This window comes from Mustela lutreola, chromosome 6 (genome assembly GCF_030435805.1).
Source record: "Mustela lutreola isolate mMusLut2 chromosome 6, mMusLut2.pri, whole genome shotgun sequence".
In the NCBI taxonomy this organism is placed as follows: domain Eukaryota; kingdom Metazoa; phylum Chordata; class Mammalia; order Carnivora; family Mustelidae; genus Mustela; species Mustela lutreola.
The window spans coordinates 12617562-12880723 of NC_081295.1; the positions used below are offsets into that span (position 1 = coordinate 12617562).

At 38.1% G+C, this 263162-nt stretch overlaps 1 protein-coding gene, 1 non-coding gene and 1 pseudogene across 12 annotated transcripts; all 3 read left to right on the forward strand.

The window, feature by feature from the left end:
* Nucleotides 1-5942: 5942 nt before the first annotated feature.
* On the forward strand, nucleotides 5943-211572 carry IPCEF1 (interaction protein for cytohesin exchange factors 1). 11 transcript variants are annotated; one of them, XM_059176708.1, is made up of 13 exons: nucleotides 5943-6080; nucleotides 28858-29018; nucleotides 68329-68372; nucleotides 107527-107579; nucleotides 134901-134940; nucleotides 135575-135744; nucleotides 159384-159457; nucleotides 160964-161035; nucleotides 166551-166609; nucleotides 167966-168054; nucleotides 180577-180934; nucleotides 197823-198016; nucleotides 206816-211572. In XM_059176708.1, the coding sequence occupies exons 4-13, from the start codon at nucleotides 107556-107558 to the stop codon at nucleotides 207020-207022; spliced, it is 1287 nt and encodes a 428-aa protein (XP_059032691.1). In that variant the 5' UTR covers nucleotides 5943-6080; nucleotides 28858-29018; nucleotides 68329-68372; nucleotides 107527-107555; the 3' UTR covers nucleotides 207023-211572. The 11 variants fall into 11 exon arrangements, with proteins under 11 accessions (XP_059032691.1, XP_059032693.1, XP_059032695.1 ...); XM_059176710.1 differs by having other exon boundaries at nucleotides 5944-6080; nucleotides 134904-134940; XM_059176712.1 differs by lacking the exon at nucleotides 134901-134940 and having other exon boundaries at nucleotides 5944-6080.
* Nucleotides 176879-176999, forward strand: LOC131834932 (U6 spliceosomal RNA; annotated as a pseudogene).
* Nucleotides 186946-187049, forward strand: LOC131834929 (U6 spliceosomal RNA). The gene has a single exon (XR_009355021.1). It is a non-coding gene; the product is annotated as a U6 spliceosomal RNA (small nuclear RNA).
* Nucleotides 211573-263162: the final 51590 nt, after the last annotated feature.

A 263162-nucleotide genomic window follows, 5' to 3' on the forward strand; every position in this document is an offset into this window, starting at 1 on the left:
ACCCTGGGACATGACCTGAGCCAAAGGCAGATGCTTAAACCACTGAGCCACCCAGGTGCCCCTCTACTCTCATTCTTAATTTATAATTTAGTTCAGAATCAGCCAACTCTTGCCTGTGGGCCAGATGTGTCTTGCTTCCTGTTTTTTGTGCAACCCGAAGTTATAGGATTGTCTTTTTACATTTTAAAATGGGTGAAGAAAAAAAATCAAAGGAAGAAGAATATTCTGGAACACAAGAAAATTATATGCAATTCAAATTCTAATAGTCCAAAATAAAATTTTATTGGAACATAGCCGTGTCCATTCATTTCTATATTGTATGAATGCTTTCACACTACAACAGCATAGTCGAATAGTTGGATTGTGACTATTTACTATTTAAATATTTACCCTCTGGCCCTTTTTGGAAAAAGTTTGCTGACTTCTGGTTTAGTTGGTTAGAATAAAAAACCCAAGTACTATGACCCCGTGTGACCTACCATAACTATGGATGATCTGGCTTCTTTTACATTTCTGACCCTTCTCTTCAGTTCCAGCTGGATATACCACCTTACTCTTCCTCTAGTGAGAAGAGTCTCTGGAGGCCTCAGGACATTTGCACTTGCCATTCCCTCTCCCTGTCATGTCTTTCCTCAGGCATCAGCTGGCTCACTCATTTCCTTCAGACCATTCCTCAGCGGTCATCTTCTCTGTTAGTCCTTCCCTGGCTACTTCATCTCATCGTTAGTGGAATTTCTTTCCTTGACTCTCTGTATTTATCTTCCTTTTTATTTTCTACCTAAGCACTTAACTATTGAACACATCGTCACTTATCTTGCTTAGAGATCCTCCATCCTGATTGGAGCAGGGCAGAGTTTTCCCTATTGTTCATTGGCTGCTATACCCCCAGGTCCAGAACAGTGCCCCAACGTGTGTGCTGCGTGGAAGTGATTTGTCTGTGTGTCTGTGGAAGTGATTTGTTTTCTGTACTGAAGGAGATGCTAGTATTTTCTCTTTGTCTTTGGAATGCGGGACTTTTACAATACTTTGAAATTCTTCATCCTGAGCATTCAGTGAGAACTTTTAATCCAAATATTCATGGACTTCTATTAGGGGAAATCTTACATTATTGCTTTGATGAGATCTGTGAATACTATTTCTTGAAAGACTTACTTGAATTTATCCCCTGAGCCTTCCATGATAATCCTTATTTGGCAATCATATTTATAATATCAAAATGTTCTTTCTTGTTCTCAGGCTTCTTATTTTTCTTAGCACCCTGTTCATTTTTATGGATACAAGATCTTCATGGCTTTCTAGGGAGACCCATTAGAAGGCCACTCCTCCCACTCTCCTACAACATTTCATGGTTACCCAACAGGGAGATGATGTCATACCCCAGCACATGCTGAGTGATGCTCTGGTAACCAGAATGTGGAGTTTCACTCTGGACTACTCATAGCCACATACCTTGTCAGTATTCTTTGCATAATTTCACTACTTTTAGAGATGAATCCTCCATGATATTGCTTGGGGTGGGGGGAAGTGACTGCCCACAGGCTGGTTTGTGTTTGCTCTGTGAAAGGGGGTGCTGATGGAGATGCTTGAAAGGAAAGTATGGGCCGGGGTGGAGCTAGGTTCATACACACTTTCAATCAGTCTTCCTTTTTGTCAGCCCCATCATTCATTCATTCATTCATTCATTCATTCATTTTATTTTATTTTACTTTTTAAAGATTTTATTTATTTATTTCACAAAGATTGCAAGTCAGACAGAGATCACAAGTAGGGAGGGAGGCAGGCAGAGAGAGAGAGAGGGATACAGAGAGCAGAGAGCTGAGCAGAGAGCCTGATGTGGGGCTCGATCCCAGGACACTGGGATCATGACCTGAGCCGAAGGCAGAGGCTTTAACCCACTGAGCCACCCAGGTGCCCCTCATTCATTTATTTAAAAAATATATATATTTATTTGATTGAGTGCATCACAAGCTGGTGGGGGTGGGCTAGGGAAGGGCAGAAGGAAAGGAAGAAGAAGACCCCCCTCTGAGCAAGGAGCCCTATGTGGGACTCAATCCCAAGATCCAAGACTCATCCTCAGGGATGGCCTGAGCCAGAAGCAGCCACCTGGGTGCCCAGCCCCAACACTTAGTTAGATTTTCAGAGTTGTCTTGGATTTCTGAGTTCTGATCCTTTTGGGGATCCTGCTGCACAGATGGCCAGTTTCTCTACCACTCTGTGGAGGCTCTAGTTTCCTGCCCTCCTACACTTCATACCCCTCCTCTGTTCCTTCGTCTTCCAGAAGTCAAGCTCTAATGCTCTTTCTCCAATTTTTCCATTGTTATTTGGGGCTTATATATATTTTATGCTCTTCCCATCCATTTAATGGAGTCTGGGGAGGGATGGAAAAGGGCAAGAAGCATCTGTGATCTTCTGCTCTTGAACTGGAAGTCCAGCCACCTTGAGGATTATTCCTCTTCTATCAATCAGGTGATCTGTGCTCGTGGAATTTAAGGGACTCCAATCCCAGCCCCATAGTTGTGAATGAGGTGCTCTTGGGGGGATGTCTTTGATGAGGACATCTAAAAGCCTGATAAGAAGCAAGTCCCTGCTACCGATGTCACTAAGTCCTTATCATACCATCTCCGGCTGCCAACCACAGCAGAGCCCAGCAGGGACAAGTCGGGGCAGGAAGGAGACGAGGCAGCGTTTCCCAGAAACAGAGGTTCATGTGAACAAGAAGCCACTTGAGGGAACTTTCATTTTACTCCCGGTCAGAGTGACAGCATCTTCTTGTCATCCTTTCACGCCTCCACAGATTCCATTTCATTTTTGTCTCCTTATGAAAGAAATATAAAGACATGGAGAGGAAGTCTGCAACCGGAGCCTGGAGTTGTTTATCAAAAGTTCTTTTGAAGAGTTTTCTTTTTTCAAACTATTTTCTATTCCCCAAAGGCCTTCACTTTCACCAAATAGTAACTTTATTATACGTCTTCACTTTCTCCGCTCCTCCAATGGCTCGCTCTTTCCTTCTTCCTTTCTGTTTCTTTTCTTTCTTTCTATTTCTTTCTTTCTTTGCTTCCTTCTTTCCTTCCTTCCTTTTCTTTTCTTAAAGATTTTATTTATCTATTTGTCAGAGAGAGAGAGAGCACAGCAGAGGGCACCGCAGGCGGAGAGAGAAGCAGGCTCCCTGCTGGGCAGGGATCCCAGTACAGGACTTGATCCCAGGACTCCAGGATCATGAACTGAGCTGAAGGCAGACACTTAACTGAGTCACCCAGGTGTCCTGGGATTATTTATTTTTAACATGGTTTTTAATTGACATTTGGTTTGTGAGGCACGGGGTATGTTGGGATGTAGGCTATGTTTAATCTGTAAATCCAAACACTTTGAAGAAGGAGAGACACAAAACATGACATACAAAGGATCTCAGTTGGCTTTTGAAAATGTTGCCAGTTAAACTGCAAATCTAGTGTTTCTGTCTGGAATGTCAGCTGTTATCTGTACATCATCAAATGAGGAAGATCTAGGGGCACCTGGGTGGCTCAGTGGGTTAAGCCACTGACTTCAGCTCAGGTCATGATCAGGGTCCTGGGATCGAGCCCTGCATCGGGCTCCTTGCTCAGCGGGGAGCCTGCTTCTCTCTCTGCCTCTGCCTGCTTGTGATCTCTGTCTCTCTCTCTCTGTCAAATAAATAAATAAAACCTTAAAAAAAAAAAACGAGGAAGATCTAAGGTCAATTGAATTATTTACTTCTCTATCCAGAATGACCTTTTCCTCCTTGCCTCCAGTGGTGGCAGGCCAGGAAATAGCCCTTCTAATTGCTTACAAGGGAAGATGGAAGAAATAGTATTCTTTTGTACCATGGGGGTTGTGGAGGCTGTAGCCAGCATTGAAGCCCTGCCTGGTCTTTCTTAGGAGGGATAAGATTATTTGAATGTCAAGAGAAGAGAAACAGGTGTTGAGAAGTTCGAATCTCATTGACATGGATGCTCAAGGAGAATATATAAACCCACTGAAAAATCCCTGGTTTTGCCTGGAGGCTTCTCATGCTTGTGGTTAGGTGAAGAATTATTTTTTAGATTGAAATTGCAGACTCTAGACTAGTTTTGTAGTTTATTATAGGGTTTGCATCTATGTTAATTACTCTTAGTAGTTTATTATAGGGTTTGCATCTATGTTAATTACTCTGTGTCTTGGAGAGAGTATGAATGAATGATTAGGGTCATTGGATTTTCAGGTCTGAGCAGTATGATCTTGGTAATGAATACAGTGGGCTGTAGGATATTATAATGCCTGGATGCAAGTCTCAGATTTTCTTGTAGCGGTGTAATGATATTTATGGTTTTATCTTTAGAAGGGCTTTCTCTTTTGTTAACATTTGGCTAGACAGGGGCAACTTGAATTTGGGTAAAATTTTACATACTGTATCTAAACCTTCAAGATGCCCCCCTGTGATCCTTGCCCTGGGAGTGCACCCTGTGTGACCCTCTCCTCTTCTCATAAACCCAATGTGGCAAAAGGGATGGTCTATTACTTCTGAGACTAGGTTACAAAAATTGTGACTTCTGTCTTGCTAACGCTGTTCCTGTCAGGAGCTCAACAGAGCTGGGCAGGGTAGAATTGATGAGAGACTGAATAAAAGAACCAGCCACAACTGAGAGACTTAAGGCTTTTATCAATTACTGTGAGGGCATAAGCAAGAGTCTAAAGCTGAAGGAAGCACCAACTACCCTCACCCCCTGCCCCACAACCATTCCATTTGCCACTGGGGAATGGCACACTGGTGGAGTCAAGTGGAGGTAGTCTCAGTGTTGAGGAAGTCCTGAGCAAAAGGCTCCAGTAGTGTTATGGACCCTAGCAGGTGTGCGGGTGTAGAGGGGGGAGGTGGCTAGGAAGTGCTGAGTAGTAGGAAAGGTATTTTCAAAGAGGCCTCAATAAAATCATCTGAAGAGGACCTTGTCCCAAGGTCTCAGATAATGCAGACTGATGTGGGAAATATGTTAGGGTTCAAAGCTGATGGCTTTGAAAGAATTCTTAAGACATCTTTGGTGCAAAAAGATGGTTTTACTAAATCATGGGGACAGGACCTGTGGGCAGAAGAGCTGCCCTGAGGTCATGAGAAGTGGCCCATTATATACTTTTAAGTTAAAAGGGGATTTGGGATAGCAAGTCTCTCGGGAATTTAGGAAGCAAGCTTTCCAGGACCTTGGAAGGTAGCTATTGTTGAGAAAAGGTCATTTAGAAAAGGTAGCTATTGTTGAGAAAAGGTCATTTATTACTGTCAAATAAAACCTTAGTCATGAGACCCTTCAGATGTATATTGGTGCGTCATATGTTTGGGGGACATTGCCAACATTTATCTTGGTGGGTTTAGAGATAAAGGAAGTTTCCAAATAATTTTTACACTTTAGTGTAGACCTACAGGATCCTGGGGGTTGGGCTAAGATTGCCTTTTGCTCCTAGCAAAGTATTAAGGCGGAGGCAGTTGAGTTCCTAGAAAGACATCACTCTGCCTGTGTCACGGATTTGTCAGTGGGCTGTAGGTGGTAAGAAATTAGATTTTTCTTTTGTCTTGTTTCCCACATCAGACATCTGGGGCTGAGAATATAAATATGAAAAGAGCATGATGGTCCAGGGGACCCCCAAGACCTTCACTGCAACTCCCCTCAGAGACTTCTGTGCACTTGCTGTCATGGAGTCCGGTATGGGGAGGGCAGCTTTCCCCACGAGGCCAGGCCGAGGGAAGCCTTTGTAAGCACCCATAGTCAGGCCTGAAGGGCCACATATAGGACTTTAACCAGGAATGAGAGCTGGGACGCGCGCGCTTTGTGTGCTCAGTGCCTTGGATTTGGGAATCGAGGAAGGGATCAATAACGATAAGAGGGAAGAACAAGAAAATTGAGGAAGTAGAGATGACACTTCCTCTTCTTTCAAAAGAGCCTGAGTCTCTGCTCAGCTTCTGATTGTGGTCCTGTGTAGACGGAGCCTCCAGAGCTGAGGCTGCGTTGGGTGGAATCCTAGCCTTTGCTTCAGTGGATTATGAGTTCTCTGCACTCAGGGATAACCAGCCAGCTCTTGGATTTACTCTCTTTTTCTTGCATGTAAGTAAAATCACTCCTTGGCTGAGGTATCAGATGTCGTTGCTTGGCTTATCAAGGTGGCAAAGCAACGGATACCCTAGCACTCTCTCTTTCAGAATAGTGATAAGTTTTAAAATGTGACTCTTGGGAGATGATACAATGTTGGCTCAGTTCTTCATGAACCTGCTTCTGGGAAGTCCAGTGTTAAAATTATTCTTTAATATCCTGGGAGAATGGTTGTGTACTCATTCTGCTTTTCCCCTTCCTGAACCGATGTTGTATTGACAGACACTTGGACTGCAGACCATGGGTTTGATTTAGAAAAGCTCAGTTTAACACTTGTTTGGGTCCTGAGGAATATGCCTGGAAACACTCTGTGGCCACCCTCTTTGGAGAAGCTGTGCTCTTTGTGGAAGGCAGGCAACTGGAGGGGATTTTACTCTTAGGGAAAAGTCACAGGCTTGAAATCACACCTGTACATAAATGAGAGGTTAGGTAATGTTGGTCCTGAGGTTTTTACCAAATGCATCTGAAGCATCTGGGTTTCTTCGTGTGCATGGGAAAGAAATGTAGTTGTAGGAGTCAGAGTTACGACCCGCCAAGGCATCTTTGACTGTAGCAGTGGATTTTCTTTTCTTCAGGGCCCATGTGTTCCTACCTACTGCCCTAGGCAGTGCACAGTCATATATAGAGTCTGATTCCTCTACCACTAATTATTTTACATAGAAAATAGGAACAGAAAGAATACGGGTTTCTTTCATGCAAGTGAGGAGGAAAGGGACTTCAGTGTATGTATTTGTCGAGGGACTCATTCTTTAATCGCTGTTCTAATTCTCTTCCTTTCTTTTCCTTGTATATCCAGTGTCTTTTCTGGGGAGGGTGTGTGTGTAAACTGTTGCAGGAAGCTGTATTAAGCAAATGCACATCAGCTAAGTCTGGAAATAGGAAGTTCTTTCCTGTGGTACTTTTCTGTGGCAATAAGAGATAAGAAATTACTTCATGACGATTGCCTGAGACTTTCCTTTTGACGCAGGTTTCCTTGAACAGCTCACTTCTGCTTTCCATCCAGCATGGAGGCTAGGCTATAGGAACTGGTAACGTCAACACAGGCTGACAATTTGCAAGTGTGTTTCACATGCAAACAGATGTGAAAATGAAGAAAATCCTAAACAACAAGCTCTCCGTGTTGAAAAAAATTCACAAAAGGGCGGGGGGTTCCTATACACTGAGCGTTCAAAATAGTGTCTGTCACATCGTATGCTCTCTGTCGGTTTTTAATCAAATGGATAAGTGATGGGGATTGTTCCTAAAGTGAGCGTGGTAAGATAGCCTTTGCTTTCTCTCTGTTACTCTGACACTTAAGGAAATGCTTGTTGGAAGTCGAAGTGAAAGAAGAGAAGAGGTGAATATAAAGAGGAGAAGAGAAGAAAGGGTACATAGACATGAGCTGGAAAGAAGTGGCAATGGAAGGAAAAGCCCTAAGGGTGGCAGTCTGGTCATGATGGACGTGGTGGAATAAAGTTGAAGCTGGTGGTGGAGGTGGTGGAGGTGATGGTGGAGGTTCTGGGGGGTATGGTGGCGGCGGTGGCGGTGATGGTGGTGATGGTGGTGGTAGACATGGCGGTAGAGTGGAGATGATTCTGGGAAAGCGATATAATATTTCTCCTGGCTAGGAGAAAACACAAACGTGGAGTCGGACCCATCTTTTCAAACTCTATGAGCTCTGGACCTGTAATATGGTAATTATAATACTGGGCTTTTGGGGTTGTGCGTGAAGGTCACATATCCGACTGCCCACGGTCTGCTCCTTTATGGGTCGTCACTAAATGGTGTTTGTCAATATATTTTCTTCACCTTTCAAATCATCACAGCCACTTTAAAAATTTAGCCACCAATTTATATTTTCTTCTTTATGCTTTTCAGTATTTTCTAAATTTCATAAATAAGCATGATTTTTTAAAAAAATTATGTATTAATAACAAATGTTATGAGCTTAGTTATCAGGATGGTTAAGCACATGACAGTAGATCTATATAAAGGAATACCATCAATCCACAGATGTTTATGGAAATATTGTCATTTACTAATGCTAAGTAAAAAACAGCAAAAGCACACCTGTTTCAACTATGTAAAAATGTAGAGAAGCAAGATTGAGGTAAATATGCTAAAATGTTACTGTATGATTAGTGGTTTTATAGCTGTTAGTTAAAGTTGTCTTTGTACTTTTCTATTTTTTTCCCCAAGTTTTCCATTAGTTGAGTATATCTGGGCTACCTCAAAAATCTGAATACAAAATAAATGTTGATTTAAAATAAATGAACAAAAATTTAACCCTCTTTTAATCTTTCACCAAAAATAAAACAAAAACAGCTTTTTAGCTGTAGCATGCTAATGTTTGTGGTTCATTAAAATCTAAGTCATGACACAGTTGATGTTATTTAATGTTGTATGGAGATTCCTTCTGAGATTAAGACCGGTATGGAGTCATGTGGTCGCTCTAAAGTGAAAATAAACAAATCAGATCCCATGGGGGCCTGACTGGTCTCATTAGTGGCTAGAATCACATTTTTAAAAATGGGTTATTTTCTCTGGATGATTTATAACAGTCTCTAAACATGTATTGAATGGCTTTCTAGCAAGTTCAATAGTCAATTCCATACCATAGTTCCATAGTTAATAGTTCTAAATTACACTTAGACTTGCCAGCATAAGAGTAATTACTGCTTTAGGGCATGTTGACTTATCTTTATCATCTTGGCATGCACAGGGAGAGATTGGAAAAACGTTTTTGTGAAGTCAAGAGATAATTCTTGTTGTTAGGATCCTGGCCATCTCATCTCACAGAGCCAGTGACAGCCTGTTACCCTGGAGGAGTCTCTGATCAGACTCTAGCCTGGAATCAGACACTCAGGCTCCTAGGTGTTGAGCAATTCTCCTTGGTCTCAAAAATGATCAGGTGAGAGATATTTGCCATAGAAAAAACTGAGGAACAAATGTGACCAAAGGACAGGCCTCCCAAACCAAATAGCCATTGAAATAGAAGTAGGGAAAAAGCAAAATTTAGCCAGTTTAAGCTCACCTCCAAATTACTAGACTGTGGGTAAGCCCTTGCAAAAATGTCTGAATATATTAGTGAGAGCGAGTTAAGATTAGAAGCAAAAGAATTAATCTAATAGACAAGAAACCTCCTGCCCAAACATCCCAGCATGGAATATAACTTGCACTAGAAATAGCACAGTAGCCTTTTGAATAGAGAGTCCGTAGCATTTTCGGGATACTGCATGTGAGGGGCACGGAATAAGGACTGGCGATATTACTGAACACCTGCTGTGTTCCAGGAACCATAAGCAGCACTTTTACTAGTACATGAAAAATTTCAGTCACTTCTTAAAACAATCCTGGGAAACAGGAGTTGTCCTCTCCATGAGCCCAAAGCCTAGAGAAGAAAAGTACCCTGTCTCACTCCCATGTGAGGCAAAGGCAGAGGCAGAGGCAAAGACAGGTTTCAAACCCAGATCTTGGAGTGTCTTCCCTGTGGCTTGGCCACTGTGTCACAGGGCCCTAGGCTATTTTCATTCACATTAGAGATTTTCTTACATCAGCCAGCCGTCGGAAGCCAAAATTGGGGGCAGAAGCTGGGTTTGAGTAGAGGCATGGTCTACTTTGAAATCTCTTTAAGTGAAATTCCTTTCCATTTCCTGACCGAGAAGGTAGTGGAAAGGGCGACTTCTTTCTTCTTCAGGGAACTTCCCGTGCCCCACAGGAAGGCAGGTATGGGTAGACTACTTTCTAGGCAGTCTGGTGCTACTATGTAAGGACTGCCACTCAACCAGAGGGGAAGAAAGAGGCCCGGGGGACAGTAGCATTCATGGCTCTCTGGACCATCCCTGGGTAGTCCGAAACCCCCATCAAGGCAAACGACAGTTTCATCACTGCAAGCGCCCTCCTTGTGGCCCCTTTATATAACTTCTATATAATCTGAAAACATCCAGTTTTCATTTTTAGTGTTGATGGACCCATATTGATGGTGTTTTATATTAGGCTCTGTGTATCCATGGGAACAGCATAGTTCCAGAGGTTAGGAGACCTGGGCTGCCCGTGACATATAACAGTTGGGTGCTACCAAGAAAGGCATTTAACTTCTTTACACATAAGTCTTCTCTTCTAAAAAAAAAAAAAAAATGTCTAACCAGTATGTTTTCTGGTGTGAAGGAAAGTAAAAACGTTATAAACCAACAGGGTCTTCTTTCTTCACTCCTGTTCCAGTTTCTTACCATGTAGAGACTCCTTTGGCATACAAGAGTTTTACTGACAGAAGAGGATTAAAGATAGTAGGGGATGTTATGGGCTGAATTGTGCCACCTTCTCCCCAAAAGACATGCTAAGCCCCAAACTCCAGTACTTCAGAATGTGACTTTACTTAAAAATAAAGTAGTTGTGGATGCCATTAGTTGAATTGGATTAAGGTGAGCTCTTTTTTTTTTTTTTTTTTAAAGATTTTATTTATTTATTTGACAGAGAGAAATCACAAGAGAGGCAGGCAGAGAGAGAGAGAGGGAAGCAGGCTTCCTGCCGAGCAGAGAGCCCGATGCGGGACTCGATCCCAGGACCCTGAGATCATGACCTGAGCCGAAGGCAGCGGCTTAACCCACTGAGCCACCCAGGCGCCCCAAGGTGAGCTCTTAATGGATAGGGCCCCTAATCCAGTATGACTGATGTCCTTATAGGAAGGCAGCCCTGTAGAGACACACAGACAGCTCAGGACAATAAAGACCGACATTGGTGTGTCATCGCTTCAAACCAATGATTGCCAAGGAACTGCCACCTGGCACCAGAAGTTTAGGAAAGGGCAAGGAAGGATTCTTCCTGAGGGTTTCAGAGGGAGCATGGCCCTGCCAACATCTTGATTTCCGACTTTTAATCTCCAGAACTGTGACAGCATAAATTCCTGTTGTTTTGAGCCACTCAGCTTATATTCTGTAGTATTTGCATTATGTATTATTTTGCTACGACCGCCCTAGGAAACATACAAGGGTAAAGAACAAAAGTCATTTTCAGTGCTAGTGATAAACTCATCCGCATTGTTGGCAAGCACTTCTAGGGACCAAATCCAGCATGACTCACTTCTCTGACTTTAACCTGTGGCATTGGGCCTCAAACAGTAGAGTCACTTCCTCTTTGGATGGGAATGAATAAAGACAGTACACAATGAAACACATTTACAAAATGAAAATCAGGCTATTGTAAAATTTATAAAAGGGCATCTTTTCATAAATTGAATCTAGCTAGAGATTCCAGATTATTGTACCAATGTGGTCATTTGCTAGATAGGGAACATTTGTGTCTACTTGGGAGGATATTTATTTCCTCAAGTTGTATGTTAGAGGAAAAATTTAAGTATTCTGACTTGGAAAATAATGCAGTGTGATGGTACTTTGGTCCAAATATGAAATCTAAAACTTAAAGCATATAGCAAATGGAAACTCCCCAATTAATAAGCCATCAGATCATTAATCAATCTAAAATGGTTTGATCTATAATTATTGAGACCTTTGATACATAAAATTAATTTGGTACCTGCCTACTTATTTTTATTGTCATAAATCCTTGTTGGCAAGGATTTCAAGCATATTCTTGGGTTTCTCTGCAACATAAGAATCTCTTAAATCCCTTTTTCAATAGAGTTTAAATTACCCTAATTCTTATTACCATAATTACCTCTAGCAGAGCAACATTCTTCTAGCAGGAAAACATCATTGTATGAGCTAGTCATTTAATCTACACAAAATTAAAAATATATTTTTGATTCCTCTTTTTTTTTTTTTTAAAGGTTTTATTTATTTGGGAGAGAGAGAATGAGCAAGCATCTGTGGCCAGGGAGGGGTAGAGGGAGAGGGAGAGAGAATCTCCATCAGACTCTGCACAGAACCCAGAGCCTGATGGGGGGGTTCGATCTCATAACCCTGAGATCATCACCTGAGTTGAAACCAAGAGTTGGAGGCTTAACTGACTGTGCCTCCCAGGTGCCCCAAGTTTTTTTGTTTGTTTGTTCTGCTTCCCCTTTTAATTGGCCTATATTCAATTTTATTTAGACGTGTTACTCAGTTTATATAATCTCTTTCAAAATGCATGACAGAAATTTGTGAAATTCTATTTTAAATTTGAGCAGGGCAGTTCTTTTTTTCCCTTATAGTGAAGGAAAATTCTTTCTTAGGAGTCTTATGCTCTGAGCTCTAATGTCAGAAAGAAATAGAACATTTAACCATTTATGGGCAAACGTATGTATTGATACTGAACCTTGGTTTAAAATAGGAAAATACAGACATCTCAGAAAGGAGAGCAATGAAGTTGATTAAAAATATTTCCTGGGAAACTCAATTTAACATTGTTCATTCCTATAGAATGTAGCTCAGTGTCGCACGTCACAACTCACTTGGCTGAACTTATACTAAGTCATGTTTTAAGAAGGAAACTTTAATCTTTCCAAAAATTGAACTATCACCATGAAAACCATACTTTTTAGGCCACTTGTTTATGATTATTCTGTTGGGATACCTCAGAGCATAGCATAGTATTGGGGAAGTTTGCAATAATTTTTATAGTCTGATGACCATATATAGTAAATTAATTTCTTGAACTTTTAAAAAAATATATTTTATTTATTTATTTGATAGACAGAGACCACAAGTAGGCAGAGAGACAGGAAGAGAGAGGAGGAAGCAGGCTCTCTGATGAGCAGAGAACCAGATGCGGGCTCAATCCCAGGATCAGAGCCGGCCGAAGGCAGAGGTTTTAACCCACTGAGCCACCCAGGTGCCCCTCTTGAACATTTTTGAAAATTCTGTTCTTTTAGCAAATTAATGGTTGCAACAAGAACATTTTACTAATTCACTTAAAGTGCAGGTCAGTTATAACAACCTTGTTTTTTCTACCTGTTGAACACTTGAAGCAAGTTTTGCTAAAAGCCTTGTTTTCTGGTTCTTTGTGGACCATAAACCCCAAACTCTCTTGCCATTTTCACAAAAAAGAGAAGGCACATAATTGGTCTCACTAGTGAGTATGAATGTTAATCATGTAATGTGATAGGAGACTCTTTTTGAATATTCAACATTCACCACATGCCTATCAAATAACTAATATTTTCCAGGTGTTTCATTGCAGAGAACGAACAAGATTACATTTTAAGTTCCCTTATATGAATTAACTATCTTTTCTTGGTTAGATTTAGGTACAGCCAGCTGTCAAAGAGAAGGATCTGAACTTGAACTCTCTTGGTCAAATGTGGCCCAAGTTTTCCAGCTAGAACTAGATTTCATGCTGGAATGCAAGCTACCAAGGTTTTCTGCAGCCGGATTTTCAGCTTGATTAATCAAGTAGAGCTGCTTTTGCGTAGGTAATGGGGACTTGAGAGGGAATTGTCAAGCAAGGTTTGAGCTAGGCACAAGAGCACCATTTAGTTTTATTTTGTGAACACTCGGAAACATTCCACAGTTATGTACAAATCGTTGCCTTGAGAGGAACGCCAGACCGCAAGCTATTCTGAGCCGGGAAGCCAGCAAGCTAGTATGAGGAAAGAGACACCAGAACATTTATCAAAGCTGAGTAAGTGAGCAGAGCAAGTAGGCCTTGGGGATTCCCTCTGAGGCGACTTTGCTTTCAAGTTTTGGTATTCTTCCTAACAGCAGGATTCTAGACATGGGATATGGTCATTTCTATTTTGCATTAAATACTTACTCCTGTGTGCTTTACGTCGGGAGCAAATTAGCAAGAGCTTCCCCTCTCAATCCTGGATGTGGTTGGGCATTAAGTATCTCTGTTTATACCTCATGGGCTCATGTTTCTTAACCATTGCTCTCTCCACTTGGGTCAAGTTTGGGGCGCTTCTCTGTACTCATCCTCCTGGATTCATCGTCTTTCAGGATTGGTAACATAGTCCAATTCTCACTTCTGTAGGGCTCAGGACTCAGGATTTTCTACCACTTCTACCTTAATGCCCTATCCTCTCTCTTTCTTTCTCTGATTTCTCCCTAAGTCTCTCTGTCAATCATAGCCTCTGATCTGATTTACTTTTTGGTTCTCTGTCTTGCTGTCTGTAGAGTTTCTCTCTTGGGAAGTTCCCTGACCTCAATTCTTGTACAACTGTTGTTTCACAGAATGATTGGAAAACCCATCTTCCCAGTTTTGATCTAACTGGTTTCCCATTCAGTTTCCTCTTGCTAGCAGGGTTGTGGATACACGCTGACATTGATGGTCATGCTTCAAACCGAATTATTACCCAGCATTCTCTGGATATTCTCCTTAGACTTTTCTGAGAATTCATGAAGAGTTGTTAAAAAAAAAAAAGAACTTGGTGAGGTATAGTTTTTTTTTTTTTTTTTTTTTTTTTTAAAAAGCCATTAGGTTCTCGTCTTCCCTCATTTAGGGGTTAATAGCATGTTTCTCCAGTCATACTGTATTATGCGTTGATATTGTGTGCTTGTGCCTGTCCCTGGGTCAAGTTAGGTTTGGTGTCTGATACTTCTCTTCCTGGCCAACTGGTCCCCCAAGTAAGAAAAACTTTCCTCTCTTTCCATGCCTGTTCTCCCCAATCAGTAGTCCCCAGGTAAACTTGGTTGTGGCCAAGTATCTTTTCTTCCTCTTGCCCAGTTTCTGTACTTTCTTTTCATGATTATTTAGGTACCTTGGACTAATTTCTCTTTTGAGCTCTACCCCTTGCTTGGCTCTTCAGCTTGTGCTGAGTCTCCTGGTGCAAAGGAGAAATTCTGTGATTCTTTGGCTTACATGAATGTTTTATATGCCATTTAGCTCTCTTTTTATTATGCAGATATTTCCATTGAAAATCTGCTCTATTCTCTTGAAGAGCCTAGAGAAATGTCACATATTGATATTTCGGGATCTGTATTTTAGGATTAGGCAAGTAGGAAGCTGCTTTCTCAAACATAGTTATCTAAATTTTGTGTTTGCTTTTGTTTTTGTTCTATTCTATCATAGGGAGACCTCCTACTAAATCCTAAATGCTTGTTCACATGGAAGCTCTGAGCTGTGACTGCTTCACAATCTACTGAGTGTGTGTGTTTATTTTCTTATATTGATACAAAGACTTTGTACTGTCTGTACGTGGGGCAGACAGTAACACATCCATTGAGGAAACTTAGGCTCAGAATGGTTCAGTGTTGTGTCTAAGCCATACTGTTAGTGAATGACTGAGCTGAGTCTTGAACTCCAGTTGGCTGTCTCTTACAGGAGGTTTTTTCCCTTTGGAGAATTCTATTGCGTAGCTTTTATCAGTAAGTTGTCTCTACTGATTTAACATCAAGGTGAAGTCTGAGTTCAAGCCTAATCATCTTCTGCCCCTCACTGTCTCCTAGCTGGGGTTATCCCATCAAGCATGTGTTCTCAGCCTTACACTTGCCTGGGTTGGGAGGCCCCTACTCACTTGTCTCATAAGCTTGATGTTAATGCTTACTGCATGGAATCAGACACCCAACACACTTTAGCTAGGAGGGAATTTAGACTCTATTTACTCTAACACTGCCACCTTATGGGTAGGAAACTGAGGCCCAAACAGATTCTGTGATTTCCCAAATGTGTACAGCCTTTTGGAAGTGAGGCTCGGTTCACTGCCTAGATTTCCGGAGTCCTAGATGTTCTTCACTGTGAAATCTGGGTTAACATGAACCCATTCTTGGAAGAGAAAGGTCTTTAAGTTGTTATGAGTTAGTAACACCAATGTGAGAATTAGCCATTCAGATTCTTCCAAGTGAGCACTAAGTCAGATTGCCAAACCACCTGCATGTGGAGCCTTGAGCTGATAAATCCTGATCCAGATCCCCTAAATATTAACGGCTGAATAGAAGGGCTGCATCATTTATTTTTTAAGGGTTTTTCAACTCTTCTCATTTAAAATGTCTTTTGGGTGCCTGGGTGGCTCAGTGAGTTAAGCTACTGCCTCCCGCTCAGGTCGTGATCTCAGGGTGCTGAGATCGAGTCCTGCATCAGACTCTCTGCTCAGCAGTGAGCCTGCTTCCCTCTGTCTCTCTTTGCCTGCCTCTCTGTCTACTTGTGGTCTCTCTCTGTCTAATAAATAAATAAAATCTTAAAAAAAATAAAATGTCTTTCTAGATAGTGAGATATTGTTCTTTGAGTAGGAAGATGGTAGATTTACTTTATTTCATCCTTCTACTCTTCTTAAAATCTTTCTTTGTCAAGGCTTTGCATGCACAAGTTGTCCAGGTTGAGGGCATGGTCTGTGACAGAGGAAAAATTGAAATGAATTGGCTGTGTGAGGATGTAGCCCATGACTTTAGTTTCAGCAACACTCTGAAGACCATCAGGAAATGAAGCCCATCTAGTTTTGCTGTCCTTGGATAAAATACAGACCTGTGTTTGCACAGGTAGGAGTTAATGCTGGCTTTTCCATTACAGCAAGTTTCTTCCAAGTCCCTAACCACCATCCCCTTGTCCCCATGAAGCCTGCTTCAGAGTCAGCTGAGTATCCAGAATTTGCATTTTGAAGGCTTCCCAATTACACATCTCTTTACTGACAGCTTTTCCAGATCCTGTAATGCACCCTTACAACAGAGAACCCTACTCAGGCTCCCTTTCTCTCTTGTATTGCCCTCATTGACAACTCCTTTTAGTCTCAGAAGGTATTTTTGATGACTTTCTATCTGGTAGTTTCTCTGTGATTTGGAGGTCTGCATAAGATGGAGGTGGAGAAGGACACTCTTAATTGGTGTAGCAGAGATGGGAATTCAAGCAGAACCTCTACAAAATGCTTGAGTCTTTGAAGGAGAGAATCTCTTCAAACTTTTTCAAGATATTTAAATCCGAAAATTTTCGTTTTTATTTACTTTTAAAGATTTCTTTACTTATTTGAGAGAGAGAGGGAGAGTGGGGTGGGGGTAGGGGCAGAGGGAGAGGGAGAATCTCAAGCAGACTCCCTACTGAATGAGGAGCCCCATGCAGGGTTAGATCTCACCACCCTGAAATCATGACCTGAGCCAAAATCAAGAGCTGGAGCTTAACTGACTGAGCCACCCAGGTTTCCCAGAAAGATTTTAAATACATATCCCAAACAACCAATTTTAGTTTCTTGATTTATTAAGTTCAGACTCTCAGGTAAGTATTTGTTATTCACAGGCTTTCATCAGAAGTTGCATTTGCTTCTAAAAGTTATCCATAGGCCAATGTCTTGCAGGGTATGTAGTAGGAAAATGTCATGGTCCCTGATTTCTTAGTTGCATTTGTCTAAATGTGAATTAACGAAATTGTAGCAGAATATTCTTGATGGGAACTGTGTCATTTCCATATGGAAATAAGATTCCTTTATTAAGGTTCATCTTTAGCTAATAGACTAGAAAATGCTGAGTCAAACTTTAGGACTAAGCAAGGCTGTTTTTGCCCCAGGAAGTATTGGAAGCAATGTGTAGTGATAAAAGTTAAGAAGTAATCATCACGTAGAAGAGGTAATCATCATGTAGAATTCTGGTTCCATGTCTGAACATACTCGTTAGGGGCCCTGTCAGAGAAAATTCTTGGGCTGGTTTTAGAGTCGCAACCAGTAGAACTTTCTTGGGCCAAAGGTTAGTTGAAGGAGAGACTATGCTTTTAAAAGTACTGTTGGTATTCTGTTAAAAGGAAGGTTGTTTCCCATCCTATTTTGTTTTGAGAGAGTGGTGTGAATTGGATCTCTTTTATCCCATACTTTAAAAAAAATGGATTCTGCCTTTGTTGTTATTGGTTATTGTTGTGTTGTATCAGGCAAGATTATCCCTATGAGGAAGTATTCTATTCTGGTAGGCAATATGGGATTTCAGTTATTCCCACCCCACACAGACTTAGTCTTTTCATTTTCTTCTTGCCCGGGGAACAAGAGCATGCTCCTTGCAACAGAGGTATGTTGTGCAGGTGGAGGTTTCGGGTTAGCTAGGAGCTAATAAATTTTAACAGCATGGAGTTCCAGATCGGGGCCAGAAAGTGCTCTGGAGTTTGCTGAGAGGAAAACAAGGATTGAAAACTGAAACTGGTCCTGATTTGACCTGAGACTATACGTTCCCCTGATGTCAAGAGATCTCTTAATTAACATAGAGTTGTCAAGAAATCTATAGTTTTCCTCATTTGCTTCCTCAGCCTTTGGAGACTTTGGACCATAACAAAAGCTGGTGTGGGACTGTTTAACGGTCAAATAGGTAGAGATTCAGGTAAGAAATACCCCATTTTCTTTTTTGCATGAGCAATCTAGGAAATCGTGTGAATAGTTAAAAATGTTATTCTTGGTCATTTTACAAGGAGGTAACTTCAAACTTTTTCCTATTTCCCAGAAAAATTAGAACGTAAACCAATACCTTTTTGCACAGTTTGGTATCGAAGATTGTTTCTTTTTGTAGTCTGCTAAGATTTATGCTTAGTAGCCTTGAAAAGAGATTTAAAATATTTTTCCTGGGTATTTATAATAAGCCAATCAGTGTTTTAGGCTGAATATCACTCCGTATCATGTTAGTCAATCATAAAGCATATTTTGGAATTCCCTAACCAGATTATTATTTACTTCACTGTGTTTTGAATCATTCAACAGCATTGAAGGCTTAAGTTGCTTCATTTTTCTAAGGTGAAATCAAGAATCTAGCATAGTAAAGTGGCATGGGAACCTCAGATATCATCTGGCATCAACTCATATTTTAGACAGAAGAACCTGAGATTGGACAACATGGGAGTCTTCAGTGAGGTCACAGTGCTAACTGGTGGCAGAGGGAAGAGAGGAAGAAAGAGAGGCTCCCAGGTTAGGCAAACTTCTTCACGAAGGATTTTGTGTAGGGCCACTGATAAGCTTGTTTCAAGAATTCTCTGCCTTTAGTGCCTGTAGTTCTTGGTCACGCTGCTTCAAAGAATGAAGAGGTGGACCGGATGAAGAGTGGTGGGCAGCAGAGGAAGGCTTATTGAGCAATAGCACAAAGCTCCCAGAGAGGGAGGGAGGCCCGAGAGGGTTGCCCCAGGAGTTTCCAAGTTCTAGGATTTTTATGAGTGCTTTTGCGGAACTATCTTAAGCAATCAGGGTGTGCTGAGTCGTGCCAATCAGGGCTCTGGTCACGTATCTGTCTACCTCTTTGGTTAATGTCTGCGTGCTGATGGTCTTTTTGGGCTGACATCTGGGGACTTCTGTCTTAATTGCCCCTTACTTGTGATAAGGATGAATACCTTGTGGTTAATTGTCTTATTTTAGAACGTTTTGCAGAAGTCACTTCTGGAAAGCCTGCAAAGCAGAATGTTGATGTGGTCTGTCAAAGCTGTAAAACAGGGTGTCAGTGCTGTTTGATCTTGACTATCTTGACTCCATACCTTCCTGTTGGGGACTCTGGCCTTGACTACCTGACTGTCCAACTCACTCATAAGATGCTGCCATGCCTTGTAAATCTCCAATGTAGAGAAAAATTTTAATTGTGGGTATTTTTTTTTTAAAGATTTACTATCCATTTTTAGAAAGAGAGAGAGAGAAAGAAAGAGTGAGTAGGGGGAGGGGCAGAGGGAGAGAATCTTTCAAGCAGACTCCTCACTGAGTGAGGAGCTCAAAATGGGTCTCAATCCCACCACCAGTGAGTTCATGACCTGAGCTGAAACCATGAGTTGGAGGCTTAACCACTGAACCACCCAGGCACCCATAATTGTAGGGGAATTTAATAATCAGCTTTCCCCAATTTATTGGGCAAGGAACACCTTCCTGGCAGAACTGAGCAAGCCTAGGGCTCATTAACCATACTTTAGAAATACTGTTTTTTACCTTACTCCACCCTTCAACCAAAATATGCTTTTTTTGTTTTTGTTTTTGTTTTGCAAGTTAAACAATCATAACAGCTGTAATTTCACACTTTGTTGGCCCCATTCTTCTATATCTAGGGGAAAAGATATGGGAATGCAATGGAAATGAGAACAGTAAGTGACTCTGGAATTGTTTTTGTTCTGAATCTTCAGGACTTGAATTAGATTTAAATCCTAAAAAATGAATTTACTGGTAAGAGAAGGAGAAGCTTCTTAATTCTCTCAATAGGTAAATCATAAAACAAAGGCAGAGAATCAGCAATGTTTTGTTGCAAGGAGAGCAAAATTATTAAATGATATGAATACATATGGAGGCATATAGGATGAACCTTGTCTTGCTTCTTCTAACTCAGCAAAGCCCATCCAAATTATGATTATGACAGCTGTGTCAGTTAGAAACTATAGCAACTACTTTATATGAAACTAAGTATATTCACTTAAATTAAGAAAAGGGAAGAAACATTCATGAAGTTTCAGTCAAAATTACGGAACAGAATTCATTAGAAACTTTTATTATCCTCTCCCCAGGAGCATGTTAGCGCTCTGAGGACAGAGAGTCACATTTGTTGCCCACTATCTGTATTCCCTGTGCTTAAAAGAGTGATTGGCACAGAGCCAATGTAGATATTTGTTGAATAAAATAGTTTATTTTATTAACTAGTCATTCTTTATTGATAAGGTAATGCAGACATTCATTTAAAAATTTAAACATTATGAAAGAACACAGGATAAAAAGTTATGTTTACTCTTCCAGACTATGTTTACTTCCAGACTCCCATCATAGAAGAAACCATGGTAACCCATTTGCATAATGTTTTTCTAGAATGTTCTATGCATATCTAAACATATATACATATATGTGTGTATATATACTCATATACATTTATATATATGGTTGTTTTTAAATAGGTAGAGGCACACTATATTGATTGTTTTAATGTTGATTTTATTCAATTAAATATCTAACTGACATAAATTTTAAGAATTGCTTCCAATAAATGAAAAATTATATAGCATTGACATTTTGTTTTTCATTTCTTCATGATTTCATATGTTATAAACGATTTGTGTTTCTTTTCTATGAATTGCTTCTAAGTTCTTTGTCAATTTTTCTATTGATTTAATGGTCTTTTATAACTGACTTGTAAGAGGTCTTTATATATGAAGGAAATGAGCTCATTGTTGTATTTGTTGAAATATTTTTCCCAGTTGATCATTTGTCTTTTGACTTTTTATGGTATTTTTTTTTTCTGTGCAGAAAAAAACCATTTTTTATGTAGTCATATTCACTAATCATTTTGGAATTTGGGTTTTGTGTATTGCTTAGGAAAGCTTTCTAATCTCCAAAAGGAAATAAATTCTCCCAATTTGCTTCTAATAGTTTTATTATTTTATATACTCAAATCTTTGACTCACCTCAAATTGAATTTGATAAAAGTTGGCTTTATTAGATGTTTTCCAAATGGCTCATCAGTTGATTAAGCCATATTGCTAAATTTTAATGTATTTAAGCATTCATTTAAAAAAATTAACTTTGTTATTAAGGAAAATTCCAAACTTATAAAAGTAAATAGTGAAGAGTGAGGAAGATGACCCGACAGGCAAGATTTTGACATTTTTGACTTTATCTGAAGACTGGAAACCTTCATTTCTTTCAGTTTAACAACTTCAGCTGTGTAGGTTGGAATAACAAGGGTGTGTTATTTAAAACTGACTCCTCACATCACTCCCAATAAGTAAAACAAACAACCATTTCCACAAAGGAAAACTTAAAAGTTTCTGTAATTTTTAAATGCTGTAACAGTGATGATCACAGGGAGCAAAATACCAAACAATATAATTCCATTTCCATCCTTATTATCTTTCTATTACTCTTCACTTCATGATCTTGGAGGTACCTCCAATTATATGGAAAAATCTGACTCATGAAGAACAACATCAACAGAATTCATTTTGTTAATTTCCTTAAAGTCTAAGTGGATTTATGAAGAACAGCCAATGCTTGGATGACAGTACATCTTGGTGTATTTCATTATTTTGTATTTCTGACACTATTTTTTATTTTTATCTTAAATATTTTTCAACATGTACCTAGTTAGGTTTGGTGAATGGAAGGCACAGCTAGTGTTAAAATGTGCTGCATTAAAATATAATCATTGCCAGAGAATGAGAAGATAAGCCACAGATTTGGAAAAATATTTGCAAAGGCATATCTGATAAAGGACTGCTATCCAAAATACACAAGGAATTCTTAAAACTCAACAAAAAAAGAAAACAAACAACATGATTAAAAAATGGGCAAAACAGAGGTGCCTGGGTGGCTCAAACCTTTGGCTTGGGTTGTGATCTCAGGGTCCTGGGATGGAGCCCCGCTTCAGGCTCTCTGCTCAGTGGGGAGCCTGCACCCCACCTCTCTCTGCCTGCCTCTCTGTCTACTCATGATAGATCTCTCTGTCTAAAAAATAAATAAAATCTTTAAAAAAATGGGCAAAATATTTGCACAGAGACCTCACCAAAGATACAGAACAAGTACACATATGAAAGATGCTCAACATCTCACCTTGTTAGTGAAATGCAAATTAGAACAACCTATTAGAATGGCCCAAATCTAGAACACTGACAGCACCGTATGCCAGAGGGGATGTAGGGCAACAGGAACTCCCATACATTGATGATGGGATTGAAAAAGAGCACAATTATTTTGAAAGACATTTCAGTGGTTTCTTACAGAACAAAATCTGTCCTTGCCATACTATCTTTCAATTGCACTCCCTTATAATTACCCAAAGGAGCTGAAAACTTATTAGCTGCACAATAGATGTTTGTAGATATTTGGCAGCATAGTTGCCAAAACTTGGAAGGAACAAAGATTTCCTTAAGAGAGGAATGGATAAACAAACTGGCACATCCAGACCATGGAATATTATGAGGTGTTAAACAGAAATGAGTTATAAACCCATGAAAAAACATGGAGGACATTTAATGAATCTTCTAAGTGAAAGAAGCCAATTTGAATGGCCTACAACTGTATCACATCCTGGAAAAAGAAAAATTATGGAGACAGTAAAACACACAGAGGTTGATGGATTGAGGGGAGGGAGAGGATATTTAGGGCACTGAAAATATTCTGTATGTTACTATTCTAGTAGATACACAACATTACTGATTTTTCAAAACCCATACAATGTACAATACCGAGAGTTACCTGTCATGTGAAATGTGGACTTTGGATGATAACGAGGTGTCAATGTAGGTTCATCAATGGTAACAAATGTATCACTGGTGGCAGGAAAGTCTCATGGTAAGGTGAGTTTTCTAATTTTTTCTGGCAGTTTTTTATTAGTTTTTGCTACATTTATTTTGAAATTCTGTTATTAGCTGTATAAACGTCTTGCATTTTTAGACCTTTTTAAAATTAACATATAAAGTATTATTTGCCCCAGGGGTGTAGGTCTGTGAATCATCAGGCTTACACATTTCACAGCACTCACCATAGCACATACCCTCCCCAATTTCCATAACCCAAGCACTCTCTCCCTACCTCTCTACCCCCTAGCAACCCTCAGTTTGTTTTGTGAGATTAAGAGTCTCTTATAGTTTGTCTTCCTCCCAATCCCATCTTGTTTTGTTTTTTCCACCCCTACCTGCCACGGCCCCCTGCCCTGCCTCTCAAATTCCTCATATCAGAGATGCCATATGTTAATTGTCTTTCTCTGATTAACTTATTTCGCTTAGTATTAATACCCTCTAGTTCCATCCATGTCACTAAAAATGGAAAGATTTAGGTTTGTTTTTTTTTTTTTTGGCTGCCTAGTATTCCATTGCATATATATATATACCACATCTTCTTTATCCATTCATCTGTTGATGGACATCTAGGTTCTTTCCATAGTTTGGCTATGTGGACATTGCTGCTGTAAACATTTAGGTACACATGCCCCTTCAGATCGCTACATTTGTATCTTTAGGGTAAATACACAGTAGTACAATTGCTGGGTTGTAGGGTAGCTCTATTTTCAACTCTTTGAGGAACCACCATACTGTTTTCCAGAGTGGCTGCACCAGCTTGCATTCCCACCAACAGCATAGGAGCATTCCCCTTTTTCTGCATCTTTGGCGAAATCTGTTGTTTCCTGACTTGCTAATTTTAACCATTCTGACTGGTATGAGGTGGTATATCACTGTGGTTTTGATTTGTGTTTCCGTGATGCCAAGTAATGTGGAGCACTTTCTCATGTGTCTGTTGGCCACTTGGATGTCTTCTTTACAGAAATGTCTGTTTGTGTCTTCTGCCTGTTTCTTGATTGGATTATTCTTTGGGTGTTGAGTTTGATAAGATTTTGGATACTAGCCCTTTATCTGATATGTCATTTGCCAATATATTCTCCCACTCTGTTAGTTGTCTTTTGGTTTTGTTGACTCTTTACTTTGCTGTGCAAAAGTTTTTGATCTTAATGAAGTCCCAATAGTTCATTTTTGCCCTGGCTTCCCTTGCCTTTGGCAACGTTTCCTGGAAGAGTTTGTTGTGACTGAGGTTGAAGAGGTTGCTGCCTGTGTTCTCCTCAAGGATTTTGATGGATTTATGTCTCACATTGAGGTCTTTCATCCATTTGGAGTCTATTTTTTGTGTGGTATAAGGAAATGTTCCAGTTTCATTCTTCTGCATGTGGCTGTCCAATTTTCCCAACACCATTTGTTGAAGAGACTGTCTTTTTTCTACTGGATGTTCTTTCCTGATTTGTCAAAGATTAGTTGACCAGAGAGTTGAGGGTCTATTTCTGGGCTCTCTATTCTGTTCCATTGATCTATGTGTCTGTTTTTCTGCCAGTACCATACTGTCTTGATGATTGCAGCTTTGTAATAGAGCTTGAAGTCTGGAATTGTGATGCTACCAACTTTTTTTTTTTTTTTGGAAGCATTCTTTCCATTTTTATTTTTTGGAACAGTTTTAGGAGAATAGATATTAATTCTTCTTTAAATGTTTGGTAGAATTCCCGTGGGAAGCTAGCTCACCCTGGGCTCTTGTTTTTTTGGGAGATTTTTGATGACTGCTTCAATCTCCTTACTGGTAATGGTCTGTTCAGCGTTTCTTTTTTTTTTTTTTTTTTAATTTTTTATTCCTGGTTCAGTTTTGGTAGTTTATATGTCTCTAGGAATGCATCCATTTCTTTCAGATTGTCAAATTTGCTGGTGTTGCTTATAATATGTTCTTATAATTGTTTGTATTTCTTTGGTTTTGGTTGTGATCTCTCCTCTTTCATTCATGATTTTATTAATTTGGTTTCTTTCTCTTTTCCTTTTGATAAGTCTGGCCAGGAGTTTATCAATCTTATTAATTCTTTTAAAGAACCAGCTCCTAGTTTCATTGATCTGGTCTACTGTTCTTTTGGTTCCTATTTCATTGATTTCTGCTCTGGTATTTATTATTTCTCTTCTCCTGCTGGGCTTAGGCTTTCTTTGCTGTTCTTTCTTTAGCTCCTTTAGGTGTAGGGTTACTTTGTGTGCTTGACACCTTTCTTTTTCTTGAGAAAGGCTTGTATTGCTATATACTTTCCTCTCAGGACCATCTTTGCTGAATCCCAAAGATTTTGAACAGTTGTGTTCTCATTTTCGTTTTCCTGAAATTTTAAAATTCTTCTTTAATTTCCTCATTGAACCATTCATTCTTTAGTAGGATGTTTTTAGCTTCCATGTATTCGGATTCTTTCCAACTTTTCTCTTGTGATTGAGTTCTAATTTCCGAGCATTGTGGTCTGAAAATATGCAGGGAATGATCCCAACCTTTTGGTACATTTGAGAACTGATCTGTGACCCAGGATGTGATCTATTCTGGAGAATGTTCCATGTGCACTAGAGAAGAATGTGTATTCTGTTGTTTTGGGATGGAATGTTCTGAATACACCTGTGATGTCCATTTAGTCCAGTCTGTCATTTAAAGCCTTTATTTCCTTATTGATCTTTTGCTTAGCTGATCTGACCATTTCAGTGAAGGGGGTGTTAAAGTTCCCTACTATTATTGTATTATTGTTGATGAGTTTCTTTGATTTTGTTATTAATTGGTTTGTATAATTGGTAACTCTGATTTTGGGGGCATAGATGTTTAAAATTATTAGATTTTCTTGTTGGACAGGCCCTTAAGTATAATATAGTGTCCTTGCTCATCTCTTATTATAGTCTTTGCTTGAAATCTAATTTATCTGATATAAGGATTACTACCCCATCTTTCTTTTTATGTCTGTTAGCATGGTAAATTTTTTTCCAACCCCTCACTTTAAATCTGGAGGTATCTTTGGGTCTAAAATTAGTTTCTTATAGACAGCATATTGATGGGTCTTGTTTTTTGTTTTTTGTTTTTTTCCCCATTTTGATACCCCATGTCTTTTAATTGGGGCATTTAGCTCATTTACAGTCAGGATAACTATTGAAAGATATGAATTTAGTGCCACTGTATTGCCTGTAAGGTGACTGTTACTTTCCAGTATGTTACTTTTAGGGTCTCTCTTTGCTTAGAGCACTTCTTTCAATATTTCCTGTAGGGCTGTTTTGATGTTTATAAATTCTTTTAGTTTTTGTTTGTCCCAGATGCTTTTTATCTCTCCTATTTTTAATGACAGTCTAGCTGGATAAAGAATTCTTGGCTGCATATTTTTTTCATTTAGTGCTCTGAATATGTCATGAAAGTCCTTTCTGGCCTGCCAGGTCTCTGTGGATAGGTCTGCTGCCAGTCTAATATTTCTACCATTTTATGTTAAAAACCTCTTTTCCAGAGCTGCTTTCAGGATTTTCTTTTTGTTGCTGAGACTCATAAGTTTTACTATTAGATGATGGAGTATGGCCCTGTTTTTATTGATTTTGAGGAGGGGTTCTCTATGCCTCCTGGATTTTGATGCTTGTTCCTTTTGGCAAATTAGGGAAATTGTCTGCTATAATTTACTCCAGTATACCTTCTTCCCCTTTCTCTCTTTCTTCTTCTTCTGGGATCCCAATTATTCTAATATTGTTTTGTCTTCTGATATCAGTTACCTTTCAGATTCTCCCCCGGTAGTCCCCTTGTTTATCTCTCTTTTGGTCACTTCTTTATTCTCCATCATTTGGTCTTCTTCTTCTTCTTTTAAGATTTTATTTTTATTTATTTGTCAGAGAGAGAGAGAGAACGAGAGTGCATAGGCAGGCAGAGTAGCAAGCAGAGGCAGAGGGAGAAGCAGGCTCCCTGATGAGCAAGGAGCCTGATGTGGGACTTGATCCAATGACACTGGGATCATGACCTGAGCTGAAGGCAGCTGCTAAACCGACTGAGCCACCCAGGCATTTCTCATTTGGTCTTCTTTATCACTAATTCTCTCTTCTGCTTCATTTATCCTAGCAGTAAGCGCCTCAATTTTTTAAAAGAGTTTATTTATTTATTTGACAGGCAGAGATCACAAGTAGGCAGAGAGTCAGGCAGAGAGAGAGGAAGGGAAGCAGGCTCCCTGCCGAGCAGAGAGCCTGATGTGGGGTTCGATCCCAGGACCCTGGGATCATGACCCAAGACGAAGGCAGAGGCCTTAATCCACTGAGCCACCCAGGTCCCTCAAGAGCCTCCATTTTTTATTGCACCTCATTAATAGCTTTTTTTTGTTGTTGTTTCAACTTGGTTAGATTTTAGTTCTTTTATTTCTCCAGAAAAGGATTCTCTATATCTTCCATGGTTTTTTTTTTGAGTTCAGCAAGCACCTTGATAATCATCATTCTGAACTCTAGTTCTGACATATTACTAATGTCTATATTGATTAGGTCTCTAGCCATTGGTACTGCCTCGTGTGTGTGTGTGTGTGTGTGTGTGTGTGTGTGTGTGTGTTTGTGGTGAGCTTTTCCACCTTGTCATTTTATCCAGATAATAATACATGAATGAGATAACAAAATACTAAAAAGGTAGCAATGACCCTAGAAAAATATACACTAACGAAATCAGAAGAGACCTGAAACTGGAGGAAGGAGAAAGGGAGAAAAAAAAAAATCTCTATATTAGACTGGTGAATAGAACAGAGCCACACACTTGATTTGGGGTGTAGTTTGGTCTGTTAGAAGAAACTACCTCCCAAAATTTTAAAGAAAGGAAAACTTACATATAGACAAAAATAAGGGTAAACATGATGACGGGATGGGATATGACTGTAAAGATGAAAATTAAAAAAGGTTCTAGAAAAGGAATTGATAAGGTAAGTTGGTTGAAAAAAGAAAAAAAAAAGAGGAAAGAATGTGTCAAGCTGGAGACTAGAAAAAAAGCCATGTGCTAGATTTAGTGTATATTTTGACCTATTAGAAGAAATTTTACCCCAAAATTTTAAAGGAGGAAAAAACCCCATACACACACACACACACACACACACACACACAAAATAAGGTTAAATGCAATGAACACATAAAACATGACTATAACAATGAAAATTTAAAAGGATTTTTAAAGACGTATTGATAAGATAAAATAGTCAAAAAACATTAAAGTAAGAAAGAGGAAAAAAAAACAGAATAAGAAAAATATAAAATAAAAAAATTAACTTTGATAAGTTAAAGGATCATGGGGAAAAAAGCCATGGATTCTGTGTTGCTTTCCCCTAGCTCTGGAATTCCTCAGTTCTCATTGATCGATGAATTTGGCGTTGGCTGGATATCTTGCTGATCTTCTGGGGGAGGGGCCTGTTGCAGTGATTCTCAAATGTCTTTGCCCGGGGTGGAATTGCGTCACCCTTGCCAGTGGCCATATTAAGTAATCTGCTTGGGTTTGCTCTTGGTAGCTTTTGTTCCCTAAGTGCTTTCTGTACCACTTTGGAAGACGGGAATGAAAATGGTGGTCTCCCAGTCTCCAGGACCATAGAAGCAGAGAGCTCAGGGCCCCACTCCTCAGTGTACCTTAAGAGAAGTGCCATCAATCACGCCTGTCTCCCTGGTCTTTGGTCACACACTCCATGCTCACCTGGCCTTGACTGAACATTTCTATCTCTAGGTACATGATCCCATTTGGAGTCTCCAAACCCAGCAGATTCCTGCATCACACTCCCACACTGCTCTTCCTTGAGGAGGAAGGGGAGTCTCCCCGGTTCTGCCACTTGTGGGGTCCCTGCTCGAAGAGCAGTGGCTAAACTGTGCCACAGATCACAGTTTAAGGTAAACTCAAGCTGAAATCCCCCTCCTTTGCTCTGTCTCTGCAGTTAGTTTTCCTGCTCTGATACCTAGGAGACCTGCTGCCCTCAGACTCCCCTGGTCTTTTTGTGACCCCATGGGTCCCGAGACCACACTGTCCCTGTGAGGGGTCCTCCCCTCGCTGAGCCTCTGGAGTGATGTCCCTTAGTGCAGCAGACTTCTAAAACTTCCATTTTGTGCTCCACTGCTGTACCACTCCGTGGGATATAGCCCCTCCCTCCATGGCCTCTCTTCCTGTAAATCACCTTGGATTCACTTCTCCACATGTCCTACCTTCTGGAAAGTGGTCAATTTGTATTCCTAGAATTTCTGCTCTTCTCTTCTATCTCCTGCTTAGTTTGCAGGTATTCAGAATGGCTTGATAACTACCTAGCTGAACTCCTAGGACCTGATGATATTTAGGTCTCCTACTCCTCTGCCATCTTGCTCCTCCCTCTTTAGATTTTCTTGATGAACTGACCCCTTTATGAAAGGCTGCTCTGTATCCAGCTAATACACTTTGCCCTAACTTTAATTTTTCTGATATTAATATAGCTTTCTTTTGATTTTGTTTTGGCTTATCTTTTTCTATTCTATCTCAGCATATTTGTGTACTTATTTTTGATGCATTTCTTGTATGACACATAGTTGGATATTGCTTTTTTATATTCAATTTGACAATCTCTTTTATTGAAGTGTCAGAGCATTTACCTACCATACTGCTATTTACTTTCTATTTGTCATGTTGACTTTTTGTTCCTTTTCCTCTTATTCTGTCTTCTTTGTGATTAGTTGAGTTTTTATTTTATTTTATTTTATCTCCTTGTTGGCTTACTAGCTTTTACTCCTTGTGAGTACTTAAAGGAGATCCTCAGCAATATCTGGAAGTCTTTTTCTATATAGCTCTTTTTTCTGTTCCTCTGTCCTGTGAACTCTGATTTCTTTGGTGTCCCCAGCAAAGAGGTCTTTCTGAGGTTTCTCAACTTTGAGTTCTCAACTTTCTGAGTTGAGAAAATCCAGAAAGATGTTTACATTCTGCCTAGGGTCCCCAACACTTCTTTGGGGACTGAAAGCTTTCTCAACGTACTAAACTCAAGTGATCAAGTGATGTTGAGACTTACTTTATTTGTTTCCTATCTCTCAGGGATCACTATTCTGCATTTCCTGACTTCTAATGCCAGGAGAGCCATTATTTCTATAGTTTATGCATTTTTGTAGGTTTTTTTTTTTTTTTTCCAGGAAAGAGGATAAATCCCGTATCTGTTATTGTATGTTGACAGGAAATACATGTACTTATGAGGGGTTTGGGCTACCTGTTCTCTCTACCTGTAGAACTCTTTCTCTTGGACTTCATATGACAGATTTTTTAGTCATTTAGGTGTTAGTTAAATGTCAGCTCTTTAGAGAAGTTTTCTCTGATCCTTAATCCAAAAGAGCCACCCAGATACTATCACATTTTTCTATCCCTTTGTCTCTGATACTATTTTCTGAAATCTCCCCCAGATGATTTAATTATTAGGCTTTTTATTTTTTATCTTTGTTTTTTCACTAGATTATAAACTTTAAGAGATCAGGGAGGTTGTAGATCATATTCATATCAATTCCTTATTGCCTGTAGCAATGCTCAATGCACAGTAAGAATTTGACATGAATTTATTGAATGAATAAATGAACGAATTCTTATTTCTGTTACTTTGCTAACTTTATAATTACTACTCAAAATGTGGTCTATAGATCAGTGCTAGTTCACAAACTTACTGGTCCACAATGAAATAAATTTGGAAATTGAGAGTAACTTTAGAAACTTTGTACCAATTCAGTATAAGAATTTTGTGTCTAGGGGAACCTGGGTGGCTCAGTGGGTTAAAGCATCTATCTTCAGTTCAGGTCATGATCTCAGGGTGCTGGGATTGAGCCCCACGTCAGGCTCTCTGCTCAGCAGGGGCCCTGTTTCCTCCTCTCTCTCTGCTTACTTGTGATCTCTGTCTGTCAAATAAATAAAATCTTTTAAAAAAATTAAAAAAAAGAATTTTGTGTCTATTACATCTAGTAGTATAAATTTGAGTTTTTGTAGTCTGTGTGTCTTTATAAAATTTTATTTTTCTGGTAATTAATTTTGTGTTTTATAGAAGTATCTTCTAGGATGGGTTAGAATTAAAAAGATAAACTGGACCTTTCAGGTTGTAGATAGTTAAATAACCTCTGGTTTATATGCTAATGGGAAGAGTATTGAATTTTTGAAAGGAATCAATTTTGGGAAAGTCATTTATTTTCCATTTAATTCTGACTCATTACACATGAATTTGAGTTTTCATATGCACAGTGAGGGTGACGGACCAGATCAGGAGTTACTACTTTTCTTTTTTCATACTCACTTCCTTGGAAACTAATTGTTTCACTTCCTGGAGGGGAAAGTATCTATGCATATTATTGGGAATTTTTCTGTCATAAGGACTTATCTCTTCTTTATTTATTATTCAGTCTTTTATTTATATCAGCAAGGACTCATGGATACTCTTTATATCTTTGGTTAGAAATCAATACTATATTATTTATTTTGTTGTTTAAATTGTTCTAGTTTTGGTAGATTGGCTTTTCGGATTGGCTAATGTACCCCCTGGACATGTCTCTATACTGTTGGTTTTTTGAGCAGTTCCTTATTAAGTGTACAATTTTAGATTTTAGGAATGGATATTCCCATATAACGACCATTCCACTCAGAAGTAGAGCTTTTCTAATATTCCAGATGTTTCCTGAGCCTCCTTCCTGTAAATTTCCATCCACTATAGGCAACCACTGCTCTGATTTTTTATCCCTATAGATTAGTTTTCCTCTGATCTTGAACTTCGTAGAGATGGAATCATATAGCAGGTACTCTTATGTGTTCCTAAGATGCTTCATGTTGTTTTGCGTGTCAGCACTTCATCCTTTTTTGTTGTTTGGATATATGATAATGTGTTTAACCATAATTTGCTTGATGAGTATTTGAGTTTTTCCAGATTTTTGTTATTATAGTTAAGTTTCAGTGAACAGCTTTGAGGACATTTAGTTTTTCTTTTTGAGTAATTACTTAGAGTGGAATTGGTAAGGTAGGTGTAGTAAAACATTTTCCAAAGTGTCTGTCTTTTCTTAAAATCCAGTAGCAATACTGAGTGTCATCATTGAGCGATATATTCTCCAATATTCAGTGTTGTTAGTTCTTTTGATTTTAGTTTTAAAAGTAAAATTTGTGTTTCCTTGTGAAATGTTGAACACATTCTCATGTGCTTATTAGTTATTTATACTTTTTTTTCTTGGTGAAGGTTTTGTTCAAGCTTTATTTTTTATTTTTAATTGGCTTTTTCACCTTTTTTAGCTATTTATTTGTTAGACTTTTTATATATTCTGGATGCAATCTTTTTGTTACATATATTCATTATGAATATTTTCTCCTGGCCTATCAATTGCTTTTTTATTTTAAGAAGTCTTGATGAACAGTTTTTTAAAATTTCATCTAGTTTATCAGATTATTTTATATTTTGTGCTGTTTGTGTCACATCTAAGAAATCTTTGCTTACTCTGAGGCTGTGAAGGATTATTCTATGTTTTCATCTGGAAACATTACTGTCATAGCTGTTACTTTGGATGTCTAAGGCATTTCAAATTAAGTCTTGCTTATAGAATGTAGAAGTTGATATTTACTTTTTCTCATATAAGTATCCAAATTCCCAGATCTGTTTGAGGGAAAAAAGGAAAAAGAAAAAACCACTTTCATTTTCCTTTGAATTACTTTGGTTTCTTTGTTGAAAATAAATTCATTGATGCACTAGTTTATTCTGGAGTCTCTATTTCATATCAGTGATCTATTTATCTTTTCTTGCACCAATGACACACTGTCTGGATTCTCTAGCTTTAGAGTAAGTTTTGAAATTAAGAAGTACTATGAATCCTCTACCTTTCTTTTCTTTTTCAAACTTTTTTTTTTTTTTTTTTAACATAGGCCCTTTGCATTTCCACAAAAATTTTAGAATCGGCTTATCAGTTTCTACAGAAATAGCTTGCTATGAATTGACCATACCAGCCAGTCTGGGGAGAATTGACATCTGAATAGTATTAAGTCTTCTTATCCATAATCATAGTCTATGATCTTCTCTCAGCAACTCATAGTAGTTTTCAGTTTAGAGATCTTACAGGCTTTTGTTAAAATTATCCCTAATTATTTTTTGATGATATTGTAAAGGGGACTGTATATATATATATATCTCAAAAAAAATATATATATATATTTTTAAGATTTTATTTTATTTATTTGACAGGCAGAGATCACAAATAGGCAGCAAGGCAGGCAGAGAGAGAGGGGGAAACAGGCTCCTTGCTGAGCAGAGAGCCCGATGTGGGGTTTGATCCCAGGACCCCAGGATCATGACCTGAGCCAAAGGCAGAGGCTTTAACCCACTGACCCACTCAGGTGCCCCGGGGACTGTTTTTAAAATGTTATTTCTCAATTTTTTGCTACTAGATAGAAATACAATAGAATTTCTTAGTTTAATCTTTTAAGCTGTGAGCATGCTAAATTTACTGATTACTTCTAAGATTTTTTTTTAAAGAAGATTTATTAGGATTTTCTACATGGATTGCTTAATATTTTCCAAACAATATTTAGATTTTCTTTAAGATTTTCTTTAGGAGGCAGTTACATCTTTTCCTTTCTAAGTCTTTAAGTCTTTTATTTTGTTTTCTTCTTTATTGCACTATCACTGTAGTGAGATGGTCTATCTTTTGCTTTGTTCCTAATGATAGGGAAGTACTTAGTATTTTACCACAAATATGATATTAACTCTAAGTATTTTTCATAGATGGCCTTTTATGAGATGAAGTTCCCTTCTATAACTTGCATGCTTGGAGGTCTTTTGTGTTTTAAATCACAAGTGGGTTTTGAATTTTGGCATATACATTTTCTGCATCTATTGAAATGATCATATGGTTTTCTCTCTTTATTCTGTTAATATGATGCTTTATAATGATTGATTTTCCAAATGTTCCCTCTGGGATCAACTCCCTATGGTTAGGATATAATATCCTTTCTATATATTCTGGGATTCAGTTTGCCAAGATTTTGCTACGAACTTTTACATCTATGTTCATGAAAAATGCCGGTCTACAATTTTCTTATAATAACCATGTCAGGTTTTGGTATCCAGGTCCTGCTGTCATCATAGAAAGTTTGGGAACTATTCAGTCTTTGGCTTTCTGAAAGGTTTTATAAGGTTCTTTGGGTTTTTTTGGATGCTCATTATGTTTTGCCTCTCTAGAAGCTGAGAAAGAAATTTAAATGTATATATTATCTACAATGTAAAGACAGTTAATGAGGAAAACATTTTTCCATTCCATCTGCACGGTGTCTTTATCCACATATTGTAATTACTTCCTTCCTTCTAAAACTAACATAGGTATTTGAAGTATCAGAACAGCAAACCAAAATTAGCACTTATTCATGTGTGTGCATGGTGTGTGTGTGTAGATATACCTTGTTTGAAAAAATATACAGTACCCTAGGAAGGATTTCTCTGAGTATACAGTGTGATAGCTGGATTTGAGCAACTTCTCATGTTATTTCATAAAACAGAATGTCTACAAAGTATGTCTAAAAATCTATTCTTACTTTTTAAAATCAGTGCGTCAGGAATTATTGAAGATTATTTAAATTCTTAGATGCATCAAAAGCTTTATCAGAGCCAAGCTTTCTAGGCTTCTTTAAAATAAAGCTTTTCCTTAGGGCTGTTGAGGCCAATTGCACTCATTTTAGTTTCATCTTGTTTTATGTTATCCAATCTCTTTCTTTCCAGAGTGTAATGAGCTGTGAAGTAGCAAAATATAATCAGGGTGGAGAAAAGGAAAAAAAAAATGAAGGTCTTGAATTAGACACAAATTGGAAAAATGGGTCTCAAAAGAATTGAAGACAATCCTTTTATTTTAGCTTCTTTAATACATATGAACTATGATTGGCTTCTAGGATTTTTAATTCACTCAGGAGTTTTTGTTGTTATTGTTTTCTGATAACAATATATGAATAGAAATGAGAAAACAGATTTGTGGATTAAAACCCAAAACAGCAGAATGACATTTATACAAGATTAATTTATTCTAAATTACTGTTCTGAGGAGAATACTCTAATAATTTAACTATGCTTTATATTTTTGGGAAAATATATGAATTCAAAATACAATTCGCTTTATTAAACAGATGGGACGAATTAGAACAGATTTGTGTTGTGATTTTAAAATTTTGGGGACTTAGAAATTATTACCTCCTGAAAGGCAAGAACTTTCTTTTCTTCTTCCTCTCCCTCTCCTCCTCCTCTTGTCCTCCCCCTCCTCCTTCTTCATTTTGTTTTGTATTTGGAAAGACCATGCTTGAAGTTGTGCATTGGGAACATGAAACCAACTTCAAGTTTTTTAATGTCAGTAGGGACTTTATTCAAATACAATCTTGCTAACCTTGGAGTCCCACACCCAAAGCCAATTGTTGCATTCGGTGGCTTTAAAAATTTTTTAAAATAAGTTATTTTCCCTTCATATCTCCATTTATGTTGTGTTTTTCACTCAGGGATAAAAATAAGACATGACCTGTATTTTGGTGAGGCTTGGAAAGTCATGATTGATAGCAGGAGAGGGTCCTGAAGCCAGAAGAAGGGAATTGAGAAGGAAATGGGGCCTGAGAAGAACCATCTTATCTTGTTTTCTTTACATAGAAATGTCTCAAGATCAGAGCAGAAACAATGTTTTGGACAACTATATTAAAAACTTGTTTAGTAGGCACATTTTCCAGTCATGTGATGATGAGAAACAGATGTAGATGCTGTTAAATCATGTCAGATATGAACTGCCTGTGTACCCCGTGAATATGTGTAAATATTTAACTAGAAAAACAGTCACATGCTCTGGAGTAATCTTGGAAGCAGGAAACCACAAATTATAGGTCTGAAATTTACCATGCATGGCTTATGGGTTCAGATAAGTAAAACCAAATGAAGAGACTCTGGAAGTTTTATAAATAGTTCATGATTTTTGGTAGGGGGAGGGAAGAGAAAGGATTAGGGAGAATTTTAATGTACTTCAAGTACAATCAGTACATTTAATTATAACCAGAAGACTAAGAATCATCTGATAGGAACTCATTTATGCCTTTGAATCTAGCATATAATACTTATCAACTTACATAGGAACAATTACTGTGAAACCATAGCTTACCCTAATTAGGTTCTAAAGTCAGCATGGAAGGTAAAAATCGTATATTTTCCGACTTCCCCTTGACATTCTCCCTGGAAGGCATCCTGCTGGAGACAGAAATACATAGTTCTACTAACACAGCTAGAGTTGGAGCTGATCCCCTATCTTCTGCAGGTTTTGGATGATGAGGATAGCTTTCGTTTATGGGCCAAATGGGAGGGGGGTAACTATTGACATCACGAGCACATTGCCTGGAAAATATGTATCTTTAAAACTAGAAGCACGCTGTGATTCTAGTTGATGCAAATGAAAACAGATTTGTGCCTTCCGTCTCCTCCACAGCCTGGAGCTTATACTCCTGGAGGGGAAGAGTGGAATGAAGTTGCCCTATTTTATTGCTTTATTTGTTTTCAAGTTTAATTTTTACTTCATCAAAATAAAATCATCTAATTACCCTCTCAACTTTAAATTATTTTATTGGGGTATCGTCTCCATATAGTGAAATGCACAGCTCATAAGTGTTTTAGTTCTGTGTTTTCGCAAATGCACATATTCATGCAACTCGCACTGTTACCAAGATACAGAATATTTCTATTCTTGCTCCGTTACTGTCAGTCCTGCCTCTCTCCTATCGCCGGCCACAAGCATCATTCTGATTTTGTTCTCCACAGATTTGTTTTGTCTGTTCCAGAACTTCATATCAATAGCATCACCTGCATGTGCTCATGGATCTGGTTTCTTTTGTTCAGCATGCTGTGTGTGCTGTTAATTTGTACCGTTGCATGTATCAGTAATCATTCATTTCTGCTTATTTTTGCCCGTGTATCATATAAATATATGACAATTTGTTTAATTCTTTTCCTGTTTTTGGATATTTGGGTTGTTTCTAGTTTGGGGCTATTATAAATAAAGTCACTATGAATATTCACATACAAGTCTTTGTGTGGATGTATGTTTTCCTTTCTCTTGGGTAAATACTGAAGAGTAGAACTGGTGGTCATAGGGTATGTTGTGTTTAACTTTACTAAGAAATTGACAAGCATTTAAAAAGAATGTTGTAGGGGCGCCTGGGTGGCCCAGTGGGTTAAGCCGCTGCCTTCGGCTCAGGTCATGATGTCAGGGTCCTGGAATGGAGCCCCGCATCAGGCTCTCTGCTCAGCAGGGAGCCTGCTTCCTCCTCTCTCTCTGACTGTCTCTCTGCCTGCTTGTGATCTCTCTCTGTCAAATAAATAAATAAAATCTTTAAAAAAAATAAAAAAAAAATAGAAAGAATGTTGTAGCTTTTTCCATGCTCACCAGTAATATCTGAGAGTTCTGGTTGTTAACCATCTGGCCAACATCTTTTTATCTTTTGTTATTATAGTAGTATCTCATTGCGGGTTTGTGGTGTTTTCCTAGGAGTTCACTATGTTAAGCATTATTTCATGTACTTCTTGGCCATTTGTAGATCTTTTGTGAAGTATCTGTTCAAATCATTTGCCCAGTGTTAATTGGGCTAGCTGTCATTTTATCATTGAGTTGGAGGAATTCTTTGTATAGGATGTGGGTCCTTTGCTTGGTATATACTTTGTGAATATTTTCTTCTATCTGTGGCTTGCTTATTCTATTAATGTCATTTTAAAGATTTATTTATTTATTTTACAGAGAGAGAGAGAGAGAGAGAGAGAGAATGAGAGTGAGCACAGTGGGGTGGGGCAGAGGAAGAGGGAAAGAGAATCTCAGGAAGACTCTGTACTGAGCATAGATTCTGAAATGGGTTGGATCTCACCACCCTGAGATCACAATCAGAGATCATGATCTGAGCCAAAACCAAGAGTCAGATGCTTAACTGATTGTTCCACCCAGGTGCCCTTATTAATGTCATTTTTAGTGAGAAAAATCTTTAATTTTTTCTTTTATACCTTCTGAAACCTGGGTGAGAAATCTTTATATACCTCAAGTGTTTGAAATATTCTTTTATATATTCTTCTGGAAGCTTTATAATGTTAACTTTCAAATTCAGGTTTATGAGGTCGGAATGGAAGTTAATTTTTTTTTTCATAAGGATATCCACTTGTTCCAGGAGTATTATCAAAATGTCTTTTCTTTCTACATTGATTTGCTCTGGTGCTTTTATTGAAAATAAATGGACTATAATAGTGTGTCTTTATTTCTCAACCCTCTCTTCTGTCCCATTGTCAGTTTGTACCTCCTAATACCAGTATCATGAGATACCAGTATCTCAATTGTCACAGCTTTACTATAGATCTCTTCTCATTTTTCCTAGTCATGTTTTGTAGTTTTTAGTGCAGAGGCTTTAGATATCTTTTGTGAAGTTTATCCATAATTTTTTTTGTTTTTTTTTTGATGCTATTATAAAGAATATTATATTTTTAAAAATATAAAATTACTATTATATAGAAATACTGTTATTTTTGTATGTGACTGTGTTTCCTGAGGACTTGCTAATTTAATTATTAGTTGTGGCATAGTTGTTTTGTAGATTTCTTTGGATTTTTCTGTGTATATAACCGTGCTGTATGTGAACAAAGAGAGTTTTATTCTTTCTTTCAAAAGTTTTTTGTTTTTTTTTTAAGATTTTATTTATTTATTTATTTGTCAGAGAGAGAGAGAGAGACAGACAGAGAGAGAGAGAGAGAGAGCACGCACAAGCAGGCAGACAAAGAGAGAGAAGCAGGCTCCCTGAGAGCAGGGAGCCTGATGTGGGACTCGATCCCTGCTCTGGGATCATGACCTGAGCCGAAGGCAGCAGCTCAACTGACTGAACCACCAAGGTGTCCCTTTTTCTTTCAAAAGTTTTATACTTTCTATTTATCCTTCCTGCATTATTACACTGACTAAACCTACCAGAACAATTTTAAATAGAAATGGTAAGGGTGAATATCCTGGTATTGTTTTTGATCTTAATTGTCAAGTGGTCAGCTTTTTACCATTAGGTATGACATCAGCTGCAGATTTTTTTTTACATGTCATCTTTCATATTGAAGAAATTCCTCTATTAATGATTGGCTGACAGTTCTTTATTTTTTTATGGAGTACTGAATTTTTTTCAAATGCTTTTTCTGAATCTACTAAGACATATGATCTTCTCTTTCAACATGTCAATGTGCAGAATTACACTGATTGACTTTTTAAGATTTATTTATTTATTTTAAAAAGAGAGAGAGAGAGATGGGGGGAAGGGGCAGAGGGAGAGGGATAGAGAGTTCTTTTTTTTTTTTTTTTTAAAGATTTTATTTATTTGTCAGAGAAAGCGAGTGAGAGCGAGCACAGGCAGACAGAGTGGAAGGCAGAGTCAGACGGAGAAGCAGGCTCCCTGTGGAGCAAGGAGCCCGATATGGGACTCAATCCCAGGACGCTGGGATCATGACCTGAGCTGAAGGCAGCTGCTTAACCAACTGAGCCACCCAGGCGTCCCGGGAAAGAGAGTTCTAAGCAGACTTGCCACTGAATGCAGGCAGAGCCCAACATGGAGCTTGATCTCAGAACCCTGAGATCACGACTGAATTGAAACCAAGAGTCAGAGGCTTACCCAACTGCACCACCAAGTGCCCCTATATTGACTGATTTTTAAAAGTGAAAACAAACTAGTATTTTTGGAATATATTTTGCTTTTCATATATTGCAATTGTTTTTAAAGGCATTTTGTGTTTGTGTTCATGTGGGATATTTGTTTATGATATTCTTTTCTCATAATTTCCTTCTTTGTTTTGGTAGCCTCATTAAAATAGTTTAGAAGTGTTTTCTCTACCCTTTTCCAGCAAATAGAATTAGTAACACTTTCTATATTATATAGCTGTTTTGAGAATTGAGGAAAAATTATATTAAAAATCTTTAAAACATATATGTGGTATACATAAATAGATAAAATATTATTTTATCTTTCTCTTAATATTACTTTAGTATACCACATAAACATCTATTAAATAAAATTCTATATTCTGACATTGCTAAGCTATGGCAACATCATTTATTTATCTGACATACTTAATTGGAAGACAATATATTTAGCTCCAGGGTAATAAAAAAGTAAATCAGATATGGTCTACTTTTAACTCACTGAGCCACCCAGGCACCCCAGATATGGTCTACTTTTTATAGAACTTCCTTACAATTATGAGGAGACACATCATGAAATACAAAGTTCATTCTGAAATATCAGATATATCTCCAATATACTTTTGTATTAATATTTAAATGTATTCTAGTTTCTGAGATTGAGGGTTCATGTATGGGGGAATTTACAGCAATTATCCACCAACACATTATTATACTCACTCATACTTCTCCCTTCCCTTGATCTTGTTGGCAAGTAGGATTTTTCCTAGTTGTATGGCTAAAATATGTGTATTTGATGATATACATGCCTTCTGAAAATATTCTGGGATCATACTTATTCTTTCAAGAAGATGATGCTTAAAGTAGAACTTTATTTGAAAGCCAATAAACCTACCAATTTTGAATGCAAGTCACCCTCATTTCTATAAAATAAACATTATTTTGTTAGAGATTGTGCAGTAAATTTCACAGTGTTATGGGAGTAATTTTCACAGAGTTATGGGAGGAGAGGCTGTGTTTGCACCTAAGCATCTGAAATGTACATATATATTTACTAATTTGAAGTTGTTTCTTTCTTTATCTAAAGACAATTTTGTGTCAGCCAATAATCTGGGTTTTTGTTTTGTTTCGTTTTTACTTCACTAAGGTTACAAGTCTTGTCCAAATGTGGGAATATCTGAAAAAGAAAGAAGGTACCTGGCAAAGAGCCAGTGGGTGGTTTTCCTTTTCCATGCGGAGAAGCCAATATCAGGGGAACTCAACCAATATTTTACCAAGTGCTACCTAAAGCAAAAGTTAAAAGTATATACATTTAATCTTGAGTCTATGTTTCTGTATCTTGATTTTTATTTCTTTCCAAATAAATTTTTTTGTTAAAAACTTTAAATCAACTCTGTCTTCCCTATCTGAAGACAGATAAGCGAATCAGTATCACATGGTCAAATATAGACGCACTAGTGGGCCAGCACTATTAGCTCCTGAGCTTGGAGTGGATCCACAGGACTGAGATCTAAAATATAAGACTTTTCTTTTTCTTTTCTTTTCTTTTTTAAAGATTTTTAATTACTTATTTGAGAGACAGAGAGAGAGAGAGTATGATCTGGGGGAGAGGCAGATGGAGAGGGAAAAGCAGATTCTCGCTGAACAGGGAGCCGGATGTGGGGCTCGATCTGGAGATCCTGGGATCATGACCTGAGCTGGAGGCAGAAGCTTCACCGACTGAGCTACCCGGGTGCCCCTAAAATATGAGACTTAAGGCACTGTCACCATCAGTGGTAGATAGCAGCCATTCCTATCAGCCATTCCTTGCCACAAAGGAGATTAACTAAAGCCTCTGACCCCTTTTCTTCACTTTTCCTAATACCCTATATTGTAACCATGTTTGAAGTAAAGATCTTCCCATTGATCTCCATACTGGGGATCTGGGCTACTCGTAGTTCAGTTTATTCATGTCAATAAAATAGCTGTTATTAGATAAAACCCTTGGCTTTGTGTTATTTTGAAGCTCTCCAGATGTCTAAGGACTCCTACTCTCCGTACTTTATCTCTATACCTTTCATGGGCCCTTTCTTTCCCTATAGAAATGTCACATATGGGAATGATTTGTCCCATGTCCCACAGAAGTGTCCTACAAATATTTACTGAATACCAAGACTATGGAGTGCTTAGGGCACAAGGCAAGCAAAAACATTCACTCTACCAGTTCTCCTGAGGCTTTCAGTCTGATGTGGAGACAGATGTTAATGAAATAGTCATGTAAAGTCATAACTACAAAGCAGATGGGATCCTGAAAGGAAAAAACCCACTCCTATGAGAACTTAACCTTGAGACTATTGGAGATAAACGGTCTTTTCAAGGACTTCTTCCACAGTCCTGATCTTATCTCAATTTATCTTACAAAACTGAGAACTTTTCAGAATATTGTATTTCTCATATCAAGTTTTGAGATCAACTGTTGAGATGGTCAAGTGTATGAGAATTCAGTGAGAACTGCAACAATCAATACATTTCTGAGCTTTCTTTCATTGTTAGAAGAGGTTAAAGAATTCTTAGGATACTAGACTAGAGAGGTAAGCAAGAGAGAAAGAACAGGTTTAAAAAAGTGAGAGGATGTGGAAATATTTTCCAGGCAGATAGATTTGATCTTTGACTGGTTTGTCCTTTGTATCTTAGTTGGTAATGTGCACAATATGTATATTTATATATCCCTTCATTTCTACTGCTTGTATCAGACTTATATATACACTAGTATCTCATTCATCTTTCTAGGCTGCTGGGCATTCTTTTGGAAGATCTCTTAGGCACAGGGTCATAATGTCTGATTTAATTTTTCTGCTGTCATAACCTGAAGCAGGTTCCCTTGACTATGCTCAGTTTCTACATCTCTAAAACAAACTGATCATACTCCAAGGGTTTGTTTTTATGATCAAAATGAAATCAGATTATCTGTAAAGAGTATATAAGTGTAAGTGATATGATTATAAGCCACGAAGGAGGGTGAATTTCCTTCTTAATGTCAGAGGAAATGTCAAGGTGACGTGGCAGTGGCCATCTGTGGTGCAGAGTCAGAAACAGGAACAGAAGAAGTTTTGGCTCCTTAGAGCTTTCTGCCCCTTCTATATGTGCATGCATCCAGTTACACATCATTTTGGAAAGCATTTATTTAAATAATAATTCAGAAAAGCCTTATTAATTGGAACAAAGCCTAACAGGGACCGGATTTAACACAAAATACCTTGGCCTAATTGATGCAATAGTAGAGACACATAACAAAGAAAAATGTTCCTAATATTCACCAGAATAGACTTCTCTAGCCCCTGACAACATTTTGGAGGCATAATTTATGTAGCATTAGTTTCAATTACTATCTGTTCCTTAGATTGTCTATTCTTTAAGTTCTCTAAGATTTGTGTGGTTTGTATTGATTTGTTGTCATAAAGAAAACAAAATATAACTTAAGGTAGTTTAAATAATCTTTGCAATATAGTTGAACAATGTTATTTGTACATTTAGAAGTTAATATAGTAATTAATTTATTGATAATCTGAAAATAAGGAACTAAGTAGGTAGAGTTTTGGGGGACAGGCTGAATGGGGAATGCCATTCATTGAGATGAGGATGAACAACACATTTTTTAGAAAAGATGGTAAACTCTTTTTTTTTTTTTTTTTTTTGCACATTTAGGATAAACTCTAGAACTTGGAAATGTGGGATGGCCTGTAGGTAATCTAAATGATATCTCTGGAGCTCAGAATGTAATTCTGGCTTGAAATATGGATTTGAGATCCATTGACATTGGTGACAGTTAAATAAAATGTAATATGAGAAAGTAAGCACATGCACAGGGCCTCAGGAAACACCAATATTTAAGAGACGAAAGGAGACCAGGCGGAGTCAGAAGTCTGAGGAGACACGACAGGGAGGTAGAAAGAAGACTGGGAGGAAGTCAAGTCCTGAAAACCAAGAGAGGGGAAATATTGAGACAACATCCTGTGCTGGGGGAGATCAGTAAAAAAGGGTTGAAAATACCCATTGAATTCAGCAAAAAAATATCTCAGTACAACTGTGTCTGAGGTTCACTTTCAGGGCTTTGAGAATCAAGTGCATGGTGAGAACTGGAGCAGTAAGAGGAAATTTCTCTTAAGAAGCTTGCCTGAGGGCTAAAAAACAAGCAGTGACTAAGTAGGGTTTTAGCGGAAGGGATTTTTTTTAGAGGTAGGTGGGATTTATACATTGTTATGCATTTAGAGGAAAGAAAGTAAAAAGTTTCTCTGAAGATACAAGAGAGATAGGGGATGATAAATGTGCATTTTTTTTTTTTTTTTGAAGAACTAGGAGGGGGTGGCTCTCAAAGATGGTGTAGGGATTGGTCTTCAATAAGATGAGAAAAACAGCAAGTATGTAAGAGTGGTCTCTGTGATTTCACTTACTTGTGGAGCATAAGGAATAAAGCAGAGGACATTGGGAGATGGAGAGAAGTGAGTTGGGGGAAATTGGAGGGGGGGACGAACCATGAGAGACTGTGGACTCTGAGAAACAACCTGAGGGTTTTGGAGGGGAGGGGGGTGGGGGGTTGGGGGAGCCTGGTGGTGGGTATTAAGGAGGGCACGTATTGCATGGAGCACTGGGTGTGGTGCATAAACAATGAATTCTGGAACACTGAAAAGAAATAAAATTTTAAAAAAAAGAGAATGGTCTCCAACTCCTTTGGGACACAAGAGTTGAGGTGGTTGAACGAGAGATGGAAGAAGGAAGGATGTATTGGTTGGGAAGGTAGAAATAACGGTTGTTTTCTTCTGTCAGTCAAGCAGTCATTAAGCACATGTCCTGAGCTCCTGTTACATTTTCAGCACCATAATAAGCAAAATAAATATGATCCCTGTCTCCATGGTGGGGGTGTAGGCAGAGATGAATCTTTTATTGTTTTTGTTTTGTATTTTTCCAAGAGAGGGTCTGTAGCTTCATAATATTTTCAAAAGCATCCAGGAAGACCCATCAGCTGGGTAGTACACGTTAAAATTAAAATTCTAAAAATGGTCTATTTTTTATCTTCACTTTAAAATATTGCTTTATAATTGACATAATATTTTATAGTTTCAGGTGTACAACTTAATGATTTGATATACATATGTATTGTAAAATGATTACCACACTGAGTCTGGCTAATATTTATCACCACACATAGTTACAAATTCTTTCTTTCTTGTGATGAGAACTTCTAAGATCTACCTTCTTAGCAATTTTCAAATATTCAGTACAGTATATTACTTATAGTCACCCTTCTAAACATTACATTCCCAGAACTGATTTATATCATAAATGGAAGTATCTTTTGACCATTTTCACCCATTTTGCTGCCTCTCCCCCTCACTTCTGGCAACCACCTATTAGTTCTTTCTTTATTTTTTTTAAATTAAATTAATTTAAAAATTTTTCAGTGTTTCAAGATTCATTGTTTATGCACCACACCCCACCTTTCTCCCCTCCAAAACTCTCAGTTTGTTTCTCAGAGTCCACAGTCTCTCATGGTACATCTCCCCCTCTGATTTCCCTCAACTCACTTCTCCTCTCCATCTCCTCATGTCCTCCATGTTATTCCTTATGCTCCACAAGTAAGTAAAACTATATGATAATTGGCTCTCTCTGCTTAACTTATTTCACTCTGCATAATCTCTTCCAATCCCATCCATGTTGATACAAAAGCTGGGTATTCGTCCCTTCTGATGAAGGCATAATACTCCATTGTATATATGGACCATATCTTCCTTAAATATTCATCTGTTGAAGGACATCTTGGTTCTTTCCACAGTTTGGTGACTGTGGCCATTGTTGCTATGAACACTGGGATACATATGGCCCTTCTTTTCACTACATCTGTATCATCTGTTCTTTATATCTGTGAGATTGTGTTTTTTGTTTTCGTTTTTGTTCCTTTTTAAAGATTCCCTGTATAAGTAAGATCATAATGTATTTGTCTTTCTCTGTCTGACTTATTTCACTTAGCAAAATGCCCTTGAAGTTTATTCTTATTGTCATATATGACAGGATTTCCTTCTTTTTTACAACTAATATTCTATTGTGTGTGTGTGTGTGTGTGTGTGCGTGTGCATGTGCATGTGCCACATTTTCATTATCTATTTATCAATGGACACTTAAATCTTGGCTATTGTTAAAAAGGCTGCAATGGACATAGGGGTGCAGAAAACTTTTCCAGTTAGTGTCACATTTCCTTCAGGTAAATACCCAGAGTAGAATTACTCAATCATATGATAGGTGTGTTTTTAATTTTTTTAGGAATCTCCATAACTGTTTTCCATAGAACAGACATTAATTTTAATCATACAAATATACATATTTGGTATTGATAAAAGCCCTGAACAAGAGGGTATTGGAATTCTGGGTATTTTGACTCAATCAGAGAGCTGAGGGAAGCTTACTTGACAGATTTTTGGAAAATAGGGAGAGAACACTAGAAACATAATATTTAATAAATGTTAGTTTTTCTTTTTCTTGTTAGAAATCGTATCATTTGGAAGAGATGGTATGTTTTAGCATATATTAATCTTCTTCCCCATATGTCCCTTTACAAAATTTCCCTCATCTAAGATCACTTGACATGCTTGTAAGGGAATTCCTTTTTTATTTCTTTTTAAGATTTATTTATTTATTTATTTATTTATTTGACAGACAGAGATCACAAGTAGGCAGAGAGGCAGGCAGAGAGAGAGGAGGAAGCAGGTTCCACACTGAGAGGAGAGCCCAAAGCGGGGCTCGATCCCAGGACCCCTGGACCATGACCCGAGCTGAAGGCAGAAGCTTTAACCCACTGACCCACCCAGGAACCCCCCCCCCTTTTTTTAAATAAATGTACATGTTTATACATCCAAAATGAGAACCACAAAGGACTGCATGACCCATTTTTAATGGGCTGTCCCTGGGTTCCTAGCTTGCGGATATCACAACCAACTTTAAGCTGAAAAATATTCTTATCTTGTAAGACTGACAACATATTAAATATGCAAAAATATTACCACATTATGGATAATGTACAAATTAAAAGTATATATCAACATCCCATGTATTGCAGTAACGGTTGGTGTATATATAATTCCTTTAGTGCCCTTTCTTAGGAAATCTGAAATTAATATGTAGTAGGAGGCTGACTTCTAGATAAGGGATAAGTTTTTTAAAAAATGAATTAAGTGGTAAAATTTTTAAATTTGGACATTCGTTAAGTATTTCAGGAAGGAACATAAGTGTATTTATTATACCTTGGTCTCTTCTCATCCTGTTCTTATTTCTTTCCATAATCACCATGCTTTCTTCTTTTTTTAAATTCAACTATAATTAATAAACAATTTTATATTAATTTCAGTGTGCAATATAGTGATTCAGTCATTCTATACATTATTTAGTGCTCATCATAGTAAGTGTACTCTTAATACCCTTTACCTATTTCACCTTCCCCCCAGCTATCTCTTCCCTGGCAAACAGTTTGTCTGTTCTCTCTACATTTTGGGGGTGGTACCTCTTTTTTTTTTTAAATTTTTTATTTTTTATAAACATATATTTTTATCCCCAGGGGTACAGGTCTGTGAATCACCAGGTTTACACACTTCACAGCATGGAGGCTTAAGTGGGTAGAAGAAGAATAAATGAAACAAGATGGTACCTCTTTTTTATTTCTTTCTTTGTTTTGTTTTTTAAATTCCACTGATGAGTAAAATCGTATGGTATTTGTCTTTTTCTGACTGACTTATTTTGCTTAGCATTATACTCTTTAGCTCTATACATGTCATTGCAAAATTTTATATATATATATTTTATATATAATATACATATAAAATTTATATATATATAATTTATATATATCATCACCTCTTTTTGTGTATACATATCATATATATATATATATACAATATATTCCTTATCACCTTTGATAAGGTGATATATAGGTCTATATATCTCACCAGTTCCTTATGTTGATGGGCACATAGTGAAATTGCTGGATCATAAGGTAGTTCTAATTTTAATTTTTTGAGGAACCTTCAGAGTGTTTTCCAGAGTGGTCACACCAGTTTTCCAGAGTGGTCGCACCAGTTTGCGTTCCCACCAACAGTGTAAGAGGGTTTCCTCCACATCCTTTCCAACACGTGTTGTTTCCTATGGTGTTGATTTTAACCATTCTGACAAGTGTGGAGTGAAATCTCATTGTATTTTTGAACTCCTTTAGTTCTTGTTTGTCTGGGAAACTCTTTATCTCTCCTATTATTCTGAATGATAGCCTTGCTGGATAGAGTATTCTTGCTACAGCTTTTTCCCATTTGGCATTTTGAATATATCATGCCACACCCTCTGTCTTGCCAAATTTATGTTGAGAAATCTCCAGCTAGCCTAATGGGTTTTCCCGTGAAACGTAAGGACTTCCTTTGTCTTTCTGCTTTTAAGAATTTTTCTTTAACACTATATTTTTCAAATTTAATTACAATATGTCTTGGTGTTGGTCTGCTTTTGTTGATTTTGGTTGTGGGAGTTCTCTGTGCCTCCTGAAACTGGATGTCTATTTCCTTTCCCAGATTAGGAACGTTTTATTTCTTGAAATAAATATTCCCCCGTTACTCTGTCTTCTTCTTCTGGGACTCCTATAATATAATTGTTATTGTGCTTGATGCAATCATTGTATTACCCTAGTCTATTCTTGTATTGTATAAGTCTTCTTCTTTCTTTTGTTCAGCTTCATTGTTTTCCATTATTTTCCTTCTACATCACTTATTTGTTTCTCTGCTTCTTCCAGCTTACTCTTCATTGCATCAAGCCTGTTTTCAAATCACTTTTATTGCATTCTTCATCTCAGAGTGATCCTTTTTTAACTCTTTTATTTCTGTGGTAAGGGTCTCACTGATGTCTTCTATTCTATTTTCAAGTCCAGTGAGTATCCCTATGATTGTTGTTTTAAATTCTCTATCAGGCATGTTACTTATATCTGTTTTTCTTAGATATCAGGCCATGGACTTATTTTGTTCTTTTATTTGGGATAAATTCCTCCATCTTGGCATTTTGTCTATGTTCCTGCCTTCTACTGTGTGTTAGAAAATCCAGTTATATCTACTGCTCCTAAAAGTAATGGCCTTATAAAGAAGAGGTCAAGTAATATCCAGGGCCTGGTGCTTCAGGGAGTTTCTCCCCTGTGTGCTGTGTGCACTCTGCTATTGTGTTCTTCCTGCTCTTTCAGACCAGTCATCTGCAGAGGCTCTCCTTGCCTGTTATGGGCAGTGTTTGGTCCTTGGCCAGATTGTGGTGAGTTTTCAATAGGTGAGCTTTGGTCTGCTTGTGAAATGACCACCAGAACTGAGGCCCTGCAGAACTCTCTGGTTTAAATACGTGATATGGGCAGAGGGTTGTGCTGGTTTTCTGGGGGACAATTGTACTGGGACTGAAGCAAACTTGACTGAGAAGGGCAGTCTCACCAGAATGCAGGGAGGTAGGGGTTAGTGTAAGCAAGTTAGGCCACCAGTGTTGGTGCTTTGTTCCTTCCTGTAGGTGGCTCTGTGTTCATGCTGAGGGGTGGGGAAGGGAAATGGTGTCAGCTATTTGTTCCCAGTATGGTTTCTCCACGAATGTTGTTTCTCAAAGACATACTCTGAGAAGACAAATATTCTCCCTTCTGTGTGCCCCAGGCCTTCCCCCAGATCACCGTTTCCACGCTGTCTACCACTGAGTTATCTGCCTATCCTCCTCTAGGAGCTGTGCAGTGTCCTCTGGGCTCTATTCCAGCCAAACCTTCTGACTTTTAAAACTCCAAGCTTTAAGCCTTACAAGAACTCACAAAATTCAGTTCTTGTTTTTCCAAGCCAGTGGCTTTGGGGAAATGTTCTCCTTGTGCATTCCCCGTGTGATCGTCTCTGTCTCTCACCCTTCTCCTCAACCATGGCTTCTTCCCCTCCATAGCAACTATGATCCTTTTCTCCCCTAAACCACATCTCTGCACTTCCTACCTTCTTCAATGTAGCCTCTTCTCTCCCATTAGGAGTGGAGTTTGGTCTGTTTGTCTACAGGTCAATTTCTGGGGTCTTTAGGATGAGGTCTGTTTGTCTGCAGGTCAATTTCTGGGGTCTTTAGGATGATTCGATAGTTATATAGTGTTCATGGGATGAAATAAGCCTAGGGTTTTCCTACTCTGCTGCCATCCTCTTCTGCTTACTCTTTGACCTTCCTGAGTTTTACATTTGTCTCTCATAAAATGGGTTCATTATGAGGGTAACATGAGCACATGTGAAACAACTTAAGAGTAGACCTAATGGGTGTTCCATAGTATTCATCCACCTACTTCTACCTTGCATGTAATTGCTTTCCTGAGAGGAGCTGATAAAGTTTGGTGTGTTGATCCGGAGAGTTTTCTGACAGCTGGATGCCACAAGAATCTCTGAGTCTTAGTTTCCTTACTGCAAAGAAGTGAGGGGATTGCCCTGCGTTGTTGGACTATAACTGAAGGTCATATATATATATTTTTTTACTCTAAAATATTAGGGTTTAAGAAATTGAAGGAAACAAGTTTGGATGAGAAGGTGAGGAAGGGGGCTCTCAGTAAAGGCGCAGTGTAGATTAAAATATCTAGGGAGAAGCACAAAGATGGGGGGCTTGGTGATTGTCATGGAAATGGAGAAATGCCTGGTGAGGAATGCACAATAGAAAAGTACCAAGGGGGTAAAGGAGATGGGAGTCCAAATAGTTGAAAGGCAAGTGTGATGAACCAGGCTATTTAGCTACAGCTTTTTTTTTTTTTTTTCTTCTTTCTAAGAAAGACACCCGACTGAATAAGCAATGACATGAAGAGAGTTGAGCAGACAGCCAGGGCACCAACCTTCTCACCTATTTTCCCATGATCTAAAATAGACTATTTTAGACATAGCAGACTGATTCTGTCTAGAAATGCAGATGAAGATTTGTTTCCTTTTCTGAATTGAAGGTACAGTTGGAAATTTCCCACGTTAATGTTATGAACCAGGTGTGGTGGTAAGAAGTCAGTAGAGAGCCAAGGGTAAATAATGTCTATGGATTTGGTCACCTTTGCCTCTTGTTTTTCAGAATCTCTTGCTTCTGATCAATTTAAAAAATTTTTATTTTATAATTAACTTTTAGTTAATTAATTTTTGAAGACTTTATTTGGCAGAGAGGAAGAAAGAGAGTGAGCACAAGCAGGGGGGAGTGTCAGGCAGAGGGAGAGGGAGAAGCAGGCTCCTTGCTGAGAAAAGAGTCCAAGTGGGGCTCAATCCCAGGGCTCTGGGATCATGACCTGGGCCAAAGGCAGATGCTTAGCTGGCTGGAGCCACCCAGGCAACCCCGATCCAAATTTTTATGATATCAGATTAGGAAACTCCTACTATATACAAACTTTTGTTTAAGATATCTAAATAGTGATTCATTCTTTTATTCATCTATTAAGCGTTTGCAAATGTCCTAGGCATTGGGTTAAGACTTGGGAATACAATAGTGTATGAGATGCCAACCCTCACCTCAAGATATTCTGAGTCTGAGGGATGACAAGTTTATACACGTACATGTTCCTAAGACACTGTGGGCAGTGCTGTCATACAACTGTATTCAAAATCTGAAGGGGACTTAAGAAGCATTTCTAAAGCTGTTAGCTGGTGCTCAACAATGCCTCAGTGAAGAAAATAACTATGCATTTTGAAGGTGATCTATGTATCTGGGTGCTGCAAAGTCAATAAACATGAAAATAAGTGTATAAGGGGAAAGATAGGACACAGATAATTCTTAAGCATCTGCTTAAGTGCCTGACACCTCTCGGGTAAATTTGTGGAAATTATGTCACCTCATTCTCACAAACACTCTGGGTCCCAAGTTACATTATATTTACTTTACAGGTGAAAATACTTTACAATCTTTTGAGAAAAAGTATTTCCCCAAGTTCCACAGCAAGTTGGAGGCAGAAGTAGGATATCAATATGCGTCCACAGTCCTTCTACCACATCGTGTGGTTACAACTCAATGAGACAAATAAAGGCTTGGGTGAAAGAGGAAGTGGGAACTCTTGGTTTTGCTGCCTCGGTGAAAATGAGTATGTGACTCAGAGATTTCAGACAGTGGGACCTAGTGGTCTGGGTTGTCAAGGTCTGTAAATATTTCGGTTACTGAATTCAGGATGCTAACTCAACAACAGAAGCTTGCTGCCAGCCAGAAACTAGAATAAACTGTTTTGCGTTTGTATATAGACATGCATATGGGAACAAGGAAGCCTCTCTGGTTGATTTTTACAGAAAACCAAGTACAGTTGAATCTCATTTATTTGGAAGTTACATTAGAAACTCACACATCTAGCACTCATCAAGGAATCGGTAAGCCAGTAAAACTCTGCGAATGCTCAAATGGATGTCATAAACAACAAATAATAAATCTCACACATTGTAGCTTTTATTCCAGTCAAGATGTCCTTAAGCCCTCAATCTATTCATGATTACATATCTGGTTTCAAATCTAGTTGGAGGATAAAAGTAATATCTGATAAGAAAGGAATAGACAAAAGTAGAAAAAGCAGATTCAGGGACCCAAAGATCTCTCAGCATCAGTTCTGATGAGGGTCAAAGGCCCCAAGTGAATCCTGGAAATTGCCCTTGTAATGTGCCCATGCAAGAAAACAGATGTTTTCAGTGTTGACCCAGCGTCATCAGTAAAAGATTAAACTAATTTCAGGTTATTTTTCTATGTATGTAGGGGATATATACTACGTTTGTAATATAGTCATCTAAGATAACTAACATGAAAAAGGTATCATTGCTTGAAATGAATTTATTTATTTATGAACTTATTTATTTATGAACTCCAACTTCCAACTCTACCTTTCACTGGGATGGGGCAGGAGGACCTGATATATGTCCTCCTGTTGGCCCAGAGGCGAGAGGGAAGAAACCCCACCATCCCAGGGATCCACTATGCTCACTCTGGTTTTGCTCTGGAGTTCAAGTGTTGTAGGGAGGGGGAATCTCTCTAATCAGTCCATATTCCCTCTCCTAATCTTAGATCCATGGACTTGGGAAGTGGGGACAAAGGCCTTTGCCCATGCCATTTGGAGGTGTTATACTCTTCCCCTCAACACACCCACACGGACACTCACACTTCTTTGTACCAGGTCCTCATTGTGAATGTCACAACAGTAACTAAAAATAATTTTGAAGTGTGTGTTAAGTAATCATACTGACAGCCTTTTGTTTTACTTCCTTATTCTTGCCCTATTTCAATTGTGCTAAAAGTGCCAAAGTGTCTGATAAAAATTCAAAAGAAACCTGACATGCAAGGGAGAAAAAAGAGTAAAAGGAAGGAGCTCAGATAATTTGCAAAATAGATAATGAGTCTTTACACGATTGAGTCAAATGTACTGCTTCTTAGTTGAGGTTTGAAATGTTAAATAGTTTTTTTTCCCTCTCTCTCCGTAAGAGAAATGCTGACCCCAAATTTCACAAAGCTGTTAAATGTTTTTTACAGAAGCTGTAAGTCCAAACCTAAGAAATAGGTTTGCTGCCTGTGGCCTGATTGTGACCTTATCTTGTCAATGGCATAGAAAGACTCATGTCACTTCTACTATTTCCTTTTATTGACAAGACGATGCTACTGTTGTCCAATCAAGAGAAACCAGCATTTCCTAATTATGGTACAGATCTCAGGAAGAAATTTGCAAACACTTGTAAAGATGCTACCCAAATACAGTTCAGTGTTCATCAGAGTTTTATGCCCTGTACATCCTTGGGAGCCTAAGGAAACCTGTGGATCCCTTTTCAGAATAATGTTTTTAAATGTATAAAACAGGATACATTGTTTGGAATTAGGCACAAATAAGTATTTGAAGAAATTTAATTTACCTCAACCATGCTCATAAGCCTGAGAAGATGACTTATATATGCTAGGGGTTCTTAACTCCCTTGTAGGGAGCCAAATATATAAAAATACAATTACAAAATGTGATGTAATAATAATATATGTTTTTTACATCAGTGCATTAATTAACATAATCTAGCAGCAGAAAGTGTAGTGACATTTGAAGGTGATGATGAGGGTAAGTGATATTTTTGGATAGCTGTAAGAACCCAAATGGGAGATGAGCGTACCTAGCATTTGTACGGGAAACAGATTCACAGATACTGCTAAATACTTCCGTGGTTTATTGCCAATATTTGTATTTGAAGGAAATGTTAAATTTCAGTTAGAGAGCAGCCAAAATGAAGATCAGTTTTCCCCCATCTAAGTGTACAGACTCCCTGAATTCTGTTCCCAGTTCTCCTGGAGGGTCTTTGAGCCCTAAGTTAAGAACCCCTAGCATATATAAGTCTTCTTCTCAGGCTTATGAGCATGGTTGAGGTAAATTAAATTTCTTCAAATACTTATTTGTGCCCAATTCCAAATGCAATAATGAAAATTTATAATTTTAATTCTCAAGTGGAAATGTCACCTTTCATTTGTTTATTCACATTCTTACTTAGAATCTGCCTTGTCTGTGAAAGAATTTGAGGGAAGTTGCATAAATGAGTACAGCAGAGTAGAATGAAATTTAAGTAAGTGGATGAGAAAGAAGGAACAGAAGAAAAGGTTAGTGTGAAAAGTGAGAGGTGTCTTTGAGTGACGTTAATACACAAAGTGTATGTGGGAAAGGCTCTAGGTCTTTACTAGAGTACAGTGACATATTGATGCTAAGTTTTATAATACGCAATGCACAGGGTAAGAAACTAGTTATAGATTCGTGGTCACATATCCTATAAAATCAAATGAGATTCCCAAATTTTTGTCTACTGGAACTGGAGAGACATTTCTTCCATAGATCTTGCCTCATAATGACTATCTTAGTCAACTCAAGCTGCTAAGGCAAAACACAATAGACTGGGTGTCTTAAACAACAAAAATTTATTTCTCACAGTTGAGGTTGGAAGTTCCAGATCAGGGTGTTGAGATGGTCAGGTTCTGATGAGACCTGTCTTTCCAGCTTTCATAGGCCATCTTCTTGCTGTGTCTTCACAGGGAGGAGAGAGTGCTCTCTTTTGTCTCTAACTTTCTAAGGGCACTAAATCCATAAGAGGTCTCCACCTGCTGGACCAATTACTTCTGTGAGGCCCATCTGGAAGTACCCTTATATTGGAGGGTTAGAGCCTTAACCTATGATTTTGGGGACAACCCAGTTCAGTCCATAGTAATGATATACTGTGATGAAATTAATAGTATGTTTAAAATCTTCCTTTGTTTCATTGGGCTATCTCTTAAATTTCTCAGTGTAATTAATGACATATGTGTCTGTTGGTACAGCTTATATAGAAATGGGTTCAAAATTATGTAGTATAATTTAAAAAATCTTTTTGAAGGTACAAAGTATTATTTTTTAAGTACCACCTTGTTGGAGGTACTTACTCTTGAAATGTAAACTAGTGATTATTAATTTTTAGATGTCATGGACCAATTTGAGACTCTGATGAAAGATATAAATGCAGATCAAATTAAATTATGTATACATTAAATTCTGTATACAATTTTAGGGAATCATGAACTTCTTAAAGTCTCAGCACTCTGAGTAGTAAATAGCTCTGGGATATAGAGTAATGGATATGCCTTTAAATATATTATATAAGTATTGCTTATTCTAACTGAGTGTTTGACATGGACTGAGAGCCAGCCAGTTAGATTTCGTGCTCCTGGCAAACATGGGAATATAGCTATTCTATGTTGGAAATTAAACAAATGCTTTACTAGCTTAGAGAACAGGAACCCTGCAGGCATACTTAACAACGTACAATGCTAGTATTTCAAAGTTGGAGGGATGCCTGGATCATACAGTTTCAAATCTTGTGCCTGCCATTCTCATGCTCTTTGGAGGACATCACAAATCCCTGACTGCCACTATTGCAAGGCCCCAGGAGATGACCAAACCAATGTGGGCACAGCATCTAGACATTACCCCCTCAACCACCACCCCGCCACCCCATCCTTTGCCATAGTCCAGCTAAGACCAAGCTGTCATGTGAGGAATCGGATAGCCAGGGTGGACCCAGACTTTGTGGGGCCTGAATCTTACACCATTTGGAGAGTCTTCTTAGGGAAAATAATACAAAATTACAAAGAGAGAGAGTCATAAGAAACTTAATATTTAAAAGTTATGACAGAAATGAGAATAAATTTCAAATTTTAAAAAGCTGACAAAATACCAAAAGAAGCACATTATCCAGAAAACAAGATAGTTTTAAATTAACTGCCTGACATATCTCTGAAATACATTCCCCTACATTTTTAGCTGTGTGATTTTTGGTTGCCTCTTTATATGACAATGATTTTGTAAAGTCATTTTGTCTGAAGAACATAGAAAGATAATACAGCCTCGTCTAGCACAAGTTGATTGGAATTTTGCTGTTGTTGTTGTTTTTATTGATTGTTTAGAAAAACTTCTTCTGGCTTCCCATTTGATGACTGGTATTGTAAATATTTAAGATTTTTCTCTCATGTTTCTTTCAACTGTGAGCTTTACATCTGGATGAATTCTTCACAAACTTCTTTCTGGTTCTGTGCTTTAGAAACCTTATTTTCCTCTACCATCCATTGACATAGGGAGATACTGGACTTGTTCATATTGCAGTATGAACTCTGACCCCATGCCAGCATGCCGTCAATGCCATGGGAATTGGCCAGTGGGAAATAGAGTGTTACTGGAAGTTATTACTATACTTGAATAGTTAGCAATATCTTAACTATATAAGGAAGACAGTGAGAGCAACATAAGTATATACCATTAAGTACAAAAATGATACATCCATTTCTAGAAATGTCTGCTATCAGAACTGGTAGGCCACAGCTCACCCTCATGCAATTTCTTTGCTTTCCTCTTTCTCAACACACTCCAAAGACTGTCTCCAAGAGGTGGCAGCCATCTTCATAGCACTTTCACAGAACCCTCTAGTAAATGTCCTTAGAATAAGGTGCCTGGGTGGCTCAGTTAGGTCAACATCTACCTTTGACTCAGGTCATGATCTTAGGGTCTTGGAATCTAGCCCTGAGTCAGGCTCCCTGCTTATCTGGTAGTCTGCTTCTTCTCCCCCTGTCTCTACCACTCCACCCCACACCAGCTTGCACACTCTGTCTCTCTCTCAAATAAATAAATAAAATCTTAAAAAAAAAAAGTTTCCTTAGAGTATAGGCTCAAGAGAGCAAGGCCAAGATAGAATGAAGAGGGAAATTTTTCTTACCATCTCAGAGTCCAAATCTTTCCAGGTTCTTTGACCCTGGGAATGTCTTCTTGACATTTCCGACTCTCTTCTGGAAAGACCCTGTTCCCAATTGCAAGGGTATGATCTTACCATAGGTTCCAATAAGACAAATATCTTAGAATATACTCGCCTAAGATCAGCATGAGAAAAGGCCACTGAGGATGGTTTCAAATCCATTTCCATTCATAGATACAAGGGTATATAAAGCCATAGGCACATGAACCACAATATGACTACAGTGATTTTATGTTGGAAAATTTAAACCCGATAGAACCATATGCTCATTTCGACTATGAAACTCAGTACAGCACACATGGAATATTTTAACTGATTAATGTAACTTTCTGGCAATTACCCCAAGATAACTGGCTGCAAAATATATACTTTGGAAAGTGACTGAGTTAACTTACTTTATAGATTTATTGATTACAAGCCAGTTAAGTGTGGAGCTAAGTCTAACAATGAGATTCACTTTGGGTTTAGAAAAGTTGGTCAACATCTCTTCTTTTCAGGCCTCAAGTATCAAGGCAATCTCTCCATTAAGGTCATTCCTACCTGGGAAAAATAAAAGTTATTGTTTTTGAATACAAGAATTCTAATTTTATTACCTATGGAAGGGGAGTGTTTACTGATTTCATCTAAAAGCAGAGTAAATTGCTAAGGCACATGAAATGTCTGCTTCTTCAAAGTTGATGGGAAGTATAATGTTTACTTATTTGAATATTTTTCGGATGGGCGGTATATACTTTGTTTGTTAAAGAAGAAAAAAATCCATTTCTCTTAATGTCTGCATTCAAATAAAAATAAAAATTTTCAAAGGCTCAGAATAAGTGAGAATACTCTTGGTATAATGGTTTAACCTAAAATTTCCTCTTTTTGGTCTTTATCCACAAAAAGGTTAACCCTGTCTTTTATTTTTAATGGAGATGGACAGAAGCTGTCCTTTCTTTCTGGGAGGAGATGTGAAACACATAGTAGTATGAAAAATTCCTCCTTTGTGCATGAAGTTTTAGAAAATGAACAGGAAGATGGTGGACTAGAAGTGGTAATATATCCACGTTAGCTCCAGTTGGCTCATAACGGTTCTAAAAATGGGTTTTCGTTGTCTGTGTACTAACCCAACGATGGATTTTATAGATTATTCAGGCATGGAATGTGTGAATTTTGGAAAAATAAATCAGAAGGGCATTGATTCGCAATTTCAAAAGAATTTTTTTTTCCTAAAGTCATAGCACCCTTTCTCTGAATGCAAGTATGCCCTGTGTCCAAGGTGAAACTGAAAGTGCAGACCCGCCCACCCCACCCAGGCACTTAGCACCCCTTCCCTAGGCTCTCCCTCTACCCAGGCAGAACTGACACATGGGTGGGCGTAGAACAGAACCTGACTTTGTGAAGCCCCTTGCTGGGAACTGACTGTTCAGGGTCTTAGGGGCTAACCCTTGACAACAGCATTTTAAGTCATGGATGATTCCCAACTCTTCTGTGAAGGAAATAGCAGTATTTTCTGAGAGATTCCCCAGCAGATAGAAATAGTGTCCTTTCTTCCTGTGATATCACGTGAGTGTGTGTGTGTGTGAGAGAGAGAGAGAGAGAGAGAGGATGGAGAGAAAGGGAAAGGCTGATTCTGGCCATCTAAATAGCAATGCTCATGCTCCACGGAAAGGAGAAGAGACCCTGAACAGTATTTCACTTTTTAAAAGATTTTATTTATTTATTTGAGAGAGAGAGAGAGAGAGAGGAAAAGAAAGAGGAGAGGCAGAGGGAGAGGGAGAAGCAGACCCCCCTGCTGAACAGGGAGCAGGAGGCAGGGCTCAATCCCAGAACCCTGAGTGGATGGCAGTCCCTTAAGGGACTGAGTCACTCGGGCACCCCCAGAATTTTGTTTTTTAAAGGAATTCTACTCTTCATTTCCTTTGCTTTCTTTTGAGTTTGTGTCATTTTTTTCAGTTGAGTTAACTGGGCATATTCCGAACAAATAAAAGTGTCGTCTTGATTTGAGATTCTAGAATTGATTATATAATAACTCATGAAGTGTTTGGGACGTAAAAGTTAAGCTGCTGGCTTAGATTTAGGCTGAGTTATTATGGAGAAGTTTTCTACAAACCAATTCTAAAAAGACATTTGGGGGACAATTTGAGAAACTGTTAAAGCGGTTTGTCTATGAAATAGCATTGTAATGTATTTTTCTAATATGTCCTTACATATTTTTAAGGAAATTATTTTATGGTTCTCCAAAATTGAGCCAGATGATCCTAAATCTTCTGTTTTCCTATTAGCAGTGAATTCGAGTTAAACAATCTTTGCATTCTGCTGTTCATGCAACTCTTTCCCTAAGAGAACATAGAAGTATTAAACAATGAAATATTTGAGATAGCCCTAATCATTGAGCCTTAAAACTGTTATTGGCCTTGTTCTCAAAAGCACTTCTGTGCTCTATGTACCGATTTTCAAATACTAAAAATGTACATGTGGACGTTCAGATTTTTGGGCACCCTAGGACCTCCGCCCAACAACTGAGATAAGAAGAGAATGTCTTCAGAACATTACAGCTCATTAGGGTGCTATCTAAAATCTCATACATGCTTGGTAAAGTTAGTGGAATATCAGGGCCTCTGCTGTGATTAAAGGATCAAAATGTGAGTTGTCAAACAGCTCAAATATTAGCTATAATCCACATCCATGCAGAGCTCTAAGAAGAGGTCTTCTAGACCCAAAGCTATATATATATCGAATACCCCTGATCACATTACAAGTTTTACAAATGAATGGAAGAAATTGAAGCAGGAAATATACATTAAGAATAGGTATCTCTGTACTTTGAGATGATGGACGATTTTTGTTTTACTAACTTTGCTCTTGCATTTTTAAGTTTATAACAATGTAACTTTTTTTTTTTTTTATGTCAAAAGCCTTACTTCTAAGAAGTGGAATAGATGCTATGGTTATTGGAAGAGCCAACTTTGGAGTAAGGACATGGTGAACACGGGTCCTGAATATAACTTGTCCCTTCCAGCACTCGATAGTAGGCACCATTGTCAGGTGTGTCTATCAAATTTGGGTTTAAAGCACATGCCCACGGTGGTGATCAGGAGGTTGCAAGAAGAACCAAACATCTAGAAATGTAGTGACTTAAGACCAACAGGGAAGAGAAAAGGAAAGATTCATGGTGGAACCAACATTCAGGGTCTGCGTGCTATCTAGTCCTGCCTCCCACCATTGAAAGTGGGGGATGGGTGGGTCCTGTCAGTCTCTTTCACTTTAATGTTTCTTTGCCCTTACCCCAAACCACAGATGCTAACATCCATGTAAACAGCATTTTATGTCAAATACTCATTTTGATCAGAGAAAGGTACAGAGGGAGAATTTTCTTACCTGGAGGAAGTTGACACAGATGAGTCTCCAGTCACTTGAGTGTCTAGGGAGGGTCGTGGAGCTTTGGAGTAGGCTGATGAGACTGAAAGATATGATTTTGGCCTCTGGGAGAAGCAGAGTAGGGAATGGCAAAACTGAGAAGTGAATTCTGTTCTTAGAACTTTCTCTTGCCTTCCTTAAGTCCCATTCTAGAGCAGCTCCCTTCGCTCTTCTCCGTGTGTGGCCTCTCTGGTGGTCAAGGTCCGGACAATAATGCACCCTTGGAATTCTTCAGCCTCAAGGCCTCCTTTCCTTCAGGTTACTCATCTTTCTTTTCTTTTTCTCAGTGCTTGCCTTCGTCCTCATCAAATGTCTACAGAGTTCACCTTATATTAAGGATCAAAACATGGAAAAGTCTGAGAGTCTCGCATTTTGCCTCCTTCACATAGCTAATAATTTGGAATAATTTGTAATTATTCAAATTATTCAAAATAATAGTATTTTGGGCCACGTCAGGGTGAGAGTCTGCCAACATGATCTGCAACGTTAAGCTGCAGCCAACCCACTGCTAACAAGCACCTGCGTGTCAAAGCGGGTTGCCTCCCCGCTGGCAGAGTCAGAGAGCAGTGAGTGAGTAGCTGAGCTGTTTCAGAAAGGACTTGGGCAGAATTCAGGTGCACAGCCGGGGGTCCCAGAATCCTGTGGAAGAGGGGCTAACCTTCTCTGCAATTACGGATTAGACAATACACACTTGACTCAAGTCCAAACCCCCGAAAGGAGCTGGACTGGACGGAGAGCCCTGGGAACCCTCGTTAAAGCCAAGATGAATGAGGAAGTCTGACAGCGTGGAAGGAGGCATTACTCCGGGCACAGACCTTCCCTGTTTTTACCCCTCTGTCGCCCTTCCTTCTTCTAGAGTGTCTGTAGGTTCCAACGAGAGAGAGCTGTGGTCAAAGAAGGCAGGTTTCACTGTGGAGTGTCCTCCTTAAAGTAATGGTCAGAAACAGGTGTGTGTGGGGGGGGTTCGGGCTGGTGCAGGTTGGAAGGCACACAGGATGCCCGCTAGAGCAGCAGATTTCATGGCCAAGGTCTTCAACTGTAAATGGAAGGAAAGACAGGACCTCCTTCATAGGGTTGCTGTGGAACGAAATGGTCAGAGTCTGTACAGCACTTAGCACGGGCTTGCACCAATCAAGTAATAATCAGAGCTCAATAAATGTTGGCTTATCTTCATCATTGTTTCTGTGATCTCTTCTACTTCTCATCTACTTGTTTACAAGTGATTATATAATTTGATTTTAGGTGATCCAATTAAATGAATTTTGGCTGTGTTTTTGTTTTTTAGCAGAGAAATTGCTTCTCAGGATGTCTTTGAAAAGGGTTAGATTAAACCGTAAGTGAACTGAACTCGAGCAAAGTCTTATTAAAAACACTTGTGACATCTCAAAGTTGAATTTTTACCAAATAAAAAAATTGGGCACTGATGTCATTTTTGCTCTAGGAAGATTGTGAGAATAACTAATAACACTTGGTGGAGGTTAATATAGTATTGAAAGTAGTAATTTTAACAATTTTGAACTCATTTTCAAAGATGTAATTGGAATAATTTTCAAAAGACATCAGTCTTTATTTTTCGGGGAAATTACAGTGATTAAATTAACTGCAGGCAGTCTCTCTTATTGTTATTTGATGATAATAGTCTGTTGTTGAGGACTGGTGGAAAAAAATGAATGATACGTGTTCTATAAAGACTTCACAGCTGAAAAATTTTTCATCACCCTGGCCTGTGACAATTTATATGCTCAAGGCAGAAGTATCAAATGCAGCTTCCTTTACTGTATTTGGCCTGAAAACGAATCCAGATACACAATGAGAATAATATATTTCCTGGGATTAAAATGTAGATTTTTCTTTTAAGGAAGTGAATAATATGCTAGTTCAAAAGAAAATGATATGCTTGCAGAACTCTCTGAGAGTTGAAAAAGGAGTTTTGTTCCTTCATTGGGTATTTTCAGGATTCTATCTGCTTCCTTATCACATTGAACACTGGACAAGGGCAGTAATATCATCCCCATGATTTAGGCATTTGAAATTACTCTTTACTTTGAAATGAGGTGTTCAAATCACTGAGTGCTGGAAAATTGTGCATGGATGAAAATGTAAGTGGATCTTGATCTGTCATCTGAGCTTGAGGCTCTCTGGGCAAAAATGGTTTTTATCAGTGGAAAATCTCACTCTATTTTTTCAAGATCTTTCTGAACTCAAAATGACAGACAGTATATCTGAGTGTGACTACCTGGACATGGGTGGTATTGTTTTGTTTTTTTTTTTAAGATTTTATTTTGTTTATTTGACAGAGAGAGACAGAGAGGTCACAAGTAGGCAGAGAGGCAGGCAGAGAGAGAGGGAGAAGCAGGCTCCCCACCAAGGAGAGAGCCCGATGTGGGGCTCGATCCCAGGACCCTGGGATCATGACCTGGGCCGAAGGCAGAGGCTTAACCCACTGAGCCACCCAGGCGCCCCTGGTATTGTTTTTTTAATTTCAGTATTACTGTAAAAATTGTCTGACTTTTTATCAGTACCCTTGACTCACAGATTCAAAAACCTGTTTATGCTCTTTCTGGCTGGAATGTCTACTTAAGAATCTATGCTATTGTTTGTGAATCAAGTTATGTACACCGAGAGCCAAACTTTCTTGATTTTACCCTAAACTAAACAATAGTGGGTTTGTGAGGCCCAAAGGTAAGAAGAAAATTAAAAAGTTATAAATCTAATATGCTAAGCTGTCCTTGTACAAATACTGTCGACTATGCTATGAAACAATGCTGTTTTCATGCTTTGGGAAGTAGGAGGAATTGACAAAAAAAATCTTCAGGGGAGAAAATAAGAGCTGGCGAATTACTGGTTGCAGCAAATGCAAAGACCTAAACATGAACAAAAGCCAATTACTTGGCATTCAATACAGCTAACACTCATCCACTTTTATTTTGTTTCTGCTTTGATTAGTGTAATTTCAAATCATTAAAGTTGGAAAATGTTTTGCTAAAGCATAGTATTTTACATTACCATATTATTTCACATACAACAAAAACTGTAAGGCACAAAGTTTGGACAATGGAGAGTTGCAGGTTGTGGAAGAGAAAAAAATGTCTAGGTTTATTTGACTTAAAAACACAGGGCTTCTCCTTTAGTGTGATATTTACACTGAAGTATTTACACAGAGGTATTTCTGTGCTTAAATTTTGGTCACAGATATAGTCTTCTTGGTTCTATATATGCGGATAAATTTGCATTCAACAAGAAAACATAATTACAAACACCCACCTTATGGGGTGCTTGTGCAAATTGAATAAATTAATCCATATCGGGGTGTTTTGTAAATTGCAAACTGTGACAATAAATTTACTTTATGGGAGGCAATCCCTAAGAGTTATTGATTGAAAGAAAATATTAGCCTGAACTATTTTTTTTCTAGTGTATAAAAAAAGAAAAGCATTCCCACATCACATGTGGGCATCTGCCAAAATTTTCACCTGAGTCTAATTGTGAGGGAACAATTAGATAAATTCAATTTGAGAGACATTATGCAAAAACCAAGTGGACTCTACAAAAATGTCAATTGTCCAAGACAAAAGGAACTATACGCATGTGACAATATATGCAGTGGTGACCTTGAGTGAGTCCTGTATTTAAAATAAAATATAATAAGTACTCAGGCTGAAAAGGACATTCTTAAGAGAACTAGGAAAATCTGAACTACACATTAGAGAATTATATCACTTCAAATTTCCTAAGTATGTTTATTATTATGTAATTATGGTGGGATATTTTGGTACATACTGAAGTTTTTTTTTTAAGTTTTTATTTAAATCCCAGTTAGTTAACACACAGTGTAATGTTCGTTTCAGGTGTGCAATATAGTGATTCAACACTTCCATACAACACCTGGTGCTTATCACAAGTGCCCTTCTTAGTCCCAATCATCTATTTATCCCATCCCCTCACCCTTCTCCTATCTAGTAACCATCAGGTTGTTCTCTGTAATCAAGAGTCTGTTTCTTGGTTTGCTTCTCTCTCTCTCTCTCTCTCTCTCTCTTTTATTTGCCCCCCCCCAAAATTCATTTGCTTTATTAAATTCCACATATGAGTGAAATCATATGGCATTTGTTTTTCTCTGACCTATTTTGCTTAGCATTATACTCTGGCTCCATCCATCTTCACAAATGGTAAGGTTTCTTTTTTTTTTTTATGGCTGAGTAATATCTCTTCATTATCCATTCATCAGTCTATGGGCACTTGGGCTATTTCCATAATTTGGCTATGGTAGATAATGCCGCTTTAACCATTGGAGTATATGTATCCCTTTGAATAAGTGCTTTTATATTCTTTAGATAAATTCTTAATGGTGTGATTGCTGGATCTTGGGGGTAATTCTATTTTTAACTTTTTGGGGAAATTCCATACTTTTTGCCAGAAAGGCGGCACCAGTTTGCATTCCCACCAACATTGCAAGAGGGTTCCTCTTTCTCCATATCCTTTCCAAAACCTGTTATTTCTTGTGTTGTTGATTTTAGCCATTCTGGCATGTGTGAGATGATGTCCATACTAAAGTTTTTAGGGATGAAACATCTTTAAAACTAATTCTCAAGTGGTTTTGTAAAATATTTATATGTATAGACAGATAAAGCAAATGTGGCAGAATGGTAATAATTTAGGAATCTAGCAAAGGCTATCCAGGTGTTCATTTTCAAATATTCCCACAGAACTTTCCTATAGTTATAAAAACTTTCAAAATGAAAACTTGGAGGAAAATTTTAAAAGTTAAAAAACCCCCAAATATTCAAAACAGATGAGTCATTAAAAAACAGATCTTCTTAAAATGTATCTGTCATTTATAGATCATGTTTTTCTGCCATCTCATTTTACTGTGAGATATAAATATATAGGCTTAAAAAAGAAGAAATTTGCAGCAAAAACAGTGATTGAAGGAAACTTATAGAATTGAATGCATATATTAGAAAAGAAGAAAAATCTAAAACCAATAATCTAAGTTTTCATCTTGGGAACTTAGAAAAAGAAGAACAAATTAAATCCAAAGTAAGAAGAAGAAGAAAAGAAATAAGAATTAGAGCAAAAATCAATGAAATGGAAAATAGGCAATCAATAGAGAAAATCAATGAAACCAAAAGCTGGTTCTTTAAAAAGACCAATAAAATCAGTAAATGTCTAGCCAGGTTAACTGAGAAAAAAAGAGAGAAAATACAAGTTACTAATATCAGAAATGAAAGAGGTGACATCACTACAGCTTCCACGGAAATTGAAAGAATAATAAAAAAATACTGGACATTGAAAAATAGACTTTAAAGTTTATATGGAGAGGGAAAAGACCCAGAATAGCCAAACAATATTGAAGGAGATAAACAAAGTTGGAGGACAGACACTACCCAATTTCAAGACTTACTATACAGTTTCAGGAATCAAGACAGTATCATATTGGTAAAAAGATAAACAAGTAGGTTAATGGAGCAGAAGAGAGAGCCCATAAATGGACCCTCATAAATGTTGCCAATTGATCTTTGACAAGGGAGCAAAGGCAATACAATGGAGCAAAGATAGTCTCTTCAACAAATGGTGCTGGAATAACTGGACATCTACAGGCCAAAAAGTGAAACTAGACACAGACCATACACTCCTCACAAAAATGATCATCTCTACTTAAGGAAGTGATGGAGAAAATTATGTTTTAAAAGGTACAATAGACCTATGTATAAAACACAGAGCTAGAAAATAGTGTAGGAGAAAGTCTAGATGAACTTGAGTATGGTGATACTGTTTTAGATATAGCATCAGAAAACGTGATCCATGAAAGAAAACATTAATATGTTGATTTCATTAAAATTAAAAACTTCTCTACAAAAGGCAATATAAAGCAATTAGAAGACAGGTTACAGACTGGGAGAAAGTACTTGCAAAAAACACATGTGATAAAGGACTGTTATCCAAAATACATAATGAACTCCTAAAATTCAACAAAGAGAAGATAACAACGTTATTAAAAATGGACTAAATACCTTGAGAGACACTTCATCAAAGATTTACGGGTGGCAAATAAGCATATGGAATAACCATGGAAAAATGCTCCATATGTCATCAAGGAAATTAAAGTAAAACAGAATTGTGATAACAAAGACCTATTAGAATGACCGAAATCTGAAATACTGACAACACCAAATGCCAGTGAGCATGTAGAGAAACAGGAATTCTCATACATTGCTAACGGGAAATGCAAAATGGAATAACCATTTTGGAAGAAAACAGTGGTTTCTTAAAAAATTAACTCAGGGGTGCCTGGGTGGCTCAGTGGTTAAAGCCTCTGCCTTTGGCTCGGGTCATGATCCCAGGGTCCTGGGATCGAGCCCCACATCGGGCTCTCTGCTCTACAGGGAGCCTGCTTTCTCCTCTCTCTCTCTGCCTGCCTCTCTGCTTAATGTGAACTCTGTCAAATAAATAAATAAAATCTTAAAAAACAAACAAACAAACAAAAAAACAAACTAAACTTAGTTTTACCACATAGCTAGCTCAGGAGTCATGCTTCTTGGTATTTAACTGAAGCAGTTGAAAACTTACCTACATACAAAAATCTGCACATGGATGTTTACAGCAGATTATTCATCATTGGTAAAACTTGAAAGCAACCAGATGTCCTTCAGTAGGTGAATGGATAAAGACATTGATACATCCAGACAATGAAATATTTAGTGTTAAAAAGAAATATGTTATCAAGCTATGACAGGACATAAAGGAAATTCTAATGCATATTACTAAGTGAAAGAAACCCATACATACTGTATGATTCCAGCTATATGACATTTTGGAAAAGGAAAAACTATGGAGATAATAAAAAGTTCAGTGGTTGCTTGGGGTGGGAGAAATGAATATGCAGAGCACTGAGGATGTTTAAAGCAATCAATATACTATGATATTATATCACATGATATAATGATAGATATATGTCATTGCACTTTTTTTTTCTATAAACATAGGATTTATGACACCAACAGTGAATTGTAAGGTATATTGTGGACTTTATCTAGTTATGATGTTTCAGTGTAAATTCATCCTTGGTAAAAAATATACCATTCTGGTGAGTGATGTTGATAATGGGGGAGGCTATGCACATGTTGGGGCGGGGGGTATAGAAGAATCTCTGTACCCTCCTCTCAGTTTTCTATAAACCTAAAACTTCTCTTAAAAAATGAAGTCCCGGGGCACCTGGTTGGCTCAGTGGGTTAAAACCTCTGCCTTCGGCTCAGGTCATGATCCCAGGATCCTGGGATCGAGCCCCGCATCGGGTTCTCTGCTCAGCGGGGAGCCTGCTTGCTCCTCTCTCTCTCTCTGCCTGTCTCTCTGCGTACTTGTGATCTCTGTCTGTCAAATAAATAAATAAAATCTTTAAAAAATAAAGTCTTAAAAAATCTGTATTTTTTAAACTTATGGCTTAGGCAATGAGTGGGATGATCATTACTAATATGAAACATTTTCCCATTGACAGAATTCCAGGAAAACAGATGGAAGTTCTAAATCCATGTGAACATCTTTCAAGATATTTAAAAGTAAAGTCAAAATATATCTTGAGTAGTGTTCAAAGGGATTTGAACATTATTTTCACACTATCTTTTAGAAAACATTCAATTCCAGGGGATCTCAGCTTAATGATTTCCTGCTAGTTTATACCTAGGTCTTCTTTGCTGTGAGATAGAACTTTCTCATTTTCCAAGAGACTCATTGGGTAGTTTTTATGATGAGCAAGTTATTATTTTGTTGCCTCTTCTTGGAGGGTGATGTGGTAAGATTCTGACTTCCTTCGAGATGGTTGGGTCCAGGCAGAAACCTTATGACCCCTTTCTTGTCTTTTTCTTGTACAGATCGGAGGCAGCAGAACCGGAACGAGGACACTCATAGCTTTTTGGTGTGTGATTGAAAGTGCTTTAAAACTGATTCTTTCTTTTAGTGATATTTATGACCTGAAGGACCTGTACTCCACTTTGTTATTCTAGTCTGTGAAAGAAACTGTAGTAGACTAGGTATATTTATCCATAGGCTGGGGTTAATGCAGAGGGAAGCTAATAGTCTTAATAAATAACACACTATGTTTATTCCTCTGTATATCCCTTGAAAATGGATTCTTGGTGGTAATTACTTTTCAGTGGGAGGGTTGTTTAATAAAACAATTTACATATAGAATGATCCTTCTTGACCTCCTTGGGGGTCAGGTATATTCCATAACGATCAAAGTACCATCGAAGTATAGTTATGTGAAGGATTTATTTGTAAGCAAGTATGTGTTTCGATGCCCAGATGCAGATTGAGTACTCTAGAAATGAGGCATTTACTGATCTAAATTTACTACTGATTCAAATAAAATATTTATATTTAATTATTATAATATGAAAGTAAAGCAATCTTAAGATGTTCTTGCCTTTAAAGTTCATCACTAATGATCTAGGCAAGACTGGAGTTCTTTGAATATGTGTGTAATTCTTCTCATTATTCCTTTGATTTTATACTTATAAAATAACTTTAAAAGAATCATTATATGTCTTAGTCCCTGACTGGGATATCTATCTCTTGTTTGGTTTAACTCTTTTTTAAGACAAAATACAATTCTAAACTTGTTAGGGAATGCAAGGGAAGCATTTCTTATTTTATTTTATTTTTTTAGAGAGACAGAGAGAGCAAGAGAGAGAGAGAGAAAGAGAGAGCCTGAGCAGAAATAGAGGGACAGAGGAGAGGGAGAGAGAGAGAATCTTAAGCAGGTTCCATGCTCAGTACATAGTCTGATGTAGGGCGTGATCTCAAGAGCCTAAAAAATTGGGCACTTAACAGACTGAGCCTCCCAGGTGCTCTAAGGGAAGCATTCTTTTCATAGCTATCTATCAAGAACACATTTTTTTCAGTGTGTGACTCTGGATATAACTGAAAATCTGGTAATTTTTCAGAAAATATTAGTATATTAAGTGCCATTATTTTTCTATGAGCCAAACCATAATAATAACAATCATTATTGCCTCTGATATGCACTTTTTACCACTCCCAGTTGTATTGCAATGTCTTTGAAACATTGCTACCTATGACCCAGTAGCTACCACCATTCTTTCTGGTGAGGATTGCCCTCTCTTTTTCCTTTCAAAGTTGTTAAAACCCATTGCTGTGGTTGTCCAAAATCTGACCAAAAAAAATTAGTTTTAGTCCATACATTTGCTGTTTAGATGTCTTCAAACACGTGAAGTCCTATTGTTTCAACATGGGTATACTTAAGATATGCATTTATTCATGAGACAGATTGTGTGACTCAGTCAATAATACTCTCACATTGTCTTCTATGGTAAAGAACCCTTTATTCACCATAACATTTGATGTTTCATTGAGGAATTTTAATTGATAACTTTTCATATTTACACTTTTTGTTGATGGTTTGCAAACTGGTTACTGAAAGATATTAACAAAAAATGGTGGATTTTGCCATCTCTAAAAGTTGTCAAGTACTTTTTCTAGTAAAACACTTCTGATCCTCAGATTAGGGGCCTCCTTGTTATCAAAGGTATCTAGAAAGAGCCTGGCTTGTTGTCTGAAAAAGTTGTGTAATTTTTAAAAAAATTTTTATTTTTTAAAGAAAAATGTATGTTATGAGGGAACCCTGCATTAGTGGAAAGACTAGGTAAGATGAACTCTATGGTCTCTTGTAATATAAAACTTGACAATTTTTATGGAAGATGACACAGCTAATGACCAAATTAGAAAATCTGAGTTTTGTTAAGCATTATAGAAATTCTTGCACTGAAAAAAATCAGAGACAGCATAGTGATGAAAATGACAGTCTCTGAACTCAGATGGTCTGGGTTTGATCTTGTCTCTGACACTTACTAGCTATGTGACCTTGGTCATGTCATCTAACATTTATGTGGCTCACTTTCCTCACTTGGTGAGTAGAGTTAGTACTAGTACCTCATAAAGCTGATGCAAGGATTTAATGAGTTAGGATGACCATAGCTCTTAGAACAATACTTAGTGTACATTTGGGCACTCAATCAATGTTAGTTATGAGAGATAGATGAATGACATTGTTATCAGCAAGAGCATCTGTGGCTCTTAGAGATTCTCAGACGTTTCTCACCCAAATTTATGACCTTTAAGAGTAGAGTGCATCTGGCAATGATTTCTATGAGTATTCGAACTGATCTCTTCAAGTATTTTGATGCTGTCTTGCTTCACCTTGAAACCAACATGAAGACAAATCTCAGACTCTTCACAGCTTTCTACTTACCCCAACATTGAGGGTGACACTTCTATCCTTCCATTTTCTGGGGTTGATTTTTCATCTTCCTCTCATGGCCTCACACATGCCTTTCTGCATATATTCAAACATTTCTGGATCTCAGATTTCACAACAAAGGGACTTATTATAGTATTTTTCTAACAAAGTTAGGTGTTTACCTAAGAGAAAGTCTTAAACCAGCTATTAAGATAATAAAACACCTTTCAACTTAATGCAGAAGTACATTAATAATTTTCATCTTTACCATTGTCGTCATTAAGCTATTAGTAAGGAGCTTTCTTTGCTTTAGAGTCACTCTGATACATTAAAGGCATGATTCTTGGCCTAAGTGTGTGTAATGAGAGCAGCCAGTCTGTATTTAGTTCTTATTTACAGGTGCCTACATTTCTGGTCCCATGATTATTTTGAGATCTTCACAGAATTTTTCTTCACTTTTTAAAATTGTGGTAAAATACCCATATCATAAAATTTACCATGTAAGCCATTTTTATGAAATATTAAGTACATTCACGTTCAGTGACATTAAATACATTCACGTTACTGTGCAACCATTCCCATAACTCTTTTTATTTTGTAGAGCTAAAACTTTACACCCGTTAAACAATCTCTCTCTATTCTCCCCTCCCCTCAGCCCCTGGTAACCACCACTATACCTTTGGTCTTCATAGTCTGAAGTACTAGGAAGTACTTCCTGTAAGTGGAATTTATAGTATTTTTCTTTTTGTGACTGGCTTATTTCACTTAGCATAATGCCCTCAAGGCGCATTCATGCTGTAGCACAGGTCAGAATTTCCTTCTTTTAAAAGGTTGAATAATATTCGATTGTATGTGTATATACCACATTTTGCTTAACCATCTATCTGTTGCTAGACACTTGTGTTGCTTCCGCATTTTGGCTCTCATGAATAATGTTGCTGTGAACATAGACGTATAAATGCTTTGTTGAGACCCTTCTTTCAGTACTTGTGGGTAAATACCTAGACGTGGAATTGATGGGTCATATGTAAATTCTATTTTAAATTTTTTCCACAACAGTTGTACCATTTTACATTCCCACCAACACTTCACAGAGTTTTTAAGTACAAAATGCTTGTCTAATCATTTTGACATATTCCTACTGGGCAATGAATATTGTGAAGTTTTAAGTGAATAAAATTAGAACACAAGGTTTTGTTTTTCCAATTCATTTTTTCCTGCTGTGCCTATGAGGGTTATGTTTTAAGACCTACCTCATGTTAATTTATGTTACCAGGTGATTCAGAGCGTCAATGGACTTTTTCCAGAACAGAAACATGTGGGGCCAAGTTTCATACATCTAATGGAAAAACAACTTGGACTCCAAGGATTTCTTGGCTTAGTTTAAAATAAACTCTAAGTTAAAATCCTGTGTGCTAGCAGTTAAGGAAAAGATGACCACATATGTTTTTTTCTGAAGGCTCATAATTTTTTTTTTTTTTTTTTGCACAAAATACACCAGTGTGAACAGGAATGGGAACAACTGGGTTACAAAGAGAAAAAATACTGAAAAAAACCCCCAAAACTTTATATTTAGGTTTGAAACAGAATCTGCAAGCTTTTCAAATATAAGAGAACAGGTTAACATTTGTGGTATTATTTTTTCTGGTTAAATAATATTTGTGTTTCCTTAAATTTTGGTTCAAAAATATAGATACAGCTTTCTAAGGGACATAATCAAATTCCAAAACTGAGAGGTTATTAACTGAAAATCTCAAAGTCTTTTGAGGTTATTTCCACAAATTAGGGGGCCAATTTCTCAGAAAATCTGCATTTATTGTTTATGGACAGATAGCAAAGGAGGAAGATTAACTCAGTCAGGGAGCAAAAGTATTCTGGTTGTCAGACACTTCATTTTTCCTTAGTTTTGTTATACTCCATAGAAATATAAAAACAATCTCAGGGTCTTGAAGGGGCGGAGGTGGGAGGTTGGGGAACCAGGTGGTGGGTATTGGAGAGGGCACAGATTGCATGGAGCACTGGGTGTGGTGCAAAAACAGTGAATGCTGTTATGCTGAAAAGAAATAAAAAATAATAAAAAAAGAAATATGTTTTTCCTAATAAAATCACTTTCCAAATAAAGTGTTCAAAAAGGCTCTAATGACTTTGGGTATGTCAGTTTATACAGGAAAAATTTCAACATAACTTAAGGAAATTTAGCAAAGACTTTTGCAAATGATACATGAGGCACATGGAGCTCTTAGCAGGGGGTAGCCTAGGTTATGCTGTGGTAGCAAATGAACCCTGAAACCGCAGTGGCTTCACATAAGGAGCTTTTATCTCTTGTTCACGCTGTATGCTCACTGCTGCTCACATGAAAAGGGGAAGCCCCCCTTCTCCACAAGGTCTCTCAGAGGTGCAGGCTGATGGCAGCTCATCTTCCTTGTGGAGCTACCATGGCAGCAGGTGGCTTCTGAGTTTGCCGTGACTGGGAAGAGAGAATATGGAGCACCCGTACTCTTCTCCAGACTGGACGTGACGCACGTCTCCTCCACCCAGAGCCGGGGCCAGAACTAGTCACATGGCCTCTCCCAACAACCTCGGGGCTGGTGGTCTTCGCGGGTGGACTTCCTGGGGCATGAAGGAGAGAGGACTAATAATTTCCTCTTTGATAAACTTCGCTGCAAAGTCTTGGATTAGGCATCTCTACAAAACAATTTTCCTATCTAAATCAGTCACATTCATAATTCCTTATGTTTTAATATATAGGTAAGAGATTTTCATGTTCTTAAATTAAGTTCACTTTTTTATGTGCTAATTTTAGGTAGGAATAAATAAAACAAGGATTTTTGAAAAGGAGTCAGTGAAGGCATAGGTATAATCAACCATGGGAAAAATGTCTATAGAAAAAATGGTCCTCATATGTCAATGTATCTATAGGCTTCATTTGTATTATTAGTCATATTTATTTAACTTTTTTTTAATGATTAAAAAAAATTTTCAATTTATTTATTTTCAGAAAAACAGTATTCATTATTTTTTCACCACACCCAGTGCTCCATGCAATCCGTGCCCTCTATAATACCCACACCTGGTACCCCAACCTCCCACCCAACCACCACTTCAAACCCCTCAGACTATTATTAGTCATATTTTATTATTTCTTTTTTTCTATAAGCCTGTAACTTGAAATTAAATGGAATTCCAGATGCAGTAAGACTGACTGCAAAATCAGTGCAAGGATATTGTACTGGAAATAAGAAACCATACTTTAGATCAATTTTATTTTTATTTATTTATTTATTATTATGTTATGTTAGTACATCATTAGTTTTTGATGTAGCGTTCGTGATTTATTATTTGCATGTAACACCCAATGATAGATTGTCCTTAATTTATTTTATATATTTTTTCCATTTTATGGCCATTTTTTCCTGAATCTTAATCTAATGATTTGTTTTGACGTTCTTATATCTCATATTTTTCTCCTTAAATTTCCTTTTCTATTTATTGAAATGTTTTATCAAGCACTGTTTTCATATTGGGTACATGGAGAATAAACGTGTCTGCGAGTGTCTTTATTTTGGCCTCATGACTGATTGTGTGCTTGGATGGGGAATTTTATGTACCCATTTATTTTGATTCAGAACTTTGGGACATTGCTTCAATACTCTCTAACATTCCACGTTGCCTGTAAGAGATCTGATGTTATTCTTATTTGTGTTCCTTTATATATAATACTATTTTATCTTGTCTGTGAACTTTTAGGAGTTTTAAAAAAGATTTTTATTTATTTATTTGTCAAGAGAGAGTGTAAGTAGGGGGAGTGGTAGGCAGGGGGAGCGGTAGGCAGAGGGAGAAGTAGGCTCCCTGCTCAGCAAGGAACCTGATGCTGGACCCTGGGGTCATGGCCTGAGCTGAAGCAGACAATCAACTCAACCACCCAGGCATCCCTAAACTTTAAGGATTCTTTGTATGCCTTTGACATTCTGAAATTCCACAAGTCATATTCAGCTCTTCATCTTCTTAAATATGTCTAGTTCAGCATTTTGTGGCACAGGAAGATTTCTTTTTTCTCCTCTCTCCCAAGGCTCTCTTCCCACTGTTTTGGTTTTGTTCTCTGTTCTCGCCACCGACTCACCAAGATGGCCTCTGCTAACTCCAGGCTTGTCCTGTGCTCATGGCTCAAGTCCCAGAAAAAATGCTTTAGGGAGAATTTCCCGGCTAGCCTTAGTTCATTTACTCTTGACTTAATTGGCCATTGCGGCCAAGGTGTTAAGTACTTTGGTCCATTTACTTCTTACCACCTCTACTCCCCTCACCGTGGTCCAGGGCGTTCTCCTATCTTCTCCGGCTTACTGCAGTAGCCTCTTAACTGGCCTCTGGGTTTATGTCTTTGCTTCCTTCAGTCTCTTCTCAGTGCTGGAGCCAGAGCTGTTAACATGTGTGTCAGATCAAACTCTATAAAGCTTGCCTGTTTCACGTCAAGAAAAGCCGAAGTCTTCAGCAATAGCTCAAAAGACCACCCACGATCCGCGTGAGCTGGCCTCGTGTAATCTCTCTGACCTCATTTCCTACCTCTCGCCCCCCATTGCACCGTCAGCCTCTGCCATGCTGGCCTCTTTGCTGTGCCTTACACATGCCAGACACACTTTCAATCCCAGTTCAGGGCTCTGCCTTGGCTGCTCTCTGACCCTGACAGCTCACTCTTGGATTTCTACTGATTGCTTGTTTACCTCTTCTTGGTCTTTACTCAAATGTCTCCTATTTAGTGAGACTGTTCCCATCCACACGTTTAAAATGAGAGCCCTCTGTAATACTCACCCCTATTTTATTTTTCTTCATTTATGTCCACCTCATATGCCACTTATTTTACTTATTTATCTTGTTAATTGTCTACTCATGAAATGTAAGCCCCATGAGGACAAGGAGATTTTATCTGTTCAGGGTTATGTTCTTCAGGCTCTAAGACTGCCTACTGCATGGTTAGTCAATAAATATTTGATAAATGAATGAATGGTTGACAAACCTAAGCCATACGCTTGCTCCTGTTTTGGGGATGTGGGGCCAGTTCAGTGGGGTGTGGGGAGAAGAAAAAGGAGCTGATCGGACAAAAATTAATAAATGCCCTCCAAAAGATCCTTCTGGTGAACATTGAGAAATGGGGTCTCTGCTAAAAGGGGATAGAATGAGTAGGTGGAATAAAGGAGACGATTCTGAAACAGGACAGTAATTTTCTAACTTGTTTGATTTTGAATTTTGAGTGCATATAATTGTTTTTATATGTTACAATAATCTTGAAATATTAGATAATTCTGCCTGCAAAAAACTTATGGGGAAAATAATTTTTTTTTTTTTTTTTTGCTTTTCTACACCATTTGTTTCCAATTGCAATTAGATTTTTACTCCCAGTGACCAATATATGAAAGAATAAGCTAGATTTGGGCAAAGAATATTATACTTCTTTCAGGAGAGCAGATTGCAAAATGGGTGATCAGGCAATCTTTCTATATTAGATTTCTTCTTAACTGTTTGCCTGCATCCAAATGAAATTTTTGAAGTTAATTTCAGGCTGAATAATTGGCAGGCTCAGAGCCATCAATCAGAAGTTTTTATTTGTATCTAACACTCCTTCCCCCTTAGTCAGCCTTGCTGGAGTTCTATTTTATTAATTTTTGTCCAAAGAACTAGTTTTATGCTTTATTAATCTTCCCTTATTTTCCTATTTCATTTATTTCTGCCTTTATTTTTCCTACTTCTTCGTCGGTTTGCTAGTTTGCTATTTTTCCAGTTTCATGTGTTGAGCTCTTAGCTTACTTGCTTTCATTCCCTCTTATATTCTAATAAATGTATTTAAGGTCTATATTTCCCTCCAAAACTCCTAACTCCAGGCTTGTCCTGTGCTCATGGCTCAAGTCCCAGAAAAAATGTTTTAGTTGCATCCCCTAAGATTTTGATGTGTAGTGTTTTCAATGGTGATAAATTCCAAATATTTTCCATTTGATTTCCTTCTGGACTCAATTTTTTTTTAGTAGTATGAGATTTTTGTTTCCAGACATATAGACATTTTAAATGTCTATTTTTTTTTTTTTTTTAAATTTTTTTTTTTTTTAAAGATTTTATTTATTTGTCAGAGAGAGCGAGCGAGAGCGAGCACAGGCAGACAGAGTGGAAGGCAGAGTCAGACGGAGAAGCAGGCTCCCTGCGGAGCAAGGAGCCCGATATGGGACTCGATCCCAGGACGCTGGGATCATGACCTGAGCCGAAGGCAGCTGCTTAACCAACTGAGCCACCCAGGCGTCCCAAATGTCTATTTTTTTGCTATTAATTTCCGCAATTAAAACATTATCGTCAAAGAACATAATCTGTGTTAAATCAATTCTGTGCAATTTATCAAGACTTCTGTTGTAATATAGTACTTTGTCAATTTTTGATATTGTATCATGTATGTTGGAAATGTGTGTATTTCTTAATTACAGAGTTCTGTGTATCTGAAATTTACTGATTTGTGTCATCTGCATTTCCATTTACTTTTAGTCTGCATTGTTTTTGAGAGATGGGTGCTATAATCCTCAACTGTAATTGCCAATTTATTTACTTCCTTTTCCAGTTTTATGAATTGTGGTTGCTTGATTTGAGGCTATATATATGTATATATATATATATATATTTGCGAAGGTTTTTCTGGCTTTGATTATTTTATTGACTTATAACATCTTTCTCTATTAAATGTATGTTTAACAATGCGCAGTAAATATACATATATATGTATAAATTTTATATTTTCATATATTAAAATTCTCAGCACAGCTTGCATTTCCTTTAGGTTTGCCTGGATATCTGTATCCATTTTTTTATTTTTAACCTTTCATATCCTTTTGTTTTTAGTTTTTTTTCTTTTTTTAAGATTTTATTTATTATTTGACGGAGAGAGACACAGTGAGAGAGGGAACACAAGCAGGGGGAGTGGGAGAGGGGGAAACAGGCTTCCCGCTGAGTAGGCAGCCCTATAGGATAGGATCCGGGGCTTGATCCCAGGACCCTGGGATCATGACCTGAGCCAAAGGCAGACGCTTAATGTCTGAGCCACCCAGGTGCCCCAGTTTTTCTTTTAGATACACGTTGTTAGATCTTTTTTTAAAAATAACTTTTATTTTGTAATATAAAATACATTATGTTAAAATATAAATAAAGAAGAATGTACAGACAAATTTGAATATCTCAGTGATTTATCATAAAGCATACATTCGAGACTACGGGAGTCAAGAAATAGAATACCGTTGGGGCTTCTGGGTGGCTCAGTTGGTTAAGTGTCTGACTTTGGCTCAGGTCAAGATCTCAGGGTCCTGGGATGGAGTCCTACATTGGACTCCTTGCTCAGTGGGGAGTCTGCTTCTCCCTCTCCTTCTGCCCCTCCTCCATACTTGTACTTTCTTTCCCTCTCTCTCGAATAAATAAATAAAACCTAAAAAAAAAAAAAAGAAATTTCTAATCTAAACTCAGGCATAACCAAATTTCTGTATTATGGGGTAAAGAAAAAATAGAAGATTCCTTGTTTTTTGTGATGGCAGACTTTTGAGGTAAGATTATGTTATCCAGGGTAGTGGAAGTGGGACAGGTGCACATGGGAATGGACTGTGAGGAGGTGGGTATAAAGCTGTGTAGGTGAGGTGTGAGTGAGAAAGGCAGTGTGAGGTAACAAGTCTGGGCGGGCCACAGGAAGCCAGGCGGACCACAGGAAGCTGGCTGGGAAAAAAAGTCTTTGGCTTTACTGAATTAAAAGCAAGAATAAAGCAACCCAAAGACAAATGGAAAATCTCACACACAAAGTCTAGAAAGGAATGGAAACAGAAAAATAATCACACATGTGTTCAGGAAAAGGTGAAATGAAGTCTCTGGCCAATTACAGTCTACTTTAATTTTTGGGTGACTTTTCAGGACTTTATGCAGTAAGATCGTCTAATTAAAAAACAAATAGAGGAGCAAACACTTCCTTTAGAAAGAAACACAAAATATTCTTTTGTAAAATTTAAATTTCTCCATTTAGAACTCTAGTAGTTAAAAAAAAAAAAAATGCCCTATCCAAATCAAAAGAATGCTAACATAGGGAGTCCAATAATGTTTCAGTGTTTGGTCTCTAGCTAAAATAGTGTACTTACATGTTAGGCCACTAGGTGTCTCTTTGCATACGTATTAGGATTCCAGCCGGAGAGCTAAGCACTTCTTAAATGAAATTGTCAACGTGAATTGTGTCAACAAATGTTTCAATTTGAGGGTATTTAGGGATGACTTTAACGATTCTTCAGAAAGGATAAATAGATGTGTCTTGGCTCTCGCTCTCTCTCTCTCACTCTTGCGTTAGATGTTTTGCAAACGTTAACCCAGGATTGTCAGCAGATGCAAAATTCTGGTACGTATATCAGGGTGGTTGGCAGGCTGATAGGATAGAAGAGCCTGCCCATTTAGGATGATGACCAAGAGGTTATTTCTGAATGAAGTCTTGGCAAGGATACTCAATTCCCAAATAAGCTGTGTTTGGCTCTCCAATGTTCCTTTCTAGGAGATCTAGTCCTTCCTGATCAGTTTCTTCAAAATTACCCAGTTAACAGCTCATCTGTGGTCTCCCATGGCCTTTTGAGTACAAGGTATCAATTTACTCTGAGTCACATAAGCCCCCTCTGAATTGTCCAGATTTGGTAAACAATTTACACACTCTCTTTCATCCTACAAGAATGTAATGAGATTGACTGTTTGCAGAAAAATCAAGCATGTTGTTTAGGAGAAGCTGAAAAATCAAAGATTATTATAAGAGTCAACACTACTAAAATTGAAAGGGCTCTGAGCCTGGGGTCTGAAGACGTGAGTTCAGATTCTGCCTGTATAACGTGCTAGCTGTGGAATGTAGGTGGTCTTCCTCCTCTGTATGTTAGTTTCTTTGTAAAAGAAAAGATGTTACTTTACAGACTTGACATGCAGACTAAAACCAATCTGCAATAATTGTGCCAAATATCATGGTAAGAGCCTCTAAGAGAAGTTACCCTATTCTTAAGAAATATTTTTTCCAGTTTTTTTTTCCTGAAAAATAAATGACAACATCACTGTATAAGTTCAAGGTATAGAGCATGGTGATTTTTGTTTTTTTAATGAAATATAGTTGATGTATAAAGTATTAGTTTCAGGTGTACCACATAATAATTTAATACTTATATACATGATGAAATGATCACCATGATGTCTAGTTACCGTCCGTCACCATACAATCTTATTACAGTATTATTGACTGTATTCTCCGACAGCATAACAGTTTGATTTACATATATTACAAAATGATTACTCAAGTTGCTTCAGTAAACATCCATCCTATATAAATTCAGTAAAAAAAAAATTAAAAAAAGGAAAAAAATTTCTCCTTGTGATGAGAACTATTAGAATTCATTTTTAACTACTTTCCGGTATGTCATACAACGGTGTTAGCTAGTCAGTACGGTGTACCTGATTTATCTTACAACAGGAACTTTGTACTTTTTGACCCCTGACCTCCAATTCCCCCTCCCCCAATCCCTGCTTCTGGTAACCACAGGTCTGAGCTCTTTTTCTATACGTTTGCCTGTTTTTTTTTTTTTTTTTTTTTTTAAGACTCACATGTAAATAAAATCTTGTCTTTCTGACTCTGACTTATTTTACTTTGTGTAACACTTTCAAGGTCCATCCATGTTGTTCCAAAAAGCAGGATTTACTTTTTTTTAAAAAATGGCTCAATAATGCTTCATTGCATATCTATATGCACCAAAACTTCTTTATCCATTCATCTATTTATGGACATTTAGGTTTTTTCTGTGTCTGGTTATTGTGAATAATACTATGAACATAGGTGTGCGAATATCTTTTCAAGTTAGGGTTTTGATTTTCTTCATATAAATACTCAGGAGTGGAATTGCTAGAACACATGGTAATTCTATTTTTAATTTTTTGAGGATCCTCCATACCATTTTCCTTAGTGGCTGCACCAATGTACATTCCTACCAACAGTGCACAAGCGTTCCCTTTTCTCGACATCCTCACCAACATTTGTCATCTCTTGTCTTTTGGATGATGGATGGCTATTCTAACTGACATGAAGTGATAGTTCATTGTGGGTTTTTTTTTCTTTAAGATTTTATTTATTTATTTGACAGACAGAGATCACAAGTAGGCAGAGAGGCAGGAAGAGAGAGAGAGAGGAGGAAGCAGGCTCCCTGCCAGGCAGAGAGCCCAGTGCGAGGCTCGATCCCAGGACCCTGGTATCATGACCTGAGCCGAAGGCAGAGGCTTTAACCCACTGAGGCACCCAGGTTCCCCAGCTCATTGTAGTTTTAATGGCTGATTTTCCTAATGACCAGTTGAGCATCTGTCTTTTCATATACACATTGACCTTTCATATATCTTCTTTGGAGACATATCTGTTGAGGTCCTTTGCCCATTTTTTGACTGGATTATTTGTTTTTTGCCCTGGAGTTGTAGAAGTTCTTTGTATGTTTTGGATATTAAGCCTTTATCAAATACGTAGTTTGGAAGTACTCTTTCCCATTCCATAGGTTTGTCTTTTTACTTTGTTGATGGGTTCTTTGTTGTACAAAAGATTCTTAGTTTGATTTGGTCCCACTTGCTTATTTTTGATTTTATTGTTTGTATTTTAGGTGTCATATCCAAGAAATCATTACTAAGACCCATGTCAGGACTTTGTTCCTTATATTTCCTTCTAGGAGTTTCATGGTTTTAGGTATTACGTCTAGGTCTCTAACCTATTTCAAGTTAATTCTGTGGGGGTGAAAGATAGGGAATAGCAGTGATGACAATACTGACTCCGTCATTGGCCCTCCTTGTTCATGTCTGCACCATGATCCCCTTAGGGCTGTGTGTTCCAGACCCCTTGGAGGTTAACATATGGCAGGAAGGCCTGTCTTGAACTTTTCTCTGGCACCACTTCAGATAACTACCCTTTGACCTCACCATAATGGCCCTCACTCTATAAAAGCTGTGGATCAATGTCCGCACTTTCTGGAGAATACCTGCATAGTGCCCAGGTCATCTATCTGCGAGTCAGTAAGCTACCCTGAAAAAAGTGTGCAAACGGTATGGAGTGGCTTACTTTGTTTTTTGGTCTCAAAGTTCCTTCTCAGTTTGGAAGATTCTTTACTATTCCTCTTCTACCTTCTAATGTATGGGCTCAGTTTCATTCTTTTACTTTTGAATATCCAATTATTGAGCAATATTTATTGAAGAGACTGTCTTTTCTCTCCTGAGTATCCTTGGCTCTCTGGTCAAATATTGGTTAGCCATATATGCTTGGGTTTATCTCTGGTCTCTCAGTTCAATTCTGGTGGTCTGTTTGTCTATTTTTGTGTCATCACTCTCCTGTTTTGATAAGTATAGCTTTATAGTACAGCTTGAAGTTAGGGAGTGTGATACCTCCTGCTTTGTTCCTTCTGAAGATTTCTTTGGCTTGTTGGGGTATTTTGTGTTTCCATATAAATTTTAGGGGTATTCTTTCTACTGTAAAAAAATGCCACTGGTAGCATGATGCCCCCAGTTTTGTTGTTGTAGAAGATATGAACAAACACTTCTCCAATGAAGACATACAAATGGCTATCAGACACATGAAAAAATGTTCATCATCACTAGCCATCAGGGAGATTCACATTAAAACCACATTGAGATACCACCTTACTTAAGTTAGAATGGTCAAAATTAGCAAGACAGGAAACAACATGTGTTGAAGGCGATGTGGAGAAAGGGGAACCCTCTTACACTGTTGGTGGGAATGCAAGTTGGTGCAGCCTCTTTGGAGAACAGTGTGGAGATTCCTCAAGAAATTAAAAATAAAGCTTCCCTATGACCCTGCAATTGCACTACTGGGTATTTACCCCAAAGATACAGATGTAGTGAAAAGAAGGGCCATTTGTACCCCAACGTTTATAGCAGCAATGGCCACAGTTGCCAAACTGTGGAAAGAACCAAGATGCCCTTCAACGGATGAATGGATAAGGAAGATGTGGTCCATATACACTATGGAGTATTATGCCTCCATCAGAAAGGACGAATACCCAACTTTTGTAGCAACATGGATGGGACTGGAAGAGATTATGCTGAGTGAAATAAGTCAAGCAGAGAGAGTCAATTATCATATGGTTTCACTTATTTGTGGAGCATAACAAATAGCATGGAGGACATGGGGAGTTAGAGAGGAGAAGGGAGTTGGGGGAAATTGGAAGGGGAGGTGAACCATGAGAGACTATGGACTCTGAAAACAATCTGAGGGTTTTGAAGGGGGGGCATGGGAGGTTGGGGTACCAGGTGGTGGGTATTGGAGAGGGCACAGATTGCAAGGAGCACTTGGTGTGGTGCAAAAATAATGAATACTGTTATGCTGAAAATAAATAAAAAATAAATTTTAAAAAATGCCACTGGAATTTTGATAGAGATTGCATTCAATCTATAAATGGTAGTACTGACATTTTAACAACATTAATTCTTCCTGGCTGTGAACACAGACTACCGTTCTGCTTATTTGTATCTTTAATTTCTTTTTTCAGTGTCTTGTAGTTTTCAGTTTAGATATCCTTCACCTTTTTAAATTTATTCCTAAGTATTTTATTGTAAATGGGATTAATTTATTCCTTTTCCAGAAACTTTGTTGTAGTATATAGAAACACTTCTGTTTTTTTTTGTTTTTTTGTTTGCATCAGTTTTATATCAGTTTTGTATCCTGCAGCTTTGCTAAATTCATTGATTAAATCTAACAGTTTTTGGGGGGTTGAGTCTTTAGGATTTTCTTTATACAAAAGTTTGTTGTCCACAAATAGAGACAGTTTTACTGTCTTTTCCAATTCGGATACATTTTTTTCCTTTTTATTTTCTTTCTGACTGATAGCTCTAGATGGAACTTCTAATACTATGTTGAATAGAAGTGGTGAGAGAGAGCACCCTTGTGTCATTCTTGATCTTAGAGGAAAAACTTTCATCTTTTCACCTTTGAGCATCATGTTAGCTGTGGGCTTGCCATATATGGCTTTTATTATATTGAATAATGTGACTTCTATGCATAATTTGTTGAATTTTTATTTTGAATGGATGCTGAATTTTGTTTTTCTGTGTGAATTGAGATGATTATATGATCCTTTTGTTAATGTGATGCTTTACATTGATTGGGACACTATTGATTCGAACTGTCCTTGCATCCTAGGGATAAATCTCACTTGATCATAGTGAAAGATCCTTTTAATGTGTTGCTAAATTTGTTTTGCGGTATCTTATCGAGAATTTTTGCATCTAAATTCATCAGGGATATTGGTTTGTAGTTTTCTTTCCTACTTGTGTCCTTTTCTGGCTTGGTATCAGGATAATCCTAGGTTTGTGAAATTATTTTGAGAGTATTCCTTCCTCTTCGAATTTTTGGAAGTTTGAGAAGGATTAGTGTTGATTCTTGAAGTATTTGGTGAAAGTCACAAGTGAAGCCCTCTGCTCCTGGGCTTTTCTTTGTTGGGACATTTCTTTTTTTATTACTGATTCAAATATCCTTACTGGTAACTAATTTTTCTATTTAGATTTTCTATTTATTCCTAATTCAGTCTTGGTAAGCAGTATTTAAAAATTTTTCCATTTTTTCTAGGTTGTCTGGTTTATTGGCCAATAGTCTCTTCATAATAGCCTTTTACTATCCTTAGAATATCTGTGGTGTCATTTGAAATGTCTCCTTAATTTATAATTAGTTGATTTGAGTCTTTTCTCCTTTTTTTTCTTGCTTGTCTCACTAAGGGTTTGTCAATTTTATCTTTTCAAAGAATCAACTCTTAAGTTTGGTTAATATTTTCCATTGTTTTTCTCTTCTCTATTTCATTCATTTCTATTCCAATTGGTGTTATTTCTGCTCAGTTTGTCCTTCTTTTTCTAGTTCTTTAAGATGTAGAGTTAGCAAGCTGAGACTGCTTCAGCTAGCCGGAGATCAGCTAGATAGCTTATCTAAAGATTGCAAACACCTGAAAATCCATCGGCAGATCGAAGAGAAGAAGAACAGCAATTCTGGAAACAGAAAAACAACCACTTTCTGAAAGGTAGGACCGGCGGAGAAGTGAATCCAAAGCGACGGGAAGATAGACCCCGGGGGGAGGGGCCGGCTCCCGGCAAGCGGCGGAGCAACCGCGCACAAAATCAGGACTTTTAAAAGTCTGTTCCGCTGAGGGACATCGCTCCAGAGGCTAAACCGGGGCGAAGCCCACGCGGGGTCAGCGTGGCCTCAGGTCCCGCAGGGTCACAGAAGGATCGGGGGTGTCTGAGTGTCGCAGAGATTGCGGGTATTGGAACGGGAAAGCCGGCTACAGAGACAGAGCCGACAGTAAGCTCGCAGCTCGGTGTTACCTTGAACCGGTCGCAGGCTCGGTGAGCTCGGAGCGCGGCCGGAGGTCAGGCAGACGGGAGTAACTGGGCGCTGTTCTCTGAGGGCGCACTGAGGAGTGGGGCCCTGGGCTCTCGGCTCCTCCGGGCCGGAGACCAGGAGGCCGCCATTTGTATTCCCGTCCTCTGGAACTCTACGGAAAGCGCTCAGGGAACAAAAGCTCCTGAAAGCAAACCCGAGCGGATTACTCACCCCGGCCCCGGGTAAGGGCGGTGTAATTCCGCCTGGGGCAAAGACACTTGAGAATCACTACAACAGGCCCCTCCCCCAGAAGATCAACAAGAAATCCAGCCGAGACCAAGTTCACCTACCAAGGAGTGCGGTTTCAATACCAAGGAGAGCAGCAGAATTCCAGAGGAGGAGAAAGCCAAGCACGGAACTCATGGCTTTTTTCCTGTGATTTTTTTAGTCTTGCAGTTAATTTAATTTTTTCTTTTTCATTTTTTTTTTCTCGCCTTCGGGTAAAATTTTTTTTTTAACTATTACCTTTTTCTTTTTTAACAATTTTTTACTAGTTTATCTAATATATATATTTTTTCTTTTTTACATTTTTCTTAGGTGTTTTCTTTTTTAAAAAATTCTTTTCTTCTTTTTTTTTTTTCTTTCTTCCTTTTTGAACCTCTTTTTATCCCCTTTCTCCCCACTCACGATTTTGGATCTCTTCTAATTTGGTTAAAGCATATTTTCCTGGGGTTGTTGCCACCCTTTTAGTATTTTACTTGCCCCTTCATCTACTCTTATCTGGACAAAATGACAAGACGTAAAAATTCAACACAAAAAAAAGAACAAGAGGCAGTACCGAAGGCTAGGGACCTAATCAATACAGACATCGGTAATATGTCAGATCTAGAGTTCAGAATGACAATTCTCAAGGTTCTAGCCGGGCTCGAAAAAGGCATGGAAGATATGAGAGAAACCCTCTCGAGAGATATAAAAGCCCTTTCTGGAGAAATAAAAGAACTAAAATCTAACCAAGTTGAAATCAAAAAAGCTATTAATGAGGTGCAATCAAAAATGGAGGCTCTAACTGCTAGGATAAATGAGGCAGAAGAAAGAATTAGTGATATAGAAGACCAAATGATAGAGAATAAAGAAGCTGAGCAAAAGAGGGACAAACAGCTACTGGACCACGAGGGGAGAATTCGAGAAATAAGTGACACCATAAGACGAAACAACATTAGAATAATTGGGATTCCAGAAGAAGAAGAAAGTGAGAGGGGAGCAGAAGGTATACTGGAGAGAATTATTGGGGAGAATTTCCCCAATATGGCAAAGGGAACGAGCATCAAAATTCAGGAGGTTCAGAGAACGCCCCTCAAAATCAATAAGAATAGGCCCACACCCCGTCACCTAATAGTAAAATTTACAAGTCTCAATGACAAAGAGAAAATCCTGAAAGCAGCCCGGGAAAAGAAGTCTGTAACATACAATGGTAAAAATATTAGATTGGCAGCTGACTTATCCACAGAGACCTGGCAGGCCAGAAAGAGCTGGCATGATATTTTCAGAGCACTAAACGAGAAAAACATGCAGCCAAGAATACTATATCCAGCTAGGCTATCATTGAAAATAGAAGGAGAGATTAAAAGCTTCCAGGACAAACAACAACTGAAAGAATTTGCAAATACCAAACCAGCTCTACAGGAAATATTGAAAGGGGTCCTCTAAGCAAAGAGAGAGCCTACAAGTGGTAGATCAGAAAGGAACAGAGACCATATACAGTAACAGTCACCTTACAGGCAATACAATGGCACTAAATTCATATCTCTCAATAGTTACCCTGAATGTGAATGGGCTAAATGCCCCTGTGTAAAGACACAGGGTATCAGAATGGATAAAAAAACAAAACCCATCTATATGTTGCCTCCAAGAAACACATTTTAAGCCCGAAGACACCTCCAGATTTAAAGTGAGGGGGTGGAAAAGAATTTACCATGCTAATGGACATCAGAAGAAAGCAGGAGTGGCAATCCTTATATCAGATCAATTAGATTTTAAGCCAAAGACTATAATAAGAGATGAGGAAGGACACTATATCATACTCAAAGGGTCTGTCCAACAAGAAGATTTAACAATTTTAAATATCTATGCCCCCAATGTGGGAGCAGCCAACTATATAAACCAATTAATAACAAAATCAAAGAAACACATCAACAACAACACAATAATAGTAGGGGACTTTAACACTCCCCTCACTGAAATGGACAGGTCATCCAAGCAAAAGATCAGCAAGGAAATAAAGGCCTTAAATGACACACTGGACCAGATGGACATCACAGATATATTCAGAATATTTCATCCCAAAGCAACAGAATACACATTCTTCTCTAGAGCACATGGAACATTCTCCAGAATAGATCACATCCTCGGTCCTAAATCAGGACTCAACCGGTATCAAAAGATTGGGATCATTCCCTGCATATTTTCAGACCACAATGCTCTAAAGCTAGAACTCAACCACAAAAGGAAGTTTGGAAAGAACCCAAATACATGGAGACTAAACAGTATCCTTCTAAAGAATGAATGGGTCAACCGGGAAATTAAAGAAGAATTGAAAAAAATCATGGAAACAAATGATAATGAAAATACAACGGTTCAAAATCTGTGGGACACAACAAAGGCAGTCCTGAGAGGAAAATATATAGCGGTACAAGCCTTTCTCAAGAAACAAGAAAGGTCTCAGGTACACAACCTAACCCTACACCTAAAGGAGCTGGAGAAAGAACAAGAAAGAAACCCTAAGCCCAGCAGGAGAAGAGAAATCATAAAGATCAGAGCAGAAATCAATGAAATAGAAACCAAAAAAACAATAGAACAAATCAACGAAACTAGGAGCTGGTTCTTTGAAAGAATTAATAAAATTGATAAACCCCTGGCCCGACTTATCAAAAAGAAAAGAGAAAGGACCCAAATAAATAAAATCATGAATGAAAGAGGAGAGATCACAACTAACACCAAAGAAATACAAACTATTATAAGAACATACTATGAGCAACTCTACGGCAATAAATTTGACAATCTGGAAGAAATGGATGCATTCCTAGAAACATATAAACTACCACAACTGAACCAGGAAGAAATAGAAAGCCTGAACAGACCCATAACCAGTAAGGAGATTGAAACAGTCATTAAAAATCTCCAAACAAACAAAAGCCCAGGGCCAGACGGCTTCCTGGGGGAATTCTACCAAACATTTAAAGAAGAACTAATTCCTATTCTCCTGAAACTGTTCCAAAAAATAGAAATGGAAGGAAAACTTCCAAACTCATTTTATGAGGCCAGCATCACCTTGATCCCAAAACCAGACAAGGATCCCACCAAAAAAGAGAGCTATAGACCAATATCCTTGATGAACACAGATGCAAAAATTCTCAACAAAATACTAGCCAATAGGATTCAACAGTACATTAAAAAGATTATTCACCACGACCAAGTGGGATTTATTCCAGGGCTGCAAGGTTGGTTCAACATCCGCAAATCAGTCAATGTGATACAACACATCAATAAAAGAAAGAACAAGAACCATATGATACTCTCAATAGATGCTGAAAAAGCATTTGACAAAGTACAACATCCCTTCCTGATCAAAACTCTTCAAAGTGTAGGGATAGAGGGCACATACCTCAATATCATCAAAGCCATCTATGAAAAACCCACCGCAAATATCATTCTCAATGGAGAAAAACTGAAAGCTTTTCCGCTAAGGTCAGGAACACGGCAGGGATGTCCATTATCACCACTGCTATTCAACATAGTACTAGAGGTCCTAGCCTCAGCAATCAGACAACAAAAGGAAATTAAAGGCATCCAAATCGGCAAAGAAGAAGTCAAATTATCACTCTTCGCAGATGATATGATACTATATGTGGAAAACCCAAAAGACTCCACTCCAAAACTGCTAGAACTTATACAGGAATTCAATAAAGTGTCAGGATATAAAATCAATGCACAGAAATCAGTTGCATTTCTCTACACCAACAGCAAGACAGAAGAAAGAGATATTAAGGAGTCAATCCCATTTACAATTGCATCCAAAACCATAAGATACCTAGGAATAAACCTAACCAAAGAGACACAGAATCTATACTCAGAAAACTATAAAGTACTCATGAAAGAAATTGAGGAAGACACAAAGAAATGTAAAAATGTTCCATGCTCCTGGATTGGAAGAATAAATATTGTGAAAATGTCTATGCTACCTAAAGCAATCTACACATTTAATGCAATTCCTATCAAAGTACCATCCATCTTTTTCAAAGAAATGGAACAAATAATGCTAAAATTTATATGGAACCAGAAAAGACCTCGAATAGCCAAAGGGATATTGAAAAAGAAAGCCAACGTTGGTGGCATCACAATTCCGGACTTCAAGCTCTATTACAAAGCTGTCATCATCAAGACAGCATGGTACTGGCACAAAAACAGACACATAGATCAATGGAACAGAATAGAGAGCCCAGAAATAGACCCTCAAATCTATGGTCAACTAATCTTCGACAAAGCAGGAAAGAATGTCCAATGGAAAAAAGACAGCCTTTTCAATAAATGGTGCTGGGAAAATTGGACAGCCACATGCAGAAAAATGAAATTGGACCATTTCCTTACACCACACACAAAAATAGACTCAAAATGGATGAAGGACCTCAATGTGCGAAAGGAATCCATCAAAATCCTTGAGGAGAACACGGGCAGCAACCTCTTCGACCTCTGCCGCAGCAACATCTTCCTAGGAACAACGCAAAAGGCAAGGGAAGCAAGGGAAAAAATGAACTATTGGGATTTCATCAAGATCAAAAGCTTTTGCACAGCAAAGGAAACAGTTAACAAAATCAAAAGACAACTGACAGAATGGGAGAAGATATTTGCAAACGACATATCAGATAAAGGACTAGTGTCCAGAATCTATAAAGAACTTAGCAAACTCAACACCCAAAGAACAAATAATCCAATCAAGAAATGGGCAGAGGACATGAACAGACATTTCTGCAAAGAAGACATCCAGATGGCCAACAGACACATGAAAAAGTGCTCCATATCACTCGGCATCAGGGAAATACAAATCAAAACCACAATGAGATATCACCTCACACCAGTCAGAATGGCTAAAATCAACAAGTCAGGAAATGACAGATGCTGGCGAGGATGCGGAGAAAGGGGAACCCTCCTACACTGTTGGTGGGAATGCAAGCTGGTGCAGCCACTCTGGAAATCAGCATGGAGGTTCCTCAAAATGTTGAAAATAGAACTGCCCTATGACCCAGCAATTGCACTATTGGGTATTTACCCTAAAGATACAAATGTAGTGATCCAAAGGGGCACATGCACCCGAATGTTTATAGCAGCAATGTCCACAATAGCCAAACTATGGAAAGAACCTAGATGCCCATCAACAGATGAATGGATCAAGAAGATGTGGTATATATACACAATGGAATACTATGCAGCCATCAAAAGAAACGAAATCTTGCCATTTGCAACAACATGGATGGAACTAGAGCGTATCATGCTTAGCGAAATAAGTCAAGCGGAGAAAGACAACTATCATATGATCTCCCTAATATGAGGAAGTGGTGATGCAACATGGAGGCTTAAGTGGGTAGAAGAAGAATAAATGAAACAAGATGGGATTGGGAGGGAGACAAACCATAAGTGACTCTTAATCTCACAAAACAAACTGAGGGTTGCCGGGGGGAAGGGGTTTGGGAGAAGGGGGTGGGATTATGGACATTGGGGAGGGTATGTGATTTGGTGAGTGCTGTGAAGTGTGTAAACCTGGTGATTCACAGACCTGTACCCCTGGGGATAAAAATATATGTTTATAAAAAATAAAAAATTAAAAAAAAAAGATGTAGAGTTAGATTATTTATTTGGGATCTTTCTTGCTTTGTATAACAGGTGTTTATTGCTATGAACTTCTCTCTTAGAACTATTTTTGCTGCATCCCCTAAGTTCTCATATGTCATATTTCCATTTTTGGCAACTTAATTTCCCCTTTAATTTCTTCTTTGAGCTATTGGTTGTTCAGGTTGCTCATGTGTTTGTGAATTTTCCAGTTTTCCTCTTGCTACTGATTTCTAATTTCATGCCATTATGGTCAGAGAAGATACTTAGTATCATTTCAATCTTCTTGAATATGTTAAGACTTGTTTTGTGGCCTAACATATGGTCTATCCTAGAAACTATTCTATGTGTGTTTGAGAAGAATGTGTATTCTGCTGTTGTTAAATAGAATGTTCTCCATATATCTGTTATATCCATTAGCGGTGTTCCAATCTGCTGTTTCCTTATTGATTCTCTGTCTGCATGACTCATACACTGGCAGAGTGGGGTTTAAAGTCCCCAACTATTATTGTGTTACTGTTCTTTTCTCCTTTTAGTTCTGTTGGCTTTGCTTTATATGTTTAGGTGCTCTGATGCTGAGCAGACACATATTTATGATTACTATGATATGTTGATGTGTGGACCCCTTAATCATTATATAATGACCTTCTTTGTCTCTTTTACCTATTTTTAGTCTAAAGTCTATTTTGTCTAATATAAGTATAGCTTTTCTTGCTTTTTTTTTCTGGTTACCATTTACTTGAAATGTCTTTTTCCATCTTTGCTCTCCGTCTAGGTGTGTCTTTAAGGCTAAAGTGAGTATCTTGGATGCAGCATAGTGTTGGATCTTGTTATTTTATATATTCAGCCATTCTATGTCTTTTGATGGAAGATTTTAATCCTTTTGCATCTAAAATAATTATTTATAGGTAAAGATTTATTATTGCAATTTTGTTAATTGTTTTCTGTTTATTTGCTAGATCCATTGCTCCTTGTTTCTTATTCTCCTGTCCTTTTGTGTGTGCTTTAATGTCTTGTGGTATCCATATGCTTTGACATCTTTATCATGTCTTTTTGCATGATTTTTACAAATTTTCCCCTTGTAGTTAGCATGAGGCTTACATAAAATATCTTAAACTTAAAACACTTTATTTTAGTTAGGTAATGAATTAACTTCAATAGAATTTGTATCTTTACATTTTTATTTCTTATCCCCTTCACATTTAGGTTATTGCTGTTAGAATTTACATGTTAGATTATGTAACTAATAATAGATTATTATATTTGTGGTTATTTTACTACATTCATTTTTTAAAATTTTAAACCAGAGTTGTGAGTTAGGCACCATTATTACCATACTGCAAAATCTAACTATGCCTATATATGTACGGTTACTGATGTAATTTATGCTACCTTTTTCTATTTTTATGCTTTTTTTAAAAAAGATTTTATTTATTTATTTGTCAGAGAGAGAGCGAGCGAGAGCGAGCACAGGCAGACAGAGTGGAAGGCAGAGTCAGAGGGAGAAGCAGGCTCCCTGCAGAGCAAGGAGCCCGATGTGGGACTCAATCCCATGACGCTGGGATCATGACCTGAGCTGAAGGCAGCTGCTTAACCAACTGAGCCACCCAGGCATCCCTATTTTTATGCTTTTAATTTAGTGTTCTTTCTCTCCTACTCAAAGAAATCCCTTTAACATTTCTTATAAGGCAGGTTGGTTGTAATGAAGTCCCTCAGTTTTTGTTTGTCCGGGAAGTCTTTATCCCTCTTCGTTCTGAAGGACAGGTTCACAAGGTATAGAATTCTTGGTTGATAGTTTCTTTCAATATTTTGAATATGTCATCCCATTCCATGGGGGTTCCCTTGTATGTAACTTCTCCCTTTTCTCTTGCTGCTTCTCAAATTTGTTGTCTTCGTCTTTTGACAATTTAATTATAATGTCTCTTAGTGTAGTGTTATTTGGGTCCAACCTATTTGGGATCACTTGGAACTCATGGATCCAGATGTCTACTTTTTTTCACCAGGTTCAGAAAGGTTTTCACCATTATTTTTAAAAATATACTTTCTATCTTTTTCTCTTTCTCTTCTTTTTCTGGAATTCCTTAATGCAAATATTTTTGTTTTGTTGTTGTTGTGTCCTATAATTCCCATAGATTTTCTTCATTATTTTTTATTTTTGCTCTTCTGACTGGATAATTTCTAATGTCCTATCGTGCAGGTCACTGATTCTTTCTTCCACATTGCTGTGTCTACTTTGGTAACTCTATCAAATTCTTCAGTTCAGTTATTATATTTTTCAACTTGAGAATTTCTTTCTTCATTTCTTTTTTTATAGTTGGTATTTCCTTCAAACTTTTCATTTTGTTCATGCATTGTTTTCTTAATTTTGTTTTCTTATAGTTCACTAAACTTTCCAAAGAGGATTATTCTGAATTCTTTGTCTTGCAGTTCATAGATATCCATTATTTTTTTTTCTTCAAGTTTTTATTTAAATTCCAGTTAGTTAACATACAGTGAAACATTAGTTCCAGGGGTAGGATTTAGTGATATCCATTTCTTTAAGGCCAGTTATTAGAGCTTTATCAGTCTCTTTTGGTGGTGCCACACTTATCTGGTGTGTGTGTGTGTGTGTGTGTGTGTGTGTGTGTGTGTGTGTTCCTTATTTCTTTATGTTGGTATTTGTGCATTCGAGTAATGGGGTTCCTTTCCCAATCTTAACAGGTTTGCTTTGGCAAAGGCAGTTTTTCAGCAGTTAGCTTAGTTTGGGTTTCTAGGTGTGTCTTCTGATAATATCTTTGGGCAGGTGAGACCAACTATTATCTATTTTTGAGAGAGGCAACTGTTCAAACTCTGGTGATGGAGATGGGGGGTGTGCTACTGGTTGAGAACAGTATGGGCTTGGTTCCTTACACAAGTGAGGCTGTAGGATACATCCCACAGTGACCTGAATTTTTTGGTCAAGTTGACTAGATAATAGCTGAGGCTATAAATTAGCTTCCCAGTCCTGGGAGGACAGTAGGTCAGGGTCCAGGACTATACAGCTTGTTGTTTGGGGACTTGCATCAGGCCTGAGGATGCACTGAATTCCCTGGTCAGGTGACTTCATCAGTTCTGCTCTGTAGATAAAGGAAGCCACCAGCTGTGCTCTCTCTTCCAGTGGCACTGTACGTAGGGCTGTTGAATGTACTGTGCAGCTTTGTGTGTGTTCTGGTTAAATTCTTGTCAGACAGACTGAAGGCTATCTTCAGTGAGGAGTAGGGCTATGAATTAGATTCCCTGCCCAGGTGTAATGGAAGCAGCTCTATAGCCACTTTGTTATTTTAACTCAAGCTGACATGCACCCCAAGTTCCCTGGCCAAACAGGGTCACCGGCTTTGCTCTGAAAACTGCTGGCTCTGTGTGCCCTATTCTCGACTACAGCACCTCTGGGCTGCATAGCTTCCAGTTGTTTTCACCAGCCCTTCTGGTTTGATGGGGCCAGAAGACACTCTCCACAGCTGGTGAGTCCATGTGTCAGCTGCCTTGCCTAGGTGGTTGTGGAGGAACCATTCCAGACTATCCTCAACTTCCCAAATAGGCTGTCTGGCTGGGTCGGACCAGGAGCTACTGGCAGTCTTGGCTAAGAATGAATCCCCCTACACACACAGAGCATGGGAAGCCTCCACACCTGGTACTGGCTTTGTTCTGGAGGAGCTCTCTTCACCCGCCTCTTGGCTCCGGTGCCACTGGGCTGCACAAGTTTGAGGACTTGTCATCAGCCCTTTTCATCACATGGGCCTAGAAGGCACTCTCCACAGCAGGTGGGGCTCTGACTCAGCAAAAACAGTTCTGGAGCTGGCAAAACTTGTTTTAGGATCCCAAACAGACAGGTCTGCATCACCAGAGTTCCCTGTCAGATTGCAGTCCCAACTTGGTTCTATAGGTGAACAGAGCCACTGACTGGGATTACTACTTGGGCACTGCAGGCATGAACTTGGTCTGCCAAGATCTGTGTGCTGGTTGTTGCAACCCCTTCCCAACTTCTCCATCGTAGTCAGATTTTTGGTGGCTGGGCCCTACAGATTGCTCTCTGATCCTTAAAGTGCACTTTAAGGGTAGAGGCTCCCACAAAGAGACTCACAATGCTGGGGGAGGTTGATTGTCCCTTTGGGATCTTTTTTGCCACTGGAGGAACTAGAGGCTCAGAGCGACCTCTGCTCATGGTGTGGCCCTGTCCTGGGGGAGGGGCAGTGTAGTCAACATGTAGCCTCTTCTCTTATCCTTCTAAGGCATCAGCGTGGTGTTTGAGGTGCAGAGGGCTGCTTCAGCCTCATCCTTGTGCCCTAGGACTCTGCCAGTAGGGTCTTGTTCTTGAATAGATGTTACTTGTTCTTCTTGTGAGGGGGAGCAAAATAAGAAACAACTTTTGTTGCCATCTGGGGACTGTCACTCCAGTTACCCTATTCTTAATAAAGGAAGCCTTCCCATTATTATGCACAGCAGTTTCGCTCTTAATGGTGTCTACCTCTCCTGTCTGACAAGGCTTGGGACACTACCTTTGCAAAATAATAAGGCCCGTTAAAGTGATATTTCCCAGTGAAAGAGCTAGCCAGACAAAAAAGGAATTTTGGCTCAAGTCCACAACAATGGGTGGAAATAGCTGTGCATTATGTTTTCTTTTTCTGGCTTTCTTCCAGCCAGCAATGGTCCTATAGCAGAGACCACTGCCTACGTAGGGTATATTTTATTAACTTTGGTGAAAAAGGTTCAGTAGAAGGTCAATTGGGAAAGTTGAATTAGAGTGATTGGTTGGCCCAGAGCAGTGCCCATATAGTCCGGATTTTATAAGCAGAAAAATTTATTATCTTTCATAGAGAGAAAATATGATTATTATTCTTGTAGAATAAAGAATGATTGAGTAGAGAAATTTAAAGGTGCAAATTGCAGAAAAGTAAGGGCCATCCCTTGCCATTTTTATCTGGTCCAACTTACAGCACTGCATCTGCTCTAACTCCCACAACCTGGACTGAAGGCATCAGGTGTCATTACTTAGGGGCTGCCATTATAGAGAATTGGGGTGTGCTCCTGAGTCAGACTGTAGTGGACCCAATAATTAATAGTTTTTTTAGGGGCTCCCAGTGTTTCCTGTGGCCTTATGATAGGCTCGTGACCCTTCCCCTACTTCATGTAGCATCTTCGTGCTAGTATAAGCCTTTGAGGAGGTTCCTTGGGTTTCAATCACAAATCTCTTAGATTGGACCAAAACACACAGCTAGATTGAATCTTAGAACGACTGGATTCTTGAAGTTTCTGGGATCTGTCACTGGCCTAGGAGAGGAGGCAGGTATCATGCAGGATTTATCTGCAGTGTTGTACAAGGCTGCTGCTAGTGTGTATGTTTGTGTGTGTTTAGGAGGGTATGCAAATCTGTTTTGGGGGATCCCTGCCTATAGAATAATTTGAATAGCCAAAGTCAGCATGCTAGCCTAATTCTGGAAGGCTTCTGGGAAGAATCACTTACAGGGTTGGCATTACGGAATTTAAAATAATCATGGGAACACAATCAGCCCCACAGACATGAGTCTCTTCTGGCATCCAGTCAACTCTATGAGCTGGGGAAGGGAAAGTGCCTCATTTGGGAGCCATGGGCCCAGGATGATCTGCCATGGCCCCACTGGGAGATCAGCAAGGCTCTTGTCTGAGCCCTAAGAGCATGTTGGGGTGCAGACCATAATCTTTGAAGTTTTGGGTTCTGGAAGCTCAGAGAAGAGCCAGAGAGCCCTGCAGTCCAGGGATACAAAGGAGTTTCATGCCTCCCCAAGGGGCATGGTCAACAGCCACTTGTATTTGTTACAGGTTCTTCCAGGAGGTAAAAGAGACAGATTTCTCAGGATGTCTTACAGTTTGCCACCTGCTTGTTACCATGGAAAAATGGTCCCTTGGGAGCAGAGATTGACATGATTGGCTGAAAAAGAAGCTTTCCTTGCTTAGATTTGTAGATTTTTCTGTCTAAGCCTTGATTGTCAGGACTGAGTTGCATCCTGTGGGGATGCAAGAAGGACAAGTGAGAGAAAGGTCTGCCAGTCTCTTTAGATGATGTATCGCAGTATTTTAGTGGTGTTGAAAATAAAGTAATTTTAATCATCATAGTTTCTGTTTAAAAAAAGCCGTGGCTCTGAAAACCATCTGTCAGTTCATCCTCAAAGTGGAGCGAGAGCAGAAATGTAGCAAAATGAGTGGAAAAGTTAACAATAAGAAAGAGAAAATAGATGATAGAGAAAGAAAGAATAAGATGTTTAAAACATGCAGGAAATAGATTGGAATCAGGATCACAATAGAGCTTAAATTTAAAAGAAAAGATGGGGGCATCTGGGTGGTGCAGTAGGTTAAGCATGTGACTCTTGGTCTCAGCTCAGTTTGTGCTCTCAGGGTCATGATCTCAGGGTCCTGATATTGAGTCCAGCATGGAGCCCCAGGTTGGGCTCTGTAGTGAGCATGGGAAGTGTTTGAGTTTCTCTCCCTCTCCTTCTACTCCTCCCCCACTGGAATAAATAAGTAAATCTTAAAAAAAGAAAAGAAACCACAAGATAATTTTATTAAGCCATTTTCCTCTCATGAATTTCTTGAACCAAGTAACAATTCTAGACATTCCTCCCATACATCACTGTGTATGTGCTCACAGAGGGGTTATCTTGTGTTTTGCTTCCTTCTCTCTTCCTCTGCCTTAACAAGAGATCTCCTCCTAATTGGCTAAACTAATGGATTATTTCCTGTCATTTCTTTATACATTAGCAAAGATGGATTTTCTCTCTTGCTTCCCATGGCATTGCTTTGATGGACTACCATGTAACAGAAGATGCTTGCTTATGGTTCTCATTTCTAGTTAAGTTTGTTACCACACGTATCATGTGCTTTTTGATATCTGAGCCTTCTGCCTCTAGAGTGACCAGCATTTTCTATTTCCTTTTTAGCTCTAGTTCCAGGATTAAGAATAATGCACATTGTTTGTCTCTGTTCATGGACTTTCTATAAATTTGTTTGCTGCTCTGCGAATGTCTTGTCAAATGCCAGTGTTGTAATTTTAAAGGATAAGCATGTTATGAATTAATATGTGGGTTTTTAAAATTTTAGTTCAGAGCTGTCTTGCTCTGTTCAAAAGAAAAAGAATAAATCTAGGTCATAGTTTAGTCCACCTTAAAAACTATCTTTAAATCGCACAAAAAATTGTCTTTTTTTTAAAAAAAAGTTTTTATTTAAATTCCTGGTAGTTAACATACAATGTAATATATTAGTTTCAGGTGTACTATATAGTGATTCAGCACTTCCATATAACGCTCAGAGCTCATCTAAATTGTCTTCTTTTCAAAAACTTTTAAAACTAGACATGGTGCTTATTTTGTTGCATCATCCCAAAGATTATAAGGTCCAGAGGGGAATAATCAAGGCAGTTGCTTTTGGAAAAGTAGTACCAATAACTGCCTTTAGTGAATTTCTTTGCTCTTTAAAAAAAAGTACCAATTATACTAGCAATTGCCTTCTTTATCAATAGAGTATTGGTTGCATGTTGATGTGTTGGTTTATTTTCTGGTTTTAAAATGATAGAAGACCAGAGTCAATATTTCTAACTTAACTAATTTGCTAAACAGCTTCTAAAATAAATTGCTAGAATAAACTTGTATATTGTTTGTGCCTTAAACAAAGTAGAATGATTCTTCACTGACCTCCTAGTCAGCTTGGGCTTCTATACCAAAATACCATAACTGGGTGCCTTGTCAATGACACAAATTTATTTGTCATAATTCTGAAGGCTGGGGGTTCAGTATCATGGGACCATCATGGTTGGGTTCTCATAAGAGATCTCTTCTGGGTTGCAGATTCACCATTTCTCTTGTCTCTTCACATGATAAAAAGGGAGCTAGCTACCTCTCTGGTCTTTTTAAGGGCCTTAATCTCATTTATGAGGACTCCACCATCATGACCTGATCGGCTTCCAAAGGCCCCACTTCCAAACATATCACAGGGGGGTTAAATTTCAACCTCTGAATTTTGGGAGGGGGTGGGGAACACAAACATTCAGTCCCTAACAACCAGTACATATAATGAGACTTACCATCTTTTTTGAAATTAGCTTTATTATCCATTTGGTAATGAGATGGCATTTCTGCTTTTTAGTTGCTGAGCTTATCAGGAATACATTTGTTTTCATTTCACAAACTTAAAAGCAGTATTTGCAGCCTCATTGTTTTGGCTGAGTCTCATGAGGTGGTGTGTTAAGGAGTTGTTTTTTTAAAGAAGATAACCGTCTCAAATGGGACTGAGAAAATTATTCCTTTAAATCCTTAAACTCTGAAACAAGGCACCGGAAATGTCTCTAGGAGAGTAAGTTAGGGAGTTTAATCAACCTTGAAGAGTAAAAGCTATTTTATTTGATGAAACCTGTTATCACACTTGCTCACATCCTATAGTTGTGTGCTAATTCCATCAGGAAGAATAGTTTTCTATAACAAAGCCATTTCCAGGTAATTGCTCCCATTCAAGATAATTGCTACCACTTGGTGAACACGCATCAGGTCTTGCAGGCTTCTCATACGGTATTTCATTTAATTCTCACAAAATCCCCGAGCTGGTTATTATTTCTGTTTAACATATGTGGTGTCTATTATGCAGGCAAATTAAGCGATTTTAATAAGTTTCCACATTTAACAAGTGGCAGAGTGAAATGTTTGACCCTAATCCCTATGTGGGTAGTATTTTTGAAACATGTTATTTTGGTTGTCTACCCAGAAAGTAATTTGGAAGCCCTATGTACCCCCCAAAACCTTACATTGTCACCTAGAGTTTTTATTGTATGTTTGTTTAAATAATTGTAAAAGATGCCATTTCTGACATATGATAAATCTTGATAGTAAAAAGATTATATTTCTTTTTAAATATAACCTATGTGATAGAAATAGCACAAAGATTGGGTATGTCACATATATATATATATTTTTTAAAAAGTCATCTTTGAAATTTTAATTTTACATTACTCTGTTTTCTTCCCCCGTGGAACTCATATTTTCATTCTACTATTCCATGGGTTTTTATTCAATTATTTTATATATATTATATATATAGATATATAGATATATATATTTGCTTCAAAAACTTTCATTGATGAGTTTATTTTATTTCAGCAAAAAATACATACTTAAACTGAATTGATTTAATTTTTTTGTGTGACACAATTCTTTAAGCCATATAAGATTTCATTTAGAGTGGGTTATCATTATAGTTATTATTAGTATGCAATTTGACAAACAATATGAATATGCTATTTTGACAATGGTTAGTGCAAGAGGTACATATTTTTATTGAGAATGCATAATTTAATGAGATATAGATGAGGCTTTTCCCCTAATTATGGAACTACTTATAGGTGAATAATATTTATTGGCAGAATGAAAGAGTTCAGAACAAGTTTTAATCCTTTTGTTGCTTTCTATGTATGTGAAGACTTAAAACTGTTTTTCACATAAATAGATGGAAATGAAGCACTTTTGAACCCCTTCCAAGTATATGCCAAATACCCCATGTGATCTATCAAAACTGCTTTTATTTTTATTTTTTTATCACAATTGCTTTTAATAATTAACAATCAAAATAGATTTTTCTTTAATTTTGTTGAAAGCAAAGAATTAGAAACCTCTTGATTTATGAAAGTTATTTTTGCCTTGTCATTACGTTCTTATACATTTTTAATTCTTGGGAATTATACAGAAATCCTTTATAAAAAATCCTTTATCAAGATATGTCAGGTAACCTCCTTCCTTTAACTCTTTTTACTTATGGGCACCTTACTTAAACTGATATTCTCAGGGTTGGGAATAAGACGAAATTATCAAGACACCTTCATCAGTGTCATTATTATTTTTTCATTAATTGCTTTCACTGTGTGCCTTATAAATATATTTATCAAAATCTTGGAACTACATGTTTAGCTTATCAACATATAGATAACATGTGTGCTGTTAACATGGTTAGCCAAGCTGGTTTTCATTATCTAAGCAATAAGTAAACATATTCACATTAGTCTCCATAACCACCTTTTCACTTCTTAATTCTTTTGGATTATGACTATGGGCTTTTCATGGAAGAGGAGAGGAAAGAGTTGAGCTAAAGTGTTTTAATGATTTTTCTGCCCCAAATTATCTTCGAATCATTTTGGTGAAATTTTCAATTTCATTTATGTTCACTACTTCAAGAAATAAGGTACTGAAACTCTAAAATTATTAAGTAAACACTCACATATAGTCTCTACAATAGCATATCTAGGCCTACGTATCCCCGTCCCCTTATTTTTCCCTGCCCACACCACTGATTGCATATCGTTTCTATGCATTTGCTCTTTGGCTCCAAGAAGGCTGACATCAACAGTCTCATTTCCATATCCTGCAGACTGGGAAGGAGAATTTTAGAGGCATATTCCTGACAGCACTATATCCCTAAACAAAAAATTTGGAATTCATAGATTTTGTTTATTGAAACTCATCTATAGTTTAGTGTTTTTACTAGCTTGTATTTTTAATTCATTTTCTCAACAAGTATCTGTTGAACTACCTGGTAAACAAAGACTGGGGATACAGTGGTAAATGAGTGAGCAAGACAAGACATTCTGTACCTGCCTCCAGGTAACTTTTACTATACTGGGGAGTCAGAATGAAAGAACTAATTGTAACATTAATAATTCAGTACAATTATGAGAACTTCTATGAATAAAAGACAACATGCTATGAGAGCTTGCCAAAGGGGATTGATCTCTCATAAGAACTGTGGAAAGCTTTCTTGACTAGATGACATTTGGTTGAAGGGCTGAATTAGATGGTGCTGATAAACCATCTTGGGTGCAGGCTATTTAAGAGCATGAACAAAGATCCATGTAGAAACATTAAATTAAATTAAATTAAATTAAATTAAAAAGAAACCTCATGAGTCAGGGAAGAAAGAGACATAGAAATAATCCAAGGTGGGGCTAGAGAGGAGGCAGAGGCCAGGCAGAACCTTCCTTAATAGATTTTCATGATATTAGTCTTTTTATCCCAAGACTCATTGACAACTGTAGAGATTTAAGAAAAGATGTATAGTTTAATGGGCATTGAAAAACATTGCTCTGGTCAAGAAAGCAAACCAGGACATCAGCTGGGATGTTTCTTCAGTGGTCCAAGAGGGAGGTACCTTTGACAACAGTGGTTGAAATGAGTATAGACAAGTGAATACACCTAAGAGATCGTTAGGGGTTAAGGGATACAATATGTACAAGGGAAATATCCCATGCGACCAAAAGAAGGTTTGATATGCATGACTAGAGTAGTGTGTTGTCAACAAACCCCAATGCTTACTGGAAAATTAGAGATGAATTTTTTTTTTTTTTTGTCTTCCATCATCTTCTGTCATTTCTTCTTATTTTACTGTTAGAAATCTGGCTGAGCAAAGGGATTCAGAATTCCACTGAAATAATAATTTTCTGATGGACTGATCTATTAATTAAGAAAAATTATTTTGGTAACTCTTGCCTAAGCTGTATGGTTTACTCAGATAGACCCTGGGGCATAGAGAAGACTGGGTCTTGGCCTCTACCTTTGACATTCTCATTGTCCCAACAGGGAGACCTGTCTACAGCATCATGGTACATAGAATACCATGGCCATTAGAAACGATGTCCTGTGGGAGACTTTGGGGGAGTGAGGGTAGTATGGTGCTGTTAAGAGAACAGACTGTCAAGTCTGGGCTTGAATTTAGAAATATCCATTTACTCACTTCTTCCTCTATGTTGCCTATATTGTCTCACCTAAGACGTGGGAGTAATAATAGGGGATTATTCTTAGGTAGTTCTAATAATCATATGGCACAATACATGAAAATCATCAATTGGCAGAGGATGTAGTAATGGTTTAATAAATAATATAGATGTAGCTATTCTATTGTTCTAGGGAAGGGGCTACTTAGCCATTTGAGTCAGGAAAATTACACAGCAATGCTTTATATCATATTTAAAGGGTATATGTAGCTGACATTTACTTTAATAAGTTAGTGCTAAAGAAATAAATGTTTTATGACAATAAAGATATTTTATAACTTTATTCTTCTCTGAACCTAAGATAGAAATACTGTTACTGTTTCCATTTCACAGATGAGAGTCTTGAAGTCCCAAAATATTTGTTACTTGCCCAAGATTACATAATAAATTGCTAACCTGAGATTTAAATCCAGTTCAGACCAATCCAGAGCTTTGCTCGTAACTTTTAAACGTTTACAAGCTTCTTTACCTGAAGGTGCTGTTGAATTCAAACCATCTTTTGCTTATTATATATTTGTTCAATCAATAGACATTAAAAATATATTGCTATAACAAGTCAATAAAATATTTATAGCATTTTATTAGAATGCTATTTTTATTTTAAAATATTTATTTTATTTTATTTTTAAAATTTTTACTTTTTTTATTTTAAAAATAAATACTCATTGTAGGAAATACATACATATGGGAACAAACAATACATTATTGGTTATTCCAATTCTCATAGATGATTACACATTTTGCTGTAACTACCTTTAGACATTTTCCCCCAATGCACTGATGTATGGGATGTATGTATATAAACCTATATATATTTTTAATTTAATTTAATTTTTTTTCAGTGTTCCAAAAATCATTGTTTATGCACCACACCCAATGCTTCATGTAATATGTGCCCTCCTTAATAACCACCACCAGGCCTACCCAACCCCCCCAACCCCCTCTCCTCCAAAACCCTCAGTTTGTTTCTCAGGGTCCACAGTCTCTCATGGTTTGTCTCCCCCTCTGATTTCCCCCAACTCACTTCTCCTCTCCATCTCCTAATGTCCTTTGTGTTGTTTCTTATGCTCCACAAGTAAGTGAAACCATATGATAATTGATTTTCTCTGCTTGACTTATTTCACTCAGCACAATCTCTTCCAGTCCTGTCCATGTTCATACAAAAGTTGGTTATTCATCCTTTCTGATGGAGGCACAATACTCCATTGTGTATATGGACCATATCTTCTTTATCCATTCATCTGTTGAAGGGCATCTTGGCTCTTTCCACATTTAGCGACTGCTATGAACATTGGGGTACAGATGGCCCTTCTTTTCACTACATCTATAAACCTATATTTTCACGATAAAAAGTGAATGGGATCACCCTGCACATGTTTTTTTGTTTTTTTTTTTTTTTTTTTCAGTGTAACAGTATTCATTGTTTTGCACCGCACCCAGCACTCCATGCAATCTGTGCCCTCTCAATATCCACCACCTGGTTCCCCCAACCTCCCACCCCCTGCCCCTTCAAAACCCTCAGATTGTTTTCAGAGTCCATAGTCTCCCATGGTTCACCTCCCCTTCCAATTTCCCTCAACTCCCTTCTCCTCTCCATCTCTCCTTGTCCTCCATGCTATTTGTTATGCTCCACAAATAAATGAAATCATATGAATAATTTACTCTCTCTGCTTGACTTATTTCACTCAGCATAATCTCTTCCAGTCCCGTCCATGTTGCTACAAAAGTTGGGTATTCATCCTTTCTGATGGAGGCATAATACTCCATAGTGTATATGGACCATATCTTCTTTATCCATTCATCTGTTGAAGGGCATCTTGGCTCTTTCCACATTTAGCGACTGCTATGAACATTGGGGTACAGATGGCCCTTTTTTTCACTACATCTGTATCTTTGGGGTAAATACCCAGTAGTGCAATTGCAGGGTCATAGGGAAGCTTTATTTTTAATTTCTTGAGGAATCTCCACACTGTTCTCCAAAGTGGCTGCACCAATTTGCATTCCCACCAACAGTGTAAGAGGGTTCCCCTTTCTCCACATCCCCTCCAACACTTGTTGTTTCCTATCTTGCTAATTTTGACCATTCTAACTGAAGTAAGGTGGTATCTCAATGTGGTTTTAATTTGAATCTCCCTGATGGCTAGTGATGATGAACATTTTTTCATGTGTCTCTTAGTCATTTTTATGTCTTAATTGGAGAAGTGTCTGTTCATTTCTTCTGCCCATTTTTTGATATGATTGTCTGTTTCGTGTGTGCTGAGTTTGAGGAGTTCTTTATAGATCCTGGATATCAACCTTTTGTCTGTACTGTCATTTGCAAATATCTTCTCCCATTCCGTGGGTTGCCTCTTTGTTTTGTTGACTTTGCTGGCTGCACATGTTTTTACTTACTTTTTCATTAAAGATATATTATAAAACTCTGCACGTTTGGTATGGTAGTGTGTAGTATAGTTGATAGTAGATAGTAAAGACTCAGGGAGCATTGGTGATCAATGATTGTCATCATCATCATCTTGAAAAACCAGCCTCCAGCTAGGCTGTAAGAATTTGACGTTCCAACAACAACACATTCTTTTCAGCACACTTCCACTAAATGTGGATTCTATCATGTATCTTTTGTGTGTGTGTTCATCTTGAAGATTAAAAATGGAATCATGTTGTTTTATTTTGCACTTATTTTATTGCTAATGAGGTTACACATTAGTCATTTGTATTTTTATTTTTTGAAAATTTTCACTTGTTTTTCTATTAGTTTGCCTATTATTTTCTTATTGGAGTCTAAGAATTCTTTCTATTTATGATTTTTTTAAAGGTTTTATTTTAGCTCCAGGTAGTTAACGTACAGTGTTATATTGGTTTCAGGTGTACAAGATAGTGATTCAGCACTTCTATACACCACTTAGTGCTCATCACAAGTGCCCTCCATAATCCCCATCACCTATTTCACCTATCTCCAGGCTCGCCTCTCCTCTGGTGACCACCAGTTTGGTTTCTATAGTTAAGAATCTGTTGCTTGCTATATCTCCATGTCTGTTTTTTTTTTTTTTTCCTCCTTTGCTTGTTTGTTTTATTGCTTAAATTCCACATATGAGTGAAATCATATGGTATTTGTCATTTTCTGAGTTATTTTGCTTATGGTAATACACTATAGTTCCATCCATGTTGTTGCGAGCGGCAAGATGTCATTCTCTTTGATGGCTGAGTAATATTCTGTTGCGTACACTACGGCTTCTTTATCCATTCATGGGCATTTGGGTTGTTTCCATAATTTGGCTATTGTAGATAATGCTGTATAACATTGGGGTGCATGTGTACCTTTGAATTAGTATTTTTGTATTCTCTGGGTAAATAGGGTAGTTCTATTTTTAATTTTTTGAGGAAATTCTGTACTGTTTTCCAGAGTGGCTACAGCAGTTTGCATTTCTACCAGAAGTGCAGGGTTTTCCTTTCTCCACATTCTTGCCAATGCCATTTGTTTCTTGTGTTGTTGATTTTAGCCATTATGACAGGTGTGAAGTGAAGTCTCATTGTAGTTTTGATTTGCATTTGTCTGATGATCCGTGATGTTGAACAACTTTTCATGCCATCTGTATGTCTTCTTTGGAAAAGCATCTATTCTTGTCTTCAGCCCATTTTAAAATTGATTCTTACATATTAGGTATATATTGCAGATATTTTCACCAGCTTGTGATTTGATTTTTACTTAGACTTTAGTCTATTAATTAATTAATTAGTTAATATTTATTTATTTATTTGAGAAAGAGAGTGAGAGTGAGTGAGAGTGGGGTGAAGGGCAGAGGGAGAAGCAGACTTCCCCCTGAGCAGGAAGCCCAATATGAGACTGGATCCTGGGACTTTGCGATCATGACCCGAGCTGAAGGCAGACATAACCAACTGAACAACCCAGGCGTCCCTTGTCTATTCTTTTAAATAAACAAAAATAAGCAATTAATTTATCAATCTTTTTATTGTGGCTTTTTTCTTTGGTATTTTATAAATAAGTGTTTTATTCATACCTATATAATGTAGATATGATGTTTTTGACATTAAAATGAGGACGCCATTCTTTGAGATTTGGGAAGCATTGGTATAAGGAATAAATTCACCCAGATCATGGATCTATGTCTCGTGTCACTGAAAGAGATTGAAAGTTTCTCTGCATTGGGAAGAGTTTCAGTGGCTGGTGGATGTTTAACAAGTTTCTTTGCTTGTTAGATTCTGAAAATATGAGTTTTTACTTTCATCTGCTTTTCTTAAAACCACAGAACATCTTGTCTTTCAGGTAATCCACTACAAAGTGCAACACATCAAAAGGGGCTCATCTTCATACTAAAGTTGGGACTTCTGAGGCATGGGGATTAGTTACATTTTTGAAATTGCTCAGTTATTAGAATCAGAAAAAATCATAATGGATTAAATATTTCCACATCTTACACTGTGTTGTTCAACACAAAGAGGAAAATAGTTTTGTTTTTCAAAGATATTTGTTTATATAGAACACATTATTAAGTATGGAGATTATGCACATATCTTGTTGTAGATTTAAAGGATACTAGCCAATGTTCAGAAGAATTCTGGCTTATATTATGAACTCAATTTTAGATATTGGCTTATCGAATTCGGTGTTAAAAGGCCATTTAATGAATCACTTTTATTGTAAAATTCATCAATCAAAATAGAAATGCTTTTCCCCCTGTCAAAGAGATATATGCTTTTATGAATGCTTTAATTCCACATTTAACTTAAAAACTTTCTTTCTCTTCTAGCTTTTGTTTCCAACAATTTGACAGCATACATGGCGACTGATGGCAATGCTCTTGTAAGTACCCTTTGAGACACCGTGGACTTAAATATTCATTGTCACTTTGAGGAATGAGTAAGAAAAAAATGAACAAATTGATCTTAAGTTTGGGTAGCTATTTATTGCCCTTCATTTCCTTAGCCACATTGGAATTAAATGATCCTTTGGTGAGGTTTCAGGGTTTCTTATGATCACCAAGTATTTAAGACTGCTAGCTATTTGCTTTTAAGGTCGGAAATATAACTGTGATTTTAACATGTGGTACATAGTGTATCTCCATGTTTGAGGTCAACTGTGGTATTAGTGCAAACTCTCATGCAATGTTTATGGGAAACATTCTGCCTATTATTACACTGACATGGTAGGTTTTTAAAAAATATAATTTTACAGCTATAATTTTGCCTATTTAGGTAAGTTGACTGAGGAAGTCTATTACCTTTATTTGACAAGGACTCCTGTGGTGTCAGGAAAAATAAAAAATTGATATAGATAACATATTTCTAATAAGAGGGGGTGTGAGGTAGTGTGGGACTGTATGATGTGCATCTTTTGGCAAATGTAATGACCTCATGATGGATGCATAGGATAAAGTTTTCAGAGTAGAGCCAAAAGCAGAATCAGAAGTGGGGTGTTGAATGAATACAGTAGGGACTTCCTGCCAAATAGGGGACATGGCCATGGTTTTCTGATGCAAATTAGGAAATGGACATCAAGTCAGGTTGCAGGAATAGTGGTGAAGAAATTGAACTGGATGGTTCGTGGAAGGGACAGCTTACTGAAGAGCAGGGAAGCTGATTAATTCTCTGCTTCGTTAACAATTTTATATCCCAGAAATAGAGAAAACAATGAGAGCCCTTTGATTCTGATGTTAATTTTAAATGAGGAGGAAAAGCTTGTTAGTGATGAAAATGGTAGAAACTTTGGGAGACAGGACTGCAGAAAACTAAAAATGAAAACACAAATTATAGTCAGTTATGTACCCTGGGAAATTTGCCATCTAAAAATTGCAGAAAAGGAAAATGTGATCCCTTGGACACAAATGGGTAGGTGTTGTTTGATCATGGAGATGTGAATAATCGTGAGGAAAATAAAGAAGAACAACAAAGAGCATAAATGCAGCTGCAGTGGGAGCCTTGGCCAGGGTTAGACATGAAGGCATAGCACCAGGTGTTAAAGGAGGGTCCTGTGGTCAAGGGCAAAAGAAGGTGAGCATCACAGATTTGTCAGTTAGGAACACAGATTTGTCAGTTAGGAAGTTTACATTCCTGAAAATTTATAAAATTAAAAAAAATGCATATGGTTATAAGTACATTTGTATATATTATATGAAGCAAAGAAATGGAAAGGGAGAATTAGAATGGTTGAGAAAAGTAACGGAAGGTTTAATTTTTATTCTGTTTGCTTATCCTACTGAAAGAATGTAGTGTTCCAACTGGAAGGAGTTCATCATATGTGTTTAAGAAGAAATGAAAACTAAGATAATAAGAGAACACCTAAACACTTTAATGAATGAATTCATTCATTCATTCAAACATTCATTTAATGTTCAATGTTTACCTCTCCTGACTCTATCATGAATAAACCATTATACCATGTAGGGCCTGGAAATGGAAATATTATTTGAAATAAGTTCAGATCTCCACATCTTAAGGCAAGTAAAACCCTAGCTATTGGAAGAGACTGTAGATGTGATAACTGAAGGACTAACATACCACCCATATAATTTCCAACCCAGAGCCAGTACTGCTGTAATATGTAACCTGTTTTCCTTGGACCTGGGTGCAGGTGGATTCTGTTCTTACTGGTGGAAACTCAGGCTTTTTATGGGTCTTTTTCATTTCCTGAGCCATCTTCCCCACCTAACTCAATCAGCTCAACTTTCCTAGTGTGCCTATTTACCTGTTATTTTGATCTCATAGCCATCAGTGTCTAGGTGGTATAGCTAAACATCTCTCTTAAGCATTTCTTCTAGCTGCTTTTCAGTGGTTACCCTATTTTATATTTCCATTCAGAAAATTAGTTCAATTTTCTGCTGTCATTTGTTCTCCAAATAAAATGTAGCACAGGAGACCTATTTTTATGCTGGGTAGTTTCAGGAGGCTCGACACATTTGACCTAATCACATCCTGAATTACACTTCATTTCCACTAACCTAACATTGATTGTGCTCTGTGTGCTGAGCTCCCTGCTTGCTGCTTATGATGAGGAGTTTGCCCTGTGCAGGGGGAGGGCAATACTTTAAAGACACTTTTTTTTATTCTTGCCTGCTAGTTATTGAGGTTGCTATGGTAAATGGTACTAGTAAAGCTGCTCAAGAAACTAAATTCTAAGCATTTGAAATTTTATTATGTGTGTGGTAGAAGAACATTTTTTTTTTCCATTAAGCTGAGCTGTTTGTTATCTGATAGTAGTCTTTTCTTTCCTCTGAAGGAAATAGCAGAATTTTCAGAGCAAAAGCTTCACATGGAACCAAAGGTCTTAACTCACCAAGTTCTGTCGGTTTTACCTTCTTACTATTTCCCCACCTTCGCAGACATGAGACTCGCTCTTCCCTCTGCCTGCTGTGCCTCTTGCCTTTGCACCTGCCCCCTCCGATCCCCCGTGTGACAGCCGGAGTGAACGTTCTTACACACAGATCTGATTGTGCTACTTGCCTGCTGACACCTGTTTAGTGGCTTCCCATTGGCTTTTGGATAAACCTTAGAGTTTCAAACATAATTTACAAGGCCCTGCGTGATGTAACTTCACTACTGTGAACGTAGTCATGTCCCAACACTCCGGGGTCCATGCCTTCCTGCTCACTCCTGCATCTTTGTATTAGACCCTCCTATGCTCAGGTCTTCATCTTTCTGGCTTTGTTTTTATCAATGTATGGGGTACCTCCCCTGAGTCCCCAGTTGTGGGTAATAGGACTTTTGTGTGGACCTCATTATCCTTGTTCAATTCCCTCTTTTGTGCCTTTGCCTGGAAGCTGTGTGAGAGCTTGCTAGCCACTGAATCTCCCGTCCTTGGCACTAAATAATTGTGCAATAACTGGTGGTTGAATAAACAAAAGCCATAATTTACCCAACTGTGGCCTGAAAGAAAGAATTAGCATGATCGTCTTTAGGATCTAGGTCATAGCTTGTTGGGAGATCTTCAACATAATGATTAGATTTGGTACAACCCCTAAACATCTCTAAGAATCCTTCTGTGCAGTCCTTGATATTTATAAGGCTTTCCATACATCACCGTGTGGTGATAAGAAAGTATTATACCCTAAATCAGTATTTTTTTCAAAGATTTAATTTATTTATTTGACAGACAGAGATCACAAGTAGGCAGAGAAGCAGGCAGAGAGAAAGGAAGGGAAGCACACTCCTCACTGAGCAGAGAGCCTGATGCAGGGCTTGATCTCAGGACCCTGGGATCATGACCCAAGCCGAACGCAGAGGTTTTAACCCACTGAGCCACCCAGGTGCCCCTACCCTAAATCAGGATTGCTTAGTTTTCTTTAATGATTAGTTTCTTACTAAAATAAAGAAATAGATGAATAAACACATAAACAAATAACAACTAGTATATGAATCTTAAAGGCTTAATTAAAAAAGTTCTCCTCCATCAGAAAGGACGAATACCCAACTTTTGTAGCAACATGGACGGGACTGGAAGAGATGATGCTGAGTGAAATAAGTCAAGCAGAGAGAGTCAATTATCATATGGTTTCACTGATTTGTGGAGCATAACAAATAGCATGGAGGACATAGGGAGTTAGAGAGGAGAAGGGAGTTGAGGGAAATTGGAAGGGGAGGTGAACCATGAGAGACTATGGACTCTGAAAAACAATCTGAGGGTTTTGAAGGGGCCGGGGGTGGGAGGTTGGGGGAACTAGGTGGTGGGTATTATGGAGGGTACGGATTGCATGGAGCACTGGGTGTGGTGCAAAAACAATGAATACTGTTATACTAAAAAGAAATTAAAAAAAAAAAAAGAAAGTTCTCTGTTCGCAGATCTTAGTAACAAAGTTATAGTTAAGAAAGGAAAACAACCTTAACTTAAAGATGACGAGGCTCAGAGGGAATGTGACAGACTACCTCTTTTACTGTCATACGACATTCTTTTACCCAAAGCTACTGAGAATTCTTACTTTCAGAGATGGCTTTCATGGGGAAGGAATGATCAGATTTATCTGTGATAAAAACTTGATGATATTGATTCCTCAAGAATTATTTTAAATAAAATTAATTTGTTAAATGTTAACACATATTTAATAATTAATAAGAAATACATATTAGGGACGCCTGGGTGGCTCAGTTGGTTGGACAATTGCCTTCGGCTCAGGTCATGATCCTGGAGTCCCGGGATCAAGTCCCGCATCAGGCTCCCAGCTCCATGGGGAGTCTGCTTCTCTCTCTGACCTTCTCCTCGTTCATGCTCTCTCTCACTGTCTCTCTCTCAAGTAAATAAATAAAATCTTTTTAAAAAAAAAGAAATACATATTAATGCAAATTAAAATTAAATCAAATGTCAAGGGAAAGCTTTCTTGAAATAAAAGTCTCTACATATAAATCATGGTAACTGTGCTTAGTTTTGGTGCTTGATGAGGACAGGCTCATTGAATGTGAAGGGACATTTACGCCTGGTGCTATGGCTGTGTTATCTCCTATTGTCTGGACTGCAAACTAGTATTGAGTTTCCTCCGCAAGAAAGCTGTGCATTCATTACGTACACATCGTGTATTGCCTGGTTGTTGTGCACTGTGTGGGGTGAACCACCTGGAAATGATTCCAGCCCCCATAGGAAGCTGCTGGCTCCTCCAACTCTATGCCTGTGGTGTATGTCTCAGGGATGTGGGGATAATTCAGGGTTGAAGTGAGGAATTTATTTTTCACATTTTTGATCAACTAAAAAGAGCTCACATTTTGGCAGCTTGTTTTTTAGGCTACATGAACATAATGCTGTGTTAAAATGGCTTTGCCAACAATGTTGTGCATAAGCCCGACATACAGATCAGAGCTCGGAGAATGTTTAACACATTTGCTGTTCCAAGTAGGACTTCCAGCAGAGCAGTGCCTGTCAGCTGTCTGGGGCATAGACTCCTGGGTAGGGTCTTGTTAGCTGCCACTGGAAAATTTCGTCCCTCTCACAAGTCCCTCCTCCTCCACTCCATGCATTCTTATTTCTTTGGTTTTAGGTTCTTAGTATTTGGAGGATATGATTAAAACAGGATGCTGGAAAAAGCTGTGATAGTTTTTGAGGAAATGGCATTTTAGATAAAAGTAGAGATCTGGTCAACACAAGTTTGTTTTACCTAGAAGGAAATAGTAATGGTCAACACTTCAGGTGAGTTCAAATTGAGTGTCAATCAATCCTAGAGGCTTTTTTCTGTGCATGTGGGGCTTTGGGGGTTGAGGAAGGTATTGGAGCAATCTTACGCTGCTTAACTCTGCTGGTGTTATTTAGTGGTGGTATTTTTCAGCTCTGACTAAACAAGCAGTCGATGGCTTTCTGGATATTTGTCAAATCTTCCCTGTGCCAAGACTGCTAGTTAGGCATCATATGAAGTAAAAATTGACCTAAAATTGACCTTCATCTTTTGGTAAGCATTTATTGAGGACCCCCTGTGTATCAGACATAGGACTAAGTGCTAGGTTTTGAAGTCAGGACATGTTCAAGAACATCAATTCTACTTTAAAGTCTTGGCCAGTCATGGACTCTTCAGAGTTGCAGCCACTCAACTACAGAGCTGATGAAAGATCTGAAAACTTCAAGAAGCAACATTAACAGGGACAGTAACTGAGTAAATGTGTGAACTAAGGGAAAGGGCCTGTCTGAGCTTACTCATAGGTTCTGGGTTGGACCATTGAGTGGATAGGGTTACCATCATGTATGTACCACACAGATATATAAGCAGATAAATTATAATATCCACTTCAGAGCATCAGGAAAGTGTTGTGGAATATAGGAGACAGAATAAATAAGCAAAGTAACATAGAGTTACACTTACAGACTTAGTAGCCAACTGACCTGGCTCTGTTACTATTTAAATTTGATCTAAGGAGATGTTACTTAACTTTACTGAGATGAGGTTTCTTATTTGCGGAATGGAAGATAGAAACAGCACTTATCATGAATATTTTTGGGAGATGTGAATCAGTTATTACAATGACTATAAATAAAGATCACTGCATGAATAGAAGATTCTTATAGGAGCTAGCTGCTAAGTCAGAGAAGGCCTCATGGTGGAGGTGGCATTTGAATTGGGTCAGAAAAGATGAGAAAGCCTTAACCAGATGAAAAATGGAGTAGGGAATAAAGTATTCAAAAGTATGGAGTTGTCAAAGTACTGACATTTCTACATAATAGAATAAAGTTTAAAGTGCCAGAAAAGGAAATGAATGGATATATTGTTGGTATATTAAGGCTACTATGGAAAGGGAATTTCTTGTCATTTGAACTGTGATTTCAAGATGGACTCTTAATAATGACTTCCATCCAATAATCGTCCTGTGAGTTCACACTTTGATATTCCATTCTGTTGGAAACAGAGCAATGCTAGACAAAGAGAAACATGGAAAACCAAAAAAAGCACAGATTGGTTCAACAATACAAAAATTATGTCTGTGGATCAGAAATGAAAAGCAGCTAACAAGATTGAAGCTATGGGCCTAATGGGTACTTTGTTTGGAGGCAGGAAGTAGTTTGCCTCCTGGCCTGGATTAAGGGGGTAGAAAAAATGCTCCACTAAATATGAGGGGAGCCATATTCACTTCTTGATGACAAGTAAATGAGGGTTCCCCCAATTGTGAAAGGGGCTAAAGATGAAAACATTTGTCAGACCAGTGCATGGGTTATGCAATTAGCCTCCTAAAGGTTAGGGAGGGAAGAGACAGGGACCCAACTTCAAAATCAGGAGCCGAAACTAGTCACCAGCTAGATCTGTGACTGGATATGCAAGATACTTTATGTTCACCTCAGGACATGACTGTAGGAATGATTCTGCACCCAGTAGAGTAATCTCCAAACTGATGAAGAAGGAGCCATGGGTACAGTGGAGAGAAGGAGGGAGTGGGACTGCAGAATATCAAGGATGATAAATATGTATTAAAAGAGTGAAAAGAGGGGCGCCTGGGTGGCTCAGTGGGTTAAGCCGCTGCCTTCAGCTCGAGTCATGATCTCAGGGTCCTGGGATCGAGTCCCGCATCGGGCTCTCTGCTCAGCAGGGAGCCTGCTTCCTCCTCTCTCTCTCTGCCTGCCTCTCTGCCTACTTGTGATCTCTCTCTGTCAAATAAATAAATAAAATCTTTAAAAAAAAAGAGTGAAAAGATAGGTCATGTACAAAGACTGACAGACTCATAGCAGCAATTTCATCAATATAATAAATGAGAGAAGACAGATGATCAGAATCTTCAAAGTGTCATATGAAAATGATTTTATACTCAGCTAAGCTATAATTCAATTTTGCAGACAAAATAAAGACATTACTATTTACATAAAGATCAAGAATATGCTACCTACAAATCCCCATTAAAAGGACTGTTAAAATAAGGTATTGTACACCCAAAAAATTTTTAGAAAGGTAGATCTCATGTTGTTTTCTTACCAAAGGGGGAGATATAGCTTTTAGAGGTGATAGATACATTTGACTGTAACATGAGTGTGTACATATGTCTAAGCTCACCAGGTTGTATGTGTAATTAATTATGTATGTTTTTTGCATATGAATCATACCTCAATAAAGCTAGGGAAAAAAATAAAAATAAAAGGACTGTTAAAGGAGGTACCTAATAAAAAGAAAAGTGAATCCTACAGATAGAAATTTGATAAAGGATACACAGAAGATCACAGAAATTGATAACTTGTCACTAAATTTAATTGTCCATTGATGAGTAATGATAATTATAACATTTTAATAGAAAAATAAAAATCTAGACTACTATCATGCCAACAGAGAAGACACTGAAGCAGGAGTTAAAAATGTGCTGGATTACACATTCTATTCTCCATGAATTTAGAAATACTAAACTGAGCATCAGTGGAATAGCATGTAAGGAAATGAAAGAAAGGGAAAAAATAAATGTAAACTGAAAACACAAGATGAAGTTACAGTAAATGTTAGTAGATTAAACACCTATCAAGAGGCACAGGTAATCATATTTTTAAAAATAAAAATCCAGAAGATGGCGGAGAAGTAGCAAGCTGAGACTGCTTCAGCTAGCCGGAGATCAGCTAGATAGCTTATCTAAAGATTGCAAACACCTGAAAATCCATCGGCAGATCGAAGAGAAGAAGAACAGCAATTCTGGAAACAGAAAAACAACCACTTTCTGAAAGGTAGGACCGGCGGAGAAGTGAATCCAAAGCGACGGGAAGATAGACCCCGGGGGGAGGGGCCGGCTCCCGGCAAGCGGCGGAGCAACCGCGCACAAAATCAGGACTTTTAAAAGTCTGTTCCGCGGAGGGACATCGCTCCAGAGGCTAAACCGGGGCGAAGCCCACGCGGGGTCAGCGTGGCCTCAGGTCCCGCAGGGTCACAGAAGGATCGGGGGTGTCTGAGTGTCGCAGAGCTTGCGGGTATTGGAACGGGAAAGCCGGCTACAGAGACAGAGCCGACAGTAAGCTCACAGCTCCGTGTTACCTTGAACCGGTCGCAGGCTCGGTGAGCTCGGAGCGCGGCCGGAGGTCAGGCAGATGGGAGTAACTGGGCGCGGTTCTCTGAGCGCGCACTGAGGAGTGCGGCCCTGGGCTCTCGGCTCCTCCGGGCCGGAGACCAGGAGGCCGCCATTTGTATTCCCATCCTCTGGAACTCTACGGAAAGCGCTCAGGGAACAAAAGCTCCTGAAAGCAAACCCGAGCGGATTACTCACCCCGGCCCCGGGTAAGGGCGGTGTAATTCCGCCTGGGGCAAAGACACTTGAGAATCACTACAACAGGCCCCTCCCCCAGAAGATCAACAAGAAATCCAGCCGAGACCAAGTTCACCTACCAAGGAGTGCGGTTTCAATACCAAGGAGAGCAGCAGAATTCCAGAGGAGGAGAAAGCCAAGCACGGAACTCATGGCTTTTTTCCTGTGATTTTTTTTAGTCTTGCAGTTAATTTAATTTTTTCTTTTTCATTTTTTTTTTTTTCTCGCCTTCGGGTAAAATTTTTTTTTTAACTGTTACCTTTTTCTTTTTTAACGATTTTTTACTAGTTTATCTAATATATATATATATTTTTTTTACATTTTTCTTAGGTGTTTTCTTTCTTTAAAAATATTCTTTTCTTTTCTTTTTTTTTTTTTTTTTTCTTTTTTCTTTCTTCCTTTTTGAACCTCTTTTTATCCCCTTTCTCCCCACTCACGATTTTGGATCTCTTCTAATTTGGTTAAAGCATATTTTCCTGGGGTTGTTGCCACCCTTTTAGTATTTTACTTGCCCCTTCATTTACTCTTATCTGGACAAAATGACAAGACGTAAAAATTCAACACAAAAAAAAGAACAAGAGGCAGTACCGAAGGCTAGGGACCTAATCAATACAGACATCGGTAATATGTCAGATCTAGAGTTCAGAATGACAATTCTCAAGGTTCTAGCCAGGCTCGAAAAAGGCATGGAAGATATGAGAGAAACCCTCTCGAGAGATATAAAAGCCCTTTCTGGAGAAATAAAAGAACTAAAATCTAACCAAGGTGAAATCAAAAAAGTTATTAATGAGGTGCAATCAAAAATGGAGGCTCTAACTGCTAGGATAAATGAGGCAGAAGAAAGAATTAGTGATATAGAAGACCAAATGACAGAGAATAAAGAAGCTGAGCAAAAGAGGGACAAACAGCTACTGGACCACGAGGGGAGAATTCGAGAGATAAGTGACACCATAAGACGAAACAACATTAGAATAATTGGGATTCCAGAAGAAGAAGAAAGTGAGAGGGGAGCAGAAGGTATACTGGAGAGAATTATTGGGGAGAATTTCCCCAATATGGCAAAGGGAACGAGCATCAAAATTCAGGAGGTTCAGAGAATGCCCCTCAAAATCAATAAGAATAGGCCCACACCCCGTCACCTAATAGTAAAATTTACAAGTCTCAATGACAAAGAGAAAATCCTGAAAGCAGCCCGGGAAAAGAAGTCTGTAACATACAATGGTAAAAATATTAGATTGGCAGCTGACTTATCCACAGAGACCTGGCAGGCCAGAAAGAGCTGGCATGATATTTTCAGAGCACTAAACGAGAAAAACATGCAGCCAAGAATACTATATCCAGCTAGGCTATCATTGAAAATAGAAGGAGAGATTAAAAGCTTCCAGGACAAACAACAACTGAAAGAATTTGCAAATACCAAACCAGCTCTACAGGAAATATTGAAAGGGGTCCTCTAAGCAAAGAGAGAGCCTACAAGTGGTAGATCAGAAAGGAACAGAGACCATATACAGTAACAGTCACCTTACAGGCAATACAATGGCACTAAATTCATATCTCTCAATAGTTACCCTGAATGTGAATGGGCTAAATGCCCCTGTGTAAAGACACAGGGTATCAGAATGGATAAAAAAACAAAACCCATCTATATGTTGCCTCCAAGAAACACATTTTAAGCCCGAAGACACCTCCAGATTTAAAGTGAGGGGGTGGAAAAGAATTTACCATGCTAATGGACATCAGAAGAAAGCAGGAGTGGCAATCCTTATATCAGATCAATTAGATTTTAAGCCAAAGACTATAATAAGAGATGAGGAAGGACACTATATCATACTCAAAGGGTCTGTCCAACAAGAAGATTTAACAATTTTAAATATCTATGCCCCCAATGTGGGAGCAGCCAACTATATAAACCAATTAATAACAAAATCAAAGAAACACATCAACAACAACACAATAATAGTAGGGGACTTTAACACTCCCCTCACTGAAATGGACAGGTCATCCAAGCAAAAGATCAGCAAGGAAATAAAGGCCTTAAATGACACACTGGACCAGATGGACATCACAGATATATTCAGAATATTTCATCCCAAAGCAACAGAATACACATTCTTCTCTAGAGCACATGGAACATTCTCCAGAATAGATCACATCCTCGGTCCTAAATCAGGACTCAACCGGTATCAAAAGATTGGGATCATTCCCTGCATATTTTCAGACCACAATGCTCTAAAGCTAGAACTCAACCACAAAAGGAAGTTTGGAAAGAACCCAAATACATGGAGACTAAACAGTATCCTTCTAAAGAATGAATGGGTCAACCGGGAAATTAAAGAAGAATTGAAAAAAATCATGGAAACAAATGATAATGAAAATACAACGGTTCAAAATCTGTGGGACACAACAAAGGCAGTCCTGAGAGGAAAATATATAGCGGTACAAGCCTTTCTCAAGAAACAAGAAAGGTCTCAGGTACACAACCTAACCCTACACCTAAAGGAGCTGGAGAAAGAACAAGAAAGAAACCCTAAGCCCAGCAGGAGAAGAGAAATCATAAAGATCAGAGCAGAAATCAATGAAATAGAAACCAAAAAAACAATAGAACAAATCAACGAAACTAGGAGCTGGTTCTTTGAAAGAATTAATAAAATTGATAAACCCCTGGCCCGACTTATCAAAAAGAAAAGAGAAAGGACCCAAATAAATAAAATCATGAATGAAAGAGGAGAGATCACAACTAACACCAAAGAAATACAAACTATTATAAGAACATACTATGAGCAACTCTACGGCAATAAATTTGACAATCTGGAAGAAATGGATGCATTCCTAGAAACATATAAACTACCACAACTGAACCAGGAAGAAATAGAAAGCCTGAACAGACCCATAACCAGTAAGGAGATTGAAACAGTCATTAAAAATCTCCAAACAAACAAAAGCCCAGGGCCAGACGGCTTCCCGGGGGAATTCTACCAAACATTTAAAGAAGAACTAATTCCTATTCTCCTGAAACTGTTCCAAAAAATAGAAATGGAAGGAAAACTTCCAAACTCATTTTATGAGGCCAGCATCACCTTGATCCCAAAACCAGACAAGGATCCCACCAAAAAAGAGAGCTATAGACCGATATCCTTGATGAACACAGATGCGAAAATACTCAACAAAATACTAGCCAATAGGATTCAACAGTACATTAAAAAGATTATCCACCACGACCAAGTGGGATTTATTCCAGGGCTGCAAGGTTGGTTCAACATCCGCAAATCAGTCAATGTGATACAACACATCAATAAAAGAAAGAACAAGAACCATATGATACTCTCAATAGATGCTGAAAAAGCATTTGACAAAGTACAACATCCCTTCCTGATCAAAACTCTTCAAAGTGTAGGGATAGAGGGCACATACCTCAATATCATCAAAGCCATCTATGAAAAACCCACCGCAAATATCATTCTCAATGGAGAAAAACTGAAAGCTTTTCCGCTAAGGTCAGGAACACGGCAGGGATGTCCATTATCACCACTGCTATTCAACATCGTACTAGAGGTCCTAGCCTCAGCAATCAGACAACAAAAGGAAATTAAAGGCATCCAAATAGGCAAAGAAGAAGTCAAATTATCACTCTTCGCAGATGATATGATACTATATGTGGAAAACCCAAAAGACTCCACTCCAAAACTGCTAGAACTTATACAGGAATTCAGTAAAGTGTCAGGATATAAAATCAATGCACAGAAATCAGTTGCATTTCTATACACCAACAGCAAGACAGAAGAAAGAGATATTAAGGAGTCAATCCCTTTTACAATTGCATCCAAAGCCATAAGATACCTAGGAATAAACCTAACCAAAGAGACACAGAATCTATACTCAGAAAACTATAAAGTACTCATGAAAGAAATTGAGGAAGACACAAAGAAATGGAAAAATGTTCCATGCTCCTGGATTGGAAGAATAAATATTGTGAAAATGTCTATGCTACCTAAAGCAATCTACACATTTAATGCAATTCTTATCAAAGTACCATCCATCTTATTCAAAGAAATGGAACAAATAATTCTAAAATTTATATGGTACCAGAAAAGACCTCGAATAGCCAAAGGGATATTGAAAAAGAAAGCCAACGTTGGTGGCATCACAATTCCGGACTTCAAGCTCTATTACAAAGCTGTCATCATCAAGACAGCATGGTACTGGCACAAAAACAGACACATAGATCAATGGAACAGAATAGAGAGCCCAGAAATAGACCCTCAAATCTATGGTCAACTAATCTTCGACAAAGCAGGAAAGAATGTCCAATGGAAAAAAGACAGCCTTTTCAATAAATGGTGCTGGGAAAATTGGACAGCCACATGCAGAAAAATGAAATTGGACCATTTCCTTCCACCACACACAAAAATAGACTCAAAATGGATGAAGGACCTCAATGTGCGAAAGGAATCCATCAAAATCCTTGAGGAGAACACGGGCAGCAACCTCTTCGACCTCTGCCGCAGCAACATCTTCCTAGGAACAACGCCAAAGGCAAGGGAAGCAAGGGCAAAAATGAACTATTGGGATTTCATCAAGATCAAAAGCTTTTGCACAGCAAAGGAAACAGTTAACAAAATCAAAAGACAACTGACAGAATGGGAGAAGATATTTGCAAATGACATATCAGATAAAGGACTAGTGTCCAGAATCTATAAAGAACTTAGCAAACTCAACACCCAAAGAACAAATAATCCAATCAAGAAATGGGCAGAGGACATGAACAGACATTTCTGCAAAGAAGACATCCAGATGGCCAACAGACACATGAAAAAGTGCTCCATATCACTCGGCATCAGGGAAATACAAATCAAAACCACAATGAGATATCACCTCACACCAGTCAGAATGGCTAAAATCAACAAGTCAGGAAATGACAGATGCTGGCGAGGATGCGGAGAAAGGGGAACCCTCCTACACTGTTGGTGGGAATGCAAGCTGGTGCAGCCACTCTGGAAATCAGCATGGAGGTTCCTCAAAATGTTGAAAATAGAACTGCCCTATGACCCAGCAATTGCACTATTGGGTATTTACCCTAAAGATACAAATGTAGTGATCCAAAGGGGCACATGCACCCGAATGTTTATAGCAGCAATGTCCACAATAGCCAAACTATGGAAAGAACCTAGATGTCCATCAACAGATGAATGGATCAAGAAGATGTGGTATATATACACAATGGAATACTATGCAGCCATCAAAAGAAATGAAATCTTGCCATTTGCAACAACATGGATGGAACTAGAGCGTATCATGCTTAGTGAAATAAGTCAAGCAGAGAAAGACAACTATCATATGATCTCCCTGATAGGAGGAAGTGGTGATGCAACATGGGGGCGTAAGTGGGTAGAAGAAGAATAAATGAAACAAGATGGGATTGGGAGGGAGACAAACCATAAGTGACTCTTAATCTCACGAAACAAACTGAGGGTTGCCGGGGGGAGGGGGTTTGGGAGAAGGGGGTGGGATTATGGACATTGGGGAGGGTATGTGATTTGGTGAGTGCTGTGAAGTGTGTAAACCTGGTGATTCACAGACCTGTACCCCTGGGGATAAAAATATATGTTTATAAAAAATAAAAAATTAAAAAAAAAACAAAACAACAAATACAATTTTTTAAAAAAATGAAAAAAAAAATAAAAATCCAGTTATAGACTGCTTATAAAAGAAACAGCAAAATTAAGAAAAGAAAAGAAATAGCAAGAATAAACAAATAAAAAACCATACACACAAAAATGCCACACAGAAAGATTGAAAATAAAGGAATCGAAATACTAACAAAGTTATAGCTCTGGTGACAAAACTCGCATAGAAATAGAAAATACTTAGGGAACAAAATTAGCAACTTTGAGATTTACAAAGAATGCTTACAAAATTTGACTATGTAGTAAGCCACAAATAAATGCTAACATTTTAAGAAATTGATGTCATAAAGATTATGCTTTCTGAACAAAAATCAATGAAGTTAGAACTCAAAAAGAAAGTAATTATAAAAAATTTCTCATATGTTAAGAAATTTACAAGTATATTCTAGAATATCTCAGTGGATGGAAAGAAATTACTTAGAATTGAATAACAGGGAGGTATAGTTAGAATTTGGATGTAAATTTATAGCTCTAAGTATATTACTAAAAACAAAGAATAATAATAAATGAGGTAAATATTTTCTGTAGCAATCAGAAAAAGGGTAACAGAGTAGATAAAAAGCAATTTGAAGAAATAGGAATAATAAATCAGGGGCAGAACTTAATGGAATAGTTAAAAAAAAAAAAGAAGTGAAAAGATTTCTGAAATTGTGAAATAAGTCACCAAAATACACTTGAGGTTGCAGAGAACTAGACATTTTATATATTGCAGGAGATTGTAAATAGCCTTCTTTTTTTTTTTTTTTAAGTAGCCTTCTTTTTTTTTTTTTTTTTTTTTTTTTTTTTTTTTTTTAAATTTTTTTATTTTTTATAAACATATATTTTTATCCCCAGGGGTACAGGTCTGTGAATCACCAGGTTTACACACTTCACAGCACTCACCAAATCACATGCCCTCCCCAATGTCCATAATCCCAACCCCTTCTCCCAAACCCCCTCCCCCCGGCAACCCTCAGTTTGTTTTGTGAGATTAAGAGTCACTTATGGTTTGTCTCCCTCCCAATCCCATCTTGTTTCATTTATTCTTCTTCTACCCACTTAAGCCTCCATGTTGCATCACCACTTCCTCATATCAGGGAGATCATATGATAGTTGTCTTTCTCTGCTTGACTTATTTCGCTAAGCATGATACGCTCTAGTTCCATCCATGTTGTTGCAAATGGCAAGATTTCATTTCTTTTGATGGCTGCATAGTATTCCATTGTGTATATATACCACATCTTCTTGATCCATTCATCTGTTGATGGACATCGAGGTTCTTTCCATAGTTTGGCTATTGTGGACATTGCTGCTATAAACATTCGGGTGCATGTGCCCCTTTGGATCACTACATTTGTATCTTTAGGGTAAATACCCAATAGTGCAATTGCTGGGTCATAGGGCAGTTCTATTTTCAACATTTTGAGGAACCTCCATGCTGTTTTCCAGAGTGGCTGCACCAGCTTGCATTCCCACCAACAGTGTAGGAGGGTTCCCCTTTCTCCGCATCCTCGCCAGCATCTGTCATTTCCTGACTTGTTGATTTTAGCCATTCTGACTGGTGTGAGGTGATATCTCATTGTGGTTTTGATTTGTATTTCCCTGATGCCGAGTGATATGGAGCACTTTTTCATGTGTCTGTTCGCCATCTGGATGTCTTCTTTGCAGAAATGTCTGTTCATGTCCTCTGCCCATTTCTTGATTGGATTATTTGTTATTTGGGTGTTGAGTTTGCTAAGTTCTTTATAGATTCTGGACACTAGTCCTTTATCTGATATGTCGTTTGCAAATATCTTCTCCCATTCTGTCAGTTGTCTTTTGATTTTGTTAACTGTTTCCTTTGCTGTGCAAAAGCTTTTGATCTTGATGAAATCCCAGTAGTTCATTTTTTCCCTTGCTTCCCTTGCCTTTTGCGTTGTTCCTAGGAAGATGTTGCTGCGGCAGAGGTCGAAGAGGTTGCTGCCCGTGTTCTCCTCAAGGATTTTGATGGATTCCTTTCGTACATTGAGGTCCTTCATCCATTTTGAGTCTATTTTTGTGTGTGGTGTAAGGGAATGGTCCAATTTCATTTTTCTGCATGTGGCTGTCCAATTTTCCCAGCACCATTTATTGAAAAGGCTGTCTTTTTTCCATTGGACATTCTTTCCTGCTTTGTCGAAGATTAGTTGACCATAGATTTGAGGGTCTATTTCTGGGCTCTCTATTCTGTTCCATTGATCTATGTGTCTGTTTTTGTGCCAGTACCATGCTGTCTTGATGATGACAGCTTTGTAATAGAGCTTGAAGTCCGGAATTGTGATGCCACCAACGTTGGCTTTCTTTTTCAATATCCCTTTGGCTATTCGAGGTCTTTTCTGGTTCCATATAAATTTTAGCATTATTTGTTCCATTTCTTTGAAAAAGATGGATGGTACTTTGATAGGAATTGCATTAAATGTGTAGATTGCTTTAGGTAGCATAGACATTTTCACAATATTTATTCTTCCAATCCAGGAGCATGGAACATTTTTACATTTCTTTGTGTCTTCCTCAATTTCTTTCATGAGTACTTTATAGTTTTCTGAGTATAGATTCTGTGTCTCTTTGGTTAGGTTTATTCCTAGGTATCTTATGGTTTTGGATGCAATTGTAAATGGGATTGACTCCTTAATATCTCTTTCTTCTGTCTTGCTGTTGGTGTAGAGAAATGCAACTGATTTCTGTGCATTGATTTTATATCCTGACACTTTACTGAATTCCTGTATAAGTTCTAGCAGTTTTGGAGTGGAGTCTTTTGGGTTTTCCACATATAGTATCATATCATCTGCGAAGAGTGATAATTTGACTTCTTCTTTGCCGATTTGGATGCCTTTAATTTCCTTTTGTTGTCTGATTGCTGAGGCTAGGACCTCTAGTACGATGTTGAATAGCAGTGGTGATAATGGACATCCCTGCCGTGTTCCTGACCTTAGTGGAAAAGCTTTCAGTTTTTCTCCATTGAGAATGATATTTGCGGTGGGTTTTTCATAGATGGCTTTGATGATATTGAGGTATGTGCCCTCTATCCCTACACTTTGAAGAGTTTTGATCAGGAAGGGATGTTGTACTTTGTCAAATGCTTTTTCAGCATCTATTGAGAGTATCATATGGTTCTTGTTCTTTCTTTTATTGATGTGTTGTATCACATTGACTGATTTGCGGATGTTGAACCAACCTTGCAGCCCTGGAATAAATCCCACTTGGTCGTGGTGAATAATCTTTTTAATGTACTGTTGAATCCTATTGGCTAGTATTTTGTTGAGTATTTTCGCATCTGTGTTCATCAAGGATATCGGTCTATAGCTCTCTTTTTTGGTGGGATCCTTGTCTGGTTTTGGGATCAAGGTGATGCTGGCTTCATAAAATGAGTTTGGAAGTTTTCCTTCCATTTCTATTTTTTGGAACAGTTTCAGGAGAATAGGAATTAGTTCTTCTTTAAATGTTTGGTAGAATTCCCCCGGGAAGCCGTCTGGCCCTGGGCTTTTGTTTGTTTGGAGATTTTTAATGACTGTTTCAATCTCCTTACTGGTTATGGGTCTGTTCAGGCTTTCTATTTCTTCCTGGTTCAGTTGTGGTAGTTTATATGTTTCTAGGAATGCATCCATTTCTTCCAGATTGTCAAATTTATTGCCGTAGAGTTGCTCATAGTATGTTCTTATAATAGTTTGTATTTCTTTGGTGTTAGTTGTGATCTCTCCTCTTTCATTCATGATTTTATTTATTTGGGTCCTTTCTCTTTTCTTTTTGATAAGTCGGGCCAGGGGTTTATCAATTTTATTAATTCTTTCAAAGAACCAGCTCCTAGTTTCGTTGATTTGTTCTATTGTTTTTTTGGTTTCTATTTCATTGATTTCTGCTCTGATCTTTATGATTTCTCTTCTCCTGCTGGGCTTAGGGTTTCTTTCTTGTTCTTTCTCCAGCTCCTTTAGGTGTAGGGTTAGGTTGTGTACCTGAGACCTTTCTTGTTTCTTGAGAAAGGCTTGTACCGCTATATATTTTCCTCTCAGGACTGCCTTTGTTGTGTCCCACAGATTTTGAACCGTTGTATTTTCATTATCATTTGTTTCCATGATTTTTTTCAATTCTTCTTTAATTTCCCGGTTGACCCATTCATTCTTTAGAAGGATACTGTTTAGTCTCCATGTATTTGGGTTCTTTCCAAACTTCCTTTTGTGGTTGAGTTCTAGCTTTAGAGCATTGTGGTCTGAAAATATGCAGGGAATGATCCCAATCTTTTGATACCGGTTGAGTCCTGATTTAGGACCGAGGATGTGATCTATTCTGGAGAATGTTCCATGTGCACTAGAGAAGAATGTGTATTCTGTTGCTTTGGGATGAAATGCTCTGAATATATCTGTGATGTCCATCTGGTCCAGTGTGTCGTTTAAGGCCTTTATTTCCTTGCTGATCTTTTGCTTGGATGACCTGTCTATTTCAGTGAGGGGAGTGTTAAAGTCCCCTACTATTATTGTATGATTGTTGATGTGTTTCTTTGATTTTGTTATTAATTGGTTTATATAGTTGGCTGCTCCCACATTGGGGGCATAGATATTTAAAATTGTTAAATCTTCTTGTTGGACAGACCCTTTGAGTATGATATAGTGTCCTTCCTCATCTCTTATTATAGTCTTTGGCTTAAAATCTAATTGATCTGATATAAGGATTGCCACTCCTGCTTTCTTCTGATGTCCATTAGCATGGTAAATTCTTTTCCACCCCCTCACTTTAAATCTGGAGGTGTCTTCGGGCTTAAAATGTGTTTCTTGGAGGCAACATATAGATGGGTTTTGTTTTTTAATCCATTCTGATACCCTGTGTCTTTTGACAGGGGCATTTAGCCCATTCACATTCAGGGTAAGTATTGAGAGATATGAATTTAGTGCCATTGTATTGCCTGTAAGGTGACTGTTACTGTATATGGTCTCTGTTCCTTTCTGATCTACCACTTGTAGGCTCTCTCTTTGCTTAGAGGACCCCTTTCAATATTTCCTGTAGAGCTGGTTTGGTATTTGCAAATTCTTTCAGTTGTTGTTTGTCCTGGAAGCTTTTAATCTCTCCTTCTATTTTCAATGATAGCCTAGCTGGATATAGTATTCTTGGCTGCATGTTTTTCTCGTTTAGTGCTCTGAAAATATCATGCCAGCTCTTTCTGGCCTGCCAGGTCTCTGTGGATAAGTCTGCTGCCAATCTAATATTTTTACCATTGTATGTTACAGACTTCTTTTCCCGGGCTGCTTTCAGGATTTTCTCTTTGTCATTGAGACTTGTAAATTTTACTATTAGGTGACGGGGTGTGGGCCTATTCTTATTGATTTTGAGGGGCGTTCTCTGAACCTCCTGAATTTTGATGCTCGTTCCCTTTGCCATATTGGGGAAATTCTCCCCAATAATTCTCTCCAGTATACCTTCTGCTCCCCTCTCATTTTCTTCTTCTTCTGGAATCCCAATTATTCTAATGTTGTTTCGTCTTATGGTGTCACTTATCTCTCGAATTCTCCCCTCGTGGTCCAGTAGCTGTTTGTCCCTCTTTTGCTCAGCTTCTTTATTCTCTGTCATTTGGTCTTCTATATCACTAATTCTTTCTTCTGCCTCATTTATCCTAGCAGTTAGAGCCTCCATTTTTGATTGCACCTCATTAATAACTTTTTTGATTTCACCTTGGTTAGATTTTAGTTCTTTTATTTCTCCAGAAAGGGCTTTTATATCTCTCGAGAGGGTTTCTCTAATATCTTCCATGCCTTTTTCGAGCCCGGCTAGAACCTTGAGAATTGTCATTCTGAACTCTAGATCTGACATATTACCGATGTCTGTATTGATTAGGTCCCTAGCCTTCGGTACTGCCTCTTGTTCTTTTTTTTGTGTTGAATTTTTATGTCTTGTCATTTTGTCCAGATAAGAGTAAATGAAGGGGCAAGTAAAATACTAAAAGGGTGGCAACAACCCCAGGAAAATATGCTTTAACCAAATTAGAAGAGATCCAAAATCGTGAGTGGGGAGAAAGGGGATAAAAAGAGGTTCAAAAAGGAAGAAAGAAAAAAAAAAAAAAAGGAAAAGAAAAAAAAAAAAAGAAAAGAAAAGAATTTTTAAAAAAAGAAAACACCTTTCAGAAAGTGGTTGTTTTTCTGTTTCCAGAATTGCTGTTCTTCTTCTCTTCGATCTGCCGATGGATTTTCAGGTGTTTGCAATCTTTAGATAAGCTATCTAGCTGATCTCCGGCTAGCTGAAGCAATCTCAGCTTGCTACTTCTCCGCCATCTTGACTCCTCCCTCGCCTTCTTTTTTTTTTAATAATTTTTCCTTTTTCATATTTTTTAAAGATTTTATTTATTTATTTGACAAAAATCACAAGTAGGCAGAGAGGCAGGCAGAGAGAGAGGGAGAAGCAGGCTCCCTGCCGAGCAAGGAGCCCGATGTGGGGCTCGATGCGGGGCTCGAACCCAGAACCCTGGGATCATGACCTGAGCCACCCAGGCGTCCCTTTAAGTAGCCTTCTTGAAAGCAATTTGGGCATATCCAAAAAGTTAAAGAAGCATCAGCTATATTCATATTCTAATTCATTGAGTACACATTTGTTCCTTTTTTTCTTTCTTAATTTTTGATGTTTCTTAAAAATTATTTATTTATTTATTTATTTATATTTTTTATTTTTATGTTCAGTTAGCCATAATATAGTACATTAATAGTTTTTGATGTAGTGTTCAACGATTCATTAGTTGTGTATAACACCCAGCGCTCATCACCACAGGTGCCCTCCTTAATACCCATCTCCTGGTTACCCCATTCACCGCTACACCCTTCAATTCTTTAACCCTCAGTTTGTTTCCCAAGAGTCAAGAGTCCCTCATGGTCTGTCTCCTCTAATTTCTTCCCATTCAGTTTTCCCTCCCTTCCCCTGTGGTCCTCCATGCTATTCCTTATGTTCCATACATGAGTGAACACAAATGATAAATGTCTTTGTCCGCTTGACTTATTTTACTTAGCATAATCCCCTCCAGTTCCATGAAGGTTGATGCAAATGGTAGGCATTCATCCTTTCTGATGGCTAATACTCCATTGTATACACCAACCACACCTTCTTTATCCATTCATCTACTGAAGGACATCTCGGCTCCTTCCATAGTTTGGCTATTGTGGACATTACATTGCTGTTATGAACTATTTTTAAAAAAATTTAAGGAGTTATTTGTTTATTTGGGAAAGAAAGGGAGCAGGGGGAAGGTCGACGTGAGCTGAAATTGAGAGTCAGACACTTGACCCACTGAACCACCCATACACCCCTTGATATTATTTTTAAAGTAATAAAACGTAAATACAGTGTGTTTTCCTATTGATGCCTTCTTTTTACTATTTCTGTGTCATTCACCCCAGTTTACATTGAGATGTTTACCGTTCCTAGGCAACTGCAATTTTAGTACTTATAAGAAATATTTAACAATACTACAAACAATAGTTAATTTTCAACACAGTGTTTCTGAGGTTTTTTTTCCCATACAGCTCTGGTTCTGATAGAGCACAGCAGTAAATGAGAGTGACACTGTCTATCCACTCACATACCCACACACGTTCAACTTCCTACAGTTGTGCTCTACCACCACCGTGTTGCAATTAACTGCTGTCTGTGACTTCCGTTGTGCCTCCAGGCTTGTGTTTCTTTGGGCTTCAGTATATATCTGAGAGTGGATCTTTCTCTTTTATATCAGCAGCATTTGATGGTTTGAACTCACCTTTCTTTTTTTTTTTTTTTTCGCTTATTTATTTATTTGACAGAGAGAGAGATCACAAGTAGGCAGAGAGTAGGCAGAGAGAGAGGGGAAACGGCTCCCTGCTGTGAACTCACCTTTCTTTTGGAACTCTTCCTCACTCCTGTAATCTCCCCTATCTGATTTTCTTTATCTTTTCATTGGCTCTTTTGCTCAGTGTAACAGATTGGGCCTCTTTCAGATTCTGACTTCAATTCCTTGTCCTTCTACACACATGAGTGATCTCATCCCAGCTCAAGGTTTCTACTCTCTATGCATGGATGATTCCCAATTTTATATCTTTATTCCAGATTGTCTCCAAATCCCAGACCCGTAAGTACAATACATACAGAGCATTTCCACTTGGATGCCTCAGGTGCACATCACATTCGATGTTTACTATTTAAAACTATGCAGTCTATATTGCTGTCATTTATTCAATTATTTTAACTAGAAACTCCAGGATTTCCCCTGGCATTCCACTCTCCCTCACTTTCTGCATTCTCACTTTTCCTCTTCTGCAACTTCCCCTTCCAAGCCCTGCTCACTTCTCTGGCTCCTCTCTCTGGCTCCTTCTCCCCTCTTTCCTTCCCCCCTTCTTCTCCTCTTCTTCCTAGTCACCCTGCTTTCATTCCTTTCCGTCATACTCTAGTCCTTGCTTTCCTGTCCTACTCCTTTATATAACATCAACATCAAACACAGAAATATCGTAAGAGGCTACCACATTGAGAGTTTTATTCTTGAAATAAATATCTTCATGTTACCATTTACTTTTCTGACTTTGTGCAAAATCCTGAATCCAATTTCTTCAATTTTCTTCTTCTTTAAGATGGGGATAAGAATAGCACTTAAACCACAATAATTGTGAAGATTCAATCCTGGTATTCGCAAAAAGATTCAGGGCAGTGCAGGCATATAGCAAACATTATATATCTTCCAGCTGTCATTGTTTTCTACTACTGCCTATTATTATTAGAATGTCTATTATCTGTCTCCATTTTTCACTAGAGATTTTCATGTCACATGAATTATTAAGTAATATTTAAGGTGTTTAGTCTTCTGAAAAAAAAGAAATGAGATTTTCATGTATTTTCTCAGGTAAAATTTTAATAATTGAAAGCTTTAAAATTCCCTTTATAAAGTTGAGTTTAATTTTCCAGGAAGGAGAAAAAGTCTTTTTGGGAAAAAGCCATTTGTGGAGAAACATTCCTAACAGCTCTGTCAGCTGGAATTGACTTGACTATAAAACATTTAGAAATTTTGTGGCGTGGTTAAAGTATTGGTAGTTTGAAATTGACAATGACGTGAGGCTTCACACCATGGAGACTGGTAAATGCTAGAAATCAGGGCCCATTAACTAGCATATCACTGTACAGTTTTGCTAAAGACCAGGATCATTATGAAGTTTCATAGAATGAGAAACCATCTTTCTTTGGGTTTTAGTATATCATGGGAGCAAATTGTACCTGCAAGATTTACCAATTACTATATAGATCAGAAGTCACTGTACTAATTACCTGTAACTTGGGTGTTACCATCATCATTCAACATCAAAGGAGTTCCCTTTTTATATTTTGTACTTGCTCCTTTGCATGTTTATCTGTGTTTTTAAATGATTAGTAAACAAATGAATTTTTGTAACCATTTTATAAAAGTATTTTCCAGTAGAAAAGAAATATATATATATATATATATTCATTTATTTTTAAAGATTTTATTTACTTATTTGACAGAAAGAAATCACAAGTAGGCAGAGAGGACGGCAGAGAGAGAGGGGGAAGCAGGCTCCCTGCTGAGGAGAGAGCCCGATGTGGGGCTCGATCCCAGGACCCTAAAATCATAACCCGAGCTGAAGGCAGAGGCTTAATCCACTGAACCACCCAGGCGCCCCAGAAGTAAATATTTAAAAGAAAAAATTCCCCCATATTTTAGAACCAAGTTAGTTCAAATTCAGAATTTAGAGTAATTCTTCACTTTTACCCACAGCATCCCAATGGGAAGATTTTATTAGGCTCTGGATACTTGTTATTATAATGAATTATAATTCCTCTTTTGAAAAACTATCTCATTGCTCAACTGGCTGCTTGGCTTTTTTTCACTTACCTAGTGAAAAAAAAACCACACCATAAGATCTTTTTGAAACTGACTAGTTCGTGGGTTCCACTTCCTGTTGTGAGGAGTAAGATGTATCTTAAACTCACTGAAGTTCTCAAGATTGTTTTCATTCTCTCATGTAAACCAAGGTAGGTTTCAAATTCATATACACCAAGTGAAACTGAAACTAATGAAGATTTGTTATTTCTAAAATATATATACTTTGTTTCTGGTTGGGGGAAACAGTTTGAACAGTTAATGTAGATTTTATAATAATTTGTCTTAGGGGAAGTATGGTCAGAGGAGGGTATACTCAATGACTAAACTCCTTTACCCTCCTTAAAAAAGTCTGAATAAAACCCTTTTTTGGTGTTAGATGCTCACCATCCTTCTGCCTGGAGCGCCCACTTTCACTCAGCCTAGGCACAAGAATCTAGCTAACACTGAGGGCTTGTCTTGGCAAAATTGGGACAAAACCTACAGTTTCATTTGGGCTTTTTCTGGAGCCAGCCCTAAGTTTGGATGCAAGATCTGGAGTGCTCCCAATCCCACTGGAGCTCAGAAGGGGCCGATGGAGGAAATCCACTGGTTCTCGGTGAGGCAAGATGGTCTGAGCACTGCCTCCCTTCACAGGTTCTACAATTCTCCTCTTGACACTTTCCTTTCTTTTGTTCTTCTGAGAGTTGCTATTTTTATGGACTAGTGTGATTCACCTTGTTCTTCTGGGGCCAGAACCATTTGGGAATGCTTCTGTTCCCACATCTAAATTTATTTACTCTCTTCTTTGCCTTTAGTCCTGGCTCTCATCTAAGTTTTTTTTTTTGTTTTTGCTTTTGTTTTTTTTTAAAGATTTTATTGATTTATTTGACAGACAGAGATCTCAAGTAGGCAGAGAGGCAGGGAGAGAGAGAGGAGGAAGCAGGCTCCCTGCCGAGCAGAGAGCCAGATGCAGGGCTCAATCCCAGGACCCTGAGATCATGACCTGAGCCGAAGGCAGAGGCTTTAACCCACTGAGCCACCCAGGCACCCCTCTCACCTAAGTTTTAACTGTCCAAATGATATATGTATTTGAGATAAAATTTTTGAATGGTACTAACTGATTTCCCTGATCTCAGATAATTGCATAGTAAAAAGACCCCAGGAGACCACTTGAGGGAATAGTGGGAATTTTAGACCAAGATGCTGGTCAGGGTGGGAGAGATTCAGGGAAGTGGAGCTGAGACTAGGACCTTGGTGTCATCCTATGCTTAAATTGTAGTCACGTGTCATGACTAATAAATCTATTCTTGCCTAAAAATTAGGGCAGTTACTGCCTTTGTTATGTCTTGTGTCTTGCAAGGATGGATTACTGATGACTTCAGGGATAAAATTTTATTCTAACATTTGTAAAATAAAAAGTCAGTATGAGATTTCCCAGGAAATATAATTTAAGCACATTAACTTCATCAACATTGCTGAAGGAAATACAAGTCCTACTTATCCGAAAAATGCTGAAACTTTTGTTTATTAGTATGAAGTATTTGTTTATGTCTGTAATAATACAGTGTTTTTTAGTTTTTGGAGCATTTTCCTATACAATCTTGTTGAATATCTATGACGCCCATAGGATTAGAATTATTAGAAATATCTTGCTTTTGCAGATGAGGAAGTGGGTTCTTAGCAGTAAATCAACGTTTCCCTGCATAATAACAGCTACTAATTATGACAGTAAGGAGATGATTTCAGGCCTCTGGATTTACAAATCGCATCTTTTTACCCCTATATCATATTCCCTCTTCACACTTACAGAACAATCTACAATAGCTGGTAGACTGATAATTAACTATGTAGAATATAGTAGCCAAGTGCCTCTGCAGTAACATTAGAAAATGTTGTATTGTGATTACATGCCAACTATGAGAGCAGCTCTGCAATTATGCACAGTGTTTTCAAATTCTCTACTTGTAAACATATAAAATTAAGTCTTTTAAATCGGAGTAAATTCAGCTTTGATATTGTGGAGAAAAAGTGAAACTTCTTTAATCTAAAATGTCTCTGTGCACACACATACACGAGGTCATTTGAAAGCATTTTATTTTGTTGTTATCTCTTTTTGCTGATAGTCTGATCTGACACAAATTGTTTAAAGTGTATTGTGAAAGATGTGTACTTCAGATATGTTATCTTATGTCTGATTTGAATATTTGAAAGGCTAGCATAACATAGAAGTTGAAATTAATTTATTTTCTCTAAGACATGTGAGAAATAGCCAGAGATGCTTAAAGACAGAATGAGTAATTTAAACCTGGCTGTAGATAAGAATTTCCTGATAAGTAGAGTTGAGAGTTGCTTAGATGTCACCAAAAGAGGTTGTGGAATTTCTTTTTCTGGGATATTTAATTCATGGGGTTTATGCATTATCTTATGTGGGGGTAGGGCCATGGATTTAATAATTTTTTTGATTTAATAATCTGATGTGAACCTGTAATATTGTGAGATCACAGTTATCTTCCCAGTTTATTGAAATAGTGGGTGTTATTTAGAAATTGCAGGAGAAGAAGCAGGATCTGGTTTTCTCCTTTTTCTTCTTCTTCTTCTACACACACACACACACACACACTCAAAGGGAAAATATTTCACTATTTTTAAGAACTCCGGTGCACATCATCCTGTCCTAACTGAAGTGATAGCTCGAAAGCTGCTTGTGGTGGAAACAGGAAACATTAGTGATAGATGCCGAGTTACGGGTCTTTGTATCTTTCTTCAGGTTCAGCTCAACGTCTACCGATTCTAATTAGCACATTTTGTGCCTCAGCGAGTAGCTCCCCTTTAGTTCTGCTTGGGAGTTTTTTTTAGCTTCCATCCTGCTCATAAACACTGCCACCCCCTCCCTCCTTCTCTCTTTACAAATGTTACAACACAATCAGAAATTTCCTCTTTTCTTTCCTTCCTGCATTATCAGCAGGTTCCTTTGCGTCAGAAGCAGAGAAAGAAAACTCAAGGTAATTAGATCTCTTTTGTTTCTTTATCCCCTTCTTGTGTGCGTGAGGGTGGGTTTTCTGTCCGATGCCTTCTTTGGGGTCAGATTTTTGGCTATCTTAATGCTAATATCAGAAGGTGGATGACAGATTAAATTTTTGGTTATTTTTGGATCGATTTTAAGAAATGACGGCATGCTGTTCATTTGGATTAATCCCTCGTGGTATGTCAATAAAGCTTAGAAAAGCTGGCACTGAGTCGGGAAGTGGCTGTGTTTAGGTGGGCATTAACCCTTCTCCATCTATTGCATAATGACTGCTATTATTTTGAAAGGAGCTGTGTTAGGGCAATGATGTGCCTGCCAGCCTCACGATTTTAATTTTTTCAACTTATTCTTGTTGAATAATATTCTTAGACTAACACTTGCATTCTAGTCTCACTGTTTCTTTGGTCCTATCTTGTACCTTCTAAGCACCAAACGAATGATTAAAAATAAAATAAAGAAATCAGTCTTTTTTTTTTTTTTTTTTGCATTTACTTTGCCTGTGTCTTGGTAAAAAACCCAATTCCCAACAGGTAAATAATTAACAGTTACCGTTCGCTCTGTCACATAAACCAGGATAATATGCTACCTACCTCTTCATATAATTGTTGCAGGGTTCTTCACGATGAGTCGGAGGAGGATATCCTGTAAAGACCTGGGACATGCTGACTGCCAAGGGTGGCTGTATAAGAAAAAGGAAAAAGGAACTTTCCTGAGCAACAAATGGAAAAAGTTCTGGGTAGTGCTGAAGGGAACATCGCTATACTGGTACAGCAATCAAATGGTGAGTCTACTGTCTTTCTCTCCTTTTCAGCTGCCTTGACAAAGGTGGATTAAAGACCACTGAGGAGCAGGTGATCCCTATGGGGAAATACATTTTTTATTTCTGGGATTTGGAGCAGACCTAACAAACAAATAAGTTCTAGAAACCGTTCCTGATTCAAGAGATATGTAGGTTATTCTACTGTATTTTATGCAAGAGAAAAATCATCCTGCTTGACTCATCTTTTGTTGGAGAGGGATGTCCAAATTTATATCCTTCCTGAAGGAGGTTTTCAGTGTCTATTAATGTTACTATTCCATGACAAAATTGTACTCATTTCAGGATTTACATGGGCAGCACTTTATATGCAAACTTTGTGTTATTCAGATTTCTGTGAAAAAGGGCATGAGCTTTAAGACATATTAAGGGTGTAAATTGATTCAGTCCATAGAATGTATTTTCATTTCTCCTTCTTTACTATGTTTTCTTCTGGCCTTCTTTACTGAGTGAGTTGGTTTTAGACTCACTAACCTGCCCTGTGTTACTGACTGTTGGCTCTTGTTCCTTGGCACGCTAAGTGATGGCATTAAAGAGGGATGATCAGACAACACTTGAAGAAAGTTGCCCAATTTATCTTTAATTAGCAGTACCCTTCTGTGGTCTGCTTCACAGGCTAGTTCTCTGTTGGGAAGGACTGGAAATAAAATTACTGTTAGAAGGTTTGCTGATCTTTCCTGGCTGGAAACATTTTAAGGACAATGATGTTGTTGAATATGGAACGAATAGGGACTTTTCATATAGGAATTTTCTCCACTAACCTCCATTAGGCAATTGCCGATCTCAGGAGAGCTAGAGTTTCTTTTGGGGTCTAGTGAAAATCAGCAATGGATGTCCTTTCATCAGTTAAGGGGAATTTACTTAGTGACTGCCCATAAGCCAGAACATTTTTTTTTTTTTTTTTATGACGCCATACATCTAAAATGGCTTGTGGATGCCCATCTCTCAAGCAACAGAGCTTTAGATCATGTAACATCATGAACATAATATAAGTTCTGGGTATAGTTTGTGGGTAAGATTTTTAGTAGACAAATTTACATTCATTGACCATTAATAAGAAATTTATGTTACCCGTGTGCTCCTAGGCACCTGTCCTGTAAAGGTTTGGTAAAACTGAACCCAAATCCAACTCCAGTGCTCTGGAATAAGCATTCTCCCTCCCACTCCCACACTTATCTCTCTACAACCCCTTTCCAGCCCTGTTCTTAAGCTTATTGCTTTGGTTTCATCCTGTGAAAAACATGGTGTTTTGAGTTCATAAAAATGTATTTTTTTCGAGGCTCCTTTGAGCTTTAACAACTTTATTGAAGATTTGGGAGGGCTGTAAGAAAGGACCCCCTTGCAGGGTATGGGATGTCTTACTATGCCCCTTCTCTCCCTTCATTTCTTCTGGATGCATCCATCATCTCTTGTCTAATGTGGAGTAGTTTTATCCAGTCTAAGGCATTAAAGAGGGATGATCAGACAATGCTTGAAAAAAGTTGCCTAATTTATCTTTAATTAACAGTACCCTTCTGTGGTCTGCTTCACAGGCTAGTTTTCTGTTGGGAAGGACTGGAAAGAAATAAAGTTATTGTGGGGCCGGGATCTCACTTTCTATCCTCAGGAATTGTTCCTAAAGGAACATAGCTTATTTCTTCAGAGGAATTAAGGTCAATATAAATTTCTTCCTCTTGTTTCGTATTATTTTGGACTTTCACTTTTGGGTAGTTGTGGTAAGTGATAATCTGAATCTTTTATAGAACAGGAGGACTTACTGATACACCTTCTAATACCCTCTGGGAATTTCTAGAGGCTGTTGGAAGGATTAGGTATTGATGGGGCATGGCACATCCATGGTAAGTAACAAACTCAGATATAAGTGTGTCATTAATTTTCTCAAATTATTCAACAAATATGTTCTGAGTGCTGTCTGTCTTCATAGAATTTAAAGGAAGACCCCTTTGATTCACATGGGTACAGATTTGGCCAATGCGGCTTCATTGTCTCATTTGTCTAAAGCTCTCTTCCAGGAGGAACTTAGAGGACAGTTACCTATTTGGGATGTTAGGAAACTCCTGCTTTCAGAGGGAACAGAAGTGTGGGCTGAGTGTGGAAGTGTGGAAAAGAGGAAAAGGAAAGAATACCAGACACACTTAAGCACCCAGTTCTCACTTGCCTTCACTCAAATCTATAAAGCAATATTTGGGTAACAAATCATAGATTTAAATAGACTTAGATTAGCAACATTGAAGAGAGAATGAGTTTACTGTTATCTGGACTCGGAATTATCCTAATAAACTAGTGGTATTTAACAGAAGGACATTCCAACTCCTTAATTCTATGACTCTGTTATAGAAGAATTCTCTTTCTTTACACACACACGTACACACACACCCACAAGAGTGGGTGTGCATGCATACCCTGACATCTTAATTATATGTTTGTTATGGGGAAAAAAAGGCTACTCAATGAACACTTAATTAACAGTCATATTCCTGGTATCTGTGTGAATGTCAACTGTGAAATGAGAGCCAAACACATATCCTCAAGCTAAGAACATTTATTTACTTTCTGCCACCCAAGGAATTCAGATTCAACAAAGTAGCTCCCAAGTCACCTACACCTAATGAGCAAACTTCTCATTATTCTTCCTTCCCTATTCCTTATTCTTTCTTCCATGGCCTAATGCTGAGAGGTAATGGAGCCAATAGCCTCCCAGCAAGAACCACCTTTTATTGAATGCCTACCCTTATACCAAGGGATATTCTAGGTACCTTTCACACATGCTCTTTCTTCTCAGAAACACCCTCCGAGGTAGTAATGGTCGCCAAGTTGGGAAGGCTGAGATGCAGGAAGATTGTGTGCATAGCTCCCAAGAGACACAGGTAGTAAGGGGGGAAAACAGACCCCCTTGGGCTCCTTTTACTCCACAGCCAGGCTTGTTGCCATTGGCCAGCCTGACCCCATGCAGACATTGGGATAAAAGACCCAGTAAGGTTCTGGGAGCAGCTCTAGAGGTGGAAGCTAGGGCAATTCTCAGATGAAAGTATCGCGATTTCGTGGGACCCCTGTGCTTGTCTCTATTGGTCTGGGACACCTACCTGAGGAGAGGCGCCATCCTCCTCATCCTGGGCGCCTCTCTGTTGTACTGCTCCCCAGTGAGGGATGCCTGGAGTACCTTCTTCTTCATGACGCTTTGCTGCCTCAGACAGCCCCACCCGGATTTCCTTGAGAAAGGTCAAGTCCAGACACTCCTCTGCCATTTTCACACCCTGTATTACATGCTCAGAAAGTGCTATAGCACGCAAGAGTGCGTGGCAGGTCTTACAAAACCATATTTAAGTTGTGCAGCCATAAAAATTCAGACTGTTCACAGTCCTGCATTTGCATTGCACAATTGTTTTCGCTTTCCCCTAGGATAAAGTATAACTTTCTTCCCTCACTTAGGAGAGTCTCCTGTACTGTATCTTTCTTGTTTTGACCCTGCCCCTTCACCACCTAACCTTCAGCTACAGAATTTAAAAAAAAAAAAAAAAATCCCTTGTTAGCATCACATAGGCTGACATTCTCTTTAAGCCTCTGTGCACACGCTGTTGCTCTGCTCTGAAAATTGTCTATCTCCATGCCCAGAAGTCTTTCTTTCTCCCACAGAATCCCGCTGGCCTTCTTAATCAAATTTTAATTTAAGTAGCCTTTGTTCTACGCGGTCTTACTCTATCCTCTGACCCAAATCAGAGCGGCTCTGCCTGTTTCTGTAGCAGCATATACTTTTCTCAGTTTTATACTCCTCTTTCTCTTTTGCACATGTTTGTTAGGGTTACTGATTTCCATAATTGTTATTCTCTGTAGGGCAGGACCACAATTATATCATTAGTGCAGTGTCTGACACTTACTAGGCACTCAATTAATATTTGTTGATTTCATGAACTATGTAAGGGTTAGGAATCATCAGCATTTACATTCCCCCTGGGACATGTGAGCAATGGGGTGGATAAAGATTGCTTTTGATGGAAAGTGATTTTCCAGTAAAGAGATTTCCACTTGTAATCTGGAAAATAAAAATACAGGAAAAAGTGCAATTTGAGATACACTTGAAGGGCTCCATGGTCCTAAGTGGGTCCCGTACATCTGCTCCCATTTGGGGACATTTTATGAGGGGCTATATATTTTTTCAAAAGATTTTTTTCTAACCATGTCCCCTGGTTGTAAACAAGGGTCTCTTGATCAGGATCATCAGACTCTGGGGGCGGAAACGTAGACAGAGAGATGGCAGGTGTCCCAGGGAAAGCCCCTGCACACTAGCACTTTACCTGGATATCAGGCACAACTGGAGAAGTTTGGGACCAACTTCTCCTTGGCGAAGGAGAAGCAAAATTCTGAGTTACTGTTTTCCTTCAGGTGTGTCACTACAAATTAGTGACAAAATAAGTCCTTAAGATGTCATTACTTAGTTATTAAAACTGTCTTACTTTTTTAAGGTTTTAGATTTTCCCATTTTTGCTGTAACTTAGTTTTCTTTTCTGAGAATTCTTCATTAAAATCCTGCTTAGTTCCCTGGGAAAGGTATTTTGGATTTTATTTATACCCAGACAGATTATAAAGTAAATGCACATTATATAACCCATTTAAAATTAGTGAGGTTCTGAAATGTTTCTATTCAGAGAGCATTTACTCATCTCCGCGATGTATTTTCTTGCTTTATCCAGAGTGTGTGTGGACTGTTAAAATACATCAAGGGGACATATACATTACGCTGTCATACGACTTGGATGCATTGCCTAAATAATTTAGGCTTTAATTAACAAAGCATAGTTTAATATTAGTTACAGAGAGTAGACTTAAAACATTTTCTTTTTAAGTGAACCTCGCATGAAAACTTTATCATCCATCCGCCGACTCACCCATCTAAGCCACCCACCTACATATCCTTCTACTGGTATTATTGAGGTCTTAAGAATAATTTTGGCTAACGGTTGTAAATGCAATTGTAGGAATAAAAAACAAGAGTCTACATTTCTTCTATTAAGAGCTTCTAGACTAGTAGAGAAGAAAGAGCTATATAAATGACATAATCAAAGAAAGATTGGTTTAAAAAAAATGCTCTGAATTGAGCAGTACTGATGAATTCTATAAATTCTAGGGTTAGGAGAAATAGTCTGGGCCAAATGTGAGGGAGTTCTGCCACAGTGATTTTTTTTTTTTTTTTAATCTCTGGAAGTTTCTCTTTCTCTCTCTTTTTGTCCTATCTAAAAGGTATGTTTTTCCTTTTTTTTTTTTTTTTTTTAAAGAAAAAAGAGCATTTTCCAAGCTACGTGATTTCCTTGGTCAAAGATTTCCTTTATGAGGTAAACATAGTTTTTACCAATCCGAAAACATTATTTCTGTGCATTGCTGTGAATATGGAAAATTTTCAGGGAGAAGGTTCTCTTAGGATCTGCCTTGAAAGACAGCTTTTTTTTTTTTTTTTTCTTTTTTTCCCTCCAGGGAAGAAGAGTAGGGGGTTGGGCATTCCAGTTGGGAGACTATGTGAACAAAGGAATGAAAATATAAATGAACAGTGCCAACCCACTGTGTGGAGCATTATATTGAATTCCCATAACCTAGCAAGACAAATATTATTATTCCCATTTTTCAAGGGAGTTTACTGACGCTTAGGGAATTTAAGTAACTTGCTCAAAGTCCTATAAGCAATAAATGGCAGAGCTGAGATTAAAAAACATGATCTGCCGATACCAAGGCCAGGCTCTTTTCCCTGGGCTTCTTGGTGTCCCCCCTGAGAGGTGTGACAGGGCCAGTACATGAAGGCATCAAATGCACCGTGCAGGAATGTGGATTTGGTCCAGTAGATAATAAGGAGCCATTGAAGGTTCTTGAATCTGAAAATGATCTAATGAAATTAGCAATTGAAAATACTAACCTAGCAATAGTAAATGAGATGTATGGAGAATAAAGGAGCTTCCGGAAGGTCAGTTAAATATGACAAAATGTAGGCACTGAGATGGGAACTCCTAGACTGTAGTAGACACAGTAAAAATGTGGGACATGTGTAACAGTAAGAAATGGCAAAATCTGTTGAGTGCTTGGATGTAAGACACAAAACATTTGAGGCTATAATAAGAATGATTCCAAGTTTTGGAGCCTGGGAGTTTGAGAAAATAATATAAAAGCTGAGGGAGGAAGAAGATGGTTAAAAATGTGAATTTCCTTTAGACTCATTGTCTTTTACTGTTTTGGTCTTTTACTGTTTCTTTTAGTTTTGTACATTCTTTGTATAAAATTATTAGAAACCCGTATTGTTTGTAGTTCAGTAACTGTTCATTGATTTCATTTGTTTTATTGCATCAACAATCAAGGGAGGCTTGGGGCTCCCAGACTTCACCTAGAAGAGGTGAATCGACCAACTTTTTATCTCATGAGGACTGAAGAGGTTTGAGGTTAATATCTGTTTAATACATATTATGCAGACTTTTCAGTTTTTGAGACTCCAGTCTGCCTGCCCAGCAGTGACCTGCTTCCTCTCTCACCATCTGAATGGTTTCACACGCCTGTGAGTGCAAGCAATTGGGTCTGTATCATGTATTTTTCTTCTTTAGCTGCATGTACACTGCATGTGAATTTTGGAGGAAGGGATTTTTCTTGGAGTCAGTTTTATGAGAATCTCTATAGCAAAGATCTAATCAGTTTTTAGATTAGGTAGAATTTACTTTTGCAGAAAATGATACTTGAAAGCCAGAGTTTCTCTTTCTGTGAGACAACTCTTCTGGAAGTTTCAGTGAATGTGAAGTGTCTTTCTTTCAGATAAGAAAAATGAATGAGTTCATTTTCCCTTGGGAAAACCACACTGAAGTCTTCTGCACCTTTAATTAGCAATTACCTATTAGCATAGATCCTGGAAAAATGTCTGCATGAGCTTGCCATAGATTGGAAAAAATTTCTGAGGAATTTTATGAATACTTCAATCAGAGCTTATTATATTCTTTTTTTTGTTGTTCTTTCACCAACTACAGTGTAAACAGCTAAAGGTATATTCTTTACCTTTCTCATTTAAACTGTGTCACTAGAGCCTAGAACTGGTAGGCACAGAGTGGGGACCAGTATTTTTTGAGTGAATTACTTATTATATTGCTTAATCATCAGTTAGTTATATAAAGCAATGACTCAAAGCATTATTGAGCATCTTATGTTTTTATATCAAAAACTTATGTTAATTATACCAAAATGAGATACTTTATTAATAATGAGCCTCTAATTTATTTGAGCTTCATTTATTGTTAGTCAACAACCAAATTCTGAGTGTATCCTGAACAAAATTCCAATATTTAAAAATGTTTCTTCAGAGAAGGTAATTCAGACTAATGGTGTAAAATTGATGCACTCTTTGCCAGTATATGTTCCTAGAGTTCCTAGAGTGCCCCAAAGTGGAAATTGGAAGGTGTAGTACTGACACAGGGCAACATAGGATGTTTTAGCTGCTGTAAGTGAGCAGCTTACCTCAGGGTGATCACTCATGGGTGAGGATTGTTTACGTACCACTCGAAAATCTGAATGTAAGAATAATTGAGGACATTTTGAATTCTGTTACTTCCCTGTTAAAATTTCATGTATGGGGTGCCTGGATGGCTCAGTGGGTTAAAGCCTCTGCCTTCGGCTCAGGTCATGATCCCAGGGTCCTGGGCTCTTTGCTCAGCGGGGAGTCTGCTTCCCCCCAATCTCTCTGCCTGTCTCTCTGCCTACTTGTGATCTCTGTCTGTCAAATAAGTAAATAAAATCTTAAAAAAAAATTTCAGGCATGTGGGAAAGATCGTTAAAGGGGACTTTGGTTTAATTTATTTATTGTCTCTGATGCTGTCTATTGTTGTGTGCTAACATTCATTTTCCTTCATAGGTCCCAGAATGGATTTCTAGAACAATGGTCTTACATTAAAGCTTTAGGATCAGCTCAGTCTATACTTGGGGCAGGCTGTTTTTAATAACTTCTTGTTGCTCAACTCATATGACGTGGGAACAATGACTTGTGTTGGCAATATGATGCTCCTTAAAAATCTTTCCTAACTTTATATAATCAATTGTGAATCACCAAGATTGTGAAATCCTTTGTTTCTTTTGTCTTGTTCTCAGGAAACAGTGATATGATTGGGCACTGCCAGTTTGGAAAAGGATACCAGACTTAATGGTGTAGGTTGGGTTGTAGGAGAGGACCATCCTCTTAGCTCACAGCACTGGCTGGTATGCTCATTCAGGGGATGCGGCACTGTCCCTCCTCATAGGACTTCTGCATACATCTCCACACCTTCTCTCTGTTTTACTTGCTCTGTTTTTGATACAATCCATCTTCTTGCTTGTTGGAAATTTAAATTAATTTCGAAAGTGCTTAAAAATCCTATAGAATAACGTGTTCATTTAGAAAAATTAGAAAATAAAATTAAGCAAAATAAAAAAAGAGAGATAAGGAGGCAAACAGAAAGAAATAAATGAATTAAGATAGTTTATTCACTTAAATGAATCACAGACTTACCACTTTCAGCTGATCACTTAAACATTTTGGTGTATATGTTTCCAATATTTTTCTAAGTTTTCCATAATTTTCCTAAGTTTTCCAAAAATAAAATGACACTACGTATAATATTGTAATGATTTTCTTGCTAATCAATTTATTATCAATATGTGTTCATGTCAGCATATATATATATATATATCCACATCACTTCCAATAGCTGTAATACATATAGTTATACAGTAGTTAATTTACCAATTCATAAGTTTTAAAATCAGAAATGCCTCTTATACTAAAACTTCTTAAAATAGCCATCAGGTGATGGAATACATAAGCACACATATACTAACTTAAAAATAAAGTTATCCATATTTTTAACTTACATGTATATGTATGTTTACATAGCTTTTAGTATGTGTGTAAATATTAGTATCTGTATAAATATATTGATATATGTATGTGTATATGACTCTTAAATTCCTTTAAGCAAGCAGCAGAAAGGTAGATTTCACCACATGGTGTAAGGCAAAACATCACCTGGCTTTTAGTCTTGCAGTTTCTTACAAAGTGGGGTACTCCTAGGTCAGTGATGTTACTCTCTATGGATCCGTTTTCTTACAAGTACTCTTTGACCAAGCACAATATCTTTACATAATTCAGAGCAACTTTTAGAAGATGAAAGGCACTAGAAAAGACATAAAGAAATCAAAAGAATATGCAAAGAAAGACAATTTTATATATGCTTAGGTGAAATGTGTTTGCATGATACCATGATTTAGGGTTGTAAAAGAATTGGGCTAAGGGTTTTTAGACACTGGAAATGGTTTCTTCTGTCAAGAATGGCCTATCTTGTGCTGGAGATTCTAAAAAATGCTCTACTAACTCTGTGTAAAAGTTGATTTTGAGCTATAAAACAGAGGCATGATCTAGAAGGCCCTGGGGGATTTTTCAGCTCAGTGGAGGAAGAATTCAGGTAATACATGATTTTGTGGTGAGGCTTGTATGCATTTCCTAAGCAATAGCATGACACATGGCCCATGGGATGAGCTGAACTTTTGGTTACAGCTGAGGATTTTCCTGAGAAGTCATTATTTGCAGATTTATCGTCCCTATGGAGCAAGCTTTTTTAAGGGCCAAGGACCCAGCTGCTTCTACAGAATAGCTTATTGATGAGCTCATCTGTCATTGTGCTGCTGTGTTTGGTCCCCCTTAGAGCACATTTCAGGAACATTTCAAAAGGAAACTATGCAGTGGAAATTTAAAAAAAAATTGACTATATATTTTTAAAGATTTTATTTATTTATTTGAGAGAGAAAGCAAGAGCAAGGGAGAGGGGTAGAGGGGGAAGCAGGCTCCCCGCTGAGCAGGGAGCCCAGCCTGGGGCTCAATCCCAGGATCCTGAGATCATGACCTAGCCAAAGGCAGAGACTTAACCGACTGAGCCACCCAGACACCCCTAAAATACTGAACATTTTTTAAAGGAGTCAGAATTTAGGAGAACATGTCTGAAACAATGTCTTCAAAAAAGACACAGGAAATAACATGCTATTGTCAATGATGTCCGTGGACGCGGAGTCAGGAGGACAGGTTCTACCCTGATGCTGTAGCTAGTTAATAACACTTGAAGCAAACTGCCTGTTCTCTCTGTGCCTTTTTCCTTTTCTGGCTCTTCCCTGGTAAAGAGACAGTGCTCATTAACAACATGTTTTTTTTTTTTCTTTATTTTCATTTATTTAAATCCAACTAGCCAAAAAATAGTACATCATTAGTTTCAGATGCAGAGTCCAACAATTCACCAATTGCATAAAACATCCAGTGCTCATCACATCATGTGCCCTTCTTTTTTTTTTTAATTTTTTATTTTTTATAAACATATATTTTTATCCCCAGGGGTACAGGTCTGTGAATCACCAGGTTTACACACTTCACAGCACTCACCAAAGCACATACCCTCCCCAATGTCCATAATCCCACCCCCTTCTCCCAACCCCCCTCCCCCCAGAAACCCTCAGTTTGTTTTGTGAGATTAAGAGTCACTTATGGTTTGTCTCCCTCCCAATCCCATCTTGTTTCATTGATTCTTCTCCTACCCACTTAAGCCCCCATGTTGCATCACCACTTTCAATAGCCAAACTATGGGAAGAACCTAGATGTCCATCAACAGATGAATGGATCAAGAAGATGTGGTATATATACACAATGGAATACTATGCAGCCATCAAAAGAAATGAAATCTTGCCATTTGCGACAACATGGATGGAACTAGAGCGTATCATGCTTAGCGAAATAAGTCAAGCAGAGAAAGACAACTATCATATGATCTCCCTGATATGAGGAAGTGGTGATGCAACATTAACAACATGTTAACCATGATTCTCATACTTTTAGTCTTCTGAAGATTATCATGGTAAATGCATTTCCGTTACTGAAAAATAACAAGTTTTGCAGGAGTATCTTTAAAAAAAGGTTTTAAATTTATTTCTTGTTTTTGAAGACTTGTAGTGAAATACACATAACAGGAAATTTCCCATTAAACACTTCTGTGGATGTAGTTCACTGGCAAGGAGTATATTCACATTAATGTACAGCTGTCTCCAGAACTCTCTTCGTCTTACAAAACTAAAACTCTGTATTCAGGAAACAGTAATTCCCCTTCTCTCCTTTCCTCCATCCTTTACAAGCACCATTCTACTTTCTCTGTGCCTTTGACTACTCCAGTATCTTGGAGTACTGGAGTAGGCAAATGAGTGGAATCACACAGTGTTTGCCCTCCTGTGACTGGTTTATTTCACTCAGCGTAATTAATGTCTGCAAGGCTCTGCATGTTGTGGCTTGGCTCAGATTTTCCTTTCTTTCTAAGGCTGGAATTCCATTGTATGTGCATACCACATTTTGTTTATCCATTCGTGTCTGTTGATGGACACTTTGGGTTGGGTCCACCTTTCAGCTGCTATAGACATTAGTGTACAAATATCTGTTTGAAGCCTTGCTTTCAGTTTTTTTTTTTTTTTTTTTTTTTTGGTTATGTTCCCAGGAGTGGGATTGTTGGATCATAGGGTAGTTCTATCTTTAATTTTTTAAGGAACTGACACACTGTTTGCTATAGAGGCTGCACTATTTTACATTCTCCAGTACTGTACAAGGGTTCCCATTTCTCTACAACCTCAATAGCAATTGTCATTTTCTGTTATTTATATTTTTTGGTTTTAATTTTTTTTACTTTTTAAAGATTTACTTATGTATTTGAGAGAGAGCATATGGGGGGGAGCGGCAGAGAGAGAAGGACAAAAAAGAATCTCAAGCAGACTCTACACTGAGTGTGGAGTCGGATCTCACAACCCTGAGATCATGACCCGAACCAAAATCAAGAGTCGGATGCTTAGCTGAGTCACCCAGGTGCCCCCTGTTTTACCTTTTTTAATAATTTTTTATAGTAGCCATTCTTTAAAAAAATTACTTTTTATTGTGTCAAATATTATCTCATTGTAGTTTTTTTAAAAAGATTTTATTTATTTATTTGACAGAGATCACAAGCAGGCAGAGAGGCAGGCAGAGAGAGAGGAAGGGAAGCAGGCTCCCCGCTGAGCAGAGAGCCCCATGTGGGGCTCGATCCCAGGACCCTGAGATCATGACCTGAGCCGAAGGGAGAGGCTTTAACCCACTGAGCCACCCAGGTGCTCCCTCTTTGTAGTTTTGATTTGCATTTCCCTAGTAATTATTAACCTTGACCATCTTTTCATATTCTTTTTGGCCATGTGTACATCCTGTTTGGAGAAATCTCTTTTCCCATTTTTCCTCCGTTCTTTTTTTCTTCTTTCCTTCTTCCTTTCCTCTCTTCCTCTCTTTCTCTTTCTTTCTTTCTCTTTCTCTCTCTCTCTCTTTCTTTCCAAGACACCAGTCTTGTGTAGGTGGAAATTATTTCTAGGGTTTTAAGCCTTCTGAAAAGTGAGAGATGATGTGGACAGAGCCAGATCATGAAGGGCCTGTGTGCTCAGCATTTTATATTACAGAGAACAATAATACAAGACTCTTTTATATGGTAAAGTTTCCGTCTTAAATGTTTTTCAAATGATATTGCAGAAGGCAATGACTATCTTCATCAGTCAGACTACCAGAAAGTTCACTAGTAACTCAGTTTCTTTTAAACTATGATTCCATAAAAAGAAAATGGAAGAATATAGTAAGAATGTTAACTAGGAGAGCTGATTCACAAATCACAGGAGAATGCCAGTCACTTCTTGTTCACCACTGAAATGTCACCTAATACTATAGTGAGGTAGTCTTGGCCTTGGGTCGTACTTAGGAAGAAATAATGAAGAGGGATTATGGCACCAAGAGTTGGGCTGTTCATGAGTAGGAACCATGAGTAGAAACACTTCTGCGAGAGAAACGGCATGCTGTTTTAGATTGCCCAGAAGCAGGCCCTGAGATGGGGGTTTGGGTACATGTAGTATATTTGGGAAGTAACATTAGAAATACTTGGAAAGGGAATGGGGAAGTGGGACAGGGTGGAAAGTTAGCTGGTAAAACTCTCCTTTGTGGGCAAATTATGACCAGGGAACTGAAGTCCAGTTCTGCTGGGGAACTCTGAGAGACTTTAGAAAACATGCATCTCCGAGTTTTCCCCCACAAGGGCCCCCACAGGGGGCCGGGAGCTGGGGATATTTAAACACCGAGTCCCATCAGTCATAGCTGGATGGCTCATCATGAGGCTAGTGCTTCCCGCGCAGTCATGAACGTCTGGTCAACCTGGCTTGGCGGTAAGGAGAGGGGCATGTGGCTGGCTTTCCCGCAGCATCTGCTACCAGCGGTCTGTGGTCTGCTTCCTTCCGAGGACTGTCTCTCCTCTTCAGAGCATCTCCTCTTCAGACCCATCACGATGATCACCGGCAAAGCTTCAGTCCACTTCTATAATTCAGGCTGGGAATGTGTGGGTTCTGTAGGAAATCGGGTCTTGCAGTTTCTTAATTAAACACATCTACCTAATGTTTTCTCTGTGGAATATCTACTTCTAGGCATTTGTTAGAAGAGTCTCTTTGGATCAGAATCTCCTTATATTCATAGGGTAATGTTAGATAAACTGAAATGCAATAATATATATATATATATTTTAAAGATTTTATTTATTTGACAGACAGAGATCACAAGTAGGCAGAGAGGCAGGCAGAGAGAGAGGAGGAAGCAGGCTCCCTGCTGAGCAGAGAGCCCGATGCGGGACTCGATCCCAGGACCCTGAGATCATGACCTGAGCCGAAGGCAGCGGCTTAACCCACTGAGCCACCCAGGCGCCCCTGAAATGCAATAATATTTTAACAAAAACATAACCTAGGTAATGTATAGAGGATCTAATGAATTTGCTAGCATTATGGCTGTCCAAAGAATTTAAAAAAAAATTTTTAAAGGATATTTATTTATTTATTTATTTGTTTATTTATTTATAGAACGAGTTGGGGCAGGAGCAGAGGGAGAGGGAGACAGAGAATCCCAAGCAGATTCTGTGCTGTGGGGCTTGAGGCAGGGCTGAATTCCAGGACCCTGAGATCATGACCTGAGCTAAAATCACGAGTCACATGTTTAACCAACTGAGCCACCCAGGAGCCCCTAAAATATTTTTTACAGTGGTTAATCTGATGCAAAGAAGACAAGGGAGAGCTAAGACATAGAGATAGTTATTCAGAGGGTCAGCTGACAATGGACAGAATAAAAACTTAGTTTACTTCATCTTTTTCTTTCTGGATCATTCTTTATCTTTTCTTTCTATTCCTTTTCCCCATTCTTATCATTGATGCCTGGGAATTAATGGCAATAGAATCTTAAATTTCTTTTATCACTCTGCCTCCTTCTTAACTCTAGTTGGCCTCTACCTGGCTGTATCTGCTTTCTCGTCCTGACCCAAGAGATCACATGCTCTAATTAAGATCAGATCATCAGTGGCTTTCCTTGAAATATTCCAATTCTAAATCTGGGATTCTTCTTCATGTGTTTGTTGACTGTAGATTCTCTTCTATTTTAGCTCCTGCTTGAGACTGTTCTATCTCCTATTTAGAATTAGTTAACTGATTTCTGGGTTCTGGTCTGAGTACCGTTTCTTTAACAATAACCCCATAGCTTTCCCATTTATGATGCTCACCTAGTTTGGTGGCGAGATTAAAAACCGATCAGTTTCATAAATTCTGGCGTCCAGCTGTGGTCATTTCCCTCTGCTGGCTATGACGGTAGGACCTCAAGGGCATTGGGGGGAATCAGTAAATGTGAGCTCTTATTGGATATTTTTCAAGTTTGTCATGTTTCTTAACGGGATTTCAGGCTTCGTCACTGTCAGGCATGCTTACCATATCTAGAAGAGAGGAAGACAAGACAAAGGCATACATTTTTTCTTGCTTCCCTTGCAGTGCTTGTCACAGCCCGGTGCTAATAAGCTCAGCTCTCGGCCTGCAGGTCCAGGTCACAGTTCAGAACGTGCATGCATTTCCTTTTGTTAAAGGAAGAGGGAGATGAGCTGCTTATCAGAACAGAGCAGCGCGATGGCCTCTAACACAGGCAGAGAATGAGGGAGCCTTTGGGTGCTGTGCAGTTCTTTTGTGTGTGTGTGTGGGGGGGAATGTTGGAAGAAACTACTTAAAACTATCTAAAAAAAATAGCAGTGTCTCTACTGAATGTCCTCAGCCTATTTCCACCAACTATGTATCGTCAAAATTCTGGGCTCTTAAGGTTTCTTGGAGTAGTTATTATAATGTGGGGGGGGGCAACATCACCATGTTTAGATTCAGTTAGGTTCATTTGTTTTTTAGGACTTGCTTCATTAAAATTTTTTTTTTTCAAAAAATAGAAATCACCTGCCTAATTCCAAAGTCAAAACTATGCAACAAATTGCAAGCAGATAAGTCTTGCTCTCCTTCCTATTTCTCTACCCTCTTTTCTCCCTCCTTTTGTGTTTGCATTTCCTGAATGGTTTCCTTCTACAAATATAAGCATGCATATATGCAGAGGCATATCCTATCTCTTTTCGTACATAAAATACATATATACATATATATGTACAAATATATAGGAATATACCTATTCATTGCCTATGGATGTCACATTGTATTCAACAGTCTCCTGATGATACACATTTGGATTCTTTTGTTATTGCAAAGAACATTATCATGCACATGTTACTACACATATTTATTTAGGACAGATCCTGGAAGTTGTATTTCTGGGTCGGAGGGTAATGCTGTTTTGCCAGTTACTGACCATTGGGCTATGTTCTGCTTCACCACCAGCCGTGTATGAGAATGACTGCTCCTCTGTAGAGCTAGAGCTTTCATAATTGACTGTAGGTCCTCTTTTCTTTTCCTCTACATTGGTTTGCATTTTAGAGACTATAATCCAGATTTCTATAATGGTCATCAGTCTGTGTGTACCCTGAGAGTTAGGAACAACTGTTCAGGATAACATGAGAAAGTATGGCTCCGCTTAGAGTTTAGATTTTGCTTGTTTCCAGCATGCTGGGGGTTTCAGGGCTGAACTGAGCAAACTATGGGTTTATGTGGAGAAAATGGAGTTTTGCAGCTTCTCCTGATTCTGGTAGTCACTGGATGACCTCACTTACGTTTATTTTAAGTCATTACAAGAATATTAAATACATGTTCAAATGTAAACACAAAAACATCTTACAAAGAAACAGTTTTTTTCCTAAACTATTTTTTCCCCTTTGATTTAAGATTCTATTCATTTAAAGACCCACAATGTATTTAATATCAGGTTTTGGGTGGAAATGAGGCACTAAAAATACATATAGATTCTAAGGTACCTTTTGATTTCAGATTTATTGCAGTGTAAAAAACAGGTTTCTTAGAATCAGGGAACTATGATTCCATCGAGAATAGAGAGATAATTATACTTTTTATTTTTAACCATGAAACATATAACAGTTTCCTATATCACACTTCCTTTGTTTCTGATTTGGTCTTCTTTAACCTACTTACTCTGGAATACATATATATATATATATATACATATATATCACTCTTATTTTTCTAGGTCTATCCTTCTACCTTTCTGATATCCGTAGATACTTGTGAGGTGATTTTGTCTATTTTGAAAAGTATTTGTAATGTGAAAGAGTCAAACATTATCGATGACAGTGGATATTGATGTTTGCATTTAAATATTAAAATTTGATGCCCCATTTCAATTAATTTTAAAAAATATGTCCAAAGTGTGGCAAATTCTATATAAAATATCTTTGTCTCTAAAATTCCTATAGTCCAAAACTGAAGCCATAATTTAGCTTAAGTTATAGAATATGGGAAATTGTAAACCAATTTTGCCTAAAGTTTGAACTAATCGTATTGAGTCACCAATGGAAACATCTGAGACCTCATATTTGCCTTCTTTCAAGTTTTACTGATACCCAAAGAGAAGGGCGTTCACTATGGTTTTCTATTCCCCAAACTTTCCTTGCATCTTGTATTTTTAAAAACAGTTTCATTGAAAGATATGTGACAGATCATAAGATTCACCCTATTAAAATTTACAATTTAATAGTTTTTGGTAAATTTACTGAGTGATGAAGCTATCATAATGAATCAGTTTTAAATAATTTCATGACATCAATAAAACCCTTCATGCCCATTTACAGTTAATTTTCATTTCCAACCATGACTCCAGTCAAGCCCACTATGTGCCTTCTCTCTACATTCACATAAAGGAATCCTACAGTAATATGTGGTTTCTTATTTCTGGCTTTCAGTCAGCATCATGTTTCAAGGTTCAGTCAGAGTCATGTTTCAAGGTTCATCCATCTTTTACCAAGCGTCGATAGTTCACTAGACAATATTCCATTGTATGAGTAGACCACACTATTTACCCGTTGATGGATATTTAAATTGTTTCCAGTTTTGGGTTATTATGAGTAATGCTGTTACAAATATTTGCATGCACATCTTTGTGTGGGCATAAGCTTTCGTTTCTCTCGTGTGGGTACCTGGGAGTGGAATTGCAGGGTTGTATGGTAATAATATGTTTATGTTTTTTAGAAATTGCCAGTTTTGCAAAGTGGCTTCTGCATCTCGTTTTAGCACTTTCTTTATTGTCAGAGGAAAAAGACAATGTTCCTGTCATTCATTCATGCATAAAACTCCTTTTTTTGCTTCACATGTATTGAGCGCCTACACTGTCCCAAGTACTAATGATATAACAATAGCTGACAAAATCATTTCCTTCAAAGAGCTCACAGTGCATTGGAAAAACAGAGAAATAGTCAGATAACTCAATACAGGAAGAGAAGTATAGAAGCATAGCCTGCCTCTGGGCACAAAGAGGAGGACATTTATTTTAGGCTTAGAGGAACAGGGGAAAGTTTTTGAGAAGGTCACACTTAAGTTGATTTGTGGAGTTATATCTAGGGAGTAAATTTGGAAGGGTATTATAAGTCTCAGAGCACAAGGACAACCTGTCCTGCTTAGAGTCAGAACCCTTTTACTCTGATCACTTTATCTTTTTTCCATAGCAATTACAGACCACCATGGGCTGTGTAATTTATGTTGATAAATGTGTTTATATGTTGAGCTATTGTCTCTTTTCCCCTCAAAGGTAGAGATCTCTTGTCTGTTTTGTCCACTGATAGACCTCACATATCTGACAGAGTGTGTGTTAGAAATAGGGTGCATAATAAATATTTGTTGAATAAACGAATGTGTAACTAACAGTTTTGATAAAAAAGTGTACTTGATGCTATCTAATACAGCAGCTAAAGATGGGATCCCAATGAGATCAAATCAAAGTTGCTGGCAGAGGTGGATGGACTCATATGTGAGGAAGAGTATCTCTGAGATTGTTGACTGTTGTACCAGACATGGAATAGTATTGTCTCACTTGGTAGACTTGGTAGACTTGGTAGACTTGTCTCACTTGGTAGACTTGGTAAGACAAGGTTGCACGATGGCCAAAGGATGAAAGGATGGTTGGTTACATCTGGCAAGAAAACAAGATTTTTTTGAAGAAATTATTTATTTATTTGAGAGAGAGAGAGAGAGAGCGAGAGACAGAAGAACACAAGAATGGGAGGAGGCAAGGGACAGAGGGACAGGAAGAGAGAGAATCCCAGCAGATTCCCAGCTGATCATGGATCCTGAGGTGAGGTTTGCTGTCATGATCCTCAGATCATGACTTGAGATGAAATCAAGTGCTGGACATTTAACTGACCAAGTCACCCAAGCACCCCCAAAGAACAAGATTTTTTTTTTTTTTAAGATTTTATTTATTTATTTGACAGAGAGAGATCACAAGTAGGCAGAGAGGCAGGCAGAGAGAGAGGGGAGGAAGCAGGCTCCCTGCCAAGCAGAGAGCCCGATGCGGGACTCGATCTCAGGACCCTGAGATCATGACCTGAGCCGAAGGCAGAGGCTTAACCCACTGAGCCACCCAGGCGCCCCAAAGAACAATATTTTTATTACATTAGGATACAGAGGGTAAATTTCAAGTACTGATGCAGAACTTTCAAGTAACTTTTCAGAAAGTTAGGAATTATTGAGGAGGAAGGATACATTTGAGAAAAGTTATTTTGGTTAGTATAACAAGGAATGAGGGACGTGAGGGGGTAGGAGGAGAAGAAGGAGGAGGAAGAGGAGAAAACTGTCATTCCTTTAGGATTTTCCCAATGTGATTGTCTTTTTTAAGGCATTTTTGCAAGTCAAATAAGCCAAGGCAAATTTGACACAGTTATCTGTGATTTTGAATACAGCTTGAATGTCTTTAGTACAATGAAAAGATGCCTTTCTTAATGAAGGAAAGGATTATTGAGGAAAAACTAAGGAATCTTTTACTCAAATTCATTTTGGTTCTTAGTTGAAGGACTCTCAGCCATTTCAGTTGTACAGAAAAAAAAATCCACCCTGATGGAGATTTTTAATTTATTTATATTTCAGTTTTTGTTGATTGATTCTATATTGTCATCTAAGATGGGCTTTTTGTTCTGAAAATAAATTGTCTACAGAATGATAATGCCATAAATTTGGTGTCAATTTTAATTCAGCTCAAAAGGGAGTATAGTTTTTTTCTTTGTTTGAAATTTTTGTGTCTTTTTGGTTGAGTGAGGGGGGGGGGATGAAAGTGTGTGATTACACAAGCCTGGATCACGAAGGGTCTTCCTGCTCTGCTGAGGCACTCAGACGTGGTCCAAGGGCCACTGGGAACTGTGCGGGATTTTAATGAGAGAAGTGACATGAAGTGTGTTCAAGGAGTCACGATTTGCTGCGACTGTGATTTGGACATCATATTGGAGGGAAGGACAAAATTAGAGGAAGGTTGAAAATGGCTTGCCAGACTTCACAGTAAGGGAGGTGAGAATCAGTGGTAAGTTGGGAGGTGCTAGGTGGTGCATGGAAGGAATCCTGGGACAGAGGCACTGGTAATACATCTCCGCGATGACTTGTTTGTGCGCTGAGAAGGGGATGGAAGAGTGAAAGATGTCTGCCACATTTCCTTTTTTGACAACAGGATTGAAAGTGATATCATTCAATGAAGTAGAGAGCATAGAAAAAAGAGGAGCAGGTGTTTTGTGGAATAAAATAGTAAGTTTGGTGTTGGATGTGTGACTCTTGGGGAGTGTCTTCCTTTGTACAGCTATGACAAAATATCTTCATCTGGTGGCTTGAACAATCGTCATTGATTCCTCATAGATTGGAAGGCTGAGAAGTCTAAGTCAAGGTGCTGACAGACTCTGTGTTTGGTGAGGGCCTTCTTTCTGGATTGCAGATGGCTGATTTTTTTTTTGCTGTAACATTACTCGGTGGAGAAAGAGAGGTGGAGGACTCCGATCTTTTCCTCTTTTTATAAGGGCACTGATCTGATTATGGGGGATTCACCCGCACGACTTTATATGAAACTAGTTACTTCCCAAATGCCCCACCTCCAAATACCATCACACTGGGGCTTAGGGCTTCAGAATAGGAATTTGAGGTCGGCAAATACAAATATTCAGTCTGTAGGAGGGAACCTATGGAATTCTCATGTGAACAGGCACGCCAGGCAGTTGGATCTCTGGGACAGGAGCTCCGGATTAAATCCCAGTTTGAGGTGTTGATTTTGAATATGTGTGTAACTGTGGTGATACATGCAGCCATGATGATGCATATGGTCCCTGACAGAAAGTACTGGAATGAGAAGAGATTAGGTTTGTGTTTGGAAGTCTGGGGAACACCGACATTTAAGAAAAAGGCAAGAGAAGAGGACTTCGTGAAAGCAAGCAAGGAGTAGTTGGAGGAGAAAGGGATCAATACAGGGAAATGTCAGAAAGGCAAGAAATGAGGTATGTCGAGACCTAGACCTTGAGTTTTACTGTCAGTTACTAGAGTTCAGTTAAGTGAGGACCAAAAAAGGTTGATGGGACTTAGCAACATGAAGTTCATTGGGGTTCATGTAACTATAGCTTCTGTGGAACAGTGGTCATAGCAGTGAATGAGGGGAGAAAATAGAAGCAAATAGTAGATATAAGTTGTTTTCTTTCTAACAAAATTATAGAAATTTACATAAAAATGGTTCAGCCTAACATAGGTTATGTTTTTTAATTGAGGTGAAATTCTTATAAGACTATATATATATATATATATATATATATATATTTTTTTTTTTTTTTAAAGAGGGGGTGGAGGGAGGGACAGAGAAGAGAGAGAGAATCTTTTTTTTTTTTTTAAAGATTTTATTTATTTATTTGACAGATAGAGATCACAAGTAGGCAGAGAGGCAGGCAGAGAGAGAGAGAGAGGAGGAAGCAGGCTCCCTGCTGAGCAGAAAGCCCCATGCAGGGCTGGGAGCCTGGGATCATGACCTGAGCTGAAGGCAGAGGTTTTAACCCATTGAGCCACCCAGGCGCCCTGAGAGAGATAATCCACGCCCGGCACGGAGCCTGACTCAGGGCTTGATCTCACGACCCTGAGATCATGACCTGAGCTGAAATCAAGAGTCAAGACATTCAACTGACTGAGCCACCTAGGCACCCCAAGATTATCCATTTTTTAAAGTGAACAATCCAGTAGCATTTGGTACACTCACCATGTTGTGCAACCACCACCTCTGTCTATTTCTGAACATTTTCAACCCACCAAAAGGAAAACTCATACCCATTAAGCAGTTTCTCCCTATTCCCCCTTTCCCCACCCCTTGGAAACCACTCGTCTGTGTTTTGTCTCTGGATTTACCTATTCTGGAGAGTTCACATAAATGGAATCTATAAGGTGTGATGTTTTGTGTGTGGTTTCTTTCACGTTACATAATGCTATTGAGGTTCAATTACCCTGTAGCACGTATCAGTGCTTCATTTGGTTTTATGGCTGAATCTTCCATTGTGTGGATATACTACAATTTGTTTATCTATTCCCCTGTTGATGGGACTGTTTCTATCTTTTCCTTATTGTGAGTAATGTTTCTGTGGACATGCATAGTCATATATTAATTTGGGTCCCTGCTTTCACTTCTTCTGGGTGTATATCTAGGAGTAGAATTGTCAGAGCCTAGCAGTTTTTCAAAACTATACTTTTATAAATGCTGATAAGAACCCACAGGAAGCATTGTGTGTTATAGAAAAAAGTTGATTTACACAGTCTATGTTCTTTAAGTACTTTATATTCTTTTTTAGATAAGATCGGCAAAATGATGAGTAACCTGTTTGTCAACAAATAGTTGAGTTGAATGAAAAAAAAAATATATATATATAATTTTTTAAGAAGGAAGTTCCCTTTAGAATTGAGTTTTGAGTCTCATACAAAGAAAGTATTTCAAATGGAGAGTTTGGATAGATTAACTCATATAGGGGAGGGAAGATGGAACAGGCATAAGTTTGAATGTTTCAGTTTAATTTTTCTGAAGAAAGAGTAGGGCTTGCACTCTGGTTGGGGATAAGGGAAAGAGTTGCAGAATAATTAAGTGAAGTAAGAGGACCCATGACACTAAGCTAATAGCTAGCGGGTGTCTAAAATTAAGATTATATTTTTTTAAAAAAGATTTTATTTATTTGTCGGAGAGAGAGAACACAAGCAAGGAGAGCAGCAAGCAGAGGGAGAGGGAGAAACTGGCTCTTCTTTGAGCAAAGAGCCAGATGTGGAACTCGATTCCAGGTCCTCGAGATCATGACCTGAGCGGAAGACAGATGCTTAAATGACTGAGCCACTCCCAAGATTATATTTTCAAAGTCAATTTTCTTCTTATCTCCAATTAGCCCCTGATTGATTTATGGTTAATCTTGTGGACTGTATTTCTCTACTCAGAGACACCAGTATAGATGGAAGAAGATTTGGGTTCTATCTGTGATAAGCAATCCAATCTTCTTGTGGTTCAGCTGTATTTTATCCATAAAGATTAATAAATTCTCAGAGAGGTAGAATGATAATTACATTTCCTATAGAATTTTTGTTGTTTTGAAGGAACATTCATGTGATGTCCAAAAGGGTCCTTTTTTTTTCTGCATTCTTTCCTTTGTAGAAAGGCCTCCTAGGAATTGATTACAGAACTGAGATTTTCCAAGATGTGGCTCTGTAGTTTAATCCCTGCAGAACTACCTACAGATTTGGAAGAAGAACTATTGATTGTTGAGTATCCATTAAGCGTTTTATTTATTTGAGCTCATTTAAGCCTTCTAACAACCAGTAAGTTGTTAGACATGACATGAACCTTGATTTGTTAACTCCAAAATCTAGCTTCTGTCTGCCATATGCTAGGATGCTAATCACATTCTACCTTCTGTGATTGTAGCTTCCTGGAGTATGAGAACTGGCTTATTGGAGATGAGGATGATGCTGAGGATACCTACTAATTCAGCAGGGAGTGGAGCTCTGATGGGTTAGCGATGGTATTTTCCAGGGAGGCAGAAAGGTGGGGGGCTATGTTTTAGGCATGCCCTACCTTGGCCATCACTAAGCTGTGTCATGTTACTTCTCATGGAACGATTCTGGATGACTTACCAGGAGAATATTAATTTCTTTCATAAAATCTGTATCTGGATAACTCCAGTGCTGACCCAGGGACGTATCTTTTGATTCTATTTCATTTCATTATACAATCTCTATTCAATGTATATCATCTCTATAAACTTACTGCTAGGATTGACTCCTTTATTCATATCTGTTGTATGTATTTTTCTCAGGCAGAGAAGGCTGATGGATTTGTCAACCTGCCCGATTTCACTGTGGAGAGAGCATCTGAATGCAAGAAAAAGCAGTAAGTTGTCTATCGTTTTCCACAAAACCCTGAGCCAGAATAACATCCCGTCATAATTTTAGTTTCTTGAGTGACGTGGTGATTTGGAAGTTAGTGGAATAACACCCAAACGTCCGAGATTCTTGAATTTTATGAGCTGGCATCCTAAACAACAGTGGAAGCTTTTAACCTCTTGTTTTCTGGAATTTCATTTTGTGGAACAGATGGATCTTAAAACCCCATGGAGCCTTGGCACGGCATGTTTTTAACAACCGTGTCTGAGATGGAATGAAAAAACAAGCTCCCATCCAGGACTGGCTAGGAGATCAGATGTTAAGATATTTTGCTGGTGAAGAGAGTGACTCGTTCAATAGGACTTTCCAGAGCTACACTTATACTAGCAAGACCTGTTTCTTCTTTTTAGTTCATAACACTGTCATCCTGGAAATAGCATTCTCTGAGTTATCTTAGACTTTGGGATTATACCCTGATACAATTTAAGTCCAAAAGATTTGAGAACATACAGGAACCCAAAAAAAGATACCAGTTTCTGGTCCTTGAGAAGGGAACAGCCCAGAGAGTCTGAACTTGCCTAGAACTCACAGAACTGCTCTAGATCAGCCAACTGTATTCCCATTCACTGGTTCTGGCCATGATGGCATCCAGTCACATTTTGCAAATGTGCCCTCTTACTCTTTTTCTTGTGGTTCTTTTTCTACCTTTGACATTTTTTCCTGCTTTATCAGAAAGGCATTTATTTTCCTACTGACCTGTTTTACCAGTAGTGGCAACAGACTAGATTTTTCTAAGAAAACGAATAAAATGGCATTAGCTTTAAGTCTCTGCCCCTCTAGTGTTGCTGCACATGTCCGGAGATACATAAGATTGTGTTACTTTTTGTGGTTTTGACCAAACTGGTTATTTACCAAAATGCTGACCTGTACTGCAGGACTTCTGATCTAATGATATAGGGGAAACACTTCATTGTTTGCTAATGTTCAGTGTTTTATAGTTTTCTTAAAAGAAAATAAATATAAATATATTTTTTCCTTTACTCATAGAGGGCGGCTTAGATAAAGTTTTGTCACAGTGTGCAAGTTCTATATTTGGTTAGGTTCCTACACATAACATTCTTGTATGCATTTGATTGAATTTGAGTAAATATTTTGCTTTATTGATCTGAGCATTTAAGGGACACCTCTGAGATTGTAAATTTTAATTTATTGTCTTTTTCTAGCAAAGCAGTGAGCAAATGAAAATACAAGCATATGCCCATATGTTTAAAATAGAAACTTTCAACTAGCCAAGACTCAGTCCTATTCTGGATGCTTCAACATGATGAATTAATTCTCTGCTCTCTACATGAAATAGAGATTAGGCAATGGATGTTTAATGTAACTAAATTATTTTTTGTAAATCTACAGAGAAAGCAGATGAAGTATCACACTTACATTTGATTTATTTTAAACCCATTGACAACTACATTAATTTCTAATTCTTAATGTGCTGTGTTTTTCCCCCTGCAAGTGCTTTTAAGATCAGCCATCCACAGATCAAGACCTTTTATTTTGCGGCTGAGAATGCACAGGAAATGAGTGTGTAAGTAGAGAAAATTGCTAAATCTAATCTTTTGGGGAACAGATTACTTTGGTCAGGTGTTTGAGTTTTAAGCATATTTTCATCCTATTTTATTTATTTCTCTTGCTTTAAGGATCAACCTCCTTAGCACTTAAAGTGCTCTTTCTTGCTTTCTTCTCCACCATTTGGAAGCATTTTGGAGAACTACATATATCAAAATGTCTATTTTAGGGAGAAGTAATAAGATTCTTCTGAGGGAACTACGACGCTGAGGACGAAAGGACAGAAATCATTGTAAGAAAATGTTATAGTGAGAATCAGCATCACAGGGAGAAAAGCCTGAAAGTACTGTGACCAATCTCACAGCTTTTAGAATTCTGTGTGAAAAAAATATATACAATTTCTTATGTGCTGTGTAATTACCATGATGATCCCTGTGTTTATCACTGATCCATGTTCTGTCCTAAAAAATTTTGCAAAACGTCCTTTGTTCAGAGGACATCTCACATAAAATTTTATATCCCTAACTCCATTTCCTGTTTTTATTTTTTTCTTTCCTGTTTAAAGAAGTGGAATAAATGCATATTGCCTCACTCCATCCCCTGCTGGTTTAGACTATAGTGTGACCACAATGGCTGTTAATTGAATGAGGCCATATATACACGAGGCACTTGAGGCATCAGAGGGCCTTCTACTTAACTGAGGCCTTATTCTCAGATTCCTCAGTGTTCCTCATTACTTTCACATAACTAATAAAAATGTGTCTGTGGAATACCTACTAGGGTGCCCCACTGTGGCAGAACTTGGGCAATAGAATTAAAAATACATACATAATTCATTCAGAGAGCTTATGGTTTAATCTCTTTTGTTTAGTTATACATAATGATTTCCATATCAGTCTTCTCTATTTAATTTCTCTTTATCCTCTTGCTCTAGAAACCTAAAGAAAAAAGCTCCTTTTCAATAAACATGTGTAAGCTGCACACACACACACACACACACACACACACACACACACCCTTCTCACAGGACAGCCCTCAGCAGCCTCATCTAGCTGGAAACATTCTCAACCTCTTCCCTAAGCAGCCACCACAACCTTCAGATGAGGGCAGAACGGCTCTCTACAGACCGTTGGGAAACCCCATGTTAAATGACAAGACAAGGAACGGTCAAACTGGGTCTTCCAAACAAGACTTTTATTTACTTAAATGAAGAGAGAAGTTGTGTCTATTCTTCTTCTGATGTTAGCTTTCTCCCCTTGGCTTTCTCAAGAGTCTGAGAAAAAGAAGAGCAGATGCCCCCAAAGAAGACAAAAGACGTCACTAATTTCTTTATTTCTCTCTTTATTTGTATTGGTAACTGAATCCCATTGATTAGCCGGCGGTAGGTATTTTGATGGTGTGTGAAAGGCTTAATGGCTTTCCCAGAAGTACTTGGAGCCCTGTCATAGTGAGGGTCCGAATTACTGCTTAGTCCCCAGTGGTCCTTCCTGGCGTGCTGGGGTGGTGTAATCGGCATCAAGGTCAATCCCTTTGGGCCTCCAGTTAACTTCTCTCTTCTCCCGCAAGATGATGCAGATGACATTTAAAGATTTGTTCTGAGGGGCACCTGAAGAGCTCCCTTTCCTACCGAGGTGGCCACTTTAAGACAGTAAATAAAGTGGCTGGGTGTTTCTTGGTGAGATACAGAGAATCTGAGGAAGGAGGGAGTGGCCTGTGGAGAGATGCCTCCTGTTTTAGAAGTTTGCTTCCTCGGGAAACTGCATTTTTGGGTGGTGACATTTCTCTCAGGGACAATGTAGGGAAAGGTAATTACGTTTAATAGAAATGCTGTGTGTTCTGCAGGGACCCTCAATTTACAAGTACAGGGATAAGTAATTAAGGGTAATGGAAGAGTTGCTTTCTAAACAAAGACTGGTTGGTAGCTGCCTTTCTCAGACAGTGGGAAGAACCTTCCTGTTTTGTATATCAATTTCTTAACACTTGGGCTCCTCCAACACATCGAGTTAATATACAACAAACTCCCAGGAAACATCTGTCATCTTCTTTTATGTAAATATAAGTTTTTTTGGTGCATCCATCTATTTAAGCAAGAATAGATATTTTTCTACTATCTCAATTTTTTTTTTAAAGAAGTTCTTAGCCAAAAGGTCCTTTAAGCCAGTGGATTCCGGAAAGGAAAGAGTCAAACAAGATTCTAAACAATCATGTTTTCCACAGCAAGTAACTAGTGGTGGCTATTAAAAGAATATGAGAGTTAGGTAAGGGCTGGGAAGAATGATTTCTTTATTGTCCATACTCTTTCATTTTGCAATATTTCTGTATTTCTGTATTCTGGAAGGAACTTAGAAATGTCTTTTTTGTTTGTTTGTTTCAGGCATTCTCACCTCAAAAGTATTTTTTGTCTTGGTATGTTAAAAAAGTTGGTCTGTTTTATTTTTAGGTGCTTTTTTTGTGGGGGAAGGGTCTGTATACAGTCATGAAACCAGACATAAACTAAGAATAGTTTATTTTGGTATTTTAAAAGTGAACCACCAAATTCACTGTACTTTGCCTGATCAATTTTTGAAACTGTACATTAAAATGTTTTTTCTAGTTAAATGACACACAAAACATATGCTTGTAAAAAATCTTATAATACATTAGTATGTAAAATGAAAACCTTTCCATACCTCCAACTTCACCCTCCAGTTCAATTTCTCTCTTCAAGATTAGCTTTTTTTTTTTTTTTTTAAGATTTTTATTTATTTATTTATTTGAGAAAGAGAGAGAGAGAGAGAAAGAGAGAGAAAGCACAAGCAGGGGGAGAGGCAGAGAGAAAGGGAGACGCAGGCTCCCCACTGAGCAGGGAGACAGCCCTGCTCTATTTCAGGACCTTGGGATCATGACCTGAGACAAAGGCAGATGCTTAACCATCTGACCCACCCAGACACCCCAGGATTAACTACTTTTAACAGTATGACTGACATAGATCCTTCCTGATACTTTACTTTGCATACCAACTCACGCACACATGCAAATACATAGTTTTAAAAGTACATTGAATTAGGCCAGTCATATTGTTCTGTACTTGCTTTTTTTACTTATTAGTATGTTAGGATTTTTCCGGGCCATCAGAAGACTTTCTATCCCAGTTTTTTTATTAGCTTCATAATAACATTTGTTGTAGTGAAGAAATTAGTGCTATAGTTTATCCATTTTCCTGTTGATGGATGATTATATCATCTCTGAGATGTTTTTTCTTTTGCCATTGCAAGTCTTGTTCGATTAACATCCTTCCACATTTATTTGTCATTTGTAGGATAGACATTTATAATTAGGGGGTGGATATTTAAATTTTGATTAGTATCATCAAATTGCCTGCTTAAAACTGGAGATACCAATTTTGCTGTTCATCTGAACAAAGGATGAGAATATTTCCTCCTAAATTCTAGAAATCAGTGGTTTTTTTAAAGTTTTGCCCAACTAGTGAATATTTCCCTGTGCTTATATGTGCATTTCTCAAAGTACTATGGAGGCTGGTAATTTTTTTCTGTTTTTTTTTTTTACTACCATTTGTATCTTTTTCTGTGATTTCCCTTTTTTGTTTTGTTTTGGTTTGGTTTTTTTGTTTGTTTTTGTTTTGGTTAGTTGTTTATTATTCTATCAGGTCTTGATGAACAATTTCTGGTTCCTATGGTGTGGCTCATGTGTTAGTTTGGTTTTAAGTGGTTATTAAAGAGCTCATAGTGGGGCGCCTGGGTGGCTCAGTGGGTTAAAGCCTCTGCCTTCGGCTCAGGTCATGATCCCAGGGTCCTGGGATCGAGCCCCACATCAGGGTCTCTGCTCAGCGGGGAGCCTGCCTCCTCCTCTCTCTCTCTGCCTGCCTCTGCCTGCTTGTGATCTCTGTCTGTCAAATAAATAAATAAAAATCTAAAAAAAAAAACCCCAAAAACAAAAACAAAAAACTCTCATAGTTGTCAGATGCTGAAAGGGCTTCTAAAAATGCCTTTAAAAAAAGATATTGTTTGTTTATTATGCAATTGTTGTAATTCTATGGTTGGTCTAAACATTTCCAGAAACGACATGCAAGTTTGTGGTATTGAAACCTAAAACCACTTATTTATTTAGAGAAAGTGTGAAAACAGGGGAACGGCAGAGGGCAAGGGACAGAGAGAGAGAGGAGCAGACCCTCACTGAGCACAGAGCCCCATGCAGGGCTCAATCCTATGACCTTGAAGATCATAACCTGAACAGAAATCAAGAGTAGAATGCTCAGTGGATTGAGCCACATAGGCACACCTGAGGGGATTCTTAAATGAGGCTGAAGCTCGTGGATCTTCTTGCAGAAAGCCCTATTTGTTTTTAAAAATCAAATTTATGTATTTCCTTTACTAAAAAATAAATATGGCAAGACCATGGCAAGACCATTGAGGGTTGGGGAAGGATGTCTAATTTGTTGATGATTGAAGACTTGGGAATATGCGATAATTTTGCGGTGGTAGAGCAGCAGTGTGCTGGCTAATTCACAAGGCAGTACAGGACTAGAAGAAATGGAGAGCATAAGTGAGTCAATAAGTACACAGCACTCTTCTTATTTTATTGGTATTGGTTGACTTAGGCTGCTCCCGAATGTATTGGTTTCTCAAAAAAAGAAAAAAGTGAACACACACTATGGAATACTTTTTAAAAATATAAAAAACTTGAAAGAAGTAGAAAATAAATCAGAGTATTACCACCCCAAAACAATATTTTCTCTTTAAATAGAAGGTTATATAGCTAGGAACATATGAAATAGATGCATTTTGTGTCTTTTACAAATTTGTGTCATAAAATATGTTCCTGACTAACCCCTTGAGAAGGAACTCCAATGGCCTGAAGTCATGAGCCAAGTTTGAGTTCTTTAAGGTTTGTTTAGTTTTTTGTTTTTGTTTTTGTTATTGATGTTTAGCTGAAAATCGTTGCCAATAAAATGGTAAATTGGTAAGATAAGGACATTGTCATTTTTTACCTAAGAAAACTCTTCAAGGAATTAAAAATTTCTGTAGCTTAGGAATACCTGCCAAACTCTGAGATCTTTTACTGATTAATATAAAAATCCTACCTTAAAAATGGATCATATTTTCTTTGTTTTTTGTGAAATAAAATTACATTTTAAGAATTATAGAGATGGGACTTTAATAGTCAGATTACTAAATTCAGTGATAGAAGTTCTGATGGTTGCTAAAAATTTGAAATGCACAACTACAAAAGATATATTTGTTCATATATTTAGAATATTTAATGTAGTTGCCCACCTTAGCAAGCTGGATAATGGACCACCTTGTTTCCTGTCTTAGAAAGAAAATCCCGAGTAAGGAAAATATTGTGAAACAAATGGTTTTAGGTTTCGATACCACAAACTCATGCTGTTTCTGGAAATGTTTAGTCTGACTCTAGAATTACGATAACTGCATTATAAAGTCTGGCACAAGACCTTCCTTCAGGGTCTAGAAGGAAGGTGGATAGGAGATGACCCATCTCTTTGGCTAAGCATTTATTTTCTATTTGAATTTTAGGTGGTTAAACAAGCTTGGGTTCGCTGTAGTCCATCATGAATCTGTTACAAAGGATGAAGGTATGTTCTATATTAAATTTCTGAAAACTTAGCAAGAATATTAGGATGAGATGGATGGAAATACAATGTCAAGTTCTATGCTTGGTCTTGTCCTAATGAAACATACTTTGGCATTTAAAATTATCTGAAAATATGTAGAAGCAGACATATTCACACAGACTCACTGACATGGAATAGAGCTTCCCATGCTGGCTAAGAATGCTTTTTACACTTCACCCACACATTAGCAGCTGTAGGCTTCACTGACATCTCAAACAACTGCCAGTGCAAATGTTTTATTGCCCCACTCACTGAATTCTTACTCAGAGACATGATCTCGTCATGATCTAGACAGATAACTTTCATCCCACTATTTCCTCTCTGATATTTTAATATTTCCACCAGGTGTATGCTGAGGCTAATTACTCTATGTCTGTGCTAGGAAACTGAATGTCAGATTAGGACACAGGCCATATTTTTAGCTCAGTCTGTAGTTCTCTGGGTTCAAAGCTACAGGAGTCAAAATCTTCTTAATGATGCAATTACTCTTGAATATTGAGAAGAAGGAGGCTTTTGGTGCCAGGGTCACAAAGTTAATACTATTTATGAAGTGCTCAGGCCATATAAAACTTGGGAATTGGAAGGTGGGGTGTTATATCTTTGGATAGCAAAAATTATAAAAGCTGAATTTGAGAAATGGAAAAGTGGTAATGTGATTTAAAAGAATAAAGAACCACAGTGCAAGAGTGTGAAATCAGTGTCCTGACCATCTCCTCAGTCCTTTTTGCCACAACATCAATACCCATTGTATATTTGAAATGCGGTTATAGAGTGTGAGGAAAAACATCATTGCACAAAAACCTTCTCCCTATCCTGGTAGTTAAGGCTTTCTGTGATATGGCCTCAAGCAAACTTTCAGCTTCATTTTTTTTTTGCCACATCTTTTAGGGGTCTCCATATAGTTGGTTCAGACAACACCCTTAAACTGGTACTCATATTACTCTGTGCGCACTGTTGATGGTTTACGTATGCTGCCATTTTCAGCTCCTTATGGCTCTTACGATTAAAATGAATCACTCCTGATTTTATGATCCCTTAGTATATGACTCACACCTCTTTTGAGGAATTATTTTATTTTCCCTGAGCTATGGCTAGTCCTCTTCATACGTATTAGACACCAGTGAGGGCGGAAACCCTAATATGGTTATTCATTTTCTCCCCTCTTATGTAATCTCCTTGCACCAGGTAGCTCCATAGATGAGTCCTTTCTGACTCGGATTGGAATTGCAATAGCCAGATGGAGCAAAACCTCTGCTCATGCATTATGGAATGAGTGATGACAGTGTTGAAACATAAAACATTTTCATTTTTGTATAGAATGCTACAGTGAGAGTGAACAGGAGGACCCTGAAATCGCTGTGGAGACACCACCCCCTCCTTACTCTGCAGAGACTTTCTCTCCTTTGGTACGTACTGACCTCATTAGTCTATTGGTCACGATCAAGTGCGTGGGTGTCATTCCTTCCAATGGCATAGAATGTACTTTGACCAATAAATTTTTAGAATGGGCTAAATTAAGGTATCTGCCAAGCAGCAAGTGCACTTCTCAAATTTTGAGTCTTCTCTATAGCAACCCCCTGGTATGAAAAAATTGGTTTGTGTGTGACCCACAGATGTATCTTGCTGACAGGACTTATGGTAATGCACAGGGCTTCTAGGCCAGTGCTTGCAGGCAGAGATTTGTTTTATAATCTTTACTTATACCCTACCGGTCTTCAGAAAGAGCTGAAAGTGCCTTTCCTGGATGCAGGCATTATAACAATGCAAAATGAACATAAAGGGGACGAAGGCCATAGATGAAGGGAAAATTAGAATCCAACAGGCATCAGGAAGCCAGGAATGGGGTTAGTGCATTCAATCTGCAGGTAGAGTAATTTTTCTGTATATTCACTAGAGAGAAGTCCATGTTTAATTCTTAGCTTTGGAAGCATCCATCATTAAGTTCAGGTTATTAATGGATGTTAAGACTGAGGCACGTTGCTTTGTATTTATTATTTATTTATTTACTTATTTATTTTTCAGTTTTAAGAGTTTTTAAATTAACGTATAATGTATTATTTGTTTCAGGGGTACAGGTGTGGGATTCATCAGTCTTACACAGTTCATAGCGCTTACCGTAACGTGTGCTATTGTGTTGCTCTGTATTTAGAGGCTTGTTGACTTTATAGTGATAGCCCCTAGAAGGATCCAAGAAAAATTTATTTGGGGAAGTTTATTTATGGTTCTTCTACCTTCCGTGTGCCAGGATTTATATAGGTGCTTTAAATAAATAACCATTTACCACTGCCCCCAATAACCCTGAAAGGCAGTATTATTTAATCTGAATTTCACTGATTATTAATGAACATCTCTTCATATTTATTGGCCATTTGAATTTTGTTTTGTGTAGTGTCTGAAATATTTCGCATATTTTAGCTGTCTTACTATTGTTATTTTGTGTTTATAAAGTTTCTTTATTATCCTATCCATTAGCTCTTTGTCAGTTAAAAGTAAGGTACATCTCCTTTTCTGTTTCATGGCTTTTACGTTTTTAGATGGTTTCATGATTTCTTTTTGTAGATAGTTCTTCTTGATTTCAGTGTGGCAGGTTCTTCCATTACTTCTGTTGTGGTTAGTGCCTTTGTTTCTGATTTTAAGCATTGTTTCCTATTGTTAGGTCATGGGAAGGTGAATATGGCTGTCCTCATCTCGTGATTTAGGAAATAGAAGTTCAGAGGTAGAATGGTCTGGCGATGCATGCAGTGAACGGGGTGCCTCAGAAGGGAACCCTGGTGTGTCTTGTTCTATTGTACATGTTCTTTCCACCCCTGTTATGGTGTTTGTCCATCCTTGGACCCAAGTAATGGGAAGTTCTGATAGGTCAGCAGCTCCTTCACTGACCTCTTCTGTCAGAATTTTTAATTTTGTGTGATGAAGTTTACATCTTTGTGTTTTTGCCAGTTTCTGGATTTAGGATATTAAATAACATTTAAATGATGACCTCTACTGTTGTCACCTGCTGTCAGTGGAGAATTGTGGTCCCTTTTCTAGTTTACTTGGCTAGCAACCAAAACCAGAAATAATTATTTGTTGACTGAGTGTGTTTACCAAAATCTCTATGCAATAGGACTAGTCTATTAAATTAAGAAAATTAAACTTTGAATATGGTAAAATTTGGACTGTTTTTTTAACTAGACTTACAATATGTCCCATTTTAATATATTCATAATGTGCCCTTAATGGAGTCTTTCTCCTCTTCTAAAATCAGCTTCTGAATTTAGGAAAGATTAAATAGACACACCTTGGTTTAATAGAGAAGCATTTATTTTTGTTTAGTTTTCCTGTTTCTGTCTCTCTTTGTCCCTGTCTCTCTTCCCTCTCTCTCTTTCTAGCTCTTTCTCTCTGTCTCCATCTCTATGTTTGTCTTTTCTTCTCTGTCTGTCTTTCCCATTTTAACCTGTGACACACAATGATTTGGTCAGTCCGCCATCCTTCTTTTCCTGAAATTCTCTCTCTTTCCCACTGTCTGTCCCCCGTGACACTTATATGATTCAGTTTAGTTCTAAAATACTGTGATTTTTATTATTCTAGTGGCAACTAGTATCACAGTTTACCAAGAGCATTGTCAGGCATCTAGAACTCTACCGAAAGTAAAAGCAACCAACTTGTCTTTTTAGATGAGGGATCATAGTTCAGTTGAATTATACAATGTGAATCTTACCTGATGTTACAGTAGAAGCTCAGGGAATGCTTGTTTCCAAACAAACAAATGAAAGGATGTATATGAGACCAATAAGTTAGGTCATTGAAGTAGGAGGTTTCTTTAGGATTTTCTGAGTCATTAATCAAATGTTATTTTTTTAAAATTCTAAGTTGAGCATTTTTCTGGAAGGCCACTAAGGCTAACATTATTTTTCTAAAGAAATATATTGGAAATAGATAAATGTTGAACAGTTAGATTTTATTTTCCTTAGAAACAGAATATGTTCCTCCTGTTCACATATTTTCCAGGCAGATTTGTTTTTGTTTCCTCTTGTTTCTGAAAAACAGACATGCAAGACACTTGGTTAAAATAACATTTAAGCTTTTTATTGAAATAAATGAAAATTGAAAAACTCATGGTAACTTTTTTCCAGAGAATGAATCAACTTATTGTTTTGGCTCAATCTGGCATAAGCTAGCCATGACTGAGCTATATACGCCTAGGTGAAAATTTTTTTTCTCTAAGTTCTTGCTTTAAAAAAAAAATATTTGGGGTAGTTAGCTTTCATTTTGGAATGATGACTCAAAAATATAAAATAGTGCTATTCTGGGAAATTATCTCCCCAAAATTAGAATCTTGAATTAAAAATGTAATTCAGTGTCCAGTCATTCTAATTGCTGCAAACTGTAAGATGTCAACAGTAGACCAGTTTGGACCTCTGCTTCTAATGGCTGGAGCCACCTGCCTCAAGAGAATAAAGAACAGTCTTTATTATGAGGGTCTTCTCTGAGTGAACAAGAGGCTTCTTCTTGAGAAGACTTCACAGGATGGAGAATTTAAAGGACATCCACTGATTCACAGAGCAATTAGAAATGGCGACCTTTGACAGGCTTACTAAAAAGGCTTAACGTAGTTGGGACCCTGTATATTTCACTTGGGAAGGTTCTCTGTAGAAATCAGTATCCATGATTCCTTGAAATCCATGATTCCTTGAAACCCACAAAAGAGCAAAAAAAAAGAACTGACTTCATTCACATTTCAAACTCAATAATAAGTTACAAAGTGATTTAAAAGCTTAGCCGTCGATAAAAAGTGGTCACACATGTTTTGTCTCTAAGTTTAATTATGACAAGCATTGTCTGGTAATTTGATCTATATATGCTTATTCATTCATTTAACAAATTTTGTTGAGAGCCACTATTCTAAATATTTGGGACACATGAGTAAATAAAGACAACAATGTACTTCTTCACAGAGTCAAGCTTTGAGTTGAGAGAGACTGATAATTAATAATCACCATTCTAAGTACATTATCTGCTATGTAGTAGAAATAGAGTAGGGTGAGTATGGGGAGATAAGGTGCGGGAGGTGGGATTGTGGTCATGAACAGAGTACCGGGAGAGCCCAAGTGAGAGTGGAGGTCTGAGCAGAACACTTGGAAGGTAGTGTGAGAGACAGTCAGGCGGATGTTGGGGAAGAAGTTCTCTAAGCAAAGGGAAGAGTTAGAGCCAAGATCTCCTTGGTGAGTAGGGAGCAGGACAGGGAGGCCAGTGTGGCTGAAGCAGGGGAGTTAAGATGAGAATAGCAGGAATTGAGGTTGGAGAGTAGTGGTGGCCATATCACCCAGGGCTCCAGGGCCCCTTGGGCTTTAATGGTTTGAGTGACTTAGGGAGCCTTTGGGAGTTTTGAGCAGAGGAGTGATGTGATCAGTTCCATCTTGAAAGGACCACTCAGTTTACTTTATGGGAGAGACCTGGGAGGTGGGGGTAGGATAGAAGCAAAAATATCAAGGGTGGGTTGCAGTGATCTAGTGTGAGAGATTGGGGTCAGGGCATAATTGAAAAATGGAATGGGCAGATTTTTGAATTTGGTTGGAAGGACCACCCAGTGGGTAGATCAGATAGGAGAGAAACAGCAAAGGTAAACATTTATAACACCAGCTTCAAAGAGTGCCTACATATTATCTTAGCATGGTCGTCCTCTTATTTTGGTGCTTTTTGAAGTATAATTCCTTTTCTTTCTAAATGGTGAAAAAAATCACCAAAGCAAACTGAAGAAGCTGTAAATAAAAATAAACACTGCTGACAATTGCCCCTTGGCCAGTGGCAGAGGAGGAAGTAAAAAATGAAACACAGAAATGGGTAAAATCAGTTTTAGAAATTCAAACTAATTTTGAGAAGATGAATCTCACACAGCTGTTTACTAAATATCACTCAATCTTTTGATACAGGTACCATATACTAGAAATGCTCACAACTGAGATAGTTGTATGAAAAATTTATCAGTGGCTACAAACACAAGCCAGGTAAAGGTAGAAAGAAAATTCATCTTTATAAGAGTTATCACAAGTTCTATGGTTGAACATTTAATGGATTTCAAGACCCCTTCTTTTTTTTTTTTTTTTAAAGATTTATTTGATAGAGGGAAAGAGAGAGACAGAGAGAGAATGAGTGTCCTAGTGGGGGGAGAAGCAGGGAGAGAGGGAAAGAAGCAGATCCCCTGCTGAGCACGGATCCCAATGCAATCCAATCTTACAACCCTGAAATCACAATCCGAACCAAAAGGCTTCAAGGCTTACTTATCTGACTGAGCCACCCAGGTGCACCTGATTTCAGAACTTCTAAAATTAGCCTTTGCATCTTTCCCCTTGCTTCAGCAGTCCATTTCAGACTCCTCTGGTAGTCCATCACAAGCCATGGAAGCCATCATGCCTTCCATTCCCACGGGTCCTACAATCGGTCTTGCTGGAGTTCTAGAAATAGCAGGCAATTCTCTTTGTCTCCAATCTTTCTTTCTTAAAAAACAAAACAAAACAAACAAACAAACAAACAACAACAAAACAAAACAAAAAAAACCCACGTCCAGATCAGTCTTCCCGAAGTGTGGTTCTGATGGTACTGACTCACCTGCACAAGACCATCCTGGGACTCCTTGTGCTTATCAAATTAATTTTTGACTTGTTAGTGTGGTATTTGAGGCCCTTGGGTTTATTTCAAGCTCTCATTACAGTCCTGTTGCTGATTTCTCCTCTATCGGTGGCCCAGTACACTGCCTGCTGTCTCCCCAAAGCTTTCCAGACTTTTCTGCTCTTGCACTTGCATTGGTAAAGTTTCTCCACTGGTAGGAGCCACGTACTCCCACCCCAGTTCCATTGCTTCCAGTTCAGATGTGACTTCCTTCACTAGAGCTTCCTCATCCTCTAAATCACGATAATTCTGCCCTCTACTGAACTCTGTATGTTCCTATTTTTATGGGGTTGGGAAGGCAGGGGGCACCTTTTTCAAGTTGTTATCATTTGCCTTGTATTATAGCTGGGCTGTGTGGACTTGCCCCGAGCAGACGGCTGGCAGGGAGACTGTCTCCACACGGGGCTCTGACTCAGAAGGCTGAGGAACTCTTGGCTCACCTGTGTTGGGGGAGGGGAAGGTGTCACCCACAGAGAGTTAGCACTGGGCGCCAAACCACGGGCTTGGAGCTGTGGTTTGAAAGCAAGCCCTGGCTCTGGTTTTCCCCTCCTATTTATAAGGCAAAAGTAAAAAGTCTGCTAACTTTGTTGGTTGCTGAAGAATGTGGGGAAACGGGGTCTCTCCTTATTGTAAGTTAAGTTGGTGCCTCCATTTTGGCCATTTGACTGTCTGTAAAAAATTTAAAGCACTCACATGTTTGTGTCAACTATTCCACTTATAGGAACTTACCCTATAGATTAAACTCAGGCGCCGAAAAAGGCAGAAGGATGTTGGGAAACCACCCAAGTGCCCCTCAAAAGGAAATGCAATACAACCAGAGAACGGACTATGTCGCTATAGGAAAAAAAAAAAAAAAGCTCCATTTGTCCAGATGGGGAATGAGTCCCTAAATATAAGAAATGGTAAAAGCAAGAACAAAGGGCATACTGCCAACAATGTAAACATTTTTTAAAGCTCAAGCTTTGGAGCCAGCCTGGACCCACTGCTTATGAGCCAGGGACCCTGGACAAGCTTTGTCACTTCTCTGGACTCAGATGTCTTATCTATAACATGGAAGTGCTAGGAAGCCAGTGACTCTCTGGTAGTCACTTCCCTTCCTAGAGCTGTTATAAGATAAGAATGAGCTAACAATGGACTGCTCTTCATTCTTCAGATGTTATTAAACTCCTATAGTGTGCTGGACCCTGCCTGGGGTGGTAGGCACACAGCAGTGAACAAGACAGGCCTGGTCTAGAGAGGGGGAGTGGGTGCTTAAAAAAAAAAAAAAAAAAGCTTTCTCTAATTAAAGCTATTTTTCTAATTATTAGATTTTTTAAAAAGATTTATTCATTTATTTTGGAGAAAGCACATATGCAAGGAAGGGGAGAGGCAGAGGGAGAGGGAGAGGAGTCTCAAGCAGATTGCCATCTGGGTGTGGAGCCCAATGTGGGTCTCGATCTCAGGACCCTGAGCTGAAATCAAGAATCGACCACCCCTGGGATGCCTGGGTGGCTCAGCTGGTTAGGCGGCTGCCTTCAGCTCAGGTCATGATCCCAGCGTCCTGGGATCAAGTCCCAGATCGGGGCTCCTTGCTCAGCAGGGGGCCTGCTTCTCCCTCTGCCTCTGCCTGCCACTCTGTCTGTGCTCACTCTCTCTGACAAATAAATAAATAAAATCTTTAAAAAAAAAAAAAGGGTCAACCACCCAGATAGCCCTCTAATTATTAAATTCTTAAAGTCAGAGGCAGTGTCCACTATCTTTTTCCTTACCCACAACATTTATGACTGTGCCTACCACAATTTGAAATGAAATATTTATTTCATGGACCGATAAATGGGCAGGTGGGTGATTGTAACTTCATCCACGTTCTCTGCCGATCTTTCGCGCTACCGTTACTTCCCCAGGTGAATTAGAACGTCACTATTTTACACTCGTCTAGTACTGTCGCATGGGTTAGAGGAAGGTGATTTCATTTGACGTTGACAAAAGTTCTGCATTTTACCAACGAGGAAGCCAAGGAGAAATAAAGTTATCACAAATACCCTTTGCAAGCTTAAATTTACCTTTGACTAAGAAGATTCTTTCATGTTATCCTGTTTGCTCCTCTTGATAAATCTGAGTCAGCCAGGCGGGCAGCTAAGACGCTGTGTGTGTGTGTGTGTGTGTGTGTGTGTGTGTGCACGCGCGCGCGCATCGACCATGTGCCAGGTACTGTTGCCGATAAAGGAATGCTGAATTGAAATGGACAGTATCTTTCCCCCGTAGCAGGCTAAGTCTGAGTTGAGGAAGAGGCACAACAAATTTGTAGTTCAAACAAATACTCCCAAGTGCTGACAAATGCTGTGTAGAAGATAAACAGGGGTAAGGGCTAGGGAGTGGCTGGGGTGGAGTGTGGGGGGGATGTTCTTTCTGACTGTGAGGCTGAGGGGCCTGCTGATACTTGAAATGACACCAGGATGGTGAGGAGGAGGCAGCCACCCAGAAATTCACGGAGAGAATGTTTCAAGCAGAAGAAACCTGTGCTCAAGGAATGTGAAGAAGGCTTCTGGGACTGGAGAGGAGAGGGAGCGGGAGCTGGCGGGCCAGACAGGGCCCCATCCAGGCCTTGTCAGCTATACTGAAGGCTGCGGCTATTTTTGTGCTTGTGATGGTCAGTTATTAGCGGATGTTCAGCAGGGGAATATTGTGATCTCTTTTATGGTTTAGAAATACTCTAGGGGTGCCTGGGTGGCTCAGTCGCCTAACCATCTGCCTTCGGCTTAGGTCATGATCTCGGGATCCTAGGATGGACTCCCACATCAGGCTCCCTGCTCAGTGCGGAGTCTCCTTCTCCTTTTACTCATGCTTGCACGCTCTTCCCCCCCACCTCTCAAACAAATAAATATTTAAATAAAATCTTAGAAAGAAAAAGAAGCACTCTTATTTTTTGGAGGATGGACTAGGGTAGGGAGTGGGTGAGTAATGGTGGCAAGAAAAAGTCAAAGGAATAAGACTTAGAAGTGAGGTGGTTTCTTTAAGGTCACTTGGAAAGAAGGGATTGGAGAGAGGAGCAGGTCCTTTGCCACCTTATCAGATGGGGGTCAGATGGGGGTGTGTGCTCTACAGGTGTTTGGGTTTTTAGAAGAATGCTTCTACTAGCATATGGCAGAAATACAGACAGTACTTCCTAGGGTTTAGCAGCAATTGACTGGTTTGCTGTTATTAACGTGGTCAGTAAAAGAGAAGGAAAGCCTATGGATATGTTCCTTTTTTTTTTTTTTTCTCATTTGGTTCCAGTATGTTTAATCTTAAGTTATTCCTGTATTTTTTTTTAACATATACTTTGATTAATGTTGCTTAACATTTGTATGCTGACTTACTTCATCCTAATTACAGAATGTTGGTGGCTATCTTAAACTGTTTTCCCTATGTCAAATATGTGTTTTTAAACAATTCCAGGAAAAAGATTTTAGAGCTAATCAACATTTGCGTTAAGCTTCTTTGATAAATACAGATATCGTAAGTAAGTGTTGAATCACTAAATTCTACACCTGAAACTACTATTACACTGCATATTAATTAGCTGGAATTTAAATTAAAAATATACATTAAATGGGAAAAAGAGCGTTCACGTTGAAAACGCATATACGAAAATTAGAATGATACTGAGAAGATTAGTATGGCCCCTGTGCAAGGATGACATGCAAATTCGTGAAGAAAACGGGAAAAAGCAATATTGATTTTTTAACTTAATCATATAGTCGCTTCATTAAAACTTAGATCTTTAATGTCTTTAAGTATTATCATTAAAAAGTAAAATATTTAAAACTCAAATATTCTGAAATGAACCGCTGTGCAATTATTAACCTCTAATAGATAAAATAATAAATTTGTTTGAGATCATGAAAATATTTTGTGGGAGTATTTGCATTATAATCAGTGACAGTCACTTCTAGATCCTGGGGTTAGGATAAATCATTTGTAGCAATTCTACAGAGAATTTTGGGGTGTCCGTCCATAAGAGACTGAACTACTCCAGGCTGTTTTTCTTCTAGACCATTTTGTATTGACATTAATTTGTTACCAACTATATGTCAGGCACAGATGTAAAAAATAGGTAAAAATAATAGTTAAGAACAGCCTGTTCTCAAGTATCTTACCAAAAAAAAAAAAAAAAAAAAAAAGAGTAAGTCCATCAGCAATTATAGAATTAGTTGACAAAGTGACATTCCACCTGGCATGATAGAAGCCTGGGAGTACCATACAGAGCTACCCACCTGGTCTGAGGCCAATGAAGTCTTCTTGGAGGAGGCAGTCCTTGAACTGATACTGAAGGATGGGCTTATGTTAGTACATGCGAGACTGTCACTTCTTCCTGCCTTCATTAGATTTACAGTGAGAAGTTTTGTAAGTATATTAATTACATGGACAGTTCATAGAAGGCACTGAGCTAAATGTTCTCTGTTTGACTGTGGCTATTGTTAGCTACACGTGGTAGAAATAATGATCTGTGATTTAGCACCATATTACCTATAAAGCATGTTTCCATTGTGATGGCTTTCCAAGATCATTTTGATTATTATTTTGTTAATCTCTCTTCTAATAAAAACTCCCTCTGGACTGATACACATCATCTGTTTTCTTATTTTCTCTTTTTGTCTCTCTAGTTATTCCTTGTTTTTTCCTTGCTCACTCTTCTTTTTCCATTTAAAAATCAAATTTCCACATGTTACATGGTGCAAGAGAAGAGATGATGGATTGAAAACATTTGAGTTGTGTTTGAGTAGTACCTCCAAAAGGATTATGCTTCACAGAAATTTCTGATGCTCTACGAACATGTCTTTCCCTTAGTCCATTAAGCAGTTTTGAGGTCCCAAAAGGTTCATGGAAAAAGTACTATAGCAGCTATGTGCACAGGATTTTGCTCAAATAGCCCATTTTGCTAATCAAATTACAGTAATATCAACAGGAACAACAGGGAAAGCTTGCACTTCCACCAAAGCCAAGTTTTACTAAAATAGCTCACAATGGGGGAACGTGTTGGGACTAGTTCTGAATGGTATTTTTGTTAATATTTATTTTCTAGATCATTCTAATGAGTAAACAAGTCTTGGCATTTATTTGGACAGCTTGGGGTCTGTGCATTATCTCCTCTAGATAACAAAGATTTTATTTAGTGGGTTATAGATCTTTAATCTCTTAGTTGTTAAATGATCTGAATGATTTAAGGCAATTGATTTGCAAACTCATTGACACATTCTTGAATGGAAAGTTTTCATGTCTGTACAAATGTATTATTAATAAGGTGCATGTGATGAATAGTATATTAACTGGATATTTTAATGTCGTGCTTCTAAAAAGTGGATTTACTGATTATTTGACAATGCATATCTAGTATTTAGCTAACTAAGCATACATTGGGTAAATGCAGGCTTTTCCCATCAGAACTCAAGAGTTTAGAACCTACAAAATTCTTGGGAACATACTAGATAGAAATCAACCCTTTTGAGTTAGTTGCAATGATTCTGAGGTTTTGGGGAGAAAAATCCTACTTTGCTCCTTGGCTTCTTCCCTCTAACCATTTTTTTTTTTTTCTACCACGTTGGAATGTTGAATGCTTGAAATTGATGAATCTCAACTATAAAATGTCTTCTCTGTTTCATCTGCCATTGGAGATATATGATGACCCAGAGAACACTGTTTCTCTCATCTTGATTTTTGGATTTTATTGATAAAGAAAATGAAAAATGAGGGAACAACATATAGTTGCCAGATATTTATTTTGCTTTGTAGGACATTAAAAAAAAAAAAAAAAAACCTTTAAAAAGACAAATACTAACATCTACTATCACCATTTTCCAAAAGAAGTCATATTATTTTATCATCAAAATGATACTAGGATAAAATCTCAGAATAAAAGAAGTCCTTTCCAAGAGAAGGTGATTGGTGATGTTGCACTGATGTTTTCTCCATGAGCAGATGAACATTTTGCCAAGGACTCTTATTCATTCTTGCATTGTATGTTGGGAGCTGCTTTCAGAAGATCCCTGTAACCTCAGCCTACTTCGTACAGTCTAGGTGCAATTGCTGATTTCTCTTTAGTGAATTAAGAGTTTGCAATGGATTCTTATCTTTTTTGGTGAATGTTTATTAAAGGTTTCAAATTATTAAAGAACTAATGAGCTAACATGATTTTACCTATGTAGTTACAAGCTATTGCTGGGTATGTGCTAAAGAATATATATATATATATGATATTGGAGAACAGAAATGTATGGACTTTATCCACATCCATGCTTTCTACTCAGTTAATATTTTGCTTCTTATCTGGCTTCAGCTTTTGTTTTCTCTCTCTTAATTACCTTTCTCAAGGGTTTTTGCTCTATCAGTGAGAATTCAGTGATTGATTACAATCTACTTTTTCCTCAAAGTATCCTTCAGTATTTCAAAGAATCTCCCAAAGGGACCTTTTATATTTCTAGGGAGCACTGAAAAATAGGGTAAATCATGTTATGGAGATGTTTCAGATCCTTAAACAAAGAATTCAAAGTTATACAAATTGGTTTTGGGCAATGGAGTCATAGTTCTTGCCATAGGAATATAAATATCATGCAATTTTCTTCTGATTGTTTTTTAAGACTAGTTTAGGTTTCTTTGGTATCTTTTTTAATAAGACATTACGGTACACAACTGAGCCCCTGGCATGTCAATTAAACTTGCAGTTGTAGATCCATAAGAAGTAGGATGAAATTTAAATTTAAATGTAATCTTAACTGCATTCCTTGTGGCAAATACTGGAAATACAGAATAGAAACAGACCAATTCTCTGTCAGTGTATTTTACCAAGTCCTTGTAACTGTTTTATAATAAACTTTGCTGTGATCTGTTAAAAAATCTTCAAATTAAGTAATGAAGTTTAAGAATTGTAATTTTCCCCTCATAGCAAATTTAACTCAAACAGAATAAAAAGGGATCGAACTAATAATCGCCACGTGAAATATAAGAATTAAGGTCTTATGCAAGGCCAGTGCAGCTATTTCCCTGTCATAGAGATAAAAAGTTAAATATGGTGTCTTCAGCTGTTTGGAAAAAAAGGGTTAAATACAAAACAAAAACCAATTATTCTGAGTTACATTTGGTAAAACAGGTGAAAAAAAAAAAAAAAAAAGCGAAGGCCCAAAACTTGTGAATGGTTTTTAAAACAATTTGTTACTAATAATTTTTTTCTGAAACCCTGGAATACCTCTGTTAAAAATGGAAGATAGAGAATGCCAGTTTAATCATGATTTATTTTATTCTTTTTGGTTTTATTTGTGAAACAGGCTGCACAGCAGGCATCTTCCTCTTCACCCAAATCTTGTTCTTCCTCTTCCTCGGAAAGTACCATAAAGACAAACAGCAGTTTGGCCTCCTTATCTAGAGAGAGACAGTCCTGGATCGACATGGTGAATAGTTCTGCCACGGCTGACGATGAGGGACAGTCTATAACATTGGCTGTGCAGGTTCACTCATCTACACCCTCAGAGGCAAACAGTTGCAGGGCTCTGGAAAACAGCTTTGCCACATCAGAAAGTGGATTTTTGAACTCTTTGTCTAGTGATGACACGTCTTCACTGAATAGCAACCTAGACCATCTGATTGTCCCAGACAAGCCCGCTGGATCCAAGATGGTGGACAGAGGTAAACCAAGAAGTTGTTTACTCTTTTATAGAGAATGAATATTTGTGGGTGGATCTAGAACTCTAATTTGTAATAAGAAGTATGTTGAAAGTCATGGATGATGATTCAATAATTATGTAATCAGGTGGGGCTGAGGCCAAGGGATGCTTCTGTCAGAGTTTGTATATGGAAGGCTCCAACTTCAGGGCCATTAATTACCCACAGAAGTGTCACTGGCCACATGCTTACAGTTATTAGACATGTGATTTTCTACCAATCTGAGGAAAAACTTGACTCATTTTTGATCCCATGTCCTATGCCCTGGAGCTTATGGTGATTAGATTAGGGTTTTGTAGATTGGTATCTTGTGGTTCCAAATAAATGGAGAGCAACCACCTACCCTGGGCCACAACCACAGAAAAGGTCTAGCTCCTTGTTAGTTGACTCCTGAAGGTGTCTGTGTGGTTAACGGGGAGACAGACAATTTATATGCACTTTGGAAGGCAGCTCTAGAACTTTCAAGCACAAAGAAGAGCATGGTTTATGCTCCTGGAAAAAAAAAAGAAAAAACGAAATATTCTAAGTCTTATAGCAAAAGAAACAGTTCATGGAGTATAGAAATTAATAATGTGAACTTTCTTCATACCCTGTGATAATTGGTCTTTATCTTTTGTTCAGTGGAACTTTTTTTATTATTAGTTTTCAGTCATGAGTGTCTTTTTGCATGGTTTCTACCTTATTTACTAGGGTGTAAAAACATACTTGCCTGATACAAGATATTGGGCAACAAGATAATGCCGAGTTTCACTGTATTTTTTCAGTGTACTTTTGAAAGAAAGTTGACCAGTGAAATTCTCATGCTGTCTTTCCAGAATGGCCCGAAGACACAGATGACCACTCTTCCCTCTCCTCTAGCATAATCAGGGAAAGTTTATTTAAGTCCTCAAATACCCTATTTAAGTCCAGACATACCCTATTAATTTAACATTTGCTATCAGGGTAATTTAACCCGAGGACCATGATTGTAGTCCCAGTTGTGTGTCTGTATTCAGTATTTTGAAATATGCAAATCTGAATGCTCAGGCTGGGAATTCATTCTCTAAGTCATCACAATTGTTCACTCCTTGTGTCCTTACCGGAAGATGCTTCATCCAGCTGAGTTATCTGCCTGGAAGCTATGGCATTTGTGTTTAGTACCTCTAATTTAGGCCAGTGATCTACTTCACATTTGAAAAAGTGGAGTGTGAAAAGTCACTGGTGAAATAACCCTTGTCTAGAAGTGAAGGGGGTGGAGTAGGGTGCAGGGTGGAAAGAGCACCAGTGAGGAGTACAGGGGGTCATGGGTGGGCTCTGATGGATGCAACACAGGAGACGTGAGCTGGCCTAAGGTTTGAGAGGTGCTGTCCCACACAGAAATGTTGGGTGTAATCTGTCTCCTTGGAAGTACAAAACTAATGTAGATTGTGAGGATGGAAACTCAAGCAAAAAGGCCTAAGAAACTTCTTTTAATGTTGAAAATGGTTCAAATTTGAATGGGTTTTTTGGAAAGTAATGTATTCCTTGTCACTGGAGGTGTTTCCCCATTCTGAGACAATCATTTTCATTGGGTATTAATTGCATATTGATCACAATCTTGAGTCTTTTTTCAAAAAGATTTTATTTATTTGTTTGTTTATTTATTTATTTTAGAGTGAAAGAGAGAGGGACAGAGAGAGAGAGAGAGAGAGCGAGCACAAGCAGGGGGAGGGGCAGAGGGAGAGGGAGGACTTGCTTTTCCCTCTGCACCTCTCCACTCTCTCTGAGGAGTGCAAGTTGAGGCTTGATTCAGGGGTCCTTCTCACCACTCTTGAGTTTGTGACCTGAGCCAAAACCAAAGTGTCATTTGCTCAATGGACTGAGCCACCCAGGCACCCCACTGTCTTTGTTCTTATGAAGACATAATGAAGAGAGCCCTTAAGTATCTTGAACTGCTCAGCCTCTAACTTGATACTTGGAAAAGTCTTCGAGATACAGGGCTGCTTGAACTAAAGAAAATCATGAAAAGTACCACATCTATTATTTGCTTGTGAAAAACTCTTACTTTAATCATTGGGCCATAGGTAGAACTAAAAATTGTCATGTACACACACACACACACACACACACACACACTGCCCCAGGATGAGGTTAGCTTTAAAAGCAAAACAGAAAATAAATTTCCATTTACATTCTTTCCTGAGGGATGACCCTGCAGATTGAGTTTTCTTTAGGATGAATAAGCTGCGAGTCACGGGGATATGTATGTACCTCTTGTCCGTGTCCACATGTCACTTCTGGGATGCTTAAGTTGCAGAGCTGGCTGGGAACCAACAACTCTTTCAGTCTAAGGAAGAAGAAACCTCGTATTTTAAAATTTTGAGTTAAGTGCAGGGTGACCAACAAAATCTCTGTGCTTTCTCCAACAGCTTGACATGAAGGTATTCCTTTCAGTATAAAGAAAGAAAATAAAATTATTTTCCCCTCACTGATATGTTGGCAGTTGCCATATGTCACAAAATTTTTGCTGATGATTTTCTCCTGCTGCTGGGGATTTGGTTAAATTCCCAGAAGAGTTAAACCACATAAAGTCATTGCTATGGAAACAGCAACCTGGTCTTTTCTTGCATTTGCTATGGTTTGTTCTTGAGTCATCAGACTGCATATTATGCATTCTTTTACATGTGTATATTGGTATGCTGGAGAACAAGGTAGCTTTTCATTTCTGTGACTGCTAAAAATTATTTTTTAGCTGCCAATTAAAAAAAGAAAAGCTCTGACATTCCTGTGTCTGAAATATTGTTCAAGGTGTTTTTGTGACAGGGATTGAAGTGTCGACATGGTCCACGACAGGAGTTAGGATTTTAGGTTAAGTCCCAGTCTCAAGATGCATTTGCTAGAGAAAGAAGCTTTTCTCCTAGAAAAGATTCTTAAAGGTTAATAATGGAGTCCTTAAACAAGTAGGGAACATTCGTTACAGCCTTCCTTTTTATTTTGACAATGAGAAAAATGTTTTGCAGTTATGCAATTAAAATTGTGGTTGCTAGAATTTTATACTGAATTTAAATAGCCTTTTAGATATTTCTTCCCTGCAGTGTAAGCTAATAAAAAAAATGCAGGGTGTTAATTGCATCTCATTGCCTTTCTACATTGGGAGTTACAGAGTTCCATAGCTCTCTTGATTCTTCACTGAATTTGTCCTCTAAGCATAGTGGGAAAAGAGGTGATGGGGTTAGTGCAATACTCATCTCAGCTCAATTTTACACTATATTGTTTCCTTCTTCTGTGAGAAGTTATTTGGTCTCTTACTTATGCTCATGTGATAATGACTCCCCTGTATGTCTCTAATTACATTACGCTGACAATGCGGAGACAATTTTGATTATACTTACGCCATGAATGAAGTGACCATACCCTGGATGCTAGAAAGCTAAAAAACCACTAATGACACGAAAACTCTATGTTAATAAATGCTCAAGTACAAGTCCACTCAGAATCAATCTGGGAATCTTGTTGAATAAAAAGCGTTGTTAATGAAGAAACAAGCGTACTGGAATATGCATGATATCTTAAGAATGTGACATGAGCCAGATTTTAAGAGTCAGCAAATATTACCAAAAATTGCACATAATCTGAGTGCAAACATATTATTTTAGGTAGCCATATTATTTTAGGTAGCTAACTCAGCTGCTGTTGTAGGACTTATGCAGCATGCCTCTTTAGGAAGCAAGAAGATTTAAAAAAAAAAAAAAAAAAAAAAAAGTTGAATACAGAAGTCCATTCAATTTCATCTTATTTTTTTGAGTACCTAACATGTCCTCATGCACTTGGTCCTAACAGGAAGACACAGATGAACAAGACACAACTTCTGGACTAAAAAAATTTAACATCTTAATGGGGAGAGCGGGAAGAATAAGACTCATTTAACAAAAGAAAGCATGGTAATGTGAGTGCCCCAGAGCGATAGAAGGTATTCAAGGGATTTAAAGGAGAACAGGAACTTAAAATATGGAAAGTCACATCTAAATAATCTGTGATCCAAGTGGGAAGATCTGCCTACAGAGAGGGGAGCCATGGGAAGGAGGGGTGGAAAAGAAATTTGGATAACATTGAATGCTGGGCTAGTGGTCAGTTTTATTTCATTAGAAAATGAATGACTATTTTTAATCAAGGTACTCATAATATACTTTTAAAATTAGTGATCACAATTTATTTTAAAGTCATGAAAAGCCAGCAAGAGTCAGGCTGAACTAATACCTGAGATACTATACTTTAGAAAAATTATGTCGCTCTAGAATGTGGGGTAGAAGCATGTAAGGGGGACAGAGGAAATTAGAAGAGTTAGGAAACTTTTGTAGTAGGTGGGGTGGCAGTGGATAGAGGAATAAAGTAGAGACTAGAGGGCTTCGATGGCTCACCTATAGGATGAGGACTGGTTTTGGTCTTTGTATCTCTATTACTTAATTTAGTCCCTGGAAGATTTCCCAGTGGTCTTATTTTTCGAACTATAATAGTAAATATTTACTATTAGGAAAATCCTGAATCTATAATTGTTGACCTCAACAGCGCTGCTCTTAGGCATAGATGATCCACCACCTGCTTTGTCTGCTGCGTGCCCAGTGTCTAACGATCCCTAGACAATGTCATGAAATAATGCTGTTAGGTTACCTGCAAATTTGTGTCATGTAACTAGTTCATTTTATTTACGATTATAAGCACCTAACTTATTTATTTATTTATTTATTTATTTAAAGATTTTATTTATTTACTTGACAGACAGATCACAAATAGGTGGAGAGGCAGGCAGGGTGGTGGTGGCGAGCAGGTTCCCCGCTGAGCGGAGAGCCCGACAATCCCGGAACGCTGGGATCATGACCTGAGCTGAAGGCAGAGGCTTTAACCCACTGAGCCACCCAGAAGCCTCTAAGTTATTTTTTAGTGACTATTGATTGCCTGATGTGATTAAACAGATTCTTTCCCCAATGACTTGTATTGCCACTTTTAGAGTATCAAAATTCATATATATATATATAGGCTTATTTCTGCAATCTCTATAGTCTTTCACTGATGTTTTAACTTCAGTTTTGTCAGTATAGTATTAGAGTCTACCTTTATAGTATGCTTTATTATTCAATAGAATATTACTGGCTTTAGCACTCTCTTTAGGTAAGATTTCAATTTGATTTTCAAGCTTAATTTTAAAACTCATATTGGGATTTTGAAAAAAAAATTTCTTGAATTTGCTTAGATTAATTTGGTGAGAACTGCTATCTCTAAAGCATTGAATCATTTCGTTTATGAACATGGTATATTTCCCCATTCCACTCATTTTGTGATTTTTTTAAGTACTGTTTTCTTCTTATAAGTATAGCTTGTGTCTTATTAAGTTTGTTCTTAGATGTTCTATAATTTTTCTTGCATTTGTGAATGGAATCTTTTAATTCCATTATATTTTATAATTATTACTGCTGATGTGAAGAGATGAGGCTTCTTTTTCATATTTGCCTCACACTAGTCACCCTATGTTATGGTTGGAAGTTGTTTGAATTGTTTCTAGATAAATTTTCCTATCTTTATATAATGACCATTTTAGCTTATCCTTTCTTTTCTTTTTTTTTTTTAACTTGTGATATCAGAATTTGCCTGAAGTTTATTTGCTTTTTTACTCTAAAAAATAGTCTTTGACATTATTAGTTGCACATTATTTTTATTATCTGTTTAATACAATTCTACTTTATCTTTATGAAATCTTTCATTATTTAGAATTATTTAGAATTATTTTGTGGGACCTTTGCTAGCTCCTTAAATTAATTGCCTAGTTGATTCACTTTCATATCTTTTTCCTAGTAAATATGTGCAGGTTCTGCATACCTCCTTGACTGACACTTGGAGTTTGTGTTATGTAGTACTTTCACTGTTGACCATTTGCAAACAAAAAGTTTTAAGAGTAATTTAACTTTTAATTTCTTCTGTACCCAAACCTAGTTTTAGAAGAATTCTTAAAAATTTCAGTAAATGTTCACTTTAGCAGCACACATAGTAAAATTGAAATGATACAGAGAAGATTAGCATGGTCCCTCCACAGGATGGCACACAAATTCATGAAGCATTTGTATTTTTGTTAACTGGAATTTAAATAAAAACTTACACACACACACACAATTTAAAAAATATTTCAAAGTGAATACCTGTTCAGCTGTCTGCATGGAATTCACAAAAGATCAATGACAAAAGGTCAGTGACATAATTTAAGGAACCATGATCTTTATAGAGAAAGATTATAGGTTTCTTAGAAAATGACAGGGCTATGGCAATCTCTTTTAGCAATATGGTTACACAAAACTAAAGATGACTTCCCCTAATCTACATGTTTTCTTGAGAACAGTCTCCTACAGTTTACACTATTTGCTCTGAGAAGATTCCTGTGTGTTTCTTTGAAATGCTTCTAATCTTATGGTGTCAGGTTCCTTTTTTTTTTTTTTTTTTGATCCTATAATTATATTTCTGGCCCTTTTTGGCCACTCTGGAGTTGTTTCTCTAATCATCCTGTGAAGATACCAGCACATGTCTGAATTTGCAGCTAGAAAGGAGAATTCAAAGGTCAGTTTTCCAGGAAGACTCTTTTCATCAGGGTAAGGTCTAAAGCCTTTGAGGTCTATTCCTGCACTATTAAGTTAAGTTCTAGTTTCTCTCCCTACAATGTTATGCTGTCCTAATTAAAACCAAAGCAAATAAAGTTCTATCTTCTTAAAACTACACAACCATTGTAAGCATAAGATTGAAAAATAATTTTTTAGTAGACTTTTCTCTTTCTTAAAACAATTTTAGGTTCAGAGCAAAATTGAGCAGAAGGTACAGAGTTTTCCCATCTGTTTCCATCCCTTACATGCATGGTCTCCTCCATTAATAACATTCCTTCCACCAGAGTAGGATATTATTACAACTGATTGACCTACACTGACATATCATTATCAGCCAAAGTTCATAATTTACCTTAGGGTTCCCTCTTAGTTGTGTATTCTGTGGATTAGAACAAGTGCATAATGACGTGTATCCATCATTATGGTATCATATTTTCACTGCCATAAAAATCCTCTGTACCCAACCTATTCAGCCTACCCTCCCCCTTACCCCATTGGCAATCACTGACCTTTTACTATCTTCCTAGTTTTGCCTTTTCAGAATGTCATATAAGTAGTTTGCAAAGATGGTTTTGTTTTTTCCTTTCCAATCTTTAAACATTTTATTTCCATTTTTTGTTGCATTAGCTAGAATTTCCAGTACAGTGTTGAAAAGGGGTGGTGAGGGGAGACATCCTTGGCTTGTTACTGATTTTAGTGAGAAAGCTTCAAGTTACTCAAGGTTTATGAAGTTGGCTCTAGGTTTTTGTAGATCTTTTATATCAAGTTGAGAACATTCTCTTCTACTCCTGTTTACTGAGAGTTTTCATCATAAATGCGTTGTAGATTTTTCAAGTGTTTTTCTCTATTTATAGATAGGATCATGTGATTTTTTTTTCTTCTGCAATTTGTTGATGTGATGGATTATGTTAATTAATTTTTGGACATTAACTCAGCCTCACATGCCTGAGATAAATCCCACTTGCTTGTGTATATAATTCTTTTTATACATTGTTGGATTCAATTTGCTAATATTTTGTTGAAGACTTTTATACCTACATTCATGAGACATGTTGGTCTATAGTTTTCCTTTCTTGTAATGTAGATTTTGGTACTTGAGTAATTCTGCCTCATAGAATGAGGAAGGAAATGTTCTCTCTGCTTCTGTCTTCTCAAAGAAATTGTAGACAATTGGTATAATTTCTTCCTTAAATGTTTGGCAGAATTCACCAATGAATCCATCTGGGCCTAGTGTTTTCTGTTTTGAAAGGTTATTAACATTTCAATTTTTAAAATAGAGATAGGTTTATTCATTTATCTATTTTTTCTCATGCTAATTATGACAGATTGTGTCTTTCAAGGGACTGGTCTATTTCTGCTAGGTTATCAAATTTCTGGGCATAGGGTTGTTCATAATGTTTTTTTCATTATCCTTTCAGTGTCTAGTGGGATCTGTAGTGATGTCCCTCTCTTTCATTTCTGGTATTAATAATTTGTGTCCTCTTTTTTTCTTAACTAGCTAAATAATATATGTTTTTACTTTTGGCTTATCTAGCTAAATTGAAATTTAATAAGTATAATTTACTTATTGAGTTTTTCATAATCCAATTCCAAAATTAGTTCATTGTGCTTATTTGGTAGAAGGATAGGTTGAAGGGATAAGAATGAGATCAGGAGTGAACATTTTGATCAAATAATGAATGTTTAAAAAATATTTACTGAGAGTCTACTATCTTCCTGGCACAGTTGGCATTTGGAGATATGTGCATGAATAATAACAGAGACAACAGCCTTCTTACATAGAATTTATAATTTGGAATATATGTTTATTATGGTGGGTAGGGAGACAATTAGGTAAATATAAGAACAGGATGATTTCTGGTAGTGAGTAAGTTCTATAGAGGAAATAAGGTAGGAATATATAATAATGGGGAGTTGGAGGAAGGACCTTGATTTAAATGACTGGTTGGGCAGCACCTGCCTGAAAAGGTGATCTGAGAGCCAAATGGCACAAAGCAGCTTACATATGAAAACAATAGCTGGCAAAGTGCCCCATACAGAGAGAAAATAAGATGCAAGGGCTCTAGCACTAGCATAAGTTTTGCAGTTCAGGAAACCAAAAGAAATCCAGTGTGGCTAGAATAGAGTGGTAGGGGGAAGTACAGGAAGGGATTGGAGAAGTGGGTAGTAGCTGGCTTATGTGGCAACTGTTGTGTCCTGTAAGGTGTTTGGGTTTTGTTCTAAGTGCAATGGAATGATTTTGAAAGCTCGGGATTGTTATGGTGTGCTTTATGTTTTTTTTTAAATTAAATTGATTTATTTATTTTCAGAAAAACAGTATTCATTATTTTTTCACCACACCCAGTGCTCCATGCAATCCGTGCCCTCTCTAATACCCACTACCTGGTACCCCAACCTCCCACCCCCCCACTTCAAAACCCTCAGATTGTTTTCAGAGTCCATAGTCTCTCATGATTCACCTCCCCTTCCAATTTACCCAAACTCCCTTCTCCTCTCTAACACCCCTTGTCCTTCATGATATTTGTTATGCTCCACAAATAAGTGAAACCATATAATTGACTCTCTCTGCTTGACTTATTTCACTCAGCATAATCTCTTCCAGTCCCATCCATGTTGCTACAAAAGCTGGGTATTCATCCTTTCTGATGAAGGCATAATACTCCATAGTGTATATGGACCACATCTTCCTTATCCATTCATCCGTTGAAAGGCATCTTGGTTCTTTCCATAGTTTGTTGACCATGGCCATTGCTGCTATAAACATTGGGGTACAGATGGCCCTTCTTTTCATGACATCTGTATCTTTGGGGTAAATACCCAGGAGTGCAATTGCAGGGTCATAGGGAAGTTCTATTTTTAATTTCTTGAGGAATCTCCACACTGTTTTCCAAAGAGGCTGCACCAACTTGCATTCCCACCAACAGTGTAAGAGGGTTCCCCTTTCTCCACATCCTCTTCAACACATGTTGTTTCCTGTCTTGCTAATTTTGGCCATTCTAACTGGTGTAAGGTGGTATCTCAATGTGGTTTTAATCTGAATCTCCCTGAGGGCTAGTGATGATGAACATTTTTCATGTGTCTGATAGCCATTTGTATGTCTTCATTGGAGAAGTGTCTATTCATATCTTCTCACTATATGGAAAATGGGTATTAGGAAGCTGTAGTAGACGATGTATGTAGTTGTTGAGATATGTCAACAGTGAAATGATGGCCTGGATTAAGTTGATAGCAGTGAAATGGGGCAGGGGCAGAAAAAAATGTACATTTAGGATATATCATACACATAAAATGTAAGAGTATAAAAATCACGAAAGATTCTGGCCTATTTAGTCTATCCCTAGTCTCTAAAATACTCTGCCTTAGCACACGGTGAACATTCTAAGAGTATTTGATAGATGAACTGAGTAAATGAATGGGATCAAATGTGCAAGGGGAAGAGAGGAGTCAAAGATGAGTTATAAGTTTTCCAGCATATTCAGTCTCTCATGTTACTGAATGTAATTGCAACTCTTAGGGACTGGTATCATTTCCTGGGAAAAGGTTTGCTAGTAGGAATTTAACAGCATAATTAAATACATAACTCTAAATATGTACACTGTGGGTTTCCAATAAGGCAAAAAGAAGGATGTTATACAAGTAATTATAGATCACACCAGATGATAATCACCGAGGTAAGGAAAAGAGAGTGCCATCTGAAAAAGTTAAGAGCATTTATCTGCTCCAAACCTTCGTTTCTGCTTAGTGATATTAAAGTAGGTTAACTTCTTCCTTTCTTTTGCCTTACTGCTCCTTCCATCGCTTCCCTCCTCCTGCGTCTTCCATTTTTATATTTTGTGTTCCTCTGTCTCCATCATGGACCCACATGGTAGGTGGACTCAGCAGTTTATGGAACCAACGTTGACATATTTATCTACAGTACATTGGATTTGGGTCCTTGAATTTAGGCGATTTTCCAGCTATTTTCCCCCTTTTAAACTCTCATTCATCCTCTACCTTGCAAGAATATTAAAAAAAAAAACACAAGGAAATGCCTTTTTTGCATACTTGTCAATGTTTTTTTGTTTTCTTAGGATGTGAGCAGATATAGAAATTTTATGTCTACATTAAATATTTCACCTAATCCTAGGTGCTCCTATGATGGGACAAATACATTTTAAAAACAAATAGAATATTTGTTTTAAGAATGTAGAGCTGCTTATCAGATACTTGGACCACGGACTCAACCTAAGATTATTTCTAAAAATCACTGCCATAAGATGCAATAATAATAATAATAATAATAATAATAAACATTTAAGATTGTCCAGTAGACTAGGTTTCTTCTTATCACAAAGGAATAATGTGGTAGAATTGTATTGAGTCAGCTTACTTAATAGAAGCATCAAATACCCAGGAGAAGAAAAGTTTATGACTCTGGTGGAGAAGATAAATCTAATACCAAAAAATGAGGAAAATCAAGTGAAAGTACTCTCCTCTCAGACTTAAATGAGTACAAATACAAGTACTGGCTTTATACTTGGATGCGTTGTTCTTCACAATCTGATTTCTCTCTAATGGGATTTTTTTTACCTGCCATCTTTTTGTTTTGTTTTGACCCTCTCTTTCCTAACTAGTATTCTTCCAACACTCTATTCTCCATTTCTAAGCTCTTCTGCCATTGTTTTACACAGAGCCCAGTCTACCATGACCACGACTCCTTTTCTACTCCTGATTAGAACTAGATTATCCCCAGGTGCCCAGTTCAAACACCAAGTAGAGAATCTGATTATTCAGCCTGACTCCTAGGTTGCTGACCAGGTTATGAATTTCCTGATCAGGTGCTCTATGGCCCTGTGAGAGCAGAGTTTGCAGTATAAAACCTGGCCACCTCAGAAACAGAGGCTCTGGGTGGGGATTTTTCCTTTGGAAGACAGAATAGTAGGAGCATCTATCTGAGCCTTGGTCTGTCTGGTCCAAGTGGCTATCATCTCAATGGCTGTCTATTGCCTGATTAGAAATCTTTCTTCATTGGGCTTTATTCAAAAGACAATTCATCAAATATATTTATAGTACAGCATAGTGTTTAAGACTGTGGGTTTTGAGTCATTACCTATGTCTCTCTTTGTGGGTTTGGTCAAAGTTTTTAATGTTTCAACAGTCTCTTCCTTCTTCAACAGTCTCTTCCTTCTATCAGGGCTAATAACACTTTTTTCACAGGATTGTTAGAAAGATAATAAAGTCATGTTGGTACAGTAGTCAGTATGGTAGCTTTTACATACTAAAAACTCAGTACCTGATGGTTGTCTCCACCAGCAGCAAAACCAGACAGTCTCTCAAAATTCTACCATGGTAATGTTCTTGATCAGTGGTATCCTTACTGTTAAAATGATTTATCCAGATTTATCTTAGTTACATAATTCAAACTTGTCTGTCAGTATGATTCTGTCTTTTGCCATGTTGGAGAGTTGTCAGAATCACTAACTAGAGGAAGCCTGTAAAAGTTTTTGAATCTCTTGGCATCAGGTCTTCTATTAAATAATATTTGCAAAGTTTTAAAGGCTACACATAATGTCGAAATGGCTATGTAGTTATCCTATTGTGAATAGTGCCTTCCGTGGTCTTTTCCTTTCTCAAAAGCTTGGAACATCCCACATAAAGCAGGGAATACTCTTTTCTACATGAACCTTCCAAGTATTTCAAGGCTGGGAGCTAACCTTGTCTTTCTTAGGATAACATGTATACTTTTTCAGTTTCAAAAAGGGTTCCTTTCAAATTCTGATATGAAATATGGTATGTGAATTTCCTTCCGCACTTATGTTCTAAATAGAAAATAAAAACCACATTCTAGAAAGCACAAGGAAACACCAAAAATAAGATAGTGGGGGAGGCAAAGTTGAAAATACTGCGTTTAAAGAGATAATCTGCATACAGTGTTCTCGACAGCCAAATTCTGGGCCTACGGGATCATGCCTGCCCTGTCAGAGGCAGACAATAGGGTGGGTTACGTGGGAGGATGGCAAGGGAGCAGCACATTCATCTGGCATAATCTTGGAAAGGAGTGAACTTCTAACCATTAGTTAGAATGCTGCTTTGCCTCTTTGCTAAGGTCACCAAGAAAGATCCTATTAAAAAAAATTCAGTTTCTTTTTTGAGTCAATCTCTGTGTTACATTGACCTAAGTTTAGAGAAAGTTTGCTAGTTGGACCTCTGAGACATTCTGAGCTAGCCCAATAGAGTTAAAGGGTCACAGAGAACGTAGGTGCTTCCTTCTGGATGAGTCCCTGTGTTTTTTAACTCCAGCCCCTTTCTCTTCCACTGAGTTGCAGCTGGTATTGCATGACAAATCGGACAGTCTAGCCTTGCTATGCAAACCATAGTCCATGGGCTAGCAGTTTCAGTATCACCTAGGAGCTTGTTAATAGTTTAGAAGCTCGGAGTAATCCCAGACTCAGCCAGTCTGGGATTCTGCATTGTAACAGGAGCCCGGGTAGTCATTCGCCTATTAAAGTTTGAGAAGACTGGTCTAGAAACGCGTAAGCCTGCATGGTGTGGAATTGAACTTCTGTTCCTAATTCCATCCCTGATTTACATTTTGGAAAGATCCCTTACTGTTTTTCAAGAATCTCCATTTTTTTCTCCTTTATGAAATAAAAATAGTTTTCCTCTTCCTTGGCAAAGCCTTGGCAGCTAGTTGAGGTAGTTTGTAAAGTGCCTTATGTGGTAGAGGGAATGAAAGTCCTGTTATTTTACCCAAGAATACTAAGATAGACTCTTGAAAGGAAGGCTAGCAAATGCACTGGAAACACTTGATTGTCAGACAGAATTCATTTCTTGTGCTGCAGAAGACAAGGGAGGCAGAAATGATGGACTTGGCTTCACTTTCTAGCACGAGACAGACCAGTGGTCTTTGTTTGGCAATCTTTTTCCTGCTCCTTCTACAATCTGGTAAAATATGATAAATAACCTAGTGCTTCCTAATATGATATTATAATGTAGAAAAATATTTACATAAAAACACGAAAGGGAGATTTTAAAACATTACTTTATGCAGAAGCTCCATAAAGGCACGTGGTTAACATACCAGCACTACCCTCTCTGGAGGGATTGGGAAAACTCTCACCTGTGCTCTGGGGTCAGGTGTAAGTTGAACGTTGCTGTGTGCTTATACCCTTTGGGTCTTTTGTTGTCCTATGAATTCTGTTTATCATCTTCTTCCATTATTATTAGATGTTCATTTTATGGCCCTGTGAAGACCTATGCACCAGCCATTAGCATCAGTAAGAACAATACAAGGCTCCTAGGTAGATCATAGACATGGTTGGATCAGAGGTATGTCCCCTGAGTATTTAATGATATATTGTACGTCTCTCAGATTATGACACAAAAAAGTCAATAGGAATATTTTCTTGACTCCCAACATCACCATTTATTATTTTATTGTCCTTATGTTTATGGGCAATTCTGGCATCCTATTATTAGAGGTCAGAATTATGTATAGTCTTTCAGTTTCAGGTTTACCCCGAGAAGGGGTGGATAGTTAGAGGAAAGAACACAGCAAGAACGTTTACCTTTCAGGTTTCCCCCATTTCCTTAACAGTTTCAAACTTATCTGAGCATACATGCTCCTTCCCATTATCTCCAGTTTCTAAATGAATTCAAATAGAGAGTGTTTTTTGAACATTATTTGCTCATATTTTTGGTGGATTCTGCATTAACTTTCAGTAATCCCACAGGTCCACTTTATCTGTGTGTTAATTTTAAAGTTCTACTATTTCTTGGGGGACTGGAAAGTCAAGTTGCACATGCAACACACACACATACACACATACACACAGTTACACACACGCACATATACCACATATACATACCACACGCACATCACACATGTATATCATATGCACACACAACGTGTACACACCACACCACATACACACATACATACCACACATACATATCATATGCATACACCATACCACACACACACACACCACACATGCATTATATATATGATGTATTACAAATAAGACCATATACATTACACACAGAGACACCACACACAAATAGATAACCACACACACATACCCCCACACAAACCCATATTCTTATGATTAATGTTCCTATTTAAGTCAGGGAAAGGAATGTGTATGAAGGAGAAAGATAATTTCTGATATTTTTAACAGCTTCATTTTACATACTTACAAGCAATGTACAAGGGTTCCAATTTCTCCATATCTCTGTCTATTTTTATTATTGTCTGTCTTTATAATTTTTGCCATCCTGGTGGGTACAAAGTAGTATCTTATTGTGGTTTTGATTTGTATTTATCTAATGACTAATGATGTTGAGCATTTTTTCATGTGCTTTTTGTGGAAAAACTCACTTTTGATGTGTGTAAGTGTGAACCAAAAGTTCTAATTGTATTCAAATGCAGTTTGGAATATCTCCCCCTTTTTGGAGTCTATTTTGGTAGAAAGCAAAGAGATTTGCTGACCAGTATTTTAAGTTAGTTATAAAGTTAGTTCAACATCTTTGCCCTCTATTTTATGAAAAAATATTGGGAACACCTATGGTAGCTTCCTGATAGTAGATGAGGAAAATTCAATTATTGCTTAAAGATTTCTATTCTTCTAAGTAAAAAATGTAAAGTAAGTCAAGTTTGCTTGATTTTGAAGCCTTCTGTTAATATTGTATGTTTTACCCTCTTCTTTGGAGAGGCCCCTTTTTTCAGTTCTTCTTCATGCCATACTTTGTAGATGGCTTTCTATCAGGTTTCTAGGGGAAGCACATAGACACTAGAAAGTAATGGTGGAAAAGAAATCTTGCTATGCATCTTTCTTAAATTCATTTTCAGGGAATGAAGGAATAAAGGACAAAAGTTCTTAGTGGGATATTGAAGTGATATCAAGAGATGAAGACTTTTCTTTGGTAATCTATATCATTTGGGGTCCTTTCATTTGTATGTGACAGAGATCTACATTGAGAGTAATTTAACAAAGGCAACATTTTGGCTCCTATTCACTGCAAGGGCTCCAACAGAATCACCAAGATCCATGTTTCAGCTGTATCCTGGTGATTGGCTCCATTCTTATGATTCTTGGGGTGATCCCTGGAAGCTTCTAGCTCATATCATCACTGTTTAGAAGAAAAGAGAGATTGGTTCCCTGGAGCCCCAAACAAACTCTCAGAACTGAGACTTCCTGGCCCCAGTTGGCCTGACCTGAGACACATGCTCATCCTTGAATCAATGACTGTGGCCAGCATGGTGGAACTGCCATTAGCCTAGCCTCGGTCATGTGGTCCCTTCTGGATCCTGTGTGGTGTCACTTCACTGGAAGCATTTGGGCTGAGGCTAGCAAGTTGTGGTTAAGAAGTGGGGGTGGAAGTATGTGGCAGGATGAGGAATGATTATTATTTGCTCAAAGCCACAAAGATCAGATGGAGATTCCTTCTTTCAAAGGGCAGTTAAGAAGGACATTAAAAACTCTTCAGGAACAATGGTTCTCAAGCTTTAGGTTATGTATTAGTTTGCTAGGGTTTGCTTGTCTCACCACTATGTTTTAGAAGCAGCTAACTTGTTTCACAGATTCACAGATGGAGAGGAATTTTGCCATGCGATGAATCATTCTCTGAGTCTCACCAATACCACATTTAGACGATATTTGGATTAGAATTTGGATTTAGAATTGATGTTGTAGTGGGTTAAGACTCTTCGAGAGTCTTAACTCTCAAAGAGAGGTGAATGCATTTTAGATGTGAGAAGGACATGGATTTGGAGGGAACTAGGTGGTGGACTATTATGGGTTCAATTGTGTCCTTCCAAAATTCTCATGAAATCTTAGTTCTGAAGTATCTTTGAATGTTACCATATTATAAATGAAGTTGTTGCAGATGTAGTTAGTTAAGAGATGTTAGGAGGGTGAGCCCCTAATCCAATTCAACTTGTATCTTTATAAAAGAGGTTGGACACAGAGATATACACACAAGGAAAACACTCCATGATTAGTTTTGCTGCCACAAGCTAAGGAACTACCAAAATATAGAAGAGAGTCCTGGAAAAGATCCTTCCATTGTGCCTTCAAAGGGAACATGGCCCTGTTCTAACAAAGTACCATAAACTGAGTAGCTTCGACAACAAAAATTTATTGTCTCACAACTCTGCAAGTCAGAAGTATAAGATCAAGGTGTCAGCAGGGCCTTGTGTTAGGGTCACAGAATCTAATGTTCTCAACTTGATGTTAACTGAGTTTATTGTTTATTTTTTTAAATTTTAATAGAAGAAACAAAGTTGTCTGAAGATGATGAGATGGAGAAACTCTACAAATCATTAGAACAAGCCAGTCTCTCTCCCCTTGGGGACCGTCGACCTTCGACCAAAAAGGAGTTGAGAAAGTCCTTTGTTAAGCGATGTAAGAATCCATCCATAAATGAGAAACTTCACAAAATCCGAACCTTGAATAGCACACTGAAGGTAAAAAAAAAAAAAATAATAATAATAATAATAAAATAAAATTCTGATTGTGGATGAACTCTGTGGATATGAGGCAAGGCTGTTTCTGTAGAGAAAATCATGTTCACCGGAGAGTTTGTATGAATAGAGGGGAGGGCAGTAAAAGCAAATACAATCCTCTGTAGGGTCAGATGACCTTTGGCATCCTTAAAGCACTAGAACATTCACATAGTAGCACCCATTGCACTACCTACATTAGGCCTTGATTTTTGCATTCACTTTGGTCTAAAAGTTCAAATGCTAAGCTCCTAGACCCTTTACCTACCACGATAAATGTTAATGAGGGCTTAAAATAGTTTGTGAGAATAAATAGTAATATTAAATAAGATCTTGGAATTTTACCTGATTCATTAAAGAGTACCTTTCTTCTCCTACTACATCCAGAAGAAAATCTCTAGATTTCAGATCGAGCCAAGACTTCATGATTCTCAGCCTTAGGCTGTGGAGCCAGAACATGCCATGAAAGATGGTCAATGGGAAATGTATGGTAGATTGTAATAGGCTGGCAGATGTTTTCACAGTGGGAATGGGGGACAGGGTACAAAACATACTGAAGTTATTTTCAGTGCCTCCTGAACTAAAATGGTTCTTCATAACAAAAACATCTTGCTTTCACATGTAGACTATAGCATGAAGAGGAGGAGCACAGGATACTTTGCAAAGCAGTCCCAAATTGGCAGAAGATTTATAGATTCTGAATAGCCTTGATAGATTCTGCAGTTTAATTTGATTTGTACATGTCCTTTTGCATCAACAATTTGAGTTTTTTTCTAGGAAGAAATACCAGCAATCAAAGGACAAGGCTACAAAGAAATGGCTGGGTGATTCTTGGTCAGATGTTGCTGTTAGTTGGTAGAATAGCTAAGCACCCAAAAGCTGCAAAAAATGAGACTGAAAGAGAAAAGGCAGAGGAGTATTTTAATTATATAAAGAAAACCTAAATGCAGAGAAATTCTCTAATGCTTAATGATGAAAGACATCAGTTGCATTCCTTTCAAGTCCAAATATATTATATCCCTTGATATGTATGAAGTTGATAAATACATTTGGTCATTCAATGTAATATACCACAGCATGTTGGGATTTTACTATCTTATTTGTGATCACTGATGTAAGTGAATACATTTTTCATTAGACAAATATTTCCTGAATTTTACTATGTCCCAGGTTCTATTCTTAGACACTGGGAACATTGAATGCACTCCACCAGATGGTGGAAACAGAAAGGAAAGCAGAATGCAACGTGTGTAGACGTGTAGCTGATACAAACTTGGGTGATTTGGTAGCCTGGAGGAGGCACATGGCTGCCTTTCTGAGGCCACTGGGAACAAAGTCATGGAAATGCTGACAACTGGCCCATGAGTAAGAGATGAAGAATATCAGGGTGAGAAGGAAGAACTTTGATGGAGGAGGAACTGGCCTAGAGAAATGTATATCAGGGGAGGTTGCAGCCCATGTTGGGAGAAACAAGGAATAAGCTAAGGAAAGTTTGGACAGTTCAGGCCATTTCTAGAAGAAGAAAGACGATGTCTTAACTTTCCACAGAAGAGCAACACAAAACTCTAGACTATCACAGGACCGTGCCCTCCCCTGGCCACTGGGAGGCCAGATTTGTACGGAGAATTTTGTTCTCTGTGACCTCCTGCTCTCCATGTACTATGGCCATGGAATTTATGAATTCAGCAGCTTTTTAAATTTTCTCCCTGTGTATTAGTTATCTATCGTGAGGTAACAAAATACCCCCCAAATTAGCAACTACAAACAATGAACCTTTGTTGGTTCACCATTTTTGCGGGGCAGGAATCTCTCAATGTGGCTTGACTGGGTAGTCTCCCACAATCCTGCAATCCTGGTATCAGTTGGGGCCGCATTCATTGCTCCACTGGGGAGTTGTGCTTCCAGGCTCTGTCACATACTGGTTGGCAGGATTCAATTCCTTGCAGGTTGCTGGACTGAGGTCCCAATTGTTCACCCATTTCCTTGCCCTGTGGATATACAGTAGCTTCTCTAATGGAAGTTGGCTTCCCTCAGAGTGAGTAAGACAGCAACACAGTGACTGAGCAAGATGGTTCTGGCCTGTCTCAGCAGTGACACCACATTAGATTTATAGTGTTCTATGCATTAGGAGCAACACACTGGATCAGCCCATGTTCAAAGAGGGGGAATTACGTGAAAGCAGGAATGCTGGGAAGCAGGGAGCACCAGGGACCATCTTGGGGGCTATGGACCACACCTATCTGAAGATCTGCTGCTGTCTCTGTGCATTCCTGGAATGAAACCCTTTCCACAGATCCCTTAGATGTGACAAAAGGGTAATGTTGGGGCTGGTGAAACATAATCAATGTTATGTGGTCCTATGAACCTCATCAGGAGAAAGGAAGACACACTTCTGTGGAAATTGGCCTTCTTGGATTAAAAAAAAAAAAAGCTCATCACCCTATTCACTGGAGAAAGATAATTTGGTACATGTTTGTTTCTTCATGTCAGAAGGCTACCTGTAATTGAGTAATTACTACCTGTAATTGAGTCAAATTTGATCATAACTATCTTCTAAATTCAGAAGTCAGGACAGCCATTGCCTTTAAAGAGGAGGGAAGATATTCCTAGGAGTAGGGCCACAGAACAGGTGCTGGGTAGGGTCCCCTATAGCCTCACAGGGGTTACACAGATGTATCCATCTCATCATAATTCATTAATTCATTAAGCACCAAGATTTCTATATGTGTGTTTTTGTCTATGTATATTACATTGTGATATAAATGTCTATTTTAAAAAATACTTCAAAACTACAGCGTGAGCAAGATAACATAGTTTCATGCAGAAATAATGAAACTGTTTTAGCAATAATGTTTATATTCATGATAGGCACATTTCTTAAATAAAGAAAACCCTTACACTGGGATTACACTGGAACAAAGTCTCTTTATGGAAATTCTAGGAAGTTGAGCAAACCATCTTGTCATATCCTAAATGCAGATCTTTAGGAATTTCTGGTAATTCAGCGTCCTTTGACTTTTGGCTAAGCATGTCTTTTTTTTTTTTTTAAATGAATAATTAGGGTTGCCTGGGTGCCTCAGTCGATTAAGTGTCTGCCTTCAGCTCAGGTCATGGTCCTGGTGTCCTGGGATCGAGCCCGACATCGGGCTCATTGCTCAGTGCCTCTGCTTCTTCCCCTGCCTGGGCTTGCCCTCTCACCCTCTCTCTCTTTCTCTGTCAAATAAATAGGTAAAATCCTTTAAAAAATAATAAAATGAAGAATTAATGGATCCAACTGAAACTTGGTCTCAGGGCTATTCTAGTCTGTGTCAAAAGAGGAATGAACCTTCCTTTCTCCAATTTCTGTGGTAGAACCCATTTTTCAATGCTTAGGTCTTAAGTCAGGTCCTGTGTGTACTAACTGTTTAGAGTGAAAAAGGAAAGTAGAGCATTGTCTCTCTCATGGTATTTCCTGGAGGCCCTGCCCAGCCTTGCCTACCAGAAGGCAAGGAAGATGTAAATGTAGTTCAAAGCATCTGGTGAGCCTGCTGTACTGCAGGGGAGAGGCAGGGGCAGTGCACCATGCTGCTGACTGGCACGCTTTGCTGGTTAGCATTATAGAGCCTGCTGTTGTTTCATTAACTTCCTTCCTTTCTAGTCTTGTCTACAGTTATTTCTTTCATCCGTGAAAGAACTTAACACAGACTTGAGCCAAGCTGGTAAGAAATTTGAATTGTTTAGGGCTGAAAGGCATAGGAGAAGTGTTAGCCCAAAGTTGAAGAGACCTTTTCTTAAAACCTTTGATCAGATTTAGAGGGGTGGTTAATTCATTTTGCCTTAAGAAAACTAGTTCTTCAAATTTTGTTTATCTGAAAATATCTTATTTAATTCTTTCAGTAAAATGTTAGGATCGCTCTCTGAAGCAGATGTCAAAATTTTTTGTGTGTGGAATAAATTGTAATTTTTAATAATTTTTTAAAAAATGATTTATTTATTTGAGAGAGAGAGAGAGACAGAGAGAGAGACAGAGAGAGAACAGAAAGCCAAGGCAGGAGAAGAGTAATGGAGGAGAAGAGGAAGAAGCAGGGCTCGATCCAGGACCGTGAGATCATGACCCTAGTTGGAGGCAGATCCTTAACTGACTGATCTACCCAGGTGCCCCTTTAATAATTTTTATTAATTTTTTAATTGTCATTCCAATATAGTTAACATACGGTGTTATGTTAGTTTCACATGTATAATGTAGTGAATCAGCACTTCCATACATTCCTCAGTGCTCATCATGAGACGTGTCCTCTTTATCCCCATCACCAATTCATCCCAGATGTTGAAATCTCCAAGAACAAAGTAAAACTCCTTAAACAACTTCCTATGAATAGCACTATGGTGGTATTAAAGGATAAAAGTTCATTTTTTGAGGAAAAGATGGTAATTTGAAGTGCAGATGTGAGAACTCAGAGGGAAGAAAGAAAATTCTCTTGGCCTTGCTTGATTTTCTACAAGCAATCTTTTCTCGTTACCCCCTTAGCCTGCCTTCTCTTTGCTTCCTGCTCTTGGTCAGCCTGCTTATTATCACTCTTTGGTTACTTTCCCACTACACAATTTTTCTTTCCTTCCTGAAATCCAAATATATATATTTTAACCTCCGTCTATCACCACATTCTTGCTGTCTGGATTCAAAATTGTAAATCTTACCGCTCAGATTACTATATATGTGTAGTAAAAAAAATTTAAAAAGTAGAAAAAGAGAGAAGAAAATGTAACAAAATGCCTTAAGTGAAACATAAGTTAAAGATAATTGTAAGGAACAAATAATACATTTTTTAATGTCAGTGTTTGTGATCATCTAAGACCGAATCCTTCATTTGGGTAGAAGAAATGTTACCAATTCTATCCCCAAACTATATACAAATGTATAGACATAAATATCTATCTATGTATTTATATATAAACAAATATAAAATATATAATAAATAATATGTGCATAACACACATACGTATAACCTTTTTTTGTTTGCTTACAAGGTTTTAAATAGGGTTCATGATACAAAAAATGGACAATTATTCATTCACATTTTATTTAATGCATTCATTTAAAAAAGATTTTAGTTATTTGCCTGACACAGAGAGAGCACAAGTAGGGGAAGCTACAGGCAGAGAGAGAGGGAAGCAGACTACTCACTGAGCAGGGAGCAGGGCTCCATCTCAGGACCTTGGGATCATGACCTGAGCTAAAGGCAGACGCCTAATGATGGAGCCACCCAGGCAACCCAACATATATTCATTTTTCTACAACAAATATTTAGTAAAGTTTTGTTTAGTAAATCAGTGAGCATATCAGGCAAAAATGCCTGCCATTAAGAAGCTTACATTTGAGTACTAGAAGAAATTAACTAACTAAATGAATTTTTTAGATGCTAAGTGATGATAGATTTGATCGAGAAAAGGAGGATGAGTAATGCTGACGATTGATTTTTAATTAGGATAGGCATGAAAAGGCTCTTTGAAAAATAGAATTGGAGTAAAATCTGAGAAAGGAAAGGAGTAAGTCTTGATGCGATCCAAGGCAGAAGACTACAGGCAGAAAGAACAAAAAATGCAAGTGTTTTGGGATGGGAATATGCCTCCTAGTCTTGAGGAAGAGTGAGGAGACCGTGGCTGAAGTATTGCAGGAGAATGGGGCCTAGGAAGATGGCCCGAAGGGTGGGTCAGAAGGGTGATGAAGGATTATCACATACTGTGCCTTATTGCCACTGCCAATACTTTAGCTTCTACCCAGTGATATAGGAAACCTTTGGAAGGTTAGGAACAGAAGAGTGCCATAGTTTGACATATTTTGAAGGGAGAACGTGGGACTTGTGGGTGGATTGGCAGTGAGAGCAGGATGACTACAGTATTTGGCCCGAGCTACAGGAAAGGTGGAGTTGCCATTAGGAGCTTTGCAAAAGGCCATGATAGAAACAGGCTTCAGTGTGTATTGGAACTTGGGATAGGCGGGTCATATAGAGAATAATAGGAGCTTAGTTCTGAAGATTTTATTTTCTTGTTTATGTAAGAGAGGTAAAGTCAACGCTTGCACAGGTGGGAGGTGGGGCAGACAGAGAGGGAGAGAGAATCTGGAGCAGGCCCTGCACTGAGTGGGGCGCCCCACACAGGGCTCGATCCCAGGACCCTGAGATCATGACCTGAGCCAAAACCAAGAGTCGGTCACTTCACTGACTGGAGCCACACAGGCACCCCAATAGGAGCTTAGATTTGGACATGTTGTATTTGAGATGCCTGGTATGTGTCCAGGGGGAGCTGCTGAAGAGGAAGTTTAGACAAACAAGCATGAAGTTCAGAGGAGAGATAAGCTTTGCCAGATAAATTCGTGACTGTTAGTATATAGGGAGAAGGGGAAACCTGAGATTACATAGGCTTAGCAAGAACGCAGTTATACACAGAGGAAAGAAGAGGCTAAAGTCTGGGTTCTGGAGCTCTCCAATGTTCAGAGATTGGGTCAGAATGAGGAATCAACAATGGAGAGTAAGAATAAGTGGCCATTTTAGGATGAGAAAAATCAAGAAAATCTGTCACAGAAATGGCATGATGAAAGTGTTTAAGAAGGAGTAGTCAATAGTTTTAGATGTTGTTAATAAATAAATTGAAGGTAAATAGTTATTGGATTTGGCAACATGGAGGTCACTGATGATCCCAACAAGAGCAGTTTTGGTGGAATCCTGATGGGAGTGGGTCTCTGAGAGAGAATGGGCACGGTGGTGGGGGGAGGAATATTGAAGACAAAGAGAAGAGTGGGGCATTCCCTCGAGCAGAGATGTGGGGTTGAAAGAGGGCTTCAAAGATGGGAGAGGTGACAGCATGTATTTTGATTAAGTGAAGATAGAAAATCCATGAGTCACAAGAAAGAAGGGAGAACCGTGGGAGTGAATTTCTTGAGGATGCAAGAGTGGGTGATAATGCACAAATGGAGAGATTGGCCTTTGTTAGGAGCACAGAGATTTCATCCAAAAGAACAGGAAGGAAGGCTGAAATGTACCTGTCTTGATGTAGGTAGTAGGCAATGGGAACTTGGGAGAAGTGTTCTTCTGATTGTTTCCATTTCCTCAAAAAAAAAAAAAAGGTCATCTGTTCTAAGGGAGAATGGGGGAGGAGGTTTGAGTAGAGATGAAAAGTTTTGAAATAGTAATTTGGGAGATTGGGAGAGAAAAGGAATGGGAAAATATGACTACTGGATAGTAGTAGTAAAAGCCACTTAATGGTGGTGGTCATGAATTTGAACTGCCACCAGTGAGTCTAATTGTGAATTTTTAGCTACACACTTGCTGGCCTTGGGATAGACCAAAAGATTGGCTTAATAATAAACATGTACTGAATGTCTCCCTAGAACTCAGTGTTGTATTATGTGCAAGGAATACAGGGATGAATAAAATGCTTTCTGTCACCTTCCTTAAAATGCTTTAGAATGGGGGGCATGACATATCCATGCGCATCAAAGTATAACATGGCAAGTTCTAAGTATTGGAAGGCACGAGAGCATAAAAAAGCTTCTCAGTCCAATTGTGAAGGTCAGAGATTTTCTGGAGAACATGATGCCTGAAGTGAGTATAGATTTATAAGGTATAGTAAAATCTGGTAAAGAAAGATTGGCAAGTGTTCCATGTGACAGCAACTCTAGAAAGTAGAATTCTCCAGAAGAAAGGTAAGGAAGGCCACGAGGTACAGCATCACGGAGTGTGAAGTGGCGTTATGTGGCAGAATACATACCACCACTGTTGGAGCAGGAAGTGAGAAGGATCAACAGGTGAGCTCAAGTCCACAGAACCTTGGACATGAAGGGGAACCATTACAAGGATCCCAAATTTGAGGTGGAGGCCCTGCACTCCCATGAGAAGGGTGGATTTAAAGGGAGGCTTGGAGGCAGGGTCACATCAAGTGTGAGGAACTGCACTTTGTACCCCAAGTTAGGATTATGGTCAAAGGGATGGAGGAAGCAAGAATAGATTTGAGATTAAACTGTCAGGATTAAATGATCTTTTTTGAAGGTGGGAGCTGTTATACCTCATTTTTAACCCATTACCTCGACTACAGAACATTCCCCTCACCTGAGCCAGGCGTTTCAGAAATGTGTGTTATTGGTTATGGAAGACACAGGGTAAAATAACGTGAATAGATTTGTTTGCTCTATTAGCATAATTGGAACACGTGCTGTTTTGATGGAAGATTAGTAGTCTTCTCTTTGAATAAAAAGCTTATATATTTATGTGGTATATATTAATTAAATACATGTGTGTGAGTTTTCAAAAAAGAGGACAATTTAATAAAAATAAAAATATATTATCTGATGTCTTAGGGATAGTGCTATGTCCCAATTTTACTTAGTGAAGTTTGGGTGGGTCAGTGAATGATGATACAATATGATTATAAGTTTCAGAAGGAATAAGGCTCACTCTGAGATAGAAATATTACTGAGGTGTGGAATAAGGATTGGTCAGGGAAGAGCCACATGGAAAATCCTGTCTATATGTCTAGTTCTTCCAGCAGCCTTTGCGTAGGACACTTAACTTCTTTTTGACACATACATGCAAATGGTTGTCCTGCCATATCTCTTAGGCTTGGTTAGGGATTAGAATATTAGTGTGTAAAAACACCTTGATAATTTTATGATGAATGTGTCTGTGTACTTGTAAAAGGACTAAAAAGGGTTTATCAAAATTAAGATACTCACTATATCTCACACCCTCCTCTGACTTTTTTTTTTTTTTTTTTTTCACCCTACTGGGGCAGTGTAAAGAACATGACCTGGCCATGATTAACCAGTTGCTGGATGATCCAAAGCTGACAGCCAGGAAATACAGGGAGTGGAAGGTGATGAACACGCTGCTGATCCAGGATATCTATCAGCAGCAGCGGGCCCCTACGTCTGCCCATGAAAGCAACCCTGAGGGACTTGAGGAACCACCTTCCTCTGCCTGTGTTGAAAATTCTATTTGAGAACAAGCCAGCATTCTCTCCCCTGCTATCTTACCCCAAGTGACTCTTCAAGAAGTTGCAAGAGCTTTCCATCCAAGGAAAACTGAAACCAGTTTCTCAAGCATTGGCTCCTTCTCTGAAGAAGCAAGTGAGGTGAGGACCCACTCTGACAGCAGACTCTTCGTTCCAGTTGGAGGACTTTCATCGAGACTGGAGGGGTGGAGATCAGTTGAACAAACTTCGTGTTCCTGCTCGGAGCTCTCAGTTATGCTAAGCTTTAAGTGGGAAGTGAGAAGTGTATGTTCCTTGCTTTCAAGAGAACCACGGTGTTCAAAGGACAAAGATCACATTTTACCAGGGATAATTATTCATAGAAATGTTCTGTTTTCCAAAAAAGAAGAATGTACATATTCCCCCAGCTTGGGTAGTTTAATTCTTCAAATCATTCCTTGGAGTGGAGGAACGTGTCTTACAGCAGAAACTGGAATGGACAAAGGTGGTTTTTTGGAACCCAAATCTCTCTGGAGTAGTGGTGCCTTTTCTATAAGCTGAGAAATACTTCGTGGTGATTGGTGTGTGGGAGAGCCCAAGGGGGAGCCATGTTCTATTGAAAACCCTCTCAAAGTACAGTTTGATGTTTCTACACTTGACTCAGGGGTGGAGCAGAGAGGATCTGATTAAAGTTTCCTTTCGACAGAACAACTAAAGAAATCTATCTCATTGTGTGTAGAGACCTCTACTTCCTCCTAGCTTTTCTAAACCACTGCAGGAGATAGAAATAAGTCCACCAAAGAATGCTTGCTGGTTTTGTCTCGGAGAGTGGTGCCTAGACACAGTGTCAACTTATATCCTGTCTCCCCAGATCAAGATGGACAAGATAATTCTGGTGTCTGAATGGGTTTGATATCTTTACTCCTAAAACACCCAACAAAAACAACAAAAGACTTAAAATATGATTGTTTTATTTTTGTATGTTTGTGTCACCTTGTGTCCTATGTGAATAGCTATCTATAATACGTTTGTTATTTAAGTATATTTATAGAAGGTCAAATTACTAGTGTTTTAAAAGATGGTAAAGTAATTATATGTTTTGCTCAATATATATTCTTCAAGTATATACTTTTTTGCTTGAGAAAATAGGAATACTGTTGATCACTGGAATTATTATGTTGCACTATAATGTATGAGGAATGCTCAGGCTATCTTGTGGGATAAATGTGGAGGCATGTATTAATAATTATTCATTTTCTGGCTTCTTTCTCTCTCTCTCTCTCTATCTCTCTGCCTCTCTTTCTCAGCCCAGAGTGCTCAGAATTCTGTCACTCTCTTAACCGGAAAAGGACATTCACCTTAGGTTATTTCTTCTAGTAAATAGACTTTTTAAGCTTTATGCCATTTATGCCCACAAACCCTAAACCAAATGAAACACAACTAATATAGTCTTTTGTCTAAGGTCTAATAGAAATTTTGGGGTTTTCTGTTAAAGAGAACTCATTTTATTAGAGAATATGAAAATCGTCCCTTATTAATCACCAGGAATATTTTTCATCTTACGAATAACCACAACCCACCAAAAACCCATTTTGCCCTTATCCCTAGCTAACCGTCAGCCCAACATGGGCGTGTTTCAGAGAGTCAATGTGTGGCTTGACATTCAAATGGAAATAACCCACTGAATTTTATTTGCAGACCAAATGGAAAGAGTCCATGAAGGTTTCCCCAAGCTTTACTCAGAAGTGTTAATACTTTGTAAACAAAAACAACCTTAGTATTAAGAAAGAAAAACAACAGGAAACGAGTCAGAGTACTGTAAGTTTTTCTGTAAAATCAGAGGGGATGCCTAGCCAACCTTTAGGAGCCCCTGCTCCTAGTGGGATGTGCTGGGGGATGTGCTGAGGGAAGGACACAGGCTTACACAGAAGCAGGGGCTTGGCTTCCAGTGAATTTACTCTTAGCTTTGCTGCTGGAGAGAAGGAACCATGTAGGTCCTCAGATGGGACCCTGAAACTTCTGCTTTGAGAGGCCAGTGCTTTCATCTTGTTACTCTGAGAGTTATCATTGACAATTTCTACAATTAGCAGCTGTTAGAAGGCTCATTGTTTAGGATTCACGATGTCAAAGAAATGTTGAGGGAAGAAGTACTAATGGAAGAGATGGAAGAGATAATTGTTGGGCAAAGTTCTCTTCCACCTTTTATTCCCTCAGCCTGAGACACCAACTTAGAAACTTCAAAATAGTCTTTAAATTGAAGTGTTTTAGAGAAGCTTTTGGCCAGGGCTTGTGAGTACATGTCAGTGCTTTGCTTTGGCTTCTCAGTAAGACACACATAACTCACCCGTTAGTGTAAAGTCCTTTAGGAACGCTCAAACTTGAAGGCAAAATGGGTCCATGAGATTACTGAATTGAACCTTTCAGTTATTTTTCAAAGTCATCGGTCCAAAAATGTTGGCTTTGTGAAAGCACTTACCCCACAGAATCTTCCCAGAGGTTCAGACCAAACTGCCTAGTCTTGGACTCCCTCTTCTAGACCAAGCTTGCCTGCTTCTCAGTGTTTCCCCCTCTATAAATGCTTCCACTCTGCATTACCTCGTGTTAGGAAGTAGGGAGCTGCCTCTGTTGGGTCCCAGCATCAGCTGTGGCCCCTGAGAGGAAGTGGGGTGGGAGGCAGTAGGAAGTGACAGGCAGAGTGGGTTGAGACCTTCCATTCCACTCAGTTTAGGAATAACCCTGCCATTTTTCTGGTGCAAAGGATATTGGGAAAACTGGATTACTTCCAGTTTATTCCTGGGAATTGGGGCATCTCAGAAATGGATTTTGGGTAGTTTCATGGGGGCTTAAGGGGTGACCTCTTTCTCCACCACTCCTGTAGACATAGGATCTGAGGGCTGTGGAATGACCCAGAACCATGGCTGCTCCGGAAGCTGAGGACCTGAGCAAAATCAGGTCCTGGCACCTGATTTTGGTGGATTAGGATCTGGATGTGACACCTCTTTGGGGCTGCAGGGACGACCCCTCCTCTCTTCGGTGAGCCTGTAGACCCAGACTATGCTTGGTAGGGTACCTCCAAGACACACTCTCAGTGTAGCCCACACTGACCCAGGATGAATCATAATGTATACAACCGCAAAGACTCTAGGAAGCCTAAGAAAGATGGTGTTTGTAGTCAGATTTCAATGTGAAACCCAAGCCTTACATTTATGTAACACTTTGTAGTTTGCCCATCTGTGGGTTCAGGCTCCCTCCCACTTTGCTCCCCAGTGGTCTTTGCGGGGATGATGGTGGATTATCATTCCTCCTTTTTTGCCAGGGAGGATATTAGCTTCCCTAAACTCCCTTTCTCACCCTTTCCCTTGCACAGTTATTGTTGGACTCCAGTCCCATGACGTGGGGTTTATGTATGTGCATTGCATTGGACCGGGCACACCTGTGGGGGCTTTGGTGAAGTCAGCCACGGGCAACCTGAGGGAGCCTCTTTTCCTTGAGCACAGTCTCTTCCTCAGGGCTGAAGGGCAGCTGTCCCTTCTGCAGCCACTGGCTTCTGGGCTGACTGGATTGCGGTGTGACCTAGTCACCCTGTGCTTCCTTTCCTGCCTTCTGGAAATTAGACTGCTTGTTAGGTACTGTGAGATCCTTGGATGAAAGAGGTAGTTAAAGAAATGGAATTCATTTATTTTCTTTTAAAAGCGTTTCAGGAGACATCAGAGATGGAGCCTCGGAAACAGGAGTAAGATTCTCCACCTTCGTCTCCTGATTTCTTCTCCTGCAATTATGGTAGCTTCCTCAGACTTCAAATGACAAACAATACCACAAAGCTGAAACAGATAGAAAAAAAAAACACAAAACACTCTAAGTCTTTTGAGGAGAGGTACTAGACAAATTCCAGCCATATTTAAATGCACGGACTCACACCTCTTTTACGATGCTCTCCTTGAAAGATAATATTTTGATATAGAGCCACACAGATTTAAGTGAGTAATTTAGGTACAGAGGATGCCTATCCAAAACGAGCCAATATAATAAAACTAACCAAGAACCTTTGGTTAGTTTTAGTATATGCCTCTTCTTCAGTCTAATAAAATACGATATTTGAGATTTTCCATTTTATTTTCCTTCTAGTTTTTTTGTGTGCTTACCTCACGAGAGAAATCGAGTCCTAGAAATGTCAGGTGACCGCCCTGCTAGGGTTTTGTAATGTGTAATTAAAAGGGAAAGTCCCTGAAACTAGGTTTTAACAACCGATATAAAATGGGTGAGAGGAGGAATAATTCTAACCTTCAAAGTAAGCCACCCCTCTCTGTGAGAAAGATACCAAACAGCTCCCTGTTTCCCTTCGTGGGGAGACAAGAAACAGTTTCTTTGCTTCCTCTGCATATTTCCCCTTTCCCATACTACCACAAACCACAGAAAACATGAAAAAAATGATTCTACATTTGCAAAGGTTCTTCCATATCTCTTCTTGTGAGACGTAACAGCTCTGTATTGGTATTTCTTTGTGTTGAGTCCAAAAGGGGAAGCATGCTCTGTGGAGACATTAAGCATCCCGTAATAAACACCAGGATCTGTAATCATCATAGACGTCAATGTCCTTGCATGATGGGGATGTGATTTTTAGCACTGCATGGTGCTGGGGGCAAGACAACAATGTGGAAATGATCTCTTCAATTTCATTGTGCTTTCATTCTCGGTCACCTGTCCTCTTCGAACTGAAAAAAGAGGCATGGCTCATTTCTTCGGCTTTATGTGTTTGAGATCGACTTGTAAGATATAAATAAAAACAAGAGAAAATATATGTAGTAAAATGACATGGAAAAAAATGGAAATTTACTAGTGGTGTTCATTTTCTGCCCTGCTATGTTGCTTCCTCCAAGAACAAACTGGACTAGGAAGGGTTTGACAACTGGGTTTTTAGCTTCTGCAAAGGTTGTGGTGCCCTCTGGTGGCCATTGAAAGAATAACGGATCTAGACTCGATTTTATTTTTAAATGCAGCATTTAATTATGTTGGGAAATCTATTTCAGTAATAACTGATCTGCTCTTCTCCAGAGGTCCTCAGCTTACAGGCTAGTTAGTAAAAAGGTATATTTTTCAAAATTGTTGGTCCACAAAATGTGACTTGCACGTCACATACCCCTCATCATTACGAGGCACCCACATTTTGTTTAGAGAATTTGAAAAAAATTGCAGATCACAAAAATGAAGACCTGTGGCGCATATGTTACTCAAAATGCACAAGATGTTTCTTTGTGAAAAATGAACAAAGATAATATTGAAATAGCATAATAAATTGTTTTTATTTTGGATCACTGATGGGAGGAAATTAGCCTACATTTGAACTTGATTCACAATTACTTGATTGCTGTCTACAAAACAAATAAGGAGTAATTTTTTCTCTCTCTTTCAGTTATCACTTCACATGTTGAGCCCTACCCTCTTTTTTCCTCCATCCAGCCACTACCCCTTATGTCTGGGCCCCCACACAGAAGCAGGAAAAATCCTAGACCAAATGGATCAGCAAAAGGTATAGGTACAGTGTATTCCTGGTTTCTACAACAACCTTGTATTAGTTTTCTGTTGCTGCTGTAACAAATTACTGCAAATTTAGCAGCTTCAAAGAATGTGTTTTCTTACAGTTCTGGAGGTCGAAAGTCTGATAATGGCTTTCTTGGGCTGAAATCAAGGTGTTGGCAGGATTATTAGTTTTATGTATATCTCTTCTTCAGTGTAATAAAATATGATATTTGAGATTGCTCCAGGTGGAGAATACATCTCTCCTGGAGGGTCCATGGGAGAATACATTTCCTTCCCTCTCCAGAATACCCGTATTCTTTGCTTCTTGTTTCCTTTCCTCTTCAAAGTCAACAATATTGTATCTCTGTGCACCCTTCTTTCTAGCTACACCTTCTTTCAAGGACCCTGGTGATTACACTGGGTCCATTTGATTGGTCCAGGACACTGTTTCTATGTCAGCTGATTATCAACCTGAATTCAATTTGCAACCTTAAATCCCCCTGTCCCTTAATTCCCTTTCATGACCTATACACAGTTTCCAGTGATCAGGGCATTGTTCTGCCTGCCGCAAACCTCCATTTCAAATATCCTGCATTGTCTCCCTTGAACCATCAATTTCTCCCAGGAAGTCTAGGATTTCCACAAGCATGAAAGTTCTTTGTTCTACTTTGTGACTTTAATTTGTTTTCATCAAAATATGTTCACTGTAAGAAGGTAATTCCATCTTTCGAAGAAAACGAAGTCTTAGCTTTTAGAAGCACATGTACATAAGTGTAACAGGTACAGTATCATAATAATCAGATCAGGTTTTAAAAATACCTGCATTTAAAGACAAAGCCTTACAAACTTACTTTCAAGGATTAAGTATCATAAAGCAAAGGATAATTTAGGTTTCAGATGCTTAGGTTTGTGAGCTGCCCTGTGCCCTATCGGACTGACCGAGGGTGTGGACAAGTCACAGGATTGAAGAGACTCTTGTGGGTGCAGATTGATGTTCCAATGTACTGATAAGCATAGAATTTCAGACATCCTGGCTTTTGTAAATCTGAACATTATATTTATCTTTTCTCTTAAACAAACAAACAAACAAACAAACAAACGAACAAATGTATTTATAGGTAACCCCATAATGCTGGTTGGTTTTTCTAGTCACATTTTTTAGGAAGTCATAAACACTTGTCCTGCTGAAGTCTATACTCAGTATGTCTTGGCAGTTCTGTCCAGAGGAGGATGTGTAGGGAAGGGATAGAATTCCCAGGCAAACAGGGTGTCAGGATGTTTAGTTAGTTATCCTAGTGCCAAAGGCTATCACTGTGGACACCGTGGATGTCAGCCCAGAGCCCTTCACCTGGCCAGAGCTTTCATTCCCCAGTTGCTATGAGGTTTTGTAGCTAAGAGCATCCCTCATTTCCAGAAAACTGCCTTCAGCTAAGTGAGAGAGGCCAGGAGGTTCTGTTCCACTTCCCTAACCAGGGTGGCCATGACAAGTGACTAGTCAAGGCCAGATGGCAGCACTTAACAGTTATCAGCTAAGTAGTAAGAATTATTCTAATGGGTAGCAAGGTCAGAGTGGTGGCCTGGGACTGGTGCTGACCATAAGCATCTTCAAAGATTGCTAATATGAAATAATTTTCCTGGAGAACAAGTATATGGGAAGCCAACAATAGATAGCACATATATTTTCAAGGGAAATTATATACAGGGTCTAACTTGTTGCTGATTTGCAGGAACCACCACCAAATATTATGGCACTGTGTTAGGGTAGGGTAAGAGCATATACAAGTCAAGTGATAAATGGCCCATATCCTTTGGTTTCTTTTCTTTCTTTTTTTTTTTTTTAAGATTTTATTTATTTATTTGACAGACAGAGATCACAAGTAGGCAGAGAGGCAGGCAGAGAGAAAGAAGGAAGCAGGCTCCCCACTCAGCAGAGAGCCAGATGTGGGGCTCGATCCCAGGACCTTGGGATCATGACCCGAGCCAAAGGCGGAGGCTTTAACCCACTGAGCCACCCAGGCACCCCATATCCTTTGGTTTCTGAATGTATAGTTGGAATGGCAATACTTAGTGGCTGGGAGAATGCTCATGTTGGAATGACAATACTTAGTGGCTGGGAGAATGCTCATGTTGGTTCTTTGGCCAATAATAGCCGTTGTACTAGTAGACACCAAATAAAAGTCCACGAAGCTAGCTCCTTTAGGAAAGATAGTAAATAAAAACAAGTATCACACCCAAGGGAAATGACAGAGATTAATGTCACCCTAAAAGACTTAAGATAACAAAATAGTGGTCCCAACTCATACCAACTTACCAGTCTGATTCCTGACAAAACGAGATGGATCATGACAAATTAAAGTGGATTATTGCGAACTTAACCAAAATATAGCCCCACAGTAGATACTATGTTGGGTGTGGTATCTTTACTAGAACAGAGTAAAGTCTCAAGCACATGGGCTTTGGCTAGGTAAGTGTATTCTTTTCAATATCCATCATGAAGGAAGATGAGAGGCAATTCACGTTTATACGTGATGGATGACCATACACGTTTCTGGTCTTGCCCCAGATCTATATTAATTCTGCTGCTATGTGTCACAAAATGTCAGAAGTTGAGGCATTTTCTTCCTTTATCTGACAGTTAACCATTTAAACAAGACATCACATCAATCCACTATATTGATAATATCATGTAATAAGCATTGAGAACTTGATACACCAGAAGTGGCAAGTGCACTGGAGGCTATTATTAGGCACAAGAACTCCAGAGAGCAAGAGACAAACCCTACAAAGATTCAGGGCCTGCCAAATATGTGAAAGATTTAGGGGTCCAATGGCCTGGGAAAAGCTAGGATAGCTCGCTCAAGGTAGAGGACAACTTACTGTATCTTGCACTTCTACCAGTATGTAAGAAGCATTATTCTTGGTGGGCCTGTTCCAGTCTTTAAGAATTCAGCAGATTCCATGGTAATAAGGTTATAAACAATACAGAAAGAAATAAAATGGAGTCTGATGATCTCCAATTTGAGAGTCACTAGATCAAGCCCATGCCATTAAAAACAGAGGAAGAGTCATTAAAAAAAGAGCACCTGGTATGCTATTTAGGTCTGGTAGATACTAACTATGGTAGAGTGTCTAACCATGGAATATCAATTAAGTTTTCAGCCAGAACTAAACATTAAGAGAGGGTACTAATAGATGAAAGTGAGAGTAGTGTACAAACAATTCATTGTGAAATGGAAGTGGCAGATCCAAGACAGGACTTAAGCAGCTCCAAAGAGTGTAGAAAATTCCATGAGCAAGTGACACCTAAGCCCCTTCCCACTGTTGCATCCTTACCTCTCATTCAGTTCACACTTATGACCTCATGGGGGGGGGGGTTCTCTGTCAGGTAGAGGAGAAAAATGCCTGCACATGGGTCATTATTGGGTTGAGTTGATATGTGAATTCAAGCCAGAAATGACTTAATGCCATACAGCTTCATTTATGGGTGACTCTAAAACCCACTGGTGAGGGGAAAACCTCTCAGGAGTCTAAGTTTCAGGCAATGCACCAGGTCATCCACTTTGAATGGAGAGAGAAGTGGCCCAAAGAACATCAAGGATAAGGAGGTCTGGGTGAGATACTTGAGAATCTACCCATAAGAGTGGGCATAATTTGTGAAGATCTTATCTTTGCATGAAATGTTAATACCATCAAAAGCATCCATTTCAGAAGAAGCACTAAGCACCCAAGTGGACAGCATGAATCAGCTAATTGATGTCAGCTAGCCTCTATCATTGATGACTCCAGGGCTTGTGCAATGAGCTCATGAACAGAGAAGTCATGGTGACAGAGATAGAGGCTAACCATAGGCCCCAGATCATGCATTTTGTCATCAAGCTGAAAGCTATTTTTCCTGCTGAATATCTAGCTTACTAGTAACAAAAACCAGTGGTGAATCCCAAGAAGGTACCATGCTTTGAGGAAATCAGGTAGATACTTGTTGGCAAATTGATTAGATTGAACCATGCAAGGACTCAAAGAATGTCTAATCTATGTATTGGGTCCCACATACAATCACTATTGTGGACTGAATGTTGGTGCCCCTTCAGGATGTGTTGAAATCTAATCTCCAGTGTGGTGAAACCAGAAGGTGGCATCTTTGGGAGGTAATTAAGTCATGAGGATGGATAGTCCTCATAAGTGGCATTAATGCTCTTCTAAGAAGAATCCAGAGGAATAATTCACTCTCTTTCCACTCTGTGATAATGAAACAAGAATTTAGGAGTCTGCCACCAGGAAGAGAGCTCTCATCTGAACCATGCTTAATCCCTGAGCTCGTTCAGCCTCCAGAACTGTGGGAAATTTCTGTTGTTCACAAGCCTCCCAGTTTATGGCCTTTTGTTATAAACCAATTTTGGAAGCATATGTATTTACAATTTTTATATCCTCTTGATGGATTGACCCTTTATCACTATCTACTGACCTTTGTCTCCTTTAACAGTTTTTAACTTAAAGTCTATTTTGTCTGATATAAATATATCTACCCATGCTTTTTTTGGTTACCATTTGCAGGGAATATCTTTCTTCATCCCTTTGCTTCAACTATGCAGCTAAAGCTATATCCTTAAAGTAAAGTGAATCTCTTGTAGATATCATAAATTTATATCCCTTTTTTTCTCACTAGCTACTCTATCTCTTGACTAGCCAACTTAATCCATTTATATTTATAGTGATAATAGGTAAACAAATTGGGAAATATTCTCTTCTACTTTCTGGAAGAGATTGTGTAGAACCATGATTAATTATTTCTTAAAAGTTTGGTAGAATTCTTTAGTGAAACTATCTGGACTTGGAAGTATCTTTTTTGGGAATTTTTAAATAACAAATTCTATTTCCTTAATACAGGGTATACAAATTATTTGATATTGGACAAGTTGTGATAGTTTATGATTTTTAAGGAATTGGTCCATTTCATCTATGTTGCCAAATTTGTTTTGAGTTGTTTATAATATCTCATTATCTTTTGATGTCTGCAAGGGCTGTACTGTTAATTCCTATTTTATTCCTGATATTGATAATTTATAGACTTTTTTTCTTTATTAGCCTTGCTAGACATTTGTCAGTTTTATCTTTTCACAGATACCTTTTAATTTTATTAACTTTCTCTATTGCTTTTCTGTTTTCAATATTAGTTGTATTTAATTGGAAAAATAAGAAAAAGTACATTTATTTAATTTTCCTGGAAATGGAAATAGCTGATGAATATTTACTAGTAGGTCATCAGGCCTTCCCAGACTCAAATGCAATTCATTTATCTGCATTTTCTAGTGGTTTATTTATACAAGTGAAGACAGTTTTTAAAAATAAGTTCTTTTTATTTAATTAATAATTTGTTTATTTGTTTATCTATTTATTTATTTAATAATAACTTTAATAAGTCCTGGAGAAGAATAAATTCATTGACAGATGTGTATCCTAGAAAATAATTATAAAAAGTGCGGATGAAGAAGAGAGAGCTGTGTGCTGGAATGGTCAGGGAAGGCTTCACTGGGGAGGTGAAGTTTGAGTTGGATTTTGAGATACAGATGGAGCAAGAGGAAGAGAGGAACTAGGAATGTTAGTCTGAGACGCAAAGGGGCAACATTAAGTCAGAAAAACACAAGATGTATTAATGAAATAAGCTATTTAGCTTTCTGTAGAAAAGTAATCAAAATAAATATTAACTTCTTTTATTAAACCTGTATTATGCCCATGCATTTATATCCATGTATATATGGATATAAATGACTTGGTATTCTGCTTTGTTATAAATGATACTCTGTTACTCTGGTTGGAGTTTCTCTATTCTGGGAAGAAAAACTTTAGGGAATATAAAACTACTATTTAATTGAATAGAACTTAAAGAGACTTGAAAAAGAACTAGTCTACAGCTGGGGTTAAGATAATCCATCCACCTAGTTGATGGATTGTTGGACCACCCAATGAGGCTGGACTAAAGAGCAAGGTGAGTGGCAGAGCCTGTGGAACTATAAAAATAGAAATTTGGCAGAGAGGGCCAAAGGTTGGAGGGGACAGATTGCTTTCTGAAACTATTATACTGATACTAAAACCAGGTAAAGTTAGGAGAAAAAAACCAGACCAATGTCCCTGATAAATATAGATCTGGAAATTCTTAACGCAATAAAGTTCAGCAATATATAAAAAGAAATATGTGCCATGACCAAGTGGAGTTTATTCTAGGGATGCAAGGCTAATTCATTATTTAAAATAAGTCAACAAATCTACCATATCAACAAGATAAAGAAGAAGAATCACATGATTATATTAATTGATATAGCATAACTTGATAAATCATATCTACGAAAAACCTATAGCTAACATTATACTTAATGGTGAACCACTGAATCCTTTCTCTCCAAGACTGGGAAAAAAAGACGAAGATGTTTGCTCTCACCACTCTTATTCGTCATAATGCTGAAAGTTATAGCCTGTGCAATAAGACAAGAGAATGAAATTAAAAAGTCATAGAGATCACAAAAGGAAAAAATAATACAACTTCCCCTTTTTGCAGATGCTACCACTGTCTATGTTGAAAGTCCCAAGAAATCTTAAAAAAAGAAAAAAAAAATCCAGAAAAGCAAACAGAAGTCTATTGAAACTAGTAAGAGAGTTCAGCAAAATCACAGAACTTAGAATAAACAGACACACACACAAAATCAGTTGTATTTCCATATACTTACAATGGACACATGGATACTGAAATTAAAAACAGAATACTGTCTATAATCACTCAAAAAATGAAGTATGTATTAATCTGACAAAAATGTGTGGGAATTATATGCTATAAACTATAAAACATTGAAGAAAGAAATCAAAGAAATCTATGTAACTGGAGAGATATACCTTGTTCACAAGTTAGAAGTCTCAACACAGTAAGGGTGTCAATTCTCCCCAAATTAACAGACAGGTTTAATGATATCAAAGTCCAAGCAAGGGGAAAAATGTCAACAAGACAGAGGAATAGGAGTTTCCAACGCTTCCCCCTCAAAGAAACATCAATTTGAGCAACTATTCCCACTTGAAAATATCTTCATGAGAGATAAGGAATCCACGAGAGAAATTATAGAACTTGGGTATAGCACAGAAATAGACCAATACTAAATACTGTAGAAGTAAGAGTGAATAAATGACCTAGGCATGGTCCCAGATGTCAGGCTCAGAGTGAGTGAGGGTTAGGCTACTTGCATTTTCTCTGCAAGTCAAGTGTCCAAGTGCCCAAGGAAATAGGAATCCATGGCACTACAGTTGCCATAGGTCTACATGGGAACTTGGTCATGAGAGGCGTGAGGCAAAGCAGCGTGGAGGCTTATAGACAGGGAAAGCTTTGTTGTGCTGCAGCCCAGGAACATGGAACTTCAGACAAGAGGGCTGGCTGGAATTCTAGCCCTGTCTGAAGTTCTGTGCACCAGGGCTACCAGGAATTCCATCATCCCCACCATCATCAAAACTTTAAGGGAATAAATAGAGAAAGAATTAACGGAAAGGGCTGGACTTCCAGCCATGATGGCCCTGGGGCATATAGGCTGAGGCTTAGGGGTAGGCCTGACCGTTAGAATATTTATACTAAGGGTATAAATAATAAGGGTATAAATAAGGATAGGACAAACTGGTAACTTCTGACACTGAAACACATTGCCTACATATTGTTCATGAGGCAATGTGCTTTATATACATGATCTCTTTTATGTGAGGTAGGTTTTATCCTTTTGATAAATGAGCTAAAGCTCAGAGTGGTAATTGCTTTGCCCCAAACTGTGCATCCCCTAAGAGCTGGAAGTGGATTAGATTCCATTCCAGTTTGGCTTTGGCTCCATGACTGAGGCTCTGGGACTATGCATGGGTCGTTTGTTTGTTCTTGCTTCCACAGTGTCTAGTACTGACTTATAATTGGAATGTGGCAAATAATGATTGCTTTGACCACGTTATGAGAGCATCTGAGTTGGTAGGGTGGGACAATGTGGAAGCAGTCCACAGGAGGTTTGCAGAAAGTGTGGGCTCTCTCAGAAGATAATCAATAGGGTGGTGAGCATAGAAATGGTGTCCCCTGTGGGCTGAGCTATTAAATCTATGCTTAATAGTCTCTCAGAGCTTTCTGGGGCCGCACGTGATTCTTGGGAGGCATATCTACAAGAGGTTATTTTCATCAATAAATGGCTGAACTTTATATTATTTTAAGGTTGATGATGCAATAAATCATAGGTCTAGGAAGCCAGAGAAAGAGAGCTTGAAAGTTGGAGTTCTGAAAATCTTACTTCCTTTGGGGAGGATAAAAGCTGTGGTTCTTTTGTTGTGATAATGACGGACTGTCAGTGTCTGTGCCTGAATCCTGCTCACTGAATAAATGTTGGTAATTGCTAATTGCCTTGAGAAGAAAACTGACTCATCCGGAGAATGACTTGCATATCAATGTTTCAGGCCCCCTTTCAGCACAGAGGGAATGCAAATGGGGTTATGTGTCACTGCTGGAGTCTGCACACGTGCTTCCTCATCTTACTGGGGGGTAGGCTGATTCAAGTGTGAGATACCTCCGCGGGGAAATTTAAAATGTGAGTAGTGGGATCTCATGCTCTTTATTTCTGGCCATTTTGGTCTGCAGGTCATGTCTTTCCTTTCATACACGATGGCAAAAATGAAGAGCATTTGATTACATTTCTAGCAAGCCAGATAATAGGGTCTGATATGAGTTGCTACCCACACTTGCCTGGGTCTTGAAGTGTCTTTCATCCTGATTGCTTCTCTGAAAACATATTAGCTATCTGTAGCCATAGTGACACTCTTCCTTTTCTTAAGGACAATTTTATACTAAGAAGGGTGTCCCAATGATCCCCATGTCTGGGGCTCTTTCTAACATGCCAGTGGCCAGATTGGAGAGAATGATCATGGTCAGGGTGAATGGGAACATGGGGTCACTCAAAGGGCGCTACCATTGATTGCTGTCCTTTCCACTGCGGTTGTTTAACTATGTGTGTTTTCTGGTTTGTGGTTGGCTGCAGGTTGCAAGAACATTTGAAGACAAGAGCTTATAAGGGTGGAACTCAAGGAGTTTGAGATACGTTATAAAGGGGAACCATGCTTAAGTCTCCCGCGGACTGCTCCTGACCTTTCCAAAATGTGGGGCACACCTGATCCTCTTCCCGTCTTTTCTGCTGGATTCTGACACCTGTCAGCATAAAATGAGCAAGCCTTTTAGAATCTCTAAAAGTAAGAAAGAGAGCTTTATCCGAGCCCAAGTTAGGATAGCTGCCCAGGATATATGCTTTTTTTCAGGGATGAAGGTGCTCTGGAGAATGAACAGTAGTTATAGGGTTTTATACTTTTCACATCTTGTAAAATCTCAAAAGATTATGGATGATAGATTAGCATATAAGCAGGAGTCAAGAGTTTCATGGCCAAAGAATGGAGGTGTAGGAGTACTGATTGATATCTCAAGGACAAGATGGTTTTTCCTTAGGCTACTCATTCAGAAAGCAGATGTACAAGGCATGTGTGGTGGGCTCTCATCAGGATTTTGGTTTTGAACAAAGTTTATACACAGTTATGTTGACTTAGAAATCTAAACTGACTCCTTTTGTATATCAGGCCTTTAGAGAGTTTTTCTCTCATCATAACTAGTGTACAGACAAAGGATCATCAATCCCAGGATAACCACCTTGATACCCACAGTGAACAAAGCTTTGTCAGGATGCAGACTACAGATCTGACCTACAGAAATGGTTTAAGTCTCAGTTGGCCACCAGACTGCTCTGAAAGCCCCATGACCGAATAGGAAATTGGTGGGAAACAAAGAAGGACTCTGAGACCTTCCCTTCTCAGCATGAAATCTAATTTAAGTAGACAGTTGTGTCATCTATTTTTGATAAGTGGGCTAACTATGATTCCCATTTCCTCTTCTTGAATAACGTTTTTCTTCGACTCTTGTCCTAAAAATGCATACGAGTTTTTAAATGAGCTGCTCAGTCAGCCAGTTTCTGGAAGAGAACTGCCTGTACTTTTGTAAGACTGTCTTATTGCTCCTGCAGTCTGGAGCAGAAATTGGGATAAAAGGAGTCTGAATCACGGATGAAGCTCTTTTGACAAGTCGCTGTTTTGTGTGTGTTTTATTGCACACAGTGTGGTGTCTATATGTTATGTGTCCAGCACTTTTAGTGCTGAGTGTGCTCCCTGCCTCTGCTTGGGAGTTAGAGAAAGGGGGAGTGAGAATGCAGGGGTAGGGTGGTCATTTGGGCACAACTCCAGTACGGAGCCATCGTATCTGCTCTCATTATCTTGATATCCCAGAGAACGATGCGTCTTTCCTGCAGACATGAACTGGCTCAAAGAGGCTGATACTCTCCTGATTCTCAAAACAAGACTTGGACTGAATGTTGGTGCACTAGAAAGAAGCACATTGCTAGCTATGTTTACTCTAACACGTGGGGAGGCTTCTCCCCTCTCCAATTCTAAGCATGAAACAACTTCTTAGCTATGAGATTCTGGGGGGAATAATCCATTGCCCAGAACCTGGGTATAAACATAAATCTACTTTTAAGGCTGGTATCGGGGAATTTAGGTGGTTGGAGTCTGGCATGGATGCCGCTTCCTAGTGATCTTTCAAAAATACAAATCTAATCATCTGACCTTCCTGCTTAAAGATTTCTGATGGCTCCCCACTGTCCACTGAATAAAGTATACATTCCTTAAATAATATTCAAAGTCCTTTAAAACTTGATTTCATCCAAACTTAAAGCTGCTTCATTGTTAAGCTCTCAAACCTTATCCTCCAGGCACAGGTCCTTCTCAGCAGGTAATACTTTGTATTAGTCAAAATCTCTTTGACCTTTTCCATAGAAATCAACAAGCTGATTCTAAAACCTATATGGAAAAGTAAAGGGCCAAGAATAGTAAAGTCAATCTTGAAGGCAAAGAACAAAGTTAGAGGCCTTATGCTATTAGATAGTCAGAGTCTAAATTTCTAGATCTAAAACATTGTCAGTGTTCCAGATAAGGATAATCCATTCCACCCAACCAATGGAATGGATTAAAGATAAACAGACCTAGATATATATGGTTACTTGAGTTATAGCATAGATGTACTACAAGGCAGAGGGGATCCCATCTTTCCAATAAATGGCCTGTTACTTGAATGTCCATATGGAAAAGTCTTCTTAATTTCATACACATAAATAATTGCATGTTATGAAAGGATTACGGACTGCAAAAGTAAAAGATTCTAGAAAAAAACATAGGAGAATATCTTCTTCATTTTTTAGTCAGCAAAGATGTCTCAAACAGGTTGTAAAAACCACTATCATTGATAAACTAGAGTGTATTATAGTCTAAAAGTTTCATTCATCCGAATACGCCCATGGAAGAGTAAAAGGTCAAGACATAAACTGGAAAAAGATATTTTCACGATTTTATCCAATAAAAGACTTGTATCCACAGAATGTAAAGAATGCCATTCAGAGGTTTTGTGCAGAAGAACAAAGCTGTGCTTTATCCAGTAATGCTAGGTAGAGAAGACATTTACATGTATTGAAATTTGGACTTACTTTCTTCTCTTCAAAAGTCTCACGTTTATATCTTTTTAAAATACATAACCTGGGTTACCTGGATGGCTCAGTGGTTTAATCCTCTGCCTTTGGCTTGGGTCATGATCTCAGGGTTCTGGGATCAAGCCTCGTATCAGGCTCTCTGCTCAGTGGGGAGCCTGATTCCCCCTCTCTCTCTGCCTGCCTGCCTACGTATGATCTCTCTCTGTCAAATAAATAAATTCTTAAAAAAAAAAATATGTAACCTACAGCTATCCAATTTTATTTATTTATTTATTTATTTATTTATTTATTTATTTATTTTTAGGCTGACTACCTAACAGTGAAAAGCATGAAAGGTAATTTTTTATTTTTAAAGATTTTATTTATCCATTTCTCAGAGAGAAAAGAGAGCACAAACAGGGGCATAGCAAGTAGAGAGAGAAGCAAGCTTCCTGTGGAGGAAGGAGCCTGATTGAGGACTTCATTCCAGGACCACAGGGATCATGACCTGAGCCCAAGGCAGATGCCTGACCGACTAAGCCACCCAGACATCCCTATCCAATATTATTTTTTAAAACGTTTTTCTTACCATAAAGTGTTTTCCTATGGAGATAACTACCTCATTCAAAAAACCATACCCAACAACTTAAAGGATGCTCTAAAATTTACCTTAAGAAATTTCTTGTTTCTTGCAAAGTATTTCACTGCTTAAGATATTAAATTCATTTTTGGAAAGTAGACTAGAAGTGAAGGTGATGAGGGAACAGAAGGCTGGCTGAGGTCAAAGCAAAAGGCTGACACCTTGCAACTCCCCCCCCCCCCCAATTCCTGGGTGTGACATATGTGACATTCTTTAGGAATCTCCCAACTATCTTAATGTTAATAGCTTGCTAAAAAGGGAAAAATGACCTTGACAATGGCAAGGCCTCTGGTATTCGGTATCTTGTAGGTCCTCTTTAGCGTATGAAAGTTCTATTGAAACCTCCCTTTTCCTTACCTCTCCCAGCCCCATCGTACATAACCTTCCACCCCTCACAACACCGGGGCAGCATTCTTCCTGCCCATGGGTCCTGTCCCTGTGCTTTAATAAATCATCTTTTTGCACTAGAGACGTCTTAAGAATTCTTTCTTGGCGGTCAGCTCTGGACCTCCCTTACATTCTAAAACTTCATCATTTGGCGCCCAACGTGGGGCTTTGAGTCTTTATATTTGGACGCTGAGTTTATGTACAAAACTGGTGAGTACTTTCTTTCCTCTTCCTTGACTCTCATTTCAGGGGCCCTTCAAGGAATATGGTCTTATTGGAACACGTTCATGTCAATTGCTTAGACAGCAATCCTCTAGGTGGCTACTCCATGGGGAGGAGAAAGTCTGACTTTTGGCTGGAAGTTAGTACCCTGGCCAGAATGGTAATAAGACCCAGAAACTTGATGCCCTCTCTCTATTCTTGTTCTTATACAAAGTTGTCTGTCTTGGGCATGGGACAACCACCTAAGTCACAAGGATGGCTGCCAATCTTAAGACTCCCATGTGAGGTTTCCTCCTTATTGATCTAATGTGATCCCCTCCACATCCCTGGTCTAGCCACTTCTAGCCCTGGTCTAGCCACAGGACCTCCTCTGGGAGCTGGCTGAAACCAGTACCCAACTGAGTTAAAACCCAACTGGGAACTTTTTCCTAGAGGAGTTGGCTATAAGGACCACATGTGTCAGAATGTTGCTTAGATCATGATGGATTTCAATCTTTTACTGTTTCTTGTCAGTGTTCTCTACTAATTACTAAAAGTTATAAAAATTGAATAATTTCCCCCTGTAAAACTTTTCTGTATTTTCTATGGGTTAAAAGTGGCAGGGCAATAACACAACTTCCAGAGTATAGGATGGCACAGTATCTTAGTCCATTCACTGGGCACCCATTTGTAGCCTAGGATGTGATGGGGAAGAGGAGGGATGCCAGCACCCCCCCTCCCCATCCCCAGGGCCTTTTATGGCAGGAATGCCTTCACAGAAAGGTAGAATGATGATCAATAGCAATTTTTGTTGAGGTATGCCTCTGGTCACTTTTGACACCTGGAACCTCTGATATATCCTGCATGGGACACCACCGAGGAGTTGGGGGGGTGGATTTTGGTAATGAACTTTCTTTACTTTTCTAGAATATGGGATCCTCTTCTTCTGTGCCCAAGGATTCTCCCTTGGGATGCCTTTTAACCCTGGAATTAATTCAAACTGCAAGATTTAAGAAAGAAAAATATGATTTTCTTCTGTAACACTGAATGCCCTCAGTACTCCTTAGGAGATGAGGAAAAGTGGCCCATAAATGGGACTTTAAGCTTCAAGTTAATCTATCAGTTAGACCTCTTTTGCAGGGAGAAGGGCAAATGGACAGGTCCTATACATCAGAGCCTTTATGGCCCTAAATCTGGATCCAGACCTGTGGGCCTCTTGTAGAGTGTGTCTAACCCTCAGCCAGATTAACAGCCCACCCCCCATCACCACCAGTATGTTGGGTGATGATTGTCTAAATATGCTGATTCCTCTTAGTAAACCTGGGAAGTTAGAGGAATCACCAGCCAGTCCAAAGAAAGAGGACACTGGCTCTCTTGCTATCCCTCTTCCTTATAAACCCTAAGACCCCTCTTCCCCCCTACACCCCACCCCACCAGGACTCCCTATCTTCCAGGAGTGCCATCTAAGTATGGGATGCATCCTCTTAGGGAAGTTGCTAATGGAGAAGTGGACATTGGAACTATCAGGAGGATAGTCCAGGGAGAGAATAAAGAGAACATATGATCACTTGTTTGATAGAAGGAATGAAAAAAGGATTTTCTAAGCCAGTAAACTTTGATTAACCTCAGGAAATCACACAAGGAACTGACAAAAATCCAGCTCTATTTCAGGGATGATTGGTAGAGGCCATTTGTAAATACACAAATTTGGACCCGGCCTCACCTGAGGGAGTAACCACACTAAACATGTATTTTGTAAGTCATTCATCACCTAACATCAGCTGAAAACTAACTAAAATGGTTTTGGGTCCTTAAACTCCCATCCAGTGCCTACTAGAAGTTGCAATCGAAGTCTTTAATAATAGAGATATGGTCTTAAGGCAAAAAAAGGACCAGCAGGATAAGATATAGGCTCAAATAGTGGCTACTGCTATTGTGGATTCCCCACAGCACCAGACTAACCAGAGGCAACAGAAAAGGCTGGTAACAGTCAGAAAACTAGGTAAGTCCCCATGCTATACATGTGGCCAGATTGGACACTGGGGCACAGAATGTCTAAGCAAGTGCTCTCCACTAGGGCCATGTCCTGTCTGTAGGGCCATGTCCTGTCTGTAAAGAAACAGGACACTGGAAGAGACACTGTCCTCATCTCCAGAGAGAAAGACAGGAACCCACTTCCCCACCCAAGAGTCGATGCTGGAGGAACTGGCATGATGGGGCCCTGAGACTGGTCCAGCTCCCTTTGACATCAGGATGACTGAGTCCCTGGTTACCCTGGATGCGGGAGGTAAGTTTGTCAATTTTCTTATTGATACAGGAGCCACTTACTCCATTCTTATTCATCACTCTGACCCTACTTGTCTTTCTAACCTTAAAGTTGTTGGCATAGAAGGGGAAACTAAAACATGCCATCAGACAATGCCTTTAACCTGTAAATACAAAAGTTCATCTGTAACTCATGTTTTTCTAGTCCTTCCATCTTGTCCCACTCCATTACTTGGATAAAACTTAATGTATAAACTGGGTAGCTGATTGGGCTCTTACTGTAGAGGGGGTTGGCTTGTTCTCTTTAATGTCTGGAGAGCTAAAACCATACCCTTCTATCTCTTCCAAAGTCTGGAAGGAAGTAAATCCACAGGTCTGGGATTGTGATATCCCAGGATGGGCTCTTACAGCCCAATCTGTCAAGGTGACCTTAAAAGACCCAACCAGTATACCTCATAAAAAACAATATCCTCTAAAACATGAGGCCAAAGCTGGGTTACAACCACTTATTGATAAATTCCTAAGACATGGTATATTAAAGCCTTGTCAATCTCCATATAATATCCCAATTTTAGCAGTAAAAAGCTAAGTGGAGAATATCAAATGGTACCAGATTTAAGAGCTATAAATGAGGCAGTAATGCCTATTCATCCCATAATACCAAATCTGTACACTATTCTCACCCATGTCCCTGGTGATGCCAACTGGTTTATAGCACTTGACTTAAAAGATGCCTGTTTTTGCATCCCACTAAGTGAGGAAACACAGCTGTTATTTGCTTTTGAATGGACCTCACCTTCAAGCCCACAGTCTCCTCAATTAAGCTGGACAGTCTTACCACAAGGATTTAAAAACAGTCTTCTTCTATTTGGAGCTGCACTTAGCAAAGATCTCTGTGATATATCCTTGCAAAGGGAACACTAATTCAATATGTAGATGACATTCTAATCTGTAGTCCCACAAAGGCAACATCTGATAAAAATTCTATAGCTTTACTTAATTTTTTGGCAGATAGAGAGTATCTTGTATCCCCTAAAAAGGCACAAATACCTCAACAAAAGGTACACTATTTAGGATACAAACTAACACCAGGTCACCTTATTCTATCTACTGATAGAAAAATGGCCATACTGGATCTTGAGCCTCCAACTACAAAAAAACAACTCCGCACTTTTCTAGGTATGACAGGTTTTTGCCCCTGTGGATTCCTGGATTTGGACTCTTAGCCAAACCATTGTATGAGTCTGTTAAAGGTCCTGATGAGGAACCTTTGCTCTGGACTAAAGCTCAGCAGATGGCCTTTCAAACATTAAAAGCTAAAACTTCTGCCAACTCCAGCTTTGGAAGCTTGGAAAAACCTTTCACTCTATATGTAGCAGAAAAGCAAAGCCAAGCTTTGGGAGTTCTCACCCAAAAATTAGGAAATGAAACAAGGCTGGTGGGATATTTTTCAAAGTCACTTGACAATGTAGCCCAATGGTGGCTCGCTTGTCTTCATGCAGTGGCTTCATCCAGTGGCTCCTGGTAGAAAAAACCTCAAAGCTCATGATGGGACAGTCCCTGTAATGACTTCACATCAGGTTCAGAGTGTCTTAGAGACCAAGGGCCATCAAAGGATGATGGGAGGCCACCTTACTAGACACCAAACTATGCTTTTAGATACACCTGAAATAATACTTAAAACTTGTCAGACTTTAAGCCCAGCTACTCTTATGTCTGGACCTGACCATCATACCTCTATAGAAAATAACTGTTCAGAAATCATTGATCTTGTCTATTCTAGCTGGTGAGACTTAAAGGACTCCCCTATTAAAAATGCAGACGATAGTTGGTTTACTGATGGCAGTAACTTCACAGATAAGGGAGAAAAAAGGGCTGGACATGCTAGAGTTAGTCTGATTCAAACTATTGAGGCAAAACCCCTTCCAATAAATTCTTCTGGCCAAAAAGCTGAAATAATAGCACTTATCTGTACTTTTCAATTGGCAAAAGTTCTAAGAATTAACATTTACACTGACTCCAAATATGCCTTTCTGGTACTACATGCTCATGGAGCTATTTGGAAGGAAAGGGGATTGTTATCAAGCCATAACTCCCCAATCAAACATGGACCTGAAATCATTGCTCTTCTATAACAAGCCACAACTCCTCAATCAAACATGGACCTGAAATCATTGCTCTTCTTGAGGCTATACCTCTCTGCCCAAGGAGGTAGCAGTGATTCACCTCAAAGGACATCAAAGGGGTATGACCTTAGAATCTAAAGGAAACAATTAAGCAGACTGTGCAGCCAAAGAGGCAGCAAAAGGTAACCGGATATTAAGCTTTATACCAGTCTTAACTCCAATGGAGTCCATAACTCCTGTCTATTCAGCTCAAGAAATTCACATTACTCAGGAGTGAGGATGTTCTAAAACTACACAGGACTGGCTTGTTAACAGTGAGGGAAAATTTTTATACCCAAGAATAGTCAATGGAAGATAATACAGGGCCTATACCAGGCTACTCATTTGGGCAAAGACACTTTAAAACATTTAATTAAAAATATATTTGATGGAGTAAATTTGACAGCCACAATAAAACAGGTTTGCTGATCCTGTATTGTCTGTGCCCAAGTAAATCTGGAAGGTGCAGCTCGCCCTCCCCCTCTTTTAAAACCAGTTCAAAGGTGTGGATCCTATCCCGGAGAAGACTGACAACTTGATTTCACACAAACTCTACCTTGCAAGGGCTATAAGTATCTATTAGTGTTTGTTGATGCCTTCCCCAGATGGGTTGAAGCCTTTCCATGTAAAACTGGAAGAGCCATAGAAGTAACTAAGATTTTGTTGTGAGAAATTATTAGATTTGGCTTTCCTCAATCTCTTCAAAGTGACAATGGTCCTTCTTTTACTGCTCAAATAACTCAACAAGTAGCCCAAGCCTTAAAAATTAAGTATTTCTTGCATTCAGCCTGGCATCCATAATCCTCTGGGAAAGTAGAAAAAACTAATCATACTTTAAAATGCCATCTTGCCAAACTTAGTCTAGAAATTCAGGAAAATTGGGTTACTCTCTTACCAATAGGACTTTTCAGGATAAGAACTGCTCCAAAACAACCTCTAGGACTCAGCCCTTTTGAGTTATTACATGGCAAATCATTTCTTTCTGTAGATCTGTTATTAGATGAAGATTATAATGCTTTATTAAATTATCCATTGGAAGCTGGTTTAACTCATAAGTTATTCAATGAGTATACTAATCCTATACTCCCAAAACCTGATTTAACTATAACTGAAAACCCACTCCATGTAAATCTCGAAGACATGGTTTATTTAAAAAATTAGAAGTTGGATACAACAGAAAACCTGTACCTCCTTCACAGCTACCCAGTGAGCCAACTAATATGACTTCATACTCCTGTGAACACATAGAAGACCTCAAACTCCTCTTCAAACAAAAATGAAGGTTGTATATCTTCTCTTTGTTTTCCTTTCACCTATCTTAACTGACAACTCCTTCCCTACAGTGGGCACAGCATTATGCTGAACTACAAAATCAAATGGGTTGTTGGATATGTGGAATTTTGCCTATGTCAAATATGTCTGGGTTACCCTGGTGATTTTCCCCTTTACAGGCACTGATTGGCACTCTCTACAGGATTATATTTCAGAAATAATATATGGAGACAGTATGTACCAGGATAAATCTATCACTAATCCAGATGCTTCTTCCTGGCCCATGATCAGTAAGATATAGATTTCACCAAAACATAACCAAACTTTTTCATACTCTCAAACTATTAAAGTCCTAACTGAGCTTACAAGCCCACAAATTAATACCTACCAACCAGGGCCTAAGCTACAAAACCCTACTTATCACTGTACTGAGGATGGTATATATCAAATTTGGGGTACATATTTGTGGCTCACATCCTCTGTTGGACAGCTCAATCAAAAGGCAGTTTTATGCTGGGAACAAAAAAATCATACATATTATATACTTGGGCAAGTAACACTTGACATCTAGGATGGCTATCATTAGAAGCATGTTCCCAAATAATAGTACCCCAGGCTACTGACTGGTTCGCTATAGATTGGGTAACATGACCTGGCATCAGATGGCCAGGTCCAAATGGAACCTACTGGATATGTGGAACTAACCTGTGGCCCTCGCTTCCTCCAGGGTGAATAGGTCACTGCACCTTAGAATTTGCCTGGATTCATGGACACATTACTAAAACCATCACTACTTCAGCTAATCTCCCAATTTAAAGCAAAGACAAACACGATCCTTTTTAAATGGTATGATCACTTAACATCCATTTTTTGCTCCATCTGTAGGACTAGAGGAAGTCATGTGGCATGTAGAAGCTCTTAATAAATGCACTGCAAAGGCACTCAATGATTCACCAAATAGCATCTCCTTACTTAATATCAAAGTCATACAGATGTGCAAGGACATCTACAAAATAGAATGGCCTTAGATGTCTTAACAGCAGCACAGGGTGGCACACATGCAATTATTAAAACAGAATGTTATGTGTACATCCAAGATTATCATAAAAATGTCACAGGACTAATAAAAGACATGAATACCACATTGGGGCTCTACAGGATCCTTCTCTCTCTCTCTCAGTGATTGGTTAAGTTCCTGGTTTAAAGAAGAACTATGGTCAATGATTAAAGATCTCTTTTTTGGACTTCTCATTCTTATAGCCCTACAAATCTTAATGTGTTGCCTTCTTCAGTGTTTCTCTACTTAGTGCCGAGACTCCATTGCTGCAATGACTTCCCATCGACAGATTATCCTGACCACACACAGAGATGCTTCTTTACTGCCAGTGCTGGATTCAGCTGCCTCCATCTTTCCTAACTCCCCTACACATTTCTCAACTGATTAGTGTTGATCCCAGGACGCAGAGACAACTTTATGCCCCTATTTAGCAAGAAGAAGTTACAGAAGATGAGACCTTCCACCTTCAAAACCTTAAAAATTTAAGGGTCAAAATTGTTCAGGAGGGAATGATGAGGGAACAGAAGACTGGCTGAGGACAAAGCAAAAGGCTGACACCTTGCAAACCCCCCACCCCCACCATTCCTGGGTGGGACATATGTGACATTTTTTTTTTTTTCCACATGTGACATTCTTTTAGGAATCTCCCAACTATCTTAATGTTAATAGCTTGCTAAAAAGGGAAAAATGATCTTAACAATGGCAAGGCCTCTGGTATCTGGTATCTTGTAGTTCCTCTTTAGCATATGAAGGTTCTATTGAAACCTCTCTTTTCCTTACCTCTCCCAGCCCCATCATACATAACCTGCCACCCCTCACAACTCTGGGGCAGCATCTCTTCCTGTCCATGGATCCTGCTCCCTTGCTTTAATAAATCACCTTTTTGCACCAGAGACGTCTTAAGAATTCTTTCTTGGCTGTCAGCTCTGGACCTCCCTTACATTCTAAAACTTCATCAAAGGTATCTACATTTATTTTCAAAAATGGACTCTGTAGCAGAGGATTTTTTTTTTTTTTCTCTGCATATTTGGTTTAACAATTCTAATTGAAGGAGTCATAGTTGTCAAGGTTTAGGGACACTTTTGTTTTAAAAATACAAACAATTGAAGAGAAAAAATCCACTTATTTCAATCATTTTACAGTACTTAGTCAATAGAGAGAAGCAGAAAGACTCTACCAAAAAACTGCTAGAACTGATAAATGAAGTCATAGGATATAAAATCAATGTACAGAAATCTGTTGCATTTCTATACAGTAATAATGAATCAATAGAAAGAGAAATTAGGAAAACAATCCCTTTGTAATTGCACCAAAAATACTAAAATATCTAAGAATAAACTTAGTCAAAGAAGTGAAAGACCTGTATTCTGAAAACTGTAAAACACTGATGAAAGAAATTGGAGATGACACAAAGAAATGGAAAGACATTCCATGTCCATGGATTAGAAAAAGAAATATTGTTAAAGCCTGTACTACCCAAGCTACTGTACAGATTTAATGTAATCCCCATCAAAATACCAACAGCATTTTTCCGAGGGAAAAAAATCCTGGTATTTGTATCGGACCGCAGAAAGCCATGAGTAGCCAAAGCAATCTTGAAAAAGAAAAGCAAGGCTGTATGCATCATAATTCTGGACTTCAAGTTATATTACAAAGTACTGTAGGAATCAAGACAGTATGGTACTGGCACAAAAATAGACACATAAATCAATAGAACAGAATAGAAAACCCATAAATAAATCCACAAATATATGGTCAATTAATCTTTGACAAAAATAAACTATTGGGACTTCATCAAGATAAAAGCCTGCTGCACAGTGAAGGAAACCATCAACAAAACTAAAAGACAATCTTCAGAATGGGAAGAAGATATTTGAAAATGATATATCTGATAAAGGGTTAGAATACAAAATCCATAAAGAACTAATCAAACTTAACACCCAAAAACCAAATAATCCAGTTAAGAAATGGGTAGAAGAAATGGATAGACATTTTTCCAAAGAAGGCATATAGACGGCTAACAGACACATGAAAAGAAGCTCAACATCACTCATCATCAGGGAAATACAAATCAAAACTCTAATGAGATATCTCCTCATACCTGTCAGAATGGCTATAATTAACAACACAGCAAACAAGTGTTGGTGAGGATGTGGAGAAAGGGGAAACCCTCGTGCACTGTTGGTGAGAATGGAAATTGGTGCAGTCACTGTGGAAAATACTATGATATCTCCTCAAAAAGTTAAAAATAGGACTACCCTATCATCTAGCAATTGCACTACCAGGTATTTACCCAAAGAATACAAAAATACTAATTCAAAGGGGTACACGTGTCCCTATGTTTATAGCAACATTATCTAGAATAGTCAAGATATGGAAAGAGCCCAAGTGGCCACAGATTGATGAATGATAAAGAAGAAGTGGTACACACATGTGTGCACATACACCCACCCACACCCACGATTGGATTTTTTTAAAAATTTTAGAATCTTTTTTATTGTAGTGCATACAAGGATGTGAAAAATGCATGGTCACTACATTATGTAAGCATCTAGGTGTGCAATAATTGATCAATACCCTTGAAAGTGTGACTGGAGATAACAAATCATATAAAAAAGAAATGCTATAGTTTTAAAAAGGGTTTAAATACATACATATATATGTATATACATATGAATTCAAGCAACACAATGGAATATTATTCAGCCATAAAAAAGAATGAACTCAACCATTTGCGACAACATAGATGGAGTGAGAGAGTTTTATGCTAAGTGAAGTAAGTCAAAGAAAGACAAATATTATCATATGATTTCACTCATGCGGAATTTAAGGAACACCAAAGAAAAAAACAAAAAACAAAAAACAAAAAACAACCAAAGGTGGGGGAAGGAGAGAAAGGCAAACCAAGAAACAGACTCTTGACTATGGAGAGCAAACTCTTGGGTGGTAGAGGGGAGGTAGGTGGGAGGATGGGGGAAGTAGGTGGTGGGGATTAAGAAGGGCATGTGCTGTGATGAACACCAGGTGTTGTATGGAAGTGTTGAATCACTGTATTGTACACCTGAAACTAATAGTACACTGTATGCTAACCAGCTGGAATTTCAATAAAAACTTCAAAAAAAAAATAAAGTACTTATCAAAGTCATCTGTTAGTCAATTCTTAGGCTCCTTATCTACAGTAACATTAATTTGGAGAATATTCTTTTTAGGTAAGTTATGTGCAAATGAGAAAGACCAGAGGAAAATCTATATATCACTAACAGATTTTCTTTATTAGTCATATATATCACTGTACACTACATGCAAGAAAATCACAATACAGCCCCAAATGATTATGTATTCTGGCATAACAAGAATAATACAATCCAAAGTTTATACATTTACATACAGCTATCTTCAACAGTTAAATAGGAATAAAGTAAAAATAATTTACTGATGTGCTCACTGTTTGATATATAAGTCAACATTCTAATTTGCACATGAGACCACTATGATCTGGCAGATCATTCTTTTGGAAGCTAAAGCTTACCATCTTCTCCTATCGGGAAATGTGCATAAAATGCAAAATGATAGCTTCATCTTTACTGCACATGAAAATATTAATTTTTCTACAATTAAAAAGACATTATGATGGGACCAACACATTAATTAAAACCAAACAAGAAACAAAAAACTGAAGAAAGACTACTAGACAAACATGAAAACAACATTGTATATTTTTAAACATTCCTCTTTGGCATTACCAAAGTCAACAACATACAGTTGATCCTTGAACAAGGTGGGAGTTGGGAGCAATTACTACCCTGACCACACAGCTTAAAATCTGCATAAAACTTTTGACTCCCCCAAAGCTTAACTACTAATAGCCTAATTTAGACAGGAAGCCAGCATAAACAGTCAATTAACACATATTTTTTATGTTACACATATTATGTACAGTATTCTTACAATAAAGGAAGCCAGAGAAAAGAAATGTTATTAGAAAATCATAAGGAAGAGAAAATACATTTACAGGACTATACTGTATTTATAAAAAACCAAAACACACTTATAAGTGGACCTGTGCCGTCAAATCCATGTTGTTCAAGGGTCAGCTGTGCTCATTTGTCTCTGTTTTCCTGGCAGGGCCATCTAGGTGAAATACACTCCCTAAGGAAATGTTTTTTATCTATTGTGGTAAGGGCAGGTATGGGAAAATTTTTAAAAATAATCAGGAAGCATGTTGTGCTCACTGTTAAATCTATGGGCTTCATACTGTTTTTCTAACGATGTGGTTATGTTTTCATTTACTTGGCTAGCGAATCCGTAAAACACGAACAATTCTAGACTTTTCTTTTTATGCTACCAGTTGGCATTCGTATAATCAGCTCTTTGGATATTTGGGGTATAGAAGTTGAATCTACGTGCAGAGCAGCAGATCTGTTTCTCTCCTTCAGTCCCCAACACATTAAGGAGAAGGATCGATTCTGCTTTTCTCTCAGACCCCTGAATGGGAGCCATGAGAACAAAATCAATGCGTAGAGAGTTGTTTATGTTGGATCTGACTTCAAACTATAGAAAAAGGAAGCAATAATTCTGCTGCTGTTTCTATTGCTAGGGAAAAAGTAGTTTGTGGATAGGGCGGGCATGAATTTCTATAAAATAGTTGTGCTGAATAGAGAATCTCATTTAATAAAACATTTAAAAAATAATATTTTGATTTTTCCCGTGAAACATGGGTATCTTTTTAAGCTAAGTGTTTTTAGTTGCCTAAACTTCAAATATAATTAAAATCATGCAGAACAGCTTCTCCTTTCTAATGGAGATTATCTTTGGAAAACAAACTATGTCATTAATGTTACAAGAAATTAAAAAACATGTGACAGAGCACCCAATGCTTAGAGTCACACTTAAAAAAAAAATCCCTTGTCTTTTTGCTATATTTGATATAACAGATTTTTGAACTTTTTTTAAAGCTCCACTTGCAATTTCTTTTTTATTTAACAGAACAAAATAAAGGAGCAAATTCACTTGTTTTAAGTTTCCAGAATTATTAAGTAGATGAAAAATTCAGAAAATGTATTGCCAAGAGAAGGATGTGTTATTGGAAACGGGCATTTCTTTTTTAAATTCCCATCAAATTAACGGGAATTTATGTTTTTATACTCGTAAGGTAGACATTTTTATGGTGGGAGTATAAAATTATAAATTGTAGCTTCGAATTTTGTGGACTCAGGATTTATGACCAAATTTTTCAGTGAAGTTAATGGTTTGGATGGAGATAAAAGCATAATTTGAAGTTCAAATTAAGATTTAAATAGAGAATGTATAGTTTAAAGCATTTTCTAATCTTCACTTTGTTTCCGGAGTATAAATGTAAAAACGCTTGCAAGTAATTTATTGATTCAGTTCCTTCCAAATAAGGAGCTAAGTTCTTCATAAATTTTATTTCATTAATTGCTTTCTATTTTGATTAAAATTACCATATAATTTCTAAGGCTCCATTTTGTTACGTGTGTGTGTCCATGATAGTTATTTTCAAATATACTATATAATCTAAAGTACCTGCCTGAAAACAGAAACTTCAAACAAACCAGATATTTCAAGAATCACAGAGTCCTCTGATGTTCAAGAGGCTGCAGAGTTTGGAAGGTCATGTGTTTGTCAGGCCAGGAACTAAATAAATATGCTTGAGACTATGTATGGAACTTTTTTCAAATGATGTAGATGTTCTTATGAAATGAAATATACTCCTGAAAGTCTTATTGACATTTTAGTTTTTTCATTATGGATTTTCTCAAACGGTGGGCTCTTAAACTCAATTTTTTTTGTAGGAATCTCCAATATCATAAAATGTTGACAAGAGCTTCTTAGGCTTCAAAATATTGCAAAATACAGTTAGAAGTCAAAGCTATTCTCTTTTAACATAACAGAGTCAAAATGACTTAGTTTATAGATCCAATCTAAAATTAATTTCCTACCATTTACAAAGACATCTGTGCACTATGCAAAACCAGAGCCAAAGGAAAGACTTCTAGCTTTTACATTCATGCCAGAAGCAGCATGACTGGTAGATGGCAATCACCATTCAGTGGATTCTTCTCCCCTTTCTCTCAGCCCTGCATGAAGTAGAGGGTGGCATTTTCCTCATGGTGTCTTTAAGTGCTCAGTGGCCAGCTTTCTCTAAATGAGAAACAACCAGCACGATCACTTCAGTGGTCTTTAGGATCAATAAGAAAATGAACCAAATTGATCCCCCAATTTCCTACTGGAATCTTCAGCCTTGTTATGAGGAAAATACTTTAAAAGAGATGCTCATATTTTTATGTGTATATCCATGCTTATGGGCCAAACTACATCCTGGTGCAGGTAACTTCAAGAGACTATCCCTGTTTCTAGATTTGACTGGAATTATTCTGTGGTGAATATTATTTATAATGAATGGATCAACAGCCATTCTTAGGAATTGCATTATACATTTGGTTTATGCCTTTGTTTATGATAAGATATAGCTAGCTCATTCTTAGAAAAGGAAGGATTTCATCAAAGTGAAAATGAAATCGTGTCATCAACATTAACCCCACCTCCCATCCCCAGTAAATGGATGAAATTCATTAAAACAAACAAAAATCATGGGGCAGTTTAAAACACAAATTTTTCTTATTGTTATTATTTTTCCCCCAGTCCATGTAGAAGTTATGTAATTGATTCATAGGCAGCAAGGGGATCCTAAGAACTACTTGCCAGGTTCTATGATTTGCAATATTGAGTTTATAAATCTCGAAAATAACCTGCTATTTGGACCTAATTTATACAGATGTAGTAGATTACATGGAAAGTACCTAGGTGCGTAGGAAGCCTATTGGTTTGCTCCATTCTCTTGAGAATTAAGGGCCATGAATTTCCATAAGGCAAATGAGTTTTGAGTTAATACAGCCATGATCAGTAGCAGCTTCCCACTGAGTCAGAGCTGTAGGTGAGCCTGGGGGCAGATGGGAACAAATTGTCTCACAGCCAAAGAGAGTAACAGGAAGGCCTTGTTATTTTTCTGTTATTTGAATGGACTCCTGCAGAGATGAGAGCAGGCAATAGGAAGCAGGTTTACCACCTGCAGAGATGCAGGAAAGGAATCCGCTGATAGGTTTCTTGTGCTAGTATGGGTATTAGAGATTGAATTCTGATTGGTTCTAAAGTCCAAATGATATAGAGAAGAGGGACATTATTTGATGGAATGGGGAATGTAAGTGGCCCAGCATGTTGCCAAGCCATGAGCAAAGATATGTCTCAATTTTCCATTATACTCTGGCAATGATGACCTCCTACATTGGCCATTACAAAGGGAAATTCATCGGGCAGAGAAAATTGAGGAACATGCGTGTGTATGATGACAGGGTGAAGTCAACATTTTTGAACAGCAACGAAAAATAATTCAACAACAATAATGAATCCCTAAACCAACCAACTAGTCAGGCAACCAAGAAAGAAAAAAACCTCAAAGAGTTGGCGTATAAGGAATAGGCATTCTGAAACATCTGATGGACCATTTTATTCTAATTTACTTCATAAATGGGAACTCTTTTCTTTTGAAAGTTTCCGGGAGTCAGTCTCCTTAGGGAATAACGTCCACTGATTTTAGAGCATGGTATCTTGACCACGGCAAGAAAAAAGTCAGATGTACTACTCTGCCAAGAACACTGTAGATATTCATACTGCATTTCAATGTTATGCCGTATAATGGAAATTTCATGTGAATTGTATTGTCTCATTTTGGGAAAGTAAAAATTCTAATATGGGATGCAAAAAACAGTGGGATCCACAGGTTAACCTTTGATTAGAGAACTTTTGAGGGCATAATAAAAACCGTATGCCTGTAACTGGCCCTTTCCAACTCAGAATTGGGAATATCCCTGGGAACCTAATCTGTGTAGGCACTTGCAGACTCTGGTCTCTTCTGAGAGGCACCAACTGATCTTTAGGCTTGGTTGTTTTGATGCCAGAGTGGTCTGGAGTGGTGACAGCATGACTATTACCAGATATAGAATGTGAAAAGTATCTCTACATCCCAGAAGCCCATCTCTGAGGGAACCAGAGAAAGGACAGCCTATGAGCCATACAAATTTTGCAAATATCATGTAGTGTTAGGAATCTTGTTTCCCTTGACAAAATGGGGAAAAATAATTATTGTTTTTCTCAGTAACTCATTTGCTTTGGCCTCCACTATGAAAGGTAAAATCTATCATCAGGTCACGCTAATGTGATTTCCTCTCCCTTTTCTCTGGGAATCATTAATTAAACTAGTTTTACTGTGCTTATATTAACGAAGCTCACTCATGCTATTCAGTGTATGTGACTGTGTTCAGTTTCACCTAGGCTCTCAGAAACATAGTGTCCCATCTACTCCCACCCTTTCTCTTCTCATATCTTCCTCTCTCTGTTTCTATCACTTATTTTTTTCATTTCCATTCGGCATTTTGTAGCCCTGTGTATACATTAAAAACTTTCTAGCTTTAGTGGATAATGCTAATTGAATAAAACATTTATGTTTTGGAAGGAGAACAACAAAAATTTATTTTAAGAGAATTGGAAGTAAATATGATAGCCTATTCTCAAGATTTAGGTTCTTTAAAAAATTAAGTAGCAAAGTAAGAAGAAGGAAGTTGTAGGTAATGTTAAAGTGCATATTTTCCTGGAGGATTTTTGTTGTTGTTGTTGCAAAACATGCCTATTACAGAGCGCACAATGATGATAAGATAAATTTCCCTTGCTGTCTTCAAAAAGACCTCTGTGTTCTTTTCCTGAAACTATAAGACAAATATACATTTATTCTGTATAGGCAATGCAAGCTTGCTAACAATGTGACACTATTAGCTGGAGCACAACTAATAAACTTTTTTTTCAGTTGCCCTGGTTTAGATTTCATGGACATAGCTGTAGGGGGAGAAGCAAGCTATGTTTGACTCATGAGATAGCTCTGAATGACAACAAATCATTGAGGTTTGCAATTATTGAGATGTATAGAGGCAAATTCAGTTCCTGCAAAAACTGTATTTCCCCTCATGATGTATATTTAATATTACCATTCTTTCAAATTCAAAACCGAGGACACATCATCTGAAAAATCAAAGCATATTTATGCTTGCATTGAAAGCTTTGAGGCTGTTATGATTAATTTCAGGCAATTTTTATACTACATAGGATTGTTTATGCTCTTTCCATAAGTATATAGAGGTTTCACTGAAACACAAAGCTATAAGACTTGTTTGCATTCAAGTGTGGTTTCTGTAGGTCCTGTTTCTTTTCTAATACAGTCTAAAGAACTGTTGCTACTTAAATAGATCCCTACCTGCTCTACATAATGCACGCTTTTTAGAAACAATATCTTTGTATAAAAGGTAGTGATGCTAACCAGCTCCACTGAGTGGTAGTTAAGTATGATGCCAGATAATTCAGATGGTAGAATGATAAAAATGAGTAAACTCTCTTCTGTTCTTGTCCCTTATGGTTCCACTTGATTCTTAAATAATTTTTTTCCAAATAAATAGCAAAACTTTTGCATTGTTTCAGATGTTGTAGTACAGTCTAGAAACATCTTAATCTATTGTCATAGAGTTTTATTTTGTCTTTAAGCAGACAGGGCACTCTTTTGGATGTGAATGGATCAGAGATTTAACTGAGTTTCTGGAAGTTGGGAGAGAAGGAAGGAGCTCACTGCTTGTACCACATGAAATCACAGGGCTATTTTTTGGGAGAGGAGTCAGGGGTATGGGGACATTAGAACCCTAAGCACTAGTTTCCAGGTGGGTTGGCTTTGAATGCAAACCTGAATCCCTCTTAAACAGCAGAGGAAGAAGTAATTATGCCAATTTCCTCTGTAACATTGTAAAGCTTAGGTGCAATTTCAAGTGCAGATTTTAAAATTCTCACTTCATACAAGGTTATAGGAAATGCAAAGTGAGTTGAAAATGTATGTGATGGGGAAAGCCCCAGAAAAATTGATCTCCCTCTGAATATGTGCCAAGGGTCAAGAATCATCTTTTCATATATTTTAGTCAAGACTGATATATTTCAAAGGTTGATATACTCAATTTTAATTTTTTCTGAGCCTTTAAAATTCCCTTAAAATGTATATGCAGCTATTTGATGTTATTTCAAAAGTACCTTGTTACAGTATGCACTTTCAGTCCACCCTCAATCCACTGTTCATAACCCTAAAACCTCAGTGTCAATGATCTTTACATTTGTAACTCAAGTGTCTCGGACACAATAATATTAGGTAAATCAAACTGAACTTGACTTATGTACTGACTCCTTAAAAAACGCCAACACATTACATGACAAGAGCTTGAATATTTGCCACATACCATGGCACACTAAGCTTTTGCCATTTGGTTTTGCTTACTTTTGAACAGCTAGCAATGTACATACCTCCTCGTGGTTTTAGTTTGATCTCAGTGGTGAACAATGACTGGGTTGAAATTATTATTAATTAAATACAACTACCTCCTGGCTAAATGCCACAAAGCTAGACCCTTTAATTGGCTTGTCACTTTAGGCTCTAATGTCCCAATGGAAGTGGTCTTAAATATAATCTGAAGGCTGTATTCTGTCACTATGATCCTGAAGCATCTTCTACCAGGGAAAGTACAGTGGTTAGGCCAAAGCAAGAACAAGGCACTGATGAAGGTTGGTGTTTGTGCCCATCTCTCCCCTCATTGAAGAAATACGGCTCATGAGAAAAGAAATATGTTGAAAATGTAGGCAAAAATCTTGGTGCTTTTGTAATGGCAGCAAGGATTCCTGAAGACACCCATTTCCTATTCATGGATATTTCTAAGAAAAGGATCGTATTTGTGGCTGTAAATGCACAGCTATAGTAGGGGCATGTGTGGTTCACAGAGAAGCTGAGAATTAAGGCTACTATGCCTTACCCTTACTTTACATCAATAGTTTGCTTCACTGGAAGAAGGCCAAACCAGAAGAAATCCTATCTGTAAGGACAGGAAGGTGAAATGAGAAGGAATAACAAAGCAGAACATTACATTTTCTTTATATACAGATTTCATAAGGAACATTAGCTTAACCAACTGAACCAGGGCTGACACTTCCCCATTTGCCATGGAATATCAAGGCAGTTCTAGTAAATTTTGTGACAAGGGTTTTGAATGAAAAACATTAGAAAGCATATTTATTATTCATTTCAGAATGTTTTAACTGAGAGCTGGTCATTAGGCAGAAATGATTGTTGAGAAACAGCCTTATGAGCGGAAAGCAGTGCTACGTCATCTCTCGAGAGAACTGATGTTATTACAGTCCATTAAAAGGAAGAACTTTCCTCCCAAGTGACTTACATACAGATATTTCATTCTCCTTCATTGTGTTTCATTTGAATTATCCTTTTACTTGTGGAAGCTCTAATAGTGTCTATATGCATATATGTATTTATACACAAATGCATTTATTTAACAATCTAAAACTTTTTAAGGCTCTGGTTTAAATTACTTTGATCAGAAAAAAATAAAAATAATACATATCATTTCTGGGACATAATATTTGAGAAACAGATTATTAGAGGCAAATGTAAGACTTCAATATTCAAGATTCAAGATAAAATATTATCTTTTTTTTTTTTTCTTCTCATCCAATGGATACATGTGTTGGGTCCACATAATGACAGCTAGCTAGATCTGAGACAGTAAATTTAGCTATTCTGGTCCAAGATGTCTTGGATATTTGATCTGGATGCCCAGTACATATTTGTGTCTTATTATATTGAGGAACAGATATAACTTTTAATATTGAGTCTACTGGCAGCTTGTAGACTTAGAAATACTTTTTTATAAGGGAAATTGGTACCCTGTCATGTACTATATCTTCATAGATAACTACAATGTACATGACTCATTTAATCAACCCAGACAAAAGTTCAAAGTGGAGGGCTTTTTTTTTCTTTGCATAGGCCATCTGACTTGACTGTCTATATAGATCAAATAAAAATGGGTGATTGCCAACTCTCTACTGTATTTTATACCAAAGAAAACCAGTCAAAGAGGAGAATTGTCTTACAGAAATTGCTTAGAAGACTGACATTTTACAAAGGAAGTCTTGACATTTAACAAAGATCAAAAAGACCAACATATTGGTGATGACATTATATAAACACAATCTTCAGGAAAATATTCTTGGGTCACTGTTAATATTTCAGGTCCAAGTAACTCCACAGGATTGAAAAGAAGATTAACCATTTTTATCTATGATCATTTGAGTCTTTCTGTTTTGAGATTAAGCTTATTGGATACAAATTTTTAAAAAGGCTTAGACTGTCATTTTATCACAGAATTTAAAAAAAAGATAAGATAATATACAAAAGGAGCATGCAGTATGGAGAAACTACTGAGAAATGAAGAATAAGTACATTTTAAAGCTTGACTTCCTCCCCAGATGAAGTGATGAGCTCATTGATCCACAATTACCTTTTTATGAATAGTTTGATAAAAGAAGGGATCCTCACAGTTAAAATTAAGGAGCAAACAACTGAAAGCCTAAGAATGGACAATCTCCCATGAACTCTTGGGAAGTACCTGAAATGCACAAGAGTCAACCTTTCTGCAGCTGACACACTGTTGTGTTTCAGATAACATTTCATGCTAATTACTTCCTCAAAATTATGGAGCTAGGTAGGAGACGTTATTCTTTAGAAGAATACAAAACAAAGAAACAAAGGTGGAAATGATGTCTTAACCAATATTAAGGTTAATATTAAAGGTAAAAGATAGAAGAAAGTGTTTCTTACAGAAGACTAGATAAAGTCTTGAGCTTTCCACACAAGTTCCTTTGATCAGAGGTAACAGTTACTTTACATGTCACCATTCTAAATTTAACAACTGATGGGTTTTGTTTGATGAGGTCATAAATATTTGCTTCAAAACAAAATAATACACACAGAAGGGCCATCTTCTATGATGACCTCAGTTCACATACCATGGTGCGTTTTGGTCCCATTGGACATCTTCCTCATGATTATGTACACAAGTTGGACTTTTAAGCATGGTATAGTCTTTCCTTCCCAGCAACTGACTTAATTGAGATGTCTCCTTCACATGTGTAGAGTGGAGTGCTCAGAAGATCAAGTTTTGATGACTCAGGAGCTGGCACTTTCCTGAAACTAGAGGCTCCCACAGGTTCTTGCAGTGACCTGCTTCCACATAGATGGTGGCTTCTAAGCTCAGTGAGGGTCTGAATGGCATGAGACCCACCTAGGGCAATGGAGCAGTTTCTGCTTCCAGATTTTCTAGCTGAAAGAGGAAAGAGCAAAGATAGTGAGCATTTCAAACTGGATTGCAGTGCACATTTATCAGGCATCTTCTGTGGGTCAGAACTGTCCTGAGGGCCCTCAGTATACTTTCACTTGTAGCCTTCAGAGCTTTTCCTAAATGTCAAGACATTAATTAATCCCTTGGGTCATTATGAATAATCTCTTGGATCATTATGAGTATGCTATTGCATTTGTACACATTAATGAATAAGAATTATACAGTAGTCATCAAAGAGATATTATTGATAATGGTTTCCTTGAAAAAATACATTTTGAATCCAAATCCCTTATCTCCCTCTGTTCTTGACTCTCTTTCTCCTTCTTTATCCTCAAATTATTCATGATTTGACAAAAATTTCAAAAGAATAGCAGTGTCTCTTTTTGCAATACCTTTCATGTTCTTCATTTCTAGATGAAGACATTTTTATTTTTCATTCAGTTCTCAAAATTAATGGATTTTTTTTTTTTTTTCTGAAGCAACCAATTTGAAGTTCAGGGACTTTTGCCACCCCCACTTCCACTATAAAGCTGGCATATACATTGAGCAATAACATGACATTTGTTCACACACATAAAAATGTGGTTTGGTATTTTCAAATATGGGAAGATATTTGTGGCAAAGAAATACATTTTGTATTTAATAAGTAATCTCTGCTGTCATTGGTAATATATTCTTTGGTGAGAAGGAAAGGAGGTGTTTATAGAGTCAGTATAAAGGGAGGGTTTTTCCTTTAACTTTATTTTAGCAAATTTCACACTTCAGGAAAAGTGCAAGAATGAGAATAGCATAAAGAACATTTGTGTACACTTGACCCAGACTCACCTGCTATTAACATTTTATCCCATTTGTTTAATCATTTGCTTTCTGTTCTTTTTTTTTCTCTTCTTCCACACACACACACACATGCACACACACTATCTCTCTGAACTATTTGATACTCAGTTGGCTTTTTGTCACTACAGATTTCAATATATATTTTCTAAGAATGAGGAATTCAAAGATCAGAATTGTCATTTGGAGAGGCAATCTACCATGAACCCTGGGTTTCCTGCACATCCTTTCTGACTGTGCCAAACTGCAAGGCTTAACCTTCCTCTGGCCTGGAATAGTTTCTGCAGGTGGTCACATAAGCAATTAGGTAGGCCAGGGTGACCACAGCATTGATCACTGTGTGAAGTACCTGTTCCTAGGGAGTTTTTTTATTGCTTGCCCTCAAAAGGGCTGGGACTTTAGCTCTAGGTTCCTTAATGGTGACACAACCCATTGTGTGTGCAGCCACCATCAGGTCCCATCACACTGCCCAGTGGGATTTGGGGATAGAAGAGGCACTGCTATGCTAAATTTTCTGCTGCTGTTGTGCTGTGAGTACTAAACTGTTGACTTTGGTCGACATTTGGCCCCTAAATAGTTGTGGCAAAACAACCTGCTTTCTTGCTTGCTTTGTTTACTCCTTTGGAATCTGGTTACTTCTAGCCATCTTCTAAGAGGTTTTTCCCAAACTGGCACCATGAGCAGGATGTCAAGATAGACAATGACTTTTTGTAAGAGAAAAGGTAAGGACTCATGGACTGGGTTTGGGAATATGATGAAAGTCCTTAAGTCCTTGGGATGTGGTAGGAAATGTGCTACAGAGAGTCATCCACTCCTGTCCTCGCTATTGATGAACATGACACAAGTCAATAGATGGGGGCTGAGTGATGAGGGATAAAGTCTAACCAATTGCCCAAATGGTGCCATGGTTGTTGCTTGCTCTCCTATGGACACGGAGGCTAAGAGAACTCTCTGAGCCCCACAAGGGAAGAAAGCACAACTTCACCAGTTTTAAGTCAAGACTAGAAACAACTAGAGGGCAAATGCCTCTATAATGACTACTAAGACATAGATCCATAGTGAGAGGGAAAAGAGAGATGTCCAGGAGTGCTTTGATCAATAGGTCGAGGAACTGTTAGACATGTGACTGATGAAGGAGTTAGGGAGGTTATAGTCTTAATGAATAAGGAGAATTTCTTGAGGCCAATAAAATCCCATGAAACCTAATGGAGAAAGCTACTCAAAGGCTGAGGCTGCTCTAGACTTATTCTATCATGAACAGAACGACAGTTTGATTATGATCCCACATCCAGAGAATGACTGGTTCACTTTTAAGATTATCCCCTTCCCTACAAGGTGGTAGCATTCTACTACTTTTTTTGGTGGGAGACCTTGTGTTAGAAGCTGTGCTTGCTAAGCGCCATTAGACACCCATGATAAAGATAAAACTCTCTAAACCAGGCATTCTCTGCAATCTAAGACAAAGGCCAAGATGGGACCACCCAATGTCCTCCAAATTATAAGGCAATGCAATATGCCTCTTAACCTGGGGGATTGCAAAGTAGAGACAGATAGGATAATCACCAAAAAAATGCAGTCCACATATAAGGTTATGACAGGCCCCAATGGTGCAGTTAGTAGATCATTACAAATAAAAATCTGTGTGCTTCCATAGAACCAGATTCTTTTGTGAAGACTAATCTCCCTCTAATGAGGAGCTAGGAAGCCATGTGGCTGTCTTAGGGAAAATATCTGCTTTGGAACCCCTATTGCCTGACCCCCATTTCTGTATTATACTTTGAAAACCTTTAAAGATAAGGGATGAGGTAAGGTATTTTCATTTCCAGCAGGGATCAGAGGCCTCATATCCTTAGAAGGTCAGAATGGGGTAGGGGAGAAAGGTAAGGGGGGGGGTGAATACACACACACACACACACACACACACACACATATAATATGTATGTGTGTATATATATATGTGTGTGTATATGTGTGTGTGTGTGTGATAAATATCGGTGCCTGAAAGACTAACACGCTAGGTTCTCTTGAGAGGTGAGGACTACACATTCAATTAGCCAGATTTGAAACAAAATAAAATGAGAAAAGAAGTGACTGTTTGGATCCTTGTCATGCACCATTTTTGTTGCTCCCAAGACTGAATGTATAATTGGCATTGATAATTTACATGCTTGTTCTGTGTAGGCCCATAAGGTCCAAGGGAGATGTTCCTGATATGGAAGAGCCTCTTGTGGGTGGGTGATGAGGGAGATGCATGCACAACAGATCACACCTCTACTTCAGTTTCCCTTCCATGGTCTAGAAAAGACCCAATTTAGAATTCCAGGAGAAGGAGAGGGAGAGGAAATCACAGTTTAAATGTAATACTGCTTATGAAAAACACCATATCTTAATATAATAGTTCTGTGTTCCTGGTGAAAAAAGCTAAGTCGATCTGGAGGCTTATGCAGGATAATTGCCAACTGAATTCAGCTGGTGCTTCTACATCCTGGCTACTCCAGCTATTGTGACTATGACTGAAGCAATTGCCCATAATGGCACCTGCTATGCTATTCTGGACTTTGGTCATGTCTTTTTCTCAACTGCTTTAGCCCCTAGAAGATCCAAATCCCTCACCTGGCTGAGCCCCCGGAACATACTGGGCTGCAGTAGTAATACTTGAACCTTCCTGCTATTTGCCACCAATAGGTAGGTTGACACACAGAGCAAACCCCCTCTTTTTGTTGGTGACATGGTCCTACCACATCGATGATATTATCTTGATAAGCCCTAATAAAGTTAGCAGATGGTAACTCATATGAAGGCCCAAGAAAGCTTGTTAACAGCTTGTTAATCAGAATTAACATTCTGATAAGATACAGGGACCAACCATCCAAATCAAAGTTTTGGGAGCAATGTGGGCTACAACTCAGAAGTGGATTATGAAGACAGTAAAGAGAAGAGAACTATGGCTCTCTGCTTTCAGAAGGCAATTTCACAGTTGCACCATTCAGGCATTGGAGATAATATGTACCTTATCAATGTATGTATTTGTTGAGTCTGAAAGTTAATCAGAAAATCCGACAAATTTGACTGAGGGCCTTAGCAGCCCATAACCCTGGAGGTTGTTCCAACATCCCAGCCCTGGGGCTCTTTAAAGCACCATAGAAGAAGGCAGCCTCCATGGGAAAAGCCTCTGCATGCCTCCTTGGTACTATTACCTACTTGAGTTGGGGAAGGAACTCCTTAAACGTTTGAGGTGCTGGGAGAGGGAAATAATGAACCCTTTCCACAACCTGGCAAAATAATCACATGGTTCATTGAGACAAGAAGCATCTCTGACTGACAACTTGACCAACTTGACCAACTTCCGAGTAGGTCTATGTGTTGTGGGATAAGGAAAACTCATCAGTGTTTGGCTGGCCCTGAGTGACTCTATTGTGTCTAATGTTATCAAAGAAAACTCCTAAATGTGAAGCCCCTTGCCCATGTCCAAATGCACAGATAGATGTGGTCTTGTTTTAGTTAGGGTCATACCAATTAATTTGCTTTTCCTGACACCTGGGTCCTCTTGGGTTATTCCATGCATGGCTATCAAGGCTGTAATTACTTGATGACCCTGACCATGTGGATTATCCAGATTAACGTAATAATGATTCAAAACAAATTTATCGACAAATTCTAAACTAAAGTAACCTCCCCCGTCAGTTATATGTTTGTAAGTGGAGAGAATGGGCCACAGGATTTCTCTCTACTGGGCATGGTGGGGGCTGCTGGTTAACTCTTCTTTGTCTCCTGCAACTATTGGCAATGACACCATTCCTTGGATCACGTTCCCTTTGTTAGGTCCCCAGATAAAGAGGGCTGTCCAATGCTGTCTGACCTGAGGGATACGTAGATTCCTGTTTTCATGTAGCAGTGTGAAAATTGTCCCCCACCATCCAAATCCACATTGTAGAGACAGTCAACAACATATCCTTTATTTTAGCTACCATAGCCAATGAGATGGAACAAGCCATGGGAGGTCAGCAGATCAGGCTAAACTCTCTGACTGTAAATGGATCATTGATTGGCCTTAGACTACATTCTTGTTGATATGATTGAATTAATTTGTTGTGTTTGAATTAATATTAACACTGGTGGTACAGCTTATACATACTCTAAGAAAGAAAGCTAAATGGTTATCAGAAATAAGATCTATTAGCCCTCTCTGGGACTTACTCAGTTGAATATAGATCCTAGAGTGATATGATTCTATGGATAAGTCGTCTAATCAATTATAGATTGAAATAAATAGAACAGATTTGGGTTCTAACCCTTATCAGTACGTCAAATCCAAATTGCTATAGGTGGCATCTGAAAATTGAGTTCAGCCAAAAATATGTTGAGCTGACAGGTGAGTTATTGGGAAGGATAGTTCTCCAGCCACCCTTACATATTCTTGCTGACTGAGTTGTGTTGCAAGGTCTATCCTCTGACTCTGAGTTCTTCCTATGGTCACATAGTCAATTAAGAACTTTTGCTGCCTGACTGTGTGAGGACCACAGCATGGACATTTTGTGATTGTTTGCTTCTAGGTAAGAGGATTGGTTTGCTTTCTCCTTGCTACAAAAGGTGCTGAACTCCTAGCTCTGGGCTCTTCAGCTGGGTGCAATCCACTGTGTGCATACAGACAATCTGGGCCCATTGTGTTGTACCATGGGACACGGGGAGAGGGAACCAGGGCTCCCACGCTGATGCTCCTGCAGTCTGCAGTACCATGAGTAGTAAATTGTTTTCTCTGGCCCACTGAATCACATTGTATATTTTTGGTACCCATGGAGTGGTGCCAAAACTGCTTGATTGTCGAGATACTTCCTTTGGAAACCTGTAACTCCTTTCTATTTCCTGAGTCTGGGTTTCTTTCCCAACATGACCATACATACACATTTCAGTAAGTTTGACATTTGGCATTGATACCCTATTTTAATCTACCATCAGTTTTCCAATTTTGTCAAAAGTTTTTTGAACTGTTATTTTTTTCCAGGAAGTCAACTAACAAATCCTCTTGGGCTATTTTTTAGCTTATTTTGAACAATAAATATTTGTAAAGTTTTTAGATTAAACTGAAGCTGATTTAAGACATTTTTACTCTCTATCCACACAATGATTGGAATGGGTTTCTTACTTCTGAAGGGAATTTAAAAGATTGTTATTTTGTCTTTTTTTAACCAATGTCATCATTCTATGGATGGTAACAGAGGTGTTGAGAGGTAAAGTGACATGCCTGAGTACTGGTCAAAGAAAGATAGTTCGATATTCTTATTTTTATTTATTTTTTTTTTGCAGCCACTTTTTCTACTTTTGTTTTCTCTTCCCTATTTGTGATGCATCCAAAGTTGCAAATGAAACCAATAACAGAGTTGGGTACTTTTGAAGCTGATCAGAGTTTCAGCCAGCAATAGGCTTCAAAATTTCATTACTATAGAATCATAAAAACAAAGCCACACAAAAAACCTAGAGTTGATGCCTAATAGACAAAACTCTCCATTTACCTCAATGATATAGAACTCATCCTTTTTTTCTAAGCTCCCTTGCCTAAATAGACATATTGAGATCTAGAGTATGACACGTGGTCAAACTTTGGTAAAGGAGAATTCAAGGAGAAGTGAAATAATCTGGTAGTTACAAAGGATACTGACTCACTGTGTCATATGCTTCCTCCTGCTCTTAATGTGTGTTTATTTTGCTCAATATAATAAATCTTTTCTCTTATGAAAAGAAGCTTTGGTGGTTACTTTTGTTGTTCACTAGGAGAAACTAGTCTCCAGTGTCTAAATGGGGTGATCAGTCAAAGCCAGAAAGGAGCCCTAATTTGTTGTCAGATAAAAGAGATCGGGGATGTCTTGCTTGGGAAGATCTCCTATGCAAAGACTGGCATGGGATGCCAAGCTCACATAGCTGGTTATTGGCAGCCTGGCACCAGAGCCTAGGCTTCTAGTCTTGTGTTCTTTCATAAGAAAGACTGTAATTATTCAACTTCTTTGGAATGCATCTCACTGTTGAGTATAGATGATTTTTAAAAGAAACCTATTTTCCTCAAAGTCATTTTATTCAAAACAGAAGAATGTACTGATTATGAGACTTATTCTTAGCAATGTGTGGTTTAAATCAGTGAAAACATATCTCAAAGCTACATAGACATTTTTCCCCTTTAGGATTGTAACCAGAAAGTGGCAAATTTCAAAACAAAGCAAAACAAAAGTGAAAACCAAACAAAACACAACCTGTTCGATTTCAAACTGAAGCAAGTTTCAGTATCTTGTTTGTATTTAGGCCATACATTTTAAATGAGTGAGACTAAGAGCTCAACGATCAATTTTAGAATCCTGGTTAATACCTGGGATAAAAGGATGTTGCCATTTTTTCTAGTAAGACATTGAAGTTTGAAAATATTTGTGCCTAACTAGCACTTATGGTCTATAGTGGGCTTTGAAACTGCTTGGTGAAAACTCCATTCTGTGAGATGTTAGGAGACATCCTTTGAAACACTGAGCCTGTGTTCAGGTAAGTTTGGGAACTTTAGCTTAAAAAACAAAATGCAAATATTTATATATACATATACACACATATATGTATACATATATATATATACATTTGTATATACATGTGTATATATAGACACACATGTATTTAATATATATAATACATATATTAAAAGAAATATATTTATACTATATATGAAGTAAATATGGCACACACACACACACACACACACACACACAAACGCACAGCAGGGTTTTTCAAAGCCTTTACAATGCTAATACACAGTACTAGTCCCCATGACCAAAATAAGACATGCAACATTTCTGAAAATTTGTGTAAAGAGCTATTTTCTTACGGAACTTATATTAACATTTCACTGTAGTAATGTGCTGTAAGATCCTTATAGAAAGTCATTTGTTCTGATTCCTTAGACACCAAATCTTAGCACCCAAATTCTGGCCACATTCTCTTCCATGGAGGCAAAATGCTGGTGCTTGAACATTCAAGGCCTCCAGTGACAAATCTTTGTATCTCAAGTCTTAGAAAAGTCTTTCTTTGGTTGCATTACAATCCCTTTCCCTGTAGCTTCTGCCTGTTGGCTTTAACTGGAGCTGTACTGCATAAGTCCAATTCCCTCTTCACATCCCTTCAAGTATACAAAGAGAACACTGTTGTCCTCTCCGAGTCTCCTATTTCTCAGGTAACCATGTGCAGTTATTTCAACCATTTGTTATCCTGAAGAATTTTAACTTTTTTCACCTTCTTAGTTGCTCGTCTCTGGACATGTTCTAATTTGCGTACTTCATTCCTGAAGAATGTGGTATATTAGAGTAAAGATAATGTGTCTTAAGCTCTAGATCCTAGACTTCCGTTGATATGATTATCTATCATTGCAATAGTTGAGATGGCCTATATCATATTGCTGATCCATTAAATAAAATCTATGACATTTTTTCGTATCTGCTATTACTCACATTCTGTATGTCTATAGATGGATTTCTGGAGTAAAATTTTTCCCTTGTAACTACTCTAGCTGTCGTTTTTGCTTACTCTTCTAGTATGTTTGTTCCCTTATACTAGCATCTAGGTTATTCAGCATTCCTCCATTGGTTGGGACTCCTAAGATGGGAATCTGCCAAAGCCTATAAACCTATTTCATTATACCATTATATCCAGATCATAATTCAACATATTATAACATTATTAAAAACTGCAAGAGCTGGTCAAATCTCTTGATAAAAACACTACTGACACTGTGTTTGCTTGATTTCTGTATCCTCTAAGAAAACAAGATTCCTTTTACCATAATTCTTAGAGAGCTTATCTTGCCTCTTACAGGTTATTGCTTCCTTTCTAAGTGTTCTCAAAATATATTTTAGTAATTTGTTCTAGGTCCTAAAAAATTTAGTGAAAAGCTAAATATTCAGTGAGGGTTTTTGGTTGCTGCAAAGTTGCCATTAAAACTGTGACTCTATTTCTTTCCCCCAGTTTTCCAGGAATGTCGCCAATTCTTCTTTGCTTCTGAGGTTATGATTTATGTTTCATTAACAAATTATGTTTCATTTACAAATTCTTTTAATGTTTCACAATATTCAGGAGGCCTGACCTTATTCTGAGTATCCTACTATCCTTTAACAGTATCTTCACACTTACTGTCCTTTAATTCTTTCTAAAAATGTTTTAGGCTGAAGATTTTTTTTTTTCTGAGAGAGAAGCTTGAAAATAAAATAAGGTTTGAAGAATTGTGCTTTCCTCTTGTTTTTCATTAATACTGTCTTAAACTTTGCAATGTTAGCAGTGCAGAAGGAAACTTTCTTTTGAGAAATCAATGTGGTATCTTTCAGGATGCCTGGGATCTAACTCCTATTTTTGGGCACTGCTTTAAAGACATCACAACTAATTTCTTCATCATTTAAATGTGGTTGTCACGTTAGATCAATAGTTCTCAACTGATTCCTCCCCTTTCCCTGCCACACCCCTGCCACCCCACACCAGGTGACATTTGGCAATGTCTGGAGACATTTTGGCTGTCAGAACTAGGGGTGGGTGGCTACTGCTTGCATCTAATGGATAGAGGACGGTGATGCTGCTAAACATGGCAATGTACATTCCCCCGAAGCAAGAATTAACCAGCTCAAAATGTTACCAGTACCGAGGTTGAGAAGCCTTGGTTAGGACCAAACTTATGATTCCTTTTGTCACCATTCTTTTATTACTTTTTAATTTCCCTTAAAAGAGCTGTAATTCAGTTTCTTGGGGAAAAGAGAAGAAAGGAGATGAAAAGTGCAAAGCCTCATTGACTGGCTTAGAATAATAATGCTAGCCAGTTTCTTGGCAAAGTATGTGGACTATGATATATAACATTCCATGAAAACTAAGTGCTAGCTACTACAATTATCATCATTTTCACAGATGTATCCATTGAAACTGGAGAGTTTCAGGACCTGGTCAGTGGTAGACTCTAAATAAATAAATGTACCACCTAAAATTTTATTTTTATTTTATATTATTTTTATTTTATATTATTTTTATTTTATATTATACCTATATATATATATTTATTTTATATTATACCTGCTTTTGTTATCTAATTATAAAATGTTCCCTTACTTACTGAAATTTTTATATAAATTTACAGATACCAGAGTATATAAATACAAATGAGCCTGCCTTTTTCTTTAGTCATAAAAGTTTTCCTAAACTCTGTTTGAAAACCAGATACTTGAAAAGATTCTCACTATCAACTTTTAAGTATGTGAAAAAAAAAGGCACAAAATTTTTAAAAGTGTGTATCTGGACTACACTCCTCATTTGTAGGATAAGGCAGTTTGTATTGGATGATCTCTAGTGTTATTTTTCTAGTTAAAATCACCTAGGAACTGTGAATATTTTGCATATGCTTGATAAGTCCATTTGCCTTAATGTGATTTAGATGTTGATATTTATTTATAGTGTAGTCATTTGAGAGTCTACTTGTCCCACTGAATTTCTGAAATAACCAGAGAAAATTTCAGTTGTTAAAGTATATGGTAGCCACATTGCAAGCTTCCATTTCTCTGCAGCATGGTAAGGTTCTGGGAGTGACATGTGTCTCTTCTATTTCCCAAGGGCAATTCAAAGAAAGCGCCTTTTAGGTTGATGTTTTGAATTTGAATGAACCCATGTATAATTATATTTGGGGAGTTTTGAATATAAAGACAATTTGGCTAACATGATAGAGGGAAAAAAAAGAATGGTAAAAGTGAAATATTCTTGCTAAATTGGTAAATTATAATATGGATTAAATAAGTGATCATATTGTCAAATATGATCTTTCTTGAGTAAAATATTCTTATTTCTTAATCTCATTTTCCATAGCCTTTGCTTTCTTGTTTTTTGATCAGATGTCTTAGAGGTAAATATCTCATCACAAAAAGAAAAAGTTAGGGCACCTGGGTGGCTCAGTGGGTTAAGCTATTGCCTTCGGCTTGGGTCATGATCTCAGGGTCCAGGGATCCAGTCCTGCATCAGGCTCTCTGCTCAGCAGGGAGTCTGCTTCCCTCTTTCTTTCTCTGCCTGCCTCTCTGCCTACTTGTGATCTCTCTCTGTCAAATAAACAAATAAAATCTTTAAAAAAAAAAAAAGAAAAAGTTAAGCATTTGTTATGCTTTAAGGGACTTAGGCACACCATTTTGGAATTCTGGATTGTTTCTTTATCTATCTCTTTTGACTTTTATGAAGATTTGATAATGTAGGTAGAAAAAAAAGGAAATAACCAAGTAGGACTGGATAGATTGCCTAGACTTCTGGTGTCCCTAGGATTCCTGGTATCTGTATGGAAAACAAAAGAATGTGGCTGATTTCAAACACAAAAGGTGCTCTTTTCCTCCCTCCCCCACTCCCTCCCTTCCTTTCTTCCCCCTTCTTTCCTTATAAATCCTAAGCTTTATAGACAAATGACATGAATTATTTTTCTCAATATCCGTTCTTGGACTGACTGAGCCATTATTTTAAGTCACAATGAAACTTTCAGCTTATATTTATTTAATATTTGATAATTATAGGGAACTAATTTATCAGGCTAATTACTTATTTGTATGTATTCCTAGTAAGTTCAGTTGTTATGTAAAGAAAAAGTAGTTCATTTTCTTTTATTCATAAGCAATAAGACAATAACATTAAATTATACTTAATCTTACCTCCCACCCAGATATGATTAGTAAAATAATATTTATGGGTATTTGTTCCTTCAGCATTCATCACTGGTAATGCAGAAGATCAAACTCATGACATCTTGAGATCTGGCATTATAATCTTTTGTATTATGAAAATACATAATACATGTATTATGAAAACCATTCATGTTTTGAAAAAGTACTATTAAAACTATTTAGCATTCAAAATAAATCTTGTTAGTAGCCTCCTCTTATCCACTTTCTACTCACTTCAATGCCAGAAACTCCATTATATAAGAAAGAAATTTCTTAGTGTAAAGGAAGAAGGGCAACAAAAGTTGTGACCGTAGGTTCTTGACTTCCATGGAAACAATAATTAGAAAAGAAAAATCAAGACATGTTTTGTTTTAGAAACTTGTAGTCCTCATAAAGTAGCCCCCCAAATGAATTGGCATTTGTAAAATTGTAGCAATTTACAAATACTTATTGCAACCTACTAAAAGATACAGCAATCAGAATGATATTCAAAAGTTAATGACTGGTTTGTGATAGGTCATCTTCATTCAGTTTGTTTGGTATGAAGAAAAAAATGCAAAAGCAAAAAAATACTATGTAACTGTATTTCAAATTCATAGAGGTAGAAGGAAGAGTAAATGTGTTGTAGAAAGTTAAAAGAGCAAAATATCCACCTTTCATATTTAACTCCCAAACTATATAGATAGCAACTAAAGATTGACATGTTTCAAAACACTAAATTTTCCATGATAAATGATTATGAAATAGCAATTCACCACTTAAGGCCAGCTGAATAAATAACACCTCATTTAAAGTTAGTTTTTAAAAAATGAATATATTGCTCTATTTTATCAGTTAGTTACATCAGTTGAAAAAACAAGCACAGGAAAATACTGCAGTAATTATATTAGTTAATCTAATATTTGAAACTTAACCTCCCTGAAAGATGTGAACATTCATTCAAGAAGAACACTAGCTAATTCATGCATCAAGGTATACTGTATGGTTCTGATATGCAGAATAATCTTCTGGTTCAATCCTCTCATGCTCAAGTTGAGAAAACTGAGCTCTTATAAGATGAAGGGCTTTGTTCCATCACATGTTGGGCAGGCAAAACACGACCACTAGAACATTCACCTGACTCCCTGTTCTGGTCTCTTCTGGTACCATCACCCACCAAGCTGCCTTTTCTAGTAGGATAAAAACGATTTATGAAAATACTAAGTGAAACTCTCTCACATGAATGAAAAATTCTACCTGTGGAAATGCACATGGTATCACTCAGTGATACTTAATATCCTTAAATTCCCTTAATATCCTTAAAGTTCCCTTAAAATAAGGGAACTCATATATTCATAACCCAAATCCTTATTATTAAATTTCTAATTTCCCAAGCTATTCATTAATCTATTTGGATGTTTATCTTTATACACAGATACACAGATAGCTACAAATACATCTAAACAAGCCTACATAAAGACCTTATGGGATTTGAATCATTAATATGTAAATACTAAAATTTAGTTCTAAGAGCTACCATTGAGAAGAATGATAACCAGTCTGGTAGGGCAGTAGGGCATATAGATTAAAATCAAATTCAACTGGATTCATTCCTCACAGTTCCTTTTGTAACTATGACCTTGGGCAGGTGAATTCTTTAAACATTAGTTTCCTCAACTATAGAGATAAAGATCCCTACATAATGAGGCTAAATAAGATATACTGGGCACAAACTGGGCAGTAAGTGTTATTTCTAATAGTCTTAAAACCAAATATTTTCTATGAATAAACATATTTTTAAATTAAACAATATTTTCTCCTCCCAGATTATGGCTGAGTTATAGAAACATGATATTCTTATTGTTATTTATTAAAGATATTATTCATTTAAAATCTAAATACATTCTAGGGCTACACACACATAAAGAGGCACTCCAATATCATGCACATGTGCATACATATGCACACACACACACACACACACACACACGTAACTGGATCCATTTTCTTTTTAAACCCTAGAATTGAAAGAATAGCCATTTTGGTTTTATTCACAAAATATGCATTAATGTGATCAAGCTGTGTAATTTTGTGAGCTATTCCCATTTGGGGCTTTTGTGATGGAATTGAAATGCTTTTCCTTCTCAAATTATCTCTCCACAGATGTTTTATAAAAAAACATCAAGATGTAGTTTTTGAGAATGATGTGGTTGGTTTAAAAAATTAGGCTTCTGCTTTTAGTTTAGCTGGGGATAATATAGTTTTGTAGTTAATACTATTGCAAAGCATCTCCTAATTTCTGGACATGTGGCTTGCATTAAAATGTCAAGAAAATGCTTTAAAAGCAGTAACCAGGGGTCTTAGGGCTGGACTTGCCATATTAATTAGAAGAAGTTGGCAAGAGGTACCATAATATTAGGTTTATCAATGTTATATCACTATAACCTATAAAACTCACTGATAGAAAACTAAGGCTTTGTCCAACTATAGCTCTATAGCTACACTGTTTTGCTAAACACAAGACTCATTTGGTAGAAAAATTCTTGCTAACCAGCTTGACTAAAATGGTAGCCAGGTTAGACAAAACAGTAACTTTAGCAGTATTTGGATAAAGTTACAATTTAAATCATTTTTCAGGTTCATGTTTCATTCAAAATTCAGATACTTGTCCCTACCTTGACCTTGACCCAGTGAACCAGAGTTTCTTGGAGAAGTGTCTCAGAACTTATACTCTTAATAAGGTTTGAGAACTTATGGTTGAGACCATGGAATAATATTTGGGCACAAAGTGGCATTGTTTAAGAAAGCAGAGGAAAGCTTTGGATTAATATTAGAAGCCCAGGGTTCTGCCTCTTACTGGTGGTTTGATCTTTATGATCATTGAGCCTCCCTGGGCATTCAGTTTTTCATGTTTACCCATCAGGTTTGTTGTAGGAAGCTAAGATGATAGTGCACTTTTTAATCTGCATGTTGTGATACTAACATAAGATAGCATTATTATGATGGTTATGGTTAGTACAAACTCTTTAAATAATAATCCAACTTATCTAAGAGAGTTGTTTCTTTTCCCATATAATGTTAAACATTAAAGGACATAGTCTAGGTATCACAACAGAAATGCATTACGGAATGCAGTCGGGGTGGGAAGCCAACCAGTAAGGATGGGTTACAAGGACCAGCGTCTCAGCTCTGAGCTGATCTGAATTGAGCTGAGCAAATGGGGGATGAGCTCTGAAGCAAGGTGGAGTCCAGAAAAACTGTCGACTGGTACACATACAGAGAAATTAAATTGCATGGATAGCAGATGCAAAATGAATGTCTTTGCCTAAGTCTATCTAATAAAAATCGAGAAGCCATAAAGACAACGAGCTGAACATAAATCAGGCATGGAGTTTTACAGCTGGAGAAGGAGTCTGAGCCCTGGAATTCACAAAAGGACATGAGGACATTTTTTTATTTTACTTTTTTATACTTAGTCAGGGCAAGACCTCTTTAGGGCACTGAATCCAGTTTGTGGCTGGCTTATCAGTAGCACTTGTTAGAAATAAAATTAGAAGACAAGCACAGATGTAACAATTTTTTTTTTTTTTTTTGAAAGTAGAGCTTTTGATCAGAGGACTAGAGAAAAGAAAAGGAAGAACCCCTCCCGTGAATATTTTCCAGTTACTGAAGGGTTAGCCTGGAATAACGTCAGAGTGTTATGCAAGCATTGGGGTTGTCCATCAGTTGCTTAAGAAAGGGGTCATTCTCACCACCCTCCATATCTCCTGAAATATCATGAGCTCTCTCATCATTCATTCATTCAACAGATATTTTTGGAGTAGTTTTTGAACGTGTCAGACACTGCTGTAGGTAGCTGCTGGAGGAAGAAGAAAGAGCAAGGCAGATGTGGCTCATGGCTTCAAGAAGCTATGCCTTCCAGGGCAGCATGTGCCTACTGTAAGTAGGTACTCCTTTGCAATGTAACTGCAGCTACTACCATCAGGAGGTAAGGTCTGTTTTGCCACACCTTGAACCTAGAACCTGGAGCTACCATGAGGACAGCAGGGCTAATATGTCACCCCCTAGGCTGAGCCTGGCTAAGACTGGAAGAACATTCTAGGCCAGCCTGACTCAAACTACTGATCTACGGAAATGCAAACTGCATAAATGGTTGCTCTAAGAGCTATGTTTTGGAATGATTTGTTAGGTAGCAAAGGCTGACCGAGTCACCCTTAGCTATGTAAAAATGATGCAAAGTTTATTTGGGGCACAGAATTTTCTCACACGGCTTATGAAATTACCTTGATAACTGCCAACTCTTCATTTTGCGCTGTAGGGACATGGTCTCAGTGTACAGTTGTCAGAATACAGACACCCTGGGAAGGTTTGATATTGGATCTCTGATCTGCAGAATATGAAGTTGACTAATGCGCTTGAAACGTGACATATAGAGTATAATCTATTTCTTGGAGAAAATACAAATATGTAGGCGAGACATAAACATCTACAACAGTACCAAGTCCAAACAAGCAGTCAAAAAGTTCATGCAAATCCAATTAGCTTTGCTTTGCAACATAATGGGTCATGGTGTCAAAACAAAAACAGGAATGAACAAAAAACCCCAAAACCTGTCAGTTTCTGAATTTGTCTGACTAGCCAACTATGTCCTATAGACATGGCCATAAAGTGTCTGATTTTTCCTTCAAATAATTTCATTATTTTGATATATTATTGAAACTATCACCAAAGGCTTATGTATTGTTCCAGGAGTCCCTGTGTAACCACTGCGATTCTCATGATGACACATCAGTGGAGATGAGTGAGAGAACTTTGCTTTCTCTTAATTTTCAAGTATGTCAGAGCGTCTTTTCCTCTTTTCCTGGCAGCCACTGTTCTGTCCAGCCCTCTCAGCTGGGCATTTTGGGAAGGCAGCCAATTCCAGGGCTAATGTGTGTCTGCTGTTATCTGACACTGATCCTGCTTCATGGAGGCAACAATGAAGATAGCCCTAATTGGATGTATTTGTAAAGCAAACCTTTTAGTTACTTAGAACAGAGCTTCCTCAATTAGCTTCCTTTCCCTGCTCTCTGGTTGTGCAGGAACCACACTAAATGTGAAAATGCTGGATCTCCATGGGAGTCAAGAACAGGGTTGGGACAACGGAAGGATGATCATACTGAACTCAGAAGTGCTCCATCAGACAGGCCGGGAGCTGTGCCTCCAGGAGAGCTGGTGAGGGAAGGGCCCTGAAAGAATCGGATGTGAGGAGAGGCCCCGCAATGGTCTAGGGTAAGGCTACTCCCAGCCAAACCCCAGCATGTCTGCAAGAGAGGAAAGGTAGGGCAGGCCCCGACTGAGGAGAATCAATACCTCATAGTGGGCTCCGTCCCTGTGCTCCAGAGGAAGTATTTTGTTCCAAGGCAAAATGTGTTAACCTTGGTTTAGGATTGAGGGTTTCAAATTGCATTCTGTGATGTATTATCCTCAGGTCAGAGAAAATCTATTTGAATCCCTACCCTCTCTAAGTTACTCACAGGGTTTTGATAGCCGCTGAGAGGGAGAGCCGCTTAGTGGAAGAAGCAGGTTTAGAGTTCTTGATGTGGAAAAAATAGAAAAGAAGCAGAGTAGATTTCTTTCTGTCTCTGACTCAGTCTGAAATGGAGCTAGAAGTGGCACAAAGTAAATTAGTAATTTCCCTTTGGTTGGCAGTGAGTTGACCATCATTACCTTATACCGCCTAGAGGATCCAAGTTCTGGTGTTCCTTTTAACAATATTGAGTATCAGATGCGTGAGGATTAGCGTCGCCTATGGCAGACCATCTGGACCTCCTTAAGCTAGGCCTGTGGTCAGTAGGAAAGGGTGAGCCTGGGTGGGGTTGGGCTGGGGGCCTGTAGTGGGTGTTGGGGAGACAGAGTGGGACCTGGAGAAAAGTAAATGAAGAAGCAGCAGCTGCTCTGTACTGCAAGGCTCTTCTCCGTCTGCCTCCTCAATTAGACTTCCTAGTCATTTTTATAAAGGCATCTGTTCTCACAGTCCTGGCCTCTGACCAGGTTCTGACTCAATGATTTACTTCACTGGAAGTTGAGTTTCAGTTCTGTGTTATAAAATTAAGGAGGCAGTGATTTTTGGATGGTGACACTATTATTTGAAACTTATTTACATTAATATTAAGAATTAAGTGGTATGTTTGGTTTACTTTGCACATCAGTGGCTTACCAAGGTCATATTAACTTAGAGACACATTTTTCTCTTTTCTGATTCTCGTGTGAGTCTAATACTGTATATAAATCTTGACTCCTCCCTGCGGGCTGCCCTCTGTACTCTGTGCAACGGAATGT

Bases quoted from the DNA above. Each gene is read 5' to 3' on its own strand.
- IPCEF1 (XM_059176708.1), top strand. From the start codon at position 107,556: ATGGCGACTGATGGCAATGCTCTT. The intron at 180,935-197,822 runs GTAAACCAAGAA...AAATTTTAATAG, and splicing joins ATCCAAGATGGTGGACAGAG to AAGAAACAAAGTTGTCTGAA. The intron at 198,017-206,815 runs GTAAAAAAAAAA...CTACTGGGGCAG, and splicing joins CCTTGAATAGCACACTGAAG to TGTAAAGAACATGACCTGGC.